At 43.2% G+C, this 242,243-nt stretch overlaps 8 protein-coding genes and 1 long non-coding RNA gene across 12 annotated transcripts in view; 4 read left to right on the top strand and 5 right to left on the bottom strand.

Moving 5' to 3' along the window:
* Positions 1–4,590: 4,590 nt before the first annotated feature.
* Positions 4,591–17,665, bottom strand: LOC124038157 (rho-related GTP-binding protein RhoQ). The gene is made up of 5 exons (XM_046353671.1): positions 17,154–17,665; positions 16,644–16,702; positions 6,895–7,059; positions 5,830–5,925; positions 4,591–5,532 (listed from the first exon to the last, which is right to left on the bottom strand). Exons 1-5 carry the CDS (start codon positions 17,293–17,295, stop codon positions 5,371–5,373), a joined length of 624 nt encoding a protein of 207 aa, XP_046209627.1. The 5' UTR covers positions 17,296–17,665; the 3' UTR covers positions 4,591–5,370.
* Positions 17,666–22,880: 5,215 nt separating this feature from the next.
* On the bottom strand, positions 22,881–24,744 carry mxtx1 (mix-type homeobox gene 1). The gene is made up of 3 exons (XM_046354797.1): positions 24,723–24,744; positions 24,141–24,325; positions 22,881–23,705 (listed from the first exon to the last, which is right to left on the bottom strand). Exons 1-3 carry the CDS (start codon positions 24,742–24,744, stop codon positions 22,881–22,883), a joined length of 1,032 nt encoding a protein of 343 aa, XP_046210753.1.
* Positions 24,745–26,592: 1,848 nt separating this feature from the next.
* tmem254 (transmembrane protein 254) lies at positions 26,593–33,397 on the top strand. The gene is made up of 4 exons (XM_046353670.1): positions 26,593–26,756; positions 27,978–28,081; positions 28,758–28,817; positions 32,532–33,397. The coding sequence occupies exons 1-4, from the start codon at positions 26,670–26,672 to the stop codon at positions 32,653–32,655; spliced, it is 375 nt and encodes a 124-aa protein (XP_046209626.1). The 5' UTR covers positions 26,593–26,669; the 3' UTR covers positions 32,656–33,397.
* Positions 33,398–40,232: 6,835 nt separating this feature from the next.
* On the bottom strand, positions 40,233–50,896 carry LOC124038152 (L-threonine ammonia-lyase-like). Its single transcript, XM_046353665.1, has 11 exons — positions 50,644–50,896; positions 46,776–47,136; positions 46,381–46,497; positions 46,028–46,269; positions 45,739–45,904; positions 45,478–45,580; positions 45,244–45,319; positions 43,867–43,992; positions 43,588–43,755; positions 41,395–41,452; positions 40,233–40,823 (listed from the first exon to the last, which is right to left on the bottom strand). Exons 1-11 carry the CDS (start codon positions 50,745–50,747, stop codon positions 40,725–40,727), a joined length of 1,620 nt encoding a protein of 539 aa, XP_046209621.1. The 5' UTR covers positions 50,748–50,896; the 3' UTR covers positions 40,233–40,724.
* Positions 50,897–54,298: 3,402 nt separating this feature from the next.
* On the top strand, positions 54,299–76,837 carry LOC124038154 (placenta-specific protein 9-like). 2 transcript variants are annotated; one of them, XM_046353669.1, is made up of 4 exons: positions 54,311–54,419; positions 54,494–54,572; positions 68,087–68,178; positions 76,426–76,837. In XM_046353669.1, the coding sequence occupies exons 2-4, from the start codon at positions 54,509–54,511 to the stop codon at positions 76,579–76,581; spliced, it is 312 nt and encodes a 103-aa protein (XP_046209625.1). In that variant the 5' UTR covers positions 54,311–54,419; positions 54,494–54,508; the 3' UTR covers positions 76,582–76,837. The 2 variants fall into 2 exon arrangements, with proteins under 2 accessions (XP_046209624.1, XP_046209625.1); XM_046353668.1 differs by having other exon boundaries at positions 54,299–54,572.
* A 372-nt stretch (positions 76,838–77,209) lies between these two features.
* On the bottom strand, positions 77,210–172,686 carry LOC124038153 (serine/threonine-protein kinase 32C-like). 2 transcript variants are annotated; one of them, XM_046353666.1, is made up of 12 exons: positions 172,190–172,686; positions 131,591–131,646; positions 105,197–105,348; positions 95,346–95,519; positions 91,917–91,954; positions 86,690–86,779; positions 86,349–86,452; positions 85,996–86,112; positions 84,780–84,905; positions 83,691–83,819; positions 82,722–82,789; positions 77,210–80,581 (listed from the first exon to the last, which is right to left on the bottom strand). In XM_046353666.1, the coding sequence occupies exons 1-12, from the start codon at positions 172,266–172,268 to the stop codon at positions 80,392–80,394; spliced, it is 1,323 nt and encodes a 440-aa protein (XP_046209622.1). In that variant the 5' UTR covers positions 172,269–172,686; the 3' UTR covers positions 77,210–80,391. The 2 variants fall into 2 exon arrangements, with proteins under 2 accessions (XP_046209622.1, XP_046209623.1); XM_046353667.1 differs by lacking the exons at positions 131,591–131,646; positions 172,190–172,686 and adding an exon at positions 121,230–121,319.
* LOC124038155 lies at positions 103,480–112,788 on the top strand. Its single transcript, XR_006839311.1, has 3 exons — positions 103,480–103,612; positions 105,355–105,428; positions 112,740–112,788. It is a non-coding gene; the product is annotated as an uncharacterized LOC124038155 (long non-coding RNA).
* A 26,657-nt stretch (positions 172,687–199,343) lies between the features above and the next one.
* On the top strand, positions 199,344–206,925 carry LOC124038151 (PWWP domain-containing protein 2B-like). Its single transcript, XM_046353664.1, has 3 exons — positions 199,344–199,834; positions 202,177–203,898; positions 205,211–206,925. The coding sequence occupies exons 1-3, from the start codon at positions 199,695–199,697 to the stop codon at positions 205,215–205,217; spliced, it is 1,869 nt and encodes a 622-aa protein (XP_046209620.1). The 5' UTR covers positions 199,344–199,694; the 3' UTR covers positions 205,218–206,925.
* Positions 206,926–235,512: 28,587 nt separating this feature from the next.
* Positions 235,513–242,243, bottom strand: part of LOC124038150 (cysteine sulfinic acid decarboxylase-like) — a 17,092-nt gene continuing 10,361 nt past the window's right edge. For both annotated transcript variants that reach the window (XM_046353662.1, XM_046353663.1), the window contains 4 exons: positions 239,613–239,812; positions 236,200–236,251; positions 236,022–236,111; positions 235,513–235,881 (listed from right to left, as the gene is read on the bottom strand). In XM_046353662.1, the coding sequence (XP_046209618.1) occupies positions 235,708–235,881; positions 236,022–236,111; positions 236,200–236,251; positions 239,613–239,812 (516 nt within the window). In that variant the 3' untranslated portion in view covers positions 235,513–235,707. The remainder of the gene's footprint in view (positions 235,882–236,021; positions 236,112–236,199; positions 236,252–239,612; positions 239,813–242,243) is intronic.

Raw genomic sequence — 242,243 nt, 5'->3', positions numbered from 1 at the left:
CCCACCACCACCATGCGACTCTCTGTTCACAACGTTGACATCAGCAAACCGCTCGCCCACACAACGCCATACATGTTGGCTGTGGTTGTGAGAGCGGTTGGACATACTGCCAAATTCTCTAAAACGACGTTGGAGGTGACTTGTGGTATAGAAATTAACATTCAATTCTCTGGCAACAGCTCTGGTGGACATTGCCAATTGCAGGCTCCCTCAAAACTTGAGAAATCTGTGGCACTGTCTTCTGTGACAAAACGGCATATTTTTGACTGGCCTTTTATTGTCCCCAGCACAAGATGCACCTGTGTAATGATCATGATGTTTAATCGACTTCTTGACATGCCACACCTATCAGGTGGATGGATCATCTCGGCAAAGGAGAAATGCCCACCAACAGGAATGTAAAAACATTAGTGCACAAAATTAGACAGAACTTTCTGGGATCTTTTATTTCAGTTCGTGAAACATGGAACCAACACTTATATTTTTGTTCAGAATAGGTTGGGAGTCATTTTACAGCTTGCATTGATGGTAGTTCCTATAACTAAATAGATTACAAAATTTAAAAAATGACTACCTGATAGAAGTTTGTCGGACGGCGAACTCTCTCGAGCGGTCACCAGCTGTGTTGAGGACCTTAGATGCAGAGAATGTGATTGGCAGATGTGATCAGCAGAGACTGTCCCTGGATGCGAAAGTGGGGGCAACATTATGAATATTCATGAGTCTTGATATAGAACCCGCCGGGTGATTGGTTGAGCCTTCTTGAGTGTGACGTCACACCGATGCTCTACAGAGACGTCTGTTTAGCTAGATCGTGCGGCTAGCATGAGCAGTTAGCGCCAAACAAACGACTTGGAAAACTCAGCTTCAGCTTATTCACTAAATAAATTAAAGCATCACCATCTAGCAACAATTTACTTCTATTTATATGTTTGATCATGAAAAAAAATGCCCACAAATGGTTATTTGTTTACTTTTCCACAAACGGTCTTGTATGCGTTGCTTGATATGAGTAAATTAATGCGTTCACGATTAACGTTAGTTGGTGGCTACTGCCTGGCCAGTGATCTAGCTAGCTATTTTTCAGTAATTAGCTATCATCCTTAACGTGGTGGTCAGCAGATAAACTATTATTTGTCTGAAAATGAACTAGTCACCAGATATTCTTGCCCGTGGTGTAATAATTTCTAACAAGTTGGCTAATGTAGCTTGTGTGCCCATGAGCTCCCAAATCTTTATAGTTGTGTCTTTTGGTATCCACAAATACTTAGCTAGCTAGCTAGTTGGCTACTACATGGCCAGTGTGAGCCAGAATGCTAGCTAGCCAGCTACATTTAAGGCAATAGCTATCCTTCTAAATGCAGTTGTTATTGGATAAACTAGTTTATGAGTTGAACATACAGTACCTATCAAATGTTTGGACACACCTACTTATTCAGGGGTTTTTCGTAAATGTTTTACTATTTTATACATTGTAGAATAAATCAATGAAATAATAACCACTAATATGGAATCATGCAGTAACCAAAAACGTTGCCACCCTTCGCCTTTGACAGCTAAGCACACTCTTGGCATTCTCTCAACCAGCTTCATGAGGAATGCTTTTCCAACAGTCTTGAAGGAGTTACCAAATGTGCTGAGCACTTGTTGGTTGCTTTTTCTTCACTCTTCGGTCCAACTCATCCCAAAACATTACAGTTGGGTCGAGGTCAGGTGATTGTGGAGGCCAGGTCATCTGATGCAGCATTCCATCACTCTTCTTGGTCAAATGCTTACACAGCCTGGAGGTGTGTTGGGTCATTGTCCCGTTGAAAAACAAAATGATAGTCCCACTAAGCGCAAACCAGATGGGATGGCGTATCGCTGCAGAATACCATGGTAGCCATACTGGTTAAGTGTGCCTTGAATTCTAAATAAATCACAGTCAGTGTGACCAGAAAAGCACCCCCACACCATCATACCACCTCCATGCTTCACAGTGGGAACCACTCATGCAGAGATGATCCATTCACCTACTGATGATAGTCCCACTAAACCCAAATCAGATGGGATGGTGTATTGCTGCTGTAGCCAGGCTGGTTAAATGTGCCTTGGCTTCTAAATAAATCACTAACAGTGTCACCAGCAAAGAACCCCCACACTCTTCCTCCATGCTTCACGGTGGGAACACATCTACACTGAGTGTCAAAAAGACATGGAGGTTGGAACCAAAAGTCTCAAATTTGGACTCAGACCAAAGGACAGATTTCCACCGGTCTAATGTCCATTGCTTGTGTTTCTTGGCCCAAGCAAATCTCTTCATCTTATTGATGTCCTTTAGTTGTTTCTTTGCAGCAATTTGACCATGAAGGCCTGAGTCATGCAGTCTCCTCTGAACATTTGATGTTGAAATGTGTCTGTTAACTCTGAACTCTGTGAAGCATTTATTTGGGCTGCAATCTGAGGTGCAGTTTACTCTTAACCTCTTCAGTCGACCCTCTACTTTTTCGAACATTCTGTTAAAAATCGCGCAACATTTCAGTGCCCTGCTACTCATGCCAGGAATATAGTATATGCATATGATTAGTATGTGTGGATAGAAAACACTCAGACGTTTATAAAACTGGTTAAATCACGGCTGTGACTTTAACAGAACGTGCGTTTCATTGAAAAGTGCAGGAAAATCTGATCACTGAAAGTGGAAAAATATATCCATCCGCCGCTTCAACCCATTGTTGTGGGCGAAAGACATTAAATAGGGCTGAGGTTGCAGTACCTACAGCTTCTACACGATGTCAACAGTCTTGTCATTTGCCAATTCTTTGTTTCTTGGTCAAACGAACAAGAGACAGGCTTTTTCTTCAGGTCTCCGACCGGATATTTTGGTTGAGAAATACACGGACAGTATTTCAAGACGGACCCCTATAGAAAACACTTTGTCTCGTGATTAATTTGATCGCTTATTAATGTTTACTAATACCTAAAGTTGCATTACAAAAGTATTTCGAAGTGTTTTGTGAACGTTTATCGTCGACTTTTTGAATTTAAAAAAATGACGTTACGTTATGAAACGCTATTTTTTTCCGTTTATCACACAGTCTTCATATATCGATATCTAGGCTATATATGGACCGATTTAATCGAAAAAAAGACCCAATAGTGATTATGGGATATCTAGGAGTGCCAACAAAGAAGATGGTCAAAGGTAATTAATGTTTTATATTTTGTTTGTGTAGCGCCGACTATGCTAATTATTTTGTTTACGTCCCCTGCGGGTCTTTTGGGGTGTTACATGCTATCAGATAATAGCTTCTCATGCTTTCGCCGAAAAGCATTAAAAAAATCGGACTTGTTGCCTGGATTCACAACGAGTGTAGCTTTAATTCAATACCCTGCATGTGTATTTTAATGAACGTTTGAGTTTTAACTAATACTATTAGCATTTAGCGTAGTGCATTTGCATTTCCAGAGCTCTAGATGGGACGCCTGCGTGCCAGGTAGGAGCAAGAGGTTAATGAACTTATCCTCTGAGGCAGTGGGTCTTCCTTTCCTCATGAGAGTCAGTTTCATCATAATGATTAATGGTATTTGAGACAGCATTTGAAGAAAGTTTCAAGGTTGTTGTAATTTTCCAGATTGATTGACCTTCATGTCTTCAAATAGGGCCATCTTCTGTATACCACTCCTACCTTGTCACAACACAACTGATTGGCTCAAACGCATTAAGAAGGAAAAAAATTCCACAAGTTAACTTAAGGCACACCTGTTAATTGAAATGCATTCCAGGTGACTATCTCATAATGCTGGTTGAGAGAATGCCAAGTGTTCAAAGCTGTTATCAAGGCGAAAGGTTGCTACTATTTAGATTTGTTTAACACTTTTTTTGGTTACTACATTATTCCATGTGTTATTTCAGAGTTTTGATATCTTCACTATTATTCTTTAATGTATAAAATATATATATTTTTTTAAACACGCTGAAGTTGAGAAGTCGATATCCGCGTTTATAAAACACAGGGCATCCATAGTTATTGTTATTTGTGGTCATAAACATTATTTTGAGTTAATTCTATGAGGGGGGAGAGTGTGCCATTTTTTTCATGTGAAAATATTTGTAACATTGGGGGGGGGGGGGGGTGCATTTTTTTTAGGACACCAAGACACCATGATTTTTAAAACTGTGCTTTAATGTACAGGGATAGGTATGTGGACTGTGCTTTAATGTACAGGGATAGGTATGTGGACTGTGCTTTAATGTACAGGGATAGGTATGTGGACTGTGCTTTAATGTACAGGGATAAGTATGTGGACTGTGCTTTAATGTACAGGGATAGGTATGTGGACTGTGCTTTAATGTACAGGGATAGGTATGTGGACTGTGCTTTAATGTACAGGGATAGGTATGTGGACTGTGCTTTAATGTACAGGGATAGGTATGTGGACTGTGCTTTAATGTACAGGGATAGGTATGTGGACTGTGCTTTAATGTACAGGGATAGGTATGTGGACTGTGCTTAATGTTGGTGCTGGAGATATATGTTTGTGCCGCTCTCCCCACATCCCTGTATCCCATACAGGTGTGTCCATTCAATTATTTCAGAACCATTGGGCTACTGACAAATAAATCCAACATTTTTAATATTAGCACTGCAAGCTGAGCAAGAAAAGCAGATTGTGTCCTAAAATATGGGATCATAAAAAAACTCCCCATACTAGATGGGATCAAAGTATTATTATTATAATATATTTTAAACAGTATGCATTTCATTGGTGGTGGCTAAGGTGAGTTACCCAAAACATAATGTAAAGCACTTGGAGGCATGATGGAAAGCGCTTTAAATAAATGCAATGCACCCATTCATTCATTTCTACAGCAGACAGTACAAAAAAAAAATAGACATATCAGGAGTTAAATGGACACAATGATACCTCTGTTTTCTGACAGCTTGATACATATTTTTGTACAGGAAAACCATTTAAAAAAACTTTAAAAAATAACATACTTTTGAAGGCAAATAAATTCTTACTCAAGGGCGTTGTTGACCTGGGTATTGTGCTCCTTTGGTAGTAAAGCTGCCCCCCCCCCCCTCCAACTCCATTGGTCGACAGCAGGAGAGACAAAACCACTCAAGAGCCCTGAACTAAAAATAGGGTCCTCATTTGTCCATTTCGGTCCTTCAGTCATTTTCCCCTTCTTATGACCTCTGTCATTCGTTCTGGTTTCTATTCAGGAGTGTATTCATCACCAAATGGAAGAAAAACAGTCTGAAACAGGGTGGGGATCTTGTCCAATAAAAAAAAGCTTTTTTTGTTTCGACATGTTTTAAAAACATTTTCTGTTGCATGCCCTAATGAAAATGACCCAGGTGTTATTGGACGTTCCCATCTCTCTCACGTGATGAGGCAGCAGTTGATACAGCGCGGCCCCAGTCTTCTCTTCAGGGCACCCTTCTTTCTTTTGGGGGTCAGGATAGCGATGATGGCCTCATCAAACACAGTTTTCAGTCCTTTCTGGGTGAGAGCTGAGCATTCCACGTAGACACACGCGCCAATCTGTAAGAGGAAGGGAGGGAAGGGCCAGGCTGTCACTCAAAAAACTATCAAGGAAAGAGTTAACCTTGTCCCCAGATTAGCTTAGGGAGGAAGTCTGGTGTTCGTCTAATAAAAAGGCTCAATCAACAAAATGCCCCAGACTGAAGAGATCCAAAGTTCATCATAACGGTCATAAACAATTAGTTTGATGAGGGACAACCCATCTAGTGTAGAGTAGGGGAAACCAACCACCGAGTTGCCCATTTACAATCCCAATTCCTTCTGGAACCCTCTGCTGGCTCCACAGTGATTACGTACCTCCTTGGCTAGCTTCTGGCCCTGCTCTGTGGTGATGGGCTTCTCCTTCATGTCATTCAGTTTGGCAATGGTCTTGGGGTCGTCACGAAGGTCAATCTGAAACAGGGAGCGATAACGCAACACTTCCTGTCAGCACAGACAATCAGCAAGGCAGCCAATAGGCTGCTTCTTAAGAAACTTCTTCAGTTGGAGCAAACAACTTGTTCATATAACCATCTTCCCCATTTTCAAAAAGAGCAACTTGGGTCAGACTTCTGTAAGAAGTACTCCTCCTCCAGATTCACCATTCTTCTGCGGAGTAGAGAAAGAGACATTTCTAGAGAAATGTGGCACTTGTAGTGCCAGTGCAGAATTTACAGAATTTACTTGTATTTAAAATGCAGAGCTGACACAGTGTCGCGCTGTTCCTCTCTCTTACTACCACCCAAATAAAAACAAAATTCATCCTTTACCCCGGCCTACGCCCACTGATACCTGTAACAAACTCTTTCTTGAGACAAAAATTCATTAACACATCTGTGGTTGTGTGCGGTCTGCAGTGTGAGTTATGGTTGGACTGATAAAAGAGCGGTGACTATCAGCTGACAGAAGGATAAATCACACACCCACTCCAATAACCTCACCACCAATATGCCCATGTTCTATTTCTGGCGGCGGATGGACACCCACAAGTGTGGTTTGAAAAGTGTCTGGACTGATCTCTTGGAAAGTATCAGAGAGCTGTGGCACTAAATAGAAGTCAACGAATCCCCCAAAAATAAATGTTCCATTTGTTGTTAACCACATTTCTTTTTTAGGATTCGAAAATGTACACCTATATTTCTTTGTGCGTGTTCGCGAATTGTCTTAAGAAGAAGAGAGAAACAGAGCACGGCACATTTAAGTGGAGGTTCAGCTTTATAAATCACCCCCTCCCCTGTCAATGTGAAGTAGAGTGTGAGCTTGAGTAGGGTGGATACGGATAGAGCATATGCCAGGCTCTCTGTGAAACTCAGCATGTGGAATGGCCAGGACACAGTATAGATACAAGGTTTGGGTGTGGTGGCTGTAGCTCTTTAGGCTCACCTGAGTGCCTATGAGTAGGTATGGGACACTGGGGGCATACTCCTGCAGCTCGGTGACCCACTCTTCCCTCACATTCTGGAAACTGGCTGGGTTGACCACGGAGTAGCAGATCAGGAAGACGTCAGTCATGGGGTACGACAAAGGCCTCAAGCGGTCATAGTCCTCCTGGAATAAGTTAAGGGAGGGTAATATATAAAAGAGACACACACACACACACACACACACACACACACACACACACACACACACACACACACACACACACACAGGGCAGAGAGAAAGACACACATAGGAGAGAGAGGAATTCGGGGAGGGGAACAGGAGACACGGGGGAGAAAGAGAGCAACAGCCTTCCTTAGATCATATCCACCAAGAGACAACCAAATCCTCTGAATTATTATTCATGAAATATTCAACCGGATGGAAAATGAGCTCCAAATGCAACCCATCCTTATTCTCCTCCTCACTGATGCAGAGAAGAGCAAACTTACACTGTGCTTATCTACTAGACTCCACCATGCACTGCCAAGCAACCAGGCTGTTTTATGGAAATAGTGAATACTTTTACATGAAGGGAGTGATAAGCATAGAAAAATAAGAAGAACGGAGCGGATGTGCAGATTTCTACAGACGACCTACATCCAACTGCTTATTTTATCGCTGTCACTCTGACTGGAGCTATTGGGCATTATTTCACATTAGCAGTACTTTACAGGAAGTACTGCGGAAGGCATCAGACAAAATTGCCATCTCCGATAGGCCTCAGTTTGTGTGTACCGAATTGCTAATTCACATACCGTACGCAACATGGTTGCGTTGGTGTAAATGAGATCTAGCGTTTCCTCATCACTCCCCGATAACTAATTCTGACAGGCTGTCCTACTACATCAGCCCATATGAATATTCATGAGTTGTCTGACTTTAGGAGCATCCACAGCACACCCAGATTGACCAGAGTTTATATACACGAGGGCCATACACATCCGTAATGACCAGAGTTTATACAAGTGATGTCGAGCGCACACATCAAGACTAGTTATGATATGGTGACGGGCAAGCTTGAAGAAAGGAATATATGACTTGTCTGATTAAGCTTAACAAACTAACTTAATCAACATGCCTCAAGTCAAGACTAGACTGATAGACCATTAAGAAGTCTTGGACAACCTTGTGGTGATGCCACCATAGTGTCTGTTATTCCCACTTGTGGTGAGCGCAGTGGTTTCATGTGAATTCCCAAGTGTGTGTGTGTGTGTGTTAGAGCTAGAAGATGTGGTAGAGAACAAAAAAAATATCCATATCGAGATACATTTCTTGACGCGATAAAGATAAAAAGACCGATACGTTTATAACATTAATATGCGCCACCGTTTTTTGTTATTAACTTTTAAACTACTACTACTACTACTACGGTTGTAGCCACCAATTGTCCCATTAACAATTACCCATATTAGCAAAGTTATTTCATTTCAAACTTCACATTTCTCTAGTACAGGCTAATTATTATTAAATGAGCTATATCAGCAAAATGCCTGCGATAAGTGATCGATATGGTCGGTGTCGAACATTTTCAGTTCATCTTCCCAGTTCTAGTGTGTGTGTCCTCTGTTCCCCTTATGGAGAACCCCATCCCAGTGCACTGTACTGGAACACACAGTAACACTCCACAGTTAACAGTAAACACAACATGCCTTGTGAAGGTGGCTCTCCTCCATTCCTTCATCCCCATCACATTTCAGAAATGCTCCCACAAAGTTCCTCAGCGTGTAAAGTTTTACAAAAACATGGAGGAAGAAGGAAGAGTAAAAATACAAGAGGGGTAAGAGGGCAAAGAGGTAAGGCAGAGGAAGGAGAAGAGAAAGTAAGCGGTTAGAGGGTTTATACTAGAGATGCTAATAAAAGGCAGTCAAGGCAGGGCAGATTCCAACGACTCTCCCTGTACGCGTCCTTACATTTCCATCAGGGCAAGGCTTTTTATGGCATTTCTACTTGGCTGGTATGTGATCTCAGCTGTGAGCGAGTGTGTCAAGTCAGTGACATACGAGCGTCTATAATATCAGTGAGTCACTCCCCTTCTTCCTCGGGCCCAGCAGCTGTGTCAGATGCCTGTTCAGACATGACCACAGGGAGAATAGTGAGCGCAGGCACTAAACTTCATGGTCCAAACACAAAACTGGTCTGAGCACTGCACTGTAAAGAGGTTACTGGGAATTTTACAGTTTCTTGGTTGCCAGTTGGGATTAAGTTTCAATACCTGAATCATTCATATTTAACCAGGAGTACCAGGTAATACCACAAAAATATAAAAAATTCTTAATTAAAATAAATAAAAAATATTTTAATTCTGAAGCGTCCATTTAAAGCATTATTTTTATTTATTTAAATGTAACAGGATATGGTCACTATGCCAGGTTCTCTCATATGGACAGCAAGTACAAAACAGAGCACAGGAAATGTTATAGGCGAGTGATGTGCATTGATAATGCAAGCCAGGGATTACAGACTTTTCCTGCTAGACAGGGGTCAAGATTTAGAGTTTTGGTGGGATTGGGACTGGATAGGAAAACAGCCTAGGCTTTAGGACTGGATAGGAACACAGCCTAGGCTTTAGGACAAGAGAAAATGCAATTTTCCCTCATGCCTCTTCGAATTGTTAACAGATGCATATGTAGTAAATTGTGCATAGGACTATCAAATTTGTGTCTGTGTGAAGAGTCACTATGACAGCTAAAAGAGGCAAGCATTGTTTGTAGGCTATACAGTGCATTGGGAAAGTATTCAGACCCCTTTACTTTTTCCACTTTGTTACGATACAGCCTTATTCTAAAAATGGATAAAAAAAAACATTTAATCCATCTACACACACAATACCCCATAATGACAAAGTGAAAGCAGGGTTTTAGAAATTCTTCAAAAAGGTATAAAACCTTCAAAAACTTGAGCTCAGGTGAATCCTGTTTCCATTGATCATCTGGCCGCCCGGTCAAACTGAACAATCGGGGAAGAAGGGGCTTGGTCAGGGAGGTGACCAAGAACGTGATGGTCACTGACAGAGCTCCAGAGTTCCCCTGTGGAGTTGGGAGAACCTTCCAGAAGGACAACCATCTCGGCAGCACTCCACCAATCAGGCCTTTATGATAGAGTGGCCAGAAGGAAGCACCCCCTTAGTAAAAGGCACATGACAGCCCGTTTGGAGTTTGCTTTGCCAAAATGCACCGAAAGGACTCAGGACATGAGAAACAAGATTCTCTGGTCTGATGAAACCAATATGTAACTCTTTGGCCTGAAGGCCAAGCATTAAGTCTGGAGGAAACCTAGCACCATCTACGGTGAAGAATGGTGGTGGCAGCATCATGCTGTGGTGATCTTTTTCAGCGACAGGGACTTGGAGACTCGTCAGGATCGAGGCGAAGATGAACGGAGCAAAATACAGAGAGATCCTTGATGAAAACCTGCTTCAGAGCACTCAGAACTTCAGGTTCACCTTCCAACAGGACAAAGACCCTAAGCACACAGCCAAGACAATGCAGAAGTGGCATCAGGACAAGTCTCAATGTCCTTGAATGGCCTAGCCAGATCCTGGACTTGAACCCGATCTAATATCTCTGGAGAGACCTGAAAATAGCTGTGTATCAACGCTCCCCATCCAACCTGACAGAGCTTGAGAGGATCTGCAGAGAAGAATGGGAGTTGGTCCCCAAATACAGGCGTGCCACCCTTGTAGTGTCATACCCAAGAAGACTTGAAGCTGTAATCTCTGCCAAAGGTGCTTCAACAAAGTACTGTGTAAAGAGTCTGAATGCTTGTGATATTTCCGTTTTTTATTTTTTAATATATTGCAGAAATGTCTAAAAAATCTGTTTTTGCGTCAACATTATGGGTTATTGTGTGTAGATTGAAGAGAAAACTGTTTTATCCATTTTAGAATAAGGCTGTTACGTAACAAAACATGGAAAAAGTCAAAGGGTCTGAATACTTTCCGAATGCACTGTATGTAGGGGTTTCCTATAGAGTTTATTAATGGAATTCGGGTCACGTGTGCAGTCCGGCATCAATTATGCGTGTGCCTTGAATTGATGGTGACTTTGTGTGAAGTAAATACACTAGGCTGAAGGCTTCCATGTGACAAACTGTTTGGATAGATCGAGGAACATTTTTATTTCCCAGATCTTTATATATAAAAAAAAAAATATAATAATAATAAAATAATAATAATAATAATAATAATTCGGGAAATGTGAAGTGTTCCCGGACAGTCCCGGGATCCAGGTTACCCATGTTTATCCCTAGTTGCCAGCTAGTTACTGAATTTCATATTACAGTACTTCACCAAAACTGTCTGGACATTTCCCAACACGGGATGAACCGTGTACAATAGATTGCTAGTTCAATCTGAGGTATCACATTCAAGGTGATTACATCACACGTCATGATGGTCAATGGGGAAACAGTTTAAAAACATCCACCCGCAGGCTGTAGTGTTCAAATGAAAATGACATGTCTAGAGCTCTCATTGGTGTTCAAAGGGGCATGACATGTCTAGCTACCTCCCATTGGGGTTCAGCTGAGTGGAGAGGAACGAGGCCCTGCGGCAGCAGCAGAGCAGATCCCATTTTACTCTCTACCTCCTGCGGGATGTCTAGGGGTCACTGGGTCATATCTCAGGGAGGGCATCGAGTCAAACTTAACAAGACGCTGTACAAAAAAACAAAGGGGGAGGGTAAGTAGTCATAGAAGATTAATGGAAGGATGTGCAACTGAATGTGAGTGCATGAGGGAGTGAGAAAATTAGGAACTGAGCAGCAACAAAAGGGAGAGAGAGCGAAGAGAACGAGTAAAGCGACCGATCCCAGGGGGACTCCGTTCTGAGCCCAGTGTTGCCATGGGTACTACAACAACACATTACATCCACTTCCTGTTCCGATACACAGAAGCAATGCTATCTTGCTATGATGAGTGCATCAGCTAGGGAGAGGATGACTGAATGAATAAAGACTCTCCATTCCATTCCTTCTGTTCTTGGCCCACAATTTCAAGAACGAAGAGATGTGATCTATACGTAACACGTTTGATCTATGGAATATGCAGGCCTCCCGAGTGGCGCAGTGGTCTAAAGCCGTGCCACTAGAGATTCTGGGTTCGAGTCCAAGTTCTGTCGCAGCCGGCTATGACTGGGAGACCCATAGGGTGGCACACAATTGGCCCAGTGGCGTCCGGGTTAGGTTTGGCCAGCAGGGATGTCCTTGTCCCATCACGCACTAGCGACTCCTGTGGCAGACCGAGTGCAGTGCATGCTGACACAGTAGCCAGGTGTAGGGTGTTTCCGACACATTGGCGCAGCTGGCTTCTGGGTTAAGTGGGCATTCTGTCAAGAAGCAGCGCGGCTTGATTGGGTTGTGTTTCGGCACGGCTCTCTACCTTCGCCTCTCCCGAGTCCGTACGAGAGTTGCAGCGATGAGAGAATTGGATACCATGAAATTGGGGAGAAAAATTGGTTAAAATTTTTTATAAAAAGATCGATGGAATATACAGGTGGTGTAATAAGCAATACCCAGACAAAAACATAGGGCAATGCAGATAGAACACAGTGACACACCTTACTGTGTGCTGTTGTGCTCATGTGACTGTTAATGGGTTCACATGCGACAGCATCACAATTGCTTAAAAATAAATCCTCTCCTTCATCCGACTTCAACAGACCTGATGGGTGACAACAATATGGTGGAAGCTCATCCTTACGCTGGCTTTCACCTCGTCTGTGCTTCCAGATCAGAGTGATGAAGAGGCGAAGAGAATACAAATTTAAGTCAGTTGAGACAGAGCGTGTCTGCAAAGCCTTATTTTCTCTTTTAGAAAATGGTTAATCTTCCCTTATGAAACAGCTGAGGATTCTGGGAGCTTCAGATCTGCCAGGTACATAAATATTAAAAAGGGTCCTTAGAGCCAATAAAACATGTGTAATGCAGAGCAAGAAGTGGGGACTGTAGCAGGAGAGTGTGAATTGAGGGGGTTGGTGGCTGGGTTGGACAAGGTTCCTCAGAGGTAGAGCATTAAGTGTGTTGCACTCTTCTATATCCCCGGCCTGAGCTTCCTAGGGTTGAATTACAGGATTCCAGAGCAGATTTGCAGCGGTCCACTCCCCCCCTCCCCTCTCAGCCAGCCCCTCGGTCTCGCTCGCTTCCTCTTTCCCCGCTGTCTACCTCGCTTCCTCTCCATCTCTTGGTTTCCCCTCGCTCTCTGGCACTCCCTTCTTTGATCAGACGCTGAAGCTATAAAACATTACCAGCTGGCCTTGTGCTCAGCCTAAAGAAGTCAGCGGGGTGGGAGGGGGGATTGGAGGCGCAGCGTTTGAAGGGAAGTAACTCTACTCTGTGGCCTCGGCGCCCACAGTCGACATCTGGGAAACTTCTCAATTTCACAGTTCTGAATTAGCGAAAACAAAAAGGCTCTAGACATGGAATTGCAATCAAAGACAAAGGGGTAAACAAAAAGCAGTGTGAATCACTACTGAGTAGTAGATTTACAATGATTTAGTTTCCCCAAAGAATGAGTTATCACAGCCACAGATGTATGTGGGAATAATGATTGAGTCGGTGGAAACAATAGCAACTGCAATTTGCGACACATGTACTTATATTTTATTATATGAACAAACATTTCTCAACCTCAAATCTATTCACCTTTCACCGGGCGGATAATGTTTCAGTTCAAGACCTTGTTTGAAATTCACACAAAATCCGGTTCAGACGAGAGTTAACAATTCATCGCTGCATGTGACATGCCTTCGCTTCAGACCCAGATAGGAAAAACAGAGCTAAAAGATCTTAAAAGGAAAAAGTGAGTATGTTCTCTTTCAAAAATGTGTTTCTGTGTATCACATATGGGGATTTGTCAGGACCACCAATACTCACTGAAGAACAAATCAATAGCATCTGTTGGGAGACAGACAGGTAATGTGGTGAGCGAATGAAGGAACCACTCTCCCGCCCTCTGGAAGACCATTACTCTCGAAGCCAGGCCAACTCCAGTCCTCGGGGGCCTGATTTCCCCCAGCCCCAACTAACACACCTGACTCCAATAATCAAATAATCATGATCTTCAGTTATAAATGCAATTTGTTTAAATCAGGTGTGTTGGCTAGAGATGGGGGAAAAGTGTGACATCAATCAGGCCCCTGAGGACTGGAATTGCCCAGGTCTGGTCTAAGGGCTCCCTAGCACAAATGGATCCCTGGTTTCCTGCTCACAAGTGAACCCTGAAGGATTTTGTTGCCTGGTGTACATCTTTAGACCCAGTAGAAAGGTTGAGTACTGACCAAAAGTGTTTTTGCTGTCTGTAGAAATGAATTGCTTTTCTGTTTCTCAGTCTCCGTTGGTAGCTAGCTATTGAGACTCGGTTAGCCCATGCTGCAAGACTTTGGCTAACTAGGCTAGCTCAGAGGCAAGCTAACCTGCACACACGGTAGCATTGCTAGCTCCCTTCTCTCATCTAGCTTAACCAACATTCACCCGTTGCGTTAAATAGACCAACCATCTCAGCTTCACGGTTCCTTTGGTTGCAGGAGCACAACACCCGAAGGCCAACTCTGCACCCACGCGTTTCCCCTTCATCCATCACTGAGCTAGCTAGAGCAAACCTTCACAACCATCCCAGGACAATGCAGCAATTGCTTGGGAAAAGAACATGCCCAACAGGGGCTTGACGACCCGGAGTCCTGTGAGCACTGCAAACTACTGACTAGAGCAGCTCTGAGGAGGAGGCTTAAAAGAGCATCTCAATATCCCCTCACCTCTGAGCCAACCGCAAAAGCGGAGGCTCAGCCACTCATTCTCAGAGCTTTCAATGTGACCTCTTTATTGTTAGCTTATCCGGCTGAGCTACTGGAGGGGGTGGGGAAGCAACTGGACTCGGATAACCTAGATCCAGATGCGTGGGAGGAGATCACTAGGATTTACAGTCCTGAACTTCTGTGCCTCCCATAGCGTCATTCAAGGCTGTGGTCGTACCATGAGCTGAGCAGTGGGAGAAAAAAGGTACCTTGGCTGAGCTTATCCAGATTGACAAATTAAAAAGGTGGACCTCCTGGATGCCCCAATTACACCCAAGGAGTTGGGGACTACGGTCACCACAATGCGACAGAAGTGTGATATAAGTAAGAAAGAACGTGACGCAGTTAGCTTCTACCTGCCCTACAGACCCGGGCTTCGTGGCAGGCCGTTGGTTCCAACATCTCACTCCAGTCTCACAGCTGGAAGGAGGCAACTAGCTGGCCTTGGGGGACTGAGGTCCCCAGCGATGCAGCAGTCTGCTAAAAATCAGGCTAGGCCCCGGAACCAGGCCAAACCTGTAGGTAAGCAGTCCTATGCTGCAGTATGGTTCCGCCTTTCTAACCCTCCTAAGGTAGGTAAGGGTCGGCCAACCTAGGGCACGGCCCTGGCATCTAAGGTGGATAGAGACCAAAGCCTATGGCTCCCTGCCCTACCTTCTCTCCTCAGGTTTACCATTTGCCGCTCCTTAGGACAAAAACCCTATTCTCTGTGCAGCAGCTCTCTTTGTGACCGTGCTCACATGAGAAAAATGCACCTTTTGTTCCCCCACTTTGGAGCCCACAGCTTTTCACCTGTAGCCTTCCCAGAAGAGACATGATTGTCCAGGACACACATTGCGCAACTACTAGGATTGAACAAGCGCTCAGGGTGTTATGGTCTTTGCTCATTGGGTAACCACATTAGTCTCTCTTCTACAGTATCCTGCCGGATCACGGGGGCTATTCGATTTATTTATAATGGCGAGGTTCACAGCCTTGGGAGCGGTTTTGCACACTCTTGGTATTCTCCAACGGTCTTGAAGGAGTTCCCACATATGCTGAGCACTTGTTGGCTGGTTTTCCTTCACTCTGCGGTCCAACTCATCCCAAACATCTCAACTGGGTTGAGGTGGGTGATTGTGGAGGCCAGGTCATCTGTTGCAGCACTCCATCACTCCCCTTTTTAGTAAAATAGCCCTTACATAGCCTGGAGGTTTTATAGTTTTGATGTCATCACTATTCTACAATGTAGAAAATAGTTTTAAAAAATAAAACCTTGAATGAGTAGGTGTCCAAACTTTTGACTGACACTGTATATGTTACAGGACTTTGGTTTCACTAAAATGTTTTCAAATGGAATCAAATCTGTTTCTGTCATTGTTAAATAGGATAGATGGGCTATATGGTCTACCCATAACCAGCCTGAGTAGGCCTATAACTCCATTCCTATTCTATTCAATTTAGAGGAATTTATCAAATTGGAAATGAGCTATTATCAGGCAGGTTAATGCGATGCAAGCCAATCAAGGGCAGCTTCTGAGTTGCAACTCTGGTATACTGCACACTTTTCACTAAAAGGTCCGTGCTAAACAGTATGCCACGATGAGTAAATTGTATACAGTTTATGTAATATGCTAGTATGGGTATTCGGACAGCCAGTGAAAACATTCCTACTAGACACTGGACATAAGACCCCTGTTCCTCACATAATAGACCCATTGAAATGATTCGCTAGGCCTACAACCACTGTCTACCACAGACCAGACTGAAATTAGAGCAATGTGTGAAAACCACACCTGTTGCAGTTTATAGAGTCTGGTCAGAATGTCAAGCATGTGGGTGTCAACAAGAGCCCCATTGGTTAACAGTGGGGGGAGCACGTGAGGATAGGTTGTGTCCTTGGATGTGGCATGCAGCCAGAGTTATAATAAACCCACTGTACCTGACCAGCTGTGTCGTACAATCCCAATAAATACTGCTTCCCGCCAACGTTGACACTCACTGCAAAGCAATGAAAAAGGCTGGTTTAGAGAGAGAGAGAGGTCTCACCCCCTCCCTTCACCTGGAGGCAAACAAGTGGTTTTGATTACAGAAACAGATATATTCCTATGCAATCTGAGCCAAAGGTTAAAAAAAAGTCAGCAAAACATTCGAGCATTACACTTCACCTAAACATTGGATTTCGGTAGACTATACAAGCAGATTGGCATATAGATTAAACTCATGCAACTGTAACTAGCCTACTGAAGGAATGATGTCAGCTTTTATAATTAACGATTGGGTCATTTGTAATGTTTCCATTCCGAGAAACACACACACACACACACACACACACACACACACACACACACACACACACACACACACACACACACACACACACACACACACACACACACACACACACACACACACACACACACACACACACACACACACACGTCCCCCATACCTGCATAATGGTCAAACACAGTGGGTACGTACTCCTCCGGAAAGGCGTCGTTGGCATAGCTCATCAACAGACACGTTTTGCCCACAGCACCGTCACCAACCACAACGCATTTCAACATAATAGTGCCGGTTCCGTTTGCCATGATGATCTTTTGACTACCATCATCCTCCGACGCCCTGTTTTCCTGAGATGCACGGCGATCCCCACACCACAGGCATCACCAGAGTCGGAGTCCGAATGCGCGACACACGGAGACCAATGGAAATTCAATTTCTTCTCATCGCCAAGGTTCACGGTTTCCAAATGTTGGCTTACATTAGTTTCATTTCAACTCTGCATACACAAACTGCACATACACTGTGTAGGGTACACATACAAAGTCGAAAAAGGCGTCACTCCCGTTCCCCGCCCTATCGGTGCTGTCTTTACAAGACACCCGCTTAGAAGCCCACTGCCGAGCCTGTTCCCCAGTTCGCCCCTTGACTCTAGGTCCCTCGCCTAAATGACATCGGCACTGTGGACAATGTGGGTTCGCTTGTTGTAGAGGCGGGGCTATACCCGAGACCAAGGGGCTTTGGTAAAAAAAATCCACATATTGTGGTTAGTTTATTGATTTTAATCTACTTTTTTGCAATGTTCATATTGGAGTGTCTCTAAATATCATATTTGTCATCGTTCTGACACTTGATTTGCATCTTTAGACAAGCATGTTTAGGCATATACCTTATGCATAATGGTAATCGATTTAGACTTTCTCTGTTACTTTCCTGATGAATCCAAAATTATTTTAAAACATTGCACAAAATCATTAGCTCTGACTCATAGGGATTATACTGCCCAGGTCTGCATTAGCAAAGTATGACAATGTCAAGATGACCTGAGGATTTAGCCTAAGTGAGAGGTCTGGGGGTCTGCAGGAAGAGATGGGCTGGTTGCTGGCAATGGATGAAAGGGAAAGGGGGATACCTTGTCAGTTGTCCAACTGAATGTATTCAATTGTAATGTGTCTTCCGCATTTAACCCAACCCCTCAGAGAGAATGGAAGGGAGTTATTGTGAGGATCCTGCAGATGGAGACAACACAGGAGGGAGTGGGTGCTGTGAAATCACCATCTAAGAAGAGGTTACTTGACCTCTGTGTTGCACTCATCTTCATTACCTTTCTAAAGAGGAGGAAGAACAAACTGACAAACACAAAAACATGCCTGTGTTTCTGATAGTTGTGGGAACAGCTGTCTTGTTTACACATGTTTGCCACACCAAACATTTGATGACTTCTCTCTTTATAGTATATTTCCATTTGATGTCACATGTGCACGTATGCATTCATTCCTCCCCACAACATCTCTACAGTTCACGTCCACTTTGTTGATAGTCCCTAGCCAGATGTCGAAGGGCCAATCAGCATCAGGGGGTGTGGCTAAGAAGAGCTGATAAAAGTGCCTTTGAACCTTCAGTGTAGCCCTATCATCACATTTTGACAGTTACTGCAGCTGTCACATGACCAAACAATTACCTCATACTTGCTGTTAAAATCATGTAAAGTATTAGATGTGACACATGAGCCAATCAGAGAAGAGAAGCAACAGCCTTTAGTCAAATTCCAAATGAGACTATCTGCATTGCCTTTATGTAATCTATAATGAAGGCACATAAAATGCACATGTTAATTTAGCCTACACATTGCTTCATTTTACCCAGCATGCATAAGCTAGGCTACTGTTGCAAGTTTGATGTTGTTAAGCTACACGAGTTCATTAGTGAGCTGCTGACCTTATTTCCCAGTGGATGACATTTAATATCAACGGTCTATTTTTGTAACCGGACAAGGTTTAAAGGTGAAGGCATCTATAAAAGACAGATCTTGTCTTTTATCGTATCCCAGTAGTTCCTTTTTGATCGTTTTGATTTACCACTCTTGAGAGAACTTTTACTTGAAATGAAATGTGCACGCAAATTAAATCTTTGTCTCAGTAGCTACGGTAACCGATAAGTCCCCAGCGCTTCATTTGGATTGGTGCGCTCTTCTATCATATTTCTAGATACTGCATTTTTTCATGTGACACGCACAAACACAAACATATGCAGGTGTACACACGTGGACACACACACACACAAACGCAAAGACGCGCGGACTCACACGCAGTGTAAATTTTCCAATGTGTAACAAGCTTGGGGAAGAGTGGCATATATGAGTGATGGGTTGTTCCATCAGCTGCTGGCACTTCTAGGATATGAGTCCAGCCTTCACAAAAAAAATATGGCCTGTAATTTCATCAATCCCTCAGTGTGGTCCTGTATTGCACAGTCTAATTTAAGAGCTCATCTCTGGGCTTTGTGATTGCTCCCCTCTCTCCTGTCTTATTGCACATCTTCACTTCCAGCCATTGATTGATGCTGCTTGGAATGGGATGGGGGAAAGCTGTGTGTGTGTGTGTGTGTGTGTGTGTGTGTGTGTGTGTGTGTGTGTGTGTGTGTGTGTGTGTGTGTGTGTGTGTGTGTGTGTGTGTGTGTGTGTGTGTGTGTGTGTGTGTGTGTGTGTGTGTGTGTGTGTGTGTGTGTGTGTGTGTGTGTGTGTGTGTGTGTGTGTGTGTGTGTGTGTGTGTGTGTGTGTGTGTACATGCATATGTATCCGTGTCCTCTTTAGGTCTCTCAGGAACACTACTAGAAAATATCCCTGTATGCAAATAATAATCCGTTTGTTATGTTTACCTCCTGTACACAAACATTTTCCTAAATGTTCCTCTCTGGCCTGGGTGTAATAAATGATGCTACTGTGAATGAATTGTGCTGCTGGGTGAGAGCAACAGATGTCGTCTCTCTTTCCATTGTGTCTCGCAGCCCATTTCCCCCTGTGGAGCACGTGTGACTACAGGGGTAGCAGTCGCAGGAAAACGTTGGTCATAGCAACAGATATGCACCTCCCTACTCAGCTGATCTGGTGGATGCTGTTGTACTATGAGAGGGCGAGTGAGGTCATCGGTTGATTCGGTTGATTTCATTCATGCTTGCAGTCGACAAGACGGAATATTGCAGAAGGCACAGTTACATTTAGACAAAAACTTTCAAAAAACTAAAACACAGGGTATTGCGTTCGATGAAAAGGTTCCTAGCTTACAAGAAATGACAGTTTAAAAAGTCACATTTGGCTGTTAAAAAGTCTGATGGTTAGTGGCTATGGTAGAACGTTTCGGCCTGTTTGTCCTTGTGTGGATGCTGGACAGTCGTTTCTGGTTGTAAAGTAACTCTGCCAGTACTGTCTCCCCTTTCTGTGGTTACATGACGTAGGAGGGTGGTCAGTTTGGCGCATGACGGGAGGGATCTTCTATGGTGTATATAGAAATCTTACCATATCATATGACAATATCCATGAGCGATAGAAAAATGGATGGCACAGATGATCCTATTTGTATTATAAAAGATTGTGGTTTTAGAATTATAGTTGGAAACATATACAGTCTTTTTGAACCATTTATCCTTTCTTTTTCCCATGAAGGTTGACTTCTTTTGAGAGACCTGAAGAAATGTCAGCACAGGGAATGGAGTTTCAAAACACAGACACTACAATACATAATATAGAAGCAGAATGGAGTTTCAAAACACGGACACTACAATACATAACATAGAAGCAGAATGGAGTTTCAAAACACGGACACTACAATACATAACATAGAAGCAGAATGGAGCTTCAAAACACGGACACTACAATACATAACATAGAAGCAGAATGGAGTTTCAAAACACGGACACTACAATACATTACATAGAAGCAGAATGGAGTTTCAAAACACGGACACTACAATACATAACATAGAAGCAGAATGGAGCTTCAAAACACGGACACTACAATACATTACATAGAAGCAGAATGGAGTTTCAAAACACGGACACTACAATACATAACATAGAAGCAGAATGGAGTTTCAAAACACAGACACTACAATACATAACATAGAAGCAGAATGGAGTTTCAAAACACGGACACTACAATACATTACATAGAAGCAGAATGGAGTTTCAAAACACAGACACTACAATACATAACATAGAAGCAGAATGGAGCTTCAAAACACGGACACTACAATACATAATATAGAAGCAGAATGGAGTTTCAAAACACGGACACTACAATACATTACATAGAAGCAGAATGGAGCTTCAAAACACGGACACTACAATACATTACATAGAAGCAGAATGGAGTTTCAAAACACCGGCACTACAATACATAACATAGAAGCAGAATGGAGTTTCAAAACACGGACACTACAATACATTATATAGAAGCAGAATGGAGTTTCAAAAATCTATAAAAATGTATCCTATAATATATGGTAATTAAAATGGGTCATCGTGGTAATCTAGCATAAGAGTAATGACAAAGAGCTATGGTCAGAAACAGCATTATAATTGATACACGGTACATTGACCAGCTCCTTGCATTCCCATACTATGAATCTGTGACTTACAAGCACCATCTAGTGGATATATGTTGCTTTACACTGTGCAAGAGGGACAACTGATCAAATGCATGACAAATACAGATGAGTGTAAAGGAACGTAAATTTAAAGCCTTACTCAGTGGATTCACAACCATCTTGAAGGCCTACTTAGTCTCTCTGTGTTTTAAATACCCTTCATTATGTCATGATACTTTAAGAATCAACACAATATTACTTCCTCTAAATCAAAGGTGTTTTAATACAATGGATTTGTTCAAATAAAATCAAATAAAATGTTAATGTCACATGCGCCGAATACAATAGGTGTAGACCTTACAGTGAAATGCTTACTTTACAAGCCCTTAACCAACAATTCAGTTTTAAGAAAATACCTTTAAAAAAGTAAGAGGTAAGAATAACAAATAATTAAAGAGCAGCAGTAAATAACAATAGCTGGGCTACATACAGGGGGTGCCGGTACAGAGTCAATCTGTCAATGTGCAGGGGCACCAGTATCAAGGTAACTATCTACATGTAGGTAGAGTTATTAAAGTGGCTATGCATAGGTAATAACAGAGAATAGCAGCAGCGGGGGGGGGGGGGGGGGGAGTGCAGGATGTCTGGGTAGTGCAGGAAGCGATAGTGCAGGAAGCGATAGATAAATAAGTAGATAACCTAAAATTAATTTGGATGAAGTACATGGGAGAATAAATTGAATCATTGTGGAATTAAGGATGTATGATCCTCTCTCTCTCTCTCTCTCTCTCTATCACTCTATCACTCTATCACTCTCTCTCTCTCTCTCTCTCTCTCTCTCTATCACTCTATCACTCTCTCTCTCTCTCTCTCTGTCTCTCTCTCTCTCTCTGTCTCTCTCTCTCTCTATCACTCTATCTCTCTCTCTCTCTCTTCCGCTCTCTCTCTCTCTATCACTCTATCACTCTCTCTCTCTCTCTCTCTCTCTCTCTCTCTCTCTCTCTCTCTCTCTCTCTCTCTCTCTCTTCCGCTCTCTCTCTCTCTCTCTCTCTCTTCCGCTCTCTCTCTCTCTCTCTCTCTCTCTCTCTCTCTCTCTCTCTCTCTCTCTCTCTCTCTCTCTCTCTCTCTCTCTCTCTCTCTCTCTCTCTCTCTCTCTCTCACTCTCTCTCTCTGAGAGCATTTAGTCCACAGAAACCCAGGCTAAACAGTAAACACTCTCGTACTCCCACAAACATACAAAATGCTACAATAATAATAATAACAATGAAGAGGTTGTCTATCGTTAAGAAAAATAAGAGTGAGATAAGACTTCAGCAGTAAACCAGTTTGTCCCCATTGGGGTGGCTGTCCAGTCCATCTCCCTCCTGCCACTCTCCCTCCAGCTCTCCCAAGATCTCCTGCAGGGACATGGCCGGGAGCTCTGGCAAGGGGGCATGGTGCGGGGCTTGTCCTGGGTATTCTGGGGTAAACATAGCCATGCTCCAGGAGCCATCCAATCGGGAACCTTGGCCTTCCATCGGAGGGGTGTTCTCTTGTCCAACTTCCCAGCAGCCGGAATCCGGGGTGACTGGGGCATGGGTCTGGGAAATGGGGCCTCTATAGGCTTCCTGGGGGTTGTTGTAGAAGGGCTGCTGCTCGGCTGAGCGATGGTAGAGGAGGGCCTTGCTGGAGCCTGAGCTGTAGTTCCTCACCTCCAGAGGAGAGGGGCTCCATATGGACTGGACTGGGGTCGCCTGGTCAACTGCCTGGGGCCATGCTCCTTGAACCATCTGGTGCCCGGGGCTCTTCAGGTGCATGCTGGAGCTGTATCCCAGCACCTTGGCCTGCCTTAACCCAAACTGGGAGGTGTTGTGGCCAGTCTCCTCCGCTCCAGGGTAGGGTGGAAAGTAGCGTCCATAGAAAAAGTAATCCTCCTCTTTCACCTGGGCTGAGTAGGCAGGGGGCAGGCAGGGGGGGGTGGACAGAGGGGCAAGGCTGTGCTGGGTAGCCCCTGTCCCCATGGTGCGGGGCTGGGAAACTGGATCCTGGACAGGGGTGAACCCACCAGGGGAGTGTAAGCCAGAGTCTGACTGGCACAGAAACGTCTTAGCTCCCTTACACTTCAGAGTCCGAGCCCTCCTGTTCTGGAACCACACCTGGAGAGAAATTGCAAAACAACTGTGTTATAACACTGCATTTAGAATGTACATCCAACGCAAACAGAAACAACCTGACTAAGATAGAATTATCTGCTTTGAGCCCATGTTAATAATTTCCCAAGCCCACTCACAAACACCTGTAGAATACAGTGAGAGCGTTGGGGGCTTATCTTGCTTTTGTCTCCTCTGTTTACTATAAGTGTTTTACATTCTACCAGTCAGACCAAACGAACCACAGATAAAACCGCTTACATCATCGTAGTGAATTAAAAGATAAACAGAAACCCTGATACCAGTATCAGCAGCACACATGCAAGCCCCATTTTGAACACAGGGCATTTGTAATATAAACCAAGCCCGTTACACTCGTGTGTGTGGGCGTCTGTGCGAGCGCGTTCCGGCATGCTTACATGTGTGTGCGTAGCTGCTTACCTGGATACGAGATTCAGGTAGCCCTGTTTTCTGGGACAGGCTCTCTCTCAGGCTGATGCCAGGGTAAGGGTCTGTCTCAAATGTGACACGGAGTAGCTCCACGTGCTCTTTGGAGAAGCTGGTCCTCTTTCTGCGGTTGGTACTCCGGCACGAGGCTCCGGTAACGGCCATCTGTCCTGGGACATCTGAGGGGAAAAAATCAGGTTCCAGATCAGAGATGAGCCAGAGGAGCCCATGGCAGGACAGGTTGTGGAGGGTGGTCTTATGAGCCTGTCTCCAGGATAGGTTTGCTTAGGCAAGAATCTATATGTGACTCTCTGTCACTTTGAAGCATTACGACTGGTAAACCTAGCCCATAGGACAAAAACATCTGTAAAGTTCCTTTGATATTTCAAACCCCCTAAAAATCCATTGTTTTTACGAAAGCAAATGTTCAGCTTTAGAGAATTTTAAAAAAGTACAAAATAAATACATTTCCCCCCCAAAAATGACAATAATTATCATCTGTGATTCACCTGGCCTACTCAAAAATACAAATCTGACATTGTCTATATGCTGGGTCAGCCAGTGACCTCTCCTTACTGATGCTGGTGTCCTTCCACATGGTGCCTTGATAGTATCCAAGATGTGTAGGAATCTGTAAGTGTTCTGTGAGTCGGTATATATGCTCCTTCATGAAGGCTCTCAAGAGCTCTGTCTCTAAAATGTATAGACCGCCCTTTTATATCATTTGCAAGACTCTGTACCCAACCAATATCCAAAGTTTGGCAGTTTGGAGGGGGGTATGTTTGTGTTGACCTGGGGGTTGTCTTAAAGGTACTGAGGCCAAGATAATGTGATTGGCCCTCTCCCATCCTCATCACATGCAAGGTCATTGGCACACAAGGAGACATAAAATACATGACTAAATAAAACACGACTCTTACGGACTAGCTGAAAATTGATGCTGTATAACAGTAATATGTGCTTACTTCTTTGTGTGTAGATAATGTGGAGCTTACTGCATTTTCAAGGTGCCTTATAAACAAGTGTTTGGCATTGTATCCACAGAAACTATTACAGCTGCTAACTTTTTTTTTGTATATTCACAAAGTCCTTGGTTTGTTTGCATCCATTAACCGAACAACTGGCTTGAAGAAATATCAACTCACGTGCCTATTAGTGAAACGCAAAATGCCATTCATGAACAGAACCTTTTCCACGACTGCTGTGTTCTATTGAAAAGCAACACAGATGCAAGATATAAAAATAAGAAAAACAAGGATGTGTAATTGTTTGGTGATTTAATAGGACCATAATCAATATGCTACCTCACCTCCCAATTGATGTATAGGCCCAATACAGTGAAAGGTCAGGAGTTGAGCTGGTTTCATCAATGCCTATGGGAAAGACTGACCCTGAGGACAGTGAACTTTCAGCTCAGTGACACTGATAGAAATGTAGGGACACCCGACACAGGTATTTTAACACAGAAGTAGTTGAACCAAAAGACAATAATATTATGTAAATAGTACAATATACTGTAATATACCTTAGTATTTTATCTCTTACTGGTATTAATATGATTATATAGTAATAATCCTAAATAACATATAACAAAATGCAATAACAGCACTGTTATCTCTACTTTTAATATCAGCCGGTGAGACATTCCTTGTCTTTTCTTTCCTTATCTGGTCTGCGAGAATCAGTGGCTCCATGCTTTGGGACGGCTCCTCCTTTTCCGGGGCCATTGGACCTGACACCAATTCATTCTGGGGGTTATCCAAATCCTATTACACATTATGTGTAGCCCTTTGGTCCTTCAAGCCTCTTGCAAAATTGGTATTGTCCTCCTCAATACATACATAGCCTATAACATTTGCATTTGCACACTTCAGAACGTGTCATATGGTGGCTCCTCACATACTGTTTCATCACTGCTTCAAATAAAAGCTATATTACAAAATAAACAAGTTAAACTCATAGCACATGCAAATACATTGTCTCTATTTCACAATGGCCTCATGTAGGCTATTCTTTGAGGTCATGTACTGTTTTGCTCAGGATTTAAATACTTCCGACACACAGTTTTACATGCAATAATCAGTGAATAAATAAGTAATAATAACTAGATCTAGTCTACATCCATTAGCCACTTAGATGGATAATGTCCCACTTTTACTGAGCTTTAATCCTATAACTTTGAATAAAATAGACGAAAATCATTGGCAAATACATTTACTTGCCAATGATTTTCGTCTATTCTATTCAAAATTGTGAATGTATAATAAATCAACAATACATTCACACATGCAATGCATGCACTTTTAACTTTTCTCTTTATTTCTATCAAGGCTATTCCTATTTCGAAACAAAATAGCACTTGTCTCAAATCAATATTGAACCTTGGATATCATATGACTGATAAAGAAAGATTGACATCATCCTACTCTAATCCCAATCAGAGACAGCCGTCTCGGTACAAAAGCGTACCTACTGTTTTTGTTGCACGTGTTAATTTGACAGCGGGACAAGTTAAACGCAACCATGGCCAAAAGCGACGGGTGTCATTATTTTAGAAGAACCAGTGTTTTTTGGATAACTACAGTGGCGCTTTCGATGGGATACTTCACAGTAAGTCAAAGGCACAAAACGTGGATGGTTTTGTAGCAATACCACCGCAATTATAAAGCAAATGGTTGAGTTGACTGTGCAACAGCCACGGTGCCGTAAACATAGCCAAAGCGTCACCACGAATAGACTCCGGGTGGATCTCCATTTTACTCGGCCAACTTTCTTTCTTTTATTCAGACATTTGTTTTTGTTGTTTTTGTTGTTCAATTCCCGTGAAGTCCATGACGAAGTAGTACAGTATATAGCTTACGAAGTTAGCCTGGATGTTGCGCGTGCAATGAAAGTGTATCCAGGTCATCAACCCTGCGAGTTAAATATGAATTATTCCTGCTGTAAGATCCCGGCTAATACAATGAATTTGAACATGTGTAATTAATTGAAAAATATATATATTGTATAGTTTCCGTTGTAATGACCGACTTTTAAGCTATCTATTATTGCATTTACTTGTGGTGTAGGGGGTTGGGGGAGTGGAAGAATGTACCTGCGCTGCGGAATGGAAAGGATCGAAAGAATTCCATGATATTGTTACGTTAGATAGCCTTTGACATTTCTCTAAGCAGGCCTATTTATCAGCCATAGATAACCCTATAGATAACGCATTATGTTTGGAATGTGGGGAAAGGGTGAGTTTAACCTAACATAGCAGGGCGTGAAAAGATCATTTGGGTGCAATATGTCTCTTAGTAGTCTAGTTCTATTCTGGCTAAATAATATCCCCTCATTGACACATCATTTCCCCACCACATCTATGGTATGCGTCCTCAGTCATGTAAGTCAGAGGTCACACTAATGTCAGGATGTGTGCGCCAACACGGGAACCCCAGTGACAACTGCTTGCTAGGACTGTCAGCGAGTTTGGCTATATCTGAACAATGATGAGCCAAAAGTGGAGAGTTAGTGCACAATGGCCTCTGCACAAGCTGGAAGCCCTCTGGAATGTATAGGCCTGAATAGTCTTTTTGTTAAGCATGTTGCAACCTGTCAGAGGTGGACATAATATTCAAAACTCAATGTTACATTGACCATGTGATTATATTCGGAAATTACTTGGATAGGGGACATGTGTACTTAATTAATGTTGTCAAAAGTTGTGGAAGCAATCCATGTGTATGGGGCACTGTTTATATTAGTATATTATATTAGCTATATTAGCTATTTAGTGAAAACTGTGTTTTCCATGAACTGACCGTCTGACCGCATCTCTGTTCTGTGTTTCAGTGGACAGTGTTCTGGCCACAGCAGGTCCCCTATGACAACCTGGGCCCACTTGGCACCCTGTCCAGATACCTGGTGGACAATTACCATTCTCTCATGTACAAAGGGTAAGTTAGTGTTTCTCCATGGTAATGTTTACAAGATTCTGTCATCAAGTAATATTCGTCAAAGTGTTGGCCAAACAACCTTATAGTCAGAATGAGGATAGTCAATGTGAAATTGAAAGAAATGCTGAATGAAACTGCAGTTACAATGTATAGCACATGCATCTTCTAGAGTTGTTAGGCCTAACTCTGTAATAACCAATACTTTTAGGTTTAGCATGCAAATGAACAAGGAACAAATACTGCACTGGGTAGGTTTGCCAGCACACCATATCACTGTAAATGAGATTTCAAGTGATGTGCCAAGTACCCACAGAATACAGAGGCTTGGTCAGTCTGCATAATCCACTGTGTCCCACTCTCTTTCAACATTTTCGTACTCTTTTCACAACATTTTCAAACAATGTAACACTTCCACTCATCAATCACATGCATGACCGCTTATGAAATATCAAAGAAACACTCACACATTTTATATCCGCACAAGACCAATGTGTTTTCTGTTTTTGAATCTCTAATCAATTGCTGTGGTGTGGGACCATTACACTGTAGCTTGAGGAAATCATAAAATCATTGGTCACTTGCCTGAAAAAAATGTAAGACTGTTTTTAAAGAAAGCTGTTAGACATGGATTAGAAACACCCTCATTCTGAATGTTGGGTGTTGCTCTGTGTTTCAGATGGTGGGCAACCTGGGTCATCCACGTGGCAGAAGCCCTTGTTGCCATGAAGGTCTGCAGGTAAGATGGATGTTCATATATCCATGTCTCCTCCAAGTGGTGCTATTGTTCTGCTTTCTATCAGGCTCCCTCTAGTGACATGCTATCACACCTACTTTAAAACCCAAAACCTTAAAACCCCTGTAGGTCTAAGCCTAAGCAATATCTACTAAGCTAACATGTATCATTGTTTTAAGATGGTGTAACGGCGTTCGTCTGTTGAAAGAAGAGAGTCGGACCGAAATGCAGCGTGTTGGTTACTCATGACTTTAATGAAAGAATCGCGGTACATGAAATAACTGAAAGACGAAAACAACAAACGGAATGTGAAACTAATTACAGCCTATCTGGTGAATACTACACAAAGACAGGAACAATCACCCAGAGAAAACAAAGCGAAACTATGGCTCCCTAAATACGGTTCCCAATCAGAGACAACGATAAGCACCTGACTCTGATTGAGAATCGCCTCAGGCAGCCAAGCCTAACAACACCCCTAATCAGCCGCGATCCCAAAACTACAAACCCCAATACGAAAAACAACATATAAACCCATGTCACACCCTGGCCTAACCAAACATATAACAAAAACACAAAATACAATGACCAAGGCGTGACAGAACCCCCCCTAAGGTACGGACTCCCGGACCCACCATCAAAAGCATAGGGAGGTTCCGGGTGGGCGTCTGTCCATGGTGGCGGTTCCGGCTCGGGACGTGGACCCCACTCCATTAATGTCCTTGTTCCTCCCCTTCGCGTCCTGGGATAATCCACCCTCTTCGCCGACCATGGCCTAATAGTCCTCACCCAGATCCCCACATAACTGAGGAGCAGCTCGTGACTGAGGGGCATCTCGTGACTGAGGGGCAGCTCGGGACAGAGGGGCAGCTCGGGACAGAGGGGCAGCTCGGGACAGAGGGGCAGCTCGGGACAGAGGGGCCGCTCGGGACAGAGGGGACAGAGGGGCCGCTCGGGACAGAGGGGACAGAGGGGCCGCTCGGGACAGAGGGGCCGCTCGGGACAGAGGGGCCGCTCGGGACAGAGGGGCCGCTCGGGACAGGGGCAGCCCAGTACTGAGAGGAAGCCCAGTACTGAGAGGAAGCCCAGTACTGAGAGGAAGCCCAGTACTGAGAGGAAGCCCAGTACTGAGAGGAAGCCCAGTACTGAGAGGAAGCCCAGTACTGAGATGAAGCTCAGGCAGGTAGTAGGCTCCGGTAAATCCTAGCTGGCTGGCGGAACTGGAAGATTCAGGTTGACAAGCAGATCTGGAAGAGACTGGTTGTCTGGCAGATCTGGAAGAGACTGGTTGTCTGGCAGATCTGGAAGAGACTGGTTGTCTGGCAGATCTGGAAGAGACTGGTTGTCTGGCAGATCTGGAAGAGACTGGTTGTCTGGCAGATCTGGAAGAGACTGGTTGTCTGGCGGCACTGGGCTGACTGGCGGCGCTGGGCAGACTGGCGGCGCTGGGCAGACTGGCGGCGCTGGGCAGACTGGGAGCACTGGCGGCGCTGGGCAGACTGGGAGCACTGGCGGCGCTGGGCAGACTGGGAGCACTGGCGTAGCTGGGCAGACTGGGAGCACTGGCGGCGCTGGGCAGATGGGAGACTCCGGCAGCGCAGGAGAGGAGAAAGGCTTTGGCTGTGCTAAACAGGCGGGAGACTCCGACAGCGCAGGAGCGCTCCATAGCATAACACGGTGCCTGCCCGGTCTCTCTAGCCCAACGGTGAGCACAGGGAGTTTGCGCAGGTCTCCTACCTGGCATAACCATACTCCCTTCTAGCCCCCCCCAATAATTTTTTGGGCTGCTTTTCAGGCTTCCAACCGCGTCGCCGTGCTGCCTCCTCATACCAGCGCCTCTCCGCTTATCCGCTTCTATTTCTTCCTTGGGACGGCGATATCCACCAAGCTGAGCCCAGGGTCCTTTACTGTCTAATTCCTCCTCCCATGCCCAATTCTCCAAGTGGTGCAGCCTCTCCCACTGCAACTGCTCTTCACGATTAACAGGGAGAGTTGGCTCAGGTCTGAACCCTGACTCAGCCACTCTCTCTCTGCGCCCTCCCCCAATAAATAATTGGGGGTTACTTTCGGTTCTCGCTCTGCATCGCCGTGTTTTCCTTTTTGACTCCATTCGCCTGTAGCCCTCTTCGCACTGCTGAAGCGAATCCCAGGCGGGCGCCTGCACTCTCTGGGTCGGCCGCCCACCTGTCGATTTCTTCCCACGTCGTATACTCCATGCCTCTGCTATCCATAACGTCCTCCTTTCGCTGCTGAAGCTGTCGCTGCCAGTTTACACACTGCTCGGTCCGTGAGTGGTGGGTGATTCTGTAACGACGTTCGTCTGTTGAAAGAAGAGAGTCGGACCGAAATGCAGCGTGTTGGTTACTCATGACTTTAATGAAAGAATCGCGGTACATGAAATAACTGAAAGACGAAAACAACAAACGGAACGTGAAACTAATTACAGCCTATATGGTGAATACTACACAAAGACAGGAACAATCAACCACGAATACAAAGCGAAACTATGGCTCCCTAAATACGGTTCCCAATCAGAGACAACGATAAGCACCTGACTCTGATTGAGAATCGCCTCAGGCAGCCAAGCCTAACAACACCCCTAATCAGCCGCGATCCCAAAACTACAAACCCCAATACGAAAAACAACATATAAACCCATGTCACACCCTGGCCTAACCAAACATATAACAAAAACACAAAATACAATGACCAAGGCGTGACAGATGGTCATTAAATGTAGAATTTAGCCATTTCAATTTAGAATTGTAGGACCCTTGTCGTTATAAAACAAATATTTGATAATACATTGAATTTGGCCTTTACTGCTATAGCCCAACACATTGATAAATGGCAAAACCAAAAGTTCAAAAATAAATATTTGTATTTTATTTTGACCCATGTTTGGTCATGTTATTTTTTGTCACATTTTACCCGCTATGCACTTTTAGTAATTTTTACTGGTACTGGGTTAACCTTCAGACAACTCCCCTGAAGTTTGTGTGCGTCATAGAGTAGAACATCTGGCACCTTTGTGTTTTGGAGTCTCCCCTTTCGATATTGGGGACATATTCGTTTGTATTCGGTTTTGTGAAAAGACCTCTTGAAATGAGGATGTCCGCGACAGAGTTCAGACCGACACTGTCGTGTTTGTGAAAGTCTCCCGTTTTGGCATATTAGTTACTTAGCTCACACGGTTCGGGTATTGCAGACGATTTTGTGACAATTTTCTAATCCGGAGCCTCTCGTGTGTAGAAAAAGGCCACTTTCACAAGCCCCATGTTAAGGAATAAGCCTCATATCGGCGTAAAGAGGGGATTGAGCTACAGCCGTTACAAGAAATGGTGTCTCTAGCATAAACACATGGGGAGCTAATCGACTCTTAAGGTGTTTAAACCTATGTGTTGACTCATGTTGCCCAAAGGTCAAAGAGAATTGAAGAAGTGGGAGTCATAGAGCTACTGTTGACTGTACCGAATACAATAGTTTTATTGTGATTCTTCTAGTGCATCATTCCACATCATGTTTTGTTTTGACCAGAAGGGGGCATCGTATAACTGCATGTCTAGTTACATTTAAGATCTTACTATGCACAGCCTTCTGTCTCCTCTCTTTATATTTGCCAATTTGGACTCTACTCAATACCTTAAGGGCCATTGTGTTCTAGTCACTGACACTAAACCTGGGACCAAACTGCTGCCTGTCTGTGTCTCTTCACAGTGACAAAGGGGTGGACGGCACAATGACACGTTGCCTCTGGTTTGTCCAGACGGTGCTGTTTGGCTTTGCCTCTCTCGGCCTGCTTCTCAAATTCAAACCTGACCACAGGACCAAACAACACTGATGCCACAAGGAAGACCCTGCTGCAGAACAAAGTCTATAGTCTTTATAGACTACACCACCACTTCCTCTACAAATAATGAGTGGCCATGGCATGATGTGAACTTTTATCTGCAAACTGTTTAATCTGTTTGGGAACAAGATAGTCATTTGTGATTCCAGATTGAACAGTGCCCAGAGAGGACCATAAATGAAATAACTTACAACATTGTGATTGTTAAGGACCTTTAGACCTTCTGATTGAACAGTAGAAACATTCAAGCCATCAAAACTCTTCATCTTACGATACATAGCTATTGTGAAGCTTCCCACCACACACCCAACATTCCTCAGAAAATAAATGCACTTTTTTTTATCCAGAGCATATTTTAGGACAGAATGCAATGCACTGTTTACACAGAGATTATCACAAGGTTCAAAATGACAAAATATTTTCTGTTTTATATCATGATGGAAAAGTACCAAGTTTTCCTACAAAATGTTTTCTAATCATGCTACAGCATTTTCAAATGTTAAGTTCAGATCACCCATTATAATCACTGTTTCTTGTTTTAAGAAAAAAGGACTACAGATGTTTCTTAAATTTCCTTAGATTACATTAGATTAGATTAATCCATTTGCCTTTAAGCATGAGCATGCTGGGAATTAATTCACAAATTAATATAGATAAGGGATAAGATGAGAGACGAAGAGTGGAGTTCTCTAATTTATAACGTGTGACAAATAAAGAGTGATTGATGAACAAACTTGGCTGTTTAAATCAACTTTATTTTTGTCCGCCTCTGTCTATCATACTGTCTACACCTTGTGTGCTTGGACAGCCATGACGAGGACATAACATCATAGTGTACTGTCCCACAGAATCTCTTGTACAGGGCCCGGTTTCCCAAAAATATCTTAAGGCTAAGTTCATTTTAGAACCATACAGTGGTGACTAGTCATTCAGGGAAGGTGGGGCTGTAAGCCCACATTTGTAGCAAAATAAAGCCTGTTTTGCGTGTTATTTATTATTAATATGTGTCGCATATCAGTTTACAAACAATGTAAAGAAAATATATATCATTGAGTTAATAACAGTGCATACAAACATGGTCTCTTTTTTGTTTTCTTTAGTAAGGCAGCTCCAAAATGCAGGTGTTTCAGCCTAGCTCAGTGGTTTCTGTGGTGGTGGGGCAAGCCAGCAGAAAATACGGAGCGTTGTGCAGTGATTGGCTCAGTGTTCTATCACTCATGGGGACTGCCAAGTTTAAGGGTAGAGCTCGAAAACTCAAGCCCCTTGGGTGCTGCTATAGAGTTACATTAGAAGTGCACATCCAAGAAGGCTCAAGATCATTGGCCACAGATAAAATGACATCAAATCACGTTATATCTATAGTAGCTTTGATTGGACTGATCGTGTCAACCTCATACTTTCAAAATCTTAGCTAGCAGTCATCTTCATGAATCAAGTCGACCATCAAGTCCTCTGGCAAATAATGAAGAAAAATTACGGATAAAGCATCAGTGCTCATCGGCCATTGGACATAAACAAGTTGGAAATCTCAAATTCAACGATGAGTGCTTTGGAAGGACTCAGGAATCATTAGCCTGCTATTCAGTGGAGTGACTTTGTGGTTCCAAATCTAAGATTAAGGGTCTCTTTTCCTAGTTTACAATTATAAACATTCAACATTGGCCATGGTGTCAATGAAGCATGATTTGTGCCACATTCAAAACCACTGTTAACTTGGAAAGGCAAAATCTGGATAGTGAGTTCAAGTTAACTGGGAACTCGAGAAAAACGAGATCCGACTGGGAAAATACGTTTTGGACTTTCATCCAACTCAGAATTGTAAATTGGGAACTCGGCTCTCTTTCTAGAGCTACGACCTGAAGATCACTAACGTCATCATGATTCAACCTTGTTTTCTGAGTTCCCAGTTGTCTTGAAAGCACCATAAATCCAGAGAATGCCAGACCTTGATGACAAAGTTTGATGACAAAATTTGCACACTAAGGACTGCTTCACCACTTTCCTGTTCAAGTGAGCACAGCACAACAAACTGAGTCCAAAAATGTATTGTATGCTGCAGCGTAACTTATGTAATATGCCAGGGAGATGTGTATACTGTAGCTAAGAAAGTAATACTAAGTGTATGCTGTGTAGTAAGCTGATAGTAGCCCATGTGTCTCACCCTAATAATTTGTTCTATTTTCACCTTTTAATTTCGCCTACTGTTCTGACTTGGTGGTGCAAATATCCTATAACCTGTTTTAGAGAAATGTAATCATCGAATATTGTAAGAGCTTTGATTGTCTGCTTATATGCCCCCTTTATTTATCCTATGGTTCTGACTTGGTGTACAGTCGTGGCCAAAAGTTTTGAGTATGACACAAATATACATTTTCACAAAGTCTGCTGCCTCGGTTTGTATGATGGCAATTTGCAAATACTCCAGAATGTTATGAAGAGCGATCAGATGAATTGCAATTAATTGCAAAGTCCCTCTTTGCCATGCAAATGAACTGAATCCCCCCAAAAAACATTTCCACTACATTTCAGCCCTGCCACAAAAGGACCATCTGACATCATGTCAGTGATTCTCTCGTTAACACAGGTGTGAGTGTTGACGAGGACAAGGCTGGAGATCACTCTGTCATGCTGATTGAGTTTGAATAGCAGACTGGAAGCTTCAAAAGGAGGGTGGTGCTTGGAATCATTGTTCTTCCTCTGTCAATCATGGTTACCTGCAAGGAAACATGTGCCGTCATCATTGCTTTGCACAAAAAGGGCTTCACAGGCAAGGATATTGCTGCCAGTAAGATTGCACCTAAATCAACCATTTAAGAACTTCAAGGAGAGAGGTTCAATTGTTGTGAAGAAGGCTTCAGGGCGCCCAAGAAAGTCCAGCAAGCGCCAGGACCGTCTCCTAAAGTTGATTCAGCTGCAGATCGGGGCACCACCAGGAATGCTCAGGAATGGCAGCAGGCAGGTGTGAGTGCATCTGCACGCACAGTGAGGCGAAGTCTTTTGGAGGATGGCCTGGTGTCAAGAAGGGCAGCAAAGAAGCCACTTCTCTCCAGGAAAAACATCAGGGACAGACTGATATTCTGCAAAAGGTACAGGGATTGGACTGCTGAGGGCTGGGGTATAGTCATTTTCTCAGATGAATCCCCTTTCCGATTGTTTGGGGCATCCGGAAAAAAGCTTGTCCGGAGAAGACAAGGTGAGCGCTACCATCAGTCCTGTGTCATGCCAACAGTAACGCACCCTGAGATCATTCATGTGTGGGGTTGCTTCTCAGCCAAGGGAGTGGGCTCACTCATAATTTTGCAGAAGAACACAGCCATGAATAAAGAATGGTACCAACACATCCTCTGAGAGCAACTTCTCCCAACCATCCAGGAGCAGTTTGGTGACGAACAATGCCTTTTCCAGCATGATGGAGCACCTTGCCATAAGGAAAAATTGATAACTAAGTGGCTCGGTGAACAAAACATAGATATTTTGGGTCCATGGCCAGGAAACTCCCCAGACCTTAATCCCATTGAGAACTTGTGGGCAATCCTCAAGAGGTGGGTGGACAAACAAAAACCCACAAATTCTGACAATCTCCAAGCATTGATTATGCAAGAATGGGCTGCCATCAGTCAGTATGTGGCCCAGAAGTTAATTGACAGCATGCCAAAAAGAAGGGTCGACATTGCAAATATTGACTCTTTGCATCAACTTCATGTAATTGTCAATAAAAGCCTTTGACACTTATGAAATGCTTGTAATTATACTTCAGTAATCCATAGTAACATCTGACAGAAATATCTAAAGCCACTGAAGCAAATTAATATTTGTGTCATTCTCAAAACTTTTGGCCATGACTGTACAAGCAGAACACTAAGAAAGGCCCATTTTCTGAATTCTGTCGCTGTACATTTCAAAAGTCCTGAACAAGTAGTTATATTGACTACGTCCACCCTAGCTACCGCATTAATGTCTTACTTGAAATGACGGATTGCTTCTTATCCGCTTGTCATTGTCACGCCCTGGTCTTAGTATTTTGTGTTTTCTTTATTATTTTGATCAGGCCAGGGTGTGACATGGGTTATTTATGTGGTGTGTTTTGTCTTGGTTTTTGTTGTAGGAATTAGGATTGTGGTATAGTGGGGTTATCTAGAAAAGTCTATGGTTGCCTGAAGTGGTTCTCAATCAGAGGCAGGTGTTTATCGTTGTCTCTGATTGGGATCCATATTTAGGCAGCCATATTCTTTGAGTGTTTCGTGGGTGATTGTTCCTGTCTCAGTGTTTGTTTGCACCAGATAAGGCTGTTTAGATTTTCACGGTTCTTGGTTTGTATTGTTCGTGTATCATCTTCATTAAAGATGTATCGAAATAACCACGCTGCATTTTGGTCCGCCTCTCCTTCACCGGAAGAAAACCTTAACAGTCGTCCCCTTATGCCATAGTTTGTACATATCAATTGTCAGTAGAAACCACATTTGTTTAAGCAAGTCAGCCATATCAGCTATGTTTTTTTTAAAGGGTGTAAATGAGGCTGAATGAACTGTTGCAGTGGTAAGGTGTTGGGACTCTGCTGTTGGGACAGCTTTATGTAGGCCCTTACAGTTTGTGGGCAACGTTTGTCAACATTATAGTGCAATTAATATATTGTTTAGTGTTGTGTAGTGGCTTTACTGGCATGCGTCCCACAATTTTTTGTTTTATTGCCCCAACAAGATTTACGGTGAGGGAAAAAGTATTTGATCCCCTGCTGATTTTGTACGTTTGCCCACTGACAAAGAAATGATCAGTCTATAATTTTAACGGTAGGTTTATTTGAACAGTGAGAGACAGAATAACAAAAAAATCCAGGAAAACGCATTTCAAAAATGTTATAAATTGATTTGCATTTTAATGAGGGAAATAAATATTTGACCCCTCTGCAAAACATGATTTAGTACTTGGTGGCAAAACCCTTGTTGGCAATCACAGAGGTCAGACGTTTCTTGTAATTGGCCACCAGGTTTGCACACATCTCAGGAGGGATTTTGTCCCACTCCTCTTTGCAGATCTTCTCCAAGTCATTAAGGTTTCGAGGCTGACGTTTGGTAACTCGAACCTTCAGCTCCCTCCACAGATTTTCTATGGGATTAAGGTCTGGATACTTACTTGTCCACTCCAGGACCTTAATATGCTTCTTCTTGAGCCACTCCAGCCTCAGGCTGAGGGAGATTGAGATTTTAGCATGTACAGTGAGGGAAAAAAGTATTTGATCCTCTGCTGATTTTGTACGTTTGGGACTCCCAATCACGGCCGGTTGTGATGCAGTCTGGAATAAATAAAGTTATCAATTAGTTACCCTAACCAAATGGACAGCACAGGCTGTATGCAGCTGCTGTTATTAGTAGCCTACAGTTGATCAGACTGAAAATTGGTCTCGTTTTCATCCCATTCAGCATGTCAGATCTCTATTGTTAGGGTGAAGCCTAGGCTGCTATAACATTTATGTAATGAGTTTTTGCTTGTGTCTGTGTCACACACCCTGACCATAGTTTGCTTTGTATGTTTCTATGTTTTGTTTGGTCAGGATGTGATCTGAGTGGGCATTCTATGTTACATGTCTAGTTTGTCTATTTCTATGTTTGGCCTGATATGATTCTCAATCAGAGGCAGGTGTTAGTCATTGTCTCTGATTGGGAACCATATTTAGGTAGCCTGTTTGGTGTTGGGTTTTGTGGGTGATTGTTCCTGTCTCTGTGTTTGTACCAGATAGGGCTGTTTTGGTTTGGCACATTTCTTGTTTTGTTAGTCTATTCATGTATAGTTTCTTTATTAAAGAACCATGAATAATAACCACACTGCGTTTTGGTCAGCCTCTCCTTCAACTCAAGAAAACCGTTAGTCTGTCCAGAGTGGTTTTATGTGTTATCATCTTTGCAGGAGCCTCCACTGTTTGGAGGATATATTGGGTGCGTTCGTAAATTCACTCTGGCTACCTACTCCGATTTCAGAGCACTCTGGTCTGATTGTGCCAGAGTGCAGAATAACTGATTAATTTAATAACACATTGACACAGGTGTTGTTAAGCCCGAGACGAAGTCGAGATCCGGCAAACCGTGCAAATATATCCTCCTAACACAAGCTTCGAGGGCATTATCACTTTTGTATGGGTTACCAGCATATTCAAATACTGATTGACATGTTTTCAATAAAAACTTTATTTTGGTGCATTTATTCGTACTATTTCATCCTTCCACAAGATATAGTCCCGACACAAATCTACCCAAGACAGCTGCTCATTTGTTCTATCTGTTTGGTTGCTAGAGACGCGACCCAGTCGTTTGTTCTAAATGTTTCATTGCCATACTGGCTAGCAATGTCAAAAAATCCAGTCAGATTAAATAGCTGCATTTGCATTTGTTTAAGCGGTTTTCTAGTGACATTTATTTGGATACATCCATAACAATGAGCTAATGAGGTGCGATTTTTGCCTGGCAAAGAAAATGTTCTCACTCGCCAGGACACTGTTGTTCAGAGGAGCTAGCCAACAACACAGCTAACACAATCACTTCAAACTGATAGACATTTCAAATTGACATTTCTTTCTTCTGTATATCCATCAAAATGATGCCATCTGATTTATGATTTCGACTGGCTGAGAAAGCGCTGCCTGCCTCTCCGTCTCCCCTCACAGTTTCTGTGGCTGTGTCACAGGATTTATTGCCATTACAGGAGAGTAATTAATTATCTGTCTGTAGCTATCTATTTGATTACTTTGATTAACACAGAGCTTACACTCAAACATCTCTCCTGCTAATATCTCCCCAGGCACTGTCGTTATGTTTATTGAATCATTGTTGCTCCAGTCTCTTTCAAATGCACCAGCTATTAAAGCTATCACTGTCTTAATTTTGATACAACTGGTCATCTTACAGATGATAAACTGGAGAAGCTTGAGGGAACAGTTCATAGGCACCTAATCTCGTGGGACATTTGTAATATCTCAGTATCAATAGCTGACTCGGTTCGTAGATGACGACGCGTTTCTCTGTCTTAGCTGCCGTGGATTGGTAAGAAGTATAGGACATTGGGAGGTCTAGATTGCTTCATCGATATATAGTGGTCAGTTTCTTAGCACTGACCAGGCCAAAGTAGCACAGCGGGGTCAGAATGTCCTCTGCTAACGAACTTAGGGAATTAGCCCATCTAAATCATCCCGTCTCTCCTCTGGCACTGTCTCCACTCATTACACTGTCTCCACTCATTACACTGTCTCCACTCATTAATCAATGAGATGTCATCTTCTGAACCATGAGGTAACTTTTATTTCAAGGCATCGCACACTCCTTCTCCCTCTCTCTCTCTCTTTCTCTTTCTTTCTCATCCTCTCTCGCTCAGCAAGGGGTGGGGGTTAAAGGATCAGGTCTGACTCTATACAATAGCCCACTTTATTTAGCTCCCGCGATCAAATTAATTGATGGGTAGATAGCAGATGCTCTAACACAACTATGAATAACATGTGTTGTGCAGTTGATCCCATTGGCTGACCTTACCTGATCCTGTCTCATCTGAACTGGACATACAAATTACGAAGACAAATCGTTGAATACGTCATCATCATCAACTTTTATTTCCAGAACATAAATGCTTTTAATTGTCACTACCACTGTTATGTTAGGATCAGCTGGGCTTAATCATTGTCTGGCCCAAAAGTACCCCCTGAGCTCCCTAATAACAGAAGTATGAGGTGAAAGTATTGTTTTCTCATCAGAGCAGCATATGCAGTAAATTCCATATATTCCCGTATTTAAATTTATCTCCCTGTATAATCTATACTAATCAAAAGGCTTTATTATACTCACTGATACTCAAACGCAATTGCAATTCGGTAGTTTTGCAGCAAAAAAGTTCAATGCATGTGTTATGTGTGAGTTTGCATATGCATTCACAATGTTTCTGTTTCATTGTCTGTTTAATTGTGTGTGTGTGTCTGCAAGTGACGTGCATGTGCGAACATGCGTGTGCATGCGCGTGCATGCTTTGTCCGTGTGTGTGCGTGTTCAGAGTGAGAGCCGTGACGAGGCTGTGACGTGTGTTGATCACCGGTCCAGCCAGCGTAGTGTGGGATAGCGCTCAGACAGTGTCCTGCGGAGCTGAGTGCTCTGTGTCTTATCTCTGGTCTCCACCACACACTCCACCTGTGAGCACACAACACAGATTTAATCCTAATCATCTCTCACTGCCACACACACACACACAGTCTGTGAAATGTAAATGAATGATCTCTAAGATAAATACACACTGACCCACACGTTTAGAACATACCACTGTTACGTGGTTGTAGCATGATGCAACAAGCTCCCAACACTCTCAATGCATGTGAAGTCCCTGTCGATTCCAGCCTGTCTCCTTTCTAATACTAGACTTAACCCGGTACATGGTAGTAACATAATATTGTACCTTCCCATAATATACCTGTACATAACTTGTTTTACAGCTGCCAACTTTACAGTCAGTTAAAGTCACACATCTTGAACTTCTAAATCATGCTTGCCATTAGTAGGCAACATCTCAAATCAGAGTCATAAACCACTTCCAAATCAATCACATATTGACACTGTCTAGCACCACTAGTCCAAGAATCCACCACACATCTCACACTACCCTGCACTACCAACACAGCGGCAACCCGAGCCAGGGTTTCCACGGCAATGACAGTGTGAAAAGCAGCTGAGTGGATTTTGGGGGAAGAGGGTAAGGCTGTTGTACCAGAGCCTTGAAGAGATCGCCTCTGTCATTGTGTCTACGGTGGCAAACATCCAACAACCTGATGGAGAGAGAGAGAGAGAGAGAGAGAGAGAGAGAGAGAGAGAGAGAGAGAGAGAGAGAGAAAGGTAGAGAGAAAGAAGATGAAAAGAAGCATTACTGAGAGGTGACAGATGGCATTGTTCCTATTTTGTTGCATTACAACCTGTAATTTAAATAGATTTGGATTTCATGTAACGGACATACACAAAATAGTCCAAATTGGTGAAGTGAAATGAAAAAAAGAACTTGTTTAAAAAAATTCTAAAAAATAAAAAACAGAAAAGTGGTGTGTGCATATGTATTCGCCCCCTTTGCTATGAAGCCTCTAAATAAGATCTGGTGCAACCAATTACTTTCAGAAGTCACATAATTAGTTAAATAAAGTCCACCTATGTGCAATCTAAGTGTCACATGATCTGTCACACGATCTCAGTATATTTACACCTGTCCTGAAAGGCCCCAGAGTCTGCAACACCACTAAGCAAGGGGCACCATGACGACCAAGGAGCTCTCCAAACAGGTCAGGGACAAAGTTGTGGAGAAGCATAGATCAGGGTTGGGTTATAAATAAAAAATCCAAAACTTTGAACATCCCACGGAGCACCATTAAATACATTTTTAAAAAATGGAAAGAATATGGCACCACAACAAATCTGCCAAGAGAGGGCCACCCGCCAAAATTCATGGAACAGGCAAGGAGGGCATTAATCAGAGAGGCAACAAAGAGACCAAAGATAACCCCGAAGGAGCTGCAAAGCTCCACAGTGGAGATTGGAGTATCTGTCCATAGAACCACTTTAAGCCGTACACTCCACAGAGCTGGGCTTTATGGAAGAGTGGCCAGAAAGCCATTGCTTAAAGAAAAAATTGGTGTTCACCAAAAGACATGTGGGAAGGTAACACATGGAAGAAGGTACTCTGGTCAGATGAATGTAGCTTTTTGGCCATCAAGGAAAACACTATGTCTGGCGCAAACCCAACACCTCTTCATCACCCTGAGATAACCATCCCCACAGTGAAGCATGGTGGTGGCAGCATCATGCTGTGGGGGATGTTTTTTATCGGCAAGGACTGGGAAACTGGTCAGAATTGAAGGAATGGTGGATGGCGCTAAATACAATGAAAGTCTTGAGGGAAACCTGTTTCAGTCTTCCAGACTGGGAATGAGGTTCACCTTCCAGCAGGACAATGACCCTAAGCATACTGCTAAAGCAACACTCAGGTGGTTTAAGGGGAAACATTTAAATGTCTTGGAATAGCCTAGTCAAAGGCCAGACCTCAATCCAATTGAGAATCTGTGGTATGACTTAAAGATTGCTGTACACCAGCAGAACCCATCCAACTTGAAGGAGCTGGAGCAGTTTTCCCTTGAAGAATGGGCAAAAATCCCAGTGGCTAGACGTGCCAGGCTTATAGACATACCCCAAGAGACTTGCAGCTGTAAAAGTGCACTCTATAAAGTATTGACTCGGGGGGGGGATAGTTATGCATTTTCTGTTTTTTTGTCTTATTTCTTGTTTGTTTCAGAAGAAAAAATATTTTGCTTCTTCAAAGTGGTAGGCATGTTGTGTAAATCAAATGATACAAACCCCCCCAAAATAAATGTTATTTCCAGGTTGTAAGGCAACAAAATAGGAAAAAATCCAGGGGGTGAATCCTTTCGCAAGCCACTGTAAACATACAGAACGAGAGAAAGAAAAAGTGGATGAGGAGAAAGAGAGGAGCAGACTTCATTCACATTGGTCTTGTTATCAGAGGATTTGTCTGTCCAGACTGAACATCCTGCCAGGTAAAGCCTCCTCCTGTCCTGTGGCTTATTCTGATGCGATCGGATGTGGGGAGAACAGGGTCACGGGGCCAGATTTGGCACAGAGGCATTACCGTCACTGAGAGAGTGTGAGTGATCTAACTATACGCACCATAATCTAACTATACACACTTATCTCCATCCATATGCAGCACAGATATCAGAACCGGTGATTAATAAGGTCTGGTAGTACTGGGTTATGGTCAGTCTGTCTGACCGTACACTCTGACGTGTGTTTTTGTTTCAGAGAAATAGGGAGTAATCAACCGCTTATACACTAGTGTATTTATATTCAGATGTACAGTATAGTTCATAACTATCTGTTCTCATGTTAGTGTTTAACTCACTTGATGTCCTCTCGGGCCAGGATGTCCAGTAGCTTGGCCATGTCCCCTGGAAAGTCCCCCAACTGCACCGTAAACTTATTGACCCGGTCGTCCAGAACCAGGGCTCGGTCAACACACTGTCTGATCAGGTCCAACTCCATGTTAGCACTGCTGACCACCACAGCTACCCTGCAGCGGGCAGACAAGGACATAGATGGAGACTCAATTCATCGGAATATCAATAGGTAACCTTTTATATGTTTTGATACAGTAACCCACACTAGCCGTGCGTTAACCCACCTTTTGCCCTTCAGCTCTGGTAGTTGACCAGCCAAGATGGCCGCCAGTCCCATGGCTCCCTCTGTGTCCACTGTGGAGTGTTCAAACTCCTGGAACCTTAGCATGGCTACCAGAGAGTCCTCCTCTCTGTTGGGAAGAGTAAAAGGTCAGGTATACTCAGAGAGAGAGAACAACAATAGCACCACAACAACAGCAGTGCTAAATGACAATGATTGAGACACTTTACTGCACTCTGGGCTCTAATTTGCGACCCTCTTGATCCCATATGATCCTAAATATTTAGCTGTAGAAGAAAAATATTCGCCCAGATAATACATTGAATGGCAAAATAATATTGGTGTCATTAGGAGCAACAAGTTAAGTTGTTACATTTGTATCATATATTGCGTATACTTTCACCTCACCTGTGAGATTGAAGAGGGAATTCAGCAACTTTTAAAAGTGCTTCTTTACTACAAAAAGTTAAACAAACATTGACCCTTAGATTTGATCAAGGTTTTACAGACATAAAAATAAAGGGGACTTTTATGTATTTCAAAATGGCCGCCTATTGGTCAGATTATTGCAAATAATCACGTCATATTTTGTGTTGTATTCCCATTGTGGTTGGTCCCTGAACGCATAGGAGAACATTTAGTAATATACAAAAGCCTCCTTCTTACCTATCTGCAAAAGGCTATTAAGGCAGAGACGCATTTTTGCTTTTAGCACTCTGTTTGCTCCTCAATTCATGCACCTTGGTTGGAGAGGCAGGTAACCCGGCAGTGTTCACGTCTCTTTGCACCTCACCTGTGAGTACCATGGTTGCACCTTTACAATGCATAGAACTGCTAGTCTTTTGCCCAAACTGTTCAAAATGTAAGACCGGAGCTAACATCTTTCCTTTCCATCGCGGATTCGCAATTCACATTTGATCATTTCAGAAACCATGTTGCGGGCCGCTAACTTGTTTGATAACAAGCAAATGTCCAGTCACGTTACCTAGCTGCCTAACAACCTGGTAACTTGTCCAGTAAGAAGGCACTGGAAGGAAGGAAATGGGCTCCTCCAGGAGATATGGATTCATATAGGCCTAGGGCTCTATTCAATCTGTATCGCTGAAGCGAATGCACTCTCCGCCACTGTGGGAACATCGTCTTTAATTGTCAATCACGCAATAACGCTGAACCTCCGTGATACGCATTTAATAGAGCCCCTGGTGCTCCTTAGTACTGTCTGGTGCTTCTAACCTTGGGTGCATTAGTGCTACCAATATAGAGCCATGGCAACAATCACAGCACTGGGGAACAGAGGGGTGTCTATGTCCAGACATGTAGAATACTATGATGATGGCGAATGTGTGGTGAGATACCCTCCTCTTCCATAGAGATGTAGTACCTGACAGAGATGACTTTATCGACAAATGTCTTAGCCAGCTGGAAGGTGTGGGTCCCCATTGAGTGCTCAAATAGGTCTGGGGATAGAGAGTGAGTTATAGGCGTTGAGTTCAGTGAGTACAGCGCCATGACAATCTATTTAAGAAAAAGGAAGAAAACGTACAGAGAGAAAAACACATCACAGGGGGTAGAGGTATGGGTTCAGATGGCCTACAGAGGTACAAGTGCACAGTACCTCCATAAAGCTTCTTGTTTGGGGTGCTGTATAGTTCTCTAGTCACCGGGCTGCCTGTTTTGAGGGACTGTAGTAGCAACGGGAATCCTTCTGGTTCAACTCCCTGTCAAAGAGAACAATGGTACATAAATCCCAATATTATTTTGTCGATTTAGTGGACATTCAGCGCTATGCTGAGTATGATGGGGATCCATACGTTTGCAACTTACTCACTACGACAATAGCACACTAAACAAATATTCAGAGTTAGGAAACACTTACTATGACAGTGATGCGCGAGTTGAGGTGTTTGATGGCGGCTGCTGTGCCAACCAGTAGACTACACTGCCCACCAGCGGGCACAATGACTGCATCTAGTTTGGGCACCTGCTCATAGATCTCCATGCCTACTGTGCCCAGTCCTGCCAAGTACACAGCACTATCATCCCTGAGCGAGAGATAGAGAGAGAAATACAGTATTACCATGTGCCCATGTGTTAGTGTCACATTGCCATCAGTGCATGTTATAAAATAAAGGAGAGCTATGGGAATGGCTCCCAGGGTGACTTACTCTTCCAGGTAAAGGTATCCGTTCTCCTTGGCCAGGTGGCGGGCGTGTTTCAGGGAGTCCCTGGCCGTGCTGCCGTAGGAGATTACCATGGCGCCGTAGTCACGGTACATCCTGAGGTGGGGCTGGGCACAGCTGGCTGGCATGATGACAAACACTGGGATCCTCAACTCCACTGCATGGTGGGCTACGGCCATGGAGAAGCTACAGTTTGTAGCCACAATTACCCCCTTCTTCTGCTGCTCCTGTGGAGGGGGATGGGATTAGTAATTAGTATTTGTTAAGCTTGTTAGCTACTTGTTAGCTTGGACTTTTCCCCAGCTGGAATGCATTGAGAGATGCATTGTGGTGCATACCTGGCTGAGGGAGGTGAGCATGTAGAGAACGCCTCTTTCCTTCACTGAGCCTGTGTAGTGGAGGTGTTCCTTCTTCAGGAAGATCTCCATGCCGTACTGTTTGGACAGTCTGGAGTACTGGGAACACAAACAAGCACGATGCGAGTCAGCTTCCGCATATGAAGCAGGGTTTATCATCTACAGTTATTACTCTTCGGGGAAAAAAGGTACTACTTAGAAGAAACGGAGGGTTCTTCGCCTGTCCCTCATCCAAGAATCCTTTAAGAACCCTTTGGTGAAAAGGCTTTAACTGGACACAAAAGGGTTCTCCTACAGACAAGGGACATCCAAAGAACCCTTTATGGTTCTAGCTGGTACATTTTTTTGTGAGAGTGTATAGAAGGCTCTGAACATACCATGCAGGGGGTCTTCTGCATCCTCATCTGGATTTTGAAGGCTGCAGCACTGATGTCATCGAAGCGGAGGTATTCAGGCTTGGGTGGTGTGATTGCTTTGCTCTCGCTGCCTCTCTTCTTGTTAGTCTTGGGCGGGTCCATCAGCTGGATCTGAGGGGCCCCCACCACCTTGGTCTCCTTGGTCTTGACTTCCCCATTGAGGCACTCCTCCTCCTCAATACCAAAGTCCTTCAGGCGCTCTGGGTGGATGAGGGTGGGCCGCACGCCCGCAACCCCGTTACAAACGGGGGCGTCCTTGTTGCAGGTAGTCTTGGAAGAGGTAGAGCAGCCCTGTTTAGTTGACCCAAGACGCTGCGCCTCGCTGGGGGAGAAAGGAAGATGAACAGGGCTTGGAATTACTCTCTCTGGTTGGGTGTCTGTAATGATGGATACAGCTCTTACCGTTATACACATGTATTTCAGGTTAAAGGTCTCAGCAATGGACTAGAATGATGAGAGGGAGCAGGAGGAGAGAATTGCTAATAGGCTGGGTGGAGTTTTCAGGAGTAAGATTTGACCATGTGTGTGAACAAGTGGGGAATAGATTAGCCACTGCTTTACAAAGTCTGGGAGTGATGGCAGTAACCTTGTGCTCTGTACAATAGGAGATAATCCACAGAGATCTTCCCATGTCCAGGTACAACTGGCTGTCCCTGATGACAACGGAAATAGCTGTAGGTTTTAACCTATTAACCACACACACACACACACAAGGCTCTTATGTTGTTGTCTGTTTGGATGGTACAGAGGGGAAGTGAATGGTTTAATTTAGTCACCTATCATGTTCTCAGAGTTTCACCTCTGCTTGATTAATTTGATCTCTGATTAAACAATGACTCATTTGAATCATTTCAATGCAGTCTTTTAGGGGCATGCAGTAATTAAACATGCTTTGAATAAAGTTAAATGAGAGAGAAGCTTATTATCAGTGATAGTTTGACTAAATCCTGTAACTCAATAACAACTTGGTAGAGCATTTAGTTGGATTGTTGTTAAACCTAGTACTTAATGTCCAAATATTTCCATTATTGTCAATAGGATTGATAATATAGTTAATTCAACCTTTGCATTATTGTGGTAATTAGGATACATAGTTACAGTTGAAGTCGGAAGTTTACATACACCTTTTTCACAATTCCTGACATTTAAACCAAATACAAATTTTCTGTTTTAGGTCAGTTAGGATCACCACTTGATTTTAAAATGTGAAATGTCAGAATAATAGTAGAGAGAATGATTTATTTCAGCTTTTATTTATTTCATTACTTTCCCAGTGGGTCAGAAGTTTACATACACTCAATTAGTATTTGGTAGCATTGCCTTTAAATTGTTTAAAAACATTTCGGGTAGCCTTCCACAAGTTTCCCCACAATAAATTGGGTGAATTTTGGCCCATTCCTCCTGACAGAGCTGGTGTAACTGAGTCAGGTTTGTAGGCCTCCTTGCTCGCACACGCTTTTTCAATTCTGGCCACACATTTTCTATAGGATTGAGGTCAGGGCTTTGTGATGGCCACTCCCAATATCTTGCGTTTGTTGTCCTTAAGCCATTTTGCCACAACTTTGGAAGTATGCTTGGGGTCATTGTCCATTCAGAAGACCCATTTGCGACCAAGCTTAAACTATCCACATAATTTTCCGTCCTCATGATGCCATCTATTTTGTGAAGTGCACCAGTCCCTCCTGCAGCAAAGCACCCCCACAACATGATGCTGATTTTTAGCACCAAAGTACGTTCTTCTCTAGGAGACAGAACGGGTCTCCTTCCTGAGCGGTATGACGGCTGCGTGGTCCCATGGTGTTTATACTTGCATACTATTGTCTGTACAGATGAACGTGGTACCTTCAGGCATTTGGAAATTGCTGCCAAAGGATGAACCTGACTTGTGGAGGTCTACAATTATTTTTCTGAGGTCTTGGCTGATTTCTTTTGATTTTCCAATGATATCAAGGAAAGAGGCTCTGCGTTTGAAGGTAGGCCTTGATATACAATCATAGGTACACCTCCAATTGACTCAAATTATGTCAATTAGCCTGTCAGAAGCTTCTAAAGCCATGACATCATTTTCTGGAATTTTCCAAGCTGTTTAAAGGCACAGTCAAATTAGTGTATGTAGACTTCTGACCCACTGGAATTGTGATACAGTGAATTATAAGTGAAATAATCTGTCTGTAAACAATTGTTGGAAAAATTACTTGTGTCATGCACAAAGTAGCTGTCCTAACCGACTTGCAAAAACTGTAGTTTGTTAACAAGACATTTGTGGAGTGGTTGAAAAACAAGTTTTCATGACTCCAACCTAAGTGTATGTAAACTTCCGACTTCAACTGTATATTATCAGCAATTAGGTCATTCAGAATTAAGGCTCTATTTATAAAGACATACAGGGATTAGATAAGACCGGGGATTAGATTCACCTACTAACATTGCCTTATAAACATTCCTAGCAACTACATGTAGTATTCATTAAATTGAATTTAAATAACCTAATGCATTCATATACATGCTAGTGTATGATATATTATGTTTTGGGGAGACTCCTTTTCAAAAGTCACTTAGTTTTGCTCACATTATATGCACTACTGAAATGGATAGACTGTATGTCATCATTCAAACCAGCTGTTAAAATATAACTTCACTTTAAGTTTCCATTGTGTATACACCACAGGATGTTGGTGGCACCTTAATTGGGGAGGACGGGCTCGTGGTAATGGCTGGACCGGAATAGTATCAAATATCTCAAACACATGGTTTCCATGCCATTCCATTGAATCCGTTCCAGACATTATTATGACCCGTCCTCCCCTCAGCAGCCTCCACTGGTATACACATGGGCAGAATGTCCAAGAGCTAAGTCATAGCAACGACGTCAAGATACAAACAGCACTAGCACATAAAACCACCAGGTGGAGTTACTCTGTTGACATTCTATTTCCCTAATATCCTATGTATTTGGCTCTGTTTCCTGTTTCACAACCAGTCGTTCTATTAATATCGTCTACTCGGACATAAGAGCTGCTTTACCCTTTCACCCCTTTCCCCAGTTAACCCTCTGACACTAATGTCCATCTACACCATTTGCCTCTTTAATCCTTCACACTTTCTCTCAGTAATGCCACCTCTCCGTCTCCTTTCTACTGTCTCGGAATGTGGAAGACCCCAAGCTTCTCTCTGTCTTTCACTCTCTCCTTTATCGCTCTCTCTCTCTCTATATCTTTAGGTCCTTCCCTGTGTCCAGTCTGTTTACCTGGGGAGGAAGAAGAGGATGAAGGATAGAACCAGGCGGAGGAGGAGGCATATCAGAACGTGGAAGGCTGGCAAGAGAAATCTGTTCCCCGGGTCTGGAGAGGGTATCACAGGGGCAGGGACATGGCTACGGGGGGCCTTGGCTACTACTGTGGACCTGGGGAGAGCAAGGGAAGCTGGAGGTGGTGGAGGTGCTGTTTCAGGTGGAGGAGGAGGACAACAGGGATTGGAGATGCCGTTAGATTTGGGGACAGGAAGGGGTTTACTGGTGGCTCTAGAGGACTTGGTAGATATCCTTGCACGAGGAGAAGGAAGATGGTGGAGACTGGAGGTTGTGGCTGGTGTAGTTAGTTGACCTTGGGGAGAGAGAAGAGGTGCAGAACAAGGATGAAGGAGAACAGGAAGAGGTGCAACACGAGGTGCAGAAGGAGCCACAGCAGGAGTCACTACAGGAGAAGCGGCAGTGGGAGTATTTGGTTCCTTAGGGTGTTGGGGGGGTACGTCTACAGCCAGGGCTCGGGTGGGAAATCCCTCTGTGTCTAATGGGGTACAGTGGATGGGTGATGAATCTGTAGAGTCCCACCTCTGCCAGAAGGGGTCATTCTCATCACTATCGCTGAATCCCACTCTGTTAGGCGATCCATCTCTGATATAGTTGGCGTAGATGAACTGGGCGGCAAAGTTCATCCTGGACCACCTTTTCAGCTATAGTCCCAGGATCCACTCTGGATAAGTCCCGAAAAGTCCTCTCCCTGCTCCTCCTGTGTTGCGCGTCCAGGAGTGTGTGGGACAGTGTGTCGGCTCAGAGCGCTCCCACTGTGTTAACTGCACTGCCCTGGATCCCTTCCTGGGGCTATTTAAGGAGCGATTACCCAGAGGCACATGCCCGCCCGCCGCCCAGCCCTCCAGCCCAGCTTGCCTCCAGCCCTGGCCTGGCCCCTCCCTCCCCTTGTCTCTATTCCGGTCCCAGACCTGGAATAAACCTCCAGGTCCGTGGCGTGTTGGTAATCAGACGCTGTAAGGGGATAGATACAGACTTACAGTTTATCTAGGGAACAATGATCTGGGATCTTAGGCAGTTAGTCGAGATAGAGACACTAGGAGGATCAGAGATGAGAGAGAGCGAGAGAGAGAGCGCAATGACTTTCTAAGCAGGGAGATCCTATTCAGTCAGGATAAGAAGGTATGTAGAAGCTTCCTCCACCTCTGATCTCTAAACTAGGATGAAGATGTCCCCTACAACGTTCCCCACAGTCAGCGAAGGCTCAACAAAATCTTTGACCTTTGACTCATTTCAGATAGTACAGCTGTCTAAAAGCTCACTTGACTAAAACTCTATCTCATTGTGATTAAGATAGCAACATACACTATATAAAGAATGTAAAGAATGTAATATTTGATGTTTACAATATGTGAATCTAGGAATCAGTGGGGCTGACTGAAGTCTGACTGGAACAGTGAGAGAAGAGATAAACCAGAGGCAAAGGTCATCGTTAACGTACACAATCCCATCTACACAGAAACACACACGCACACGCGTAGCACGCTCACACACACACATCAGATTGAACCCTAACCCCTTTGTTATTGGGTACTCCCTGTTCACCCACGACTGCGTGGCCATGCACGCCTCCAACTCAATCATCAAGTTTGCGGACGACACAACAGTGGTAGGCTTGATTACCAACAACGACGAGACGGCCTACAGGGAGGAGGTGAGGGCCCTCGGAGTGTGGTGTCAGGAAAATAACCTCACACTCAACGTCAACAAAACTAAGGAGATGATTGTGGACTTCAGGAAACAGCAGAGGGAACTCCCCCCTATCCACATCGATGGAACAGTAGTGGAGAGGGTAGCTAGTTTTAAGTTCCTCGGCATACACATCACAGACAAACTGAATTGGTCCACTCACACTGACAGCGTCGTGAAGAAGGCGCAGCAGCGCCTATTCAACCTCAAGAGGCTGAAGAAATTCGGCTTGTCACCAAAAGCACTCACAAACTTCTACAGATGCACAATCGAGAGCATCCTGGCGGGCTGTATCACCGCCTGGTACGGCAACTGCTCCGCCCTCAACCGTAAGGCTCTCCAGAGGGTAGTGAGGACTGCACAACGCATCACCAGGGGCAAACTACCTGCCCTCCAGGACACCTACACCACCCGTTGTTACAGGAAGGCCATAAAGATCATCAAGGACATCAACCACCGAACCACTGCCTGTTCACCCCGCTATCATCCAGAAGGCGAGGTCAGTACAGGTGCATCAAAGCTGGGACCGAGAGACTGAAAAACAGCTTCTATCTCAAGGCCATCAGACTGTTAAACAGCCACCACTAACATTGAGTGGCTGCTGCCAACACACTGTCATTGCCACTGACCCAACTCCAGCCATTTTAATAATGGGAATTGATGGGAAATGATGTAAATATATCACTAGCCACTTTAAACAATGCTACCTTATATAATGTTACTTACCCTACATTATTCATCTCATATGCATATGTATATACTGTACTCTACATCATCGACTGCATCCTTATGTAATACATGTATCACTAGCCACTTTAACTATGCCACTTTGTTTACTTTGTCTACACACTCATCTCATATGTATATACTGTACTCGATACCATCTACTGTATGCTGCTCTGTACCATCACTCATTCATATATCCTTATGTACATATTCCTTATCCCCTTACACTGTGTATAAGACAGTGGTTTTGGAATTGTTAGTTAGATTACTTGTTGGTTATCACTGCATTGTCGGAACTAGAAGCACAAGCATTTCGCTACACTCGCATTAACATCTGCTAACCATGTGTATGTGACAAATAAAATTTGATTTGATTTGATTTAGTGACAGGGAGGGATGTGTCTGCCAAAGAGTTAACCGGTATCCAGAGCTGACCTAATCTTTTGTCAGGACAATGGTGTTTTGTAGGGTCTGTAGAATGCTAGGAGATGGGGCATGAACTAAGAAACAGGGCGCGGGTGCAAGCTGTCCCCCCCAAAGTTCCTTTCTAATGGGCTGTGTAGCACTCGGTCACCCCCTACCCTGTAGCATTGAGGCTTAGATGGCTGGGAGGCTCTGTTCCATTCAGCACAACTCCCTGTCTATCTGATGATGACCCTCTTGGCAGGCCAACCACTGTTGTTCCTGGAAAGGCTACCAGGGGACCTAGCTGTGCTTCCCACACAACTCTCCTTGTGTGAGAGAGAGAGAGATATTATCCCTGCACCCACCCTCCCCTCCCTCTCTCTCTGTCCCCTTGGTTGTCAGGCGTCTCTTGACTGCCTCTTTTCTCTGTGTTGAGTTTTGGTTTATTAGTGGAATTCGGTAATAACATGTTCCACAACCAGCCATCTTCATGCCTCTCTCTCTCTCTCTCTCTCTCTCTCTCTCTCTCTCTCTCTCTCTCTCTCTCTCTCTCTCTCTCTCTCTCTCTCTCTCTCTCTCTCTCTCTCTCTCTCTCTCTCTCTCTCTCTCTCTCTCTCTCTCTCTCTCTCTCTCTCTCTCTCTCTCTCTCTCTCTCTCTCTCTCTCTCTCTCTCTCTCTCTCTCTCTCTCTCTCTCTCTCTCTCTCTCTCTCTCTCTCTCTCTCTCTCTCGACAGTCATATCAATGGTCCCTGTCCGAACCCACCATCCCCCAACTTTTCCTCTACTTCTTTCCCACCCTGCTTAAGTTCTCCTCTTCAGAGCTGCTTACGAGGCCAGACAGTCAGCCCCTGATGGAGCCAAAGAAAGTCAAGCTTTAATGCTTAATGGAGATAACCATGTTCACTACGTAAGAGCCTCCGCAGTGTGCGTGTGCCTGAGTTCATGCGAGTGTGTGCACGTGCATGTGCATGTGACAGTACACCATTTTTTTTTTTACAAAATCAATTAAGGCAGCTGTAACTACAAGCATTCCCACAGATTATAAAGGATATGTTTTCTTCATGCTGCATTGACCCAGTGTGTCACTACACGCCATACCGTTCCACAATGATTACAACCCTATCTTCATGCCCTTCATACTAAATGTTATCCGTGTTGGAATTACCTTCCCTGAAAACAGCTACAGGAGTAAAGCTCTGCTGAGGAGTCCCACCCTAGAAATAACCCCACCCCTCCGTTCACCCCTCAGCCTCCTCCCAGATAGAGGGCTTTTGTTCTGCACCTAATGTTTTCATTAGGAAACTGGGTGAGAGAGAGAGAGAGAGAGAGAGAGAGAGAGAGAGAGAGAGAGAGAGCAATAGAGAGCAATAGAGAGCAATAGAGAGCAATAGAGAGCAATAGAGAGAGAGAGAGAAGAAAGAAAAAAAATGCATACAGTCTAGGTTAGCTTTCAGGAGATTTTGGGCACTGAATACACTGTGAGTATTTCTTTCTTTCTTCCCCGTATTTCTCTTATTGCAAGCACCAGTTAGACTCTACTCTTACCCTCCAGCTCCTCTCCTCCGCCATGACCCGCCCCGCCACCATCTCACTTGGACTTCTGCTCCTCCTCATTGGCTACACAGCAGCAGGTAAGATATGTGATTCGGTGTGGCTGGGGTTAGAGGTCATAGGGGAAAGAGCAGGGGGCACAGCAGATGTGTAAACAAACCATAAATAGGTGTGCGGTTCACTCTGTTCACTCTGTTCTGTTCTAAGTTGTTTGATAGAAGTGCTATTTTCTAAGTGACTTTGTAACAGTGTAGTGATGAACAGTACTCACTATGCAGTGGAGTTGAATAGTTCTTTGTGATGTCTAACCTTACATGAATTGGATATCTTTCCACTGTAAAATGGGTGGATTCTTCAAGGAATATCCATTGGCCATTCAGGATCTGTCAATGAGCATATAGGTTACAGGATACGTGTGTGCGTGGGTGACAGTTGGATGAACATGTGTGTGTGTGTGTGTGTGTGTGTGTGTGTGTGTGTGTGTGTGTGTGTGTGTGTGTGTGTGTGTGTGTGTGTGTGTGTGTGTGTGTGTGTGTGTGTGTGTGTGTGTGTGTGTGTGTGTGTGTGTGTGTGTGTGTGTGTGTGTGTGTGTGCATGATATATATTAGATAGATAGATAGATAGATAGATAGATAGATAGATAGATAGATAGATAGATAGATAGATAGATAGATAGATAGATAGATAGATAGATATAAACAGTCAAAGGTTTGGACACCTACTCATTCAGGGTTTTTTCTTAATGTTGACTATTTTCTACATTGTAGAATAATAGTGAAGACATCACAACTATGAAATAACACATAGAATCATGTAGTAACCAAAAAAGTGTTAAACAAATCATAATATATTTTATATTTGAGATTCTTCATGACAGCTTTGCACACTCTTGGTATTCTCTCAACCAGCTTCACCTGGAATGCTTTTCCAACCGTCTTGAAGGAGTTCCCACATATGCTGAGTACTAGTTGGCTGCTTTTCCTTCACTCTGCGGTCCAACTCATCCCAAACCATCTCAATTGGGTTGATGTCGGGTGATTGTCGAGGCAAGGTCATCTGATGCAGCATTCCATTACTATCCGTATTGGTCAAAAAGCCCTTACACAGCCAGTAGGTGTGTTGTGTCAATGTCCTGTTGAAAAACAAATTATAGTCTCACTAAGCGCAAACTAGATGGGATGGCGTATTGCTGCAGAATGCTGTGGTAGCCATGCTGGTTAAGTGTGCCTTGAATTCTAAATAAATCACAGTGTCATCAGTAAAGCACCATCACACCTTCTCCTCCATGCTTCATTGTGGGAACCACACATGCAGAGATCATCCGTTCACCTCCTCTGCATCTCACAAAGATACGGAGGATGGAACCAAAAATATAAAATTTGGACTCATCAGACACAAGGATAGTCTAATGAACATTGCACATGTTTATTGGCCCAAGCAAGTCTCTTCTTCTTATTGGTGTCCTTTAGTAGTGGTTTCTTTGCAGCAATTTGACCATGAATGCCTGATTCGCGCAGTCTCCTCTGAACAGTTGATGTTGAGATTTGTCTGTTACTTGAACTCAGTGAAGCATTTGTTTGGGCTGCAATATGAGGTGCAATTAACTCTAATGAACTTATCCTCTGCAGCAGAGGTAACTCTGGTGCTTCCTTTCCTGTGGAGGTCCACATGAGAGCCAGTTTCATCATAGCGTGTAATGTTTTTTTGCGACTGCACTTGAAGAAAGTTTCAATGTTCTAGACATTTTCTGAATTGACTGACCTTCATGTCTTAAAGTAATGATGGATTGTCATTTGTCTTTGCTTATTTGAGCTGTCCTTGCCATAATATGGACTTGGTCTTTTACCAAATAGGGCTATCTTCTGTATACCACCCCTACCTTGTCACAACACAACTGATTGGCTCAAACACATTAAGAAGGAAAGAAATTCCACAAATTAACACACCTGTTATTAATTGAAATGCATTACAGGTGACTAGCTCATGAAGCTGGTTGAGAGAATGCCAAGAGTGTGCAAAGCTGGCATAAAAGCAAAGAGTGGCTACTTTGTATAAATATAAAATATATTTAAATTTGTTTAAAATCAAATCAAATTGCATTAGTCACATGCGCCGAATACAACAAGTGTAGACCTTACAGTGAAATGCTTGCTACAATGCGGATAAAAAAATATATAAATAAGAATAAGAAATAAAAGTAACAAGTAACTAAAGAGCAGTAGTAAAATAACAATAGCGAGACTATACACAGGGGGTGTAACGGCGTTCTTCGTTTGTTGAAAGAGAGTCGGACCGAAATGCAGCGTGGTTGTTACTCATGATCTTTAATGAAGGATCGCGATACACAAAATAACTTATACATATACAAAAACAACAAACGGAACGTGAAACCTAATTACAGCATATCTGGTGATACTACACAGAGACAGGAACAATCACCCACGAAATACAAAGTGAAACCCAGGCTACCTAAATACGGTTCCCCATCAGAGACAACAAGAATCACCTGACTCTGATTGAGAACTGCCTCAGGCAGCCAAGCCTATACTAGACACACCCCTAATCAACCACAATCCCAATGCCTACAAAAACCCCAATACGACAATACAATATCCCCATGTCACACCCTGGCCTGAACAAATAATTAAAGAAAACACAAAATACTAAGACCAAGGCGTGACAGAACCCCCCCCCGGCTCGGGACGTGGACCCCACTCCATTAATGTCCTAGTTCCTCCCCTTCGCGTCCTGGGATAATCCACCCTCGCCGCCGACCATGGCCTAATAGTCCTCACCCAGAACCCCACTGAACTGAGGAGCAGCTTGTGACTGAGGGGCAGCTCGGAACTGAGGGGCAGCTCGGTACTGAGGGGCAGCTCGGGACTGAGGGGCAGTCCGGAACTGAGGGGAAGCCCAGTACTGAGAGAAAGCCCAGTACTGAGATGAAGCTCAGGTAGGTAGGCGGCTCCGGTAGATCCTGGCTGGCTGGCGGATTTGGAAGATTCTGGTTGACTAACAGATCTGGAAGATTCTGGTTGACTGGCAGATCTGGAAGAATCTGGTTGACTGGCAGATCTAGAAGATCATGGCTGACTGGCGGATCTAGCTGCTCTATGCAGACTGACAGCTCTGGCTGCTCCATGCAGACTGACAGCTCCTTGCAGACTGACAGCTCTGGCTGCTTCATGCCGACTGACAGCTCTGGTTGCTTCATACAGACTGACAGCTCTGGCTGCTTCATACAGACTGACAGCTCCGGCTGCTTCATGCAGACTGACAGCTCTGGCTGCTTCTTGCAGACTGACAGCTCCGGCTGCTCCATACAGACTGACAGCTCTGACTGCTCCATGAAGGCTGACAGCTCTGACTGCTCCATGCAGGCTGGCAGCACCTTGCAGACTGGCAACTCCTTGCAGACTAGCAGCTCCTTGCAGACTGGCAGCTCTGGCTGCTTCATGCAGACTGACAGTTTAGGCTGCTCCGAACAGGCAGGAGGCTCCGGCAGCGCTGTAGAGGAGGAAGGCTCTGATAACGCTGAACAGGCGGGAGACTCCGACAGCGCAGGAGAGGAGAAAGGCTCTGATAGCGCTGAACAGACAGGAGACTCCAGCACCGCTGCAGAGGAGGAAGGCTCTGATAGCGCTGAACAGGCGGGAGACTCCGACAGCACAGGAGAGGCGAGGCGCACTGTAGGCCTGATGTGTGGTGCTGGCACTGGTGATACTGGAGCGAGGACACGCACAGGAAGCCTGGTGCGGGGAGCTGCTACTGGAGGACTGGTGTGTGGAGGTGGCTCTGGATAGACCAGACAGTGCAGGCGCACTGGAGCCCTTGAGCACCGAGCCTGCCCAACCTTACCCGGTTGAATACTCTCGGTCGCCCTGCCAGTGCTGCGAGGTGGAATAGCCCGCACTGGGCTATGTATGCGAACCGGAGACACCGAGCGCAAGGCTGGTGCCATGTAAGCCGGCCCAAGGAGACATACTGGGGATCAGATGCGTAGAGCCTGCTTCATGGCATTGGCTCGACGCTCAATCTAGCCCGGCCGATACGCGGAGCTGAAATATACCGCACCGGGCTATGCACCCGCACTGGGGACACCGTGCGCACCACTGCATAACACGGTGCCTGCCCGGTCTCTCGCCCCCCGGTAAGCACAGGGATTTTGCGCAGGTCTCCTACCTGGCGTAGCCATATTCCCTGTAAGCCTCCCCCCCAATACATTTTTGGGGCTGATTCCCGGGCTTCCATCCACGTCGCCGTGCTGCCTCCTCATACCAGCGCCTCTTCGCTTTATCCGCCTCTAGTTCCTCCTTGGGGCGGCGATATTCACCAGGCTGAGCCCAGGGTCCTTTTCCGTCCAGTTCTTCCTCCCATGTCCAATTCTCCAAGTGGTGCAGCCTCTCCCACTGCAGCTGCTTCTGTTGCCTCTCCTTTGGCTCCTGCCTGTTAACACGCTGCTCGGTCCGTGTGTGGTGGGTGATTCTGTAACGGCGTTCTTCGTTTGTTGAAAGAGAGTCGGACCGAAATGCAGCGTGGTTGTTACTCATGATCTTTAATGAAGGATCGCGATACACGAAATAACTTATACATATACAAAAACAACAAACGGAACATGAAACCTAATTACAGCCTATCTGGTGATACTACACAGAGACAGGAACAATCACCCACGAAATATAAAGTGAAACCCAGGCTACCTAAATACGGTTCCCCATCAGAGACAACAAGAATCACCTGACTCTGATTGAGAACCGCCTCAGGCAGCCAAGCCTATACTAGACACACCCCTAATCAACCACAATCCCAATGCCTACAAAAACCCCAATACGACAATACAATATCCCCATGTCACACCCTGGCCTGAACAAATAATTGAAGAAAACACAAAATACTAAGACCAAGGCGTGACAGGGGGGTACCAGTACAGGGTCAATGTGCATGGGCATCGGTTAGTCAAGATAATTGAGGTCTTCCTGAGTCGAGGTAATTGAGGTGTTTAACACTTTTTTTGGCTACTACAAGATCACAACTATGCAATAGCACATATGAAATGTCTTCACTATTATTCTACAATGTAGAAAATAGTACACATTTGGAAAAAGTAGGTATGTCCAAACATTTGACTGGTACTGTGTAGAGAGAGATTACACTCATGAGGTTAAAACATCTGTTTCTTATTTTTAATGCAGCATTGACCTTTCTTCATGTAGTACTCATCGGTATTGAATTTTTAACAAAAATCTTCTATTTTATCCTTATATGTCTAATGTTTATCTATCATTCCAATCTTGTTTACTGCTCAACGAAAATCGTAAACATTTTAGCCCCCCCTCCATATCCTACTCTTTGAGGACTTGATTGGGCTTGAGTGTGACTTCATACACAAGGAATGGCCAACACATGGAACCACACACTAGTTCTTGCTCTCTCTCTGCCAATCCAATATTGATTCAGGAAATACTCTGGAGATCTGACTAACAGCTTGTTAGTCTCTTTTCCATGGGCGGGTCTGTATTTGGCAAGCTCTGGTTTGTGGGACCACTGGTGTTGTGTACAAACTGACCTAATGCTCTGGCTCGGTCTGTATTCGTCAGTATTCACTCCACTGCACGTCTTGCCCTGTCTCCTGTGGCCAGCGCAAACGCACATGTAAACATGGACACCCCACAGAGACACAGACACACAGAGACAGGCCAACACACACACACACACACACCATCTTCCAAACCTGTCTCCCAGGGCAGATGGTGTTAGATCAGACTCTTGTGGGCTGTTGTGTTTTCCTTTTCTATGTCCTCTGAGTGTGTGGGTCAGTATTTCTCCAGGTGCAGCTGTGACATCATACACATATGAGTGTGCACTTCATCAGGCACACACACACACACACACACACACACACACACACACACACACACACACACACACACACACACACACACACACACACACACACACACACACACACACACACACACACACACACACACACACACACACACACACACACACACACACACACACACACACACACACACACACCAGTGGCGTAGCACAGTTTCCTGTGGCCCCTCGCGAAACTATTGCTATGGGGCAGTGAGAAAAATGTGCAGTTTTATACATAGAGATCCTATTAAATTACTAGTATTCTAATTCATAGTGAAGGGCTGCTCTGCCTTCTTAACAACACTATCAACAAGGCATTTCCTACAGGCCCTAGTGCCTATCTAAGGTCTTCGAAAGCCAAGTTAACAAACAGATCACTGACCATCTCGAATCCCACCGTACCTTCTCCGCTGTGCAATCTGGTTTCCGAGCCGGAATCTGGTTTCCGAGCCGGTCACAGGTGCAGCTCAGCCACGCTAAAGGTACTAAACGATATCATAACCGCCATCGATTAAAGACAGTACTGTGCAGCCGTCTTCATCGACCTGGCCAATGCTTTCGACTCTGTCAATCACCCTATTCTTATCGTCAGACTCAATAGCCTCGGTTTTTCTAATGACTGCCTTGCCTGGTTCTCCAACTACTTTGCAGACAGAGTTCAGTGTGTCAAATTGGAGGGCATGTTGTTCGGTCCTCTGGCAGTCTCTATGGGGGTGCCACAGGGATCAATTCTCGGGCCGACTCTTTTCTGTGTATATATCAATGATGTTGCTCTTGCTGCGGGCGATTCCCTGATCCACCTCTACGCAGATGACACCATTCTGTATACTTCTGGCCATTCCTTGGGCACTGTGCTATCTAACCTCGAAACGAGCTTCAATGCCATACAACACTCCTTCCGTGGCCTCCAACTGCTCTTAAACGCTAGTAAAACCAAATGCATGCTTTTCAACCGTTCGCTGCCTGCACCTGCACGCCCGACTTGCATCACCACCCTGGATGGTTCCGACCTAGAATATGTCAACATCTATAAGTACTTAGGTGTCTGGCTAGACTGTAAACTCTCCTTCCAGACTCATATCTAACATCTCCAATCCAAAATCAAATCTAGAATCTGCTTTCTATTTCTCAACAAAGCCTCTTTCAGTCACGCCGCCAAACTTACCCTAGTAAAACTGACTATCCTACCGATCCTCGACTTCGGCGATGTCATCTACAAAATGGCTTCCAATACTCTACTCAGCAAACTGGATGCAGTTTATCACAATGCCGTCCGCTTTGTTACTAAAGCACCTTACACCACCCACCACTGCGACCTGTATGCTCTAGTCGGCTGGCCCTCGCTAGATATTCGTCGCCAGACCCACTGGCTCTAGGTCATCTACAAGTCCATGCTAGGTAAAGCTCCGCCTTATCTCAGTTCACTGGTCACGATGGCAACACCCACCCGTAGCATGCACTCCAGCAGGTGTATCTCACTGATCATCCCTAAAAACAACACCTCATTTGGTCGCTTTCCTTCCAGTTCTCTGCTGCCTGTGACTGGAACGAATCTCCCTCACCAACTTTAAACATCTGTTATCTGAGCAGCTAACCAATCGCTGCAGCTGTACATAGTCCATCGGTAAATAGCCCACCCAATTTACCTACCTCATCCCCATACTGTTTTTATTTATTTACTTTTCTGCTCTTTAGCACACCAGTATCTCTACCTGCACATGACCATCTGATCATTTATCACTCCAGTGTTAATCTGCTAAATTGTAATTATTCGCCTACCTCCTCATGCCTTTTGCACACAATGTATATAGACTCTATTTAAAATGTATTTTTATTTTTTACATTTCCTACTGTGTGATTGACTTATTTATTGTTTACTCCATGTGTAACTCTGTGTTGCTGTCTGTTCACACTGCTATGCTTTATCTTGGCCAGGTTGCAGTTGTAAATGAGAACTTGTTCCCAACTAGCCTACCTGGTTAAATAAAATAAAATAAATAAAAAGACAACAACTGATCGACAATAGAACTCACAAGGCTGAGCTAATTCGATCATATTCGCTCCCGACACACAAATGGACTATAAATAACGAAGTTATCAATTAGTTACCCTGACCAAATGGACAGCACATAAGCTGTATGCAGTTGGTCAGACTGAAAATTGGTCTCGTTTTCATCCCATTCAGCATGTCAGATCTCTAATGTTAGGGTGAAGCCTAGGCTGCCTAGGAGTTTTTGCTTGTGTCTGTCCAGAGTGGTTATGTGTTATCATCTTTGCTAAATAAATACCTGAAGAAAGTGGAAAACCTACTTGAGTTCGCGCAATAAAATGCGCTTCCTCTTTATTCTAACTTTTAATGGATGACGCGACGGAAGCTATTGAATTGATTTTGACATCCCAGAAAAAAGACAGTAGAAAGTTCCATATGTTCAGCAAGTAAATCAAATCAAATTTCATTGGTCACATAAACATATTTAGCAGATGTTATTGTGGGTGTAGCGAAATACTTGTGTTCCTAGCTTCAACAGTGCTGTAGTATCTAACAGTACAGTAGTATCTAAAAACGGTTCACAACAACACATCTAAAAGTAAAAGAATGGAATTAAGAAATATAGAAATATTAGATTGAGCAATGTCAGAGTGGCATTGACTAAAATATAGTAGCACAGAATACAGTATATACATATGAGATGAATAAAGCACTATGTAAACATTATTTAAACATTATTAAAGTGACTAGTGTTCCATTATTAAAGTGGCCAGTGATTCCAAGTCTATATATACATAGGGCAGCAGCCTCTAAGGTGCAGGGTTGTGTAAATCGTGGAACCCGTCTAGTGATGGCTATTTAACAGTCTGATGGCCTCGAGGTAGAAGCTGTTTTTCAGTCTCTCTGTCCCAGCTTTGATGCACCTGTACTGACCTCGCCTTCTGGATGATAGCGGGGTGAACAGGCAGTGGCTCGGGTGGTTGATGTCCTTGATGATCTTTATGGCCTTCCTGTAACATCGGGTGGTGTAGGTGTCCTGGAGGGCAGGTAGTTTGCCCCCGGTGATGCATTGAGCAGACCTCACCACCCTCTGGAGAGCCCTGCGGTTGCAGGTGGTGCAGTTGCCGTACCAGGCGGTGATACAACCCGACAGGATGCTCTCAATTGTGTATCTGTAAAAGTTTGTGAGGGTTTTAGAGGCCAAGCCAAATTTCTTCAGTCTCCTGAGGTTGAAGAGGCACTGTTGCGCCTCTTGTGATGTGTACGCCGAGGAACTTGAAGCTTTCCACTTTCACCACTGCGGTTCCGTCAAAGTGGAGAAGGTGGAGAGCTTCAAGTTCCTCGTCATTTGAAATTACCGCTGCAAGCTCCTTGGAGTTGCACTTGTTGCACTAGCGGAACTATCCCTCTCATTTAGTCTTTTTCCCAGAAGCTTGAATCTGATGTGGGCATTTATATGCTCCCGATTTTGTTTTGGCGTTTAGCTAAACGATTTATGTTCTTTAGGTAACTGTACCCCTCTTTTGCCCAAGGATGACTTTCCAAAAAGCAGGCAAGGCCAGAAATATAGGCGGCTTGATGAGAGGCTCCCTGTTAACCAGCTACTGTTATAATTTTGATACCAATTGGTATTGAACGCCCTCACCTTTTCATCCTTCTTCATGAAACTGATTTCAGGCAGAGGTCAAACATCGGTTTTAATTCACTTCTTCAATTGCAAGTAGCTAGCTACTGCTACTTGCTACTGAATTTAGCAAGGCAAATTGAAATATATTGCATTAGCTGGACACGAAAATAAAGTTCTAAAACCAAGAAAACAATGTATAATCTACCTCCTCCGTCTCCTGTAATTTGAAGAAACTAATTTGATTTGAATAATGTCCCCCAAAAATGTTCAACTATCATTTTTCAATCTCTATCTAATCATGTCACCAACTCACCAAGCTTCTCAACACACAAGCTTCTCAACACATAGATCGTACTCCCCTTCCTCCTCTGAGGAGCCTCCACTGGTTCAGTCGTGTGGTCAGGTGCCACAAAGAGGGACCTTGGAAAATGGACAATTGGCTCGGAACAGGGTTATACCAGTAACACACACACTTCCCTCACAGTCTTCAGCTGCAGTCTTAGGGTCTTTTGGTTCCCCTCCATGTTGATAACCAAGGAGCAGCAAAGGCTGTTTAAACTGGCAAAGCAGGGAAGTCTGGCATTCGACAGCAAACCACTGTGTTCAGGTTACATACGCCACATAACTCTCGAACTGAGACAGCATCCACTGTGTGCGTGCGTGCACACACTGTGTCACGTGCTAAAACACACATCTTTCACAGAATGGGATCAATCGATGCTCACATGTGACACGTCTTCCTAAGAAAAAAAGTCCTTATTGTAGTTTGCCAACTGGCTTATACACTCAGATGAATTTCATTTACTGAAAATGAATGGTGCTTATGTCTGCTTATGTCTGTGTACCTGTCTTATGTCTGCTTATGTCTGTGTACATGTCTTATGTCTGCTTATGTCTGTGTACCTGTCTTATGTCTGCTTATGTCTGTGTACATGTCTTATGTCTGCTTATGTCTGTGTACATGTCTTATGTCTGCTTATGTCTGTGTACATGTCTTATGTCTGCTTATGTCTGTGTACATGTCTTATGTCTGCTTATGTCTGTGTACATGTCTTATGTCTGCTTATGTCTGTGTACATGTCTTATGTCTGCTTATGTCTGTGTACATGTCTTATGTCTGCTTATGTCTGTGTACATGTCTTATGTCTGCTTATGTCTGTGTACATGTCTTATGTCTGCTTATGTCTGTGTACATGTCTTATGTCTGCTTATGTCTGTGTACATGTCTTATGTCTACTTATGTCTGTGTACCTGTCTTATGTCTGCTTATGTCTGTGTACATGTCTTATGTCTGCTTATGTCTGTGTACCTGTCTTATGTCTGCTTATGTCTGTGTACATGTCTTATGTCTGCTTATGTCTGTGTACCTGTCTTATGTCTGCTTATGTCTGTGTACCTGTCTTATGTCTGTGTACATGTCTTATGTCTGCTTATGTCTGTGTACATGTCTTATGTCTGCTTATGTCTGTGTACATGTCTTATGTCTGCTTATGTCTGTGTACATGTCTTATGTCTGCTTATGTCTGTGTACATGTCTTATGTCTGCTTATGTCTGTGTACATGTCTTATGTCTGCTTATGTCTGTGTACATGTCTTATGTCTGCTTATGTCTGTGTACATGTCTTATGTCTGCTTATGTCTGTGTACATGTCTTATGTCTGCTTATGTCTGTGTACATGTCTTATGTCTACTTATGTCTGTGTACCTGTCTTATGTCTGCTTATGTCTGTGTACATGTCTTATGTCTGCTTATGTCTGTGTACCTGTCTTATGTCTGCTTATGTCTGTGTACATGTCTTATGTCTGCTTATGTCTGTGTACCTGTCTTATGTCTGCTTATGTCTGTGTACCTGTCTTATGTCTGTGTACATGTCTTATGTCTGCTTATGTCTGTGTACATGTCTTATGTCTGCTTATGTCTGTGTACATGTCTTATGTCTGCATATGTCTGTGTACATGTCTTATGTCTGCTTATGTCTGTGTACATGTCTTATGTCTGCTTATGTCTGTGTACATGTCTTATGTCTGCTTATGTCTGTGTACATGTCTTATGTCTGCATATGTCTGTGTACATGTCTTATGTCTGCTTATGTCTGTGTACATGTCTTATGTCTGCTTATGTCTGTGTACATGTCTTATGTCTGCATATGTCTGTAGTACTGATGCAGAAACACCTGGCATGTTATGGAGCTCTATCTTACAATCATCCCTTGGGTTTCCTTGGCTTTTGTCCTAGATATGATCTGTGGGTTGTAATAGAGCGTGTAAAATTGTACCGCGGGATAGCTCCATAAAAACAGCACAACCGGCAATCAATGGCTGCTATTCACAGGACAGTCATGACACGCCAGGAAAATAAATGGTCCTTATCTTGTGCTCATTTTCTGACAGGCAGGGAATAGACAACTAGAACTATGAGGCCAAATTCAACACCTAGTTGACTGCTATATATCAGAGAAGAAGAGGCGAAGCGAGAGGGTTTACTCCGCCTAAAGTCTCTCCACGTTCAGAAGATCATTAGTTATTAAGCAAGTGAGCAGTGTTTATATGGGGAGCAAGGATAATTTAGTCAAGATAAACATGTATTGCTATTTTGATACAAGGCTTATTTTCACTAAATGAAGTTTCGTGCTGCTTAGGCTGTTAAGAGTGTACCGATACAAGTGTGATGCACGTGACATCGCGGCAACTTAGAGAAAACACATTTTATGTCGGAGACGGTCTATGCATATTCATGAGACTAGCATAGCATCTCACTTTCCATTGAATACAAGCGGTTGACGTCAACACCCATCATCGAATGTTCAAAATAGTATTCAAATAACAAGATGTATCCACCTATCCAAAGAGAGTAAAAGGCGAGCGCTTGAGAGCTTGCCGTTCCGCTAAGGGGACCACAAATCCCATTGTTCGAGCGGAGACATAGGCATCTCGTCATTATATCTACTATCTCTGTATGCAGTGTACAGTATGTTGTATGTAAATGTCTTTGTCTTGTGTTTGTAATACCCTTCAGTGTGCACAAGGGCTTGGGACAATATATAGTACGTAAGAAATGTCTAGCTTAAAGACCTATGTTAAACAGTTCTGTGATGTGATGGAAACCAGATGCAACAGGAAGTGTGGCTGAAGAGAATAGAAAGGACACCATGCAATAGATTATGCATGGTCTATGCTCCACTAATTATTAAGAAGAAACTTGTCTTCACAGACATACGGGCCGCACATCCCAGCCACATTCACATTCGGCAGAGACCAGAGCTTCAGCTCACAGAGAAAATAGGGGGGCTCTTTAAAAGGGTCTGGGTGGTTAATTGGAACCATGAAACCTGGATGACCAAGAGAAATAACCTGGTGGAACAATGTATATGGAGGTTTCTTCACCACACCCAACCCATGAAGGTTCAAGGTTGATTCAAAGTGAGACCGTCTTCCCTTCCAGACAAAGGGTTGCATCAAAGCTATGCCATTTCTAGTAGTAGACTACCAAGCCTAAAGGTAGCAAGGTAAAACACAGCCATTGATGCGGCTCCTTAATGCTAACCCTGGATCAGCGGCATCTCTTCTAAACAAACTGGGTCACGTACTGGTGAGAGTGAGGGTGAACTGATCCCAACTCAGTTTGTGGCAGTGTGATGTCAACAGAATGGCATGTGGTCAGAGGTTGTGGTGAACTGGATAGCTGAGCTGCAGGCTGCCTGCAGAGCAGAGATGTAGAGGTAATAGAAAACACTTGGAACGGGCTGTGAACCAGTCAGAGGGAGAGAGAGAGAGGAAGGAGCAGGACAGGAGACAAGAAAGACTTGTTTTGGTGACCTTTAGAGATTAGCTGGATGAAGATTTATAATGGAACTCAAGCTGTGGATAGAGATAGTAGACAAAAATACACTGTGCATTCTCAGGCCGAGGGAGAATTTGAGAATTTTGCTGTGCTGTGTATTGGGGTCCATACATACTACAATGTATCCTATAGTCTAGGCTCCATGTAGGATACTAAGGTGTTGTAATGGAAAGATAATATCAGAAATACTGTTAGAAATATTGTTGTATTGTATGGAAAATTATGCCTTCTCCTCTATGTTTTCCATAAGGACCTGAGTCTGAGCTCCAACCCAGAGCTGTGCGGTCGAGTGCCTGTCAGGACCACAGTACTCTTCATGACAGACTGGATGTAGTGGAGAAGGTAGAGTAAGACGCAATGCTTTTCACGGGTCTCTTTCTGTCACACTATAACAACGTCATATGACGGAGTTATAAAGCCTTCACAAACCCTGTATCCCTTTAACTGCCTCTTCTTGAGAAACATGTTGAAAAAATGATTTGACCTTTGCATTCCTATTTCTAATAACTCGAATAAGAACTAGAAATATAATTTTTTCAAGTTGATGTTTTCTAAGTCAATTACAGAGCTCTACCACGTGGTTGAGAAGTCACATTAGAATGGCAATTTGCATGGGAATTTTTACTCATCTCAAAAATAGAACATGAATTACTTCAATGGCTTTTATAGGTAAGCATTGGTAAACAAGGACCAATTTCAAATTTGAACATATAATGTTTGTGTGTCCAAATATGAATATTCAATGACATAATATGGTTTTCTTGAATTTGAAATGATCTCGGTCAGGGATGGCCAACTAGCGGCCCAAAGCCCCCGTTTTGTAGGCCCACAGATCAATTTCCCCCCAAAATTCAATTAAAGTTAGGAACTCAGTCAGGGTCTCGACATAATGTTGAGAGTTAGAATAGTAGAATAGACAATTCATTTTAAAATTTGGTTGTGCATCAGCAGTTTCTCTCTTGTTTATGTAAGTCACTGACAGTCACTGAATTAGTCCATGCCAGCTAAACATTTTTAGATTTTAAATTTGTCTAGCCAGCTATCCAAACGTGTGGTAATCATGGTCGAATTATGGACCCGGAGACCCCATTGATTTTGTAAGTCACTCTCACTCAGATATCATATTAGTCAGGCCACATGTAGGATTGCAGGAAATTTGCTCAACAACCGCAAACATTTCTCTCTACTTTATGGCAAAATGTTTAGAATGAATGGAAATGAGCTCTAAAACTGCTCATTTTAAATGAGTAGAATTGCATGAAATTAGTTAGGAAATTGCTAAATCCTTACTCCACCCCATGGCAAAATAATTGCATCAAACGTGCTTTAAAAATGGCAAAATGTTTTCTATGCCCAATGGCAAAATGTTTAGAATGAATGGGAATTAGCTCTAAAACTGCTCATTTCAAATGAGTAGAATTGCATGAAATTAGTTAGGAAATTGCTAAATCCTTACTCCACCCCATGGCAAAATAATTGCATCAAACGTGCTTTAAAACTGCAACATTCTTCTCTTTGCCCCATGGCACAGATGTGGGTGCACAGAATCGCTAGCCACTGTGCCCCCACTCCCATCGAGGTCGCCCGTCCCCGATCCAGGTTCTTCCATCATATTTCCACATGATCAGACTACATTTTGAGATAATGAATGACAAAGAGCAGGTTTTAATGACTATTATAGGCCTTATTTTACAGGTGACCTTTCATCTGAATATTGATTAATTGACCCCATGGGCATGAAATGGGGTTTAACCCATTTGTTGCCAACAATCCAATCATATTTTTCACCAAAATAAGTATTTGTTCTAAAACATATTTGTGCCCTATTCTTAGTCCAGCGTACTTTTTAATGACATATCAACTGCCTGATAGAGAAATGTATTTACATATTCCTACTCTTCAAGATCTCTACTAACAAGGATGGTGCAATATTCATCCCTCACCATCTGAATTCCTGCCTTTTATCCCATATCTTTGGTGACTGATTTAGAGTTTTCTTACAGCCCTCTGAGTGGGCCAAGTTAGTGCCACAAAACTGAACTTCAGCAACCCAAAAGGGTACCAAGTATGTCAATTTCTGCAGGAGGGCTGAGGGAGTTGACCAATCAAGTTGAAGTAAATATTTATTTTATATCCACTTCTAAATCCACTGTCAAATTTAAATCAAAACCAAATGTCATAATATATGAGGGGCCTTTTGTGGCTACACTTTATAATGATATTCTAATTCTTATTAATTATTTGTTAAGCATTTATGTAGGCTTCAATAAACCATAACATATATACTTTGCTTTAAAGTGTGACCTACCATTCTTTGTATGTCACACACAAATAAATCTAGCCTTATTTAAAAATAGTTTCACATTTCCCAATTTCCAGGGCAGACATTCAATCATCCAAGGAATTTGGGAGATTTCCCAGTGGTTTGTAACATTACTACATTGTCTCATTTTTTTTATGGTGACACTAAAATAATCTGCACTATTTCCTTAAAAGGAAGTTTTTTGTACTAACAATGCCCATCCAAACCACTCAGCAGTGGAAATCATTCAGTTACAATAAAGTATTGGTTCACACCGCCCAGGGAGTGTTGCTGTTGAATGAGTATTGACTGCATCTGAGGAGGACCTACAGTACCAATCAAATGTTTGGACACACCTACTCATTCCAGGGTTTTTCTTTATTTTTACTATTTTCTACATTGTAGAATAATAGTGAAGACATCAAAACGATTAAATATTACAAATGGAATCATGTAGTAACCAAATCAAAATTCTTCAAAGTAGCCGCCTTGATGACAGCTTTGCACACTCTTGGTCTGTAAATAGAAAACTAATGGAATAAACGACAGTGTCGCATCTCTAGCAACCAGAAGATGAGAAAGTAGGAACTTGTAATAAAAAATGAAAATAAAAGGCGAAACATTGTTATGCAGGTGAATGAGGACCCAAAAGCGACTTAGCGAAAACAGAGTCTTTATTCCAGTAAAACTCAAGACGAAAACAAAACAGGAAAAAACTTAAATCCACTCGTAGTAACGAGGACAGACTGGAGACTCGAGCATTGACTGCAGGTTGCTTCGGGAAGGCACCGACCGTAGCAGACTCAGACACCTGCTCACACGCAGCATCTGAAGGAGACAAGACACGACAGGGCGAGACAAGGACACAGCACAGCGAACATCATACAAGGATCCGACAAGGACAGAAGCGGAAAACAAGGGGAGAAATAGGGACTCTAATCAGAGGACAAAATAGGGGACAGGTGTGAAAAGACTAAATGAGTGAGTTAGGAGAATGAGGAACAGCTGGGAGCAGGAACGGAACGATAGAGAGAGGAGAGAGAGGGAGGGGGAGAGAGAGGGATAGAAAAAGGGAACGAACCTAATAAGACCAGCAGGGGGAAACGAACAGAAGGGAAAGCATAATGACAAGACAATATAAGACAAAACATGACAGTACCCCCCCACTCACAGAGCGCCTCCTGGCGCACTCGAGGAGGAATCCTGGCGGAAACGGAGGAAATCATCAATCAGCGAACGGTCCAGCACGTCCCGAGATGGAACCCAACTCCTCTCCTCAGGACCGTAACCCTCCCAATCCACTAAGTACTGGTGACCACGTCCCCGAGAACGCATGTCCATGATCCTACGTACCTTGTAAATAGGTGCGCCCTCGACAAGGACGGGGGGAAGACGAACGGGGGTGCGAAGAAAGGGCTTGACACAGGAGACATGGAAGACAGGATGGACGCGACGAAGATGTCGCGGAAGAAGCAGTCGCACAGCGACAGGATTGACGACCTGGGAGACACGGAACGGACCAATGAACCGCGGAGTCAACTTACGAGAAGCTGTCGTAAGGGGAAGGTTACGATTGGAAAGCCACACTCTCTGGCCGCGACAATACCTAGGACTCTTAATCCTACGTTTATTGGCGGCTCTCACAGTCTGCGCCCTGTAACGGCAAAGTGCAGACCTCACCCTCCTCCAGGTGCGCTCACAACGTTGGACAAACGCCTGAGCGGAGGGAACGCTGGACTCGGCGAGCTGGGACGAGAACAGAGGAGGCTGGTAACCCAGACTACTCTGAAACAGAGATAGCCCGGTAGCAGACGAAGGAAGCGAGTTGTGAGCGTATTCTGCCCAGGGGAGCTGTTCTGCCCAAGACGCAGGGTTTCTAAAAGAAAGGCTGCGTAGTATGCGACCAATCGTCTGATTGGCCCTTTCTGCTTGACCGTTAGACTGGGGATGAAAACCGGAAGAGAGACTGACGGAAGCACCAATCAAACGACAGAACTCCCTCCAAAACTGTGACGTGAATTGCGGACCTCTGTCTGAAACGGCGTCTAACGGGAGGCCATGAATTCTGAACACATTCTCGATGATGATTTGTGCCGTCTCCTTAGCGGAAGGAAGCTTAGCGAGGGGAATGAAATGTGCCGCCTTAGAGAACCTATCGACAACCGTAAGAATCACAGTCTTCCCCGCAGACGAAGGCAGACCGGTAATGAAGTCTAAGGCGATGTGAGACCATGGTCGAGAAGGAATGGGAAGCGGTCTGAGACGACCGACAGGAGGAGAGTTACCTGACTTAGTCTGCGCGCAATCCGAACAAGCAGCCACGAAACGGCGCGTGTCACGCTCCTGAGTAGGCCACCAAAAGCGCTGGCGAATAGAAGCAAGAGTACCTCGAACGCCGGGATGGCCAGCTAACTTGGCAGAGTGAGCCCACTGAAGAACAGCCAGACGAGTAGAAACAGGAACGAAAAGAAGGTTACTAGGACAAGCGCGCGGCGACGCAGTGTGAGTGAGTGCTTGCTTAACCTGTCTCTCAATTCCCCAGACTGTCAACCCGACAACACGCCCATAAGGAAGAATCCCCTCGGGATCAGTAGAAGCCACAGAAGAACTAAAGAGACAGGATAAGGCATCAGGCTTGGTGTTCTTATTACCCGGGCGATAAGAAATCACAAACTCGAAACGAGCGAAAAACAACGCCCAACGAGCTTGACGTGCATTAAGTCGTTTGGCAGAACGGATGTACTCAAGGTTCTTATGGTCAGTCCAAACGACAAAAGGAACGGTCGCCCCCTCCAACCACTGTCGCCATTCGCCTAGGGCTAAGCGGATGGCGAGCAGTTCGCGGTTACCCACATCATAGTTGCGTTCCGATGGCGACAGGCGATGAGAAAAATAAGCGCAAGGATGAACCTTATCGTCAGACTGGAAGCGCTGGGATAGAATGGCTCCCACGCCCACCTCTGAAGCGTCAACCTCGACAATGAATTGTTTAGTGACGTCAGGAGTAACGAGGATAGGAGCGGACGTAAAACGCTTCTTGAGGAGATCAAAAGCTCCCTGGGCGGAACCGGACCACTTAAAGCACGTCTTGACAGAAGTAAGAGCTGTGAGAGGGGCAGCAACTTGACCGAAATTACGAATGAAACGCCGATAGAAATTAGCGAAACCTAGAAAGCACTGCAACTCGACACGTGACCTTGGAACGGGCCAATCACTGACAGTCTGGACCTTAGCGGGATCCATCTGAATGCCTTCAGCGGAAATAACAGAACCGAGAAAAGTGACGGAGGAGACATGAAAGGCGCACTTCTCAGCCTTCACGTAGAGACAATTCTCTAAAAGGCGCTGGAGTACACGTCGAACGTGCTGAACATGAATCTCGAGTGACGGTGAAAAAATCAGGATATCGTCAAGGTAGACAAAAACAAAGATGTTCAGCATGTCTCTCAGTACATCATTAACTAATGCCTGAAAAACAGCTGGAGCATTAGCGAGACCAAACGGCAGAACCCGGTACTCAAAATGCCCTAACGGAGTGTTAAACGCCGTTTTCCACTCGTCCCCCTCTCTGATGCGCACGAGATGGTAAGCATTACGAAGGTCCAACTTAGTAAAGAACCTGGCTCCCTGCAGAATCTCGAAGGCTGATGACATAAGGGGAAGCGGATAACGATTCTTAACCGTTATGTCATTCAGCCCTCGATAATCCACGCAGGGGCGCAGAGTACCGTCTTTCTTCTTAACAAAACAAAACCCCGCCCCGGCAGGAGAGGAAGAAGGCACTACGGTGCCGGCGTCAAGAGAAACAGACAAATAATCTTCGAGAGCCTTACGTTCGGGAGCCGACAGAGAGTATAGTCTACCCCGAGGGGGAGTGGTCCCCGGAAGGAGATCAATACTACAATCATACGACCTGTGAGGAGGAAGGGAGTTGGCTCTGGACCGACTGAAGACCGTGCGCAGATCATGATATTCCTCCGGCACTCCTGTCAAATCACCAGGTTCCTCCTGAGAAGAGGGGACAGAAGAAACAGGAGGGATAGCAGACATTAAACACTTCACATGACAAGAAACGTTCCAGGATAGGATAGAATTACTAGACCAATTAATAGAAGAATTATGACATACTAGCCAGGGATGACCCAAAACAACAGGTGTAAAAGGTGAACGAAAAATCAAAAAGGAAATAGTCTCACTGTGGTTACCAGATACTGTGAGGGTTAAAGGTAGTGTCTCATATCTGATACTGGGGAGATGACTACCATCTAAGGCGAACATGGGCGTGGGCTTACCTAACTGTCTGAGAGGAATGTCATGTTTCCGAGCCCATGCTTCGTCCATAAAACAACCCTCAGCCCCAGAGTCTATCAAGGCACTGCATGAAGCAGCCGAACCGGTCCAGCGTAGATGGACCGACATAGTAGTACAGGATCTTGATGGAGAGACCTGAGTAGTAGCGCTCACCAGTAGCCCTCCGCTTACTGATGAGCTCTGGCTTTTACTGGACATGAATTGACAAAATGTCCAGCAAATCCGCAATAGAGGCACAGGCGGTTGGTGATCCTCCGTTCCCTCTCCTTAGTCTAGATGCGAATACCTCCCAGATGCATGGGCTCAGTCTCTGAGCCGGAGGAAGGAGATGGTTGCGATGCGGAGAGGGGAAAACCCGTTAACGCGAGCTCTCTTCCACGAGCTCGGTGACGAAGATCTACCCGTCGTTCTATGCGGATGGCGCGTGCAATCAAAGAGTCCACACTGGAAGGAACCTCACGGGAGAGAATCTCATCCTTCACCTCTGCGTGGAGTCCCTCCAGAAAACGAGCGAGCAGCGCCGGCTCGTTCCAGTCACTAGAGGCAGCAAGAGTGCGAAACTCTATAGAGTAATCCGTTATGGATCGATCACCTTGACATAGGGAAGCCAGGGCCCTAGAAGCCTCCCTACCAAAAACTGAACGATCAAAAACCCGTATCATCTCCTCTTTAAAGTTCAGGTAATTGTTAGAACAATCAGCCCTTGCCTCCCAGATAGCTGTGCCCCACTCTCGAGCCCGGCCAGTAAGGAGTGATATGACGTAAGCAACCCGAGCTCTCTCTCTTGAGTATGTGTTGGGTTGGAGAGAGAACACAATATCACACTGGGTGAGAAAGGAGCGGCACTCAGTGGGCTGCCCGGAGTAACAAGGTGGGTTATTAACCCTAGGTTCCGGAGACTCGGCAGACCAGGAAGTAGCTGGTGGCACGAGACGAAGACTCTGGAACTGTCCAGAGAGGTCGGAAACCTGAGCGGCCAGGGTCTCAACGGCATGACGAGCAGCAGACAATTCCTGCTCGTGTCTGCCGAGCATAGCTCCCTGGATCTCGACGGCAGTGTTACGAGAATCCGTAGTCGCTGGGTCCATTCTTGGTCGGATCCTTCTGTTATGCAGGTGAATGAGGACCCAAAAGCGACTTAGCGAAAACAGAGTCTTTATTCCAGTAAAACTCAAGACGAAAACAAAACAGGAAAAAACTTAAATCCACTCGTAGTAACGAGGACAGACTGGAGACTCGAGCATTGACTGCAGGTTGCTTCGGGAAGGCACCGACCGTAGCAGACTCAGACACCTGCTCACACGCAGCATCTGAAGGAGACAAGACACGACAGGGCGAGACAAGGACACAGCACAGTGAACATCATACAAGGATCTGACAAGGACAGAAGCGGAAAACAAGGGGAGAAATAGGGACTCTAATCAGAGGACAAAATAGGGGACAGGTGTGAAAAGACTAAATGAGTGAGTTAGGAGAATGAGGAACAGCTGGGAGCAGGAACGGAACGATAGAGAGAGGAGAGAGAGGGAGGGGGGAGAGAGAGGGATAGAAAAAGGGAACGAACCTAATAAGACCAGCAGGGGGGAAACGAACAGAAGGGAAAGCATAATGACAAGATAATATAAGACAAAACATGACAAACATTTTATTTTCTGCTGGTGAATATGCGCTTTCATATTGTTTTCTTTGGAAACGGTGGTATAAGCGGGATAAACGCCTCCATTCTGTACATTACCTTGGAAAAATTAACTCTGCAAAGAACTCTGCGTAGTCCATTATTTCCAAGGCGATGTACAGAACGTCAGTGTTTATCCTTTATGTAACAGCGTCACCTTGATAGGCTTACATTACATTTTTGCCATATTGCTTACTATCCAATTCTTTCAGATCTGCACTCAGATGGGTCTAGGTTCTAGGGGTAGGACCTAGAAATCAATGTGAGTTGAGCTGATAATGACCCTGTCTGTCCCCTGCAGCGTGTAGAGGACACAGTTCAGAAGCTGGAGGATGAGCTGGCTGTGCTCCTGGATGCCATAGAGGCCCCTGAGTGGAGCCCCCTGCTGGAAACTGCTGGAAAACCTGTGGTGGACATCCTGGATGGCCAGGGACTGGGAGAAGGTGGCGATTCCTGAGAGAGGAGAGCAGAGATCTCTGTTGAGGGGCTATGCTACTTCACTCTGCCCTGATGAGGGTGCACCTGGCAAGGACAGACAATGAAAGATACTTGAATGTACAATCTTTGTTTTTCTGGACTTGAAAGTGTACACAAACTATATAAAACAAGCCCTTTGATGAGTAAACACAGGCTTAGTATGTATTCTGTGCAACAGTTGATAGATCACGACACTAATGCTTACTTGACTGCATAATACACTCCTCTAATCCTCAGACACTCTCACCCTTTCTTCTTAGACTAAAGCGGAATCCCTACACACAAGGGTAACTGTCTCAGCCTCTCAGGATGGCTACAGTTCTAAACAATTGATACGTTGGTTTTTTATCTAGTAATGTATTCTGTTCTGTGTGGGATTGTGTCCCTTTCTCGTCCCATGCCTCTGTTCCACCCCCTGGTGCCAGTTGAGAGCTACACATGCAGCACCGAGCCACAAGGTAGGCCGTGCCCTTTACCACAGATCAAGAATCAGGTTACACAACCCCTACCTAAACCATTAGGGAGGCTTGAAATAACACCCAACCTTGTATGAGTGGTTAAGGGCAACTAATAATCTCAATGTGAATGAATGATGAAAACCACTAGAGAGTACTGGAAGGATTTTATTTATCAAAGCAGCGAAAGCAACATGTTTCAATACACAGAGCAGTTTGAATAGGTACAGTACATGGCTTCCACTGAGACCCAGGCTAGTTGCAAGTGTATTTATTTTAGTCCCCATAAAAATCTTACAGAACATGTTCAAAATCGAAACACAAAGAAAATGGACACCAAAATACTAAAATGTTGCTACAAAGATAAGACAGTAATATTATCTGTGAGAGCTTGAATCCTTATCCAGTTGATGGGAAAAGTACTGTGGTAATTGGTCACTCGTTCTATCACAATGCTGTTTGAAACACCCAGGTAAATATACTTACAATTTTATCCAATAAACTAGCATTGTAAACACAATGGTACAAACATATTAAAGATTTTTTTGGGGGAGGGTTTAGGCAAGCAACATCCAACCAGGAATGGAGATGCATTTGAAATGATATCAAGGGAATGACATTAGGCTACAATATTGTTGAACTTAGAAATAAACTACAGAGCAGGGCTTCCATTAAAATCAATGCCTATTCATTACAAGCAATCAACACAATTCCATGGCCATTTCTAGCACTGGAGACATTCAGTCAAGCTTTTCCACCTAGTCGTCAGTAGTGAGGACAATGTAAAGACATGTCGATGAGCAGTATTTAAGACTTTTCACATAGCTAAGGGCAGACTCACACAATGTCCCAAACCATTGGACCTTTCCCATATACATAACAAAGCACAGAAAACCTAAACTTACCCACATTGGAGCATAGGAGGGCATAGATACTGACTTATTCAATCATCCACTTAAAGAAAAGCCTGTGCACTTGAACATATTCTTAAGACAATCTACGGGATGCCAAAGGTCACTGCATACCATCTAAGATATCATGGCATCCATATAACACTGGGAATAAATGATTTGTACAGTCGTAGGTCTTAAAATCCGTTTTTAAAAAGAAAACCTAGACATCACATAGACAGGCAAGCAGGACAGGGCTACACTGTTTATATGAGGCCTCTCCTCTCTCAATCATCAGAACACAGGTGAACATCAAGGAATTCTACTGCCTGAAGCTTGCATGTGCACATACTGTAAGCCACACAAACCCTAGCGGTTGGCTCTCCTACAAGATCTGCTTTAAAACTGTAAATAGAGGTACATGCAAAAATGCAGGGTTCGAGACGCTATCGGGGTAACTAATGATCTTATTTTCACAGGAAGTCAGATTTTCTTCTATTACCCCCATATAATTGAATATTTTATTCCCCCCACAAAAAACATTCCTTTATATATAATCACAATAAATGTTTGTATACAAATGATAGTATTTTCACAGAAGGAACAGTGGTTCTATGCGCTACAGAGAGGAAACATACGTTCGCACACAAAGTTCTTAGAAATGGCTATGCAAATGGTAGAAAAGCTTTGGCATATCTGCCTACAAGTTGTGCCTGCACACTTGGAAATAAAATGAGTACAACAGTGTATGAACGTTTGGCTTCATACTGCTCTCCATTTAGTAACATGTATGTTTACTAAGCAGTCCCACATAGAACTGTGGAGAGTTAGGTTAGGCTATTTACACCTTACTTTGTTAGGCCTTAAGGGTTTTAAGGTGGACGATGCTACATGTTCCCAGATGTCCAGGCTGAGACGAATGGCACCACCTTAAAATGTACCACTATCCCTATTAGGTGACCGTTTCAACCACACAACTAGTAATACTGCCCCCATGATCATTTTTCATATGGGAGTGATCGAGACAATCCTATGAGAGACGATTTGTTCAAATGTCACGGTCATCTTAGTCTAATAAGGGACGATGTTCCACTACGACACTCTTCTGTAGCTATTCAATAGAAGTTGATCATGTCTGATCCATGGGAAAAAGAAAAGACGAGAACAGGAAAAGCCTCCCCAAGACCAGGTCAATTTAACGAAACCCTTTATGGGGTCCACTCAATATGATTCTTCTTCTATGGTCGGATCCCCTGGGGGTGACAATGTTTATGTTTAACGTAGAAGAACTCAAGCAGCATGAGCATGTAACCCACAGCGGAGCAGTGGGATAATAGAACCGCATCTTGGCAACAGTCACAGAGGTCGACGGTGAGGGAAACCTTCCATTTACACCACGGATGTACTAAGTCCCTCTAACTGACAGGGCGTTTGGAGAAAAAAAACGAACAATGTCTGGAAGAAGGTTCCGTTGGAGGAGCGTAATCGCCTGTAGTAATAATCAAACCAGCATGCTGATGCATAATATAGTCACAACTAACGCGTAATGAATGGCTATTGATTAACAATCAACACCACTTAAAAATGGTTCTACGTTATCGGATTGAACGAGTGATTTCTTTTAAATTGCAAAACCTCCTTGTCCCGAATGGCCCATACTGTATTGCATGTATCTATTAGAAGACTCACTTACTGTGACTGGAAAACAACATTTACCCTCCTCTAAAAGCCTCTTTCCACTGCACTACCTTAGGAATAGAATTACATAGAACATAGTAATATAATAGTTATTCTATGTCTATGTGCACTGCACTGTATATTGGCATTGTGATACTTGAACAATTATATACTATAATTGAAATGAAAGGCATTTGGAGAAGGTAACCGGGCAACAGTAATAGCCGTTCAGAATAGGAGGACTGCACAGAGAGTAGGAGAGGGATTGCACGCGCTACACAGGCAACTGTCTAACTCAGTTGAATAATTCAGTATGTGAGTTTGCAGAGGTAGCTACATCTACTCGAGGCTAAGAGAGCGGGAGTGCAATCAAAAGAAATATTTAAAAAGAAACTCTTAAACCTGGCTCCTACTTTCTCCGTATGTTGTCATGCTCATATATCGTGTGGCTTCTGCTGCTTGTTATCCCCTCTTGTAGTGATACCTTACTTTCATGCTATACGTTGCATAGAAATGAGTTAGAGCTTATTCTAGGGCGCGGAGGGCGGGACCGCTCTGTAACCCTGCAGTTTCATTCATGCCTTAACGGTGGATGCTACAGAAGAAGAAATATGAGAGCCATTTTGTGTCCTGCTGTGCGTTGTTGTCCTGCTGTGCCTTCCAGTTCCTCCAGTCATCATGGCTACATAGGAGAGGTTAGAGTATCTATAGGCATGGTTCCACACACACACACAGCAGCCTGAGAGACCACCAGGTGGTAGTGTGGTGCTAGCAGCTGCCAGGAGAGGAGCAGACCGAGCCGCACATGCTTAGTTTGGAGGAGGACTCGGGTTCAGGATCCTCATCCTCTGTGCCTCCCTCAGCCTCCCCGGATCCGTCTCCATCACCATCATCACCCCCCTCGGCAGCTCCTTCAGACTCCCCTCCCTCTGCACCCTCCTCCTGCCTCTTTTTCAACCTGAGAGACATACAGAAACAGTTCAAAGTTTGGACACACCTACTCATTCAAGGGTTTTTCTTTATTCTTACTATTTTCTACATTGTAGAATAATAGTGACGACAACACAACTATGAAATAACACACATGGAATCATGGAGTAACCAAAAAAGTGTTGGGGGTCATACATACATACACTACCGTTCAAAAGTCTAGGGTCACATAGAAATGTCCTTGTTTTTGAAAGAAAAGCACATTTTTTCGTTGCAAATGGGTTTTCTAATGATCAATCAGCCTTTTAATATGATCAACTTGGATTAGCTAACACAACGTGCATTGGAACACAGGAGTGATGGTTGCTGATAATGGGCCCCTGTACACCTACGTAGATATTCCATTAAAAATCAGCAGTTTCCAGCTACAATAGTTATTTACAACATTAACAATGTCTGCACTGTATTTCTGATCAATCTGATGTTATTTTAATTGATGAAAAAAAAGCTTTTCTTTAAAAAACAAGGACATTTCTAAGTGACCCCAAACTTTTGAACGGTAGTACACACACACACACACACACACACACACACACACACACACACACACACACACACACACACACACACACACACACACACACACACACACACACACACACACACACACACACACACACACACACACACACACACACACACACACATACATACATACATACATACACACGCTCAACCACACACGGGATAGGAGAGAGGGGAAAAAATGTGATTAGAATACATAGTGGGAGTCTGTGACATACTATCTGTCTAGAGATTATGCCCAAGTAGTAAAAATAGAACTCAAGCTCCATTAATTACAGCAATAAGAAAACTAAATTTGCCATGCAGGAAGAATTCAAATTATGCTGCAATCTCAGACAGGTAAATAATAAATGAGGTACTCATTTTTTTTATTACATGAAATATGAACTATCACCACCAGTGTAGAATCTCTTAATATAAACACAGCATTACGGCAACAATATAGGGTCATAAAACTGCTATATATATATATTTTTGTACCGCTATCATTACGTCGAGGTAATGTACAGAGCATTTCTATATTTATTGCAGAGTGATGTCACTGGAAACAACATTGAAGAGGGAGGATGTACAGTAGCGCATAAACAGCTATTCACCATAAAATGATGACGGCAGAAACCCAACTCTATCATATGGCTGATTCATAACACCACCTTCTAACCTTTGATACCATGACCATATATTGCATATTGTTCTGCAAACGATAGATTACATGGAGAAATGACCATGTAAATATTCGTTATATCATCTTAGTGCTTATGTCATACGTAAGGGATAATCAACAAGGGAGCTTATGCGCTCTCGAAAAGAATGATTGGCGTTCCACGATGCGATACAATAGCGGAGAGGAACAAAACTTCCACGAAATTGCATCACGTTCCAGAGTACCCAGAGCCCCGAGTTGATTATCCCTTTCATACCATGGCTATAATTTAACACATTTGCCACTAGAAATGTGTTCAACGTCCACTGAAGTAGCTAGCAAGTTACTACAGTATATATATACATATATATATATATATCTACAGCAGTTGCCTTGGTAACCAAACAAACAGACGTGCTAGTTTAGCTTACCAAAACATTGGTCCTAACTTGATTTTTGAAAGTTCAATTCAACAATGCCAATTATGTTTTCAATTCAACGTCTGCTTTCAAAAGCAGCTCAAACATAGAACATGGAAGAATGAATTATAGCCATTGACTTCTACCGTGCTGATATACTGTACATTATAGGAAAATAATGCACGCTCTAGAATGCCCTTCAAGCCAATCAGGAATGAGTATTAAACAATACTATGGTATAAATAGAGCTAAGACTGATGTAACAATGTGTTTGTTTTTTTATTGGTCTCCCAGGTTCAGTAATTGGGTCCGCGTTTATATCGTCTTAGTATATTATAGAACTAACAATGCTTGGGATATTCATAAATATCTATTCATGTGTATGTCAGGTTGCCGAGACCTTATGTAGGTGTTATGTCACAGCCTTATGCATGTCACTTTAAATACAATTTCCCTAAATGGTTTAACATGAATGTATTTTGATTGGTCTCCCAGGAAAAGTGTTTGGTTTGTGGTCTTACTTCTCACGGTTGAAGATCATGAACTCAGACTGCACCACTTCAAGGCACTCCTGTAGGTAGTCATTCTCCTGAGGGCAGTAAGGACAGGGAACAGCCATCATCATCATCATCATCACACACACATATAGGGCGACAACGGCGGATGAGGAGATACATTTCACCTCAAACAATCACCAGCGAAACCTGAAAGATTACAAACACCCCCTTCTTCCTCTTTCTTCCCTACATTCAATAATGATTGGTGATTTGTTTGTGTTCTTTCCCTCAAATTAGACGTTTGGCACGGGACAAAAATAGAAGTTCATATTTACAAAAGCACATGGGGGGCATCACAACACCACTGAAGGCTTCATAATTTAATAATCTAGGTAATAACCCAGCCGCCTCACACACTAGAAGGCCCGGAGTAAGATTGTTAGAAGATACAAGTTTTACTGCATTTACAGCGCCCAGAGATCACCTTCGATAACACTGAAAGTCGACAACAATAATGTGGAGCTCGTAATGAGAGGCTTGGCGGATGAAAACCTGGCACAGCTCATAAATATGGATGGTCTAAAATCCATGGTAAATTGTGGCCGCAATCACAGATAATATACAGTGGGTTTGTTAAAATACTGTAATCATGCAAGCAAATAACCGGTCTTCAAGACAAAGAGATGATATTCATGAAATGTAGGGACAAAAATAACAACTGGGGAACAGAAGGCTAGAGAAGGCACCCTGCACTCTGAGTAAACCAAGACCTGCCAAACTGTCCAATACCTCAGGTTAAAGCACTATTTACAAGGGTTGAATTCTTTAGGGTATGCCGTAGCAAAACATTTTGCAACGGAAAACAACAATAAACGTTTCTAATTGGACAAGTTCAGGTAGTAACCTCCAAGTTTCAGTCCATTTTCTTCAGTTTGGTGCCTAATGAACATGACCCAGGCACAGTCAGTAGTGACTGGGTGATGTGACACTCACCGACTGGGAATCCTTGCTGGCTTCCCGTGACCTGTTCTTGGCCAGTCTTTTCTTCTTCTTGTGGAGGGGACGAGATTCTAGTATCATCTCCTCCAGCTCAAAGGTTGGGTCGCAATGCAGACGACCCTTCTGTGGAACCAAGACACACAGTACACTAATGAATGACTATACACTAATATAGGCACACACACACGTACGGACGAACGCAAGCACACACACACACAGGTGTACCTGCAAGTAAGCATGTCATTGTACTGTGTACTGTATTTCTGCATATGACAAATACGGTACATTCGGAAAGTATTCAGATCCCTTCCCTTTTTCCACATTTTGTTATGTTACAGCCTAATTCTAAAATTGTCTACATAAAAAAAAACGTATCAATCTACACATAATACCCCATAATGACAAAGCAAAAACAGGTTTTTATAAAATAAATAAAGTATTCGCACCCTTTGCTATGAGACTCGAAATTGAGCTTAGGTGTATCCTTGAAATGGCCTAAAATCACCATGCCAAGCGTCAGCTGGAGTGAAGCTCACCGCCAAATCTTAACGCTACAGCACACAATGACATTCTAGACGATTCTGTGCGTTCAAATTTGTGGCAACAGTTTGGGGAAGGCCCTTCCCTGTTTCGACATTACAATGCCCCCTGTGCACAAAGCAAGGTCCATACGGAAATGGTTTGTCGAGATCAGAGTGGAAGAACTTGACTGGCCTGCACAGAGCCCTGACCTCAACCCCATCGAACACCTTTGGGATGAATTGGAACGCCGACTGCGAGCCAGGCCTAATCGCCCAACATCAGCGCCCAACCTCACTAATGCTCCTGTGGCTGAATGGAAGCAAGTCCCCAAACCAATGTTCCAACAACTAGTGGAAAGCCTTCCCAGAAGAGTGGAGACTGTTATAGCAGCAAAAGGGTTGGGGGTGGGGGGGTTAACTACATATTAATGGCCATGATTTTGGAATGAGATGTTCGACATGCAGGTGTCCACATACTGTATTATGTGAGAATCAGTGTTTATGGTCCACAAAAGGTGAAACTTCTATGCTCCTCTGTGATAGGTTTATGGTCCATACTTACATTAGGAACGAACCCAGCATCTATCTTCTTCTCGTAGACAGCGTCCCAGTTGATGTCAGAGAGGTAGGGAGCCGTCTGCATGTGAGACAGGCTGGAGAAACGATGCTCTGGGTTCACTGTCAGCAGCTGGAAGGCGCGCACACACACACACACACACACACACACACACACACACACACACACACACACACACACACACACACACACACACACACACACACACACACACACACACACACACACACACACACACACACACACACACACACACACACACACACCTAATTTAGACCCATTAAAGATTCAAAAGAATATAATCTCTACAGAGAGATACACATCATTCCTTCCTAAATTCCCCTCAGGGATTAATAAAGTTGTATTGAAGTGAGAAAAAAAACCTTATGAGACAAGACAACTTGAATGCTAAAATCAGATCCAATAACCTAGTTGGTGTCACCATTAGGGGGCGCTCTTAAGTCAGATACCGTACAGTACAAGGATCAGGTCCCTTATGAATCCAAAATGAAGATGTTACCCTGATTAGCATAGATGGAATCAGAGAAGGATTGAGATCATTGTCAGGGGAGAAACTAAATACATGTGACTTGTATCAATAGTGTTGTATCTACAATGGAGGAAAACAGCTGTTTGACTTCTCCCTGGTACAGCTTAACATACACCTAGGAGGAATAATTTTGGGGATGTGGTCTGTTGTCATGGCAACAGTCTCTCTCTCTCAACTCTCCCACTCCCGAAATTCCGACGGCGAGTCATTTATCCCAGAGGGCTGGTTAAGTCTGTCTCGGTGGTAATAGACTAGCAGCCGAGCGGAAGAGACCGATGACATCGCTCTGGAGCCTCCACTCTGGCTCTGAATGGACAGAGTAGAGACAAGTCCCTCACTCCTCCGTCTCCCTGCCACTCCATCAGTCTCTCCTCCCTGACCTTATCTCTCTCAATCTCTCCCATTCTTACCCTCGGGCCATTCTCCCTCCATCCACGTTCACCTCCACTACTGCAAGCCCCCCCCGCAATTATGATTAGCCTCCCACTGTCTTCTGACCACTGCCTCGACTCTCTATTCCATTGTACACTCTCCCCCGGCAACTCTCCACACAGCAGCCCATCTCTCCACTTCTGGTCCATCTTCCCTCCCCTCCACTCTCAACTTTCCTCTGCTGTCCACTTTTCCCCCTCCCCTCCCCTTTCCACTCACCTTCCTCATGAGATGGACCAAGTCCTTGGGCCAGGCGGTGTTGTACTGCACACTAACGGTACTGAAGAGCTGCATTAAAGACTCCACTGAGTTACTGGCATGGATTTCATAGGGCCTCTGACAGAGGGAGAAAGAGAGAGAGAGTACGAGGGAGAGAAGATAGAGAGATTAAGGGGGCATGCGAGAGGCAGGGAAAGAGAAAGAGCAGGGAAAGAGGGGGAAAGATAGAGAAAAGAGAGGAGGGAGAGAGAGGGGAGAGAGAGAGAGAGAGAGAGAGAGAGAGAGAGAGAGAGAGAGAGCATCAGTTGTCATAACTCAAGAACAGTCTCACTGCCCATAAGGCCTTTCCTTACCCAACCACGCAGCACCTCGAAGACCGTCACGCCTAGTGACCACCAGTCTACCTCAAAGGCATAACCCGTCCCCCCACTCACAAAGGACTGGAAGATCTCTGGTGCTGAAGGGGATACAACACAGACAGGGTCAGACAGCTAGGCTACACCCAGTCCAGACCATAGCTTACTGATGGGATATTTACACAGTATGCTAATGATAAGGTTTCCGGGTCCCAGATTGGTCTTGTCATAGTTGTGGCAATGACCATAGGAGTTGGCAAGATGCCACAAACAGATCTGGGACCAGGCCAGTGATAAGGGTTTCCAAGGGCTGAAGGAATAACAGGTGAGAGTCTTACCCATGTAGGGCTTGGTTCCAGCTAAGGCAGTGGCCCTCTCTCCATCCTTGATTATTGTAGCAATGTTGAAGTCTGTCAGGTGGGCGTGGCCTGTGAAGATATCGTGCTTATGCTGCATTCATGACATCTCATTTTATTGGTTAGTGGGAAACGTGTCTACCATCTCTGAGCTCCGACTTCTCCCATATGCTGAACTCTCACATCACATATTAAGGAAATTACCTTGCCAACAGCATTTTCGGCAGTTAAATGGAACAATAAAACATGATTTATAAAAACAATCTATTAATATGGTTTATGAACACTAGAATTTGTTATTAGTAGTATTTTCCAAGTTTCCCACTCATGAATGCAGCATCAGAACCAAACTACTTATATTTAACACTACATACATAACATTCAAAAATCATGTTTATTTCTCCAACAAAACTAGCCAAAATTAACTTCAAGCTACAGTATCTAACTCTGACTAACTAACTGTAACGAAAAATAAAACACAAATAGCTTAATGAAATCCTGATTCAGTGTGTCAACAAGACTTGTGTGCCGGAGTCTGGTCTAGTGGTAGTACTGCCAAATCCAGACCACATATAACCGCTAGCGACGGAGTTATGAATCCTGCCATGGTCACTACTAATGCAAGAAAATCGGTTGATGTGCCTAATGTGCACTCATTTTCTCCAGGGGTGCCAAAATACTATGGCTGACCCTGTAAAATAACACATTTCACTGCACCTATCCGGTGTACGTGACAATAAAACATATACAGTGCCTTGCAAAAGCCTTCCTGATTCTTCACATTGTGTTGTGTTACAAAGTGGGATTCAAATGTATTGAAATTGTCCTTTTTTTTGTCAACAATCTACACAAAATAACTAAAATAGCTGTTGCATAAGTACTCAAACCCCTGGGTCAACACGTTAGAAACACATTTGGCAATGATTGCAGCAGTGCGTCTTCTTGGATAAGTCCATAAGAGTTTTGCACATCTGGATTGCGCAATATTTGCCGATTATTCTTTTCAAAATTCTTCAAGCTCTGTCACGATGTTGGGGATCATGACTAGATAGCGATTTTCAAGTCTTGCCATAGACTTTCAATCAGATTTAAGTCAAAATTCTAACTTGGCCACTCAGGAGCATTCACGGTCTTCTTGGTAAACAACTCCAGTGTAGATTTGGCCTTGTGATGTAGGTTATTTTTCCTGCTGAAAGGTGAATTGGTGCGGCTGGCTTCCGGGTTGGATGCCCGCTGTGTGAAGAAGCAGTGCGGCTTGGTTGGGTTGTGTTTCGGAGGACGCATGGCTCTCGACCTTCGCCTCTCCCGAGTCCGTGTGAGAGTTGTAGCGATGAGACAAGACAGTAAGTACTAACAATTGGATACCACGAAATTGGGGAGAAAAAGGGGGTAAAAAAACGAGCGTCTGTGTTGCCAAATGCTAAAATAGAAGTCAGTTCTATTTGTGACGCTAAACGCAGTGCAAGTTCTGCCTCTCCCATCTCCTCATTAGTTTATAGATGCAGATACCCATGTGCCATCTCCTCATTGGTTATACCCACATGGGTGATTGAAAGACGAACTGAGTACGTCGGTTGTCATGGTAATACTATGAACGTTTATATTCCAATCGCCATATAAAGTCCAAAGGATAAAAAGCCTGGAAGGAGGAGAGATGACAAGAAATGATTCGGTTGACCTTTTTATGTGTGGATTCATTGTTGGAGTAGAGGACCTTGTGCATTTCAGGTAAAATTACAACTCTACGTTTATATCCCAGGACATATTAGGTAGCAACAGCAAGTTAGCTAAATAGGACAAATTAGATAGCAACTGCAAGCTAGCTAGCTAAATTGCTATAAATGTTTAATGCTTTTCCACCTGTCCCCAAAATAACCTCCCTGCTTTGTGGTTGAATCTGTGAAATTGCTCGACTCAGGGACCTTACAGATAATTTATATATGTATATACAGTGCCTTGCGAAATTATTCGGCCCCCTTGAACTTTGCGACCTTTTGCCACATTTCAGGCTTCAAACATAAAGATATAAAACTGTATTTTTTTGTGAAGAATCAACAACAAGTGGGACACAATCATGAAGTGGAACAACATTTATTGGATATTTCAAACTTTTTTATCAAATCAAAAGCTGAAAAATTGGGCGTGCAAAATTATTCACCTCCTTTACTTTCAGTGCAGCAAACTCTCTCCAGAGGTTCAGTGAGGATCTCTGAATGATCCAATGTTGACCTAAATGACTAATGATGATAAATACAATCCACCTGTGTGTAATCAAGTCTCCGTATAAAGGCACCTGCACTGTGATAGTCTCGGAGGTCCGTTAAAAGTGCAGAGAGCATCATGAAGAACAAGGAACACACCAGGCAGGTCCGAGATACTGTTGTGAAGAAGTTTAATGCCGGATTTGGATACAAAAAGATTTCCCAAGCTTTAAACATCCCAAAGAGCACTGTGCAAGCGATAATATTGAAATGGAAGGAGTATCAGACCACTGCAAATCTACCAAGACCTGGCCGTCCCTCTAAACTTTCAGCTCATACAAGGAGAAGACTGATCAGAGATGCAGCCAAGAGGCCCATGATCACTCTGGATGAACTGCAGAGATCTACAGCTGAGGTGGGAGACTCTGTCCATAGGACAACAATCAGTCGTATATTGCACAAATCTGGCCTATATGGAAGAGTGGCAAGAAGAAAGCGATTTCTTAAAGATATCCATAAAATGTGTCATTTAAAGTTTGCCACAGACCTGGGAGACACACCAAACATGTGGAAGAAGGTGCTCTGGTCAGATGAAACCAAAATTGAACTTTTTGGCAACAATGCAAAACGTTATGTTTGGCGTAAAAGCAACACAGCACATCACCCTGAACACACCATCCCCACTGTCAAACATGGTGGTGGCAGCATCATGGTTTGGGCCTGCTTTTCTTCAGCAGAGACAGGGAAGATGGTTAAAATTGATGGGAAGATGGATGGAGCCAAATACATGACCATTCTGGAAGAAAACCTTATGGAGTCTGCAAAAGACCTGAGACTGGGACGGAGATGTGTCTTCCAACAAGACAATGATCCAAAACATAAAGCAAAATCTACAATGGAATGGTTCAAAAATAAACATATCCAGGTGTTAGAATGGCCAAGTCAAAGTCCAGACCTGAATCCAATCGAGAATCTGTGGAAAGAACTGAAAACTGCTGTTCACAAATGCTCTCCATCCAACCTCACTGAGCTCGAGCTGTTTTGCAAGGAGGAATGGGAAAACATTTCAGTCTCTCGATGTGCAAAACTGATAGAGACATACCCCAAGCGACTTACAGCTGTAATCGCAGCAAAAGGTGGCGCTACAAAGTATTAACTTAAGGGGGCTGAATAATTTTGCACGCCCAATTTTTCAGTTTTTGATTTGTCAAAAAAGTTTGAAATATCCAATAAATGTCGTTCCACTTCATGATTGTGTCTCACTTGTTGTTGATTCTTCACAAAAAAATACATATTTATATCTTTATGTTTGAAGCCTGAAATGTGGCAAAAGGTCGCAAAGTTCAAGGGGGCCGAATACTTTCGCAAGGCACTGTATATTATATACAGTGGGGCAAAAAAGTATTTAGTCAGCCAACAATTGTGAAAGTTCTCCCACTTAAAAAGATGAGGCCTGTAATTTTCATCATAGGTACACTTCAACTATGACAGACAAAATGAGAAAAAAAATCCAGAAAATCACATTGTAGGATTTTTCATGAATTTATTTGCAAATTATGGTGGAAAATAAGTATTTGGTCACCTGCAAACAATCAATATTTCTGGCTCTCACAGAACTGTAACTTCGTCTTTAAGAGGCTCCTCTGTCCTCCACTCTTTACCTGTATTAATGTCACCTGTTTGAACTTGTTATCAGTATAAAAGACACCTGTCCACAACCTCAAACAGTCACACTCCAAACTCCACTATGGCCAAAACCAAAGAGCTGTCAAAGGACACCAGAAAGACCTGCACCAGGCTGGGAAGACTGAATCTGCAATAGGTAAGCAGCTTGGTTTGACGAAATCAATTCTGGGAGCAATTATTAGGAAATGGAAGACATACAAGACCACTGATAATCTCCCTTGATCTGGGGCTCCATGCAAGATCTCACCTTGTGGGGTCAAAATGATCACAATAACGGTGAGCAAAAATCCCAGAACCACACGGGGGGACCTAGTGAATGACCTGCAGAGAGCTGGGATCAAAGTAACAAAGCCTACCATCAGCAAGGGCATTGAAGATGAAACGTGGCTGGGTCTTTCAGCATGACAATGATCCCAAACACACCGCCCGGGCAACAAAGGAGTGGCTTCGTAAGAAGCATTTCAAGGTCCTGGAGTGGCCTAGCCAGTCTCCAGATCTCAACCCCATAGAAAATCTTTGGAGGGAGTTGAAAGTCCGTGTTGCCCAGCAACAGCCCCAAAACATCACTGCTCTAGAGATCTGCATTGAGGAATGGGCCAAAATACCAGCAACAGTGTGTGAAAACCTTGTGAAGACTTACAGAAAACGTTTGACCTCTGTCATAGCCAACAAAGGGTATATAACAAAGTATTGAGATAAACTTTTGTTATTGACCAAATACTTATTTTCCACCATAATTTGCAAATACATTCAGAAAAAAAAATCCTATAATGTGATTTTCTGGATTTTATTTTCTCATTTTGTCTGTCATAGTTGAAGTGTACCTATGATGAAAATTACAGATCTCTCTCATCTTTTTAAGTGGGAGAACTTGCACAATTGGTGGCTGACTAAATACTTTTTCGCCCCACTGTATGTATGTGTGGGGTACAAAGATGAGGTAGTCATTCAAAATCATTATGAACCCTATTACTTCACACAGCGTGAGTAAATGCAACTTGTTAATGTGTCTTGCCATAGCAAAGGGGTTGAATACGTATTGAATCAAGACATTTCAGCTTTTCGTTTTTAGTCAGTTTGTAAAAATGTCTAAAAACACAATTCCACGTTGACATATTGGGCATTGTGTGTAGGTCACTAAACGCAAAATCTCAATTTAAATGTAAATTCAAAAAGTGGAAAAAAGTCAAGAGGTGTGAATACTTTCTGAACGCAGTAGTATGTCACATGAAGGTAAAACATGTACACAGGTCTGTCTGTGACATGTCGTGAACATGTAATGAGTACGGGATAAAGTCATCTCTAAGAAGAGGCAGGCTCACCTTGCTCATCCAACAAGATGTTGTCTGGTTTGATATCCCTGTGAGAGAAAGAGGGAGAGAAACCACAGATAAATCAGTGTGTCTAAGAACATGGAACTATTTATAGTCCATATAAAACGTGTGTCACAGAATGTGCGTTTCTAAGTGCGCACGGGCATGTGCTTGCACGTGTGTGGAACAGAATGGGTAGCTGTATGTGTTACATGTGTATCGGCATGTTGGAGGCTGTGTGTGTGTGTGTGTGTGTGTGTGTGTGTGTGTGTGTGTGTGTGTGTGTGTGTGTGTGTGTGTGTGTGTGTGTGTGTGTGTGTGTGTGTGTGTGTGTGTGTGTGTGTGTGTGTGTCTTGGCATATTTTATTCTATGCTTACATCATGTGGCTGTGTGTTACATATGTAAATGTGTGCCCATGTGTGTATGTGTTCCGATGTATCGATCCCTACAACACTACATTGGACATGGATGAACGGGAACATGGCGATTTCCAATCCAATCCCTTGGAGACACTTGCAGGTTTTCTCCACACATGCTTATTACATGGGGCACCCGTGCAGAGGAGTCCCAACACAAACAACAACACCTTGGTGTTTACCCACCAGCGCAGCCCACAGCCAATTAGCAAAGCCCACACCACTTTCTAAATTATGCAGCCTGTCACGCAAGTGTGACTAATACATTTAGTCCACATAGAGAGTCTCATACACTACACTAACATGATATCAGGATGTATCAAGACCACTTCAGGATATATCAAGGTCTTTTTTTAACTGGTACATTCCTCAAGAGGTTTAATGGGGCTCCTGAGTGGCGCAGCGGTTTAAGGCACTGCATCTTAGTGCAAGTGGCGTCACTACAGTCTCTGGTTCGAATCTTTTTTATTTATTTATTTTACCTTTATTTTACTAGGCAAGTCAGTTCAGAACAAATTCTTATTTTCAATGACGGCCTAGGAACAGTGGGTTAACTGCCTGTTCACCGGCAGAACGACAGATTTGTACCTTGTCAGCTCGGGGATTTGAACTTGCAACCTTTCGGTTACTAGTCCAACGCTCTAACCACTAGGCTACCCTGCACATCTGGCCGTGATTGGGAGTCCCATAGGGCGGCGCACAATTGGCCCAGCGTCGTCCGGGTTTGGCAGGGGTAGGCCGTCATTGTAAATAAGAATTTGTTCTCAACTGACTTGCCTAGTTAAATAAAGGTTAAATAAAAAATGGAAAAAAATGGAACTGTAAATCACAAGCCCAAGCCATTTAGCCCAGAGTCTTTGTCTCATACACGCCACTACTATAACATGCATGTGCACTAAGGCTATGCTATAGCAAGAGGTAAGTCTCTATTGCTAACTGATGTATTTCTCAAGAGATTTCAATGGAAATGTATAGGAATAACTCCAATATGAACGCCCCGATATCGCAAAACCAGCTCATTCTGGTTTTGTGATAAGGAAGTAACATTCCTGTTAGCGCCGAGGCTATGCTATACCAAAAAGTACATCTCCCTTGCTAACTGATGTATTTCTCAAGAGTTTTAATGGAAATGTATTCTATTCCTGCCCTATAGCCATGCGAGAAAATCCAGTATGAAAGCTCTGCCACCCTGCCATACCGCCACCGTGGATATTTTGATATGTAAAACCAGACAGAGCATTGCTCATTGAACACAATTTTTTATTTTACGTGACTAGCAAAGCAAGCAAACGTGTTTACCAAGCATGGAAACTCCAGCAGCAGACGACTGACAAGTGTGAGGTGGAATTCCACCTCAAAGCCCTCCACTTTAGAAGTGGCGAAGTGAACATTTTTTTCTCCACTGTTTTAGTTTGTCTCCAGTGCAGAAGAAGAAGAAAAGAGGGGGAATGTTCTGGCGTTCTTTGGGGACTTTCTTCGCTTGGACTAATTTTTCATTCCTCGGGCATCATGGCAGCAGCAGACTGTTGCTAGGAGACACTTCTTCCCCCAGTTGGTGCAACAAAATAATAGTATTTTCCTTTCACAAACCCACAGCGTGAAACCAAATTGTAGAGCAGGAGATGGCCACAGATACCTAGGGATTGGACTTGGCCTCCTCCAGCAGACGCAATTGTGTCAAGTCCGAACAGTTGATGCCAGGATGAGATAAAAACAGAGAGACTTGGTAAAACTCACTGAATCTTTTCTTTAACTGACTTCATTGGTATTTAGATAACCAAGAAGGCTAGGGCGATATACCGTGTATATATATCGCAGTGTTTCGAATTACCGATGGCATGATATTCTTTGAAGCGGTATGACAATCTGGATAGCGCCAACCCTTTCGTGAAGCACATTTATCAAGTTCACGAGGTGAAAGTGTTTTTAATTACCTGCCGAGTTTCAAGAAAAGGACAGGTGTGTGATGATCTAGTTGGATCGACATCATTTTTGTGTATGTGTGCGCTCCACGGCACAAACGCACTCACCTTCTCACCAGTATGCAAGCACCCACACAGTTCTTTGCACTTTCGAGGAGCGATTTGCTGAAAACGAGCTTTGGAATAAAAGGTTAAAACATTTTGAGGCCCTCAGTGAGCGGAGTTCGTGGTCTACAGGGACCTAAACACTTCTCATTTACAGCACTGACACTTTCTTTTTTTTACTGCACTCTGCAATTTCAACAAACACTCACGACTGCAAGTCATCCCACGCTGAAGAAGATTGATGGTTACAGCAACATAGATACCAGAGCTTTGTTTAGATGTGCAAAGAAGCAAAAATGAAAGGAGAATGCCCAGGTGATTATCGAGACAATTCTGTTCCGCAAACAACAGACTGTTGGAGACACAGCCTATAGGCTACCAAACCCATTTAAGTTTCAACGTCCGATGGAGAGAACTCAGCGCCTTAAAAAGCATACAAAAGAACTAAACCACTGTCCAGTGATATACTAGTCAATTAAAAGCTGTGGCTTTTCCTCCAATGAGCCCACATATTGAAAGGCTACATCATCAGACCAAAAGTGGCGGCTCTCAAGTACTGCAGTGAGGTGAGCATGTAGCCGGTGTCAGAGCTGGGACAGTGAAAAGAGTGATGCAGGACTACGCGCTCTGCCCGGGGACACTCAAGATAGATGAGAAAGGGATGATGATGAATCATTACAACCCCTAAAGCAGGCCATTCATCTCCCACTGGACATGCAGGTGATGGGATGTCGGGTCTCTGGAGAGAGAGAGAGAGAGAGAGAGAGAGAGAGAGAGAGAGAGAGGGGGCCAGGAGTCCCAGGAGTGGCACCCAGGGTAGGCGTAGTCAGGGAGGGAAGACAAACAGCTAAAAGCAGACGATGGCCAGCTGTGTGTTAGCAATCACCTGCTGGGTGTTTTGGAGAAACGGTGTCATTATTCTAGCCCATACCTGTGGATGATGTGCCTATATGTAGCCCAGTGCAGTAGATGTGTCTATGGATGTTGCCCATACCTGTGGATGATGTGCTGGCTCTGCAGGTAGTCCAGTGCCAGGGTCATCTCACACAGGTAGAGTTTGACAGCGTCCTCGTTGAAATGGACGTTCTGTTGGAGGTGGTAGCGCAGGTCCCCTCCCAGCAGCAGATCCACCACCATGAACATGTCCTCCTCGTCCTGGAACGAGTACCTGGGACACAAGGCGGAGGTCAAAGGGCTCAGTCAACATCCTGTTAGGGCCAGGATACAGACAAACAAGGACACACACACACGGGAACAAGACACACATGCCTCCTGCTGAACCCTGCGTCTACCAACCGCAAAAACACACAACCGTAGAATAGCTCACACAAGACACTCACTATGTATGTGTGGAACTGAGTTTGCATGTGCGTAGATTAGGGCTCTCCAACTATGTCCCTGGAGAGCTAGCGTCCTGTAGGTTTTCATTCCAACCCTAATCTAGCGCATCTGAATTCTAATAATTAGCCGGTTGATAAGCTGAAATCAGGTTAGTTACAAGTGGGGTTGGATCAAAAACCTACAGGAGAGTAGCTCTCCAGGAACAGGGTTAGAGAGCCCTGGCCTGTAGCCTGTTATGTGTTAATGTAGGCAGGAGTTGGTGTGAGTGCGTACTCACATGTAAGCTCAAAACAAGCACAGTGGGAGCGATAACTTTGAGAGTGATCGTTATCTTAAATGAGCTGACATTTGTCGGAGCGTGTGAATGCAGGAGAGTGATCGTTATCTTAAATGAGCTGACATTTGTCGGAGCGTGTGAATGCAGGAGAGTGATCGTTATCTTAAATGAGCTGACATTTGTCGGAGCGTGTGAATGCAGGAGAGTGATCGTTATCTTAAATGAGCTGACATTTGTCGGAGCGTGTGAATGCAGGAGAGTGATCATTATCTTAAATGAGCTGACATTTGTCGGAGCGTGTGAATGCAGGAGAGTGATCGTTATCTTAAATGAGCTGACATTTGTCGGAGCGTGTGAATGCAGGAGAGTGATCGTTATCTTAAATGAGCTGACATTTGTCGGAGCGTGTGAATGCAGGAGAGTGATCGTTATCTTAAATGAGCTGACATTTGTCGGAGCGTGTGAATGCAGGAGAGTGATCGTTATCTTAAATGAGCTGACATTTGTCGGAGCGTGTGAATGCAGGAGAGTGATCGTTATCTTAAATGAGCTGACATTTGTCGGAGCGTGTGAATGCAGGAGAGTGATCGTTATCTTAAATGAGCTGACATTTGTCGGAGCGTGTGAATGCAGGAGAGTGATCGTTATCTTAAATGAGCTGACATTTGTCGGAGCGTGTGAATGCAGGAGAGTGATCGTTATCTTAAATGAGCTGACATTTGTCGGAGCGTGTGAATGCAGGAGAGTGATCGTTATCTTAAATGAGCTGACATTTGTCGGAGCGTGTGAATGCAGGAGAGTGATCGTTATCTTAAATGAGCTGACATTTGTCGGAGCGTGTGAATGCAGGAGAGTGATCGTTATCTTAAATGAGCTGACATTTGTCGGAGCGTGTGAATGCAGGAGAGTGATCGTTATCTTAAATGAGCTGACATTTGTCGGAGCGTGTGAATGCAGGAGAGTGATCGTTATCTTAAATGAGACATTTGTGAATGCAGGAGAGTGATCGTTATCTTAAATGAGCTGACATTTGTCGGAGCGTGTGAATGCAGGAGAGTGATCGTTATCTTAAATGAGCTGACATTTGTCGGAGCGTGTGAATGCAGGAGAGTGATCGTTATCTTAAATGAGCTGACATTTGTCGGAGCGTGTGAATGCAGGAGAGTGATCGTTATCTTAAATGAGCTGACATTTGTCGGAGCGTGTGAATGCAGGAGAGTGATCGTTATCTTAAATGAGCTGACATTTGTCGGAGCGTGTGAATGCAGGAGAGTGATCGTTATCTTAAATGAGCTGACATTTGTCGGAGCGTGTGAATGCAGGAGAGTGATCGTTATCTTAAATGAGCTGACATTTGTCGGAGCGTGTGAATGCAGGAGAGTGATCGTTATCTTAAATGAGCTGACATTTGTCGGAGCGTGTGAATGCAGGAGAGTGATCGTTATCTTAAATGAGCTGACATTTGTCGGAGCGTGTGAATGCAGGAGAGTGATCGTTATCTTAAATGAGCTGACATTTGTCGGAGCGTGTGAATGCAGGAGAGTGATCGTTATCTTAAATGAGCTGACATTTGTCGGAGCGTGTGAATGCAGGAGAGTGATCGTTATCTTAAATGAGCTGACATTTGTCGGAGCGTGTGAATGCAGGAGAGTGATCCTTATCTTAAATGAGCTGACATTTGTCGGAGCGTGTGAATGCAGGAGAGTGATCGCCAAATTAAGGCACGAACAGAGACAGCCTTTGATTGATGTCTCTTAATTGAAAATGGCTGATGGGCGGCTAAAGATCGTTGTCAATCAGGCTTACTAATCAAGCACATCAAACACGTCCAGAAAATATTCTGGGTGGGATTTGGGACACTCTACTACACCCCCCCCCACCACAAGTGTCGACTAAAAACACCAAGCCCTAGCGGCACACTAGAAACCCAAACCACACAGTATATAAACACAAAATGTCAGAAATCCACAATCATCTCACAGTAGTCACAACAGAGAGGGAGCGAGAGAGCAAGAGAGAGAGAGAGAGAGAGAGAGAGAGAGAGAGAGAGAGAGAGAGAGAGAGAGAGAGAGAGAAGGCTTTCCGGAGGCGCTCAAGCCGAGAGATAGCGTGTGATTTCTTTATTTTTCCCATTAAAGCCTGGTAGATTATTGCAGCATTATTATATATGTTTCATCTTGGCAGATTTCCTCATCCTACCTCTATATCACCAGGCTTAACCCCACACACTCAGGGCACATTTTGATTGGCCCTCTCCATGCGCAATTTCCTTCTCTCTATATCAGAGAAAATGGAGCACCATGAAAAATCATCCTATCCTCAACAGGACATCGGTTTTGCAACGCTGTTCACAACAATGTCAAGCCCGACGTCAAAAGGAACACAGATCAACTGATAAAATGGTCCGAGTTTGAAAAAGACTACTGCCTCAATGAATATTCCCCATAAAATAAAATATGATTGACAGGGGTTTCCCATTTCTGTCAGAGGGATTGGTTGAGAAGAAGTTCTGAGAAGGAGGGATTGGTTGAGAAGAAGTTCTGAGAAGGAGGGATTGGATTGGTTGAGAAGAAGTTCTGAGAAGGAGGGATTGGGAGGGATCCATGCTAAACACAATATTGAACTTATGTGATCAGCATTGTATAAGGTTATTATTGTAAATCAGTGAAATCATCTATAGTCTAGGGCAGTGCTTCCCAAACTCGGTCCTGGGGATTTTGCCCTAGCGCTACACAGCTGATTCAAATGATCAACTCATCATTCATCTTTGATTATTTGAATTAGCTGTGTAGTGCTAGGGCAAAAACAAAAACGTGCTCCCGTTGGGATCCCCAGGACCAAGTTCAGGAAACACTGACCTAGGGGTAAAATGTTGAGGTCAAAAACAGCATGACAAAATTATTTCCACCAAAGCTCCCATCTTCCTTCAGATCAAGAGAAAACGGATGCAGGATCTATCCGTAGACATCCTGGTGACATGTCCCGATAGCTTGGTCTGATGACAGGAGATCTTCTAACAAACCTAACCTCCACTCCAAACACACACACACACACACAGCATCAACAGATGGCCAGGCTGAGATGGAGTTTGCTGTCCACAAGTCCCTTAGTTATTGTCACCTTCTTATCACCTCCTTGTCATGCCCTGAACCTGAGCAGCATGCAGCTGATGGTGAAGAGAGTGCCCTCTGTGGCATCCAGTGTGATAGCAGTGGTATTAGTGCCCGTTTCCTGATCCCCCGTGGCTGAGATTAGAACGGTTTTCACATCCCCTTCAGGTAAACTGTCAGACGTGGAGCTGACATCTGAGCCGTATTTAAGCTTGGATAGTGACAGCCTTGTCACATTCAGATTTAACACCAAGGACAGGGAGCGACAGAAAGTGAGAGAGAAGAAGAGAGCGAGAGAGAGAGAGAGAGAGAAAGAACATTCCGGATGAATGCTTTAGCAAATACAGCGCGTGTCTCACTACGTTTGGGGAATTCAAAATCAAAGCACACAAGCACCCTGTAAAAATGTCTGTAAAAATCGTTCAAGGAGAGGCCAAGGCAGCAGCTCAAACAAATGGATGATATGAAAGCAAGTTGGTGAAAGAGAATTGTAATGTGTGTGACCAGACAAACGGAGTTCTCCAAACACCTCCTTTTATCTCCTCTCTCATTGACAATATCACAGAAGTTAAAGTTCTGAAAAAAATACCATAAAGAGAAAGCTATAAGAGGAAACAGCCTGAGAATGGACTTGTCATGGGTCAAATATGACCAAGACAGTTGATTGGGGACCTGGCTAAGGCCTGAGCCTTGGGAGAATTTTGGCAGGGCCAAGGAGAAGAGGGGCCATGTGGAACAGTCAGGACAGGCCTGGACTGACTGGGACAGCAGAGTACAGAGGAAGGTTACCATGCTGGAAAGAGTCTGAGAAACAGGCTGAAATAATCAGGCCATGATGACAAATGAGCAGAGGGAAGCGTAGGGAGTAGGAGAGAGAGATAGAGCGCTAGATGAGAGAGAGCGAGGGAGGAGAGAGACACAGAGGGGAGAGAGGGTGAAAGAGAGATGGGGGTGAGATGGGTTAGAGAGAGAGAGAGCGAGAGAAAGGAAGAGAGAAAAAAAAGAGACACGGGGCGCTGAATGTGGTCTGCTTCATGACTGTGGCCTAGATAGTCTTGCGATAGAGACAGCGTGGCTCAGGCTGGTCAAGGGGCTGGATCACAAGACACATCCGGTTCCTCTGAGGATCCCTCTTAACAATGCAATGAATGAGTGAGCGCTGCCTCTCGCTCTGCGGTCCCTAGCCTAGTCCCCCTCCCCCTTCCCCCTCCTCTGGTCCCCTCAGCACACCCCTCTCCCCACCTCCACTGGCCTTATTTCACAAGGTGCACTTTGGACCTCCTACAGGACCGTAAAACGGTATGGTGGCTCTGGAAAGTTACAATGGCAGAGAGAACAGAACATCACTTTAATGGCGAGGTTGCTCTGGAAAGTTACAATTGCAGAGAGAACAGAACATCACTTTAATGGCGAGGTTGCTTTGGAAAGTTACAGAGTCCTGTGAATGTGACTAACTCCTGTGGCGCTCTGTATCTAATGAAGACTGCTGTATAAATGCGTTTGTAACAGCAGAAGAAGAAATCGAATAGGACTTAGCCCCCTGAGGAAATATCCCTCAGTTATTTTTATGGCTGTCAACAGAACCTGAGCTTCCACCCAGGGCTTGTTATGCCTATTGTGTTTGGGGTAAAGCCCTAATTTGTCTCACCGCCTCCCAGAGCATTGTTCTCTTCAGCCAAGGAATCAATATTCTTAATAGACATGGAGGAGGACAGGGTGTGCATCCATTCTCACCACAGTGACTTTTCTCTCTCGCTCAGTCGCTCAGTCTCTCTGATGGACAGGACGGATGGACAGCGGAGGAAGAACGCAGCTCAGCGGATCCCACTGATGACTCACCCTCTGCGATGCCTTAAAAACCCTCTTTTTAAAAAAGGGTCTCCAAAGCCTTATAGCTCACAGACGACCAAATATCCCACAGTGCTCAGCTCTGACACATTAACTCCCTCTCGCATCACTTTCTTCTCCACTTGGTTCAAGCTTTCACTGCCTCCGTCCACATCTCAGGGGAATCTGGCCAACGGTGTTTGAGAGTAGATTTGTTCCAGTGTAATGCTTAAGGCAAAAACCTTGTCCTGGTAATGATTTACACTGGAAAGTGCACAGGATCAATTTCACTGCATACACTTAATGCATGTAATACTGTACGTCCGGGGTAGGGAAAAATGACCTCGGCAATTTAGAAATACAAATTGATCGGGGGATGAGACGTAGAGCGCGCCTACACCTGTGTCGTGATGGCTTGGGTGATTTGGGTGGATTTCTTGAATGCTGCAGATGATAGTCACATTTTCTTTCTCTCAAGGTGGCTAATCCATTTGAATACATGTATATCTCACTCCTACACATTATATGGCATCTATCTGCAGCAAGTGAATGGTCACGGCAATTAGCGCATGCCGCAAACTTGACAGTCCTCCAGGCTTTTAAAGCAGTCTTGTTCTAGTGATGTGGATTCGGTGCCCAGGTTCCCTCTAATGAATTCTCTCTGAAGCAATGGATGGAGCTTTTTTCAAAAGAAAAGCAAACAGAATTCAGGACATCATAATGAAAGCAAACCTAGGCTTCAAAATGGTGTGTGTGTTTGTGTGTGAGATAGAGAGAAGGAAGCACATCCAAAGCCTCGTAGATGGTGAAACTCTGTTTTGACAAACCAAACAACGCCCAAATTCCTTCTTAACACCTTAATCACCCTCGTTGTGATTTCAAGAATCGTTACTTTACGAGATGGCTGTTTCTCCCAAGCTTCCGCTCTCCCCCTCTCTTTCTGTGCCTTGTGTCTAGGAAACAACTCCTCCTAAACTTAATCAAAGTTGGCGTTCTGATGAGTGGCAGCCTTTGATGTTTACTTTGGGGAATATAGGCACTGCAGTTCCCAGAAACACTGGTTGGCCCAACTTTAGTCCATCAATAATGGAACACCTCATTGGGCAAACTCCTACAGCCAGAACACATAACACAGTGCATGCCCATGGACACTGCCAATGTTCTCAGAACACATAGCACAGTGCATGCCCATGGACACTGCCAATGTTCTCAGAACACATAACACAGTGCATGCCCATGGACACTGCCAATGTTCTCAGAACACATAACACAGTGCATGCCCATGGATACTGCCAATGTTCTCAGAACACATAACACAGTGCATGCCCATGGACACTGCCATTGTTCTCAGAACACATAACACAGTGCATACCCATGGACACTGCCAATGTTCTCAGAACACATAACACAGTGCATGCCCATGGACACTGCCAATGTTCTCAGAACACATAACACAGTGCATGCCCATGGACACTGCCAATGTTCTCAGAACACATAACACAGTGCATGCCCATGGACACTGCCAATGTTCTCAGAACACATAACACAGTGCATACCCATGGACACTGCCAATGTTCTCAGAACACATAACACAGTGCATGCCCATGGACACTGCCAATGTTCTCAGAACACATAACACAGTGCATGCCCATGGACACTGCCAATGTTCTCAGAACACATAACACAGTGCATGCCCATGGACACTGCCAATGTTCTCAGAACACATAACACAGTGCATGCCCATGGACACTGCCAATGTTCTCAGAACACATAACACAGTGCATACCCATGGACACTGCCAATGTTCTCAGAACACATAACACAGTGCATGCCCATGGACACTGCCAATGTTCTCAGAACACATAACACAGTGCATGCCCATGGACACTGCCAATGTTCTCAGAACACATAACACAGTGCATGCCCATGGACACTGCCAATGTTCTCAGAACACATAACACAGTGCATACCCATGGACACTGCCAATGTTCTCAGAACACATAACACAGTGCATGCCCATGGACACTGCCAATGTTCTGCAAGTCAGCAAAGACTTACGATGTGCAGCAGCATACCCACAAACAGTACTAATTCAACTCCTGACCCTTACACTGTACAGAGTGTAGTAAAAGTATCACCAAATATTGTGATGACATCCATATTAGGAACTCCTCATCACCTGCTTGATTGAAAGTAAGAACATGTTCATGAAGGAGACAGTTCCCCGTTTAAGCAGGAAAATAAACAGTGAATTCCTTTGTCTCCGCGCTGGGGCTCTCTTTCTCTGGTTTGAGGAGAAAAGTCAGAACCTTTGCTCATTCAATTTTTCACTGAGTAATCATGATAGGCTCAGCAGGACATCAGATGTCAACTTCAGACAAGCCAAGGAAGAACCCAACAGCAAGGCCAAATCAACCAACAAAAGGAGTCTGGTCAGTGAGAGCCTTCATCTGCAGGAGCAATACACAATGAGGCTAGTGTGATGGATACACTCTGTACAAAGTTATTTTTAGAAACTCTGCCGTTCGTTCTCTGGTGGCTTGGCAGGGGACCAGGCTGGCCAGTATTACGGTTCCGACAGCTGCTCAGGTTTGGGGTCCGTGGGTTTCAAAAAGCAAATCAACTTTGGAAAAAACATACTATCGTTTTTTTCCCTCGAGTCGACAGACGGGAACAGCTGTGGCCTGACAGGCAGGCCGTCTCCATGTGAGTTTTGCCAGCTTTCTACCTTTGTTTGGCTAAATCTGAACAGTTTGATGGCGACGGTTGCGGGTGTGCCTTCCTATCAACCCCCCCGCCCCATGCATTGATGGTCTTTGTAATGCAGATTTGATAGCCTGTGTATGGTTTCAGGAGAGGAGTTCAAAAACAATGGATAAATTATCCAAACAAAATATTCACCGGCAAAGGGATACATAATAACTCAAACTTTCTATTAAAAAAAGTGTATACTGGCTGAGGGGGATGGAACCAATTCCACGCCACTCTGGCATGCCTTGTTGTTGTTGTTTTGTTCCAGCGTAATTTGAGATGGGCTGACCACTTACCCAGCTTCCCTCTGAAGTTGACTTGAATCGCGGGAAGATGAGGTGCGATCTAAGGAGCACTATAATTCCTGCCTACTCATAACGCTGCTGTGTCTTTGTCACTAATGGGGCTTTTGATGTGCCATAGATTCACAGAGCTGAGCAGAGCCAATCAGAGAAAAGCTGGGAAACTAGAACAAGGATAGGGCTGTACACTCCTTGAGGGAATTATATATATATATATTTTTAAAAACACACACAGGCCCTACTACTACTACCACCACCTCATTAAAAAGCCCTCTGTTTATTTTCGTTTGGAAGCTTCTCTCTGAGAGAAAAAACAACCACAACATTCCAGTGTTAAAACTTTAATCATCGCCAACTTTGGGTAAAAACTAACATGCATATAAGACTTAGAGTAATAAAGCTGCAGTGTGTGCGGGTGTACTTTTGTCTTGGTGCTCGGTGATAAAAGGGTCTGTATGAAATGACTGATGCTCCCTGTATCAATTACTCAGAGGATATTACCACCGTGTGCAATATAATTCTACCAATTTAACAGGAGCAAAGTGCTTCGGTGTAATATGCTGTAAACACTGTGCTAGCTTCCCAATTACATTTAGAATATGTGCTGCAGAGACACGGAGATAGTTGAATAATGAAGCTGGCCCCCTACATCACCCAGATATACTCCTGAGGGGAAAGTATTGGGTCAACTTACTTTACATTACAGCAATTAAGAAATGTGCGGTGCAATGGGCGCATGGATCTGAAAGAAAATAATCTGGTCAAATCTCATGTTCCCTGTTATAGTGCACTACTTTTGACCAGAGCCGCATCACCACTTTCTGGGTCCGTTAAAACTGGCACAGTCGGCAGGCATCGACTTATCAAAAGGCTGTGGTCGAAAGTAGTGCACTATAAATATGGTGTCATTTGAGACACAGACCACAGCTGTTGTTGCCCTTCAATTTAATGTTCTCATCTCATTGTCCAATTGAGGGTTAAAACATGCATCCACCCCCAACAGAGAGCACACACACACACACACACACACACACACACACACACACACACACACACACACACACACACACACACACACACACACACACACACACACACACACACACACACACACACACACACACACACACACACACACACACACACACACACACACACACACACACACGGGGTACCAGCCGAGGCATGCAGAATGTACAAACAGTAGCGAAAGTGAAAAAAAACACAGGATAGTCACCAGAGGTTTACTAAAAAAACATGTTCTATTTCCTGTAGAATCTCTAGCTCTCTAAAGACGTTTCGGACCTCGTCTCTCTCTATGCACTGCTGTTTGTTCATGTACTTCATGGCGTACATCTTCTCTGTGTCCCTCTTCTGCACGATGCACACCTGCAGGGGAGACAAGGACAGAAGAACAGAGAGTGAGCTGCCAACTAATTTAGGACTGGAACCGGACTCACATAACGCAAGTAAGCACAGACACACACAGACACGCACGCATTAGTATGCAATGATATCCGGTACACCATGGCATGAGACAATGCCTTTTCAGAATGGCTGATGTTACTGCCCTCCATGACAGTATTTCCAGTGTGGCATGGAAAACAAGCCACAAACAGTCTCCGATCCTCATCATGTCGTGCTCATTAAAACTAGACGTTCCGTGGACAAAGTGGAGAAAGGTAAATGTGAAATGTCAAGAGCAGGACAGGGGGTATGGGAGGGTAGCCTCATTACTGTAACATCCAGTCATTAGCATTTTTTTATTTATTTTATTTAACCTTCATTTAACTAGGCAAGTCAGTTAAAGAACAAATTCTTATTTACAATGACGGCCTACCAAAAGGCCTCCTGCGGGGGACGGGGGCCTGGGATTAAACATTTAAAATTCAAATTAAACACAAATATAGGACAAAACAAATATCACAACGAGACAACACAACACTACATAAAGAGAGACCTAAGACAACAACATAGCAAGGCAGCAACACATGACAACACAGCATGGTAGCAACACAACATGGTAGAAGCACAAAACATGGTACAAACATTACTGGGCAGTCCACAGCACAAAGGTCAAGAAGGTAGAGACGACGACAACACATCACACAAAGCAGCCACAACTGTCAGTAAGTGTCCATGATTGAGTCTTTGAATGAAGAGATTGAGATTAAACTGTCCAGATTGAGTGTTTGTTGCAGCTCGCACCAGTGGCTAGCTGCAGCGAACTGAACAGATGAGCGACCCAAGGATGTGTGTGCTTTGGGGACCTTCAACAGAATGTGACTGGCAGAACGGGTGTTGTATGTGGAGGATGAGGACTGCAAGTAGGTATCTCAGATGGGGGGAGTGAGGCCTAAGAGGGTTTTATAAATAAGCATCAACCAGTGGGTCTTGCGACGGGTATACAGAGATGACCAGTTTACAGAGGAGTATAGAGTGCAGTGATGTGTCCTATAAGGAGCATTGGTGGCAAATCTGATGGTCCAATGGTAAAGAACATCTAGCCACTCGAGAGCACCCTTACCTGCCGGTCTATAAATGATGGATCCGTAATCTAGCATGGGTAGGATGGTCATATGAATCAGGGTTAGTTTGGCAGCTGGGGTGAAAGAGGAGCCATTACAATAGAGGAAACCAAATCTAGATTTAACTTTAGCCTGCAGCTTTGATATGTGCTGAGAGAAGGACAGTGCACCATCTAGTCATACTCCCAAGTACTTTTATGAGGTGACTACCTAACGCTCTAAACCCTCAGAGGTAGTAATAACACATATGGGAAGAGGGGCATTCTTCTTACCAAACCACATGACCTTTGTTTTGGAGGTGTTCAGAACAAGGTTAATGGTAGAGAAAGCTTGTTAGACACTAAGAAATTAAATAAATAAGCATTTAACACAAAATCCGGGAAGGAGCCAGCTGAGTATAAGACTGTATCATCTGCATACAAATGGATGAGAGAGCTTCCTACTGCCTGAGCTATGTTGTTGATGCAAATTGAGAAGAGTGTGGGGCCTAGAATTGAGCCTTGGGGTACTCCCTTGGTGACAGGCAGTGGCTGAGACAGCGGATTTTCTGACTTTATACACTGCACTCTGAGGTTGTTAGCAAACCAGGCCAAAGAGCCCTCAGAGACACCAATACTCCTTAGCCGGCCCACAAGAATGGAATGGTCTACCTATAACAGTTAGGATCAGCTTGATCTCCCCCTTTAAATAAAAACAAACTGTGGCTGCCTTCCAAGCAATGGGAACCTCCCCAGAAAGGAGAGACAGGTTAAAAAAGGTTGGAGATGATATGGGCAGCAACCTTAAAGAAGAAAGGGTCTAAACCATCTAACCCAGATGTTTTTTGGGGTCAAGTCTAAGGAGCTCTTTTAGCACCTCGGACTCAGTGACCGCCTGCAGGGAGAAACTTTTAGCGGGGCAGGGGGGAAAAAGAGGGAGAAGCATCGGGGATAGTTGCATTAGAAGGGGTGGGAGATGAGGAAATGTTGGATGGCAAGGGGGCATGGCTGAGTCAAATAGGGATCCTGACTTAATGACGTGGTGATTAAAGAGCTCAGCCATGTGCTTCTTGTCAGTAGCAACCACATCATCAACATTAAATCATGCAGCACCTCATGTCAAGATGGCAGATTTGAGAGAAACATCAAATGTCGGTACAGGTAAGGATCTTATATCGTCTGAAAGCTTAAATTCTTGCTCTGATTTATAATCCAAAGGGTCCCAGAGAAAACATGTTTTGTTAGATAGTGTTGTTTTGTTAGATAAAATCCTTTTTCATATCCTAAAAAGGTCCATATAGCATGCATGATCGATTTTATATTTCCACTCGTTCAATTTGCAAAGAAAGGAATCTGTAAAAATCTCATCTTTAACCTTGATTCAACGAGTCAAATCACAATCGAATGTATTCCTCAGAGATCCTAGAACGTAAAAAGACTTCACTATATCATTAGGGGTGTAGTATATCCTATAGGACACCATATTTAGTCAGAGAGCGACACCTTCATGGCACTCCGATAACGCGGGTGGTCTTCACTTGAACGACTGTATCTTTGTCAAATAAGCACCAATCGGGGTCAAACAAAGCTAGGTAGAAAGACATTGTGCTGGGCTATACTGGAGTGTCTGTCGCAAAATATAGGTGCTAACCTTTTGCAACAGTATGCCTTTTCCTTTTGGACAAAAATTATAAGAATATTCAGAGTTATGAAAACTGGTTGTTTTGCAAATGTTGAACTTATAATATGGCTACTAATACCGGGAAAGCTAAATCAAAGTCCAAGTATACAGATTTGACGATATTCTTGAAGAAAAATTTAATATAAATGCAACCGTCTCCGTCACGATTTGCCTACATGTACCTGGGTGACTTCACATTAAATGTCATGTAGTTCGCTCACACTTCAAGTTATCTGTCTGGAACGTTGCACATACATTGTGGACAACATTGGAATTACAACCAGAGTGATGGCTAGAACTGGGACCTTTCTCTTGCATTTCAAAGATGATGGTAAAAAGAACAACGTTTTTTTCTCTTTATTTTCTTCTACCAGATATATTGTGTTATATTCTCCTACATTCAATTCACATTTCCACAAAGTTCAAAGTGTTTCCTTTCAAATGGTACCAAGAATATGCATATCCTTGCTTCAGGGCCTGAGCTATAGGCAGTTAGATGTGTTATGTTAGGGGGATATCCCTAAGAAGTTAATGAAGTGGTGATTAAAGAGCTCAACCATGTGCTTCTTGTCAGTAACAACCACATCATCAACATTAAGGGACATGGACAGCTGTGAGGAGGAGGGATTATTCTCCAGGTCTTTAACCGTTTTCCAGAACTTCTTGGAGTTAGACCCACAGAGAGAGAACTGCTCCTTAAAGTAACTAACCTTGGCCGTCCGAATAGCCTGAGTGCACTTATTACTCATTTGTCTGAACGATAGCCAGTCAGCTTGCGTGTGCCGAGCCTTACGCCAAATACAATTCTTGAGGTGGAGTAACTCTGCAAGATCACGGTAGAACCAGGGGCTGAACCTGTTTTTAAGTCTCATTTTCGTTTTGGGGGCGTGTTTGTTAACAATACCACTGAAAATACTTTTCAAAAGAAGGTCCAAGCATCTTCGACAGAGGGGATCAAGCTGATTCTACACCATTTTACAGAGGCCAGTTCATGAAGGAAGGGTTGCTCATTAAAGTTTTTTAGCAAGCATCTGTAAAACAGTTATCACTAAGGTCAATACAGAACACATCAGACACCAGGAAGCTATGACCTCAGCTACTGTTACGCAAACGGTCTGCTGCAGAAAATAAACAATGGTTCGGGAAGAAAACTCACTTCTATAAATAAGTACGTATCTCCAATGAAGAACATAGAAAATCAACTATACCCAGTAAAAGATTGAAGTAATCAATTGTGATATTAACACACTGTTTACACCTATCCCACTCCCATGTTGAGTGATAAAACAATTCATGCAAGTTTGGAACATGTTCAGGTAGCTTTTTATGTGATTTTTTTTGTGTGCCTCAAACCCCATCGAACAGTTGGAATGACAAAGTACCAGGATGATACAGCCCACCCCAACTGTCACGTCTCAGGTAGTACCAAGTTACTGCGGTGCCGGAGTCAGAGTGATGTGGCTGAGCACACACGCACACACAGATCAGTAAAACCTAACATCCACGTGCTGCTCCAGCTATCTAACTGAATTGTCCACAACAGCCCAGGTGTCCTCGTTACAACAGATGGTTGGTTTACAGCATTAGAGGATGGAATGACAGGAGGAAATCTATTACTCTCCAAAACGCAATCTAATTGCCTGCCTCCCTCCCTCCCTCTCCCTCTAGCTGGAGCACAAATAAGAACTGCTCTACCACCTTGCTCTCCGTCCCGCTCGTCTTTCCTACTCAGGTTTTTTCTCTCTCTGTCAGTCTTTGTCATAGGCTCATTACAGTACAGTATAATGTAATACCATTTCCCTCCTCCTTGCGGATCTGTGTTAAGTTGTAAGGAGAGAGGTATGGGAAGAGGCATTGGGTAGATGACAGAGGACATGTTTGTGGTGGAAGAGGAGAAGCTTGCTGAGTAAAACCAGGCTCCTTCATAAAATGGACAGATCATGGGGGGGGGGGGGGGGTTGTTTTTATAATTATGTTCCTAAAGATTTTCTTGCCCCCTCGTGGTGACACCGCGGCCCACGGCCCTCCAGATTTCCTCCTTCCTCCCTTGTTGCCCTAGCCTACACACAAACCCAATTTCCTCAGCCTCATTTCATAGAGGCCAGCCAGTCATCTGCACTGCGCGAGGGGATGGACGATGAAGGGAAATAAAATGAAGCACTGCAACTGCTAACCAAACGGCTAAAGCTTTTTACCACTTGTCCTTCTAAGGCTGTTAGCTCTTCTCATGACTCCCCTTGTCACTGGAAAGCATGGAGCGCTGGTGACAGCCTGTGATTTCAGCCCCAGAGCAAAGCGGTCTTTCATACTCAAGGCCACAGTTACACTAAACTGTCTTATCGCACCGAGAAGCCAACGACCTATCAGACCTATCAAATCTGCTGTCAAATACCCATCTCTGGCCCCTCATTTCAGTTCAGACACATTTGTATGACTGAACAAATCACATTTTATTTGTTTATTTTATGTGCCGAATACAACAGGTGTAGACTTTACCGTGAAATGTTGACTTACGAGCCCTTCCCCTACGATGTAGAGTTCAAAAATAAGAATGACGCTATATACAGGGGGTACCAGTACCATATCAAAGTGCAGGGGTACGAGGTACTTGAGGAGATATGTTCATATACACAGAGTATAGATAATACTAAGACTAAAAAAGGAACAGAGTTGCAGTAGCATATACTATATGATGAGTGTGAAAGTATGTGTGTGTGTGTGTGTGTGGCATCAGTATGCTTGTATGTGTATTATATGTGTATCTGCGTATGTAGTGTATGTATGTGTGTGAGTTTCTGTGAGAGTGTCAGTGTAGTATGTATGAGAATGTGTGTGTGGGTAGAGTCTTGCGAGTGTGCATAGGGTCAGTGCAAAATAGGGTCAATGCAGATAGTCCGGGTAACCATTTGATTAACTATATAGCAGTCTTATGGCTTGGGGATATAAACTTCTTTGGAGACTGTTGGTCCGAAACCCGAAGCTCCGGTACCGCTTGCCGGATGGAGCAGAGAGAACAGTCTGTGGCTTGGGTGGCTGAAGTCTTTGGCAATCTTTCTGCCTTTTCCTCTGATGCCGCCTGATAGAGGTCCTGGATGTTCAGGGAGCTTGGCCCCAGTGATGTACTGGGCCGTCCGCACCACCCTCTGTGGCGCGTTTGCGGTCAACGAAGTTGCAGTTACCATACCGAGCGTTGATGCAGCCAGTCAAGGTGCTCTCGATGGTGCAGCTGTAGAACATTTTGAGGATCTGAGGGCCCATGCCAAATATTTTTAGCCTCTTGAGGGGGAATAGGCACAGTCATGTCCTCTTCACAACTGTGCAGGTGTGTGTGGAACATGTCAAGTCCTTAGTGATGTGGACACCAAGGAACTTGAAGCTCTCGACCCGCTCCACTACAGCCCTGTCAATGTGGATGGGGGCGTGACCAGCAGCCAGAAAGATAATGTATTAAGAGTTTATTCATTTATTCATAGAGAATATTAGCGATTCAATAGATCAGAGACCAATTCTGTATAGGTATAGACAATTGGAATCAAACTGAGCTGAAGGTCTGAATCTGACCATTTTCATAACTATTAGCTTATGAATATAGGGTAGAGTATTTACACCATCTAAAATTCAAATCATTGGAGATGGCGAGGACAGATTAGCATGGTGGTCCTAGACTAGGACTGTAGCACTGACTGTGAGAGCGATGGCTTCTGGGTCTGAGCCTTTCTCGGGGTAATACACGCCAAAGTGAGCGTAATTAATTCCGAACTGTTTTCTCTAAAATGCTAATGGGTAGCACAGTCCAAAGCATTATGGTCCCGCTGGCTATATTTCATTGTTAAATATTCATTATGAAGCCCTGCTATTCAGGCTAACTTCAGAGTTAATAAATAGGCACAGTAAAAGGTCAACCTTTTTGGAAACTGGGAGTCTTTACTTTGGGGCCAGCCCTGAGGATGGTGCCAAACCGCTCGGCAGGCTGTCGACTGGGGCATGCGGTGTGACTTGGTGAAGCGCCGGCTAATAAACTGGCACAATCACAGGAACAGACTGTGTGTACTGCCTGCTTCCAGCTTTGTTGGCAGGAGCGGCGCGGTGGACAGTGTTGCCTGGAGGTGAGGCACCCTACGTAGTGACAACGTTAGCTGAATGGTTGTAATCTCTGGCCACCAGCTGCACAGCACACCTGCTTATCTTGCCTCTAAAGAGGCCTTTCAAAAGAGAGACATCCATTGGTCAGGTTGGATATTGATTTCCTCTCTGCACGGCCTTGGAGAGAGGGAAGTGTGAAGCAGCCGTTTGATGTGGAAAGAGTCGAAGGAAGGGAGGGCGGAGGCTGGAGATGGAAAACACCTGTCCTAAAAGAGATCCACACCTCAACGAAATGCTCAATCACTGGAAAGGATCAAACGACAAACTTAAATGGTTTTGAACATTATAGTTTGTCACTTTTCCACCCCCTCTTTTCACAATTCTTATTTAAATCAGTGTTCTGTGACCAGTAAGCAGATAATAATAAATGAGCAAACTCAAATTAAATCACATTTAATTTGTCACATAAATAAACAAAAGATGTAGACTAACAGGTTCACCTTCCAACAGGACAACGCCCCTAAGCATACAGCCAAGACAACGCAGGAGTGGCTTCGGGTCAAGTCTCAAGAATGTCCTTGAGTGGCACAGCCAGAGCCTGGACTTGAACCCAATAGAACATCTCTGGAAAGACCTGAAAATAGCTGTGCAGCAACACTCCCCTTCCAACCTGACAGAGCTTCCAGAGAAGTATGGGAGAAACCCCTAATACAGGTGTGCCAAGCTTGTAGCGTCATACCCAAGAAGACTTGAGGCTGTAATGCTAATGTAAATCGAACATCTCTGGAAATATGGCTGCCAAAGGTGCTTCAACAAAGTACAAAGAGTAAAGGGTCTAAATGCTTATGTAAATGTGATATTTCAGTTTTGTATTTTTAATACATTTAGGGGTATTGATTGTGCTCGTTTCCATCCCCCTAGCAGGTGTCTCCCATCTCCACTCAGTATCCCCTGTGTATTTATACCTGCGTTCTCTGTTTGTCTGTTGCCAGTTCGTTTTGTTTGTCAAGCCTTACAAGCGTTTTCCCCCTTGCGCGTGTCTTTCTATAGTTCCTGTTTTCTAGGTTTTGACCATTCTGCCTGCCTTGACCCTAAGCCTGCCAGCCATTCTGGACCTTTTCGAACATTGTCTGGATTACCGACCTCTGCCTGCCCTTGACCTGTCGTTTTGCCGGCCCCTGTACTAGTAGTAAACTTTTGTTACTTCAACAATGTCTGCATCTGGGTGTTCCCTGAAACGTGATCATTTTAGTATAAGGCTGTAATGTAAAAGTCATAGGGTCTAAATATCTTTGAAATGCCCTGCATATCAACCACCAATATCTGCTATCTTGTTTTATGAACATCTAAATACCATGCTTAAAGAATGTGATCCCAGACTCAAATGTATCTGGTGTTCACTAACCGATCTGATCGAATAACTAAGTCCATTACCGCTTCCCTTCTCAAGCCGTTGGGTACTGGTCCCCTGGCTGATGCCCCCCCACGACACCCCTCCCCAGGACAGTAATGGGAGTCCCGTCTATAACGTCAGCTTCCTCCTGGACTCCCAATGTCATGGGGGTCGGCTCCAGCAACGGGTGGACTGGGAGGGGTACGGTCCAGAGGAGCGTTGTTGGATGGTGGACCTCATCCATAGTCGCAAGCTGTTGCGCCAGCTGATCATTGTGTTGGTGGAGTAGGTGTCCCTGTTCGCCGACCGTCTGATATATATATATATATATATATATATATATATATATATATAGAAATAAATATATATATATATCTTCTACTGCTTCCATATTTTTTAGGTAGTATCCTGTAACGTAGACACGGAGTCTGGAAGCAAGTGCCATGTGAGTTTAATGAAAATGAACATGGAACGAATACAAAACAAGAGACGAGTCTAACAAGGAAAACAAACAATACTACCTGATGACTGAAAGAACAGATTGCTAGATAAATGGTATGTTATCAAGGTAGTAATGAAGTTCAGGTGTGACTGATGATGGGGCGCAGGTGTGAGTAATCATGGGTGCCAGGTGTGCGTAATGATTGGTTGCCAGGACCGGTGGATAGTACACCGGTGACGCTGAGCAGTGAGAGCGGACGTATACGTGACACCGATGTTTCATTATTGTTGTTGATTAATATGCATTGACCCCTATAAATAAATAAATAAATAGAGACAAAAAAGGCCACCATAACATTAACTTATTTATCCATATACAGTGCCTTGCGAAAGTATTCGGCCCCCTTGAACTTTGCGACCTTTTGCCACAACCTCACTGAGCTCGAGCTGTTTTGCAAGGAGGAATGGGAAAAAATTTCAGTCTCTCGATGTGAAAAACTGATAGAGACATACCCCAAGCGACTTACAGCTGTAATCGCAGCAAAAGGTGGCGCTACAAAGTATTAACTTAAGGGGGCTGAATAATTTTGCACAGCCAATTTTTCAGTTTTTGATTTGTTCAAAAAGTTTGAAATATCCAATAAATGTCGTTCCACTTCATGATTGTGTCCCACTTGTTGTTGATTCTTCACAAACAAATACAGTTTTATATCTTTATGTTTGAAGCCTGAAATGTGGCAAAAGGTCGCAAAGTTCAAGGGGGCCGAATACTTTCGCAAGGCACTGTACTCCTTAGAACTTTGAGTAAGCCTATGCTTAATGAGGAGACTCTCACCAGCAAACACAAAACAACGATTGTGGACTTGTCTGGAGTCGTAATGGGAGCATCCATTTAAGTAATCGCAAAGCATTCGCTAGTTGTTGCTAGCACAATCATCTCCTCCATTATCGAGTCTAATCCCACACCGCATCCCTCGGACTCGAATACCCGTGTCAGGGTATTTGGAATCTTTCTGCAATTCTAATGGAGTATAAATTCTTAATTGGACCTGAAAATGAGACAGATACAGTCCATGACTGATAAGGCAAAGAGCCTCTTCTACAGACAGGAGAAGGTGCCAAGTGCACGCCGCAAAATAAATAATAATAATAATAGTTTATCCGACAACAAAATAGAGCCTGTCACTCAAAAACAGCGGCAAAGATTTTATACAGCTTATTGGCATGAATAAATACATATCAAAACCACTAATGATTCATCATGTCCAAAACCAGTCAATTTTATTCAAGGAAGGAAATGGTTTTCGTAGAATAGTATCTTGTACTGTGTATCAAAAGAATACATCAGAAACACGTTGAGATTTCAAAATAGCTAAAGCCCATGTACAGTAAGTCATACTGTAGGTGTCAGTTATTTACCCATCTCTGCATTCCTAACTTAATTATGATCAACATATATTTTTTAATGTAAACTTTAAATCGGCACATAGAACTATTCGAGCATGCGACCAAAACAAAAAAGGCATCCAGTCTGTTTAGATGCACACGGCGGCTTCAGGTTTAATCGTCAGAACAATTTAAAGATGACCGGCTCTTCAAATACCTGTTTTATGGACCAGTGAATATTTGAGATCCAACAATTGAGCTTTGTGCTGCCACATTTATGAGCTTTCTCAGAGGAGAGATATTGTTTTTTTTTTTTTTAACATTTTTTAACTGACAGCTCCAAATGGATAAGCCTCCAAATTGGTCAACATGGGAAACGAAGCAGAAACCATTACCGCCCTTATCAAATCAAATGTCATTTGTCACATGCGCCGAATACAACCAGTGTAGACTGTACAGTGAAACGCTTACTTACAAGCCTTTAACCAACAATGCAGTTAAGAAAAATACCCCCCCCCCTCAAATAAATAAATAAATAAAAGTAACATATAATTAAAGAGCAGTAGTAAAATAACAATAGCGAGGCTATATTACAGGTACATAGTCAATGTGCAGGGGGACCGGTTAGTTGAGGTAATTGAGGTACTATGTACATGTAGGTAGAGTTATTAAAGTGACTATGCATAGATAATAAGGGGGTAGCAGCAGCGTAGAAGAGGGGGGAGGAGGCAATGCAAATAGTCTGGGTAGCCATTTGATTAGATGTTCAGGAGTCTTATGGCTTGGGGGTAGAAGCTGTTTAGAAGCCTCTTGGACCTAGACTTGGAGCTCCAGTACCGTTTGCCGTGTGGTAGCAGAGAGAACAGTCTATGACTAGGGTGGCTGGAGTCTTGGACAATTTTTAGGGCCTTCCTCTGACACCGCCTGGTATAGAGGTCCTGAATGGCAGGAAGCTTGGCCCCAGTGATGAACTGGGCCGTATGCACTACTCATTATAGTGCCTTGCGGTCGGAGGCTGAGCAGTTGCCATACCAGGCAGTGATGCAACCCGCCAGGATGCTCTCGATGGTGCAGCTGTAGAACCTATTGAGGATCTGACGATCCATGCCAAATCTTTTCAGTCTCCTGAGGGGGAATAGGTTTTGTCGTGCCCTCTTCATGACTGTCTTGTTGTTCTTGGACCATGCTAGTTTGTTGGTGATGTGGACACCAAGGAACTTGAAACTCGCAACCTGCTCCACTACAGCCCTGTCGATGGTCCTCCTTTTCCTGTAGTCCACAATCATCTCCGTTGTCTTGATCACGTTGAGGGAGAGGTTGTTGTCCTGGAACCACACGGCCAGGTATCTGACCTCCTCCCTATAGGCTGTTTAGTCATTGATCAAGCCTACCACTGTTGTGTCATCTGCAAACTTAATGGTGGTGTTAGAGTCTTGCCTGGCCATGCAGTCATGAGTGAGCAGGGAGTACAGGAGGTGACTGAGCACGCACCCCTGAGGGACCCCCGTGGTGAGGATCAGCGTGGCGGATGTGTTGTAACCTATCCTTACCACCTGGGGACGGCCCATCAGGAAGTCCAGGATCCAGTTGCAGAGGGAGGTGTTTAGTCCCAGGGTCCTTAGCTTAGTGATGACCTTTGAGGGCACTATGGTGTTGAACGCTGAGCTGTAGTCAATGAATAGCATTCTCACATAGGTTCCCTTTTGTCCAGGTGTGAAACAGCAATTTGGAGTGCAATAGAGATAGCATCATCTGTGGATCTGTTGGGGTGGTAAGCAATTTAGAGTTGGTCTACGGTTTCTGGGATAATGGCGTTGATGTGAGCCATGACCAGCCTTTCAAAGCACTTCATGGCTACTCACGTGAGTGCTACAGGTCGGTAGTCATTTAGACAGGTTACCTTAGTGTTCTTGGGCACAGTCACTATGTTGGTCACCTTGAAACATGTTGGTATAACAGAATCGGACAAGGATAGGTTGAAAATGTCAGTGAAGACACTTTCCAGATTGTCAGGGCATGCTCGGAGTACACGTCCTGGCAATCCGACTGGCCCTGCGGTCTTGTGAAACGGAGAGCGTGATCACACAGCCGTCTGGAATGCATGTTTCAGTGTTACTTGCCTCAAAGCAAGCATATAAGTAATTTAGCTCGGCTGGTAGGCTCGTGTCACTGGGCAGCTTGCGGCTGTGCTTCCATTTGTAGTCTGTAATAGTTTGCAAGCCGATTCGATCCTAGTCCTGTATTGATGCTTTGCCTGTTTGATGATTCATCAGAGGGCATAGCAGGATTTCTTATAGGCTTCTGGGTTAGAGTCCCGCTCTTTGAAAGCGGCAGCTCTACCCTTTAGCTCAGTGCAGATAATGCCTGTAATCCATGGCTTCTGGTTGGGGTATGTACGTACGGTCACTGTGGGTACGACGTCATCGATGCACTTATTGATGAAGCCAGTGACTGATGTGGTGTATTCCTCAATGCCATTGGATGAATCCCGGAACATATTCCAGTCTGTGCTAGCAAAACAGTCCTGTAGCTTTGCATCTGCTTCATCTGACCACTTTTTTTATTGACCGAGTCACTGGTGCTTCCTGCTTTAGGTTTTTGCTTGTAAGCAGGAATCATGAGAATAGAATTGTGGTCAGATTTGCCAAATAGGAGGGCGAGCGAGAGCTTTGTAAGCATCTCTGTGTGTGGAGTAAAGGTGGTCTAGAGATAATTTCCCTCTGGTTGCACATTTAACATGCTGGTAGAAATGAGCTAAAACGGATTTAAGTTTCCCTGCATTAAAGTTCCTGGCCACTAGGAGCGCCACCTCTGGATGAGCATTTTTCTGTTTGCTTAAGGGCATATACAGCCTTACTAACACCTTACCACTACTACACATATAATCTGATATGAAATCATAACAATCCCTTGAACTACATTTATGTAGCTGGTTCTTCGGAGCCAGGCAACACATGGCCTGAAAAGCAACCATTTTCTGCTGCTAATTTTATTTTATTTATTTCACCTTTATTTAACCATGTAGTCAAGTTGAGAACAAGTTCTCATGTGCTTAGGCTAATGTTCTTAGGCTAACTGTGTTTGTGGGTCCAGTTTTAAAGCAGGTGATTGCACAGATGAGGCAGTACTATTAGTTGTCCTCCTAATGAATAGTGGCTCTCCAAGGTTGGCCCGGGATGATACCTTTTAAAGGACGCCTATCCCTTTGATTCCGCTGCCCTATCAATTGTTGTCACAGCCCAGAACTCCAGGGAGCCCACGGTGTGGTGAAGGAGGAAAAAAAGGTTGACTATTAAATTTAGTGGAGTCAGGAAGCATAGGATTGTCTTGTTCTAGGTCAGCTAAGTGTCAAGTGAACCAAGCAGCAGCTGTTTTAGGACAGATGAGGAAAAACATACAACGTGAACAGCATCAGGCACCTGTCTTAAAGGGTAAGAAGCCTTAAACGTAACCACATGTAACATATGGATTTGCATTAGTATACGCATCAAAAGTCCCAATGCAAAGTTACAACTCACGTTTATATTTTTAAAATGATTACATAAAACATATCATAATTCCAAAGTCATGTCGGGAAATGTTTTTCCAGGGTGTAATGTAATATGGAGGACCCGCAAACCAGCCTATTCCCTATAATGTAAACTCCAAAATAAATAACTTCAAATGTATAACATAAATTAAACCAAATCGTTTGCACTAATGACTACTGGTTTAAATGAAATTTTCAGCCAATTTATGAGCAAATACTTTATGAATGTATTGTTACAAATCAACTTGCAAGGTTGCTAGCCAACTAGCCTGCTAACGTTAGCCCTACTAGCCTGCTAACATTTATCCCTACCAGCCTGGTAACATTACATTAACACTGACTGAGTCAGCCAGTTCCTATCAACAACTACCTTACAGCTACCTTAAAGTAAACCAACATTTTTAAAATGCATAATGGCATCTAACCAGTTATCAAAGAATGTTAGCTGTATGCAGTTATCTTAGCCAGAAAATGTTAGGTATTTAGCCAACTTGCTATTAGCCTAGCCAATCACCACAGTTATGGCTGGCAAGCTAGAGCCCAATGCCTGGAGATCTGCTAGAACACAACACAACTAAAACATAACTGCAGATCAAAAGCAAAAAGTGAGCAGAGACTTACAGATTGTTGGCTGGGTCCTTCCGATGGTAAAACTTTTTTTTAAATGTGCAGGCTGAGTAACTACCAAAGCAAAGGTGAGGCGTGGTCTACACCAGCCAAAGGGAGAGTCAGGGAAATCCAATAACTATATAGCGAATCCAAAATAGTTAGATTCTAGCACTAAGCTAAAGTGGGAAAAGTTACAATGGTCCCATAGCCTACTTCAGAGAAAATGCCGTAAAAGTTGACAAAACAAAAAGGAGAACAGACGAGGTATTACTCCTTCTGTAGCTCAGTTGGTAGAGCATGGCGCTTGTAACGCCAGGGTAGTGGGTTCGATTCCCGGGACCACCCATACGTAGAATGTATGCACACATGACTGTAAGTTGCTTTGGATAAAAGCGTCTGCTAAATGGCATATATATATATATATACACAACTAGAGCAAGCAGGTATGATTGTCTCTTTCGCTTTGAGGGGCCCATGGCCTGCCACGCTAACAGGTTCCCACTAGATAACACAGCCACAAAGCATGTGAAGCGCATGGTGTGGCTAAGTGTTAGCCAGCTTGAGCTAGCTACTGAGCTAGCATACAAACATGGTAGCACATAGTAAATTGTGGGTAGTTTAGAAGATATGGAAATAATTTATAAATATTTAATAACCCAAAAACATAACTATGTTTGTACTAATAGGTAATCAGATCGTGACTACAACTAAGTTACTAAAGCGGTGTTTGAATACCCACACTAACATACTGTATACTACATACTTAATGAGTATATACTACATACTGATGGATTCTGGGTTCTGACTCCTAAACTTGGAATAGTGTTAATTATCAGGTATCCTATTGAAATATTGAGTGCTATAGTCTAGGGTCTACACCAGAAGTTAATTGTTATCTGTAGGAGAAATGTATATGGTGGAGGCAATTAAGCTGGGAATGTACTGAGTGAAGGAAAGACTGGCACTGATCAGAGTGGAGATGTGGTTTAGGGAGGAAGGGGTCCGAGGTCAGGTCAGGTGACGTTAAGGGAGAAGGAACAGTTTATTACCCTCACTTAATTTCCTGCCTAGCAACAAAAATGTAATATTTAGAGAGGAGGAGGAGATTCCACCCCAAATTGGGGTATATATACTACCACTGGTGGAACCATTTCTTATGCAGCTGTATAACCCAATGGGTGAATAAAATTGGTTTAAGCTTTACTAATCAACTGTGACTTTTACTTGGTTCATTTAGAACCTAACAATACTATTAGTTCATTTTAGTATACTGTAAACGAGCGGTATCCTTTCAGTTGAGCATACTAGTCTCCCGGAAGTTGATGCTGTTGCTATGCAACATCTTGCTAGCTTGATAGCATAACAAATGACGAGCTAGACATTTTACAATTTCAGGTGTGTTCATAATTTCTATCTGAAGTGCCAGAGTGCGCTCTGTGAGTTCGTAAATCCAGCGCGTTGTCAGATTGTCAGTTTGTAAATTCTTGGAGCATGTAATTGGACGCTCTGGCCGAGGAGGGTTGGTCCGAGCGTTCTGACCTCACAACGACAGTCAAGCACCAAAGCTAACTTTCTAACGTTGGCTAGCTTGTTAGCCATTTCCAGACACAAATGACACCTCACCTTTGACAATTTTACTCACCCCAGCGGAGCTGGTTAAGCTGTTTTCATGTTGTCCAGAGCATTGGTGATTGTAATTGTGCTACTGGCAACAATTTAATTGCGCTTTTTTTGCAGACGCTTACTTGCACCGGCCATATATTCAAAGGGTGTTGAGCGTTCATAAATTCATCAGTTATTCGCTCTGGTACACTCAGACGAGAGTGCTTTGAAATCAGAGTAGATAGGCAGAATTAACATTGTCCATTGAAAACACACCACAACTATACCACTTAGCGAAGAATGACGTGAATAATCAAGTCAATAAACGTTGGGTAGTTAGTTAGATTATGGTTAATATACTGCCTGGCAAGTTTGATGTATTAGAAGCCAACTAATGTTACGTAAGTAACAGTGGAAGTAGGGAGAAGCATGTTTTAAGTTTCGTAAAAGTGTGGAATAAACACAAACATGAAGTGACTCAAAAACAGCAGCCCTTTGCTGTATTATTTGACAGTCTCGCCCTGATCATGGTTTTTTAAAGTTATTACATCTCAGGAAGGCTAGTATCAAACTTTGCTGTGCGGTCGTGGAAGTTGTAGGCACAGTGATTTGAGCTATCGGATTGGCCAACGCAGAAGGCACACTTGATTTACCTCTCCTGGTCAATCGGGTAGGTGGAGTGCCCCTTCAGAAAAATGTTATATTTAAAAATGGGAACACCTACAGTGCATGACAAAAAAATAATAATAATAGAAGTGCAAGGCTTTTATTGTTGGCATTTCTACAGAAATATTTGCTAATTGACTAGGAATGCCTTGAAGATTGACCAGTCGGTCACGATTGACCGGTTGATGACCACTGCTTTAAGAGATGAGAGGGAAGAACTTCCTCAAAGACCCTAAACTGACTTTTAAACTATGTGCTCCTGTTTCTGGGGAGACACAAGTGCTCACATACTGTATATCAACATCTCATATTGGGGTTTCAGGCGGGGTGTTGCGTGAGAGGGATAGGTTTGGTTTTGTCAGTATAATAGTGTAGCGCATATCATACTGTATGCAAACAGAAGTAGGACGTGATTGAAACAGAGACTGATGTAAGCATAAAATAACATACGCCAACAAACAATAGGATGTAACATGGGCTCTAGCTGTCTGTTTTGTCGAGAGGCAGTGATGAGCAAGGCAAATACTGTATGTTTTCAGGCTCTGATGAACTTGTCAGTCACAGAGAGAAGAGTAAATAATCCCCTTTATTTAATTCATTCCCCTCGCCATCTTCCCTTATATCGCTAGTGACAGGCGGGAGGAAAATGTTTACCGAGCTCGGGGGCCCTTTTCAAAGCTACATGACGCACTTTTAAGGCTGCCATAGTCATTAATAACAAAACAGCCTCCATTTGACTGCTTGAGCTTGGCCTCAGAGCGAGATAGTAGAGCTTAACAGGAAAGTTTGTTTTCTCAGGAACTGTCGCCCTCCTAGTGCCGGGGAAGGATGAAAGAGCTTTCCCATCCTACTAGTTCCTTTACACCATCCTGTGGATATAAGTGTATGGAGGTCCAAACAACAGCCTGCCAGCAGTCAATAAATTATAGACTACTATTCGTCGTGCACAACTATGGCTGTGTGAGAAGAAAACCCTTAGTAAATCAGCTTTACGCTTTAGCTGGGATATTTGGAAAAAATATAATATGACTAATCTCTAGTCATTCAAACCGTTCCTTACAATACTGTAATAGTATGTTAGGTTGGATACAGGGGTCCCACAGGGATGTGTGCTCAGCCCCCTCCTGTACTCCCTTTTCACCCATGACTGCGTGGCTACGCACCACTCCAACGCAATCATTAAGTTTGCTGACGACACAACAGTGGTAGGCCCGATTACCAACAACGACAAAACAACCTATAGGGAGCAGGTGAGAGCCTTGGAGGAGTGGTGCCAGAAAAATAAACTCTCCTTCAACGCAAAAAAAACAAAGGAGCTGATTGTGGACTACTGGAGACAGAAGAGGGAACACACCCCCATCCACATCCCACAGGGCCGTGCAGAGGGTCAAAAGCTTAAAGTTCCTTGTTGTGAACATCATTGCAGACCTGAAATGTTCCAATCACAATGACACGTCGGTGAAGAATGCACAACAGCACCTCTTCAACCTCAGGCGGCTGAAGAAATTCAGCATGGCCCCCAAGACCATCACAAACTTCTACAGAAGCACCATGGAGAACAATTTGTCTGTCTGTACTACCAACTGGTATGGCAACTATACCCCGCTCAACCGCAAGGCTCTCTAGAGGGTGGTGCGGTCAGCCCAACGCATCACCGCGGGGGACACTGCCTGCCCTCCAGGATTTTACAGCACTCGGTGTCAATGGAAGTCCGCCAAAAATATAATTAAGGACCTCAGCCACCAGAGCTATGGTCTGTTCACTCTGCTACCATCCAGCAGACAGAGACGGTACAGGAGCATCAGACCCGGGATCGAGAGACTGAGAAACAGCATCTATCACCAGGCCATCAGACTGTTGAACAGCCATCACTAGCCAGCTACCTGCCCGGTACTCAGCCCTGCAAAAATGTCACATGTACAGTGCAGAAAGTACTGACGCCTTGACTTTTCCCACATTTAGTTACGTTACAGCTGTATTCTAAAAGTCACCTGTGGTAAATTCAGTTGATTGGTTGATTCAGATGATTTGGAAAGTCACACACCTGTCTATATAAGTTCCCACAGTTGACATTGCATGTCAGAGCAAAAACCAAGCCATAAGGTCGAAGGAATTGTCCGTAGACAGGATTGTGTCGAGGCACAGATCTGGGGAAGGACACCAAAACATTTCTGCAGCATTGAAGGTCCCCAAGAACACAGTGATCTCCATCATTCTCATATGGAAGAAGTTTGGAACCACCAAGACTCTTCCTAGAGCTGGCGGCCCGGCCAAACTGTGAAATCAGGGGAGAAGGGCCTTGGTCAGAGAGGTGGTACCAAGGACAACCATCTCTGCAGCAATCCACCAATCAGGCCTTTATGGTAGAGTGGCCAGACAGAAGCCACACCTCAGTAAAAGGCACAACAGCCCGCTTGGAATTTGCCAAAAGGCAAGATTCTCTAGTCTGATGAAACCAAGATTTAACTATTTGGCCTGAATGTCAAGCCTCACGTCTGGAGAAAACCTGGCACCATCATTTGCCGTGAATCATGGTGGTGGCAGCATCATGCTGTGGGAATCTTTTTCAGCGGGAAGCCCTGGGAGACTTGTCAGGAAAGAGGGAAAGATGAACGAAGCAAAGTACAGAGAGATCCTTCATGAAAACCTGCTCCAGAGCGCTCAGGACTTCAGACTGGGGCAAAGTTTTACCTTCCAACAGGACAATGCCCCTAAGCACACAGCCAAGACAATGCAGGAGTGTCTTCGGTACAAGTCTCTGAATGTCCTTGAGTGGCCCATCCAGAGCACGTACTTGAACCCGATCAAACATCTCTGGAGAGCTGAAAATAGCTTTTGCAGCAAGGCTCCCCATTCAACCTGATAGAGCTTGAGAGGATCTGCAGAGAATAATGGGAGTAACTCCCCAAATACAGGTGTGCCAAGCTTGTAGCATCATACCCAAGAAGATTTGAGGATGTAATCGCTGCCAAAGGTACTTCAATAAAGTACTGTGTGAAAAGTCTGAATAATTATGTAAATGTGATAGTTTTTTATTTTTAATAAATTAGCAAAAACATTCTACAAACATGCTTTTGCTTCGTCATTATAGGATATTGTGTGTTGATTGATGAGGAAAAAAAATATTAAATCCATTTTCGAATAAGGCTGTAACAATATGTGAAAAAAGTCAAGGGGTCTTAATACTTTCCAAAAGCACAGTATACAGTCATTGAACGCTGGTCACCTCATAATCCATTTACAGTTGAAGTCGGAAGTTTACATACACCTTAGCCAAATACATTTAAACTCCGTTTCACAATTCCTGACATTTAATCCTAGTAAAAATTCCCTGTCTTAGGTCAGTTAGGATCATCACTTTATTTTAGGAATGTGAAGTGTCAGAATAATAGTGGAGAGAATGATTTCTTTCAGCCTTTATTTCTTTCATCACATTCCCAGTGGGTCAGAAGTTTACATACACTCAATTAGTATTTGGTAGCATTGCCTTTAAATGGTTTAACTTGGGTCAAACGTTTCAGGTAGCCTTCCACAAGCTCCCCACAATAAGTTGGGTGAATTTTGTCCCATTCCTCCTGACAGAGCTGGTGTAACAGAGTCAGGTTTGTAGGCCTCCTTGCCAGCACAAGCTTTTTAATTTCTGTCCACAAATTCTCTTTAGGATTGAAGTCAGGGCTTTGTGATGGCCACTCCAATACCTTGACTTGGTTGTCCTTAAGCCATTTTGCCACAACTTTGGAAGTATGCTTGGGATCATTGTCCATTTGGAAGACCCATTTGCGACCAAGCTTTAACTCCCTTACTGATGTCTTGAGATGTTGCTTCAATATATCCTCATAATTTTCCTTCCTCGTGTTGCCATCTATTTTGTGATGTGCACCAGTCCCTCCTGCTGCAAAGCACCCACACAACACGATGCTGCCACCCCATGCTTCACGGTTGGGTTGGGGTTCTCCCCATTTTTCCAAAACATGCATCCTGTTGGCCAAACAGATCTACTTTTATTTCATCAGACCAGAGGAAATTTCTCCCAAAACTATGATCTTTCTCCCCATGTGCATTTGCAAACCTTAGTCTGGCTTTTTTATGGCAGTTTTGGAGCAGTGGTTTCTTCCTTGCTGAGCGGCCTTTCAGGATATGTCGATATAGGACTCGTCTACAATTGTTTTTCTGAGTTCTTGGCTGATTTTTGTTGATTTTCCCATGATGTCAAGCAAAGAGGCACTGAGTTTGAAGGTAGGCCTTGAAATACATCCACAGGTACACCTCCAATTGACTCAAATGATGTCAATTAGTCTTTCAGAAGCATCTAAAGCTATGACATACTATTCTGTTTAAAGCTGTTTAAAAGGCACAGTCAACTTAGTGTGTGTAAACTTCTTACCCACTGGATTTGTGATGCAGTGAATTATAAGTGAAATAATCTGTCTGTAAACAATTGTTGGAAAAATTACTTGTGTCATGCACAAAGTAGATGTCCTATCCGACTTGCCAAAACTATAGTTTGTTTACAAGAAATTTGTGTAGTGGTTGAAAAACGAGTTTTAATGACTCCAACCTAAGTGTATGTAAACTTCCAACTTCAACTGTATATACTGTTATTCACTCACTGTTTATGTACAGTGCCTTCAGAAAGTATTCACACCCCTTTTTCGCATTTGAGTTACAGCCTGAATTTAAAATGTATTACATGTATTTATTTTTTACCCTGAAGCCAGCCGCACCAATGTGTCGGAGGAAACACTGTTCAACTGACGTCGAAGGTCAGCCTGCAGGCGCCCGGCCCGCCACAAGGAGTCGCTAGAGCACGATTAGAAAAGTAAACCCCACCCCACCGGCCAAACCCTCCCCTAACCCTGGGCCAATTGTGCGCCACCCTATGGGACTCCCGATCATGGCCAGTTGTGATACAGCCCGGGATAGAACCCGGGTCTGTAGTGACACCTCTAGCACTGCAATACAGTGCCTTAGACCGCTGCGCCACTCGGGAGGTCCCTACATTTCTATTTTATCCTGAAAAACTTTCCAGTCCTTAACGGCTACAAGCATACCCATAACATAATTCAGCTATCACTATGAATGACATAATGGAGAATGGTACTCAGTAATGTGTTGTATTGGATTTGCCCCAAATAGAACACTTTGTAATCAGGAAAAAATGTAATTGCTTTGTCACATTTTTTTGCAATATTACTTTAGTGCCTTGTTGCAAACAGGATGCATGTTTTGGAATATTTTTTATTCTGTACAAGCTTCCATCTGTTCACTCTGTCAATTAGATTTGTATTGTGGAGTAACAACAATGTTGTTGATCCACCAATAGTTTTCTATCACAGCCATTAAACTCTAACTGTTTTACAGTCAACATTGGCCTCATGGTGAAATTCCTGAGCAGTTTCCTTCCTGTCCGGCAATTGAGTTAGGAAGGACTCCTTTATCTTTGTAGTGACTGGGTGTATTGATACAGCATCCAAAGTGTAATTATTAACTTCACCTTGTTCAAAGGGATATTCAATGTGTTTATTTGTTATTTTTACCCATCTACCAAAAGTTGCCCTTCTTTGCGAGGCATTGGAAAACTTCCTTGGTCTTTGTGGTCGAATCTGTGTTTGAAATTCACTGCTCGACTGATGGACCTTACAGATAATTGTATGTGTGTGTGGAGTACAGAGATGAGGTAGTCATGCAAAAATCATGCTAAACACTATTATTGCACACTTTTTATGTGACTTGTTATGCAAATGTTTTACTCCTTAACTTATTTAGACTTGCCATAACAAAGGGGTTGAATACTTATTGACTCAAGACAGCCAGCTTTTAATTTTTCATTAACTTGTATCCGTTTCTAAAAACACAATTCCTCTTTGACATTATGGGGTATTGTAGCGGTCTGTACAGGGAATACGGTGCCATTTCAGACACAGCCATATCCTGCTGTTCCGCCTGATATAGAACCAGTCACAAAGACCTGTCATCAGTGATCACCTTGACCTTTCTGGAGACAGGCAATGTGGATACCTACCATACAATCTGACAGACACGTCAGCAGCACAAAACCCTATCTGTCTGCGTGTCCCATCTGTGTGTCCTTTTCTCTCCATGTTATCTCTCTGGTCTGTTATCCCCCTCCTCCGGTCCCCCTGCCTCTCGGTTTCCGCTCACTGTCACTGCCAGTCCGCCACAGGAGCCATATCATAACGAGTCTTCGCACAGCACTTCGAGAGGGGACCTTTACATTGTGAATCCACCAGCTGAGCTCCGCTGTCAACGCAACCTTAACCAAGCTCTGTGACATCGCTGACATCTCTCCCCTGACCTTCCTGTGCCCTGCTCTCCACTGAGAGGCTGAGACTGTTGTCAATCTATACCTGCTGCCATTAAGGAGCCGTCTCTGTCTTATTGTCACCGTCTCAGGTGGTGGTCCCCACGCTGGGATGGCTTTATGTGGAGGCTCTTCTCACACACAGAGCCGTCGCAAGGGCCTTAATGAGTTTAGTGGCGCCATGGACCACTCCTGGACCAGAGAGCACAGCGAGCAACAGGGGGAGAGGCAATTATTCCGCAGCCCGTATGTGGGCCATTTCCCCTCGCCATAGGGGACGGCAGGCTGCTCGGCCTCACAAGTAGGACGGCGTCACTCTCCATCGCGACCGGGAGAAATAATCAGACCTTTCTCCTTCTCCAATTCCTCTATTACTACCACCCATCACAGGAAGATGGGAAGGCAGCCACTCCTACGGACAGCAGCGGTGTGTGTGTGTGTGTGTGTGTGTGTGTGTGTGTGTGTGTGTGTGTGTGTGTGTGTGTGTGTGTGTGTGTGTGTGTGTGTGTGTGTGTGTGTGTGTGTGTGTGTGTGTGTGTGTGTGCGTGCGTGCGTGCGTGCGTGCGTGCGTGTGCGTGCGTGTACGCATGCAGGAGCGGACAGCCACAAGAGCCTGTATCAGCGCCCAAAGAGGATGTCTTTTAGATAGCCAGTGTAGAGGTGGTCTCGGTGGGGTTCTGCAGCTCCAAACAGTTCTCCCACTGAGAGCCTCCTTTCGTTCCCCACAGGCGGGCTCCCCACACATGCCTTGCTCGCTCAAGTACCCACACGGCAGGGACTATTTTGGTATAAAACATGGAGGAAAAGACCCATTCGTGCTGTGAAACCCCAAACACCACAAAACACACCTCAAAGCACACACAAACACACGGTCAGCACATTCTCCCGTGTGACAGTCCCCTATTGGTAGGAAGACCATTCTGCTCTGTAATAGCATGCATACCAAGTGCAGCTACATCACACAGCTCCCCATGGTCGAGGCAAGATGACCTCCAAACTGTTCAAACTTGGTCTGGAAGTCTGAGTCCGAGTGTTTGAGCTATATGTCCCTGTGTCCGTCTGCCTGCACAACCATCCCATCACATATCTACAATCAGACCCTGAGCTACAAGGAAGTGTTATCTACAACCTAGCCTGCAAACACACGAAGAGTCAGATGAAAGATGATACATGACAAAAAACACCACAGGTAGAGGACTCATGCTTTATGGGTAAAATACTAAAAAACAAAGTTTACAACAGAGCATAACTTAGTTTAAATACATGTGTATTTGATTATTTGTTATTTAAATACTTTGAGTATTTTCAAATAATGTGTCCCGAATCAACTACTTCTATTGGATGTATTTAAAAGCATTTTCTAATAATAGTAGGCTATTGGAATACTTATTTCAAATACTATTTCTAAATATCTGGGTTAAATGCATAGGAGTGGATTTGAGTCAGTGTATTTTCAAATACATGCCAATACTTTCCAAGTGTATTTCCAAATATATTCCCATATTTAAGTACTTGCCTTTTCAAACAAAACATATCTAAATACTCAAAATGTATGTGAAAGTAATTGAGATAATTGAAATAGTATTTGAACCCAGGTCTGCTTCAGAGTACGAACATCTCATCCATGCCCGTTGTGGGCTACAAACATTCACTTGAAGGTTAGACCAACTTACCAAACACGTTACAGTTTACAAGCCTTACAAGCAAGATTACCTGAAGACCCATTACTTGGTAACATCTACAGTTGAAGTTGGACATTTACTTAGGTTGGAGTCATTAAAACTCGTTTTTCAACCACTACACAAATTCCTTGTTAAGAAACTATAGTTTTGGCAAGTCGATTAGGACATGTACCTTGTGCACGACAAGCAATTTTTCCAACAATTGTTTACAGACAGATTATTTCACTTATAATTCACTGTATCACATTTCCAGAGGGTCAGAAGTTTACACACACTGGGAACGTGATGAAAGAAATAAAAGCCGAAATAAACAATTCTCTCTACTATATTCTGACATTTCACATTCTTAAAATAAAGTGGTGATCCTAACTGACCTAAGACAGGGAATTGTTACTAGGATTAAATGTCAGGAATTGTGAAAATGTATTTGGCTAAGGTGTATGTAAACTTCTGATTTCAACTGTACGTGTTCAATGCTTGTAAAAGTGTATGTGTGTGTACCCATGTGTGTGTGCGCATACAGGCATGCGTGTCAGCACGTACGTGTGTGAGAGAGACATAACTGTCAGGGCTCCTCTCCCTCTGGGTTCTCATATCCAGTGATATGTAATACCCTTTTGGACACTAGTCTATGGCCTGTTGCGTCTAATGGCTCAGCCTTTAAAGCCCTAGCTGGGTGCTGTGGATTTCATACTCCCTCTAACATCATAAGGGTAGTGACAGCAGCTTGAGGGAAAGAAGCAATAAGTGAAATGAACATCAATTCAGATGCTAATGTATTCTGCAGCCGGGGCTGACTTTCTGTATAAAAGAGACACTTATTTTGCCCCCCCCCCCCCCCCCAAAAAAAAAGAAGATTTTGATGAGAGCAAAGCGGAAAGATTGCAATGGGGGCTTGCGTCGACAGCAAGAATAATGAACAAATATCAGTTGTCATGATATTTTAGAGTCAAACTGCAGATCAGCTTTTTTTCAACCGACGTAGCACAACCACAGTCCTCCTTTTATATCGCTGATGATTATAAAGTGTGGCTGGATACATACATTGTTGTGCATGACCAGACTGATTTATTCTCCACACATCGAATGCAAACTATACTCAACTGAGTCTACTGCACTAGAGTACCAATCAAAGCCCATAATGTCACTTGAGATGGGATTTGAAGAGTTGTGGTATTTAGTTTCAAAACAACACGGGCACACACACATGCACGCGCGCACACACATGCGCGCGCACACACGCGCACACACTTTCCCTATTGGCATTTCATTACACAAAGATAAGCATTGAGCAAAACAACGATCTGAGCTATCTTACATTGTCTGTAATGAGATATAAGACAGCGAGTCAAATCTACTTACATCCCAGCTGACACGAGATTACGTTTAAAAGAAACAAAAATGCAGCCACAGCTAAATTAATTAACTGCTGCGGTTTAGATTAATCAGAATTCAAAAGTAATTACTTCAGGCCCACTTTACCAGACAGTCTCTGCTTCCTCGTTGAGGATAATGATTGTAGGGGGTAATTAGTGCCACAGAGTTACCCAGGGTCCTGAGCGGTGGCAGCCACCGCCTGCCCGCAGAGCTCACACACATATCTGTAGCTGGCTAGTTGGAGGTACTGGATCTCCCCCAAGCCTTCGAGCTGCGTAGCGGTCACTCCTCCCAGGAACAAATGTACGCACAAAGAGCAGATAGAGAGTAGAGTCAGAGCTCTGGCTTCATTACCTTTCCGAAGCTCCCCTTCCCAATGGCCCGGAGAATCTGGAAGTGGTCAAAGGTTACTGTGAAAATAGAGAAAAGAAAATCTGTCACTGGCAAAAAACGGACCGGCACGATAAGTTGCTTTGTTGGTGTCGTACAGTAGTAGCATCTAACATTCTGACAGCAGTTTTAGAACAACTTTGGACATCAGAGGCACAGTAACAGGTACACGGTTAATTCAGGTTATTACTACAGAAACATCTACAGGCAACAATCTCATTTCTAAAGCCTAGCGAGATCCTGTTAGTAAGCGACTTATTGTACTGTAGACACAGTACAACCTTATCCATTACTGTAAAATAATGAGCTTACTGTAACCCTGGTATTGTAACTGGGAATGTGGATCATTTGGCAAAGCTCCCATGTGATGCGGGCATCATTCTCCATTGCAGATAAGCAGTAATAAATGCCGCTGTGATGTTGAAGATGGAAAATAAACTAAGTGTAGCTGAAAGCCACACATTTGCAATTACAGTGTATCTGACTGGTATGTCATGATGGGCGAAGCCCCAGGGGGGGCTTGGAGGGTGCCTCTGCTGCCCTGTTGGAGTGCATGTTGTGTGGGTGTCATGAGGGGCCTCCACTGGCCCCACCCTGTGGCGTGTGCCAGGCGGGAGCTCTCTGTTTGTGTGTGTGAAGCCCAGGTGTGCCCAGCAGCTAACAGTGGCACAGGAGGGGGCCAGCAGACCTCTCTCTGACTCACCCGCCCTGCTTATCTTAAAAAGTTCCTCTGCCTCCAACACACCACGCACAGATCACAGTGCCAAGTCTACAATAAAACATGGGAAGGGGTATCTTGATGCCCCCCCCTCGGCAGGCGCCTCATTATTAGCTTATGCCCACGATGCCACCCACCAGATCAGACCTGGGCACACAGGCCGTTACTGAGAGGGTACTGCAGCGGCGCCACACAAAAGGCATCAGGCCTGGTTTGCATGTCTTGCTCTGCAAGACGAGCTAAGCCTCCGTGGATTCTTCCCGCTCAACATTTTGTACATAGCTAATCCTTTCATATGGCAGTGCTTAGACAGAACCACAGCAGAGGAAAGGAGCAACAGGAACAGTGTAGAAGACGGAGGAAATGACTGCACTCGTAATGTAACTAGATGATCGAAATGGATAGGTGCACAGAAACGTCAGAGAGGACCAATTTTTTCATAATATTTCACGTTTTTGGTCACACAGGGCTAAACAACATATTTCTATTCCCGAGTCAAATAATGTTGTACAATAGTTTGGGGCTCTGTAAAGTGGTTGTAGCATGAAACAGTAAACACTATTACTGCTGATTTGATTCAATCTGGAATTCCAGTCTTAGATCGCTTACAGGGAAAAACATCCTCTCCACACCAGTGAGTTGAATTTATCAGTCAGAATATGCACTAGGCTACAAGTCTCTCTGTGTGTTGATATTGCATTCCATGCACTGAGACATGGCAAAATGCGATGTAAAAATTGTCAAAGACTGCAGGCACCCATGTCACACTGTTCTCTCTGCTACCGTACAGCAAGCGTTACCAAAGCACCAAGTCTGGAACCAACAAGCTCCTGAACAGCTTTTACTACCGAGCCATAAGACCGCTAAATAGTTTGTTAAATAGTTAACCAATAGCTACCTGGAATATCTGCATTGACCCCTTTTGCACTAACTCTTGACTCATCACATACCCTGCTGCTTCAGTGTATTATCTATCCTGTTGCCTATTCACTTTATCTCTACCTATATGTACATACACTACCGTTCAAACGTTTGGGGTCACTTAGACATGTTCTTGTTTTTTTAAATATATATTTGTTTAATTGTCCATTCAAATAACATCAAATTGATCAGAAATACAGTGCAGACATTGTTAATGTTGCAAATTACCATTGTAGCTGGAAACTGCTTATTTCTTTATGGAGTATCTACATACAGTGGGGCAAAACATGTATTTAGTCAGCCACCAATTGTACAAGTTCTCCAACTTAAATAGATGAGAGAGGCCTGTAATTTTCATCATAGGTACACTTCAACTATGACAGACAAAATGAGGGAAAAAAATCCAGAAAATCACATTGTAGAATTTTCAATGAATTTATTGATGTCTACATCAAAGAACAGTACAGCTCAGTAGAGTTCAGTACAGAACAGAGATCAGTACAGTAGAGTAGGGGGTTCTCAAACTTCTTGGGGCCGGGGACCCCTTTTGCGATAGCAAATTCATCAGGGACCCCCTCATAATCAGAATACAACTTGAGCGAGTTAAATAGCATACTGTGACTTTGGCAGTGCATGGCAGGACAAACCAACATTTAAAACCAGGCACCACACCCCAATAGGGATTTTTTTAAATGTATTTAATCATATTATAGTCAACTTTTACCAGTTGAATGTAGAATTTCAAAAACAAACTTTTTTTGTATTAAAATGTGTCTGAAATATTGTATTAAAATGTGCAAACAAAAATGGCATTAAATATGCACATTATTTGCATATTCAGCGAATCCATTTTTCAAGGTCACTGGAATAAGTCAGTTTGGTTTCATTTTGTTCCAGAAACTCCGGACATTTTCCTCTGGGCAAGTCTCAAGAATATCTTCTGAAGCCGAGGAAAGCATTTGGGAAGAGTCAGACTTTCAGCAAATGGCAGTTAATGTACACTGAATTTAGACTACCAAATTCCCAACACCTATTTAGACCCAATCACCATCTCTTCAAAGTAAGTTACTACATACGGTATTGTCCAGTTTGTTACATTCTCTGTGAGATTGTCTTTTAAATGATGTGTAATTCAATGTAGTGAGCTTTGAAATTATGGATGTATGTCCATTTTAAAGTGGTTAAAAGTCATGCAATTTTGATGACGGCGGTTTAACAAACTAAAGAAGATATACATTTTCATCACGATTTTGACATTTTTATGTTTACTTTTTGAAAATACTAATATTAAAATTGACCAAAATACCAATAAATCTCAAAATTGATACGTAAGATGCAAAAAGTAATTTCTGCGTGTGGTGCCTGGCCTTAAAGGCCCTTGGCATCGGAGAGAAAATGTTGCACTTTTCAAGTTAATTTCCTGCAATTCCCCACAATTTTCAGGGAATAGTATTGAGTTGAAAAATGTATAATTGGGGGAGTACCGTGGATATCCCTGTAAACCTCTCAGGCCCATGTTGCCCAGGGTTAAGAACATGCACAGAATGCCATACACACAGTACCCTTGAATGAGTAGGTGTACTAAAAACTTTTGACTGGTAGTGTACATTGTAGATTAATAATATTACATTGTATTGTTTTACACACTCTAAATATAATTATTCCACAGATCCCTTGGTCAAAACGTGATTATTCTGTTGTTAGTGATAATCATTAATATTCACATATTTTGAGATCTGGCTGAGGACCACCTTGGACCCCACTTTGACAACCGCTGAAGTAGAGTATAGTTCAGTACAGTCAGAGTTGGAAAAAGTAGTCCATGTTTTTTTTTAATTGATGGATAGTCAGGGGCACACGCCAACACTCAGACATAATTTACAAACAAAGCATTTGTGTTTAGTGAGTCTGCCAGATCAGAGGCAGTAGAGATGACCCCGGGATGTTCTCTTGATAAGTGGGTCAATTGGACCATTTTCCTGTCGAAATGTAATGAGTACTTTTGGGTGTCAGGGAAAATGTATGGAGTAAAAAGTACATAATTTTCTTAAGGAATGTAGTGAAGTAAAAGTTGCCAAAAATATAAATAGTAAAGTACAGATTAGAGGTTGACAGATTAATCGGCATAGCCGATTGATTAGGGGTGACCCTATCCCCTCCTCTCTTCTCCAGACAATTTCCGGAGACCTTCTCCCTTACCTCACCTCGCTCATCAACTCATCCCTGACCGCTGGCTACGTCCCTTCCGTCTTCAAGAGAGCGAGAGTTGCACCCCTTCTGAAAAAACCTACACTCGATCCCTCCGATGTCAACAATTACAGACCAGTATCCCTTCTTTCTTTTCTCTCCAAAACTCTTGAACATGCCGTCCTTGGCCAGCTCTCCCGATATCTCTCTCTGAATGACCTTCTTGATCCAAATCAGTCAGGTTTCAAGACTAGTCATTCAACTGAGACTGCTCTCCTCTGTATCACGGAGGCGCTCCGCACTGCTAAAGCTAACTCTCTCTCCTCTGCTCTCATCCTTCTAGATCTATCGGCTGCCTTCGATACTGTGAACCATCAGATCCTCCTCTCCACCCTCTCCGAGTTGGGCATCTCCAGCGCGGCCCACGCTTGGATTGCGTCCTACCTGACAGGTCGCTCCTACCAGGTGGCGTGGCGAGAATCTGTCTCCTCACCACGCGCTCTCAGCACTGGTGTCCCCCAGGGCTCTGTTCTAGGCCCTCTCCTATTCTCGCTATACACCAAGTCACTTGGCTCTGTCATAACCTCACATGGTCTCTCCTATCATTGCTATGCAGACGACACACAATTAATCTTCTCCTTTCCCCCTTCTGATGACCAGGTGGCGAATCGCATCTCTGCATGTCTGGCAGACATATCAGTGTGGATGACGGATCACCACCTCAAGCTGAACCTCGGCAAGACGGAGCTGCTCTTCCTCCCGGGGAAGGACTTCCCGTTCCATGATCTCGCCATCACGGTTGACAACTCCATTGTGTCCTCCTCCCAGAGCGCTAAGAACCTTGGCGTGATCCTGGACAACACCCTGTCGTTCTCAACCAACATCAAGGCGGTGGCCCGTTCCTGTAGGTTCATGCTCTACAACATCCGCAGAGTACGACCCTGCCTCACACAGGAAGCGGCGCAGGTCCTAATCCAGGCACTTGTCATCTCCCGTCTGGATTACTGCAACTCGCTGTTGGCTGGGCTCCCTGCATGTGCCATTAAACCCCTTCAACTCATCCAGAACGCTGCAGCCCGTCTGGTGTTCAACCTTCCCAAGTTCTCTCATGTCACCCCGCTACAAGACCATGGTGCTTGCCTACGGAGCTGTGAGGGGAACGGCACCTCAGTACCTCCAGGCTCTGATCAGGCCCTACACCCAAACAAGGGCACTGCGTTCATCCACCTCTGGCCTGCTCGCCTCCCTACCACTGAGGAAGTACAGCTCCCGCTCAGCCCAGTCAAAACTGTTCGCTGCTCTGGCCCCCCAATGGTGGAACAAACTCCCTCACGACGCCAGGACAGCGGAGTCAATCAACACCTTCCGGAGACACCTGAAACCCCACCTCTTTAAGGAATACCTAGGATAGGATAAGTAATCCCGTTCACCCCCCCCTTTAAGATTTAGATGCACTATTGTAAGGTGACTGTTCCACTGGATGTCATAAGGTGAATGCACCAATTTGTAAGTCGCTCTGGATAAGAGCGTCTGCTAAATGACTTAAATGTAAATGTAATGTAAATGTGATTTCAAGTTCTCTTAACAATCGGTAAATCGGCCTTTTTGGACACCGTTTATGGCCGATTACATTGCAATCCACAAGGAAACTGCGTGGCAGGCTGACCACCTGTTACTGGAGTGCAGCATCAAAAGGACCTTGTGGCTGCAAGGAGGTAAGGTAAATTGCTAGGTCGCATTAAACTTATCTTATAAAAAAACAATTAATCTTCACATAATCAGCAGTTAACAACACATGGTTGATGATATTACTAGGTTAACTAGCTTGTCCTGCGTTGCATATAATCAATGCGGTGCCTGTTAATTTATCATCGAAACACAGCCTACTTCAACGTCGCCAAACGGGTGATGATTTAACAGAAGCGCATTCGTGAATAAGGCACATTCATTGTACAAATGTGCCTAACCATAAACATTAAATGCCTTTCTTAAAATCAATACACAGAAGTACATTTTTTTTAAACATGCAAATTTAGTTAAAAATAAATGCATGTTAGCAGGTAATATTAACTAGGGAAATTGACCATAGTCTCATATTTCTGTGTGTTTATTATAATTAAGTCTATGATTTGATATTTGATAGAGCAGTCTGACTGAGCGGTGGTAGGCAGCAGCAGGCTCGTAAGCATTCATTCAAACAGCACTTTACTGCGTTTGCGAGCAGCTCTTAACAATGCTTGATACACAGAACTGTTCTTGACTTCAAGCCTATCAACTCCCGAGATTAGGCTGGCAATAAAGTGCCTATAAGAACACCAAAAGTCGACTCCTGGGTGGCGCAGTGGTAAAGGGTGCTATACTGTGCCACCAGAGACTCTGGGTTAATGCCCAGGCTCTGTCGTAACTGACCGGGAGGTCCGTGGGGCGACGCACAATTGGCCTCGCGTCTTCCGGGTTAGTGTGGGTTTGGCCGGTAGCCAATTCAATTGCACATATTTCAGTAACATTTTTTCAGAAATTCCGTTACCGATTTGGTAACAGAATTAAGATTTAATCACTTAATAATGAATAAACAAAACTGATATCAGTAAATGATAGGTCTACCTTTACTTGTTACTTCTGTGAACTTTCATTATCCTCCCTCACGAGGGAGAGAAATTAGTTGAAGATATGTGGGTTTTTGGTGATGCAATTTCAAGGCACAACAACGTTTCTTTCTTACAGAAGCCAGTAAAACTAAATAAGAGTGTTTATTAGTTGGCAAGGGTCTTTACTTCAACATTACTGTGTTTTGATGTATTTCTAATACATTTGAAGACTATTACTGGTAAATGTTTTCTAAGACCCCTTTTCTATCTGTTTGACCAGAAACCAAAGCCTTCGCTTATTCCACATTTTGAAAACATAACTGAAACATATGGACTCTTCGCTTTCATTTGACACCCAATTTGACATGCTCCTATGAACTTCACGTGCTTAATGGGTCGTTTTACATGTAAATGACCAGCATCATCTGTGACGGTTAAACCCTTTGCCTCGACCTTTCCAGCTCATCTCATCAATCTGGATCTTCCCAGAAGTGTGAGTCATTGTATGATGGGAAACATAACACTGCCCGTAGTAGTCCTGTGAAATCAGGCCACTCCTTTGAATTAGCGTTGAGTAGAAAAGGCCAAGGTAATTAGAAAGGACACGCTACTTCCTGTAGCCATCCATTCATTGTCAGAGGCCCTAGTCTCTTCATACGCTTTGCTAGCTCACGGTCATGCTGAGAGCATGATTATGGGGGAGGCAGTTCCCGGGCTTTCATGTTGCAGACATGTGGCTCACAGACATGGATTAAGCCTGCTTCACACTCTTTAGATGACAGTGACTCTGTGACTAACAAATCACCCTTGTTTGAGTTCACTAAGTGTAATTCAGTCCAGTTCAACACATTTTACCCAAATACAAACACGTTGCTGCTATACGGCAGCACGGGCCGCAGATTCCGCCTCCTCGTTCCGTTTTACTGCAATCGTTCTTTCAATCGTCAACTCTGCCTGACCTTGCCATGTTATCGCCACTTGAACTTCAGCAACCAATGTCCCAGTTTCTTTCCTCTCACAATGAGTCTCCCTGGATATCCCCGGATCCTTTCACCCCTTTAAAAGTGATATGTATTGCTCTCTCTGCACACTCGCTCTTTCAGTCAATAATGTCACCACTTCAAAAAATGCGTTGACTTCCAATTGCTTCTCTTCCACAACAAGTGTCCTTGGACTTGGATTTATTGCATAATTGACACAGAATAACACCCAGGAACTGATTCATATCACAGGGGTGAATCTAAAGTGAGGGATAGTGGTTGCCTATTTTAGGATTCATCCACACTGAAAGAGGGGACACTTTAATTATGTTATTGCAATCCATCTTCTGTTCATTAGTTAACTTTTCTGGAAATTACCTCCAGTCTGAGAAGAGACGTCGATATTCAAACGGTAAAGATCGAGTAGACGCTTCCTGTAATTTGGGTCACTTCTGGGTTAAGTGGTGCTCAGCGGAAGCCGGGGTTGACTTGATAGATTGAGAGAAAGCGTCTGAAATCATGACATCGACTCTCCTCCTCTCTCCCGCCTCAGGCTTCTGTGAGTGCTTGCATTAGGGCTGTGGTTTTTTGCCCTCAAGCAGACAGAGTGATGCAGGTGAATTTGAGCTTCCAAGAGTTAGAGATCTGGCAGCATGGTCACAATAAGAAGCTGATTGCTGACACACCAGGATGTGCTAAGCAGGCTCCCCTGTGTGATGGGCTTCTCTCTGGATGATTGGTAGGCTCCTGGGCCCACAGAGTAGGTGTGTGTGTGTGTGTGTGTGTGTGTGTGTGTGTGTGTGTGTGTGTGTGTGTGTGTGTGTGTGTGTGTGTGTGTGTGTGTGTGTGTGTGTGTGTGTGTGTGTGTGTGTGTGTGTGTGTGTGTGTGTGTGTGTGTGTGTGTGTGTGTGTCCACTCTATTACACTTGGCTAGCCTTCATGATATATACTGCAACCCATTTGCACGATTTGACATGGCATACCATGACTGCAAAGAAGGCATTTAACACCAGATAAGCCAGATTGTGATTCTATACAAAGATTAATGTTTTCCTCAGCCTCTTTGATACTGCGTTGCACTACATGGCACCACATCAGTTTGACAAAACTCCACTGCTATGTAGAAGCAGCTTAGTGTAGGCCTCATGGGGTTTGTGAATGGTTAGTTGAGGCAGGGGGGTGGATCTAACCCTCCCTCTGGCTTGTTCGGACAAATGACAGTAACTACTCTGGAACTGGGAGTATAACCCCCTGAGCAACTCTGGCTCCAGTGATGAAACAGGAAGTGCCCGGGGTGACAGAGCGAGAGAGAGCACCATAGTGTAGCTCGCTGGTCTAACATCCTTTAACCCTATCAAAACCTCCACCTCAACCATCTGGGGCTGCAGAAATGAATCTGCTATTGAGAAAGGACCACAACACTGTAACGAACCTTAACTAGGTAGTGTCATTACAGTCTATCCCAAGTGGGTTAACCCTAATAGCATTTAGTGAGTTTTCCTACAGGCTGCGAAACATGGTAACATGGTACCCTTTGCTCTGCAAGATGTTCAATGATGTGACAGCATCATTACCCAGACTAATTCTACACAAGACAATACTGACAACTGTGGGTTTAGACTGTCTGGAGACACATCCCTTTCAACCTGTTATATGAACAAATATTTTTTTCGCACAGCAAGTTCCAGCAAATGGAGATGTGGAATGAAACGGCAATGAAAACAACAGGTTTTCAACAGGTTTCACTCAGCTAAAGGCGAGAGCAGTGGGAACCGTACTGACACATCGTGTGCTTCAATAAAACACCAAATGGTGAAGATATGGAAAACATATGGGACCTAAATAAGACAGGGTCTGAGACAGACTGTAAGGCTTAAACAAAAAGTTATAAATATATGTAAATGACTAATTTTCTCCCAGGCGCTGAGCTTTTTTGGTCATATTTTGACATTAATTATGAATCCAGAGATGACGTCATTTTCATGAGTCGTTCTTTATTAATCACCATCAAAGTCACCGTTCCCCGGCACAAAGTGTTGTTAGGGTGTGCTATGGCGGAGGTTCATCGAGAATGCAGATGCTGCTGAACTGTGAGATCAGCTTTATATACAGTACATTACCGGTCAAAAGTTGGACACACCTACTCATTAAAGGCTTTTTCTGTATTTTTACTATTTTCTACATTGTAGAGTAATAGTGAAGAGATCAAAACTATGAAATAACACAAATAGATTCATGTAGTAACCAAAAAAAAAGGGTTAAACAAATCAAAATATATTTTATATTTGAGATTCTTTAAAGTCGCCACCCTTCGCCTTGATGACAGCTTTGCACGCTCTTGGAATTCTCTCAACCAGCTTCATGAGGTAGTCACCTGGAATGCATTTCAATTAACAGGTGTGCCTTGTTAAAAGTTCATTTGTGGAATTTCTTTCCTTCTTCATGTGTTTGAGCCAATCAGTTGTGTTGTAGGGGTGGTATACAAAAGATAGCCCTATTTGGTAAAAGACCAAGTCCATATTATGGCAAGATCAGGTCAAATAAGCAGAAATGACAGTCCATCATTACTTTAAGACACTTTAAGCCATTTTTACTAGGATTAAATGTCAGGAATTGTGAAAAACTGAGTTTAAATGTATTTGGCTAAGGTGTATGTAAACTTCCGACTTCAACTGTATGTGTATTAAAGTAGAATACATGTCAATATTTGGTCCCATATTCATAGAACACAATGACTACATAAAGCTTGTAACTTGTTGGGATGCATTTGCTGTTTTGCATTGGACACTGTCTGGTACATGAATAAAAGTTCATTTGAATAGGCGTCATTGAAATTAGCCTTCCAGTAGGTGATCAGTGGCAGTTGGAAGGTGAATTGAAGATGGTAAGTGGCCCAATATTCTCTGCAGTCTGTACTTCCCAGATTATGGATGAAAGGATAACATAGAAAGGATAACATTTCAAAGACCTAATAGCCTTTGAAAACTCAACTGAATAACCAACTCCACAATCTGACATTCACAGAATATCTTTTCTAAAGTGAATGACTAATCAGATCTCACAGTAAGTGAAAAGCACCCTGTTTGCACTTTTGAACAGAGCTGGCACAGATTGATTTTTTTTTTAAAGAAAAAGAAAAAAAATCCCATTATCGATCAACCTGTGTTTTGCTCTGAGAATATGCCTCGGCATCACGCATGAACACGTGAGACCCACCGCACCGCAGTGATCACGGTATCGTATCACTGTCAGGGCTGACCTATAAAACCGTGGCTAAGCGACATCCCTATTTCCCCATATGATGAATATTTCATGTACATTAAATATTAATCATATGGGGGGAAATAGTGACGTCTCTTAACCACGGTTATATAGGTCAGCCCTGGCAGTGATACGATACCCTGATCACGCTGGATTACATAGGCTGTAGTGGTGGAATAACTACTCCTACCACAAGGACAGAGTCCTTTAATGACAATCTCCCCAAACGAGGCCATCGAGAGCAGCGTGTGGGAGAAGAGCGTGTTCGTCTCGGGAACGGTGACAGCTTTGCTAGCAGTGTTCATTTTTTCATGAGAGCTCAATGTTGGAGTGCAACTTGTAAAGCCCAACCCGTCTCCAGGCAGACCTTGGCTTTGATCTACAGGAGATGAGAATCATGTTCTTTTGAACTCTTGTTTATGGCAGCACGCGGGGCAGCAATTTTGCAGACATGTGCCTTGGTGTGCAACAGACTAAAGGCAAAAAGCATACTGTGTTCAAGAATGAGAGTGTGTCCCTCTTGGAATTGCATTACCATTTTGGTTGAGGAACATTCCTAACATGGTAGAACTTAGAGCTGGGCGATTTGGACAAAAATCCTTATCACACTAAATTGACTGAACTATCACGATAACGATTCATTGAACGAAACATGTAGAACAGCCATGTAAGTAGCCTTGCACGGACCTTGGCTTGTGCGAGCCGGAACAGCTCACAGGCTCCTGCCCCATCTCCTGTTTCTGTAGTGCAAGGCAGCATGATGTACAAGTACACCCCCTGGACAGGACGCTAGTCTATCGCAGGGCCTTACCCCGAATCTATCTCCTTAATGCTGAGTGCCAAGCAGAGACGCATCGTCCCATTTTTACAGTCTTTGGTATGACTCGGCCAGGGATTGAACTCACAACCTTCCAAACTCAGGGCGGACACTAACCACAAGGCCACTACGACTACTTTAATATGTTGTAGCTATCAACGTCCCAACAATACTCATCGATATAAGAAAAGTAATTTCAGTTCAAACTTCACATTTCTCTAGTAGGGCCCTATAGGTTATTTTTCGTAATGAACGAAATCAGCAAAATGTCTCGGTAAGTGGTCGGTGTCAGTCATTTTTGGTTTATCATCCCAGCTCTAACAGAACTACACAATTGATGAGCTGAACATGCCACTTTGCAAAGTGACAAACAAAGGACTGAAAAGCAACATAACTGACATCAAACAAACACTTAACATAAAAGTAAGTAAACATACTTTCAAAACATGCCCCTACGCAACACTGAAGACTACATTTGGCGAATCTGTTTACTTAAATTACTATCATTGTTAAGCAGTCATCATCCTTTTCCCCTTATACATGGCAGTCCTAATACAGTGTAATTGCTGGCCTTCCAAACAGACACTCATGCATACTCATGAGCACTAGCAGAAGCAGGTCCATTGTCTTTGCAGGCTGGAGTATCTTAACTCGGCAATTCCACTTTCAAGGATGTCGAAATGAACATAGCTACCGATAGTCAGGCAGTCTATTTAAAGCCATTCCTCAGTTGCTGCTCCAAGTCGGTTGACTGTCGTGTGAATTGCCCTTTTTTTGTCTCTGGCTTATATATTAATCGTCCTTAGTACCATTGTTTTATCCCTCATCATCAAAGGCAGTGTAATACCCTACATCCCATGTCAGGCTGATCTTATGGTGACAAAATATTGTGTGCGCGCCGCCCCGTGCATTTCAGCTTCTCCTGTGCATGTTGTCCACTAACTGGACTGACTCCCTAATGCAATGCACATCTCTTCCAAAACATACAGTGAGGCATGAAATCCATCCTTTTTCCCCCAAAACCCATGTCTAAACTTGTTGATGGAATTAGAATGAACGTGTGTGTGAATCTCAGTCGGATCAATAGAGGGCACAGAACACAGGCTTGTGCATCAACACTCTTCACACTATTGGGTGGCTCAGCAGCAGCGAATAGAAGTCATTGATTTTCCAACAAGGGGGTTGCGCTTGTTTATTTGTCCTTAGTACCTCCACATCCTCAATGATTGTGTTCCACGGACTCAGACAGAGGGGAAATGGGCTCAATCAGTAATCAGTTTTGAAAAGTCTAACATCCTCTCCAAATTGTCCAATTATTTTCCTCTCTCTCTTTGCCTGCCCATTCATTTTCACTTTCAATAACACTAGGTCTTTGTTCTACAAACTAGCTTTCACCTGTGATACTTTCTCGACTCTCCATCTTACCATTCTCTGTAGGCCTATAAGAAATAAAACATCGTAAGAGATGCCTTATGACTCAGTGCATTACCCCAGATGGAGGCTTTAACATGATGAGCCAAACCTCCTCCTGCCTGTCTCTCCGGTACCCTGTCATTATAGTCTCTGGCTCTCAGTAAGCAGTGGCAGGGTCCCTCTCCGCACTGCTGTTAGACAGATGTGCTTCATCAGCTGTTTGTACATACACACACTGAAAGCACTGCTGCTTGACACATCTCGCAAAGTGGCTTGTTTACGTCGAATCCTCTACACTCAGCACAAAAAGAGATCAAATTGACTATGCTTATGTTTACAGTGTGTGTGTGTGTGTGTGTGTGTGTGTGTGTGTGTGTGTGTGTGTGTGTGTGTGTGTGTGTGTGTGTGTGTGTGTGTGTGTGTGTGTGTGTGTGTGTGTGTGTGTGTGTGTGTGTGTGTGTGTGTGTGTGTGTGTGTGTGTGTGTGTGTGTGTGTGTGTGTGTGTGTGTGTGTGTGTGTGTGTGTGTGTGTGTGTGTGTTTCTGTGTGCATGCTCACGCGTATGAATGACTAATTTATAAAAGTTTGGAGGGATGATAAAGCCACACAGCAGATCCTCACAAACATGCTGAGTTTCTAATAGTGATGTGAAATTGGACTACTTCGTATACAGCATTCACAACAGGAGAATATACAGTGATTCTGAAGGGTAACATTGTTCTTGAGAGAAAGAGACAGACAGAGAACCTTCAATCCTTCAGTTGATCGGGACATTGCACAGTGGTGCACAGTGGTGCGCCTGGTGCCACTAAGCAACCAGAAGCAATTTGATCAAAATACCCAAGAAAACATCTGAGGTTACCATAGTAATGACATGCCATACCATCGCGGCATACAAAACTTACAGATACATCTGCCGATATACTGTTTTCCATCAGGGAAACTAAAACGTGTCATTTTTCCACACTGAGTGCTCATAAATTGCCGTCCCAAAGAGCAATTGTCCAAGAAATATGCATCAAATGTTGATTTCTTACATTATAAGAATAGCCACAAATGTTCAGATAAGCTTGAGATTCCCTTTTTCCTCCTATATATTGAATATCTGTTATCGGTGGAATTATCGTCCGATACCGATAAAAACCTAATATCTATTCATGGCACTGCATGCAGGCGACCAGTCTCTTTAGCTAACCCACTTCCTGTACTCATGTATTGTGCCAAAGAAACTGTTCATATTTGAAGATGGCAGAAAGACCATTCTATCATCAATGAGCTTGAGGAGCACAGAGGATTTGATCTGGATTCGATCACCCTCACAGCTATCTTCCAATAACATGTTGGTATCCGGTTGTGAAGTGTAAATGACAGCACGCAGCTTGCTAAGCAAGTTACTCACTTGCTAGGCAAGTAACACTTCCTCCTGATTTGGCCCAAACCTGGAGCATTACTCGGGACCTCTTCTTCCCAAACACGTGACCATCCTGCCTGAAACGTCTTAGCCGGTTGGGCCACCCTTTTCTTATTTCACCTTTATCTAACCAAGTAGGCTAGTTGAGAACAAGTTCCCATTTACAACTGCGACCTGACCAAGATAAACAAAGCAGTGCGACAAACAACACAAAGTTACACATGGAATAAACAAATATACAGTCAATAATACAATAGAAAAGGTCTATATACAGTGTGTGAAAATGAGGTAGGGTAAGGGAGGTAAAGGCAATAAACAGGCCATAGTGGCAAAATAATTACAATATAGCAACTAAACACTGGAGTATTAGATGTGCAGAAGAGATACTGAAGAGATGAGTGTGCAAGTAGAGATACTGGGGTGCAAAGGAGCAAAATAAATAAATAACAGTATGGGGATGAGGTAGTCGGATGGGCAATTTACAGATGGGCTATGTACAGGTAGAGTGATCTGTGAGCTGCTCTGACAGATGATGCTTAAAGTTAGTGAGGGAGATATAAGTCTCCAGCTTCAGTGAGTTTTGCAGTTCGTTCCAGTCATTGGCAGCAGAGAACTGGAAGGAAAGGCGGCCAATGGAGGAATTGGCTTTGGGGGTGACCAGTGAAATATAGCTGCTGGAGCGCGTGCTACAGGTGGGTGCTGCTATGGTGACCAGTGAGCTGAGATACGGTGGGGCTTTACCTAGCAAAGACTTATAGATGACCTGGAGCCAGTGGGTTTGGCAAAGAATATGAAGCGAGGGCCAGCCAGAGAGAGCATACAGGTCGCATGGTGGGTAGTATATGGGGCTTTGGTGACAACACAGATGGCACTGTGATAGACCGCATCCAATGTTCTGAGTAGAGTGTTGGAGGCTATTTTGTAAATGACATCGCCGAAGTCAAGGATCGGTAGGATTGTTCGTTTTACAAGGGTATGTTTGGCAGCATGAGTGAAGGACGCTTTGTTGCGAAATAGGAAGCCAATTCTAGATTTCATTTTGGATTGGAGATGCTTAATGTGAGTCTGGAAGGAGAGTTTACAATCTAACCAGACACTTAGAATATGTGGACATCTACAAATACCTAAGTCAGAACCGTCCAGAGTAGTGATGCTGGACGGGCGGGCAGCGATCGGTTGAAGAGCATGCATTCAGTTTTACTTGCATTTAAAAGCAGTTGGAGGCTACGAAAGGAGAGTTGCATGGCATTGAAGCTCGTCTGGAGGTTAGTTAAAGTGTCCAAAAAAGGGCCAGAAGTATACCGAATGGTGTCGTCTGCGTAGAGGTGGATCAGAGAATCAACAGCAGCAAGAGCGACATCATTGATGTATACAGAGAAAAGAGTCGGCCCCTGAATTGAACCCCCATAGAGACTGCCAGAGGTCCGGACAACAGGCCCCCCGATTTGACACACTGAACTCTGTCTGAGAAGTAGTTGGTGAACCAGGAGAGGCAGTCATTTGAGAAACCAAGGCTGTTAAGTCTGCAGATAATAATGTGGTGATTGACAGAGTCGAAAGCCTTGGCCAAGTCGATGAATACAGCTGCACAGTATTGTCTCTTATCGATGGTGGTTATCACATCGTTTAGGACCTTGAGCGTGGCTGAGGTGCACCCATGACCAGCTAGGAAACCAGATTGCATAGCGGAGACGGTACGGTGGGATTTGAAATGGTCGGTGATCTGTTTGTTAACTTGGCTTTCAAAGACCTTAGGAAAGGCAGGGTAGGATAGATATAGGTCTGTAGCAGTTTGGCTCTAGAGTGTCTCCCCCTTTGAAGATGGGGATGACCGCAGCAGCTTTCCAATCTTTGGGGATCTCAGATGATACGAAATAGAGGTTGAACAGGCTAGTAATACTCATTAAAATAATGTTTTTTAATTATAAAATGTCATTAACATTTTTATAAATATGTTGGCAACTGTCTTAGTTTAGATTTTTAAGCCCCAGAATACATCAACTTGTCTAGCTACAGCTAAATGTTTTTGGGGGGACTTTGTTATAAATTCTAATTCTATTTTTGAGGCTCCACATGTTACCATGGAAAATATGAATGTTATTTACAACAACCAATGAGCAACTCTGCCGTAAATCCAGCACATATTGAATGTTGAGATTGCCAAAATGTCAGTCTCCTTGGCAATGAGAAGGAGTGGCAAGGAGTGGAATGTTAGCTAAAGAGACTGCCAAAAGTACCAATCTCAACAGACTAGCGGCAACACGCATTGAGAGGGCTCTAAGTCTGTCTGTTTTTTTTGTAATATGATCCAAGATATTAAATTGATCATAAACATCATCATTACCACACTGTCCTCCTTCGCAGCCAATGAATCAACAAACCATTGGGTTGGAAGAAGTCCTTGGTAAAGGTAATGGCCCATATTGCAGGGTTAAAATGCCATATTCTCCTCTTCACAAAGCACACAGGATAACATTAGAGACCTATTTAAAGACCACAGGAAGAGAGCGAGGGATGGAGGGGAGGAAATGGAAGAAATGAAAAGACGGGGGTGAGAGCTACAGTATATTAATAGTGTGTAGCAGCCTTCTGTGTTCAGGTTGGAGGAGGCTGCAATGGGGTAACCCTTTACACTCATAGCCGTAAGTCCCCGTATACGGGTTAGAATTCCCGATTTGGGCACTAATAAGTGACCTAAATTGGAAAGTAGTGGCTGTGCAGTGACATGCTATACATGACGTCGGAGCTCTGGTTCTGCGCTTCACAACGCTGTATGGGTTGACAAACAAGAAGTCCTGAAATTAAGCACAAGTTTTGCAAATGTTTTGTTGTCTCAGTGAGGGAAATGCTAAAAGTTTAATTTTGTGTAACATCATTTTTATAGTTTACTCGCTACTCAAATCATCTCTCTCCATGCTGCTTTCCAGACAGACCTTGTCCCGCCCTCTGTCACTCAAGGAAAGCATTGGTTGTTGCTCAAGCACGAGACACTTGCGTTCAGTCTGCATGGTCAATGCAGCATATGCAACAATGTTGATGATTAGAATGCCGTTTCTACTTTGCTTTTTAATATAAATCCACAAGCGTTCTATAATTACATTATTAGTTTGTGTTTCTTACATCTGCAAACAGCAAGTTTGTATTTTCTTAGCAAAAAGTCGAGTTAGCCGCTAATGCTAACTAGCTAGCTAATAAATGTACGGAGTCAGAATAAATGTAGCTAGCGATACAGCATGATACCAGTGATGGTGTAGGGCTAAATCAGTATGTTGTTTGTGCAACATTATTTTCTAAATCAAAGAGGAATAGGCAACGCATGAATATGTTAACTACATGAAGTAGTTAAGAGAAAACATTTAATGTAGCCAAAGATTATAGGGTCCCCTAGAACACTATATTCAAAGTTGCCCACTATTATCTTCTAACTATAGAATTTGAATAATCATAATTTTTCCATTAATTCAAACAGTTTGATCTAAATCGCAAGTAAATCTCAATTGTAACATTTGGTTTAAAAAAGGTCTATATTTTTTTAACATGTTGTGCAGCCGCCCTGCATGGCAGTGTGGAAATGATCACAAATGAGAGAAAGAAATAAAGAAATTGAAGAAAATGCTGTGTATACACACACACACACACACACACACACACACACACACACACACACACACACACACACACACACACACACACACACACACACACACACACACACACACACACACACACACACACACACACACACACACACACACACACACACACACACACACACACACACACACACAGTGGCAAGAAAAAGTAAACTCAACAAATAAATAAATGTCCCTTTTTCAAGACCCTGTCTTTCAAAAATAATTCGTAAAAATCCAAATAACTTCACAGATCTTCATTGTAAAGGTTTTAAACACTGTTTCCAATGCTTGTTCAATGAACCATAAACAATTAATGAACATGCACCTGTGGAATGGTCGTTACGACACGAACAGCTTATAGGCGGTAGGCAATTAAGGTCACAGTTATGAAAACTTTGGACACTAAAGAGGCCTTTCTACTGACTATGAAAAACACCAAAAGAAAGATCCTGCTCATCTGCGTGAACGAGCCTTAAGCATGCTGCAAGGAGGCATGCATATGTTGCCAGGGCAATACATTGCAATGTCCGTACAGTGAGATGCCTAAGACAGCGCTACAGGGAGGCAGGATGGACAGCTGATCGTCCTTGCAGTGGCAGACCATGTGTAACAACACCTGCAAAGGATCGGTACATCCGAACATCACACCTGCAGGACAGGTACAGGATGGCAACAACAGCTGCCCGGGTTACACCAGGAACGCACAATCCCTCCATCAGTGCTCAGACTGTCCGCAATAGGCTGAGAGAAGCTGGACTGAGGGCTTGTAGGCCTGTTGTAAGGCAGGTACTCACCAGACATCACCGGCAACAACATCGCCTATGGGCGCAAACCCACCGTCGCTGGACCAGACCGAACTGGCAAAAAGTGCTCTTCACTGTTGAGTCACGTTTATCGTCGAATGAATGAGCCTTAAACTGAGGCCTGTACTCTGGAGCGGGATCGAGGTGGAGGGTCCGTTCTGGTCTGGGGCGGTGTGTCACAGCATCATCTTACTGAGCTTGTTGTCATTGCAAGCAAACGCTGAGCGTTACAGGGAAGACATCCTCCTCTCTCATATGATACCCTTCCTGCAGGCTCATCCTGACATGACCCTCCAGCATGACAATGCCACCAGCCATACTGCTCGTTCTGTGCATGATTTCCTGCTAGGCAGGAATGTCAGTGTTCTGCCATGCCAGCGAAGAACCCGGATCTCAATCCCATTGAGCACATCTGGGACCTGTTGGATCAGAGGGTGAGGGCCATTCCCCCCAGAAATGTCCGGGAACTTGCAAGTGCCTTGGTGAAAGAATGGGGTAACATCTCACAGCAATAACTGGCAAATTTGGTGCAGTCCATGAGGAGATGCACTGCAGTACTTATTGCAGCTTGTTGCCACACCAGATACTGACTGTTACTTTTGATTTTGACCCCCCCTTTTTCAGGGACACATTATTCCATTTATATTAGTCACATGTCCGTGGAACTTCTTCAGTTTATGTCTCAGTTGTTGAATCTTATGTTCATACAAATATTTACACATATATTTGCTGAAAATAAACGCAGTTGACAGTGAGAGGAGTTTATGTGAACCATTTGGAATTACCTGGATTTCTGCATAAATTGGTCAACAAATTGAATCTGATCTTCATCTAAGTCACAACAATAGACAAACATAATGTGCTTAAACAGATAAGAAAAATACAATAATTTGTGTGTTGTCTATATTGAATACATAATTTAAACATTCAGTGTAGAGTAGGTTGGAAAAAGTATGTGAACCCCTAGGCTAATGACTTCTCCAAAAGCTAATTAGAGTCAGGAGTCAGCTAACCTGGAGTCCCATCAATGAGACGAGATTGGAGATGTTGTTAGAGCTGCTTTGCACTATAAAAACTCATTGCCTGATGTGAACCATGCCTCGAACAAAAAAGGTCTCAGAAGACCTAAAATTAAGAATTGTCGACTTGCATAAAGCTGGAAAGGGTTACAAAAGTATCTCTAAATTCTTTGATGTTCATCAGTCCACGGTAAGACAAATTGTCTACAAATTGAGAAAGTTCAGCACTGTTGCTACTCTCCCTAGGAGTGGCCATCCTGCAAAGAAGATTGCAAGAGCACAGTGCAGAATGCTCAAAGAGGTTAAAAAGCATTCTAGAGTGTCAGCTAAAGACTTACAGAAATCTCTGAAACATGCTAACATCTCTACTGACGAGTCTACGATACGTAAAACACTAAACAAGAATGGGGTTCATGGGAGGACACCACAGAATAAGCCACTGCTAAAAAAAACATTGCTGCAAGTCTGAAGTTGGCAAAAGTGCACCTGGATGTTCCACAGTGCTACGAGCAAAATATTCTGACAGATGAATCTACAGTTGAGTTGTTTGGAAGAAACACACAACACTATGTGTGGAGAAAAAAAGGCACAGCACACCAACATCAAAACCTCATCCCAACTGTAAAGTATGGTGGAGGGAGCATCATGGTTTGGGGCTGCTTTGCTGCCTCAGGGTCTGGACAGCATGCAATCATCGTTGGAAAAAATTAATTCCCAAGTTTATCAAGACATTTTGCAGGAGAATGTTAGTACATTTCTGCCAATTGAAGCTCAACAGAAGTTGGGTGATGCAATAGGTCAATGACTCAAAACACAGAAGTAAATCAACAACAGAATGGCTTCAACAGAAGAAAATACTCATTCTGGAGTGGCCCAGTCAGAGTCCTGACCTCAACCCGATTGAGATGCTGTGGCATGATCTCAAGAGAGCAGTTCACACCAGACATCACAAGAAAATTGCTGAACTGAAACAGTTTTGTAAAGAGGAATGGGCCAAAAATTCCTCCTGACCGTTGTGCAGTTCTGATCTGCAAATACAGAAAACGTTTGTTTGAGGTTATTGCTGCCAAAGGATGGTCAACCAGTTATTAAATCCAACAGTTCACATACTTTTCCCACCCTGCACTGTGAATGGTTACCTGGTGTGTTCAATAAAGACATGAAAACGTATAATTGTTTGTGTGTTATTAGTTTAAGCAGACAGTTTGTCTATTGTTGTGACTTGGATGAAGATCAGATCAAATTTTATGACAAATTTTTGAAGAAATCCAGGTTTTTCCAAAGGGTTCACATACTTTATCTTGCCACTGTATATAATGAACAGTATATAACAATCAAAATGGAGGGAGACCCATTGAAATCACTTAGAAGGTATGTGTCGACACCCTAGCGTCACATACTACTCATAAAGCAAATGTAGAACTTTTATATTTCTAAACCATAAAATACCATCAAAGATTTGAAAAAATACAGTGATATGATATTTTGGCCATATCGCCCAACCCTAGGTCGCATTCGCAGTCGGTATTCTAAGCCAAACTGCTATTCAGTATTTTTGTTTGCATGCATGACTAACTAGGCTATTCCTTTCGGCATTTAGTTCGCATTTTTTTGGTAAGCCAGCCATGTGCACGGCTGCATTCTCCTATTACAAACAGCCTATCTTATAGCCTATATTCATTACCAAAACTGCCTAACTGTAGAGCACTGTCCATTATGTTGATACAGCGCAGCAGAGATATGATCTCGGAGTCTTGGCATTTGAACTTTGTTTATTGTGGAATAGCGTGATTATATAAGCAGAATTAAATATAAATTCCACTGCAAGAACCCCAAAATGTTTTGCCCCCTCACTGATTTCAACTGCCCCCTTGGTCACTTTATCATGGTGCCGGGTCTGGTTGGTCCTCTCACTCAAAACCCTTGCAATTATTTTCTTATGTTGCACCTACCCCATATTTTCCAGGAGTATTCTTATGGTGTTACTGAATGTATCCAGAGTAGTTTCAGATTTGCTTATCAACAAATACGGCAAAAAGTACAACAAATGTAGAATGCACATATAAAATCCACAGTGGAATGTTAGGATTCAGTCTTGTGTCAGGTGAACTGCTGTGTCCTCACTTTTGGTCTAATCATTTGCCCATAATCTACACACTGTTCCCTTTCAATTGCCACCGTGGTTATGCATATGCTTTTCATATTTCTTCTGTAAGAAACATCTATATAGGCCAATTCCCACAAGTGTAAAGGGTTAAGGGGTGATCGTGAGGAGAGGGAATTACACCGTCGTTCTATTTTAAGACTCTTTCCGAGGTGAAAAGTACACATAGAGGGCTGAATAATTCATCTTTACAACAGCTGTCCTCACACACACACACACACACACACACACACACACACACACACACACACACACACACACACACACACACACACACACACACACACACACACACACACACACACACACACACACACACACACACACACACACACACACACACAGAAACACAAACAGAAACACGCACGAAAACAATTACGGTGTAAATTGAAAGCATGGTGCAAAGGGGAAGGATGAACACCATAAAAATGAGTCTGCTCCTTCATGGCATATTGATTCATAACGAGAGGTGTTGATGGCACCTACCAGCTTCAGACGCTGCAAACATAATATTTTGGCAATCGCGCATGACAACATTCATAAGTACAACCTCTGACATTGCATGTGACTAAGGTGGGGGGGGGGGGGGGGGGGGGGGGGTCTGGCCTAGTTCTCTGTCCAGCTCTTGGTTGGGGCTGCGGCAGGACACGTTGAGTTCTGGCCCAGATACACCTGCTTCTGTGAGCCTTACCAGGTATCTGGGACACAGCGCTCCAGCAATTATATATTAATTCACACACACACACCACACACACAGGTGCATACCACAAACACATTTATGCTAAAATAAACACCCTAGTCACAGTAAATTGTGAATGATGTCCATCCACCATCTGCGCAAACAGGCATAGTGGAATGGCCATAATCTGTGTTGTGGCTTTGGCTACACCACAGCTATTTACATGATTATTCCAGACAGTTTTCTTCAAACGCTGCTGTTCAATTGGGCATGACAGATCCCTCGTGGCACCTGAAAGAAGTCCTGTGTTCCGAATGTGATTGAAGAACCAATGGGGTGGGTGTCACTTTACCCTTACCTATATGAATAAATCTACCTCAATTACCTCGTACCCCTGCACAGTCTGGTACCTTGTGTATATAGCCAAGTTATCGTTACTCACTGTATATTTATTCCTTGTGTTATAATCTTTCAATTATTTGTTTAATTTCTCTCTGCATTGTTGGGAAGGGCCCATAATGAAGCATTTCACTTTAAGTCTACACTTGTTGTAGGATTTTCTTTGCAGGTTGATTTGCATATACGCTCCCTGGGGGACCAACGGGCAGCTGGGGGGGAGGGGCCTCTGTCAGCTTTGATGGTGTCACATTTCATGGCCGATTCATGGGTTCAGTGAGCAGTGTTTCATGAATGAGCCAAGCATGCTGCCACCGTGAGTGACACCCCCTCTGGCATCACGAGTGAGGCTCACATCTTTAGAGGCGTGGTGTGGTACAGTGAGCTGGCATTGTCCTAAGCCCAACAGGCTAACTCTAACATATCGGTTGATGCATTTCCGACCCGTCTTTAACACAGTCGTGTTGCATATATTATCACACCTCAAAAAGCCTTGGAGAAGTGTTAAACTTCCCAGAAAACATTTAAAAGTATAGTGTGAGATTTTACCAATTAAGCACTTTTTCTACTTACCCAGTGTCAGATGAATTCATGGGTACCAGCTTGCTAGTTGTTCTGGTACACTTCCAGTCAGTAACACTTTTAGCAATGGCTCGCAAAACTATCTTCAACTTCCTTCAAATGGTATCCATGAGTTCATCTGACTCTGGGTAAGTAGCTAAAGGGCTTAATTGACACAATCTCACACTCTCTCTTTCATGATATAGCAATCAAAATGCAATTTCATTCAATATAGCAATCAATATGCACAGCGCGGAAGACACACAACCAGCCTGAGAATACAGCACTACAGTAACCTCCCCTGGCCTCAATCTCTTACTGTTATGAATCTGCTGCTCGAGACAAAATGCAATCCCTCCCTGAACTCCAAAGTGCCACATGAATAAATTAACACACTAAATCTTCCCAAGGCATCTCTTATTCCTAAAGGACAACCACCTCTCAACACCTCCACGCACAGACAGGTTTCCAGAGGCAATTTTTTTTCTATGTAAAAGTAGGCAAGTCCAGTCGCATCTTAAAATGTTGCAGAACTTCCCCAGACCAATCTGAGACTTGTTTGAGATTACCTATAAATTGAGCCTAATTGGATTCAACAGGCATATCTGAAATGTCTAAAGCAGAGGGGCCAAATGAAAGGCAAGAATCTGGCCAGCTTTCAGTGCACTGCCCAGAGGATTGAGAAGAAGCTCCAGTACTCCCCTTTGAACACACACACACACACACACACACACACACACACACACACACACACACACACACACACACACACACACACACACACACACACACACACACACACACACACACACACACACACACACACACACACACACACACACAAAAATAGAACCACTGGTCTAAAAAAACTGAGCCAGGATTTACACATAAATTAAGGAAAATTACAATATATGCTTTTGTCAAACAACTTTTTTGTTTTTGGGATTAAAAATTGACATCATTATCATCTCTCTTCTCTTCTGCTTAGTATCGTTCTCGCTTGCTTTCTCATGGACAGTGAATGTGACCAACCGCCTTGATTCAGTCTCATGTAGCAAAATTTGAAATTGTGTTTCCAATTTGCTTACCGCCCAAATAGGTCCACAGACGATGCAATCTCAACCACACTGCACACTGCCCTAACCCACCTGGACAAGAGGAATACTTATGTGAGAATGCTGTTCATCGACTACAGCTCGGCATTCAACACCATAGTACCCTCCAAGCTCGTCATCAAGCTCGAGACCCTGGGTCTCGACCCCGCCCTGTGCAACTGGGTACTGGACTTCCTGACGGGCCGCCCCCAGGTGGTGAGGGTAGGCAACAACATCTCCTCCCCGCTGATCCTCAACACGGGGGCCCCACAAGGGTGCGTTCTGAGCCCTCTCCTGTACTCCCTGTTCACCCACGACTGCGTGGCCACGCACGCCTCCAACTCAATCATCAAGTTTGCGGACGACACAACAGTGGTAGGCTTGATTACCAACAACGACGAGACGGCCTACAGGGAGGAGGTGAGGGCCCTCGGAGTGTGGTGTCAGGAAAATAACCTCACACTCAACGTCAACAAAACTAAGGAGATGATTGTGGACTTCAGGAAACAGCAGAGGGAACACCCCCTATCCACATCGATGGAACAGTAGTGGAGAGGGTAGCTAGTTTTAAGTTCCTCGGCATACACATCACAGACAAACTGAATTGGTCCACTCACACTGACAGCGTCGTGAAGAAGGCGCAGCAGCGCCTATTCAACCTCAGGAGGCTGAAGAAATTCGGCTTGTCACCAAAAGCACTCACAAACTTCTACAGATGCACAATCGAGAGCATCCTGGCGGGCTGTATCACCACCTGGTACGGCAACTGCTCCGCCCTCAACCGTAAGGCTCTCCAGAGGGTAGTGAGGACTGCACAACGCATCACCGGGGGCAAACTACCTGCCCTCCAGGACACCTACACCACCCGTTGTTACAGGAAGGCCATAAAGATCATCAAGGACATCAACCACCCGAACCACTGCCTGTTCACCCCGCTATCATCCAGAAGGCGAGGTCAGTACAGGTGCATCAAAGCTGGGACCGAGAGACTGAAAAACAGCTTCTATCTCAAGGCCATCAGACTGTTAAACAGCCACCACTAACATTGAGTGGCTGCTGCCAACACACTGTCATTGACACTGACCCAACTCCAGCCATTTTAATAATGGGAATTGATGGGAAATGATGTAAATATATCACTAGCCACTTTAAACAATGCTACCTTATATAATGTTACTTACCCTACATTATTCATCTCATATGCATATGTATATACTGTACTCTACATCATCGACTGCATCCTTATGTAACACATGTATTACTAGCCACTTTAACTATGCCACTTTGTTTACTTTGTCTACACACTCATCTCATATGTATATACTGTACTCGATACCATCTACTGTATGCTGCTCTGTACCATCACTCATTCATATATCCTTATGTACATGTTCCTTATCCCCTTACACTGTGTATAAGACAGTAGTTTTGGAATTGTTAGTTAGATTACTTGTTGGTTATCACTGCATTGTCGGAACTAGAAGCACAAGCATTTCGCTACACTCGCATTTAACATCTGCTAACCATGTGTATGTGACAAATAAAATTTGATTTGATTTGACACTCCGAGCTACAAAATGGTATATGATACACTGCATTTGAGGAACAATGGGGAAAGAGATTCTGATTTGAAAGTTGATAAACTTGTAACTTCACTTTTGACTAAACAGCCTTTGAATGTTTTGGTATCTACTGAAGAGCTCTTCTTTGACTACACCCATTCAGCATCGTTCACACACTCTTAAGCTTTAGCCCCACATATCTCTTTTCGCTCTCGGAGGACACACTTGGCGCTCTGGCCGATTATTTGTTTACCTCTGGATAACATGAAAACAGCCTGGCCAGCTCTGCTGGAAACAATTGTATTACTTTTTTGCAGACGGTTACTGACACCGACCATATTCAACGAGTGTTGTACACACGTCACATAACGTTAGCTAACGAGCCAGCCAGCTAACGTTAGCTAGATAAACAACAATGAACAAAGTGCCAACAATGCCTAACATTAGGCTCCAAATAGAAAAGCAAACTTTGGACCTGGTTGGTTTGCTCCCAGCACTGTGGCCTTGTTGTTCGTAGTTTAACTAGCTAACGTTAGCGGTTAAACGTGGTTTACCTAGCTTGGTTCATTGTTTAGCTAGATAGTTAATGTTAGCTGGCTGGCTCTCTAGCGGAGGTTATTATTAGTTTCCCAGAGCTGTACGCTTTTCTTGTTAGAGCCTAATGTTAGCTAGGGAGTCAGCCAGCTAACGTTAGCTAGTTAACAGTACATTTTAGCTTGAAATTAAACCACTTTCTGTCAAATTTAGAAACATGTAATATCTGAAAATGTAGTTAGCTAATGTTGGACTATCTTACCTGTATACATCATCATGCATGATGGACGAGTCACCCGGTCAAGAATGCCATACCATGGTTTCCCTAAGTTTGAAGATGTAATCCAGAGACAGGTGTTTTCTCCAGCTCTTTAGCTATCATACTCTAATTCCACTGATTTCAAAACTTGATCCTCCAGAAAGTGGAGAGCAACACTTATGCAGCTCCACTACCAAATATATTTTTTTTAAAGCCGCGTTCAACAGGATTACCAACACAGACTGACGAGCTCAAATTGACAGAAGCCTTCAATATGGCAGACCAATCTGAACTCCTCTCTCGGAATGTCCAGGCAACTCGTTATCTCTGCCAATCATGGCTAGTGGGAAAGATGCTCTCTTTCTGTGGCTTAACAAGGCTCGTAATTTAACAATCATATTCGTATTTACAGATGGCATACAGTTTGTTATTAAGGCACATGAAAGTTCACATGTTCGAAAAAAAAACGCATTTCTATCACAAAATGCATTTTGATAAAATATTTTTTTACATTCAAAATGGCACTCCTGTGATGTCGTGACTTGCGACATACGCCTAGTTTCCTGAATCGGGTCACATGTGGGAACTCTTTCAAGACTGTTGGAAAATAATTCCAGGTGAAGCTGTTTGAGAGATTGCCAAGAGTGTGCAAAGCTGTCATCAAGACAAAGGGTGGCTACTTTGAAGAGTCTAAAATGTAAAATAACTGTTACTACATGATTCCGTATGTGTCAGTTCATCATTTTGATGTCCTCCCTATTATTCTACAAAGTATAAAATATAAAAAAGAAAGAAAAAAGCTTGAGTAGTTGTGTCACAACTTTTGACTGGTACTGTACACACACACACACACACACACACACACACACACACACACACACACACACACACACACACACACACACACACACACACACACACACACACACACACACACACACACACACACACACACACACACACACACACACACACACACACACACACACACACACACACACACACACACTCTACCAGTCAAAGGTTTTAGAAAACCTACTCATTCAAGGGAATTTTCTTTATTTTTTAACATTTTCTACATTGTAGAATAATAGTGAAGACATCTGAATTCTGACCTGAATTCTAATTTAATCACAGACATTGTCATTAGCAAAGCACCCCCACACTATAACACCTCCTCCTCCATGCTTTACGTTGGGAAATACACATGCGGGATTATCCGTTCAACCACACACACGTCTCACAAAGACACGATGGTTGGATCCAAAATCTCAAATTTGGAAGGACAAATTTCTACTGGTCTAATGTCCATTGCTCGTGTTACTTGGCCCAAGCAAGTCTCTTCTTATTATTGGTGTCCTTTAGAAGTGGTTTCTTTGCAGCAATTCGACCACGAAGGCCTGATTCATGCAGTAAACACAACATGCAACAATTTCAAAGAATTTTCTGAGTTACAGTTCATATAAGGAAATCAGTCAATTGAAATAAATTCATTAGGCCATAATCTATTGATTTCACATGATTGGGTAGGGGTGCAGCCATGAGTAGGCCTATGAGGGCATAGGCCCACCCACTGGGAAGTCAGGCCCAGCCAATCTGAATGAGTTCATCCCCACAAAAGGGCTATATTACAGAAAGAAATGTACATGCAAATCTCTGACAACAGCTCTGGTGGACATTCATGCAGTCATCATGCCAATTGCACACTCCCTCAAAACTTGAGACATCTGTGGCATTGTGTTGTGACAAAGCGGCACATTTTAGAGTGACCTTTTATTGTCCCCAGCACAAGATGCACTTGTGTAATGATCATGCTGTTTAATCAGCTTCTTGATATGCCACGTCTCTCAGTTGGATGGATTATCTTGGCAAAGGATCAAATTCTCACTAACAGGGATGTGAAACCAATTTGTGCACAATATTTGAGAGAAATAAGCTTGTTGTGCATATGGAACATTTCTGGGATCTTTTATTTCAGCTCATGAAGCATGGGACCAACACTTGACATGTTGCATTTATATATTTCTGTTTAGTGTAGTACTGTAAACTGTGGGGGTTATAAGCAGTGTTAAATAATGTTTTGTCCATTAAAAAAATAAAAGAACAGCGTTTACTTGTGTGTATTAATCATTCGTAGCTGCATAGACAACCATCTGCAATAGCAACGAAAACAACAGTGACAGTAAACACTGCAAAAGGGCAGAAAGAGATTTGCATAATCAATAATTTTCTTATTAGCCTACATCAATACACATTTGAAAACTGAGAGGAAAATCAATGGAGTATAAGAGCAACAAAAAGCACAGCAAAGAGAAAAGGAAAACGTGTAAAAAGAGAAGTCTGCAGCTGTGAGAATACACCCTGAATATATGACAGGTTCTCATCCAACCCACCGGGCTGACGTCAATTACATTCTCTGTGTGCCCTCATCCGCTCCTCACATCATGCGCTGGCCAACACACGCACGTGCACACACAGGCACGTGCACACACAGACACGTGCACACACAGACACGCGCGCACACACACACACACACACACACACACACACACACACACACACACACACACACACACACACACACACACACACACACACACACACACACACACACACACACACACACACACACACACACACACACACACACACACACACACACACACACACACACACACACACACACACTCTACCAGTCAAAGGTTTTAGAAAACCTACTCATTCAAGGGAATTTTCTTTATTTTTTAACATTTTCTACATTGTAGAATAATAGTGAAGACATCTGAATTCTGACCTGAATTCTAATTTAATCACAGACATTGTCATTAGCAAAGCACCCCCACACTATAACACCTCCTCCTCCATGCTTTACGTTGGGAAATACACATGCGGGATTATCCGTTCAACCACACACACGTCTCACAAAGACACGATGGTTGGATCCAAAAATCTCAAATTTGGAAGGACAAATTTCTACTGGTCTAATGTCCATTGCTCGTGTTACTTGGCCCAAGCAAGTCTCTTCTTATTATTGGTGTCCTTTAGAAGTGGTTTCTTTGCAGCAATTCGACCACGAAGGCCTGATTCATGCAGTAAACACAACATGCAACAATTTCAAAGAATTTTCTGAGTTACAGTTCATATAAGGAAATCAGTCAATTGAAATAAATTCATTAGGCCATAATCTATTGATTTCACATGATTGGGTAGGGGTGCAGCCATGAGTAGGCCTATGAGGGCATAGGCCCACCCACTGGGAAGTCAGGCCCAGCCAATCTGAATGAGTTCATCCCCACAAAAGGGCTATATTACAGAAAGAAATGTACATGCAAATCTCTGACAACAGCTCTGGTGGACATTCATGCAGTCATCATGCCAATTGCACACTCCCTCAAAACTTGAGACATCTGTGGCATTGTGTTGTGACAAAGCGGCACATTTTAGAGTGACCTTTTATTGTCCCCAGCACAAGATGCACTTGTGTAATGATCATGCTGTTTAATCAGCTTCTTGATATGCCACGTCTCTCAGTTGGATGGATTATCTTGGCAAAGGATCAAATTCTCACTAACAGGGATGTGAAACCAATTTGTGCACAATATTTGAGAGAAATAAGCTTGTTGTGCATATGGAACATTTCTGGGATCTTTTATTTCAGCTCATGAAGCATGGGACCAACACTTGACATGTTGCATTTATATATTTCTGTTTAGTGTAGTACTGTAAACTGTGGGGGTTATAAGCAGTGTTAAATAATGTTTTGTCCATTAAAAAAATAAAAGAACAGCGTTTACTTGTGTGTATTAATCATTCGTAGCTGCATAGACAACCATCTGCAATAGCAACGAAAACAACAGTGACAGTAAACACTGCAAAAGGGCAGAAAGAGATTTGCATAATCAATAATTTTCTTATTAGCCTACATCAATACACATTTGAAAACTGAGAGGAAAATCAATGGAGTATAAGAGCAACAAAAAGCACAGCAAAGAGAAAAGGAAAACGTGTAAAAAGAGAAGTCTGCAGCTGTGAGAATACACCCTGAATATATGACAGGTTCTCATCCAACCCACCGGGCTGACGTCAATTACATTCTCTGTGTGCCCTCATCCGCTCCTCACATCATGCGCTGGCCAACACACGCACGTGCACACACAGGCACGTGCACACACAGACACGTGCACACACAGACACGCGCACACACACACACACACACACACACACACACACACACACACACACACACACACACACACACACACACACACACACACACACACACACACACACACACACACACACACACACACACACACACACACACACACACACACACACACACACACCGAGCGACCTTTCGTTTTTTTATTTTTTTTATCTCAGAACCCAACTGAGCTGATCTCTTTGAAGACACCTACAGTCTGAAACTAGTTTTGCTATGAAACCTGTCTCCTGTTTATCACCGGAAGTAAGTTAAGGGAATTGCAAATATATTCAAGACCTGTAGATACACTATTTTAACAAGGACTACTGCCTACTACTACACATTGTTCAAAGTAGTCTATCCGTCACCCAAAGTTTGTGATGTTATTGCTATTCTATAACTGTACTGTATGTCCAACTTGTGAAGTTGGTGAGGTATTCCTTTCTCACCACAAATCAGATAATACCGCAGTATAACCACCATATATCAGCCACGTATTGGATTACTACTGGCATAAGGGGAATTAGTCAGTACTAGTGAGGCTAAAAGCTGCAGGCATAGGGCTCCTGCTCTGTTCGAGAGAGAGAGAGAGAGAGACACTAATGCTGGAGATGAAAGAAAACCGGGACTCAGTATTCCATGCAAGCAATCTGCCATCTCTCTCTTGATCTCTTTCCTACACTCCTCCATGTCTGCCTCGCTGTTTTGTTCCTCAAACCCTCATACTCACGGAAGTACACATTCCCAACATACAAACTTGCACACACTACATCGAGCACATTACGCGCACAGTAGGCTTGTCTGTATAGTAAATCAAAGGAGCAATGAAACGTATGGAGTACACGAAGAACATGCCTGGTGGGCTCTATCAAAGAACGCATGGATATCTCCATTCGGCGTCTCCCTGGATTGTCTACTCTTTCGATGCAAACACATTCCATTCAAAAGCGGGCGACGGTATGTGCATTACTGCAGTGGTCCGGTCAAGGTTCTCAAAGGAAAGTGCTTCTTTCTCCAGGGGCTTGCCTTGGCACATGCTTCAACACTTTCATCCAGCTAGTGTTTGCATGACCTTTCTGAAGAAAGGCTTGAGTGGAGCAGTGGGATCCGGTCATATGTCGGTCTGTTTATACGACACAAGTTAAATTGTCACCAAGGCTAGGAAGTAGTTCTGAGAAATAATGCATTTGTCACCAAGGCTGGAAGTAATTCTGAGAAATAATGCATTGTACAACAGCCAAGCAAGGAGGATGAGTGCCCTAATCAATCCCATAGGCTCTCTCTTATCTCCTTGCTATAAATGTTTAAAAAATAAATAAAAACTACTGAAATAGCCCTCGGGTAGCTTCTGTTAGACATTAACCTGATAACTCCATTCTAGCCAAGTACTGCTCTAATATTACTGCCCAATGTAGACCATATACCGTTTTCCAAGAAGCCAAGAGATATTGTTTCTGAGAGACCCAGGCAGAAACAAACACAACACTTAGTGGATGCTCTTCACATGAAACCAACTCAGCAACTTCGATACAGTCGGCTGAATGGGATGTGATGCTACTATTGGTGTAATGTGTAGAGATTAGGGATGTGCATCTTTCCCTTTCAAGACGATTCGATTTGTATTTAGATACATGGGCTCTGATACAATACGTTGTAGTTTAGATGAATTCGGTGGGAGAGCCGGATGCAATATGATACATTTGTTGCATGAACACATTCATTTCCCACTCTAAATTAAATTCTGCTGCTGATAGAGATGAGGAGATGGGCCTCTCGGAGCTGGATTTGTCTGAAATTACTTCTGTGTGTGAGTGTCTATGGTGTGTGTACTATGTAGGCACCTGAGCTCAGCCATAAAGGAGACTAGGCATCTACCACCATCGGATTAGTAGGCAATGTAGCCAATGTTTTTTTGTCCCCTCACTTTGGTTGTGAAATATCGTCACCCTCTAATTAACTTGTCATTTTTGCAAATGAACTGTTTGAGCTAGTATCCATCAATATTGATCGTTAACAAATGAGCTACAACATAGGTAATGAATATGTAAGCACAACTTTGGATTTCACTCCCCATCTTAATATAAAATGTTTTTGGAAGTTTTTAGGAAGTGATCTTTTCTTCTCCTCTCGCTTTGGCCGTGCAGTGCATCTCGTAAAAGTGATTGCTGTCCTCGTTATGAAATGATTTACTTGACCCTGTATTATCCCAAGATCAGGAACAGGCTGCCTACCTCGCGTTAGTGAGCTGGGCACAGTGCAGTTTGACGAGGTTACTGATATTGCCTGTTGTTCGGCATGAAAAATAAAGTATAGATCAATGACTGTCAACAGTTACGTGCGGCTCGACGCTGAAGGAGACGACGCATCAGTTGTCACAAAAGATGAGGTATTTTCGGAAGGTAAAAAGAATGTAACATGGCGATCCATAACATTTGAAGCGATTTTCTGACTGATGCCTGCTACATCTGGATCAGTTTGGGGTCCGCAGACCGATGCACCGGTGCATATCGGTGACTCATCACATCCCTAGTAGAGATCATATACATCGAAGGATAACGCATTAAGAAAGTATCGAGGCACTTATAACTCTTGTGCCTAGGGTTGCAAAGGGTCGGACACTTTCCGGGAAATTTTCCATGGGAAGTTAAGCCTGGGAATTTTGGGAATTTTGTGGTAATTCATTAAAAAAGTTAGCTTAAAAAAGTTAACAGTTAACCTTTTTTTGTGGGATACACAAGGCAATTCTAGGTCTTGTGGCATATTTTGGTTAAACTATCCACCAATTCAATGGAATTGCAACCCTCTGCATACACAGTGCATTCTTCCATCACATCTACAGCTGATTCTCAAGATCTTGCACACTAATGAGATGCTATTGAGCCCACACTACCACACACTGTCTGAGCCAAGGACTACATGCTTTCTGGTAACTTTTGAATAAAATACTGGGTGGGGTGAATATATTTTAGATGACATACATACTTTTTTTGTTAACTCGTAAATAGTAGCCTCCAGCAAAGTGTGTTTAAATCATTTCTAACTTAACCATTTCTGCTAGTTAGTTTTTGCTACCATGTGGGTTTTAAATTGCATGAGCCTGCTAACTGAGGAGTGCTAACTCCATACAGGGTTCATTTAAAAACATTTATCTTACAACGGAGTTGTTTATTCTAACTACATAACTATTTATCTGTACATGGAATTGTATTTGGGGTTCTTTTTTTACAATTTTTTCCTTAATCTTTAGAGAAAAATGCCACGAGCACCATCTGATGTGTCAAGACATTTCACTGCAGCTGATGTAGAAGGAAAAGCTGTGTACATTTGCAAATACTGTACCAAATCATATGTGAAGAAAGCAACAAAGATGCAGAATCATCTGGCCAAGTGCATAAAGTTCCCTCAGTGCTCACAACAAGTAACCTCTGACAAAAGTCCCTCTACTTCTATTTGAGGTAAAAATGATGAATCAGACACATTATCGATAGCAACCGCTCATGGTCCTCCTGGAATCAGAAGTTGTTTTTGACTCAATGGAGGAACGTAGTCAGAGAAATGCTAATGAATGTCTTGCTCGAGCTGTGTATGCAACTGGTTCACCTCTGATGCTCACAGGCAATTTGTATTGGAAGAGATTTCTAAATGTTCTTCGCCCAGCATACACCCCTCCAACCAGACATGCTTTATCTACTAATTTGCTGGATGCAGAGTTCAATAGAGTTCAAGTGAAGGTCAAACAAATCATAGAGAAAGGAGGCCCTATTGGCAGTTTTCGACCCTTTGCAACCCTAGGCACAAGAGTTATAAGTGCCACAGTATTGCAATCCTCTCTGATGGGTGGTTGAATGTTCGTGGGCAAGGAATAATTAACTACATCATCTCCAACTCTCAACCAGTATTCTATAAGAGCACAGAAATAAGGGCCAACAGCTACACCGGTCTCTACATTGCAGATGAGCTGAAGGCAGTCATCAATGACCTTGGACCACATAGGTTATTTGCACTGGTGACAGACAATGCTGTGAACATGAAGGCTACTTGGTCTAAAGTGGAGGAGTCCTACCCTCACATCACACCTATTCGCTTTGCTGCTGATGCATTAAATCTACTCCTCAAGGACATCGTGGCACTAAAAACAACAGATACACCCTACAAGAGAGCCAAGGAAGTGGTTAGGTATGTGAAGGGTCATCAAGTTATAGCAGCCATCTACATCACCAATCAAAGTGAGAAAAATAAGAGCATCACATTGAAGCTGCCCAGCAACACCCGTTGGGGTGGTGTTGTCATCATGTTTGACAGTCTCCTGGAGGGGAAGGAGTCTTTCCAAGAAATGGCCATATTTCTGTCGATATGTACAGCCATATCAAGAGGATCCTGATGATGTATTTTGGGAAAGTGGTAAGCAGCCTGAAACCTATAGCAGTAGCCATTGCACGGATTGAGGGAGACAATGCCATCCTGACTGATGTTTAGACTCTGCTTGCAGATGTAAGAGTGGAAATCCGCACTGCCCTGCCCACTTCACTGTCACTCCAAGCAGAGGAAACTGCAGTTCTGAAATACATCAAAAAGCGTGAAGACTTCTGCCTGAAGTCAAAACACGCAGCAGCGTACATGTTGGACTCCAATTATGCTGGCAAGAGCATCCGGTTTGGTGCAGAGATCAACAATGCCTATGGTGTCATCACTACCATGTCTAGCCACCTTTGCCTGGATGAGGGCATGGTTCATGGCAGTCTGGTGAAGTACACTTCCTAGCAAGGGCTTTGGGATGGAGATGCAATATGGCAGTCATGCCAACATATCTCATCAGCCACCTGGTGGAAGAGACTTTGTGGATCTGAGGCTCTTTCCCCTGTTGCTTCCATCATCCTCCAAATCCCACTAACATTATCCACCTCAGAACGCAACTGTTCCTTATGTTGGAACACACACACACACACCAAAGCACGCAACAGGCTGACCAATACAAGGGTTGAAAAATTGGTGGCCACCCGGGCGAATTTGAGGCTTTTTGAGCCCGACAACAAAGCCATCCTCAACAAGGTTGGAAAGTGACAGTGTAGATGAGGCCTCAGAGTCTGATGTTCAAGAGGTGGACATTGAGGAGGTCCAGGGAGAAGACATGGAAGCTTGTGAAGAAGACAACCAAAGTTTTCGTTTCTAGACTATCATTTTACAGATGTATGTTGAAAAGGTTTTTGGGAGATGCGATGTATCATTCAATATTCCCTTTCTTTTGTTGTTCAGCGAAATCATCCCATGTGAAGAGTCAACTCATTTAATTAAAGTTAAATTCATAACTAAATTGTTTATTTAAATTCTATTGGAAGAATTTATGTTTACTTATGATAAGGTAAAATGTTTATGATTCTGTCTCCATATGATATGGTAAATATATCCAAAGCAGAAAACATCTACATTTAAATGGTATTAATATTAATTTGCATATCTTTCCGTTAATCCCCATATAGTCCCGTTAATTCCCACAGAAAGTGTTCACCTCTGAATATTCCCCAAAATGTGCAACCCCACTTGTGCCTTTACCTACCCTTTCAGGAGAGTATTTCTGCTCTGTGAAGATAGTCTTTTCATGTTGTGAAAGGAATTCAATCAACCGCCTCCACTTAATGTATGTGCATCTACGCATGATGATGATGATGATGGGGATCAGTGTAGGCTGCTGAGGGGAGGATGGCTCATAATAATGGCTGGAACCGAGTAAATAGAATAGCATCAAACCATGTGTTTGATGTACACTACCGGTCAAAAGTTTTAGAACACCTACTCATTCAAGGCTTTTTCTTTATTTTTACTATTTTCTACATTACATTTACATTACATTTAAGTCATTTAGCAGACGCTCTTACATTGTAGAATAATAGTGAAGACATAACAACTAATGAAATACCACATATGGAATCATTGTAGTACACAAAATTGTTAAACACAAAATATATTTTATATTTGAGATTCTTCAAAGTAGCCACCCTTTGCCTTGATGACATCTTTGCACAATCTTGGCATTCTCTCAACCAGCTTCACCTGGAATTCTTTTCCAACAGTCTTGAATGAGTTCCCACATATGCTGAGCACTTGTTGACTGCTTTTCATTCACTCTGCGGTCAGACTCATCCCAAACCATCTCAATTTGGTTGAGGTCGGGAGATTGTGGAGGCCAGGTCATCTGATGCAGCACTCCATCACTCTCCTTCTTGGTAAAATATCCCTTACACAGCCTGGGGTTGTGTTGGGTCATTGTCCTGTTGAAAAACAAATGATAGTCCCACTAAGCGCAAACTAGATGGGATGGCGTATCGCTGCAGAATGCTGGTTAAGTGTGCCTTGAATTCTAACCAAGTTACAGTGTCACCAGCAAAGCACCCCCACACCATAACACCTCCAACTCCATGTTTTATGGTGGGAAATACACATGCAGAAATCATCCCTTCACTCATCCGTTGGACTCCAGACGAAAGAACAGATTTCCACCGATCTAATGTCCTTTGCTTGTGTTTCTTGGCCCAAACAAGGCTCTTCTTCTTAATGGTGTCCTTTAGTAGTGGTTTCTTTGACGTAATTTGACCATGAAGGACTGATTCACACAGTCTCCTCTGAACAGATGTTGTTGAGATGTGTCTGTTACTTGAACTCTGTGAAGAATTTATTTGGGCTGCAATTTCTGAGGCTGGTAACTCAAATGAACTTATCCAGTGCAGCAGAGGTAACTCTGGGTCTTCCATTCCTGTGGCGGTCCTCATGAGAGACAGTTTCTCATAGCGCTTGATGGTTTTTGTTACTGCAGTTGAAGAAACGTTCAAAGTTCTTGAAATTTTCCCTATTGACTGATCTTCATTTCGTAAAGTAATGATTGACTGTCGTCCCTTTGCTTATTTGAGCTGGTCTGGGTCTTTTACCAAATAGGGCTATCTTCTGTATACCGCCCCTACCTTGTCACAACACAACCGATCGGCTCAAATGCATTAAGGAAAAAAATTCCACAAATGTACTTTTAAGGCACACTTGATAATTTACATGCTTTCCATACCATACTACCTCATGAATCTGGTTGACAGAATGCCAAGAGTGTGCAAAGCTGTCATCAAGGCAAAGGGTGGCTATTTGAAGAATCTAAAATCTATTTTGATTTGTTTAACACTTTTTTGGTTACTACATGATTCCATGTGTGTTATTTCATAGTTTTGATGTCTTCACTATTATTCTAAAATGTAGAAAATAGTACAAATAAAGAAAAACCTCTGAATGAGTAGGTGTTCTAAAACTTTTGACCGGTAGTGTATTTGATACCATTCCACTGATTCCGCTCCAGCCATTACCACAAGCCCGTCCTCCCCAATTAAGCCGTCACCAACCTCCTGTGAATGGGATGGTGGTTATGATCATACATGGCATGCTCACTCTGGGTGAGGTGGAGTGGAGGCGGGGTTAGTTATTCATGTAACTAGTGATTCAGATACGGCAGTATGGTAAAGAATACACAGCAATCACCCCGGCCCATAGAGATGATATAAGACTTAAAACCAGAATGTACACCGAGTATACAAAACATTAGGAACACCCGCTCTCTCTATGACAGACTGACCATTTTAAAGCTATGATCCCTTTACAATGTCACCTGTTGAATCCTCTTCAATCAGTGCATATGAATGGGAGGAGACAGGTTAAAGAAGGATTTTTAAGCCTTGATACAATTGAGACATGGATTGTGTATGTGTGCCATTCAGAGTGTGAACGGGGTATGGTAGTAGGTGCCAGACGCACCAGTTTGAGTGTGTCAAGACATGCAACGCTGCTGGGTTTTTCACACTCAACAGTTTCCCGTGTGTATCAAGAATGGTCCACCACCCAAGGAACATCCAGCCAACTCGACACAACTGTGGGAAGCATTGGAGTAAACATGGGCCGCTTTCGACACCTTGTGGAGTCCATCCCCCGACGAATTGAGGCTGTTCTGAGGGCAAAGGGATGGGTTCAACTCAATATTAGGAAGGTGTTCCTAATGTTTTGTATACTCAGTGTATGTTGTCTCCTCCCCATTTTTGCCATGCCAGCCTTGAGCCTCAAGGCTCCTCGTTAATCAAAAGTATAGGGGGGAAAACAATATCATAATGCCTGTCAAACTGCCACCCTTTTCCCTCTGCAAATAGAACCACCTCTATAATTGTTTATTTGACAAACACAGATATACTGTACACAGCTCCACATAAAAAAATAAACATGACAAAAACAACAAAAATTGCACTGTTTGCAGGTCCACAGCTTCTCATTACACCTTTCATAACATTTACATCATTTTCACTGATGTCTGTTGATACATCAAAAGTACCATTTGAACTGTATGGACAAAATGTAGCTTCTAAATGGGTCACCCTTGTAGCTAAACACACACACACAAACAAACAAACAAGAACTCACATACACACACAATCTCCTCCTCCTAATCATATGACAACAAGTCTGCAGTGAACTGACCTCATTTAGTTACAGTTTTTCACTGATTTAGTCAGTTCATCTGTCATTTCAGATTTGTTGGCAACAGTATAAAGGGGCATTGATGATTCAAAGCAAGGCATATTTGGTTCAGCTTGAATGGGCTTATTCTCCATCACAGTGACAGACATGAACGTGCATTACTTTCATGCATGCCACTAATCTTGTAAGAATTATTCGATTAACACAATGACTCCACATACTCATATTTCATAATAGGTCCCCAACGACAGCTGCATACAAACGAGGCATGTAAAGGTGAAGTGAAGTGTGCAGGTATTGCATTCAGCAAACACATCCTGAGAAGTCTGAAGAATAGCAAGAAAAATAATCAAATAGTGAGACATCTACATGAAATGCAATCCCCAGTAATTACACTGACTGTATGACACTGTAGCCACTTGATTGATCTCCAAAATGAATAAATTGCAACCAATATTTCAGTGTCCTGTGTCATCATCAAGAACAAAACATTGGTATAATTTGGACAAAAAAAAGTGTACATGTGAAATATGGTGTCAGTTGCTAGACTTTAGCCGATATTCTACATTTTGTTTCACTGTCCATCAATCTAAAGTTGAACCCCACACCCCCGACATATGCTTTCATCTCTAGGCTGCAAGACCATGTATTTTGAGGAGGCTAATATTTCCCCCAAAAATTATCGAGGTGACATCAATAGGAGTTCATCATCTATAGCCTAGGCAACATCGTGATGAAATTGCTTGATCCATTGAACTAACTTTGACCAAAAATGCAATTTATGTGGCGCTACAATGTTGCGCTATAGTTCACTATCAACGCAAAAGAATAGCGATGCTTTCGTTTCTTTGTGTTTTCTTACCATCTTCCTTTTCATCGTAGACCGGTCTCTTAGAACTATTCGCGCCCATCCTCTTCTTCCACTTGCCCCAGTGAAACATTGATGCGTGAGCTCAGATAGCATTCCTCGCCACTTAAAAAAAACTAGCTACAGTTCTGTATTGAACACGTCGAACAAATGCATCGCTCCGTTCTCGGTTATTATTTGTCGATGATTTTCTCTCATTAACGCACCGCGACTTTGTCTCGCTAAACCAATGAAGATGAGCGATTAGATCGGAGAGAGAGTCTCAATACTGTATTTCAAAGAAAAACACTCGGTTTGCCTATTTTTCTATTCCGTCCTCAACTGATTTAGCTATGTTCGCGGAGCTGTGTGTGACACTTCGCCTCTAGTCGTCGTAGCTTGAGTCTCTGTCATGGATGTCAAGAACCATGGCTTTCTGCAGGTCTCGTGTTATAATGTAAGACCATTTTCAATATTACAGGAGGTTCTGCTGTATATTAAACAACTGGATTCAGTCGTTGCAAAAATGCTAATTTAATTCAGAGATTATTGGCGCCTAGATCATTGAAAAAGGGGTTAATGCTGCGTTCATAACCAAGTGGGAAGGTGGTAATTACCAGCTTTGAAGTCGTAAATTAGTGATGTGCAGTTCGAGAGCAATTTGTTTGTTTTTTCAATTACTCATATTACTGATTTGAGAGTTATGATTTGTTTTTCTGAGTGACTCGTTCATTTTAGTCGTCATTTGATCTACTAGCCGCAATGAGTCGTACAGCAAGATTGATACACGCTCCTCCGGCTCAGTGTCACCAGAGACGTGCTCTGACCTATGTCTCCAACCAACATACACTGAGCATAGCAAATATTAGTAACACCTTTCTAATATTTAGTTGAATTCGTCGGGGCATGGACTCTACAAGGTTCAAAAGCATTCCACAGGGATACTGGCCCATTTGACTCTAACGCTTCCCACAGTTCCGTCAAGTTGGCTAGATTTCGTTTGGGTGGTGGACCATTCTTGATACACGCTGGAAACTGTTGGCCATGAAAAACCCAGCCGTGATGCAGTTCTTGACACAAACTGGTGCACCTGGCACCTAATACCATACCCTGTTCAAATGCACTTAAATATTTTGTCTTGTCCATTCACTCTCTGAATGGCACACATACACAATCCATGTCTCAATTGTCTCAAAGGCTTAAAAATCCTTCTTTAACCTGTCTCCTCCCCTTCATCTAAACTGATTGAACTGGATTTAACAAGTGACATCAATAGCGGATCACAGCTTTCACCTGGATTCACCTGGTCAGTCGATGTCATGGAAAGAGCAGGTGTTTTTAATGTTTTGTATTCTCATTGTACATGGACACAGGAAAATAGATCATGCTGCAGGCAACACGGCTAAGAAAGATACGCCTAGAACTGATCATTGATCGCATGGTGCAAGAATTACTTTGATTAATAGATTATTGAATGTTATGATGGACACAACATTATAGAACCAAAATATACAAAGCCTCTGCTAAACAAACTCGAACTCCAGAACAAATCATGAACGATATTGTGCTTATTACCCTCCCGGCAGTCAAGCAATGCCTTCTGCCAAGAGTTGCTCACAATCTAATCCGGTTGCGGCCACAACTAAACCTCTTTTCAGATGTATCAAGAAATACAATTATTTGTATGCCTAGCAAAAAAAAAATGCACAAAAAAAGCACACTTTTACAAGTCTCAGTCACAAATGCTTTGATAAAAAGTCAGTAAAAAGACCTGAACTTCCCATCACCATGGTAAATACTAGTTGGATGTATTCACGTGCTTTGAACTCGTTAAGAAACGCCAATTGGCTAATAGCCAACAAGCTGCTTCAACCATAAAATCAAAGTATAGCTATCGTGCTTGTAAACAAATTATAGTGTTCAGAAACCATATGAAGTTGCAGTGATGGGACAAGACTGTAACAACCAATTGGATATCATGTAATTGGGGAGAAAAGGGGGGGGAAGAAAAAACATTAATAAATCATGTTTTGTCGTTACAGTTAACTGCCAAAAATGGTGTTATCTAGGTAATTTCCTTAGTTGTAGGTGACGTCTGAGGTCAGTATGTGGGAGAACTCAGGGATGATAGACGAGTTTCCGACGAGAGTTGTAGGGATGTTCAAGTGGATTGTTCCCAGTTGTATGTGGTAAATACCACCTTCCCACTTGGTTATGAACGCAGCATAACACGTTACTTCCTTGACCTTATGCTGCATTCATAGCGAAGTGGGAATGCGGTATTTACAACATACGACGGAAAATCCACTTGAATGTATAATTACTAGTGGGAATCTCATCTCTATCTTCCCTGAGCTCCGACTTCTCACACATGCTGACCTCTGACGTCCCCTACTAAGGAAATTACCTTGACAACAGCTTTTTCAGCGGTTAAATTAAACAACAAAACATTATCTATATAAGCAGTGTAGTAATATGTTTTTTGAAAACGAAAATTTGTTTACAAGCATGATAGCTGTAATTTTTGTTTATGTTTGATGTTGCTTGTTGGGGGTGCCAGGGTAGCCTAGTGGTTAGAGCGTTGGACTAGTAACCAGAAGGTTGAAGTTCAAACCCCCAAGGTACAAATCTGTCATTCTGCCCCTGAACAGGCAGTTAACCCACTGTTCCTAGGCTGTCATTGAAAATAAGAATTTGTTCTTAACTGACTTGCCTAGTTAAATAAAGGTAATATATATATATATATATTAGCCAATTGTCTTTTCTCAAAGATGAATGCATCCAACTGATATTTCCGATTTATCAACTGGTAATTAAAACCTTCCCACTTTGGTATGAACACAGCATTAGAATAGGCCACATCATGAATAGATGTGAGATTACACATAATGCTTCATCATGGCATATATTGGGAATGGGATAGGCCAGGAAAAAAAATAATTATAACTTAAAATAGAATATGATAGAAAGGCATGCTATGGTTGGAATTGGATATCTAGATTTCTTAATTTAATTAATTGGATAGAATAGAAAACCCATAAGGATATTGCTTTGCAACAAAGTAGGCTTCATATAGCATGCAGATAACATATTCACAAGGTATCATATCAGGTCATACAACATCACAAGACATAATGACCAGACAGACATAACAACACAGTAGTTGACGTGGGGAAGGTTTTTTAAACAGGTCAACACTTGTAAGGCCACAGGGCCAGATGATATTCCAGGGTGTGTCCTCTGGGCATGTGAAGACCAGCTGGCAGGCGTCTTTACTGACATTTTCAACCTATCCTTGTCCCAGTCAGTAATCCCCACATGTTTAAAGCTGACTACCATCATTCCTGTTCCCAAAAACTCTAAGGCATCCTGTCACATCGCATCCGCCCTGCAGCACCCATATCTGTAATCATTAAGTGCTTTTAATGGCTGGTTATGGCACACGTCAACTCCTTCATCCCAGACATACTGGACCCATTCCAATTTGCATACCGCCCCAACAGATCCACACACGACGCAATCTCAATTGCACGCCACATGCCCTCTACCATCTAGAAAATAGGAATACGTATGTGAGGAAGCTGTTCATTGACTACAGCTCAGTGTTAAACACAATAGTGCTCTCCAAGATCCTCATCAAGCTCGGGAACCTGGGACTGAACCCCTCCCTCTGCAACTGGTTCCTGGACTCCCTGATAGGTCAACCCCCAGTTGGTAAGAGTAGGCAACGACACCTCTGCCATGCGTACCCTCAACACGGAGGCCCCCCAGGGAGATGGCCTTAGCCCTGTCCTGTATTATCTGTTCACCAATGGCTCTGTGGCCACGAACGACTCCAACTCTATCATTAAGTTTGTTGATGACACGATGGTAGTAGGCCTAATCAGCCTACAGGGAGGAGGTCAGAGACCTGGCAGTGTGGTGCCAGGACAACAACCTCTGCCTCAATGACAGCAAAACCAAGGAGCTGATCGTGGACTAGTTTCAAGTTTCAAAGTTGAATTGCCACGTGCACAGGATACAACAAGAGTAAAACAGTATAGTGGAATTGTTACCGAGCTGTTTGCCAACAATGCAGTGAAAATAATAATATACAGTTGAAGTCGGAGGTTTACATACACCTTAGCCAACTACATTTAAACTCAGTTTTTCACAATTCCTGACATTTAATCATAGTAAAAATTTCCCTGTTTTAGGTCAGTTAGGATCACCACTTTATTTAAGAATGTGAAATGTCAGAATAATAGTAGAAAGAAGGACTTTTTTCAGCTTGTATTTCTTTCATCACATTTCCAGTGGGTCAGAAGTTTACATACACTCAATTAGTATTTGGTAGAATTGCCTTTAAATAGTTTAACTTGGGTCAAACGTTTCGGGTATCCTTCCACAAGCTTCCCACAATAGGTTGGGTGAATTTTGGCCCATTTCTCCTGACAGAGCTGGTGTAACTGAGTCAGGTTTGTAGGCCTCCTTGCTCACACACGTTTTTTCAGTTCTGGCCACAATTTTTCTATAGAATTAATGTCAGGGCTTTGTGATGGCCACTCCAATACCTTGACTTTGTTGTCCTTAAGCCATTTTGCCACGACTTTGGAAGTATGCTTGGGGTCACTGTCCATTTGGAAGACCCATTTGCGACCAAGCTTTAACTTCCTGACTGATTTTGCTTCAATATATCCACATAATTCTCCTGCCTCATGATGCCATCTATTTTGTGAAGTACCAGTCCCTCCTGCAGCAAAGCACCCCCACAACATGATGCTGCCACCCCTGTGCTTCACGGTTGGGATGGTGTTCTTCGGCTTGCAAGTTTGAAGGTAGGTCTTGAAATACATCCACAGGTACACCTCCAATTGACTCAAATGATGACAATTAGCCTATCAGAAGCTTCTAAAGCCATGACATCATTTTCTGGAATTTTCCAAGCTGTTTAAAGGCACAGTCAACTTAGTGTATGTAAACCTCTGACCCACTGGAATTGTGATACCGTGAATTATAAGTGAAACAATCTGTCTGTAAACAAATGTTGAAAAAATGACCTGTGTCATGCACAAAGTAGATGTCCTAACCGACTTGCCAAAAAATGTTGTTTGTTTGTAGTTTGTTAACAGGAAATTTGTGGAGTGGTTGAAAAATAACTTTTAATGACTCCAACCTAAGTGTATGTAAACTTCCGACTTCAACTGTAGATAATAATAGAAAATGTCATTTTTAAAAGTAATTTTAATGAAACCTACAGGAAACTTGTTATGCAGGTGAGTGAGGACCCAAAAGCGATATAACAGAAACAGTCTTTTAATGTCCAAACAGGGAAAACATAAATCCTCAATCTTTACAGGAGATGTCCAAACAGGGAAAACACAAATCCTCTAGCTTAACAGGAGAATCCCCCTTCTAGTAGTCGAGGAGAGTTGCAGGGCTAGCGGCAACAGACTGCAGGTCCCTTCGGGTAGGCGCGGGCCGTAGAGGATAGAGACACCTGCTCACACGCAGTATCTGATAAAGAGGCAGAATACAACAGGACGGAACAAGGGCAAAGCAAACAAGAATCCGACAAGGACAGAAGCAGAAACAGAGGGAGAAATAGAGACTTAATCAGAGGGCAAAATAGGAGACAGGTGTGAGAGAGTAAACGAGGTCGTTAGGAGAATGAGGAACAGCTGGAAGCAGGAACGGAATGATAGAGAGAGAGAGATAGAGAGAGAGAAAGTAACCTAATACGACCAGCAGGGGGAAACGAAGAGAAGAGAAAGCACAGGGACAAGACATAACATGACAGTACCCCCCCACTCACCGAGCGCCTCCTGGTGCACTCGAGGAGGAAACCTGGCGGCAACGGAGGAAATCATCGATCAGCGAACGGTCCAGCACGTCCCGAGATGGAACCCAACTCCTCTCCTCAGGACCGTACCGGGAAACGATGAAGAGGGAATCTTAGTGCAATTATTATTATAAAAATGAGACACGGGTAGAGAACTGTAAGAGTTTGAGCAATAAGGAACAAACAGGCCAGGAGAGTAACAACTTGGGACAGACTGAGACACAGCAAGGCTAGGAGCAGGACCAGGAGAGATGCGGTGGCTGGGGACAGACTGAGACACAGCAAGGGCAGGAGAGATGCGGTGGCTGGGGACAGACTGAGACACAGCAAGGCCAGGAGCAGGACCAGGAGAGATGCGGTGGCTGGGGACAGACTTAGACACAGCAAGGCCAGGAGCAGAAGCAGGAAGAGAGTTACCGGACTTAGTCTGCGCGCAGTCCGAACAAGCAGCCACGAAACGACGCGTGTCACGCTCCTGAGTGGGCCACCAAAAACGCTGGCGAATAGAAGCAAGCGTACCCCGAACGCCGGGGTGGCCGGCTAACTTGGCAGAGTGAGCCCACTGAAGAACGGCCAGACGAGTAGGAACGGGAATGAAAAGAAGGTTCCTAGGACAAGCGCGCGGAGACGGAGTGTGAGTGAGTGCTTGCTTTACCTGCCTCTCAATTCCCCAGACAGTCAACCCGACAACACGCCCCTCAGGGAATATCCCCTCGGGGTCGGTGGAGGCTACTGAAGAACTGAAGAGACGGGATAAAGCATCAGGCTTGGTGTTCTTTGAGCCCGGACGATAAGAAATAACGAACTCGAAACGAGCGAAATACAGCGCCCAACGAGCCTGACGCGCATTAAGTCGTTTGGCAGAACGGATGTACTCAAGGTTCATATGGTCAGTCCAAACGACAAAAGGAACGGTCGCCCCCTCCAACCACTGTCGCCATTCGCCTAGGGCTAAGCGCATGGCGAGCAGTTCGCAGTTTCCCACATCATAGTTACGTTCCGACGCGACAGGCGATGAGAAAAATACGCGCAAGGGTGGACCTTATCATCAGAATGGGAGCGCTGGGACAGAATGGCTCCCACGCCCACCTCTGACGCGTCAACCTCGACAATGAACTGTCTAGAGACGTCAGGTGTAACAAGGATAGGAGCGGATGTAAAACGCTTCTTGAGGAGATCAAAAGCTCCCTGGGCGGAAACGGACCACTTAAAGCACGCCTTGACAGAAGTAAGGGCTGTGAGAGGAGCTACCACCTGACCGAAATTACGAATGAAACGACGATAGAAATTCGCGAAACCGAGAAAGCACTGCAGCTCGACACGTGACTTAGGAACGGGCCAATCGCTGACAGCTTGGACCTTAGCGGAATCCATCTGAATGCCTTCAGCGGAAATAACAGAACCGAGAAATGTGACAGAGGAAACATGAAAAGCGCACTTCTCTGCCTTCACATAAAGACCATTATCTAAAAGGCGCTGGAGGACACGTCGAACGTGCTGAACATGAATCTGGAGTGACGGTGACAAAAATCAGGATATCATCAAGGTTAACGAAAACAAAGATGTTCAGCATGTCTCTCAGTACATCATTCACTAATGCCTGAAAGACAGCTGGAGCGTTAGCGAGACCGAACGGCAGAACCCGGTATTCAAAGTGCCCTAAAGGAGTGTTAAACGCCGTCTTCCACTCGTCCCTCTCCCTGATGCGCACGAGATGGTAAGCGTTACGAAGGTCCAACTTAGTGAAAAACCTGGCTCCCTGCAGAATCTCAAAAACTGAAGACATAAGGGGAAGCGGATAACGATTCTTAACCGTTATGTCATTCAGCCCTCGATAATCCACGCAGGGGCGCAGGGTCCCGTCCTTTTCCTTAACAAAAAAGAACCCCGCTCCGGCGGGAGAGGAGGAAGGGACCACGGTACCGGCGTCGAGAGCTACAGACAAATAATCTTCGAGAGCCTTACGTCCGGTAGCCGACAGAGAGTATAGTCTACCCCGTGGGGGAGTGGTACCCGGAAGGAGATCAATACTACAATCATACGACCGGTGAGGAGGAAGAGAGGTGGCCCTGGACCGACTGAAGACCGTGCGCAGATCATGATATTCCTCCGGCACCCCTGTCAAATCACCAGGCTCCTCCTGTGAAGAGGGGGCAGAAGAAACAGGAGGGATAGCAGACACTAAACACTTAACATGACAAGAGACGTTCCAGGAGAGGATATAATTACTAGACCAATTAATAGAAGGATTATGACACACTAGCCAGGGATGGCCCAAAACAACAGGTGTAAAAGGTGAACGAAAAATCAAAAAAGAAATGGTTTCACTATGATTACCTTAGACAGTGAGGGTTAAAGGTAGCGTTTCACGCTGAATCCTGGTGAGAGGACTACCATCCAAGGCGAACATAGCCGTGGGCTCCCCTAACTGTCTGAGAGGAATGTCATGTTCCCGAGCCCAGGCTTCGTCCATAAAACAGCCCTCCGCCCCAGAGTCTATCAATGCACTGCAGGAAGCTGCCGAACCGGTCCAGCGTAGATGGACCGACAAGGTAGTACAGGAACTTGACGGAGAGACCTGAGTAGTAGCGCTCACCAGTAGCCCTCCACTTACTGATGAGCTCTGGCCTTTTACTGGACATGAAATGACAAAATGACCAGCGGAACCGCAATAGAGACAGAGGCAGTTGGTGATTCTCCGTTCCCTCTCCTTAGTCGAGATGCGAATACCCCCCAGCTGCATGGGCTCAACACCTGAGCCAGTGGGGGGAGATGGTAGTGATGCGGAGAGGGGGGACACTGTTAACGCGAGCTCTCTTCCACGAGCTCGGTGACGAAGATCTACCCGTCGTTCTATGCGAATAGCGAGTTCAATCAAAGAATCCACGCTGGAAGGAACCTCCCGGGAGAGAATCTCATCCTTTACCTCAGCGTGGAGACCCTCCAGAAAACGAGCGAGCAACGCCGGCTCGTTCCAGTCACTGGAGGCAGCAAGAGTGCGAAACTCTATAGAGTAATCCGTTATGGATCGATTACCTTGACATAGGGAAGACAGGGCCCAGGAAGCTTCTTTCCCAAAAACAGAACGATCAAAAACCCGTATCATCTCCTCCTTAAAGTTCTGATACTGGTTAGTACACTCAGCCCTTGCCTCCCAGATTGCCGTGCCCCACTCACGAGCCCGTCCAGTAAGGAGAGATATGACGTAGGCGATACGAGCTGTACCCCTGGAGTACGTGTTGGGCTGGAGAGAGAACACAATATCACACTGGGTAAGGAACGAGCGGCATTCAGTGGGCTCCCCAGAGTAACACGGTGGGTTATTAATTCTGGGCTCCGGAGACTCGGAAGCCCTGGAAGTAACCGGTGGATCGAGGCGGAGATTGTGAATATCTTCCGAGAGGTCGGAGACTTGGGCGGCCAGGGTCTCAACGGCATGTCGAGCAGCAGACAATTCCTGCTCGTGTCTGCCTAGCATTGCTCCCTGGAACTCGACGGCTGAGTAGAGAGAATCTGAAATCGCTGGGTCCATTCTTGGTCGGATTCTTCTGTTATGCAGGTGAGTGAGGACCCAAAAGCGATATAACAGAAACAGAGTCTTTTAATTTCCAAACAGGGAAAACATAAATCCTCAATCTTTACAGGAGATGTCCAAACAGGGAAAACACAAATCCTCTAGCTTAACAGGAGAGTCCCCCTTCTAGTAGTTGAGGAGAGTTGCAGGGCTAGCGGCAACAGACTGCAGGTCCCTTCGGGTAGGCGCGGGTCGTAGAGGATAGAGACACCTGCTCACACGCAGTATCTGATAAAGAGGCAGAATACAACAGGACGGAACAAGGGCAAAGCAAACAGGAATCCGACAAGGACAGAAGCAGAAACAGAGGGAGAAATAGAGACTTAATCAGAGGGCAAAAGAGGAGACAGGTGTGAGAGAGTAAACGAGGTTGTTAGGAGAATGAGGAACAGCTGGAAGCAGGAACGGAACGATAGAGAGAGAGATAGAGAGAGAGAAAGTAACCTAATACGACCAGCAGGGGGAAACGAAGAGAAGAGAAAGCACAGGGACAAGACATAACATGACAAAACTGGGGCAGGTGCACATTCACATCAAGATTCTCTGTGTCCATATCACTGAGGACTTAACATGTTCCTCTCACATCAGCACAGTTGTGAAGAAGGTATTGCAAAGCATCTTCTCCCTCAGGAGGCTGACACGATTTGTCATGGCCCCTCAGATCCTTAGGACATTTTACAGCTGTACCATCGAGAGTATCCTGACTGGTTGTATCACCGTCTGGTATGGAAACTACAGTGCTCTCGACCGGAAGGCCCTACAGAGGATGGTGTGGACGGCCCAGCGCATCACTGGGGGTGAGCTCACAGCCATCCAGGACATACAGTGCCTTGCGAAAGTATTCGGCCCCCTTGAACTTTGCGACCTTTTGCCACATTTCAGGCACATTTCAGGCATTTCAAACATAAAGATATAAAACTGTATTTTTTTGTGAAGAATCAACAACAAGTGGGAAACAATCATGAAGTGGAACGACATTTATTGGATATTTCAAACTTTTTTAACAAATCAAAAACTGAAAAATTGGGCGTGCAAAATTATTCAGCCCTTTACTTTCAGTGCAGCAAACTCTCTCCAGAAGTTCAGTGAGGATCTCTGAATGATCCAATGTTGACCTAAATGACTAATGATGATAAATACAATCCACCTGTGTGTAATCAAGTCTCCGTATAAATGCACCTGCACTGTGATAGTCTCAGAGGTCCGTTAAAAGCGCAGAGAGCATCATGAAGAACAAGGAACACACCAGGCAGGTCCGAGATACTGTTGTGAAGAAGTTTAAAGCCGGATTTGGATACAAAAAGATTTCCCAAGCTTTAAACATCCCAAGGAGCACTGTGCAAGCGATAATATTGAAATGGAAGGAGTATCAGACCACTGCAAATCTACCAAGACCTGGCCGTCCCTCTAAACTTTCAGCTCATACAAGGAGAAGACTGATCAGAGATGCAGCCAAGAGGCCCATGATCACTCTGGATGAACTGCAAAGATCTACAGCTGAGGTGGGAGACGCTGTCCATAGGACAACAATCAGTCGTATATTGCACAAATCTGGCCTTTATGGAAGAGTGGCAAGAAGAAAGCCATTTCTTAAAGATATCCATAAAAAGTGTTGTTTAAAGTTTGCCACAAGCCACCTGAGAGACACACCAAACATGTGGAAGAAGGTGCTCTGGTCAGATGAAACCAAAATTGAACTTTTTGGCAACAATGCAAAACGTTATGTTTGGCGTAAAAGCAACACAGCTCATCACCCTGAACACACCATCCCCGCTGTCAAACATGGTGGTGGCAGCATCATGGTTTGGGCCTGCTTTTCTTCAGCAGGGACAGGGAAGATGGTTAAAATTGATGGGAAGATGGATGGAGCCAAATACAGGACCATTCTGGAAGAAAACCTGATGGAGTCTGCAAAAGACCTGAGACTGGGACAGAGATTTGTCTTCCAACAAGACGATGATCCAAAACATAAAGCAAAATCTACAATGGAATGGTTCAAAAATAAACATATCCAGGTGTTAGAATGGCCAAGTCAAAGTCCAGACCTGAATCCAATCGAGAATCTGTGGAAAGAACTGAAAACTGCTGTTCACAAATGCTCTCCATCCAACCTCACTGAGCTCGAGCTGTTTTACAAGGAGGAATGGGAAAAAAAATCAGTCTCTCGATGTGCAAAACTGATAGAGACATACCCCAAGCGACTTACAGCTGTAATCACAGCAAAAGGTGGCGCTACAAAGTATTAACTTAAGGGGGCTGAATAATTTTGCACGCCCAATTTTTCAGTTTTTTGTTTAAAAAAGTTTGAAATATCCAATAAATGTTGTTCCACTTCATGATGGTGTCCCACTTGTTGTTGACAAAAAAATAGTTTATATCTTTATGTTTGAAGCCTGAAATGTGGCAAAAGGTCGCAAAGTTCAAGGGGCCGAATACTTTCGCAAGGCACTGTAGATGCCAGGCGGTGTCTGAGAAAGTTCAGAAAAATTGCCAAAAACTCCAGCCACCCGAGACATGGACTGTTCTCCATGCTCCCGTCCGGCAGACAGTACAGGTGAATCAATGCTCAGACTATCAGACTTCTGAACACCTTCTATCCCTTGGACATAAGACAGTTAAATGGTTAACAACTACTGCTCCCCCTCACACCTACACTGCTGCTAAAATTATTATTGATTAGATGTATTACTACCACTACGCTGCTGTTCATTGATTATTGATTGCCATTACCATTAGTATCTATCTATTTATCCTGCTACTGGTCACTACCCACTGTGCACCCAGTGGTTGAATCAATATAGTTTCCACATCATTTCAATTAAATTTTGTTGATCCACTGTGGAATAGACATTGAATTGATGTCTGTGCTCAGTGGGAATTACCAAAGAGTTTCTAAACCCATAGCCTCAACATTTCGAGACTTCCGGGAATGCTTAGTAAGCAGACCAGGCTGGAGATCACAGATATAATAATGAGACAGATATTCAGGATGTAGAAATGTGAATTATCCGCTTGGCGTTTCCACAAGCCCAGTGGCCTGCAGTAGGAGAAGATGGAAAGAGATGGATTTTTGCCGACACTCTGCTAATTTTCTCATCAATGATACATTTGATCTCAATAGTTTTATTTTCCCAAAACTAGAATTACGTTTTATTATTTTACCTTTATTTAACTAGGGAAGTCAGTTAATAAGAACAAATTCTTATTTACTATGACGGCCTACTCCGGCAAAACCCAGACGACGCTGGGCCAATTGTGCACTGCCCTATGGGACTCCCAATCACGGCTTGGCTTGTTCTGCCCTCTATGACTCAATTGTTCCCATTTAAAAAAAAATCATAATAAAATAATTTGATCCCATTTGAAACTCCTGTGGTCTATCTTGGTTTAGTTGTAAAGGTCTTTGCTGGGGTTTGGGGTTAGAGAAGTCAATGAGAGAAGTGAAACATTCTTCCTTAGTTGTTCATTTTCTCAAAATATGAAGGCACAACCTAGACTCGAGCCAATGTCTTAGGTAGTTGAACATGTTACTTGTTTTCATTTTCGTCAAAAACAACTTTATATCGAGGGCGTAACTTTAATTTGACGGCTTGCACATGTGCAGTTTGGCGCGAGACGACCGTTAGACCCCATGACGCGTTTCTGCGCATGAGCTTAGCCAGCCAACATGAGCCAACATCGCTTACGAGCGTGATCTGAGATTTCTATTGGAGAAGCAGTTTCTGCCCTACCTTCGTAGTGTAGTCTTTGGTAATAGCATTAAAAAAAACTAACAAGATAGAAGAGAGCCTGTCGTTTCCAATGGGGCAAATTAATCATAGTTGGCAGAACAAGAGGCAGGGTAGCCTAGTGGTTAGAGCGTTGGACTAATGACCGAAAGGTTGACAATGTACAAATCTGTCGTTTGCCCCTTAACAGTCAGTTTACCCACTTTTCCTCGGCCGTCATTTGAAATAAAAATGTGTTCTTAATTGGCTTTCTTAGTTAAATAAAGTTTTAAAAAATAATTTTAAAAAACAATGAGGTTGGCGGAGCCAATCACGAGCTAGCGAGATCCTATTTGAAAAATATTTTCATATATCTGTTAGGGAACGCTTTCTCTGTGAAGTGCGCGTGTGCAATAACTTGCACTTATTTAAAAATAACGCAATTTGTTTTAAACTCTGGCAAAGGGTAACGTCTAAGAAACTTAGTCCACTCTGTTAGAAGTCTATTTTGTTCTTGGAAACAGAAAACGGTATTGAGATCAAATGTTTAATCGATGAGAAAATTAGCAGAATGTCGGCCAAAACCCATCTCGCTCCATCTTCTCCCACTGCGCTTCATTTCATCACCATATTTGGTAGTGAGTGGAAACGCCAAACGGATGCTTCACATTTATACAGCTGGTGAAATATCCTGGTATTACTCCTCTTTACATGTATATATCACCATAAGTATTTATATGTTCCTGCTACCAGTCATTTTCAGCCCTGTTTAAATATATATCCGCCTATCACGCCTACACACACTTTGTTTTTCGTTTCTGTCCTTGTTTTTTTTAAAGTGTTGTTTGTTTTTACTTCTGGTTTGTCTGTCAACCTTAAATTCAACCAAAACGTTCATTCTATGGGGCTAATGATTCTGAGGAGAATTTTGGTAGGCACTATTTGATTATTGATATGCCCCGTAGTTGCTAACGGTTGCCATGGCAATAGCTAATCATACGACTGGACGGCTAACTACTACTAGCTAGGTAAATAAACTAGCTTGCCTCTACAAAAGTGAAATAAACTTAATTGAGCTTGTTGATCATCCTGTAATGCATGCATTCTTATACATTTCAGTGATTGCTTGGTTTAGTATGATGAATGATGCGTTGTACAATATATTCACCAAATATGTTGGCTTGAATAGTTAGCTAGCTAACTTTAGCGAGCTGATGTTCTATTACATAAATTAGCTAACGTTAGCTAACTAGCCGACAGACATGTTACATGTCAGAAATATTCATTGTAGTCAAATTAGCTAGCGATAACAGTTATTCACATATGCAACCAATGAGGAATGTGATTAGCCCAAAAGGCCGGCAGCAGGCGATATTGAGAAAGATGATTACATCAATGCCTGGTCGATAGTTTGTACACATTCAGTGCTCCCAAAGGGCCAGGGAATTAATTGGACTGTCATTGTATTTTACTGGAAGATTAGTTCATGACTGACATGTTTTTTTTTTTTTCTCCCTCTAGCCATCATCAGCATTGACAATCTGATTGCAAGATTACACTGAGCTGAAGGTTTACTAACCAACCAAAGGAGATAACAGCACAGCAACAACGTCTTCCTTAGAACTGGAAATTACTAACCTTAATTTAAGCCTAGATTGTGCTGATACTACTGTTAAAACAGAGACCCCCGCACATTCTCTCAGAGTGTGTTGGACCTATGCATGTCACTGAATATGTCACATCTGACACCCTATATTTAAGCATAAGAAACTGAAAATATGTTGTGGATTGCATTTTGAAGAATACTAAGTTAAAAGTAGGTCAAGCAGGTGATTCTGATGCTCTCGCTTTCAAGAATAGTCTTTGTTATTCGTAGCTGACTTTATTCTCTATCTTCCTGTTGTCTTTAAGAATTTGTATCTTGAAGGTAATGAAATATCCAGTCTTCCGGACACGCTGTTCATCAGTTTGTCAAACTCGGTGTGGTCAGATCTCTGAAATAATCAAATCACATCCTTTCCTGTGGCAATTATTCTGCACAGGTATTATAGGCTAATTTGTATAGGCCTTTCAGTCAAAATATTTGTCTGTAGATTGTGGATGTGCTGTGGAATCGAATGGATTAATTTATTAATTGGTTGATGCAAATGTCTGAAAATGTTAGAAAGGAATCCAATCACAGAGTTTCCACTGAAATTGGGTTTGTTGAACTTTGTCACCTTATCGGTTTTTCCCCGTTGTCCTTTAAACAAGAACATCACTGCATTGCATCAACAGTCTTCACTGACTTTGACGGTATTTTGGGATATGTCCCTCTCAGGATGCTTGGACTTCATTTCCTTTACTTGAAGAGTGGGGTGTGAGTGTGACATGATGTTTTTCCCCAGCTTATTCTTCAGTAACTCATCTCCAGCTATTTCTGACATATGCGTTTGTATTTCTCAGGTAACGCGATTACTCTCAAGGCCCTGAGTCTGAGGCATTGCCCTGTCACATTTCCGCCTCAAGAGGTTGTGCAGCAGGGCCTCCACTGCATCGGTTAGCGTGCAGAACTCTCTTCCAGGTGAATGGTAACAATAACTGTAGTGTCACCTGATTAAGTTGGACAATGCGACAGTGGTCTGCACCCTTCTGAACACGTCCACCGCCGCCTGTTATCATGCATAAGAAAAGAAGGCTGGCCACCAAAATAGCTCCTTGCCCTGGTTCCACCTCAGTGGTGTGACTCTGTTTCCTTTTTAGACGGCGTGTGCAGCAGGCAGACTTTATGTGCAGCTCTACACATTCATATTTTTAGCCAGATGAAAATGATCGAAAACCCATGTGCTTCTAACAGAGGCACTTTGACATCAACCACTGGCTAGTACTGAGTGCCTATGGCTAATCAGCATGACTAGCCAAGTCACCCCACAGCACAAAGCCTACATCTAGAACAAAGGTGCCTTGTATCTTTATATAATTATGTTATTAAAAAAGAGGTTCAAGGCTCACTGTCTCTGGAAAAGTCATTTAGTCTTGATGGATATTATTTTGTCACTACCAGGGCAATATGCTGGCATTCAGATCATGTCATACCAGATTTCATCATGTTATTTAATGGATGAGAGGACATGCTTACTATAGGCTCATTACAGTTTTGTCTTTTCATCAGGCATTCACACCAACCATTTTACACTGTGAAATGTTTATTTCAGCATTGATGCAAAGGATCCACCTTGGTCAAGAGTTAAAATGAAAAGAGGACAATTGTTGCATAATTGTTTGCATAGGAAGTGACTGAAATGTATTATTTTGCTGCCATAATAGTTTTCATGGAAAGTTCTTAATGTTTTGGTTTCAGACATGCCCCCGGTGGAGAAGATACAGTTGACAGAGCTTGTGAAGTCCAGTTTGGACCTCTGTGAAAAGGTGGTGTATGAAGACGAGCAGCAGAGGTTCAGAGAACCTGTCCAAATGGACAGAGCTGAGTTTGGCTATGGTCTCCCTCTTTCACGCCTCCCTAGAGCAGCAGAGAGCTGACACACCCCCTGCCCGTCATTAAAAGGTAAAAGTCAAAAAGGTTAATCGTCTCTTATGGGAGAAATGACAGGCGTCTGGTAACTGCAGATCTAGGGGGAGGACTCAGTAGTTTAGTGTCCTCTCCGGAACTGGTTAACCAGATTGACCACTATGTTCAGTGCAGTGGTCAGTATGGGTTACGAGGAAAGCAATGATGGGTGAAAGCAATATGTTGGATGCCTTCTCTGGGGAATTCAATGCAGTGAAGGAAAGGAGACAAGGAGAGGGAGCCATTCTTGACTAATAGGCTATAGAGGTGGAAAATACAGCATGGACAGTGTAAGTATTTTTATGACAGTCTTTGAGGAGAAGGCCTAGCGATAAATTCGCCCAGGCTCTGCAGGGACACGGTCCTTCTGAGAGCAATAAAAAATGAATCATTTTCTTTCGATTCATTTATTTGTCAGAAGGAAAGAGATTACCAGTGGAAATATATTTCCAGAGCTCCCTCCGTTTGACATGCAGTACTGGAAGAGGTCAGAGGGAGAGAAGACTGGCTGCAATGAACAAAGTAGGAAGTAAGTTATTACTGTTTGATTTTACAGATCCCAAGCAGAAGTATCTCACATCAGTTTACCTCCTTTGACTCCCTACTGCTTTTGTGGCCTTTCAAGTCATGTGAATTACTTACAGCAGTTGAGGCTGGTGGAAGGAGGTATAGGATGGGCTCATTGTAATGGCTGGAATGGTGTAAATGGAACAGAGTCAAACAAGTGGTTTCCATATGTTTGATACCGTTCCATTTATTCCATTCCAGTCATTACAATGAGCCCGTCCTCCTACAGTTCTTCCCACCAGCCTCCACTGACATACCGTATATAGTTGCCTGCCAACTATGTAATACCACGGGTGCGAGAGAACTTTCACTCTCCTTGCAGTTTCAGAAAGCAGGGGTGTATTGTGTCAAATTGATGTTCGATGAAATCCTAGAAAGGGAGGGATCAATATTATGTGCCGCAAAAAGCCAATGACGATGCCAATAAGGGGTAGGTAAACAAATGCAGAAAGATCTAAGAGCAGCTTATCCACAACCATAACCTAAACAAGATTAAACTGACCTTAGATCAGTGTTTATAGGGTACTTGAATCCTCACTGTGCTTTGTATGGCCCCTGCCTTTCTCTGTCCCTTAGAGACCAAGAGCTCCTCAAGAAATGACATACTCATGCTAGGACCATGCAGGAGAGGAACATCTTAGAGCACAAGCAAGAAAGGTGTGAGAGACATATGAGAGGGGAGGTATGCCTGTTGTGTATGTCTGCTTTCACTACATTATAATTTTGTAATCCACTATTTTTTTCACATACCTGAAGTGCACTTCTCAACCAGAAGAGGGCAACATAAACACCCCCCCCCACACACACACAGCAGGTAAACACACCATTCCACAAAACGCTAGCACACACACAGTCAGACAGAAACATACAAACACAGCAGCAGACTAGTACATTAGCAAGTGTAACATCATTATGAACATTAGGTCCCACTCCCCCTACTTCAGTACGAATCACAACGTACCAGAACCAGGGTATTGTGATGACCTGTCACTCGACAGAACCAGGTATAGTGATGCCCTGTCACTCAAAGCAACCCATTGCTGTATATACATATTTTTATACATAGATTTGTATTATTTTTCAAGCATAGGTTTAAGGCACAGCAATTCATTATAGAGGTGGTGGAAACAGCATTTAGTCAGCCACCAATTGTGCAAGTTCTCCCACTTAAAAAGACGAGAGAGGCCTGTAATCTTCATCATAGGTACACTTCAACTATGACAGACAAAATGAGAAAAGAAAATACACAAAATCACATTGTAGGATTTTTAATGAATTTATTTGCAAATGGAAAGTAAGTATTTGGTCAATAACAAAAGTTTATCTCAATACTTTGTTATATACCCTTTGTTGGCAATGACAGAGGTCAAACGTTTTCTGTAAGTCTTCACAAGGTTTTCACACACTGTTGCTGGTATTTTGGCCCATTCCTCCATGCAGATCTCCTCTAGGGCAGTGATGTTTTGGGGCTGTTGCTAGGCAACACAGACTTTCAACTCCCTCCAAAGATGTTCTATGGGGTTGAGATCTGGAGACTGGCTAGGCCACTCCAGGACCTTGAAATGCTTCTTACGAAGCCACTCCTTTGTTGTCCGGGCGGTGTGTTTGGGATCATTGTCATGCTGAAAGACCCAGCCACGTTTCATCTTCAATGCCCTTGCTGATGGAAGGAGGTTTTCACACAAAATCTCACGATACATGGCTCTATTCATTCGTTCCTTTACACGGATCAGTCGTCCTGGTCCCTTTGCAGAAAAACAGCCCCAAAGCATGATGTTTTCACCCCCATGCTTCACAGTAGGTATGGTGTTTTTTGGATGCAACTCAGCATTCTTTGTCCTCCAAACACGACGAGTTGAGTTTTTCATCTGACCATATGACATTCTCCCAATCTTCTTCTGGATCATCCAAATGCTCTCTAGCAAACTTCAGACGGGCCTGGACATGTACTGGCTTAAGCAGGGGGACACGTCTGGCACTGCAGGATTTGAGTCCCTGGTGGCGTAGTGTGTTACTGATGGTAGGCTCTGTTACTTTGGTCCCAGCTCTCTGCAGGTCATTCACTAGGTCCCCCCGCGTGGTTCTGGGATTTTTGCTCACCGTTCTTGTGATAATTTTGACCCCACGGGGTGAGATCTTGCGTGGAGCCCCAGATCGAGGGAGATTATCAGTGGTCTTGTATTTCCTAATAATTGCTCCCACAGTTGATTTCTTCAAACCAAGCTGCTTACCTATTGCAGATTCAGTCTTCCCAGCCTGGTGCAGGTCTATAATTTTGTTTCTGGTGTCCTTTGACAGCTCTTTGGTCTTGGCCATAGTGGAGTTTGGAGTGTGACTGTTTGAGGTTGTGGACAGGTGTCTTTTATTAATACAGGTAACGAGTGGAGGACAGAGGAGCCTCTTAAAGAAGAAGTTACATGTCTGTGAGAGCCAGAAATCTTGCTTGTTTGTAGGTGACCAAATACTAATTTTCCACCATAATTTGCAAATAAATTCATTAAAAATCCTACAATGTGATTTTCTGGATGCTTTGTTGCGAAATAGGAAACCAATTCTAGATTTAACTTTGTATTGGAGATGTTTGATGTGAGTCTGGAAGGAGAGTTTACAGTCTTACAGTCTAACAGTCTAATCTAAATTATTTAAACATAGCTGTATATCTAACCTCTTCAGCAATGTGCCAGGATAATAGTAGTCCATCTGTGTCACCGTCCTGTCATCTATCCTTAACTTACTATAAGCTCACAGTTTCGGTTATATAAAGAAAATACCAGCTTTCTAAAGAAATTAATATATTTTCATGTTACATGTACCGCTGTCTCTGTGTAGTGGTGGGGTCAAAACCCTCAACCCCCCTACCAAAGAGGATCCAGAGATAGAGATTGTTCCTGTACACGTTGAAGCCTGGTATGATGTAACTAACAGGTCTGCTCGATAGTTACACTGTTGCAATAACCCACTGGGCACACACTGGTTGATTCAACATCGTTTCCATAGCGTTTCAACAAAATTACGTTGAACCTACGTGGAATAGACATTCCATTGACTTCTGTGCCCAGTGGGCAGCTACTAACAGCAGCCACCAACAGAACCAATGGCAGATAATTCAAAGATGTTCAGAGACATTTAGTGGAAAGAGGGTGCTTGTACAGCCATCTCTTTTGTTCATAGCATATATTTTGTCCCCTCTGTGAAATACTTTTGTTCAGCTGATTGTTTTAATGAATTAAACCCCAGTATTTTACATGCTAAGAGTACACCCCAGTAGTTTACATGCTAAGATGATAATGACAACCACATATAGTGGTACATAACTACGGTAATCTTTAGTTTGTGGATTGGTAGTTCATTTGACCCTTGACTATTGTGACCTCAGGGTGGCCTGAGACAGCGAGTTGGAGCAGCGTATCAGGAGCCATGTTCAGATGATGAAGGAGGCCCAGGGGCACTGGCCAAGAAAAGATTAAAGCTGCAAGAAAAGATATGGATGAAGTATGTTACTTTTCTACTGTAGGTCACACTTTATTTGGATAGTCTGGATTTTCCATCTGTAGATCCTCTACAGATGATTAATCAACAAGTCAATAATTTTCAGTGCTCAATGACAAAGAAGGCCCAGGAATTGAATGAATATATGCGTTTTTCATTGTGGGTTTTTACATTTTTTTGCTTCTGTTTCAGGCCAAGAAGTTGCAGTCAGAACTCGCTGGGAGACATCGAGTATCGATTCATCGTGTTTACTGGGGATAACTCTGCTATGACAGGTGAAAGTATTTTTGAGTGTGTAGCCCTACTGCCATTTTGAATTGTTGCTATATTAAAATAAATTTACATTGCATGTAAAAATAGAAGTAGTATGGAATTATAGCACTCTACAAGCACAGTTTCCTCATTCACAATGGTATCCAATACCCATTCATCAATAAACATTTCATATTCTTACTTGACCACCATGAAGTGTTCTTAATTTACCCACAGTATGATGCTATACCCTGCTACTCTATGTCTCTCATACATACACACACACACACACGTGGGCCCCTGCAGCTCACTAGGACTGTATGCTCCTGATCTCCGTGGCCGATGTAAGACATTCAAGCGTGTGAACCTTCGCAAGGCTGCCGGCCCACAGGGCATCCCAAGCCGCATCTTCAGAGCATTTGCAGACCAGCTGGCTGGAGTGTTTACGGACATATTCAATCAACGACACAACAGTGCTAGACCTGATTACCAACAACGACGAGACGGCCTACAGGGAGTAGGTGAGAGCCCTGGCGGAGCGGTGCTAGGAAAATAAACTCTCCCTCAAAGTCAACAAAACTAAGGAGCTGATTATGGACAACAGGAGACAGCAGAGAGAGCACGCCCCCATCCACATCGACAGGGCCGTGTAGAGGGTCATAAGCTTCAACTTCCTCGGCATGCACATCACTGAGGACCTGAAATGGACCCTCGACACTGACACAGTTGTGAAGAAGGCACAACAGCGCATTTTTAGCTTCTGGAGGCTGAATAAATTTGGCTTGGCCCCTAAGACCCTCAAAAAATTAAACAGATGCACCATTGAGAGCATTCTGTCGCTCTGTATCACCACCTGGTATGGCAACTGCACTGCCCACAACCGCAAGGCTCTACAGAGGGTGGTGTGCTTAGCCCAATGCATTGCCAACACATCACCGGGGGCACACTGCCTGCCCTCCAGGATATCTACAGCACCCGGAGTCGCAGGAAGGCCAAGAAGATCATCAAGGACCTCAGCCAACCGAGCCATGGCCTGTTCAACCTGCTACCATTTAGCACAGTGTTTTCCAATTCCAGTCTTCGAGTAAAAACAACATACTATGGGGAGTCGCACTCTTGCGACTTCGGTTGAAGGATCTACAATCACGCCTGACAAGAAATCCAAGTGCAGCCAAGGGCCTCCACTTCCACAGGTGATAGGTGTGAGGCTTGGATTCATTTCTTAAATTATTCCACTGTTCACTTCAGTGTGAACGATTCAAACTATTAAAACAAACAATTTGAAAACGAGACTGGCTTACATTGTGCCAAATAAACTGTCCCATAGTGGTAGAGCATGCTCACCCCCTGGACGATGCATACTCAACCCCTAAAGGTTGTACTTGTTTCAAATCACAAACAATTTGTTATTCTTCAATTTGCTGGTGCAATGAGTAAGATGGCTAAGTAAACTAACAGACGACGATGGCTAAACTGGATTCAGGGTCGAGATCATGCCACCAGTCATGCGGTTTCTCTGTAAGATAGGATCTATGTGTAGTTTGTCTCGTGTAGTTTGTCTGGCTTGGAGCACACTCAGGTGGCCCTCGCTCGAACCAGTCAGTGTGCGCATTGCCACGTACTGTGTACAAACTCCCTGGAAAGATGTCTAGCATTCTTGAGGAAGCTTGGAATTACCGATGGCGACTTTCCTTTCCCGGATGCCGGTATCTTGGCTGAGACCGAGGTGCAGGAAGCGGAGATGGATTGGGTGGTCAGAGAAAATGTCTTGTCTGCCTGGGCGTGGGTTATGCGGTGGCTGCCTGCGCCCAACTCAGCTCCTGTGCACTCTGTCGCTGGTTACAGAAGGCTACTCAAATACAGTGGAAGGCCAGGTTTGGTGGGTACCCCCGCCGATTCGGGCAAACATCTCTTGCCCATCTTCCCAGACTTGTTGATGAAGGACCTGGTCCCACCTTGGTGATCCGTTTCTAAGTGATATTTCAAGACCAGGCTAGCTAAATGAGCGCTGCATAGTATGCTAGCCAAGTTGGCTAACTCACAGAGGCAAGCTAGCTATTACTAGCTATTCCTGCCTCCCCAGGGTGGAGTTGCTAGGTTAGCTCTCTTGTTTAGTATACGTAGCATTAAGTAGCTTGATTATTCCAAATGGGCCGTGCTGTGGTCCAAGGGGCTAGCTTATGCTAAAAAGCTAGTGAAACTTCCAGTGAGTGAAACGTACTAGCTTTCCCCCGGTGCTTTGGCAACCTCAATCCTATTTTCAGTTCCTGGAGTTGGAGGGAGTGAAGGAAACAGGGTTTGCGTGCATATCTGAAGAAGAAGCAGCAGTCCCCCGAGCACTTGGCTTAGTGTAACCCCCTGAGCGAGGGGGCACGGGTCTGAGTGACCAGTACGCCCCTACCCAAAAACATTACTGTGACAACAGTGCCCCTACGTTTGGCAAACAGGGAATTATTGCCAGAGCCCCCTGTGCTGGTTAAGGGGCCAGGCTTCATACTGGCTATACAATCTCACGGAAGCACAACTTACAGTACTAGTCAAAAGTTGTAGATTGTAGAATAATAGTGAAGACATGAAATAACACATATGGAATCATGTAGTAACCAAGAAAGTGTTAAACACAAAGTACCTACCCTTTGCCTTAATAACAGCTTTGCACACTCTTAGCATTCTCCCAACCAGCTTCATGAGGTAGTCACTTGGAATGCATTTCACTGAACAGGTGTGCCTTGTTAAAAGTTAATTTGTGGAATTTCTTTCCTTCTTAATTTGTTTGAGCCAATCAGTTGTGTTGTGACATGGTAGGGTTGGTATGCAGAAAATAGCCCTATTTGGTAAAAATACCAAGTCCATATTATGGCAAGAACAGCTCAAATAAGCAAAGAGAAATGCATAAACAGCTCAAATAAGCAAAGAGAAACGATAGTCCATCAGTACTTTAAGACATAAGACTTGGTCAGTCAATCTGGAAAAGTGCAGTCGCAAAAAACATCAAGCGCTAAACTGGATCTCATGAGGACCAAATAAATGCTTCACAGAGTTCAAGTAACAGAGACATATCAACATCAACTGTTCACATGATACTGGCTGAATCAGGCCTTCATGGTCCAATTGCTGCAAAGAAACCACTACTAAAGGACACCAATAAGAAGAAGAGACTTGCTTGGGCCAAGAAACATGAGCAATGGACATTAGACCAATGGAAGTTTGTCCTTTTGGTCTGATGATTCCAAATTTGAGAATTTTGGTTCCAACCACCGTGTCTTTGTGAGACGGAGAGTAGGTGAACGGATGAGCTCCGCATGTATGGTGGTGACACTGTCAGTGATGTATTTCGAGTTCAAGGCACACTTAACCAGCATGGCTACCATAGCATTCTGCAGCGATACGCCATCATATCTGGTTTGTGCTTTGTGGGACTATCATTTGTTTTTCAAAAGGACAATGACCCAACACACCTGCAGGCTGTGTAAGTGCTATTTCACTCCAATTGAGATGGTTTGGGATGAGTTGAACCGCAGAGTGAAGGAAAAGCAGCCATCAAGTGCTCAGCATATGTGGGAATTCCTTCAAAACTTTTGGAAAATCATTCCAGGTGAAGCTGGTTGAGAGAATGCCAAGGCAAAGTGTGGTTACTTTGAAGAATCTCAAATATAAATTATATTTTGATTTGTTTAACACGTTTTTGGTTACTACATGATTCCATAAGTGTTATTCATAGTTTGATGTCGTCACTACTATTCTACAATGTAGAAAATAGTAAAAATAAAGAAAACCATTGAATGAGTAGCTGTGTCCAATTTTTGACTGGTAATGTATTTAACAAAAGTATGTGAACACCCCTTCAAATGAGTGGATTTGGCTATTTCAGCCACACCGGTTACACGGATATAAAAATTTTAAAAAATGAATTCGGTGATGTCAACCACACCAAGCACACAGCCATGCAATCTCCATAGACAAACATTAGCAGTAGAATGGCCTTACTGAAGAGCTTGGTGACTTTCAACGTGGCACCTTCATAGGATGCCACCTTTCCAACAAGTCAGTTCGTCAAAAAAACTATTTTTCTCTAGCAGTTAACGTTAGCTACTCTGGGTAAAGTTACCTGCAGTCAGATGCTAAATTACCTAGCCAGTAAACAAGGCAGGAACGCATAGCTAGCTGGTTTGCTAACTACACTACATGACCAAAAGTATGTGTTCGTTGAACATCTCGAAATCATGGGCAGTAATATGGAGTTGGTCTCCCCTTTGCTGAGCGGTCAGGCTGATTTTTGGCTAAATTTAAACCAAGGACGGACTAAACCTAGCCCATTTGGGATGATCTATTTTTGGGTGATATAGCAGCCACGACTGACAGACCTGATATCACCCATAATTCGACGTCCATGGACTTCACGTGCTGAGTGGGCTGTTAGTTTAACACAAATAATTGTACATTTTCAATTATAAAACTGAGGATTGTTTATTTATGATAAAGTATCGATGAAGGGTGAACTGTTGCTTATTGTCTTGTATGCGTGTGTTTACTGTGACTGTCACCCTGATATTGGCGACGAGGTAGTTAGCTACTTCCCACGCCGTTGCCGGACGGTAGTGTATGTCAATCGGGAGCTAAGGGCACTGCCCCAGTGTTAATGTTGTAGATCATGGGTAGTGGGTTCGATTCTCGCAACCATCCATATGTAAAATGTATGCAGCAATGACTGTAAGTCGCTTTTAGTCTGCTAAATGACTTTACCTAAATAACTTTTTTTAAAGAAGCTAAATGGCATATATTTTGCACTCCCCATTGAGTAGTAGACTGTATGTATCAAGGTGACATCTAGATGGTTATCAATATTAGTTATTTATTGTGTATGCAGCTAACCTACCTGAAATAAAATGACGTGTCAGGAAAACAATTGCCACGTAACTATTGCTGGCGACACTGCCATGATTTATTTTCTTTAATTAGTAGGAAGGAGGCACTTCATGTCAGCAGGCACAACACAGGTCGACGGCTTATCGACTCGTGCAGCCCAAACAGCCACGCAAAACAGTCTTGAGTGGCAACAATCTGCCTAATTAGCTGATTCGCTTTCCATACACCCACTGCTTTCGACACACTCAGTCGCCCATTTTCGGTCACTATATTGGGCTGCAGCTACCCATACTTGGTTAAGAGTGTTAGGCCAGTAACCTAAAGGTCGCTGATTCGAATCCCCGAACCGACTAAGTGAAAAATCTGTCGATCTGCTCTAAACAAGGCATTTAAACCTAATTTCTCCTGTAAATTGCTCTGGATGAGAGTGGCAGCTAAATTACCAAAAAATGTAAATCTAGCTCAGTCTACCTTTTAAATTGAAGTCAATCTCAATATGACTTGCGAGATACAGACACCCCATTAGAAGAAAAAACTTGAAAACCAAACCCCATTACATTTTTGCCCAGAATTGTGAGGTAAAAAAAAATTAAACTGAACATAATTCATGATGTGTTTATTTATTTGTTGTTAGTTTTGGAGTCAAAGATACGTTTCAGTATAGCTTTAAAGCTTTTCAAACGGGGTTGTGTATTTATATGTCAGTTTACTAAATCGTTTTTTGATGATTCGTTTTTGTTTCAGTTTTAATTTACTATAATAATCTTGGTCCATACTGTCTATACACAGAATATTTCCCGGACTCTGACATTGCCAGTTCTGATATTGCTCATTCTAATTTGTTTTTGTTTTTAACTTATTCTAATACAATATTTGTGTATTAGAATTGTACTGTTTGACACTACTGGAGCTTGAAACATAAGCATTTCGCTGCACCTGCTTTAACATCTGCTAATATGTATACGTGACAGATTTGACACGACATTATATAGTATTTATAAAGTGCTTGTGTCCCAAAGAAAACAAACTCATTCTTCAAGTCAATATAGTGCCATATATAGCCTAATAGGTCACTGTATTTCAGGTGCCTGCATCTATAAATAAGCTATACAATGACTGATCATGTATACGCTATAGCCTAAATGACCTATTTCTTGGATACAGTACAGACACAGTAAAGATGGGGGTGGGGTGTTGCATGTAAACCAGCAAAGTTAAAGAGGGTAATCTATATTTAATTGGGAATGGCACGATACAAATGTCCTTGAAGAGAAGATAATATAAAAGATATAAATAAATACAAAAAAATCATGCATTCGTCATTCCAAGAAGGATGGATGTATTGTCTGCAAACCAGCAGAGCAGACATGGCTTTTAGCTAGAGTATAGCTAATGATGAAATAGCTATATTTTCTGAATTGTGGCTACATTCGAGTTAATTAACTGAAAGCCAAATGGTATAATTTCAAGCAAGACAGAGAGGCAATTTAAAAAGGTTTCTCTCCTCTGTTCTTCTTGTGTGATGTCATCAGTGGCAGAACTGTTGTAATTGACTATGTGGGGGTTGATCATTTCGTGCCCTGGTGTAGCCTCCCGTGCTCGAAAGTAGAAGGGGAGTAGCATCTTTAACCGAGGCGATCGTGGCTCCCGCGGCCGCGATCGAGTACCGCCAAGCCGGACATCTCACGCCGGAAAATATGGAGGCTGTGGCCGACGAGCTGCGGGCCGGCTCTCAGATTCCTGTTACTATCGATCAAATAGTTAACGATACACTAGTGGTTACGCTAACCTATCAAGAAAGGAGCTACATGGGGATATTACTCGATTGCAACAAAAAGTAAGTTATTTTTTTCGAATAATTTGATACATTTATCACAAAGTAATTATCTAGCTAACGTTAGCTGGCTAAACTAGCTAGGTAGCTACACGGGCCTTCATACAAAAGACTCCAAGGCGATTTAGCTAGCTAGTTAGCCAGCTAACGTTAACTATTTGTTTTGCTCACTTTTACAGCCAACATGTATTAATAGCATATAAACACGTGTATCATTACTATGAAACTTGGATAAAGTAAATAAAATAAAAACTGAAAGCAACATGCGATGGGCATTTCAAGAAAAATTATGCCTACGTGGGTACCACAGACAGGGGTTAGTTATACATATATTTGTGGGTACCTTCATACCTCATTGTTAGCTTAGCTATCAAGCCAGTTTACTGTTGTCTAGATTTAGACTGGCTACAATGTATCCAACTATGACAGGCCTTGCTGAAACACCCTTTCTCATATTACACTTTTGTATATGCATTCTTATAATTCATCGATCTACCTACATCATGTTTTAATAGCTAGGCCTGTGTAAAGTGATGGGCATAAACACCATTAATCATTTAGGCGACTTCTGGTGCTTTTACTGTTGGCCTAGGTTGAAACTCACAGTCATAGAATTCTACCCTTTATAATGATACAATTAATTATATATTTTTGTTATAAATGATTGACCTGAAACAAAAAATAAGAGATTATACAGCTGTTAAAGATGGCACTCGTTGAGTTACCAAGGAGGTTACAGACACCAGTAAAACTAGGCTGTAGGCCTACTTTGTGCTTGACAAAAGGGTGAACTAGAGTAGACAATGTTGGCTAGAAATCACATTTAGGCCTATGTATAGGGTGTTAACAATGGGTAGCCTAAGGTATAACATTTTCTTTGAATGATTGGTATTAATATGGGGCATGCAGTGTGTCACACCAGGACTCTAGTCACATGTTCTGGCCTTGTGTTGCACTAGTACAGTTCAGTGAGTGCACCTTTTATATTTTACTGTGTTTATTTGTTTTTACTCTTAATGGCTTTTCCTGTCAGTAGGCCTACATGTTCATGTGATCGATCACTCCAAATGTCCTGAGATTCACCTTCCCCTGTGGCTTAAACAAAGAACAGTGGTTTGGCATACAGGCCTATTTCGCCTTGTCGTGTCAAAATGCGAGTTCATCCGTTTTAGGTTCATAAAAATGCATTTCCCTTCATTGTGTCTCTAGTTTCCATGTCGTCAACTTTTTTTTAGCAGGATCACTTTATTTGGTTATGATGTATACAAGATTAAATGGCAAGTGTTTGACTCATGGCCGGTTACCCGCTATGACCTTGTACACAGCCTAGGCCAGGACTGTACCTCCTGTTTAAACCTTCGCGACGGCTGAGATTTTGTTTCTCAATAAGGGCCTTTTTAAAGGTCTTCCCCCAAACCACAGGAAACGGGCCTCGCCGAGCCGCTTTATTGAAAGGTGCCAATAGCTGCTCATGGGGAAACGCCTTTCGGGCTTCCTAAATGTGCTTTAATTAATATTCTCATAACATACAAGCTCCCAGCAGACACTGATATGGAAACAAGTGAATCCCCTGGCTCTCTTGGTCCCGAGTGATTCATGGGATTGTTTTTGTTCAGTCAGATGGAGTGGAGGGGGGCTCCTGGGTTTCCTGTAGTCTCTTTGTCTGCAGTCTCTGACAGCAGAGCACAGCCATGTTGCTACTGTCAGCTACCTTTCAAAGAGTTCCTTCGAGAATCCTGGCTTGGATGTGTTACATTTGCAGGTCCACTGGAATGGAAAGGAACATGTGAATTTACAGACAAAAACACACTCCAGCTCTTTCAGTTTGTAGCACACGGCTGGAGGGCAGGCTATAGGATAGCTAGACAACAACCTGCTTGCTTTCTGTCTCCCAACCCCCAATCCAGTAGAAAGTGCAATGTTCTAACAAAGGAAAATCTTTTTTGATGTTGCCTTTTTTATAGTATTGAAGTAATTGGGATATGAACTACACTGATTAGGAAAATGGAAGTGGGTTTTGTAAATTAGCTTGTTCACAGCATTAACATCTGTTGTAAGTAGCAATTAGCATCTGTTGTCTGATTTGTGTCTTCTATACAAACTGAAGTGTTGCAACCATAAGGGCTTTCATAAGTGCTCCGACAGGGTCAAAGGAGTGCATCTGTTGTGCATAGATTTTGTTGAGTTAATGTTCTTGAACAGGAACTCAGTGAGGAGTTGACATTCCTGCTTTATTTCACAATGTGAATGTTGAGTGCAAACAATTTGACTTTATCACGATTGGATGCAAACACTCAGAAGCTACAAAACATACTAAAGTATTTATTTTCACTGTTTTCTTATAGGACTGGGCTTTTCTGCCTACCAGATGTCACAACAAAGCCAGTGAAATGCCCTGCATTCAAACCTGGTTGTGAAATCCCTGAAGTCCTGACAGAGGAGCCAGTTACTAAACTTCCCAGCCAGTCTTCACATCATAGACCAAAGGATGAAAACACGCTCCCTGAGAATGATCCACCAGGTGCCCATCTCCCTGCCCCTCTGCCCACACCAGTGCATGCCGGGCAGGCTCCATACCCTCCTTATTTTGAAGGTGCTCCCTTCCCTCCACCCATATGGGTCCGCCACAGCTATGGTCAATGGGTACCCCAGCCACCACCGCGAACAATCAAGAGGAAGAAGAGGCGGACCCGAGAGCCTGGGCAGATGACCATGAGCACCATCAGGCTCCGCCCCCGGCAGGTGTTGTGCGAGAAGTGTAAGAACACGCTGAACAGTGACGAAGACAGTAAAGACGGGATGCCCACCACCAAGACGTCTAGGAAAGAGAACGCGCTCTACAGCGACGAGGGGTCCGTCAAGTTGGCCAGGAAAGAGGACGCAGACGCCACCAAGGATAGCAACAAGAGACGGGAGAATGGCCCCACTGGCTACGACGGCAAGCGGCTCCGGAAGGACAAAAGGGATGATGATCCAAAGTTCCCTGCAGTAGACATCATTCCCCACAGCCCAGTCATCAAGATTTCGTACAGCACTCCGCAAGCTAAGGTGGAGGTCATGAAGATCCCAGCTCGGGTCCACGGCTCCGTCAAGCCTTTCTGCCCCAAGCAGCTGATGCAGAACGGCCTGAGAGACCACCAAGGCAAAGTGCCTGAGCCCACCACCCTAACCCAGACTCAGGAGCAGCGCCACATCTTGGACGCCACCAGGACGGGCCTGACCGTGTCCATTCCCAAACTCAAGCTCCCCAGGCCCCTAACGGCCGGCCTAGACCTCCCCTCCCCAAAGATCCGCGTGACGACCCTGGGGGACGGAGAGGACAGCCTGACGGTGTACGAGGCGGAGCTGGTAGAGGGGTCGAGGAAGAAAGGCCCCAGGGTGCCAGTCCCTGGTCCCCTGCCCCACTCGGAGGACTCTGAGGAGAAGACTCCCATGGAGCTGTGGTCGGGGAGCTCTGGAGAGGAGGCCGACCGAGGCCACAGTGACCTTACGCTGCTCATCAACTTCCGCAAGAGGAAGGCGGACTCCTCCAGCCTGTCTGTGTGCAGCACCGATAGCCTGGACGAATCAAAATCCTTCACCTCAGACGGCACGCCCCCGGAGCTGTGCGACCTGGCTCCCGGAGAGCACATCTCCTCCGTGTCTTCCTCGTCGCTCTCACGAGACGACAGCAAGACTGTGCCGCCACTCACCGTGCGCCTGCACACGCGCAGCATGACCAAGTGTGTGACGGAGGAGGGCCATGCGGTGGCCGTGGGAGACGTGGTGTGGGGAAAGATCCATGGGTTCCCCTGGTGGCCGGCGAGGGTGCTCAGCATCAGCGGCAGCCGCAAAGAGGAGTCCGTTAACTGCGAAGCCCAGTGGCCAGAGGCTAAGGTGGCCTGGTTTGGCTCACCCACTACCTCCCAGCTCTCCGTTGCCAAACTCTCTCCCTTCCGGGAGTTTTTCAGGTCGCGGTTCAACCGCAAGAAGAAAGGGATGTACCGACGAGCCATTGTGGAAGCTGCCAAGGCCGTGGGCCACATGAGCCCTGAGATCACCTCTCTACTCACCTCTCACTGCGAAACGTAGGTGAGTCCACAACACTCAGACAATTTGAGTTTCATCACTAAATATACAGTAGTCCAGTACCTTGGTTTAATGCTACATGCTGGACAATGGTTTGGGCTCTGAGCTCATTCAAATCTTCACGCAGAATACATCCTCTCTTTTGAATGCCTAAACTAAGTTGTTGCTCACCTCACCCTTGTATGGTAAAATACTCTTAATTGAATCATTTTGGTTGACTGAACCCAGGGACTTATGATTTGGTCTCAGTCTGCCTAGCAATAGTTGTCATAAAACATTAGGCCTGATCATATAGATCGAAAGCACAAGCCCTTGTTCCCTTGGTATTCTTTTGTTGATAGGTGTGTGGAATCAGATCCCATGTAGCCAAGAACCAGGCCGTTCACCTACACCTAGGTTAAATATTGTCTTAGGGTGATATGACACTGCCAGACAGCTCCCAGGGCCACTGTTTGCCGTGGTGAAAGTTCAGTACAGGTGTACCATGTTCATAATGCACACCAGACTCTTTTTGAGAATGCCATTCTTTCTGTAACTCATAAATAGTTTTGCCACGTCAGCTGTCCAGAGATCTGGCTGTAAAGTGTCTGGAATACATTGTTCATTACTTGAGCAGTGGTGTAAAGTACTTAAGTAAAAATACTTTTAAGTATTACTTAAGTTGTTTTTTTGTGGTATGTGTACTTTACTTTACTATTAATATTTTTTGACTATTCTACTACATTCCAAAAGAAAATAATGTACTTTTTACTCCTTGCATTTTTGACACCCAAAAGAACCCGTTACATTTTGAATGCTTAGCAGGACACTGGTTCTGTTCTGGCGAACTCACTACACACAACAGCTTCATTTGTAAATTATGTCTGTGAGTGTTGGAGCGTGCCCCTGGCTATCAAAAATAAAATACAATAAAAAACAAGAAAATCGATACTGGTTTGCTTAATATATACGGATATGATTTATACTTTTACTTTTGGTACATTTAATAACAAATACATTTACTCAAGTAGTATTTTACTTGGTGGCTTTTACTTAAGTGATTTTCTTTTAAGGTATCTTTTACTTTTACTCAAGTATGAAAATCGGGTACTTTTTCCACCACTGCTCAAGAGTGACTTCTGAAACGGTTCAGTTAGAAATGTTGCATATCTTGAATGGTCAAGTGAGAATCCATGTTTTCTGTAAACATGCATAACTGTTCCAGTGCAAAGTCTAGGCCTGGAGTTAGAATGTCCCTCCATTGGAAACCATACTGCCATTATTTGCCTAACCATTATTTGCTCTCTCTCCCATCTGTCTCTCTCTCTGTAGAGTCTGAAGACTGAATAATAGTCTCCTTTCAAAGGCTTCACGGAAATCTGACTCCCCAGGAGAGAAAGGAAGCGTGTGCAGTTGCTAGGGTCACTATTTATACAGCGCCCTCCCACATGGCTGGAGGAAAATGGCCACCCAGGTGGAGTGTTGTTGACTGGATAAGGGAGCAAGAAATGCCAGTTTGAGGCATCTCATGGACTACAAGGATCAATTCTTCAATTATTTTTTATTTTTAACCATATCAGTAGAAACTGAATAGCAACACACTACAAATCAGAATGTATTTATTATCTGTAACCATTTATTATCCATAACGATTTAAGTTTACCTTTCTACAATTCCTTAAGATCTCCATGCTGCTGCTTTTGTGAACGTCCTCTCGACCGATTGGTCGTGAAGTGGTTCAACGACAACCAGTCAGAGGGCCTCGTCAGGTCTGTTCAATCCCAGTGCCATCCTCATTGGAAGCCCACCCACTTTCTTCCCGAACAGACCAGGAAATGTATATTTGCATTTCTGGTGAAAAGTCGTACACTAAGTTCTTTTACTTTCCAAATATGAGAATGTGAAACTGTTCCATCTAGAGATAGTACTGTAGTTTATTCTATTATACAGTGATTCATCCTTGTAGCCTTCTTCAGCATTGCTAGTTGGATATGTCGATGTAATGTTATTTATACTTTTTTCAAATTTGTCTCTTCCATTTTGGTTTGAATACCTTTTAGAAGTGTGGTATGTATTGGTCGTTGTTGAGAGATCCCCAAAGTTAATTTCTACTCACTTTCATTATTTAATGTGTCATGTAAAGAAAAAGCACTTTATCTGTACCTTGGTGGCCTGCTGTAAGCTCATTGTCCTTTCACTAACTGGAGTTACAGCACTGCCAGGCAGTGGGAGTTCATATCACGGTTGACTATCCATGGCCTTGGAGAATAGTTTATTTTTTATTTTAATGTTTTGGGACACCAGCGATTGATCCTTTTCAGGGGTGGTTGTGTACACTGTATTCTTGCATTTATGTCTCGGGTGTGTATATGTACATTCTTTCAACTCGCCCCAGCTCCATCAAATGTTTCCACTGGAGGAGATGATCAAATGTCAAACCCTATCCATTAATTAAAGCTTTATATTCACCTGAAAATGCTGTAAGAATACTGTGAATTCAACTCTTTGAGTGTGCTGGTGAAGGGTGGGGGGGAGATGGTTGGCTACTCTGTATGCTCAATACTGGTTGCAGATTGCAGTCCGGAGAGGGAGAGACTGCAGGATCAACCTTTATTGACCTTGGAGTTGAAAGCAGCACTGTTGGAAAGTAGGGGGAAGGGAGGGACCGCAGGAACCATGGGTTGTTCAGTAGGCACTAAACAAGAAAACAGGCAAGAACTACCTGGACTTGTCCAATAGAAATCCCTTATTTTAGTTTTCTGTTGCAAGCCCTAATGAACACTACCCAGAGCTCCTGTCGCATTTGTGTTCCGTTTTGATTCCCTTTTGTTTTGATTGACTCTTTAGGAAGAATGGGGAAGGAGAGTGCCTAGCTCCCCCTTTCACCTGGTTTATGATTAAGATGGAAGCAGATGTCAGGAAGTTCCTGTATTTGGTGAGCTACATGGCTGTCTGCTGTTGCCCACATTGGTCAATGTTATTGGCTATTTTCAGTTTATTTTTTTATTTTTTTTTACATGTACATAAAATAAAATATACAGGCAATATGTGCGCTGGCTGGTTTGTGTATATTTCATGTACATATTTCAATGTACTTCTATTAATTTTGACTAACTTGATGTGGTTTAGCTCTCACCTGTGTGTCAGCACCACTACTGTGATACAAGTCTGGTCCAGCCAGGTTTACCTTTATGTAACTTTATGCAACCATTCACCACCTCGCTTAACTCAGTTAAGTGAAGCACTGTCTGTTACCTAGTGTAACTCAACTACTCGTCCTCCATTAGCCACACTGGTCATATGATAGCCATACTCTCCTCATTATCACAGTGATTTGCTACCAGCTGACTTTGTAAATGGTGGAACTGTTCAACTCTCTTGCTTTTTCACGAATATCAGTAGAAAACTGCTAATCGAATTGAAATCTGAACTCTCATCCACCCTAACAAACAAAAAAAGTCAAACTTCTACCTCGTTGCCCCCAATTTAAGTTGATATTAGCGTGCTGCTGTGTTGCTCTACTCTCCCCAGCCTCCTGGATGGCTCTCATTCATTTGAAGTCATGTCAGTGTTGATTTATTTGACCCCTGCCTGCTGTGCATTGGGCTGTCATGAGCCGCCAGAACAGCTTCAATGCGCCTTGGCATAGATTCTACATGTGTCTAGAACACTATTGGAGGGATGTGACACCATTCTTCCATGAGAAAGTCCTTTATTTGGTGTTTTTTTGTTGTTGGTGGTGGAAAACACTGAGGCGCCACTCCAGATTCTCCCAAATGTGTTCAATTGGGTTGAGATCTGGTGACTGAGACAGTCATGGCATATGGTTTACATCGTTTTCATGCTCATCAAACAATTGAACACTCGTGCCCTGTGGATAGAAATGATTCATTATAGGTTGAAGGTGATCACTTAAAATGGCTGTGTATTGGTGTTACTTGCCCTCTAAGGGGTTGAGTGGACCTACAGTACCAGTCCACAAAGTTTGGCCACACCTACTCATTCAAGGGTTTTTCTTTATTTTGACTATTTTCTACATTGTAAAATAATAGTGAAGACATCACAACTATGAAATAACACATGGAATCATGGAGTAACCAAAAAAGTGTTACATCAAAAATGTATTTTATATTTGAGATTCTTCAAAGTAGCCACCCTTTGCCTTGATGACAGCTTTGCACCCTCTTGGCATTCTATCAACCAGCGTCATGAGGTAGTCACCTGGAATGCATTTCAATTAACAGGTGTGCCTTGTAAAAAGGTCATTTGTGGAATTTCTTTCCTTAATGCATTTGAGCCAATCAGTTGTGTTGTGACAAGGTACGGGTGGTATACAGAAGAAGGCCCTATTTGGTAAAAGACAAAGTCCATATTATGGCAAGAGCAACTCAAATAAGCAAATAGAAAAAACAGTCCATCATTATTTTAAGACATGAAGGTCAGTCAATCCGGAACATTTCAAGCACTTTGAAAGTTGCACATATACAAAAGTGATGAAACTGGCAGAAGACCAAGAATTACCTCTGCTGCAGAGGATAAGTTTATTAGAGTTACCCGTTTCATTAATTGCAGCCCAAATAAATGCTTCACAGAGTTAAAGTACCAGACACATCTCAACATCAACTGTTCAGAGGAGATTGTGTGAATCAGGCCTTCATGGTTGAATTGCTGACAGAAAATACTACTAAAAGACACCAATAATAAGAAGAGACTTGCTTGGGCCAAGAAACACGAGTAATGGACATTAGAACGGTGGAAATCTGTCCGGTCTGATGAGTCCAAATTGGTTTTGGTTCCGACCGCCATGTCTGCGAGACGCAGAGTAGGTGAACAGATGATCTCAACACTGTGAAGCATGGAGGAGGAGGTGTGATGGTGCTTTGCTGGTGACCCTGTCAATGATTTATTTAGAATTCAGGGCACACTTAACAAGCATGGCTACCACAGCATTCTGCAGCGATACGCCATCCCATCTGGTTTACGCTTAGTGGGACAATGACCCAACACACCAGCAGAGTGTGTAAGGGCTATTTGACCAAGAAGGAGAGTGATGGAGTGCTGCAGCAAATGACCTGGCCTCCACAATCACTCGACCTCAACCCAATTGAGATGGTTTGGGATGATTTGGACCGCAGAGTGAACGAAAAGCAGCCAACAAGTGCTCAGCATGTGGGAACTCCTTCAAGACTGTTGGAAAAGCATTCCAGGTGATGCTGGTTGAGAGAATGCCAAGAGGGTGCAACGCTGTCATCAAAGCAAAGGGTGACTACTTTGAAGAATCTAAAATATTAAATCGATTTTGATTTGTTATTAAACACTTTTTTGGTTACTACATGATTCCATGTGTGTTATTTCACAGTTTTGATGTCTTCACTATTATTCTACAATGTAGAATTTTGTAAATAAAGAAATAAAGAAAAACCCTTGAATGAGTTGGTGTGTCTAAACCGTTGACTGGTACTGTAAATCATGCCAAGGAAATGCACCCCACACCGTATTCGAGCTGCCAGAATCCTCATTTACACATTTTACATTTACATTTTTGTCATTTGGTCATTTTAGACTTGCCTAGTTAAAGGTTAAATAAAACAAATAACTTTAGCAGACGCTCTTATACAGAGCGACTTACCGTCATGAGTGCATACATTTTTCATACTCGAGTTTCCATTATTTTGGCAGTTACCTGTATGGCATTATTGCATAACCAGGAGGACAGCAGCACGCCGGCCAATCCAGTGTTAGGTAACCCCCCTCCCATCTCCAAATCAGATCATCTTACCAGGAACTTCAGAAGCTCAGCCCACCCCTCCCATACCCCTGACTTCTCTCAAACTACTGAACTGCTTTTCCTCACTGTTGCCAGAGATTTCATAGCTCTCATTCCAAGCTGTTTCCTTTGGCCCTTAACTTGTCCAAATATGATGCTGACCATCATGCTCAGAGCTGCGCTTGGCTCGGTGTTTGTTTCCTAGCATCCATTCTACCCCCAGACCCCATTCAAACGCAAGTGAGGGGAAGGAATGCAGGCTTGCAGCATTTTCGAAACCCTGCGATGAGAGAGAGTGTGGTTGCACCATTGGTTCCAAGAATATGTATCTTTATACTAGGTTGCGCACAGAGGGCCACACAACTTAAACAAAGATACAGTATTAGGAGCCTTGCTTAATGATGGTAATGGGGAAAGGAGAAAGGGTATGTTCCACAGATAGTGATATCCAGTGAGGTGTAGCCTACATTCGTCACAATCTCCCTAGCAGCCTACATTTTTGCTTTGATTTACTTTAGTGCGGTGGCCATTTTGTAACAAACACCAAAGATTGTCTGTTGCATTGACATTACAGTCAAGTGACCTCTCCAACAATTGAAATACATGTCCTCAAAGATATAGAGAAGGATGGAGGAGGCGTGATCAGGTGGGACCATTCTAGCCATTGGAAGGGCAGATACGTGTGTGAACAACAGGCTATAGAGATATATCGAGGACTCATATTTGTATCTGTACAATTATAGTGTCTGTGAAAGCATGGTCAGCGCCATTGAGGCTATCTCCATTTTAAAGTTGAACCTTTTCTTCTTAATTGGCTGATTACTCCCAACTCATAGGAATCCCCACCCAGTTGACTACTTTAAAATTGTGAAGGGCAATGTCCATGCTAAAATGGGTTATAGCCATGATGAGTCCTATCTATCTCTGAAAACAGGCACGCAAATAGTTTTTTGTTGCAAAGTTTCCGAAATACCATGTGGGTCCACTTATATCAATCAATCAAATGTATTTATAAAGCCCTTCTTACATCAGCTGATGTCACAAAATGCTTTACAGAAACCCAGCCTAAACCCCAAACAGCAAGCAATGCAGGTGGCTAGAAGCACGGTGGCTAGAAAAAAACTCTAGAAAGGCCAGAACCGAGGAAGAAACCTAGAGAGGAACCAGGCTGAGGGGTGGCCAGTCCTCTTCTGGCTGTGCCGGGTGGAGAATATAACAGAACATGGCCAAGATGTTAAAATGTTTATAGATGACCAGCAGGGTCAAATAATAATCATCGCAGTGGTTGACGAGGGTGCAACAGGTCAGCACCTCAGGAGGAAATGTCAGTTGGCTTTTCATAGCCGATCATTCAGAGTATCTCTACTGCTCCTGCTGTCTCTAGAGAGTTGAAAACAGCAGGTCTGGGACCGGTAGCACATCCGGTGAACAGGTCAGGGTTCCATAGCCGCAGGCAGAACAGTTGAAACTGGAGCAGCAGCACGGCCAGGTGGACTGGGAACAGCAAGGAGTCATCAGGCCAGGTAGTCCTAGGGCCCAGAAAGAAAGAGAGAGAAAAATAGAGAATTAGAGAGAGCATACTTAAATTCACACAGGACACCAGATAAGACAGGAGAAATACACCAGATATAACAGACTGACCCTAGCCCCCCCCAACACAAACTATTGCAGCATAAATACTGGAGGCAGAGACAGGAGGGGTCAGGAGACACTGTGACCCCATCTGATGAGACCCCCGGACAGGGCCAAACAGGCAGGATATAACCCCACTCACTTTGCCAAAGCAAAGCCCCCACAACACTATAGGGATATCTTCAACCACCAACTTACCATCCTGAGACAAGGCTGAGTATAGCCCACATATATCTCCGCCATGGCACAACCCAAGGGGGGGAGCCAACCTGGACAGGAAGATCACGTCAGTGACTCAACCCACTCAAGTGACGCACCCCTCCTAGGGACAGGATGGAAGAGCACCAGTAAGCTAGTGACTCAGCCCCTGTAATAGGTTTTGAGGCAGAGAATCCCAGTGGAGAGAGGGGAACTGGCCAAGCAGAGACAGCAAGGGTGGTTCGTTGCTCCAGTGCCTTTCAGTTCACCTTCACACTCCTGGGCTGGACTACACTCAATCAAAGGACCTACTGAAGAGACGAGTCTTCAATAAAGACTTAAATGTTGAGACCGAGTTTGCGTCTCTCATATATCAGTGCATTCATAACAACCTAATGATTACAAAATGTATATACTATCAAAAAGCCTTACGTAGGATTAGCAATAAAAAATGTTGTTGACCAAATTCGACCCTGTCATTGACCTCAATACAAAAATTCCACACTTCGTGGGCTTATTTTCGTGGACAGATTTTGGGGTGAGTAAAACTTCTTGCTTTGCTTTTTCCTCTCTGACAGCACTCATTTCAGAACCACCTCTGTTACCATAACCATAATCCAGTAGAAGGATAGGATACTGATGTCCTATGTCTCAGCCAGAGAGTCTCTCGCTCCCTCTTGGTCTCTCTGCTGGTGCCCAGCCTAGTGGAACATCACAGTGGGCTTCATCGCTGCTGAGTGGGCCCCAACCATCTGCTCATGTAGAAAGGTGAGGGGAAACAGGGTAATTGTAATTAAATCAGAGAAGCATGGTGGGAGGAGATATATGAGGACAGGTTCATTGTAATGGCTTAAATGGAATCAATGGAATGGTATCAAACACATATCAGACACATGGAAACAATGTGTTTGACTCCGTTCCATTGATTCCATCCCAGTAAAATGCGCCCATCCTCCTATAGCTCCTCCCACCTGCCTCCACTGGTTTCAATCTACAGCTCCTTCTGGTCCTTTTAATTCTGAAAAACTCACCAGTCCTTAACGATTACAAGCGTACCCATAGCATGATGCAGCCACCACTATGTTTGAAAATATGGAGAGTGGTACTCAGTAAGGTGTTATATTGGATTTGCCCCAAACATAACACTTACTATTCAGGACGAAAAGTGAATTACTTTGCCACATTTGCCTTGTTGAAAACAGGCTGTACAGACTTCCTTCTTTTCACTCCGTCAGTTAGGTTAGTATTATGGAGTAACTACAATGTTGTTGACCCATCCTATCACAGCCATTAAACTGTAACTGGTTTAAAGTCGCAATTGGCCTCATGGTGAAATCGCTGAGCGGTTTCCTTTCTCTCCGGCAATTGAGTTGGGAAGAACACGTGTATCTTTGTAGTGACTGGGTGTATTGAATACTTATTGACTCAAGACATTTCAGCTTTTCATTTTTTTATACATTTGTAAAAAATAAAAAAATATTTAAAAAAATGATAAACATAATTCCACCTTGACTTTATGGGGTATTGTGTGTAGGCCAGTACCAAAAAAAAACTAAATGTAATCCATTTTAAATTCACCCTGAAACAACAAAATGTGGAAAAAGTCAAGAGGTGTGAATACTTTCTGAAGTTACTGTATATTCAAGCAGCATGTGTGGGGTAATACAATGCTTCCGTGAATCACTGATACCGAAGTCTGGAATGAAAAGCGAGGCACATGGCAGTAGGCTGCTGTGTGCAATTACTGCTAATGATATGCCTCCATGCAAGCTGTGGCCACAATTAACTTAGAATGAGCCAAGGCTGGGAACCAAACATGATTTAAAATATATTTGACCTAAACCATCCATGAACGCTTGAAAAAATAAATAAAGTGACCCTTCCCCTATAGGCCTACCCAAAATAATCATTAACACAAAGTGGATAGCAGAGAACATGTCTTACTTCATGGACAGACCAGAACCTTTGATATGCAATTTTTACAAATCTGTTCTTCGTCCTGTAAGCATTATATGGCAATGCAGGCATTTTGAAAGCACACAGGGCTGCGAGACAGATGGTTTTGGGTTCGCAGACCACCGTGGATAAAAGTAGGGGTGGAAAGATCTCCTTGATAGTAAAAGCATAGCATGAATCCATCATCGTCTTTTTAGTTTCGAGAAAAAAATGCCCCTTTTTATAAAAATGTAATGCAATTCTACGTGATTTTAGACATATTTTTTTAATACCACACAAATTACCGGAGTTATAGGCTAAGTATGGACAGAGTGATAGGCGGATGTGTTCATTTTGTCATATTTCTCCAATGCCAAATCAGTGTGTCTTGTTCGCAACAAAACTGTCCCTGTTTGCAAATAATTTAATCTGAGACATCATTGGGAATATGTACTTTCAAAAGTTAGGCCTACCTTTCCACCCCAGATATAATAGGTCTTCTGACAAGGGGTAGATCTGTGCTTTTGCCATTTTCTTTAATAAAAAGTAGGCCTAAGGTATACCCTCTCATACTCCCTCAATTCAAGTCTTGGTTTTAATTTAACAGCCCTTCACTGACAAAGAGGTAGGCTATTTAAAGAATGCATTGTGGGTGGAATAATTGACAGAAAAAGCTATGGATATATCAGACTATAGCCTAATTTCATCTGTCAAACAGGTAGGTCTACCTCATTTTAAAAAATTAAAAAGCTCAATACAAAGCCCTCGTTAATAAAGTCGAACAAAAATGATTTTGCCTGCCCTAAATTGCCTACTTTCAGCACCATAAGCTGTCCATTTCCGATTGATTGTGTCTCGGCTGCTGCTTCAGATTTCAGCACCACAATTACTCAAATCAGGCGTATTGTGAGGTCAATAACTCTGAAAATAGGCCTACATTATGGCCAGAAACATATTGTTTTTAATCAAATAAATTATAGTAGGCTAGAAGCAAGCTATAAAAGTTGGCCTCCACAGTCCCTATCTTCACGCTCTTTTTCTCAAACTGAACATAACATAAAATTAACAATTGTGAATTGTTTTGGACTAGGCCTAATCTAAATGCATTTTAAGAAGAAGCCTTTGACTCTCCTCCTGAACGGCCTCTGCTCGGCTTAGACAGCACAGCCATTGGTTAGGCAGCACACAAAAGTTCAGCAAGGGCCCGATCCCGATTTAAGAATTTATGCCTGTCCTTTTCAGTCATGTAACGCGCTCTGCAGGTGTGGCTACCTTGTGCGCTCGGGATAAATGTCATTCAACTGCTGAAAACCCTCCCACTTGCTGGCCAACATATTTTCTCGTGAAGTTCATTCAATGGGGTTTTCAGTACATTTATCTTAAGTCATCCCTTTAAATACGGTTCACCTTTAATTAGAATACATACTGAATAAAATACATCCAGAAAACAGGGTCAGAATATAGAGATCAATTAAGGAAAGCCATATATGCATATTTGTCTCCGTTTCAGCACCAACTGGTAGATTTAAAAATACTCTGATTTTGTAGATTATTTAGGCACATTTTGGGGTTTGGCCAGACAAAATTGATTCACTGTTTAACGGATTTTCCCACCAGAAAAGTGAGGCGAGTGAACGAAAAATAAACTAACAAATACAAACTTAAGTGGATAAGGAATAACAGTACTTTACTACATTGTCCTAGGCACTTGTGCATACTCGAGGCCTAATTCTTAAAAATAATGCATTTGTTACAATGTTGTTATGAACATGACAAATTAAACCCAATAGGAAGTATAACTTGTGACAGTTTCTTTATTCCTGATTTTTAAAATTTTTAATGTCTGATAAAAATCAAGAACAGCTTCACAAGACACCATAACTAAAGTTGGTCGTGTGCAGTAGATCACCTACTTGATGTCAACAAACATTGGCGATTCACCATGTAGAATTGTCTGGAAATGAAAATGATGGCCAGTGTTCAGTAGTCCGAGGCAATAGTACAATCACCTGCTTCTTTTTACTGTTCAACAGCGCGACCTGTTCTGTCCTTTATTTTTGTTTATTCTGGTCTCTAGGGTGTTCATTTATTTGTACGATTTATCCCTTCTTGCTTACACACTGGGCCTGACATGTTGGAATTGTTGTTTGAGCCTCACCACCTCTTCCCCCTCAAGAACATCTGGACATCCCCAATGGACACGCACATCTGGGAATGACACTGTGATTGCTGAGTAATACCGCGTCTCCACTTGCATTCCGCAGGTTAGCCCCTTGAAAGCAACTATCGGCTCGTGATATGGGATTGTCTTCTTGGAAAAGCTCTGAACCACATGTAATAATGTTCTCACCCCGGATGCGTTGGACTGTTTTCTGTTCTTCTTTAGACAACTTGCCATTGGCATACAAGCACCTTGGTTTCTCACATTCAACACAGTTGATGGTTGCACTCACCTTTGCACTGACCATGGCAGCACTCCTCTTTACATGTTCTATATTTGGTGTCAGAGAAGGCCTATCCTTGTCAGTGTTGTCCAAGCTGTACACATCATATGTCGGGTATTCACGTCTGTCTGCTGTAAATGTTGAATCGGGCACAAACCTTAATTTCTTAAAATTGTTCTTCTGGCAAGTGTGGAGGACTCATTAAGCAGCACCAGCATGGGTATTCTCCCTTGCATTTCTTGATCTGTACCATCTATTGTGACATCTCGGAATGTACTGTTCCTTGTCAAGGTCTTTTCTGCTGAGGTCATGCATCATGTCAACTTCTGGATCAATGATGTGTAATTGTTGTGCAATATTGGCCATTTCTTCCTGTGTTGCAGGCTAATGTACTTCTATGGGTGTTCCTTTCCACTTCAGACTCTCAAACCGGCCAATCACGAGCTACAACAGGATGCATACGCTTTTCAAAAAGCCTTTTTCAGCGCTGGTTGTTTGGTGGCTGTTTCACGTAGGCGTGTCATTGTGCTACACTCCTTCAAACGCTTCTCATTTGATTCTTCCATCTTCTCCCTTGCCAGGGCTGTTCCCTGAAGCCCCAAGGGAATTAACTCTCTTGGCAGGGTTGGCCCAGCTGTCATCTGGTGCTGTTCTACGGGCGATAAGCATGTCAAGATCCAGTTGAACAAACAGGAGTGTGTGGCATGCATGATCAGAGGCATATGTGGTTCTGTGTGGTCTGGCCCACCATCAGATTGAATGGTCAAGATTGTGGAAGGCCCTCTGAGTGGCGCAGTGGTCTTAGGCGTGTCCATCTCTGTGCCACTAGAGATTCTGGGTTTGGGTCCCGGGCACTGTCGCAGCCGGCAGTGACTGGGAGACCCAATTGGTCCAGCGTCGTCCGGATTAGGGAAGGGTTTGGCCGACAGGGTTGTCCTTGTCCCATTGGGCACTAGTGACTGCTGTGGCGGGCCGGGCAAAGTGCACGCCGATGCAGTCGCCAGGTGTACGGTGTTTCCTCCGACATATTGGTGCGGCTGGCTTCCGGGTTAAGTGGGCATAGTGTCCAGAAGCAGTGCGGCTTGGTTGGGTTATGTTTCGGAGGACACACGGCTCTCGAACCTTCGCCTCTCCCGAGTCTGTACGGGAGTTGCAGCGATGAGACAAGACTAACTACTAATTGGATACCATGAAATTGGGGAGAAAAAGACAGCGAGACAAAAAAAGATGAGAGAGACATCTTCACTGTACTGTAGTTCTCTCCTCTGAGGATGCTGAGATTTTCAACTGTGTGTCGAAGGGGTCTGGATTGCTGGAAAATCTTGACAGTGACATGAATATGAAGCAGATGGAGATGCTGGGATCACATGACAGATGGTACATGTCCACTAATGTGGTAATCATAGTCGGCAGCTGCTAGAACTGGCCCACTCACAGGAGCAATGCTTGGATGTTACAGGTCCCTATAGGCTGGCCAGGTACTCCGACAGGGATGATTGCCTTATCATCCACACATAACATTTCACACTCCTCCTGCCACATGCAGGCAAACTGTTTATTGTCGTTCCACTGTGCTGCAACAAACTGAGTCTTGATGTCCCTTTCTTATCACCTGAGATTGGACCATGAACCTGAGGTCAAACCTTCCTGTGTACTGGAGAGCAGACATGGACCATGGATTCTTGGGTGTAAACTGCAGTCGTAGCCACTGTATTGATGGGATTTTAGTTTCTGGTGGAAGCCACTTTTCCACAATTTTTTATTTTTCACCTTCATTTAACCAGGTAGGCAAGTTGAGAACAAGTTCTCATTTACAATTGCGACCTGGCCAAGATAAAGCAAAGCAGTTAGACACATACAACAACACAGAGTTACACATGGAGTAAAACAAACATACAGTCAATAATACAGTAGAAAGATATGTCTATATACGATGTGAGCAAATGAGGTGAGATAAGGGAGGTAAATCAACAACAAAAAAGGCCATGGTGGCGAAGTAAATACAATATAGCAAGTAAAACACTGGAATGGTAGATTTGCAGTGCAAAGTAGAAATAAAAATAATGGGGTGCAAAGGAGCAAAATAAATAAATACAGTAGGGGAAGGGGTAGTTGTTTGGGCTAAATTATAGATGGGCTATGTACAGGTGCAGTAATCTGTGAGTTGCTCTGACAGCTGGTGCTTAAAGCTAGTGAGGGAGATAAGTGTTTCCAGTTTCAGATATTTTTTAGTTCGTTCCAGTCATTGGCAGCAGAGAACTGGAAGGAGAGGCGGCCAAAGGAAGAATTGGTTTTGGGGGTGACCAGAGAGATATACCTGCTGGAGCGTGTGCGACAGGTGGGTGCTGCTATGGTGACCAGCGAGCTGAGATAAGGGGGGACTTTACCTAGCAGGGTCTTGTAGATGACCTGGAGCCAGTGGGTTTGGCCACGAGTATGAAGTGAGGGCCAGCCAACGAGAGCGTACAGGTCGCAGTGGTGGGTAGTATATGGGGCTTTGGTGACAGAACGGATGGCACTGTGATAGACTGCATCCAATTGATTGAGTAGGGCATTGGAGGCTATGACTATGTCATACAAGTCATCAACTGATATAGCAAAAGGTAAGTACAAGTACTCCCCATGTCTGCGATAGTTGACCTAAGCTGTGTAGTCATTAAAATACTTCTGTACTGCATCCCAAAAGGGCTGGAATGAGGATTGCGGTTTGCCATTCAGCTTCCTTAAGTCAATGATCAGGTCTGGGTCATCACTATCAAGGAGGAACAAGGATTACTCTCTCATCAAGTAGGCCCTGTTCATCATCGTTTGCTGAACTCCTCATCTGTCAAAAACCGATACATTTCTCTCAGCAAGTAGCTGTTCACTTTGGTAGCATGTGCGTATTTGTTCAGGACTGCTTTTTCCATTGCTCTAGTGTGGTATGTTGGTATTTATTTTCTCAGTGTGGAGATGACAGACGCTTATCTGGTCTCATGAACGCCATTGTTATGTGAGGATACCTTCCATATGAATGTCAGAGCACCTACACTACCGTTCAAAAGATTGGGGTCACTTAGAAATGTCATTGTTTTAGAAAGAAAAGGAATAATTATGTGCAATAAAATAACATCAAATTGATCAGAAATACAGTGTAGACATTGTTAATGTTGTACATGACTACTGTAGCTGGAAACGGCAGATTTCTTATGGAATATCTACATGGGCGTACAGAGGTCCATTATTAGCAACCATCACTGCTGTATTCTAATGGCACGTTGTGTTAGCTAATCCAAGTTTATCATTTTAAAAAGGATAATTGATCATTAGAAAACCCTTTTGCAATTATGTTATCACAGCTGAAAATTGTTGTCCTGATTAAAGAAACAATGAAACGGGCCTTCTTTAGACTAGTTGAGTGTCTGGAGCATCAGCATTTGTGGGTTCAATTACAGGCTCAAAATTGCCAGAAACAAAGAACTTTCTTCTGGAACTTGTCAGTCTATTCTTGTTCTGAGAAATGGAGGCTATTCCATGATACTAATTTAGTTTAGTTAGCTTAGCTTTCTAGGGAACAGGAACAATGGTGGCCATCTTGAAGCATGTGGGGACAGCAGATTGGGATAGGGATTGATTGAATATGTCCGTAAACACACCAACCAGCTGGTCTGTGCATGCTTTGAGGACGTGGCTAGGGATGGCATCTGGGCCGGCAACCTTGTGAGGGTTAACACGTTTAATTGTTTTAGTCACGTCAGCCACGGAGACGGAGAGCCCACAGTCTTCGGTAGAAGGCCGCATCGGTGGCACTGTATTGTCCTTAAAGCACGTAAAGAAGTTGTTTAATTTGTCTGGAAGCAAGACATTGATGTCCGTGACGGAGCTGGTTTTCTTTTTGTAATCTGTGATTGTCTGTAGACCCTGCCACATATACATCTTGTGTTTGAGCCGTTGAATTGTGACTCCACTTTGTCTCTATACTGATGCTTTGCTTGTTTGATTGCCTTACGGAAGGAATAACTACACTGTTTGTATTCAGTCATATTTCGAGTCGCCTTGCCATGATTAAATGTGATTTTACGTTCTTCTAGTTTTGCCCGAATGCTGCCATCGATCCATGGTTTCTGGTTAGGGAAGGTTTTAATGGATTTTATAAACTCGCTCACCGAGTAAGCGTATACGTCAATGTTATTATCGGAGGCTACTCGGAACATATCCCAGTCCATGTGATTGAAGCAATCTTGAAGCGTGGAATCCGCTTGGTCAGACCAGCGTTGGATAGACCTAAACACGGGCGCTTCCTGTTTTAGTTTATGCCTATAGGAGGGGAGCAAAAAGATGGAGGCCTGGTCAGATTTGCCAAAAGGAGGGCGGACGAGGGCCTTGTATGCATTGTGGAAGTTAGAGTAGCAATGGTCGAGTGTGTTACTCGCTCGTGTACTGCAATCGATATGCTGATAGAATGTAGGTAGCCTTGTTCTCAAATTAGCTTTGTTAAAATCCAAATATACAATAAATGCAGCCTCAGAATATATGGTTTCCAGTTTGCATAGAGTCCAGTGAAGTTCCTTGATGGACGTCTTGGTATCTGCTTGCGGTGGGATATACACGGATGTGACGATAACTGAGGAGAGTTCTCTTCTGAGATAATACGGTCGGCATTTGATTGTGAGGAATTCTAGGTCAGGTGAACAAAAGGACTTGAGTTCTTGTATGTTGTTACAACTACACCATGAGTTGTTAATCATGAAACATACACCCCCGCCCTTCTTCTTACCGGAGAGATGTTTATTCCTGTCGGCGCGATGCACTGAAAATCCCATTGGCTGTACGGACTCCGACAGCAATTCCACAGCTAGCCATGTTTCCGTGAAACAGAGTATGTTACAATCCCGGATATCTCTTTGGAAAGCACCTCTTGCCCTGATTTCGTCGACTTTGTTAACTAGGGACTGGACATTAGCGAGTAATAAATTCTGAAGTGGTGGGTGGTGTACACGCATTCGAAGCCTCACTAGAAGACCGCACCGGCACCCTCTCCTCCAGTGGCCTTGTTTCGGGTCGGCCTCTGGAATCAGTTCAAATGCCTGGGAGGTGCAGACAAAGGATCCACTTTGGGAAAGTTGTATTCCTGGTCATAGTGCTATAATATGTGATACCGGTATGCCCATGGCTGGGATATTGAGATAGAAAGCAGACTGCAATGATCCCAAGGCTAATCTTGACTTAGTTTTGGTGACTTGTGTCGTGTTTTCTGGTATCTGTTGTAGGATCCAGGGCCTTGTGGTAATTGTAGGAATCTGTCTGGTATGGCTAAGCCTCCTTTTTTGAACTTCTCTAGATGGGGGTGCTTTTGATAATCGGGTAATAAATGTCCAGGCTATTATGGACATGAGAAATAAGACATTTTATACATATATTTATATTATATTTATATATAGATTTCAGCCTGATTATCAGATTATTTTTATTAATACACAAATGAACATTATTCACATATGATGTATAATAGAATGCAATATTCTATCATATAAAATTATTTTTGTTGAAAATGTATGAATGTATCATCAGTTCATTAATCTACTTAATTGTATAGCCTAACAAGGCTATAACAAATTAAGAAAATACAAATATAAAGGCCTATCATAGACTACTCTTTCTAGGAAAAAATACGATATTGTTAATAAAGGACAATCGATTCAAATTAGTTCAAATGAATAACACTGGAAAAAGTGCAATTCAATCTCGTAATTTAATGTGATGTGTAGGGTAATGGAGTAGACTACTTTTAAAAAATGATAATCGAGAATGATTGACAATAAATAATTGTAATCAAATTAAAATGTTGATGTATAATGAGTTCATTCCCTGAATGCATCTCTATAGCCGCTAACAAAATATTCATACACATATGATTAGGCCTCTCATAGACTAGGGTCAATCAAGTTAAGGTCTGCCAAATTAATGTAGCATTGGAAAAAATACTTAAATCCAGCCATAGGCTTTTCTCTATCATCACCAAAATAAAAATAGCTAACATGCACAATTAGAAGCATCAATTTATATTGAGCAAGCTTGACTAAATTCGAGCCCAGTAACTTTGCTCACCACATCCTCCTTCGATTGTCTCGTCTGGCTGCCACAAAAAGCCCCCACTATGGGGGGTGATTAAGATACTTTATAAAGCCTCGACAACCGCACCACCGGGTCGCTGGCTTACTAACGGCTGCGTTTAAATTAATTCAATCTCAACCATAAATGTTAGAAATGTTTCCTGTGCAAGCAGACTTTCCGACGTAGCCACCTTGAAGGCAACGCTTGTGTATTTCTGGTTATCGCTAATGGCCTAGAAAAGATTATGTCCAATATTTAGGTAATCTGTATTTCCCTCAACACCTCATGGTATGTTATATTATATCGCCCCAAATGTAGTTTTCCAATCACAGTCGTGTCTTTTTTTATATAGGCTTTCCCAGATGATCCGTGCTATTTGGGATCCTTGGGAAAACCCTACCCCTATCAAGTATACATGTAAAATGGTTAAGTTTAGTGTTAGTTTAGTGTTTAGGGTTCAGGGTAAGGACGTCCCAAGAAATACAGATAGCAGTGACCGTTCATAGAGTGAGAGACTGGCACGGTATTTCACACAGACATTCATTTGGTTTTTTTACAAGCGGCAGAAGCAATTTTCGAGCGTCTGCCACAGATACTTTTATTAGAGACGATGAAATGAATTACCGAGATGTCCTTGATCCAACTGAGAAATAAGTAGGCTATATTTATTTAAGTTGTGATATTGTTAGGAAATATTTAGGCCTACTCTGTTGATAAGGCAAATTTGGTTTATTTGAAAATAATTACTTTTTGTTGATAATGAGTTGATAACGTATTGTTGAAAGCACTTAGGCAATATTATTTACTGTTTCGATAGGGGAGTAGGCTAGCAATAACGTAACTTGATGTTCTGGTATTATTTATTAAATGGATTAATTAAATTGTAAATGAAAATATACACACGTGGTGCTATAGGATATATACATATTTTGCATTATAATACAATACCCCTACATGCCATTGTACTATAGGATATGTACAGTTGAAGTCGGAAGTTTACATACACTTAGGTTGGAGTCATTAAAAGTTGTTTTTCAACCACTCCACAAATTTCTTGTTAACAAACTATAGTTTTTGCAAGTTGGCTAGGACATCTACTTTGTGCATAACACAAGTAATTTACAGACAGATTATTTCACTTATAATTCACTGTATCACAATTCCGGAGGGTCAGAGGTTTACATACACTAAGTTGGCTGTGCCTTTAAACAGCTTGGAAAATTCCAGAAAATGATGTCATGGCTTTAGAAGCTTCTGACAGGTTAATTGACATCATTTGAGTTAATTGGAGGTGTACCTGTTGATGTATTTCAAGGCCTACTTTCAAACTCTGTGCCTCTTTGCTTGACATTATGTGAAAATCAAAAGAATTCAGCCAAGATCTCAGAAAAACAATTGTAGACCTCCACTAGTCTGGTTCATTCATCTGTACAAACAATAGTACGCAAGTATAAACACCATGGGACCACGCAGCCGTCATACCGCTCAGGAAGGTGACGCGTTCTGTCTCTTAGAGATTAACATACTTTGGTGCAAAAAGTCAAATCAATCCCAGAACAACAGCAAAGGACCTTGTGAAGATGCTAGAGGAAACAGGTACAAAAGTATCTATATCCACAGTAAAACGAGTCCTATGTCGACATAACCTGAAAGGCCGCTCAGCAAAGAAGAAGCCACTGCTCCGAAAGCACCATAAAAAAGCCAGACTACGGTTTGCAACTGCACATGGGGACAAAGATGGTACTTTTTGGAGAAATGTCCTCTGGTCTGATGAAACAAAAATATAACTGTTCGCCATAATGACCATCATTATGTTGGAGGAAAAAGGGTGAGGCTTGCAAGTCGAAGAACACCGGCCCAACCGTGAAACACAGGGGTGGCAGCATCATGTTGTGGGGGTGCTTTACTGCAGGAGGGACTGGTGCACTTCACAAAATAGATGGCATCATGAGGAGGAAGATTATGCGGATATATTGAAGCAACATCAGTCAGGAAGTTAAAATTTGGTCGCAAATGGGTCTTCCAAATGGACAATTACCCCAAGCATACTTCCAAAGTTGTGGCAAAATGGCTTAAGGACAACAAAGTCAAGGTATTGGATTGGCCATCACAAAGCCCTGACCTCAACCCTATAGAATATTTGTGGGCAGAACTGAAAAAGCATGTGTGAGCAAGGAGGCCTACAAACCTGACTCAGTTACACCAGCTCTGTCAGGAGGAATGGTCCAAAATTCACCCAACTTATTGTGGGAAGCTTGTGGAAGTATACCTGAAATGTTTGACCCAAATTAAACAATTTAAAGGCAATGCTACCAAATACTAATTCAATGTATGTAAACTTCTGACCCACTGGGAATGTGATGAAAGAAATTAAAGCTGAAATAAATAATTCTCTCTACTATTATTCTGACATTTCACATTCTTAAAATAAAGTGGTGATCATAACTGACCTAAGACAGATATTACATATCAGGAATTGTGAAAAACTGAGTTTAAATGTATTTGGCTAAGGTGTATGTAAACTTCAGACTTCAACTGTACGTATTTTATATTGTAATACACTACCCCTACATGCTATTGTGTGCTGGAGCTATGGGTTTATTTTTTCCATTGCCACTAGGCCTACAAATTCACACTCAACCTGAATTGAATGGGGGATGCATAACTACTTTTCACTGAAGAAGGGAAGAAGGCACGACATACAACTTTTACCGAAGACATTATTTGGGCAGTCTTGTCATTTTGAGCAGAAATACAATGGTTCATTGGATCAGTCTAAAACTTTCCACATACATTGCTGCCATCTAGTAGACACAATCTAAATTGTACCTGTGCTGGAATAATACATTATGGCATTTCTCTTACATTTCAAACATGGTACAAAAAAATACAAATAAATTGTTGTTTTTTTCTTTGTATTATCTTTTACCAGAACTAATATTCTCCTAAATTCCTTTCACATTTCCACAAACTCCAAAGTGTTTCCAAGAATATGCATATCCTTGCTTCAGGGCCTGAGCTACAGGTAGTTAAATTTGGGTATGTCATTTTAGGTGAACATTGAAAAAAGGTTTCTGATCCTTAGAAGTTAAAATCATGCCTGACAGGACCAATGAAAACAGAACGGTGTTCTAATATAGTGTGGATACAGGAATAGCGTATTTTACAATAATGTAACTATGTGCTTGTATTATTTGTTTAATTAATTAATTCAATTGGAAATGTGGATGGGTACGCTATTTCATTCAATGATTATGGTATTGTACAAGGTAGATACAAGAGTAGCCTATAGTTTACAATAATGATGTCGTTGAATGTGCTATAGTATCATTTATTTCATTAATTCATTCAATTGTATACTTCATTCAGTGAATACTGAATGTCTTGCTATTTCTGGGAGTATGTTAATGAAAGCTTTTCAGCTGTTTTTACCTCTGGCAAGGTTGAACAAATGTATAATTTATTTTGGTCAAGAAGATGAGCCACAGCAAACAATCAGTGTCACTCAAGCTGTTCTACCCACCACCCTCACTGTTCTCCCTCCGCAAGCAACCACATCCTCTTCTCCTGTTCAATTAATTTGCCGCCACACTGAAAAGGACTGTACACACACACACACACACACACACACACACACACACACACACACACACACACACACACACACACACACACACACACACACACACACACACACACACACACACACACACACACACACACACACACACACACACACACACACACACACATATATACCTCTGTGCCCATCTCATTGCAACATGATCCATCCAAGGCCAAAGCTGGACTCCTAAAATGTGAGAAATGTAAACATGATGTTACAGTAGTACAGTAGTACAAGATAGTGATGAGAGTGAGAGCATGCGGTATGAAAATAAAGACCCCTTGTGATCTAAAATGAGTGTGCGGTTCCCTCTTGTGTCTCCTTTTTGTCCGTTTGAGGATACTCCAGTCACCCATGGTGGAGGTTCTTGGAACACTGCTATTTAAGTCTGAGGAGAGTTTGACGAAAACCTTCAAAGGTGGTGGTGCTATGTTGTGCCTTTTCTTGAATACCAGGCAGATGTTTGAGTACAGAATGAAATGATGTAAACTTAACAGGCTGAACTTGTTGAGTACACTCTTTGAGTAGGGGTTCCAACAGGGTTCTTTGGCTGTCACCAAAGGAGAACACTTTTTGGTTTCAGGTAGAAGAATTTTTGGTTCCATGTAGAACCCTCTGTGGAATGGAGCCCAAAATGGTTCTACCCAGACCGAGAAGGGGTTCTACCTGGAACCAAAAAGGGTTCTCCTATGGGGACAGAGGTGGTTTCTGAAGGAAAAAAATGAATTGGTGGTGGGGAGTTAAGATAATCAGAAATACTATGAAACATCCCCACTTTTAGCACACATTTGCAAGCAGGCAAAGTAACCTGTGTGCTGAGGCATGTGTGATCACTCAACTTTGACAGGACCGGCAAACAAAAGATAGCATGTGCCTAACTTGCACCGTTATGCAATTATTAGGAGACTAGATACAAATATCTAATCCTGGCTACTAATGTTCTAGCATTAATGTATTGAGGCAAGCAGATCAGACATGTCAAGGTAGTACCCAAGCATATGCCATGTGTATATGTGACACACACATTTGTATGGTCATATTTTTGATGTTTTTATTTGTTATTTTATGGAGCCATCCCTTTTTGGAGCCATTTTCTACACATCCCAGGTATTTACATTTGATATATGTACATGATTACTGCCGCTAGGGGGAGCTGTGACGACAATGGAGTGCATTATTGAGATTGAAGTCTTGGAGAATGACTGTTTGGATTCTTTACATACAATAGAAATAAGCGGAATCATTTTTATGTAATTAATTTCATTATTCTTTTGGCCAAATTTCATATACACAAATGTAAATTTACAAACAGAAAACCACATTTTCGTATCCTACAAAAAGAAATTGAACTGTATTTTAAGACGGTTAAATGCTCTACTAACAAAAAAGCTGTTAGAATTGTAAGTATATGCATGTCCCTTAAGGTCCTTGTGTAATTGTAATGTGATATTGTACCCCCTAGCTCGATTGTCCATTGTTTGTAATCTATGTATGCTTGTGTTCCCTCATGTGCTTTATGTATTGATTTGTTGTTAAAAAAAAAAGTCTTGGAGAATGACTATTTCTGAAAACTAATGTTTCTCCGTCTCATAATTTAACCCTATTAATTCAGGTATGTAATATGCAAAAGTGCAATATGACTCAAAATATTGAGGCAACATGTTTAACTACATAGTCCATGAGTTTGGTGATATTTGAAGGCAATTGAAGGGAGTTTTAACCGAGTGAAAAACTCTGGTATTTTCCCAATTGTATGTAATGGAGTTAGGTTTGGTTGCTAATGGTTTTCATACATGTAAGAGAAAGGATTCAGATGGCGTCCAAACTTTCTGTACTTTTTTCAACAATGTTTTAAATCCAATTTGTTGTATTTTCTATGAACAAAGGCTCAGTTTAATCTAGGTAATATATGTAAATATGTGATGTCACAATAAAATGTGTTAGTGTTAATATTTGTACGAAAATTGCGTTTAACAGTTCGCAAGCATGATGCTAACCAAATGTAGCTTGGCTAAGCACTAGTAAACTCTAGTCAATGCCAGCTTACATGTTAGTGGTTAATAATGTAATGGTTGTAGCACTGTTTCGCATAGGCGTCCAATAATTAAGAGGTTTTTTTCTCCGAAATTGACACTGATAGTACAGTGAGTTATATACCATATGAATGTGTATGGTGACTCCAAGTTTGGATGATCGGACCAACGTGACTGCAAGTCCCTTAACGGGTACCAGGAATGGTGGGAGAATTACCTTCAGATTGTCATCTTTGCACACAACAGCAGCGTCCAGGCCGCTAGAGTACTCACCCTATCGCCTGCTGTACTAACGGGAGCTGCCGCTGTTTACTGAGGTAAACAATGCAATTGTATATAAAATGATTGCCTATACTGTAGTATATACAATTTGTGATTGACTTAGTGTTTTTCTATTGCTATTTTTGTATAACGTACTTGAGATCACTGATACTCCACCTGATGTGGTGGAAGTTGTCGAACCAGATCAGAATGCCTTCCAGGACCACCACCAGGCACCATCAGGCACAGACTGAGAAGGATGTGAAGATTTTTTACCAGGTTGAAATGTATTATCTGCTGTTCATTTATTTTCTGGCCTTCCAAGAGATTTAAGATATGCATTTGTAATACTATGAAATACAATTGCATTTAATGATATTATCAATCAAGGTGAGACTGAACATGGACAAGGCTCAGGAGAAACAGAAGGAGAGCCACCGGAGGAGAATCAAGGGGACCAAGTGCTTCGACAGCTGGTCGAATGACTTGGCTTGGAAGAAGGACGAAAAGGAAGGCAAGACCTGGGAAAGCTTGGTGCTCTTTCGCTCCTATAGTCAATCTCATGGCTAACCCTTTTGGGTCACGTTAAATAACCGCCGCTTCCAGGTAGGTTGTGTTAAGGTGCATGATTTCAGCGGTCATAACACCACCCTGGAGTTTCTCTCACCACTCATCTCTCTTATCTTTTCCAGGGAACGTACCTTACCTCCCTTATCAACCCCACTGACATAAAACATCTGACAAGCTAAGAAAGTGCAAGAAAACTATCATACTGGGCACATAATGTGAGATGCACAGATCCGCTTAAAACACTAGCACTGCAAGCACTCAGAACAAAGAGGGCAGCAGCGCCTGGACTTTGCAGTTTTCCTCTTCGGGTCCACCTTCCAAGACTGACTACCTGTTGAAAACAAGTGACAGGCAGAACCTCCCATCCACATAGCACCCACCTCCTCTCTGTTCCACACTACAGAATTCAGTATTTTAGTCTGATTGCCATGTGAGTGTACAAACAAATCTGAAAGTAAATCGACACTTGTACCCCAAAAATATCAACGTTTATGTATTTAAATCTAAAATATTGCCAGATTGGTTACCACAGCTGTTTTATAAGGTGTTCAGTGTTGTAAATTGTAACATATCCCTTGGTGGTATTTGTTAGTTAAACATTATTAATTGTTGTATCATGTACTATATATATATATATATATATATATATATATATATATATATATATATATATATATATATATATATATATATATATATATATATATATATATATTCAACCACAAGGGTGTACTAATGAGCTATGATTTTTTTTTTTCATAGAGGACTATTGCTCGGCCTCCGACCGCAAGTACGGCCCAGTACATCACTAGGGCAAAGGTACCTGCCGTCCAGGGCCTCTACACCAGGCGGTGTCAGAGGAAGGCCCTAAAAATTGTCAAAGACCCCAGCCACCCCAGTCATAGACTGTTCTCTCTACTACCGCATGGAAAGCGGTACCGGAGTGCCAAGTCCAGGACAAAAGGCTTCTCAACAGTTTTTACCCCCAAGCCATAAGACTCCTGAACAGGTAACCAAGTGGTTACCCAGACTATTTGCATTGTGTGCCTCCTCCCCCCAACCCCTCTTTTACGCTGCTGTTACTCTCTGTTTATCCTATATGCATAGTCACTTTAACTATACAATCATGTACATACTACCTAAATTGGCCCGACCAACCAGTGCTCCCACACATTGGCTAACTGGGCTATCTGCATTGTGTCCCACCACCCGCCAAACCCTCTTTTTACGCTTCTGCTACTCTCTGTTCATCATATATGCATAGTCATTTTAACGATACCTACATGTACATACTACCTCAATAAGCCTGACTAACAGGTGTCTGTATGTAGCCTTGCTACTCTTTTTTTCACGTGTCTTTTTACTGTTTTATTTCTTTACTTACCTACACACACACATACTTTTTTCCCCCACCATTGGTTATAGGCTGTAAGTAAGCATTTCACTAAGGTGAAATTGATTTGTAAGGAATAAGAAAGGCCTGTTCAAAATGAAAACATGCCAGCCAGACAAGCCAGTGTTTGAATCAAATGTATTTACATATGTTTGGAGTGAAAATTAGCTGACTTTGTGATCTGTAAGGTAGGTAGCTGTGGGGAGTGGGGGCATTTAAATTATATAATTTTTTACCCTTGATGCCTGTTTATTAATAAAAGATGGTAAATAACATGAATTGCAAAGGTTAGCCTATGCAAATGAATAGGAAAACAAAAGCTTATTAGCAGGAATACATTTAGCCTAATTGGTAACAAATATGACGTGTGGGAAAGTCAGAATCCTAGCCAGGCATTTGTCAAATCTAGATTAAATAGAAAAGTTTTCATGTTTATCAAATCTGTATGCGATTCTGAGCTAAATCAATGACAAACAGCTGAAACGTTCAGGCTTCATGATCTGTGATCAAAACAGGTTGGCGTGTTTTCGGTTCTGTTTAGGCTAAGGTTATGCTTAAGAATGCGACTGCACTGAAATGAATAGCCTGATTCAATGGCATTCTCCTGAATAATAAATATTTTTCATCTGTTAAACTGTTTGGTCTATGCATAGACCCATACCGATTCATACTTTCTGGTATTTTGCAGTAGGCAAAGCTCTAAATTGCAGAGCATTTAATAAACCAACCACATTTTCCTGTGATGTTGAGTCTGAGTGAGACCTTCGATGGTCTACTAGCCTATGTGGAAATAATCGTGGAGTTAATAATTGTTATAGCCTAGATCACTTTATATAATCTGGACCGTTGTTTTTCCTAAGGCTAAGCAAACAAGTGGTAGCATATGCTTTATGCGATATCAACTAGCCTAATAATTTTTGTATTGAGGTGATAGGCCTGTTATATTTTAAATTAAATTGATTACATGTACATGTAGACGTTTGTAAGGCGTTCATGGTGAGATCTTTAATAATAAACTAAACAGACACTTAAATCAACATGTGGCGCATAACACATGTAGATATTTTTAAGGAGTTAATTGTAAGATTGTTCTAATATACTGACACGTGACGTGTCAGTGCCACGTTACACGACATGTACGTGTGACGTGAACGTGTCGGCAATTAGACGCCTTTGAAAAAAAACTTGTCTCCATTGACAGTCCATGTTAATTCATGGCGCTAGAAACACCTAGGTGACTTCGTGAGACGAATCAGTAGCTTCACGAGGTTTAATTATGGCCCTTATCACCCCCCATACATGTGTGTTTCATTGTCCGACACGAGGCTCGAACATGATCCCGAGCGTGTGATCTGAGGCCGTTTGGACTCTTGCGCATCAACTTGAGAAAGCATCAAGGTAGAGCGGACAGTGCATTATAAACAAAGCGCCGCATATATTGCCCAAAAAACAACACATTTGCAATTTATTTTCTTTTTTGCGGTGTGTGGAGAAAAGGCATTAAACAGCAATTCAACTTTGAACGGCTTTAGGATTGTTTGTATGAATAAACAAATTTAATAAATCAGTTTGGAGAGCCAATTATTTAATGGATTGAACTTGAATATGACAACTTTCAGAATTAATCAAACCAAAAGTTTTTCCCCCTCATCAATGTACACACAATTCCCCAACATTTTAGAAATGTTTGCAAATATCACATTTAAATAAGTATTCAAATGCTTTACTCAGTACTTTGTTGAAGCACCTTTGGCAGTGATTACAGCCTCGCGTCTTCTTGGGTATGACGCTACAAGCTCGGCACACCTGTATATGGGGGGCTCCCGAGTGGCGCAGCACTACAGACCCTGGCACTACAGACCCTGGTTTGATTCCAGGCTCTATCACAACCAGCAGTGATTGGGCGGCGCGCAATTGTCCCAGCGTTGTTAGGGTTTGGCCGGGGTAGACTGTCATTGTAAATAAGAATTTGTTCTTAACTGACTGGCCTAGTTAAATTAAATAAACTAATTTTGGGAATTTCTCCCATTCTTCTTAAGCTCTGCGAGGTTGGATGGAGAGCGTCGCTGCACAGCTATTTTCAGGTCTCTCCAGATGTTCGATCGGGCTCTGGCTGGGCCACTCATGGACATTCAGAGACTTGTACTAAAGCCACTCCTGCGTTGTCTTGGCTGTGTGCTTAAAGTCATTGTCCTGTTGAAAGGTGAACCTTTGCCCCAGTCTGAGGTCCTGAGCACTCTGGACAGCTCCACAGCATGATGCTGCTGCCACCACCATGCGACACCGTAGGGATGGTGCCAGGTTTCCTCTATGGTTTTTCTCTGAGTCAACTACTCACCACTTTTTATGCACTGAAGTGTTAGCTAGCTCTAGCTAGCTAGCTAGCTTATGCATTCAGTACTAGATTCCTCCTCTGATCCTTTGATTTGGAGCACAACCTGTCAGTTCATGCTGCAAGACCTCTGATGGGTTGGACGACGTCCTCCGGAAGTTGTCATAATTACTGTGTAAGTCTATGGAAGGGGGTGAGAACCACGAGCCTCCTAGGTTTTGTATTGAAGCAGTGGTGACAGTCATTCAGCAAAAATATATATATTTTTTGTGTGCCTGTTTTGCATGTCATTTCAGTGTCACACATCACTTAGCAAACAATGTAAAAAAAAATCAATCAATCATTGACTTCATAAATAAAATGTTGCTTTCTTAAGTAAGGCAGCTCCAAAATGCAGGTGTTTCAGCCTGGCTCATTGCTTTCTGTGGTGGTGGCGCAGCCAGTGGAAAATACAGAGTGTAGGGGTTGGTAATGTTCTGAAGTTGCACTGTGATTGGCTCAGTATTCTGGCACCCATGGGGACACTGTCACCACAAAATCTGTTGTATCTACTGTAGCTTTGGACTTATGTCAACATCATACTTCCAAATCTTAGCTAGCAATCCTTAGCTTTTCAATCCTTGTCATATCAAGAGACATTATGAAGATAAATGACAGATAAAAAGTACCGGTGCTCATCGGCCAATGGACATAAACATTTCCCAACAAGTTGGAAATGGCAAATTCAACAATGAGTGGTTTGAAAGGAATCAGTGGCTAACTACAAGCATTGCAAAGCAATCACATAGCCTGCTATTCAGTGGAGTGGGTGTGTGTGGTCGAGGTCTGGGTTTAAGGGTCTCTTTTCCAAGCTTAAAAAGGATTAACATTCAACATTAGCCATGCTGTCAATCCAGTATGACTTCTGCCGCGTTCAAAACAATTGGAAACTCAGAATTGGGAAATGTCAGACTTCAGTGAGTGCAAGACAACTGGGAACTCGAGAGAGAAAAAAAGAGCTCTCTGGGAAAAATATGTTTTAAATGGTCATCCAACTCAGAATTCCAAGTCGGGAAATCTCAGGCCTCTTTCTAGATCACCGACGTCTTGATTTTACCTTGTCCGTCCGAAAATCGGGCCTGGAATTTCTAACACACCGGCTCGCTCTTTTCCTTTAGGCCCTCAGACTGATCCATTATTTTCCTTGAGGCCCCCATTATTAACCAGATAAAAAAACTATTTAGACAGACCCACTGGGCTAGAAATGGACCAACCCATCTGGCATTCGTCCGAAATGCCATATGGCCAGTCTGTCCCTGCTCAGTTAAAATGTATGGCGGCGTTGACTCTAGGAAGTGGCCCCTTAGAACACTTTTTCATGGACTTAACCCCAGCAGTGTTTGTGCATCACACCCATGTCAGCTGTAAAGCCTCACCTCCCTTCCCGCTGTACACACTCATGTACAACTGCTCAAAAATTAACATATGCAGACAGATTTAATAAACATTCACCCTTCTCAGCTAAGGCCATCTTTAATCCAGGCACGTTGGGCCACGAAAGTTCACTTTTTATGGCTGTGCAGAGAAGACTATCACTCTCTATGAGGCCTCTAGTGGCCAAAAGCCCATATTAGCATGGGTAGTGCCATTGATGGCTTCCACCATTTTAATGCAGTCAACTGGGTGGGACTTCCAACTTCATTGGCTGATCCCTCCTCATGTCCAACTGGGTCAGAGATCGCCTCATTATGCTGCCTGTGCGCTCAAAGACACCATAGAAACTATACTTAACAAAATATAAATGCAACATGTAAAGTGTTGGTCCCATGTTTCATGAGCAGAAATAAAAGATCCCAGGAATTGTCCATACACAAAAAGCTTATTTCTCAATTATTTTACACAAATGTGTTTACATCCCTGTTAGTGAGCATTTATCCTATGTCAAGATACGCCACACCTGTCAGGTGGATGGGTTATCAAGCTGATTAAACAGCATGATCATTACACAGGTACACCTTGTGCTGGAAAAAAAGAGGCCACTAAATTGTGAAGTTTTGTCACAACACAATGCCACAGGTGTCTAGTTGAGGGAGCATGCAATTGGCATGCCGACTGCAGGAATGTCCACCAGAGCTGTTGCCAGAGAACTGAATGTTAATTTCTCTACCATAAGCCACCTCCAACGTCATTTTAGAGAATTTGACAATATGTCCAACCGGGCTCACAACTGCAGAGCACATGTAACCACGCCAGAAGAGGACCTCCACATACGGTGTCTTCACCTACAGGATTGTCTGAGACCAGCCACCCAGACAGCTGATGAAATTTTGTTTGCAAAAAAGGTGGTTTTGCACAACCAAAGAATTTCTGCACAAACTGTCAAACTTTCTCAGGGAGGCTAAACTGTGTGCTCATCATCTTCATCAGGGTCTTGACCTGACTGCAGTTAGCATCGTAACCGATGTCAGTGGGCAAATGCTCACCTTCGATGGCCACTGGCACGCTGGAGAAATGTGCTCTTCATGAATGAATCCTGGTTTCAACTGTACTGGGCAAATGGCAGACAGCTCATATGGAGGTGTGTGGGCTAGGGTTGCTAATGTCAACGTTGTGTAGAAAGTGCCCCATGGTGGCAGTGGGGTTATGATATGGGCAGGCATAAGCTCCAGACAACAATCAATGGCAATTTGAATGTACAGATAAAGTGACGAGACCCTGAGGCCCATTGTCGTGCCATTCATCCTCTGCCATCACCTCATGTTTCAGCATGATAATGCAGGGCCCCAATGACACAAGGATCTGTACACAATTCCTGGAAGCTGAAAATGTCCCGGTTGCATACTCAAGACATGTCACCCAATGAGCATGTTCGGGATGCTCTGTGTTCCATCTCCCGCCAATATCCAGCAACTTCGCACAGCCTTTTAAGAGGAGTGGGAAAACATCCCACAGGCCACAATCAACATCATGATCAACTCTATGTAAAGGAGATCGTATGCTGTCGCACTGCTAAATTGTTGCGTATATATTTTTTGTTCAGTGTATATAGGGACGCTTTCTCTATGGAGTTCTGCTGCAGCCCATGGGCTCCTCTGTCTGTCTACACCAGGTATCATTTACTTATCATAGGATAAGTAATCCTTCTCACCCCCCCCCCTTTAAAAGATTTAGATGCACTATTGTAAAGTGACTGTTCTACTGGATGTCATAAGGTGAATGCACCAATTTGTAAGTCGCTCTGGATAAGAGCGTCTGCTAAATGACTTAAATGTAAATGTAAAATTGCACTGATCAGGCTTCCGTCAGCATCTGTCATGGGCATTTCTTAGAATCTCCTACATCACGTTCTACAACCCAATAATACATCAAGTATGCCATACAATAAGTCACTGGACTAGGTTTATTACTGTCACATACCACATTTCAAACACTTTGTTTGGCATCTGTCCACAATCAGTGCCATTAGACTAGTGAAATGAGCATTAATTAGACTGATGAAAAATTGATCATATTGTTAAAAAAACGAACATATCATAGATGGAGGTGCAAGACCATATTTAGGTATAATTACAGATCATTCCCAAGCCTCTCAATCTCATTCAGACAGAATGTCATATCTTGGTGGGAGAGCTGCGGTGAGATTACAATCATGCGGAAGAAGTTGACTCGTCCACCCTGAGGCTGGTAGCCCAACATCATAGTACCCTGCTTCATCATTCGCTCCTTAATCACTGGAGCCACCTGTTGATGGAGACAAGATCACGCAAGCCTTGTATCAGCCAGACAGACAAACTAACTGGATTAAAATGTAGAATATATCATAGCAATTGAGGTAAAACAAATAAATAACTGGAATCATAGTAAGCACTTCACACACCAACCTTTGACAATCTGTCATTGTAGTCTGGACTGTTCTCCTTTCCCCTCAGACTGGGTGGTATGAACCAGAAACACACGTTCACAAACAACGGCTGTTCAACAGAAAAAAACGGAAGACACAGGTGAGATAAAATGGGAGAAGAAAATGTTTTCTATGTATTTGCTAAAACAATGACTCACCTTCCCTATAAGTTCAAAGCCCTCTCTTCTCTTCATCTCCTCCACCAGATATCTATGGTTGGACGGTCAACACACAGTTCAGTGTTCCACAACATTTGAAACATCTTTCATTGACATACAGTACCAGTCAAAAGTTTGGTCACGTACTTATGCAAGTTTCTCTTTTTCCCTACATTGTAGAATAATAAAGGCATCAACTATGAAATAACACATGAAATCATGCAGTAACCAAAAAAAGTGTTCATGGTCAAATTGCTGCAAAGAAACCACCACTAAAAGACACCAATAATAAGAAGAGACTTACTTGGGCCAAGAAACGCAAGCAATGGACACTAGACCGGTGGAAATCTATCCCTTGGTCTGAAGAGTCCAAATTTGAGATTTTTGGTACCAACTAAGAATACCGAAGAGTGAATTAAATTATTTTGAAAACAAAATTAAGGGAATGAACTGGAATGACATCTTGTCCTAAACAGATGTGGAAGCTGATCGTCAGGTTTTTCTATCCACAATCCAGACTACAATAAATTGTTTCCTAAAGAAAATCAAATCCAAACCTGGCCAAAAGAGCACTCTTCCTTGGCTAAATGGATAAATCTGGAAATTGATGAAAGAACGAGATTATGCTCTAAAAATAGCCCTAAAATCTAAATTAGAGCATGACAGACGTAGGTTTATCATGTTGAGAAATAAGGTGATGAAAGAAATCAGACCGGCCAAGGCAAACTTTATTAAAATAATTGGTGAAGCAAAGGGAAATTCTAAATTGGTCTGGGAGAATCTAAAAAAGTTAACAGGGAAAGACCATAGTAATACTGCAAAATTAATAGTTATCATAGTGAATAACAATAACAAACTAACACAGGATGCAGTCGAAATAACAATAGCCTTCAGTTCCTACTTTATTGACTGTCAGGGTACTGACACAGAACCCCTCCACTGGTTTATTGGGCTCAGTGCTAGTAAATGACGCTCAACCTGTCTATCATAAGGTTTCTGAGTCAAAGTTGAACAAGGTGATTAGCTCACTAAAGAACTCAAAAGCCAAAGATGTGTTTGGGCTGGATTCTACCTTTCTTCAAAACTACAAAGAATCACTCATTGGCCACATTACTAAAGGTCACCAACACATCTATTGGTCTGGGGGTGTTTCCAAGGGTATGGAAGTTGGCCATAATAACGGCCATCTTTAAATCGGGTGACCCTGCTGACGTGAGTAACTACAGGCCCATTAGTATACAACCTGTGGTGTTGAAGGTTGCTGAAAAGTGTGTAGCAGAACAACTGATTGCCCACCTCAACAACAACCCCTTCACATTACAGTTGACGCAGTTTTGCTTCAGAGAGAAACACTCCACAGAAACTTTCAACTGCTTTCTTCTGGAAAATGTGAAGTCCAAGATGGACAAAGGGGGCGATGTTGGGGCTTTGTTTCTGGATCTAAGGAAGGCTTTTGATACTGTTAACCATGAGATTCTCATCACAAAATTGTCCAAGTTCAACTTTTCCCCCCGATGCCTTGATGGATGAAATCATATCTTGACGGCAGAACTCAGTGTGTCAGAGAGAGCAATGAGCTGTCGCCCACTCTTAGCTATGTGCCCCAAGGGTCAATACTGAGGCCCCTCCTGTTCAGCCTGTACATTAACGATCTGCCTTCTGTCTGTACTGGGACTGAAGTTCAAATGTATGCAGATGATACAGTGATATGTGCACACAGCGATCAAACAGCAAGCTGCACAAGAACTCACTACTGTAATGGTCCAGGTTACAAAGTGGCTCAGTGACTCGTGTTTGCATCTCAATGTGAAAAAAACTGTCTGCATGTTCTTCACAAAGAGGGCAACAGATGCCACTGAGCCAGATGTCTATGTGTCAGGGGAGAAGCTCCAGCTGGTATCTGATTTTAAGTACCTTGGCATCATACTTAATTTTAAAATCCATGTGAAAAAGGTAATTCAAATAACCAATTCAACCTAGCTAATTTCCGATTTATACGTAATTGTTTGATACAGAGGTAGCAAAACTGTACTTCAAATCTTTGATTCTCCCCCACTTAACATACTGCTTGACTAGTTCGGCCCAAGCTTGCTGTACAACGTTAAAACCCATTCAGTCAAACAGGCTCTCATAGTACATGATAGGAAGCCCAATAGCCATCATCACTGTTACATTCTCAGAAAGCATGAGCTCCTGAGTTGGGAAAATCTTGTGCAATACACCGACACGTCTTCTATTCAAGATCCTAAATGGCCTGGCTCCCCCTCCACTCAGTATTTTTGTTAAACAGAAAACCCAAACATATGGAAGCAGATCCACAATGTCTGCCATGAGAGGTGACTGTATAGTTCCCTAAAGGAAAAGCACCTTTCTCTGTGAGAGCTTCCCATGTCTGGAATACACTGCCATCAGACACACATAACTGCACCACCTATCACACTTTCACGAAAAACATGAAGACTTGGCTAAAGGTCAATCAGATTTGTAAACATAATCCCTAGCTGTGTATTGCTGCTTTCCATGTTGTCTGTAGCTTGTGAGGTGTGGAAACACTGTTGCTTTTATGAATTTTGTCTTGTTGCTTTTTGTGCTATGTTGCTGTCTGTACGCTGTCTTGCTTGTCCTATGTTGCTCTGCGTGTACTAACTGCTCATTGATTGTCTGTATTGTAATTGTTTTTAATAACCTGCCCAGGGACTGCGGTTGAAAACTAGCCGCCTGGCTAAAACCGGCACTTTTACTGAAACGTTGATTAATGTGCACTGTCCCTGCAAAAATAAACTCAAACCGCTGTATCTTTGTGAGACACGGAGTAGGTAAACAGATGATCTCTACATGTGTGGGTCACACCGTGAAGCATGGAGTTAGTGGTGTGATGGTGTGGGGGTCTGTGATTTACTGTCTTGTGATTTATTTAGAATTCCAGGCACATTTAAGCATTCTGCAGCGATACGCCATCCCATCTGGTTTGCACTTAGTGGGACTATCATTTGTTGCTTTTCAACAGGACAATGACCCAACACAGCTCCAGGCTGTGTAAGAGCTATATGACCAAAGAGAGTGATTTAGTGCTGCATCAGATGACCTGGCCTCCACAATCACCCAAACTTAACCTAATTGAGATAGGTTACTTTGAAAAATCTAAAAAATTAAATATATATTTGTATATAACACTTTTTTGGTTACTTCATGACTCCATTTGTGTTATTTCATAGTTTTGATGTCTTCACCATTATTCTACAATGTAGAAAATAGTAAAAATAAAGAAAAACCCTTGAATGAGTAGGTGTCCAAATTTTTGACTACTGTAGATTCGATACATTAAAAAAAAGAGACAACTATAAGGTGTGTTAAGTAAGGAGCTTGACTAGTCAGACTTACAGCAGTAGGTTTGTGAATGTCTATGTTTGTACCTTGTATGGGTGAAAGCCCTGTCAACACGCTCTTCCAAGCCTTTTGACCCTACAGCTTTCCACATCAACCACAGCTTCAGGCAGTCAACCTTACGGCCACACTGTATCGACTTGTCCCCCGTGTCCAGACTCGTGTCATAGAACTTGTCCTGCTGGAAGAGGTACTTTGCATCCGCACTGTGGCAATGTTTCAATAGGTGCTGTGGAAAAGGGGAAGAGATCAAGAATAGCTGAGATTTAACAAAAAAAATGGCAACAGACCAACCATAACTGAAAAGACAAACAGGTATCAAATGGTCACGACAGGAAAGAAGGAGAACTATAGAAAGCATGGTCTTTAAACCTGTGGTGCCCAGGCCCCTGCCCAACCCCACGGACCTGGGGTACTGGAACATTCCAGGAATTCCTTTGATTGGCAGAGAGCAGGTTTACTGGCATGCCAGACCCCACGAAACCTGGGTACTGGTAAAGTACACCAACAACAAGGGAACAATGTAACTCAGACTCACATAGCAGTCTGTCTATGCAGGTCGCTACAACATCCTTACAATTTTTTCAATGTAATTTCCCTTTTTTTGGACACCAAATTATTGGGTTTTTTAGCTAACATTTCACTCTGTCACTTGGCACATAACATGGAGTGGAATGTTCACTAAAAACACTAGCAACCAGGCTACCAAATTCTAAATGGAATCTTCAAATGTATGACATGAAAGGATGTGATTAGCCATTTTCTTTAATATAGACCCCTCCCCCGATTACAGTTGACTACTGGAGGGAATGCTCACAAAAGTATGTGGACACCCCTTCAAATTAGTGGATCCGACCATTTCAGTAACACACGTTGCTGACGTGTATAACATTGACAAACATTGGCAGTAGAATGACCTTACTGAAGAGCCCAGTGACTTTCAACATGGCACAGTCATAGGATGCCACGTCAGGTCAAGTCAGCTTGTCAACTTTCTGCCCAGCTAAAGCTGCCCAGGTCAACTATAAGTGATGTTATTGTGAAATGGAAACATCTAGGAGGAACGACACAGCCACGAAGTGGTAGGCCACATAAGCTCGAGAACAGGGTGGCCTAGTGGTTAGAGCGTTGGACTAGTAACCAAAAGGTTGCAACTTCAAATCCCCGAGCTGACAAGGTACAAATCTGTCGTTGTGCCCCTGAATAGGCAGTTAACCCACTGTTCCTAGGCAGTCATTGAAAATAAGAATTTGTTCTTAACTGACTTGCCTAGTTAAATAAAGGTGTTGAAGCATGTAAAAAACATTATCTGGAGTGATGAATCACGCTTAACCAATCTCGGTTTGGAAGACGCCAGGAGAATGCTACTGACCCAAAAGCAGTGCCAACTGTAAAGTTTGGTGGAGGAGGAATAATGGTTCGGGCTAGGCCCCTTAGTTCCAGTGAAGGGAAATAACGGAAATAATACAATGACATTCTAGACGATTCTGTGCTTCCAACTTTGTTGTAACAGTTTGGTGTTTCCTGTTTCAGCATGACAATGCCCCCGTGCACAAAGTGAGGTCCAAACAGAAATGGTTTGTCGAAATGTGGAAGAACATGACTGGCCTGCAGAGCCCTGATCTCAACCCTATTCAACACATTTGGGATGAATTGAACGCCAACTGTGAGCCAGGCCTCATCGCCCAACATCAGTGCCTGATCTCACTAATGTTCTTGTGGCTGAATGTAAACAAGTCCCTGCAGCAATGTTCCAACATCTAGTGAAAAGCCTGACCAGAAGAGAAGAGGCTGTTATAGCAGCAACATGGGGGGGACCAACTCCATATTAATGCCCATGATTTTGAAATGAGATGTTTGACGAGCAGGTGTCCACATACCTTTGGTAATGCAGTGCACCTTTGTAATGAGTGATTTTCAAGCCGGCAACACCAATGACATACAACTTAGGGACATTTATCTTGGTAAAAAAAAAAAAATAATAGCCTTTAATCTCAGTGGTGTAATGTACTAAAGTACAAATTCTTGAAAGTAGCAATGTCGTTTTTTGGGTAATCCGTACATTTAATCTATATTTTGACAACTTTACTTCACCTTTTTTTTTACCCCTTTTCATTATATCCAAATTGGTAGTTACAATTGTCCCATCGCTGCAACACATGTACAGACTCGGGAGTGATAAAGGTCGAGAGCCATGCGTCCACTGAAACACGACCCTGCCAAGCCGCACTGCTACTTGACACACTACCCGCTTAACCCGGAAGCCAGCCGCACCAATGTTTTGGAGGTAACACCATACAACTGGCGACCAAGGAGTTGCTGGAGCGCAATGGGACAAGGACATCCCGGCCAGCCAAACCCTCCCCTAACCCGGACGACGCTGGGCCACATTGTGCACCGCCTCATGCTTAGCAGGACAGGAAAATTGTCTAATGCACACACTTATCAAGAGAACATCCCATGTCATCCCGACTGCCTCTGATCTGGTGGACTCACCAAACACATGCTTCATTTGTAAAACTGTTGGACCAAGCCCCTGGCTATCTATAAATGTTTGTAAAAAATAAATAAAAACATTGCCATCTTGTTTACTTTATATAATAAACCATTTTTTTTTTTTTGATACTATACTGGGTGACTTTCACTTAAGTAATTTCTAT

Source organism: Oncorhynchus gorbuscha, linkage group LG06 (genome assembly GCF_021184085.1).
Source record: "Oncorhynchus gorbuscha isolate QuinsamMale2020 ecotype Even-year linkage group LG06, OgorEven_v1.0, whole genome shotgun sequence".
Taxonomy (NCBI): domain Eukaryota; kingdom Metazoa; phylum Chordata; class Actinopteri; order Salmoniformes; family Salmonidae; genus Oncorhynchus; species Oncorhynchus gorbuscha.
This window is presented reverse-complemented; position numbering and strand designations above follow the sequence as displayed.

Excerpts from the sequence above, each read along its gene's own strand:
- LOC124038151 (XM_046353664.1), top strand. The coding sequence starts at position 199,695 with ATGGAGGCTGTGGCCGACGAGCTGCGGGCCGGCTCTCAGATTCCTGTT. Across the intron at positions 199,835-202,176 it reads TTACTCGATTGCAACAAAAA|GACTGGGCTTTTCTGCCTAC; the intron begins GTAAGTTATTTT and ends GTTTTCTTATAG.
- LOC124038153 (XM_046353666.1), bottom strand. The coding sequence starts at position 172,268 with ATGTTTCACTGGGGCAAGTGGAAGAAGAGGATGGGCGCGAATAGTTCT. Across the intron at positions 91,955-95,345 it reads AGCCAGCACATCATCCACAG|GGATATCAAACCAGACAACA; the intron begins GTATGGGCAACA and ends TTTCTCTCACAG. Across the intron at positions 80,582-82,721 it reads ATGATCTTCAACCGTGAGAA|GTTGAAAAAGAGGCAGGAGG; the intron begins GTAAGACCACAA and ends TATGTCTCTCAG.
- LOC124038154 (XM_046353668.1), top strand. The coding sequence starts at position 54,509 with ATGACCCGCCCCGCCACCATCTCACTTGGACTTCTGCTCCTCCTCATT. Across the intron at positions 54,573-68,086 it reads CATTGGCTACACAGCAGCAG|GACCTGAGTCTGAGCTCCAA; the intron begins GTAAGATATGTG and ends GTTTTCCATAAG. Across the intron at positions 68,179-76,425 it reads GACTGGATGTAGTGGAGAAG|CGTGTAGAGGACACAGTTCA; the intron begins GTAGAGTAAGAC and ends TGTCCCCTGCAG.
- LOC124038157 (XM_046353671.1), bottom strand. The coding sequence starts at position 17,295 with ATGGCAAACGGAACCGGCACTATTATGTTGAAATGCGTTGTGGTTGGT. Across the intron at positions 16,703-17,153 it reads TGTGTTTGACCATTATGCAG|TGAGTGTCAACGTTGGCGGG; the intron begins GTATGGGGGACG and ends ATTGCTTTGCAG. Across the intron at positions 7,060-16,643 it reads TGTACGACACAGCTGGTCAG|GAGGACTATGACCGCTTGAG; the intron begins GTACAGTGGGTT and ends AACTTATTCCAG.
- mxtx1 (XM_046354797.1), bottom strand. The coding sequence starts at position 24,744 with ATGTGGAAGGACACCAGCATCA. Across the intron at positions 24,326-24,722 it reads GTGGAAGGACACCAGCATCA|ATGTCCCAGGACAGATGGCC; the intron begins GTAAGGAGAGGT and ends TTTTCCCCTCAG. Across the intron at positions 23,706-24,140 it reads TACCTGAATCTCGTATCCAG|GTGTGGTTCCAGAACAGGAG; the intron begins GTAAGCAGCTAC and ends ATTTCTCTCCAG.
- LOC124038152 (XM_046353665.1), bottom strand. The coding sequence starts at position 50,747 with ATGAACTTTGCCGCCCAGTTCATCTACGCCAACTATATCAGAGATGGA. Across the intron at positions 46,270-46,380 it reads TGCTCACCTCCCTCAGCCAG|GAGCAGCAGAAGAAGGGGGT; the intron begins GTATGCACCACA and ends CCCCCTCCACAG. Across the intron at positions 45,905-46,027 it reads GGATACCTTTACCTGGAAGA|GGATGATAGTGCTGTGTACT; the intron begins GTAAGTCACCCT and ends TCTCTCGCTCAG.
- tmem254 (XM_046353670.1), top strand. The coding sequence starts at position 26,670 with ATGGCCAAAAGCGACGGGTGTCATTATTTTAGAAGAACCAGTGTTTTT. Across the intron at positions 26,757-27,977 it reads TTTCGATGGGATACTTCACA|TGGACAGTGTTCTGGCCACA; the intron begins GTAAGTCAAAGG and ends TCTGTGTTTCAG. Across the intron at positions 28,082-28,757 it reads CATTCTCTCATGTACAAAGG|ATGGTGGGCAACCTGGGTCA; the intron begins GTAAGTTAGTGT and ends TCTGTGTTTCAG.